The sequence below is a fragment of the Crocodylus siamensis genome, chromosome 1, assembly GCF_052110815.1.
Source record: "Crocodylus siamensis isolate JL-2025a chromosome 1, ASM5211081v1, whole genome shotgun sequence".
Taxonomy (NCBI): domain Eukaryota; kingdom Metazoa; phylum Chordata; order Crocodylia; family Crocodylidae; genus Crocodylus; species Crocodylus siamensis.
The window spans coordinates 255,967,779-256,251,672 of NC_143395.1; the positions used below are offsets into that span (position 1 = coordinate 255,967,779).

At 42.7% G+C, this 283,894-nt stretch overlaps 6 protein-coding genes across 8 annotated transcripts; 2 read left to right on the top strand and 4 right to left on the bottom strand.

Moving 5' to 3' along the window:
- Nucleotides 1-3,660: 3,660 nt before the first annotated feature.
- Nucleotides 3,661-15,579, bottom strand: PSMG1 (proteasome assembly chaperone 1). Its single transcript, XM_090060841.1, has 7 exons — nucleotides 15,398-15,579; nucleotides 15,069-15,166; nucleotides 11,058-11,209; nucleotides 10,621-10,683; nucleotides 6,053-6,251; nucleotides 4,960-5,096; nucleotides 3,661-3,877 (listed from the first exon to the last, which is right to left on the bottom strand). Exons 1-7 carry the CDS (start codon nucleotides 15,517-15,519, stop codon nucleotides 3,803-3,805), a joined length of 846 nt encoding a protein of 281 aa, XP_089916967.1. The 5' UTR covers nucleotides 15,520-15,579; the 3' UTR covers nucleotides 3,661-3,802.
- Nucleotides 15,580-20,947: 5,368 nt separating this feature from the next.
- BRWD1 (bromodomain and WD repeat domain containing 1) lies at nucleotides 20,948-114,828 on the bottom strand. Of its 2 annotated transcripts, XM_090060855.1 has the most exons (42): nucleotides 114,473-114,828; nucleotides 114,295-114,353; nucleotides 114,150-114,179; nucleotides 113,994-114,053; nucleotides 110,684-110,834; nucleotides 107,132-107,230; nucleotides 106,348-106,508; nucleotides 105,473-105,694; nucleotides 98,229-98,329; nucleotides 96,663-96,733; nucleotides 93,820-93,920; nucleotides 89,430-89,470; nucleotides 87,260-87,358; nucleotides 84,733-84,886; nucleotides 83,320-83,454; nucleotides 81,829-81,957; nucleotides 80,748-80,973; nucleotides 79,167-79,352; nucleotides 78,330-78,513; nucleotides 76,936-77,029; nucleotides 75,075-75,215; nucleotides 73,012-73,097; nucleotides 70,583-70,772; nucleotides 68,848-68,964; nucleotides 68,617-68,724; nucleotides 68,115-68,239; nucleotides 67,519-67,601; nucleotides 65,138-65,249; nucleotides 61,464-61,525; nucleotides 60,672-60,827; nucleotides 60,292-60,412; nucleotides 57,992-58,117; nucleotides 57,368-57,443; nucleotides 55,135-55,176; nucleotides 54,355-54,501; nucleotides 53,414-53,566; nucleotides 53,002-53,168; nucleotides 51,110-51,345; nucleotides 49,315-49,491; nucleotides 47,783-48,760; nucleotides 42,535-43,509; nucleotides 20,948-24,161 (listed from the first exon to the last, which is right to left on the bottom strand). In XM_090060855.1, exons 1-42 carry the CDS (start codon nucleotides 114,543-114,545, stop codon nucleotides 22,969-22,971), a joined length of 7,947 nt encoding a protein of 2,648 aa, XP_089916981.1. In that variant the 5' UTR covers nucleotides 114,546-114,828; the 3' UTR covers nucleotides 20,948-22,968. The 2 variants fall into 2 exon arrangements, with proteins under 2 accessions (XP_089916981.1, XP_089916992.1); XM_090060866.1 differs by lacking the exon at nucleotides 42,535-43,509 and having other exon boundaries at nucleotides 20,950-24,161.
- A 9,608-nt stretch (nucleotides 114,829-124,436) lies between these two features.
- Nucleotides 124,437-135,100, bottom strand: HMGN1 (high mobility group nucleosome binding domain 1). Its single transcript, XM_090060929.1, has 6 exons — nucleotides 134,905-135,100; nucleotides 134,470-134,502; nucleotides 133,439-133,468; nucleotides 133,303-133,353; nucleotides 127,736-127,867; nucleotides 124,437-125,353 (listed from the first exon to the last, which is right to left on the bottom strand). Exons 1-6 carry the CDS (start codon nucleotides 134,917-134,919, stop codon nucleotides 125,306-125,308), a joined length of 309 nt encoding a protein of 102 aa, XP_089917055.1. The 5' UTR covers nucleotides 134,920-135,100; the 3' UTR covers nucleotides 124,437-125,305.
- Nucleotides 135,101-135,255: 155 nt separating this feature from the next.
- Nucleotides 135,256-146,623, top strand: GET1 (guided entry of tail-anchored proteins factor 1). The gene is made up of 5 exons (XM_090060917.1): nucleotides 135,256-135,493; nucleotides 139,628-139,793; nucleotides 141,652-141,719; nucleotides 142,631-142,745; nucleotides 144,158-146,623. The coding sequence occupies exons 1-5, from the start codon at nucleotides 135,404-135,406 to the stop codon at nucleotides 144,229-144,231; spliced, it is 513 nt and encodes a 170-aa protein (XP_089917043.1). The 5' UTR covers nucleotides 135,256-135,403; the 3' UTR covers nucleotides 144,232-146,623.
- An 825-nt stretch (nucleotides 146,624-147,448) lies between these two features.
- On the bottom strand, nucleotides 147,449-166,763 carry LCA5L (lebercilin LCA5 like). Its single transcript, XM_090060879.1, has 7 exons — nucleotides 166,366-166,763; nucleotides 163,667-164,181; nucleotides 161,285-161,422; nucleotides 159,158-159,251; nucleotides 150,695-150,804; nucleotides 150,207-150,342; nucleotides 147,449-149,162 (listed from the first exon to the last, which is right to left on the bottom strand). Exons 1-7 carry the CDS (start codon nucleotides 166,604-166,606, stop codon nucleotides 148,387-148,389), a joined length of 2,010 nt encoding a protein of 669 aa, XP_089917005.1. The 5' UTR covers nucleotides 166,607-166,763; the 3' UTR covers nucleotides 147,449-148,386.
- An 8,299-nt stretch (nucleotides 166,764-175,062) lies between these two features.
- On the top strand, nucleotides 175,063-242,052 carry SH3BGR (SH3 domain binding glutamate rich protein). 2 transcript variants are annotated; one of them, XM_090060903.1, is made up of 8 exons: nucleotides 175,063-175,288; nucleotides 194,566-194,751; nucleotides 221,639-221,719; nucleotides 227,871-227,939; nucleotides 229,982-230,083; nucleotides 237,845-237,874; nucleotides 239,977-240,073; nucleotides 241,557-242,052. In XM_090060903.1, exons 1-7 carry the CDS (start codon nucleotides 175,244-175,246, stop codon nucleotides 240,031-240,033), a joined length of 570 nt encoding a protein of 189 aa, XP_089917029.1. In that variant the 5' UTR covers nucleotides 175,063-175,243; the 3' UTR covers nucleotides 240,034-240,073; nucleotides 241,557-242,052. The 2 variants fall into 2 exon arrangements, with proteins under 2 accessions (XP_089917029.1, XP_089917019.1); XM_090060893.1 differs by having other exon boundaries at nucleotides 175,065-175,288; nucleotides 227,871-227,945.
- The last annotated feature ends 41,842 nt before the right edge of the window (nucleotides 242,053-283,894 follow it).

Consider the following 283,894-nt stretch of genomic DNA (forward strand, 5'->3'; position numbering starts at 1 on the left):
ATGTGGGGACGGAGGGCTGCTCCCTGTTTATGCCTAAAATTACTGCACGGTAAGGGATAGCTAACCCAGGATAATCCAGCTCTAATTCAGGAGCAAGTGGCCTGGTTTAGCTTTCACTATGGGGAAGAGCAGACAGGGACAGTTTAACTGCACCTCAGCTGTTCCACACTTGGTCTCCATTCCCCCTTAATTATAGGCATGTGAACAGCTACCACTCTGTGGGGTCATACAAAATTATAGATCTGTATGTGGGGTCACAACCAGGAAAAATCTGGGAACTGCTGCTGTACAGACTTACCATAATTCACAATTACAGGCAGGCTAAGTTGCAGTTATACGGAGGACCTTAATTCTAACATTTCCTAAGTTTCAAGTGCTTAACTTCATAGGCCAAATACATATCTTTAAAGCATTTTTTCGCAAACAATTTCCAATATATGCAAATGGAACAACCCTGTCTAATCACTCTTCCTCAGTCAGGTTTAAATTCAAGCATTCTGCACAACCTGCATGAGAAGACTAACCACATTTGCTAGCCGCATGAGAAAGCTTGGACAGGGAAAAGGCTTCAGTGTCCTGCTAGACCCATGCACTGGGACTGGGAGACCATCATGCAAGGCAGGGAATCTTAGGCCAGTTGTGTCAAACTAGGCTCCTTGTGGGTTGGATCTGCATGCAGTGGTGGCAGTTGCAAGGGTTGACGCAGCGGTCACTTACCAAACCCCCCTTTCTGTTTCCCCCAAACAACACACATCACAAATGAGACTCCATACTTCAGACTTCACCAGAAGGCCCCACCCCGGCTTTTCCTATACCCATATTCCCAGCCTCTCCCCCAGCCTCACAGGCTACCACAGCACAGCTGTGGGCCATATCCATCCTGTAGGTTTTAATTTGACACCATTTACTTATTTCATGGGTGGATGGTTGGAAGCAATACAAGCTGGCTTTCTCCCTCATACCCAGAAAGTAGTAGGCACTCCTTGTCTCTTCCCTTTCTGCCTCCCAGAAACATTAAGAATGAGAAAGGAGGTGGGTGGGAAGGAGCCCAGCTGCCTGTATTTAGGATTCAGTGCTGGACAAGTTGCCATAACGTCTTCTCAAATTGCAACACTAACTTAACTTCACGTTAGAAAGCTTGTGTTCAGTTATTTTGGCAAAACGCCAACATTTTTTGCTGACAGTGCACGCGGGGGAGGGAGGGGGATGGTGATTTTCAAGGGTTTGTATCTCAGCCAAACCAAAATGGAATTTTTTGGGACCAAAAAGTGCCTCTTCTCCCCAGTTAATTAGAAGTAGTGGAGATGTTACAGCTTCTCAGAAAAGACTAGATATCCACATAACTGCTGGCTACTAGGTCCCCCTAATAACAGACTTGCTTAAAAAGAAAGCTGACAAGGTTTTAGGTGTTTGTTTGTTTGTTTGTTTTTTTTTACTGGGAGCAGGACCTAGAGACTACCTCTGTAATATGTGGTAAAATGAAAGGAATATATAAAAAAAATTCCCTCCCTGTTGTGCATTCTTATGTAGGAAATAGTTAACTTTGAAGATTCATGAAGCAATGATGAGTACCAGTTCATTTATGGGAATGTAAAGAATCTTACCGGCTTCAGCAGGCATAGAATCAAATCAACAGATTTTCAGGGAAGAAATCATCATCAGATCCAGTGCAACCTCTTCACCCAGTAGTGCTCCAGTTAATGTATGAACTATAAAGTTATCTAATAGATCAAATCCTGATTTCATATTATAATACTCCCTCTCAACTACTGGCAAGCTATTCCAATGGCTAATTATTCTCATTTAGAAATGACACCTTGATTCCCATACTAATTTTTTGTTACTGTTTTAACTTTGAGACATTACATTTACCCTAGGTAAACTGTAGTGCCTATAAAACCGGTATCAGAAGTATAATTTCCCACATCCCAGAGCCTGAGAAACTGTGGCTGCTCCATCTCCCAGCCATGGGGGTACGTGAGGCCTCCCAGCCACAGGAGCCTGCTACTTGCTGGTGCAGAGGGAACCTGGGATCATGCTCCCTCTGCACCAGCAATAAAGCGTAAGGGGATCTAATGCTGGATCCCACTATCATGCTTCCTGCCATGCACATGCTTTTACTTGCACATGTAGTGGGGCACTAAGATTAAGATTTTCTGTGAAACTTGTATATCTATTTATTGTAAACTACATATATGAAATGTATAAATAGGCAACTGGAGAAGCCAACGGCAAAAATATGAACTCAGGTCACAGGCACAAAGTAAAAGGCAGAAAAAGGTTCCATTCAAGCTAAGTAAATATCTGCTTAGAGGTGGGAGGGAAAAAAAAAAAAAAAAACAGCAAGGAGAAGTATCTCTAGTGAATTATTACAAAAATATAACACTTGCAGAGTGATAGCTCCTTGTTTATCTCAATTCTAAACTAGTTGCTGTATTAACAGTATATTAAGCCTAAATCCCAACTAATAAGTACGCTGCGATAAGCTGAAAACTTACACCCTCATCAAGGACAATTAATAGACAAAATACAGCAGGGACTACTGAAATAAATCCACACAAAATAACACAACTAGAAAACCACAAAATATACCATTCAAATTCAGTGGGCTTCCTACACAAAATAAAATTAGCCATGTTGAAAGCAAGCTAAGCCATAGTATATTCAAAGTAATCTTTCTTCCTTAATTAATAACTCAAAAAGTTTAAAAGGGTACATTGTATTGACAGTACTCTTATGCTATTTGGTTATAACCAAATTAAATTTGCAACACATTCTCAACTAGGATCTTGAATTAATAGTCAAGGAGAACATACAGTTAATATATCAAATTTATGTTGACCCTAACATATACTTTAAAAGACACTGGTAGAACAATATATCACTGACTCTTAAACCAATCTCTATAAATATTTTAACTCTAACTACTTAATATTGACGCTGTGTGTGTGATTATTTCATATTTAATATAAAATGATTTGTGCTGACGACACATTTGTAAACTTAAGATGCTCAATGAACATTTTAATGTATGATTCAAAATTAATGTTTTTGGTCAGATTTGATTGTTAAGATATAAAATGTTAATTGAAGTTTTAGCCAGCAAAATTTAAGACAATCAAAAAGTAAATTTCTTTAAAAAGGTGGCTAAAATACAGAGGCAAATTCAGAAGTGAAATAAAAACAATGAAATTACATATTACACACATCTGCCGTGACTCAACATTCCTATAGCTCTACTCATTTGAAAAGCAAATGTCAGATTTCTACTGGTTCATTTACTACAGTTTTTTACCATCATTTTCTTAAGATACTTTAAGATTCTTAAAAACATGGTGCAGCAATATCAACTGCAGTGCTGAAGCACTTTGCTACAGGAGATGAGTCACAGACAAGGCTTACAAAGGACATATTTAAGAAAACTTAAGTGCTCTGTCTCAAAATAATATGACAACAGATAATTGTGCTCCTGAAGTATATTTCTTGTTTTGCATATAGAAAGTGCATATATATTTTTAAAAGTCCACTTAAATAAAAAGGCATGTTTCATTCTCAAGGTATCTTCCCTGCACAAACTATTCTAAAATTTCCCATCTAGTATTTCTTACATCTAGTAAGCAAGCCAACAATTAATGCCCAAACAATAAAAAAAACCCCTCAAAATGTAAAATCAGTCAGTATTTATTTCACCTTTAAGTAAACAAGCACAATTCCAAAATATTTTCATTGAAAGCAACTGTAGTTTACAAAAGTGCATATTACATAAGACTTTACAGTACTGGTCAGCGGGTGGTTGTCCATTTTATGTGTAGATATTATTATGAATTTCATTGGTTGCCAGTAATTTCTTCAACATCTCTGTGCTTTCAGGAACATCCTAATAAAATAAAGAAGTAGTCACTAACAATATTAAGAATAAATAAATAAATCAATCAATCACTCTTTACCTCCTGTTCAAAACTTTACTCCTGTGAACAGTGAAGTGATTAAAATACCAACTATATTAAAAAAGAAGACACAGAGTGCTGGTGAACACACCAAAAGAGAATACAGTTTAATCGTACACTGGGACTTGTTAACTTGTATTCCCTTCCTCATATAGTTACCCCCCGCAAAAGGAAGAGAGTACTTAAAATTTAAAGAGCCAATTTAACAGCCTGTTGGATCCTTTAAAATCAATAGGCACTGTCTGAAAGCTGAAATTTGCAACTCCTACAGTTACAGCTGAAATACGCAGACACTCCTACTGGTTGCTATTTCCATTTAAATGAAAGTCCAATTGGCAAAAGCAGAGAAAGTGTTTTTGAGCAGCCACAGTTCATTAAAATCATTTTAGAAAGGAAAACATTTAACTTTTCTTTTGCTGGCGACTGAGTAGGTAGACCTCAGGCTACAGCACTGCGTTTAGTACTGTATCTGCAGGAGTCAGGTTTCAATGCACAAACTTTATGATTCAATATGCCCCAAAATCTATATTTTTATAAAGATGATACATCTTAGAAAATAATTTCAAAACAGAATATATGTATGGACTAGGTCAGTCCCCAGAAAATGTATAACTGATAGAATGGCATCATCCTGACTATGGATGTATAAGGGTAAGACACTTATATGGGATCAGTAAACACATGACAGTGCTTACAGGCTTTTAAAAGAAAGGCTTCTATAAGAAGCTGAAGTAATAACAGACATTTGAAAGCATGTCTTGAAATACCGGACTACTTGCGTTAAGTTTTAGATTCACTGATGCTTAGGGGTTGATCACAGATGGAAACAGTTTAAACCATACAAGTACTCCAATTGCTAATACTTCTCTTCAGAAAAGTCCATTAATTCAAATTTGTGCCTCTGTCTCTCTGCAAACTCCCTACATTTCACTTAACCTTAACCACCCAAAACCTCAAAACACTATAATATCAAAAACCTATGTATCAATTAATCTTTAAAAACAAGCTTTACCTTGACTAAACTTGACATGATCTTAGAAGAAAGCACAGGCTTGAATGTTTCGATTGTAACGGTATCCAGTTTGATGACATCAGTATAGCACTGATACAGTACTGCAGGAATCTGCCATACTTGACAGTAACTCAGAACTAGATAAAGACCAAGAGAAAAGACAAGTTACATCAAAGAGTGGATGTAACACCTCTCAGCTCAGTAAAATAAAATATGATGGTGCTCAAACTCAGCATTCTAAACAAAGAAGTCGTTAAAACCTTCTCTGTGTACAAACTACTGAATTTCAAATCCTATTACAGGTTCTCACAACATTTTCTTGGTATCTGAGAACCTAAATTATAAAAGGGGCTTGTAAAAATGAGTTAGAGTTAGTATTTATTGCTGGGCAATGTTAATCAGGAAGTACCAGTGGGCAGTATGAGACTTTGCTTAAAATCCACCTTACTTTCTTATGTTAATACAAAACACCCCATACTATCAAGAACTTTTGTGGTAGATAATGTTTTCCTCCTAAATCAGTAGGTTGTCAGCATCCTTCAGCCAACAATTTTTATATACTATCCTTGATGAGAATTTGAGCAGGTCTAATAGTTTTCACTATGAAAATGATTTTACATATCTGATTAGGAAAGAAATTATTAACAGGTTGGATCAATGAATTAATCACTGTACATTATCCAATATGAGGAACTGTTCCAATACCACAACAGATATTTAGCTACTTCAGTGACGGGGCATTCAAAACACCTTGAGTTAACAGAAAAGTATACAGCTAAAGTCAGAGAATACAATAAGTGGCATAATGTTACTTTGTATATGATAAGTACTAAATTATGTAAAAAAACCTTTGTTAAACTGACTGCTTTACTAGTAGCTTTGTAAAATGCCAAAATATTATGCATTATTTTTTGGGAGTTCATGGTCCTGCCCCATTCAGTACATTTTGGAAAAAAATTGCAAGTTAAGATTAATCATTTAAATGCTGTTATTCGAAATTAATGTATTCAACAACCTAGTTTGTAGCAGAATGCAAGGATGTTTTTGCAAAAGAAATGGTTGACTATAAAAATAAACTAAAGTTCCAATATACCAGCAGCAGGAAGGTCCTGTACAATGTTTGGCTGCTCCAGCAATGGACAACAGATTGTGTCTTTGAATTCTTTGGTCTTTAAAGCTTTCAGAAAAGGAGAAGGAAGTGTTAAAGTGGATTCTGGAGTTTTATAATTAGTTACAGGACATGTTGAAAGAATGATCACTTGTAAGTCCTTCTTCTGTATGTAGCCAAAAACCTGGAATAAAAACACTACGATAAACTTTTGTTTTTCTTGGGATTACATATAATAGAATTCAATTACGCAAGATAGATTTAATTTTGTTTTTATAGCTAAAAGCAGTTTAATTTAGATTTGCAGAGTTAAGTGTGATTTCTACCACTCAACAGAATTTCCTGTACTCAAACCTAGGATCAAAACAAAGAATGAAATATGAGAGAAGGTAACAGATATAACACATGTATTAAGTTTACTGATTTTCTCTGTAGATTTACCCTGTATATCAGATTTTGGTTCTGTCTAAAGATCTGTGGAGAACTGAACAATTTATTTTTTCTAATGCTAGGAGCAGAAACGGAAAGGACTCCATATGAAGCCGCAAGATTACATAAATTAACGAACAATCTTCTTATAAAGCTGTCCACTACTTACTCCCACATTATACCTCTTCTTCATTTCATCCTATTTAAAACTGAAATTTGCCCAGAACTTTTTAGGGCAATCTTGATTTTTTTTCCCCCAGATTGTTCGTTGAGTTGAACAAATACTGCTGCATAAAAAAACCCGAAGTTCTGGATCCCAAACTTCCTCTCATATAGTCTTTGGATGTTACTACTTGTTAGTTTAAGGTATTAGAAATGTCTTCTTTTTTTCACTGTAGTTTTCATCCTCGTTTTTGTAAATGAGCAGTCTATCACAGCAAAAGTGTACATATATTCTTTATATCATCCACTGAGGATTTGTATCAGGAAGGAAACAAGACTATGAAAAATAAGTTATAGAAGTGTATTTGTACAGTCTATTAAATTACCTCTTACTGTATGTAGGACAAATTTATAGAACATTAAATACAAAAACACTTGTCAGGGACTACAGGATTCCATATTAATCACGCTGAACATCCATCTGTAATGTTTCAGAGTATGCTCTTTGTAACCTAAGACATTAAGATACACTTTGGTGGAAAAATGAAAAAATACATTACTAAATACTAAAACTTTTCGTGCTTTGTATAGATTAATTTAATTTGTGTAGATTATGTTTAACAAGAGCAGAAATTCAGGATTAGCTTTCTTTTGGAAACTCTAGGGCAGGGGTAAGCAACCTACAGCCCACAGCCATTTCATCCAGGCATTGAAGCCAGGGAGCTTCTGCAATGTTTCAGCAGTGGCAAAAAGCAGACGTGGCAGGACTGTAAGAGGGGCCTCCATTAAGCGCCCCCTGCTTCAAAACATTGCAGATCCCTGCTCTAGGTTAAGCAGAGGACAACAAAATAACATCACAAGCTGCTGAAAACTGAAAAACAAGTTGAAAGATTTTGGAAATATTTTTGTCAAGCTCAAAAGAGTTTTACAGATGTCTTTAGCATCATTTAACTTCAATGACTAACAACATGTGAAGTGTGTTTAGAAGCAGTTCTTTCTCTTCCATCACTTGAAACAGGAGAATTCAGGTGCTGAAGAGCCCCCTCCACCTTCCCAAGCAGGAAAGACCAGACATGCCACTGCCGGTATGTTTAACACAACAAATTAATTATTTTTCCTATGACATTTATTTAAAAAAAAAAACAACTGTACCATTCATGGGTTGTTTTTTTTTAAAGAAATTCTCTTTGAAAGAATCTCATCTATGAAGCAAAAAAAAACCCAAAAAAAACACCTACCTTCAACCTCACTGAGGTCCCCTCTATACATTACTCTTATGCCATGATTAACCAGGTAATCATGCCTTAAGTTGTGACCCAGTTACACATTCAACAAATTAATGGTGCGATAAAACAAACAATAAGCTACTAAGTTATTCCACAGAAAGGTGAAATAACTTTGCAAATTGTTTTAACTGCATCATTAATTGAATGTGGAGCCAAGTGTTACCCTGTGGCTGGGAGCTAGGTATCTGAACAGTTAAACAATTAATCAGGTAATCAATAAGCCCAGTGATAACTTACTGATAGCTTACTGGTTATCATTTAGCATGGGCTGGGTGCGTCTGGCAGGGAAAGTGGGAAGGCAAGCCACACAGTGCCCCAACAGCAACTGGGAGGCAGCACAGCAAGGGGAGGGTAGAAGGAGTGAAGGAGGTGGCGGATGGAGGGGAAGACTAGTATCTATAGCTGGCTACACCCCAGTGTAGCCACTTCCAGCCTCCCTGCTGCCTGCCAGACTGGGCTGCTCATGACAGGTGGTGGGAAGGCTGCAAACGACTGAACAAAGGTCAACAGAGCCTCGCTATTAGGTACTAGTCTGCTCCCATCCCCTCCTCTACTCTGCTGTCTAGCGGGGCAGGAGGCATGCCGCCTGTTCCCTTCCTCCCAGTGTGCTGGCTGCTGCAGCAGGCTGGTAAAACCCCTTGCTTGCTGCTGCCACCCATGGTTTCATGGGCTGTGCTGCCTGCCGGGCAGGGCTGCATCTCCCCAGGCCCAGGTGTCATTGGGGTGGGGGTGCGGGGGGTCTACTGTCCTTTCCAGGGGGCAAGGAGGTATGGGGCATGATTCTTGCCTGCACCCTGAATTACTGATCCTCGGCCTGCCAGGGGCTCCCTGAGGGGTGAGTAGGGTGTAGAGGGTTGGGCCCCCTCAGCCCCAAAGTGACAACGGTGGGGGAAGGCGGCACTTTGCTCATGTCACACAGGCTGGGGAAGAGGGTAATATGTGGGGAGAGGTGGCCGCAGCTGAGGCTGCATGTGGGCACATGGAGCTCCAGAGCCCTGTTACCAAGCCCTAACACCTGGGCTGGGCTGAGTGGGTAATGCATTGTTATTGTGGCATTTTGGCTCCCTGTTGCCCTGCCCAGGGGAGCAGAGGTGTTTTCTAGCTAACAAAATCGCCAGACCAGCTTTGTGCCTCAACCCTGTTTGCAGCAGTGCTAGGCAGGGGAGGATGGCAGGAATCTGGGCCACCTGGCACCTTGGTCAGGCACAGGAGTAGGAAGCCCCTGCAGGAGGGAGCAGAGATAAATGGAGAAGAATCCTCTAGCTGTGAGCCCCCCCACCCCTCAAACCAGGGCATTGCAGGGCATAGCTTGTCCTCATATGGAGCCACTCCTGGTGCACCAACCAGCACGGAGCCCACCCCAAGCCTGTGTGCTATGATGGGAAGCAAAGGCGCTGCTGCCACCATCTGCAACTTGCCCTTGTGCACATACACAGGCTCTCTCTCTTTCACATACACTCACTACATATGTTATCAGTTAAACTGCTAACCAATATAATTAGAAGAGCTTAAATTGGGGGGGGTTGGGTTTTTGTTTGTTTGTTTTTTTACACACTATGTTTACATCCCTACAAGACAACACCACCCACTGTCAGCCTTGCAGCTGACAAGGTTCACAGTGGTGGGCTTGCAGTGGAGAGGACACTGTCCCTACTGTAAGCCACCAGCAGTGGGAACGCCACTCTTCCTGGGAACCCAGTCAACTGCAGGACTCACAGCCATGGGAGTCAGTGCAGGGGGAGCCAAGGATTGTGATCCCAGCCTCCTCCTGCGCTGGTGATAACCTGTGATGGGATCTGATGGGTGATCCCACAAATGTGCCTCCTGCCCTGCACCTGTAGAGAAGTCCTGAGAATGATATGACCTATTTATGCACGTAATTTGCATAGCGTTCCAATCCATAGGGTTTCTAAAGAACCCCTCAACATTAAATGTTTAATTCTCCAGCTCTTGGAGTCAAGCGATCATAGAAGAATTTCAGCTTTTATTTGAAAAGGAGCTAACTGTCAACTTTGTGAAAAAGAAAAAGTAAATTAAAAATCTCCTTCAGAATTGGGCCTGGCAATAATGCAAGCTGCTCCAGCAGCAGTCTAAACAACAGCAGAATGGGAAAGTGCATAATAATGGCACAGATGGACCATACATGCTCAGAAAGATCCTTGTTTTAAAAACTTCACCACCATTAAAGAAACAGAGCACACGCTCCTTAATAAAGACTTTGTTCATGCCAAGCTCCAAATTAGTTATTTTTGGTAGCTGTGGCGCTGTTCAAACGCAATTAGATTTTATTTTTATTAAGGAAGGAAAGTATTTTTCCACTCCTTAGAACTCAAAAGTGGTTGAAACAATTCACCTCTGGGCTAAAACCAGTAATAGGAAATTTAAGCCTAAGCAGCATTTTTTTTAAAGTTATAAGTGTAAGAAAACACACTCTCTAATGGAAACTGTTTTACCAAGTTAACGACAGCGGGCATACCAAGTGACAGCTATTATGGGATTTCATGCAACTTCCAGTTAGGAAATCTGGAAAATGTTTAGCTTTTTGGGTATTGTTTTTTTCTTTTAAACCAACAGAGAAAAGGAAACCATATAAAAATAACTGGGCACTATAAAGAGTGTGGCTTATAAGGAAACTTTTTTCAAGATATGGTTAACTTGCACTTATCTCAATCTTACCTTTTCGAGCCACTGAAATTGTTGATCCTCAGCCACATAGCAATTGCACTGGCACAATAAAACCTGAAAGAACAGAATTGTATACAGGCATTTTTACATAAAACAGGAATAACTATTTGTCTCATAGCATCCTCATTAGCTCGCTATCTACTCTAAGTGTGGGGATTAGATATGGGGGGTTACCTTGAATTCCATAATTTTTTTTTTTTTTTTTTACTTTGGTAAGGTGCAATATTATCTATGTTGAATTTTCAGAAATTCACCTCATCTCAGCACCAACTCACATGATGTGTTAAATCAGCTTATGAAGCAGCTAGTCAAAAACACTGCAACCTATATTTTTTTTCTGTAAAGGGACTTGCTCTTCCCTTCCCCTCATCACTGACTCTCAGATATGGACCAAGTTTTTTTCCCCAAAAATGACCAAAGTTACTTACTGTAGGATCTGATATTAATCGGTAGAACAAACAGAAGGAATCTGTTGGAAGGACATTTGTTGCATCTGATGTCCTGCACCACTCATTCCACAAACTGATGGCTCCAACTACTTCCCAATGTACAGAATCCAGAATAAAGGAGGACAGGAAAGCTGCAAATATCAATATTACTTTATATAGTAAAAGCCTGCAATACGTGCCAATTAATCATGGCGGGGGCAGTTATTTTATCCTATGATTGACAAGTATAGCCAAGATCTTCCTCCTCCTTTGTCAGACTGACAGAAGATCGATACAATACAGCTGTGAAAAAGGGTGGAAAAAGTTAATCACGTCTAGCAGAAATAGAAAAGGTTAATGTCATTATATGCGGCATGGATGAAATCTAACCTCAAACAAAAGTAAAAATCTAGTTATTCATTCATTCCAGAGAAGTGAACCCAAAAGAAAGGGGTCCAAAAGAGACTCCTAGGATGATCAGGGGAATGGACACTTTATGTTATAAGAAGTCACTAATGAGCTTGGGCATAACAAAAAAAAGAAAAAGGCTAAGAGAAATGTAAAAGCTGTCAATAAATACAGTAGTGGTAAACATCAAAGATACAAGAGAATTAAAGGGCAATATAAGCCCAAGAACAAATGGATATAAAATAGTCACAAATAAATGTATAGAGGTGCACTGATATCTTGCTGCCATATCAAATCGGCACTGATAAAAGGACAAATAAATATTATTGGCCATCAGCTTTTTTTGGCCGGGGTAGCCAGTGATAATACCACTGATAAATATAATATGCCTTCTGGTTGGGGCCCCCAGATGCTGCATGCAGTTGCAGCATGCATGTGGCTAGGAATGCAGCCAGGCAGCATGGAGAGCAGCGCCCTTCAGGTAAGTCTGTGGAGAGGAAGGGTTGTGGGAGGACATGCAGGCAGGAGGCAGATCAAGGTCCCCACAGAGAGGGAGGGAGTGGAGTAGGGGCAGGGGTCACTGCCCAGCCAGAGCAGTGAATGGACCCAGGGCTAGGAGTAGGACAGAGCTGCAGGTGGCTCATCTAGGGGGCATGGGGAGGGAGGGACGCTGCTGCATACACCCGCTGCGGGAGACACAGGAGGACATGTACCACCCCAGATTTCTGCGCAGGGCAGAGGTGGACTGCCCGCCCTCCGCCCTTGCCTTGGAAGCCATGCACTGGCCATGCATCCCCTGCCCTGTCTGGAGGCAGCAAGTTGTGCCTGCCACTGCTTGGTGGACAGGGGGCATGCAGCCAACGTGCAGCTTCTGGAGCAAAGGAGGCAGGGTGGAGAGCCCTGAGCCCGCAGTGAGCAGCCCCCATCTGCCCTTGGCCCCCTGCTCGTTTTCTAAAAGTACCCTACACTTAAAGATAGTGGTGGCAGCGCTTGAATTTAAGTTCATTTGACAAGCTTTAGTTCCAGCATCATCACCACCACCATTTTCAAGTGCCGGGACAATGATTCCCTGGATGAGCCACCAATGGCTTTGTCCCACTCCCTGCCTTGGTCCCGGGTTCCCATTCACCACCCTAGGTAGGCAGCGCCCCCAGCCTCAGCCCCGCTCCCTCCCTCACTTTGGGAGGGCCTCAATCTGCCCCACACTGCCCCATCCCCTCCACAGACTTACCTACAGGGCACTGCTCTCCACACTGCCCAGCTACGATCCTGTAAATTAGTTATTGGACCAGTATTGGCTAATATGGCTGGTGAAAATCAGCTATCGGTATTGGCCAAGAAAACCTTTATCAGTGTACCCCTATAAATTTACATGGCAAACCTCAAGATGTCTAACCAACACAGCACTGAAGTGCTGTGAGAAATGAGAAAAGTGAGGTGAAGAAAGCTAAGTAGTTTTAAGCTTTATTTAAAGTCTATGAACTTGACTACATAATGCATTTTTCTGAAAGGCTTTAGCAGTGTTTCAGAGGGCATGAGTTAGCTAACATAATCCAACAAATGTGTATTTAAACGCTGGTCACCACAAAGCTTAACAGGAGCAAGAAACCTCTTTCATCATCATCCCTGACTGGAAATTTAAACTGCTGACTCCTGTATACAGCTTAGGACGAAGGCCCAATCCACCCAATGGGAAGATAGGCTTTTTTTTTTGCTTTTCTACTGGTTCCTACTGGAGATTCAGATACATCAGAGGAGAAACACCTACCCTGTTTCACCTGCATTTTCATGATTGCTATCAAAATGGGGCAGACATACCTGCTGTTATTACATTGCTCTTCTCACAACACCTTTGCATTTCCCCCTCAGAAAGCTTCAGCGACTGCCTTTGATCCTACTCAAACCTCAGAGGAACACAGAGAAACTGGCCCAAACCCTGAAGTCACCTTGCTGGTCAGATTCATGTTTTAAAGAAGCGTCAATGGGGGAGCCACAATGATTTGCAGTAGAGGTGAAAGTAAACAAAAGCCGTCAATATGGCAAGGTGAAGGGCAGAACATAGAAGCGAAGGGCACAGAAGTATTTGTGCTGCCCATCTACAGCACTTTTGTTATGTCGGGTTACACTACAAAGGCTCTAGAGTGTCACCACCCTCAGGTTGAAAATTCTGTCCTTGCACTTCCCAACTTTGTTTTTGACCCAAGATCCCTTTGTTTGACTCAAGTTCTGGTTTGGAAAATGCCCACTCTGAGCTTCTGCTTAGGTTTTTTGACTATAAGAAAGTCTTATTGTAGTTCTTCTGGAAGAAAGGGTTCAGAGAGTCCCCGGTCGAGGCGATCAGGCTTTGCTGCCATAGATTCCTAGGGGAAAGCTCCTGCAAAGCACATGCACACTGCATGGCCCCCTCAAAAGGATCTTGAGGTGCCTCAGGGTGCTGCAGCTGCCTGACTGTGAAGGGACAGCAGTGAGGCAAGACTTATGAGGAATGGCTGAAAGAACTAGGGTTATGGCAGCTGGACTAGATGACCTTTGGAGGTCCCTTCCAGCTCAACTTCTCTATGTCTCTATTTAGTCTAGAGAAAACTAAGCAGGGATTGGATACATGTTCAAATACCTGAGGAACAACTACAGGTTCAAGCTGCAGCAGTGAAGATTTAGACTGGAGATTAGGAGGAACTTCCTGACTACAAGGGCCTGACTAAGAGGCTGGTCAAGCATCGGAACAGGCTACCTCAAGAAATCAGTGTCATCCTTGGGAATTTTCAGAAGCAAGTTGGACAGACGCTTGGCAGGGAGGCGCTGCAGCTTTCTACTTGACTTAAGACTAATGTGAGTAACAACCATCTCTGCCCATGGGGTGGGCTTGCTGGGAGTGATCCTGCCTTGGGTAAGGTGCTGGACTAGTAGGGTGTGCTGATCCTCCTGCTAGGAGCAAAGCTGGTTAGAGGGTCTCAGCCTTCCACTCAGGGTCAGCCCCACGTGGGGTTAGGAAGGAACTTTCCTCCAGGACTGGCTCAGGGGCTCAGCCTTGCTGTGTCAGAAGGAGGATGTGGCCCTCTGCCAGGGACCACTTGGGCATATACTGACAACACCTCACTACACAGCAAGGCAAACCCCATGCAGTCCCCACCAGTCCTGAGAGAAAATTCTTCCCTGACCCCACATGGGGCTGACCCTGAGTGTAGAAGTGAGACTCTCTAACCATCTTTGCTCCTAGCAGGAGGATCAGCACACCCCATTAATCCAGCCCCTTATCCAAGGCAGGATCACCTCAACTAGCACACTCCCCAAGAAGAGAAAGGCAGTTAGCCAGTCAGCCTGGCAGCTCAGGGTGCTCTGCGCTGTGCCAAGGTGGCCATCCCACACAGGGCACAGACAACAAGGGATGGTCTGGGCGGGGCAGGGCAGAGACACAGGTATGGGTGAACAGGGCAGCCACCTGGGGCCCCCAAATGGTAATTTTTAGTATTATTATCAATTCTGGCAAAGAGGGGTGTGGGAGAAATACTAAAAGTTCGCCTGGGGCTGCCAGGAGTCTAGGTAGGGTGATGGGTGAGCAGTGACCCCTGCAGCTCCCTCCGAGCCTGGCCCACAGGCACTCACCCACAGCGTTGTGGCCGGCGGCCACGACGAGGCGGGAGCAGCGCAGTGGCGCGTCGGGCGTCGGCTCCGGGCGCGGGCTCCAGCGCACGCGGACCTCCCTGCGGGGTGAGAAAGGTGGGTGAACCCGGCCCAGCTCCGCGTGACGCGCCCTCCCGGCCTCGCCCCCAGTGACGTTAGCGCCCGCGTGCGGCCCCTGAGCCGGGGGGGGGGGAGGCAGGGAGAGAGAGAGAGAGAAAGATCCCGCATTCCTATGGCAACGACCGAGGTGTTCTAACCTCGGCCCCCCCTACCGTTAGGAGGTCCCTCCCTTCTCCCACCGCCGCCGGCACCTTTTCTTTTCGAGCTCCCTGCGAATCTCGAGATCCTCAGGCGTTTCCTCGCGCTCCGCCTCCTCTTCGTCCACCCCGGTCCGGGACAGCGCCGTCACCACCTCCCCGAAGAACGTGGCCATGGCAAGGCCAGGAGAGGGGCTCACGCGGGCAGAGCCACGCCCCCCCTCGCGCAACTGCGCAAGCGCCCGGCCCAGTGCCGCCGCTCTTCCTCAAACTAACTATAGAGTGGGGAGCGCCGCTCTAGTCACGCAGTCCGCCCAGAGGCGAGACCGAGGGGGATAAGCCGCGCCCACAAGGGAAGGGCGACCTCACTTCCCTCCGTCAAGGGAGGCGGGGTTGGGTTTTCGGAGGCGTTAGTGTTGGCAGGGATGCAGTAACGATCGAATTTGTGCGATAATTCCAAGTCTTATGCGATCAACAATAATAATCATGATAATAATAATAGTGTTCAAAAATGTCCAGTAATTTTTGAAGCAGCTGATTGCTGCAGCAGATGCAAAACCCAAGTCACCCTTAGGGGTTCTTAACTGACTTGCAAGCTTCTTGTCGTCCCCCCACTCCCCTCCCCCCGACTTTCACTGCCATCACTTTCTTGGAAAGGCTGGCCTCCAAATAAAGAAATGCTTCAACTCTGATACCCCAATTCTCACTCACACACTGGCAACTTATAAGGAGCAATATAAAGGAAGTAAGAGGACTGATTTGCATCAGCATACTGTAATTTTTCAACAAATACAATAATTTTTGAGCTTCCAATATGGCAACAGTGGGTGGCAGAAGCAGGGCTCAAAGCCAGTTGGGCTCCAGGTGCCTTGCCCTCCCTTCTCCCTTTCAGCAGCTAATTCATGTAGCCAAGGGCTTGCCCCCTCACACAGGGGCCAGGCAGTGGGGGCAAGCCTGAGTCTGCCCTCCCCCACTTCTCACCCCTCTGTCCCTATGAACGCTATGGATCTGGGCCCATGAAGGCAGTTTTCCTTAAGCATGCCCATGGGTAACAGCTCTTCTGGTGTGGTTTAGTACCCACTGAGATGTTGGGGCTTGAAGTTCACTTTACGGAAGTAGGAGGCTCCTCCCTAGGTTGCTTCCGCGGCCATATGGCTGAGGGCTTGGGCCTGCATGTAGGATGCCTGCCAAAAGACTCTGGAAGTATCTGAAGCCCCTGCTGGGCATGGAAGATGTTTGCCGGTTGTAGGGCCACTGATGGTTTTGGACCGAGTCACTGATTTGGATTTGGTTGGGCCACTTCATAGAGGGCAGTCAGGTTTTCTGCTACACTGTCCTCGGTTGATATAAAACCTGATGCCTTTATGTCCTCTATTTTTCTCTTGAGGAGACAAATAGAGGACATAAAGGCATCTGGTTTCATATTAACAGAGAACAACTGGAGTGTCCTCTATGATGGCCACCCTAGCCACTTTGAAGCTGGCCAGCCCTGTTGTTAACAAGATCAGTCATAGAAAAGTGGGCTGCAAGAATATATGAAAGGGTTGCAAACAAACATGAAAAACTGATTCTCTTTCAAAGGAGGAAAAACCTGGGAAACTGGCTTTTCCCTTGCAGGCTGGAAGAGTTTCAGCCTACAAGGGGCTCTGCTTGCCCCCCTCCATCCCCCATGCCCCACACACGAGGGGGCTTGGGCCTGGGGGGGGGGAGGGAAGAGTCAGTGGGTTGGAAGCAAGTGACACCATGTCTGGACGAGCCATTGATGTGTACAAATGGGTCCTGGTACAAAAAAAGTTTGAGCACCACTAATCTAGTCCAACACCCTGCCTGAGGCAGGATCAGCCCTATCCAACCCATCTCATACAACCATCATCTAGAAAACACTACATAAAAGACTACCTTCACTGCAACCTGCCACAGGAAAAGCAGGGGGAACCACAACAGCTAATGTCCACCCTACCCCTGTAAAATGTTGTCAATATACACTCAAAGGTCTCTCTCAGAGGGAGAAGAATCTGTGGAGCAGGGTGATTCGAAACCATTGCCTCCCCCAACCTGAAACAGTGAATAATGAAAAAACTTGGCAAGTGGGTTACCCATCACCTGACTCCCTTTAAACAAAAAAGATGACAAACAACACCCCCCCCCAAAAAAAAAAAAAACCCACCCAAAAATATGTGGACTCTTACAGGGATTCACCTCTTTATTTACTTGCATCCCAAACCCTGCTGGTCTAGTGCAGCAGTCTAAAACTGGGGTTGGCAACATTTCCATCATAGGATGCTATCATGCAACTGCAAAGCTTAGGACCACGGGCAGGAGAATATCTAGCTTCCATTGAAGTCAGGTTTAGCAGCTGGCCACTGCAGGGACTTCTTACTTCATACAATAGATCAACAAGGAATACAGAACTACTACTATTTCTTTAAGATTGGCTTGAATTCCTCAAATCAGGATAGCTACAGGGGGGCAACCTGCAGAGGCATTGGATCTAGTCTGTAGAGGAGGGGCTTGGTTTGCCATGACTTGGTTGGGGAGAAGAAGGGTGACCAGTTTCTAGCATAGGCCCACCTAGGACCCAAATTGGGTCATTCTGCCCCACTGCCAGAAAAGGTTTACCAAGCCCAGTTTTTAGAATGTGGCACTAAGCCACTGCATCCCTGAAGGCCAGGTGAGCCTCTAGGGGGGGACCTCAAAAGCTTTTTATTTATTTATTTTTACTTATTCCTCTGTGGGGTTTATAGGAAATAGCTTGCTCCACATAAATTATAATTGTTTATACTTTTGCAGTAGCAATCACAGGTTAGGCCAGGCCTCTCTCTGTCTGTTATCTGGGTATCATACAAACCAGTGCTGCCTGTTCCATGGTCAGGTTTACAGTGACTAAACTGGCACCCCACCTGGGCTACGCTGGATGAAGAGGGTGTGTGAACACCCAGCAGGACTACAAACAAGACCTGTCAACGGACAGGTGAGCTCCTTGCAAGACAATGGCCATCCATACCTGAAGAGGAGATGGGCACCACCAGGTCAACTTGCCCAAAGAATCACTAATGATGCACAACTCAACTAACCTCATGCAGAGTGGAGAAGCAGCAGCCTCAGGACTGATTTGAACAGCAATCAGAGAAAAGAGGGTATCTTTAGGGTTTTTGGATGCAATTTTGTAGCGATGGATCCTCGTATGGATTTTTTTGAAGGGAGACAAGAGGCAACCCCTTTGCCAAGTATCTTAACTATTCACAAGACCTGTTCCAATTTCAAAGTGGATTAAGCCAAAAGAATAGAATTTACCTTTAAAGAAACAGCTGGGTCTAGCTTCTTAAGACCTCCTGTCACCCCATTATTGAAACAGGCAGAGCTGCTTTTGTGAAATCATTGCTGAATCTCTATTGGCAGGGGGCAGCAGAGAATGAAGAAATATGTCCCATCTTCCTCTCTATGCAGACAGATGGAGTCTGTAGTAGAACTCCCCTTCCACAGTTCAAATAAAATCAGGGCTGTCTGCTAACACCAGCCAAAGGGAAGTCATGCAAGCATAGCCATATAGCTCATGCAAAAATCATGCTGCAGTTGTGCCAAAAGGGGAAACAGTGCACCCAGGGAAGCACCATTTTATTTGTAGGGTTGGCAGCAGTCAGCAGAAAGCGTAGGTGCATTGCCATCTATCTTGTCAGCTGCGCGGTGACTCAGAGCTAGTGTTACCCTGCCAACAGAAAGAAGGGGCTGTGCTGCCACAAGGGAGCTAAACGTAAACTCAATTCTACTTACAAAACTGAAGTGTAGACTAGACCTGAGCATCTATACAGCTGGACGCACACAGCGCTGGAGTTACCTGGCCTCAGCAGTCTTTCCCACCCTGAGCAAGGGGGCTGATGATCTCTGAACCTGATGATCTCTGAGGTCCCCTCCAGCCCCTACCTTCTGTGAATCTCCTCACACCCTTTCTTTCTTGCTTTTCCCTGATAAAGACAAGACAAACTAAATGGGGAAAGAATATGGAAGTTTGGTCTTTACTAGCAATAGATCGCTGAAGAAAAAAAAAATGTTTGGGTCTCTGAAGGATAGGTGATGAAATGAGAAAGACTGCTTACTAGTTTATAAAGCTTGTTCAGGGGCAGCAGGGTGCTAGAATAGGAAGCAGCAGTCCTGAACCCCCAATTTTTGCATATCCAGACAAAGGGAGGAACCAAAATTGGCACAAAGTTTCTTAGATTGTATAGGATGGTTTAGAGAGGGCTGATCCTGCCTCAGACGGAGTTGGACCAGATGACCTCTGGAGGTCCCTTCCAGTCTTCCTTTTGTATGACTCAGAGAAACCAGGATCCAGAAAAAATAGCATTTTCTCAGTGATGGTATTAAGCATTTCTTCCATTACTGTTTAAGTAATGAATGCAGACACAGCAATAGTGCAGCATTCTAAAACTGGGGTTGGCAATATTTTTCCTCCCCACTCTCCCCTATGTTGGTGCTCTAGAACAACAACCAAAATTTACCACTTAATATTTTCTGTTGACAACAGCACGTGCTAATAGATTGGAAGCAGGGACATTCCCTCCCCTCAAGCAGATTATGATCCCAATGGAATCAAGGCACAGAGTTGTGTCAGCTATGTCCATTTGCAAGCAGACACCTGTATATTATGGAGGGGGTTTATTGCTTGCTAGAAGCCAGAGGCTTTCCACATCCTTTTTTTGCCCATAATTTGACAAAGAACAGCGTAGGCCTTCTGACCTTTGAGTCATGGTTCCTTCATGCTCCCAATGTTTCCCAAGATAAGAGCTATGAATCTGTTTTTCTTAGGCAGCAGCTAAGTTGCATGAAATAAAATCTATAGTGTAGGAGTTCCATTTTGAGGAATTGCAATTTAAAGCAGTTAATAACAATAGGCTCATCCAAATAATCTACCAGTAATGAAGCTTGTGAAACAGTTGATTGTCTTTGAAGGAAGGAGCAGAAGACTTATAGGAAATAAGAAAGAAGAATCCATACACTCTTTAAGTCTGCTCCCCCCTGCTGTAATTAAGAGTCCTTGACCAATCTGCCTGTGTGTGTGGGCATGTGAGTGTGTGCAGGCATGTGGACATAAATAAAACTATGAAATGCAAAGGAGAATCCACCTATAAAACCTATCCATCCATTTATTATGGAACAGAATTCTGTGGCTCATACATTTTTTAATGCTAGCATTTACTCCATCCAGTACTAGAGGTTACACTTCAAAAACACACTGATTATCAGCTCAAGAAAGCAGCAACTAAACAATGCATCCAATTAGTTTTAGATAGAAAAATTTTTTACTTTATTTTTGATAAGGGCATTTTTAAACAAAAAATACAAAAAACCCACTTAGAATAGCCAACTGTCTCATTAATGAACATGGGTTTTGTATACTATATATTGTTGCTCAAAAAATCAGAGACTTGGTGTGCATTTTGAATCCCAAAACTGCTACAAAAATAATACAACATTTTGAAAGCTATATTCTAAATCAGAGAAAAAAATACTAGGGCACAAATGTTGTAAACTTTAGATTTCCATTGGACTCAGTGCAGGAGTTTTGGGGGGGGGGGGCGGGGGGAGGAAGGCAGAGAAAACAGTGCGTATCAACATTTATATGACAGAGTACGATACTGAAAACGTGCTGGCCAAACAAGGACTTTGGCAACTTGCAACCACACTGTGTCAATTAACTTTCTGCAAACTTGTTGGAGAAAACCTTTGTTTTAATCAGTTACTGTAATGAAGATGGTGACAATTGGCCACTGTTTTGCCTCTAGTCCCAAACATGGTTTTGATTAAATGACTGTATGCTGAGCAGATGTGGTCCTAACCTCATTGCACTTACTTAACTCTCACTGGTCACCACCTCCAGTGGAGGACAGGAGAATTGACTTCCCTGCCAAGCTGTTCAAGTCAAAAGGATGAAGACAGAGAGTTTGATAAGCTATGCCTACATTTGTGTGAAATCCTAGCAAATCAGACCTCTTATCCGATAACACAACATCCAATAACACAACAATCCAGGGAATCCCAGAATTTGGGTGGAGTGGAGGAAAAAAAGCTGAGCTAATCAAAAAAAGTTTGACTTGCTGATGCTCTAATTTTACAGTAGTGCTCACTGGAACAGCAGTGACTGTTCTGACTTGTACCAATTGGCCTTGGTCCTGGGGGGATAACAGTCAGAGCTTGTTTCCTAAACTTGCCCCCTCTCCTATGTGTGCTCTTCAGCACCTACAGCATAGGTACTGAATTCACAGCTCTGAAGAGGGGGGTTGGCTGCCATATGTCCGGAAGTGGCCTCCACTACCTTTGTTCCACCAAAACAATGCATAGAGCAAAACTATGACAGTTCATCTACCTTAAAGTATTAATTCTAGTCACCCAAACTTAGTGAAAGAGTTTGATTTTCAGGTATTAAAACTGGATACAACTGAATTATGGCAACAAAGAAAAGAATTAAATGCTGAAGGTTCAAATCTAAATGTTTTATTGACAGAATAAAACGCAGGAGAGATCACTGCAAGTGTCACTGAGAAGTTTTTCCTAAACCTCAGAATTATGAAAATCTTTCTTCCAAAAAACCCCCAAACAAACCAAAACTCTGCCTCAACTAATTGAGGGGTTATTAAAATACCACTTCCTTACCACTGTAGGTGGCTCTATTATCCATGGTAGGCGAGGTTTATCCATGTCCCAGAAGTCTGACCAGTTAACTTAAAGGTGCTTCAGTACAAGTTTAATTTAAAGGAGTAAACAAAAGCTAGGAAAAAACCTCTGGTTTATTAATATTTTAATTAATATAATTAAACTTTTCACCTATTAAAAAATACACAGCACAAGTTTGGTTTTACTTTTTTGTCTATTTTATAAAGAAAACACAAAAACGCTTAGACCCAAGATTTTACCTGCATATCATGGTCTTAAATTTACAGCATGGAAGTCACATTAAAGATGATAGTACTACCTGTCAGCAAAACTTATCTTCCCCAGCACCATTTTTTAATTGGCAAACATTTTGTTCATTGCTAGTTGGTTCTGTATAATTGTGATAGTGGTCGCACAGAACATTTTGACATCTGCACTAATACAAGCTGTTATATTATTTATGTAGTGAACATTTATTTCTTATCTGATGTACTTTATGTCAGCGTCCACCTTTCTATAGCATGACCACTATTATTTGTAGTCTGTTACCATCATGTGAGATTTCAGACAGCATTAAGAGGTGTTTGCAATTGAATGCATTAATATTATATAGCCTAGGTAGTATCTCATTGCAGCACCCATAACAATAATACTCAACATACTGCTATTAACCTGTTTTCCCAGTGTTGAACATTTTTTTTTTAAACTCTTGCTATATGTAATAAAATATCAGTAAAGAAAAACATTTGCCCCTATAATGAGGCACATTTTGGCATCTGTGCTAAATGCTGCTACAAGGGCAGGCAAGTGCAAGTCAAAATATGAAAAGGAGCGTCATGATTTAAATCACATTCATAACTTTTTCATAGAAAAATATAAATATAATCCCTGAAATGTAGGACGAAGAAGAGCCGGCATTCATCATGAATTCTAGTGTTATTACCATAAAAAAAGCAGGCTGGCTTTTCCTTTTAAGGTTATGTTCCACAAGCTGTGTTGTCTAGATCTCTGTCATCGTCGTCGTCATCACCACCATCATCATACCTTACAGTCCTCCTACCCCCATTTCTAGTTCTTATTTTAGAACGTCGATTAGCTCTTTTATATTTGGTATAGTCCAAATCATCAGAGTCATTTTCCTGATTAAGTTTAAGACGTTTCCTTCGTTGGGGCCTTCTCGAAGGCTTCGACACATTGGAATTTGAAATTCTACCTCTTCTAATCACTTTTGTTTTTCCTTTTCTTTTTCTCTTTCTTGTTTTTGTGACAGCACTATAGTTGCTGTTACTGGAATCAGTTTCAGATTCTAAATGAGAAGAGCAATTCAAGTTGGCATGAAGTCCAGATTTTGAACTTCTAGCAGTCCTGCATGGTTCCATGCTATGCAACACAGTATTGCTATCCCCTCTCTCTCCCGTTTCCACTTCCAATGTGGCCTTTACACCACAGGATTTCACTCTTCCATGAGAAGTTCTAGCTTTTTGATTGGTCATTGCGCTGCCTGACTCAGAATCTGCTTCATCTTCAGAATTGTTCACCCCACCACATTTGTTTGTTGAAAGCGAGTGGCTGGAAGGTTTCCAACTGCCCTCATCCTCCGACTTGATGCTTTTGGAGACCTTTTCTGAAAATTCTTCTGTGGAATTCTTCACATTAAGAGATTCACCATAGGCAGTTTGGTATAACTGCTTATAGTTTTTACTATGCCTTTTGTTTTGTGCCACTTTCATATCCGTCTCAGACTCTGATTTTCCTCTTTCAGACTCACTAATATATTTTCTTTTAGTAGCAACCAAATCAGGGCAAGAACGTTTTTTCCTGGTGGTATATTGCTCTTTTGCTTCTCTCTCACTTTCAGACTTCAGACTAGTATCCATCTCAAAGCTGTCCATGGGTCTTTTCCTGGAAGGTGCAAATGCATTGCAATGGAGCAGTTTTCTGCTCTTCTTTCCAGTGCGTGCACTTTCTGAGCTGGAGAGCTGTTCCTTTGTGTCACTCATTTTCTTAATTTTATTAGCAGCCAAAGTAGCACTTCTCCGTGGAATTTTTCCAGTAACAGTTCTGGTGTTCCATGTCTTAACAGCCACATCTGTATGTTTCTTGTAATTAATCATACTTGTCCTGGTCCTGAGCACTTCTGTATTTTGTCCAATGTCCTCGGAGGCCGTTCCTACAAAATAAAGATTTCAAAGTTCTTTTAAAATAATGTATAATTTTCTAAGAAAGCCTGTTTATTAGACAGTCTGTACTACCACTATTGAAAGCCCAGAAAATACATGCATTTTCCCTTACGTCTTTTCAAAGCAAAAAACATTGCCGTAACACTTTTGTGAAGACATTTAAGTCAGTAACCATCAAGTAGTTAATCCCCAAAATCACTACTTACCTACAAGAAGCAGCATGACCTTCATACTATAAATATATATTTCAGTATTAGAAGTACCACTTTTTAAAAAGTAGTCATTTTAAAAGAAATCATACACTTTTCATGAACTTACAACAACTTTGTTCTGCTAATGCAGTGATAACTACTGAGAAAGCAAAGAAAAATTACATTATTTTTCCAGGACACCTTTAATAGTTTATGAATTTGGTAAGTGAACAAGGAAGTCAAAATAAAAGCATTTCTGCAAACCAATGACTTTACCATGAATTAGTTAAGAGATTATCCTATCATCACAGATGGAGAGAAATCAAGATACAGAAAATGTCTATACTGTAAAATAACTCAGCAAATTCAGACTGCTGCTCCTCAACTCTAAACCCAGCACAGTTTGTTAACAAGGTATTAACATACAATAATAGTACCCAGCACAGACTCACAACTGTCATCAAACTGTGAGATTGTTAGGTTCTCCAGTGCTACTGGATGCACAAGGAGTCATGACGGCAAATTTCCCCACTGTGTTGTGCGATTAGTAGCAAGCAGCTGGACGCAAAACTAGTGTCGACGGTGCAGTTGCCACGGCCACTCCACCCAGCTCTGTGGGGCCCCCCAAATCGCACGGGCCCAGGGCAGTCACCTCCATTTAATAATAGGGATATAACTAGGTTAACTTGAGCATCTGATAGATAGCTGCTATCCCTATTATGAATTCCTGAGTAACAGAAGATAACTATTTTTAGTATTACTGTATTTACCCATATATCACACCCTTCATATATAAGCCTTGAGGAGATAAGGCAGAATAAAGAAAATATTTCTTCTTTTAACCAAACTGCCTAGAACCAGGTTTCATTAAGACATACACCCCAATTTTCAATCAATAGTTTTTTGGGGGGAAAGATGGGTGAAGTATATAAATAAGGTGCCTGCTACAGACCACCAGGCCAGAAGGATGGGGTAGATGAAGCTTTCCTCAGACATATAACAGAAGTTTCAGATTACAGGCCCTGTTTCTCATGGAAGACTTCAATTACCTTGACATCTGCTGGGAGGGTGATACAGCAGTGCACAGGAAACTAGGAAGTTTTTTGGAGAGCATTGGAGACAACTTCCTGGTGCAAGTGTTGGAAAGACCAACTAGGGGCTGTGCTCTTTTTGACCTACTGTTCACAAGCAGGAAATACTGATGGGGGATGCAGAAGTGGATAGCAACTTGGACAGCAGTGATAACAAGATCAGGTTTGGGATCCTGATAAAAGGAAGAAAGGAGAACAGCAGAGTAAGGACCCTGAACTTTAGAAAGGCAGACTTAGACTCCCTCAGGGAATGGATGGGCAGGATCCCTTTGGCAACCAGCCTGAGGGGGAAAGGAGTCCAGGAGAATTGGTTGCATTTTAAAAAACCTTACTGAGGGCACACGAACAAACCATTCCAATGTGCAGGAAGAATAGTAAATATGGCAGGTAACCAGCCTGGCTTAGCAGAGAACTCTTTGGTGAGCTTAAACAAAGAGGAAGCTTACAAGAAGTTGAAGCTTGGACAAACAACTTGGGAGGAGTATAAGAGTATTGCTCAGACATGCAGAAATCAAACCAGAAAGCAAAGCACAATTGGAGTTGAAGCTAGCAAGGGATGTGAAGGGTAACGAAGGGTTTCTGCAACTATATCAGTAACAGCAGGAAGGTCAGGAAAAGCATGGGTCCCTTACTGAATGGGGGAGGCCACCTAATGACAGATGAGAAGGAAAAAGCTGAAGTAGTCAGTGCTTTTTTCACCTCAGTCTTCACAGGCAGAGTCAGCTCCCAGACTACTGCACCTGGCAGCACAGTCTGGGGAGATGGTGACCAGCCCTCAGTAGTGAAAGAACAGGTTAGGGACTATTTAGAAAAGCTGGACGTGTATAAGTCTGTGGGGCTAGATGCGACAGCAGAGCCACTGGCTATTATCTTTGAAAACTCATGACCAGTGGAGGTTCTAGACAATTGGAAAAGGGCAAATATAGGGCCCATGTTTATGAAAGGAAAGAAGGTTCCAGGGAACTACAGACCAGTCAGCTTCACCTCAGTCCCTGGAAAGACCATGGAGCAGGTCCTCAAGGGAGCCATTTCCAAGCACCTGAAGTCAGCATGGATTCACCAAGAACAAGTCATGCCTGACCAACATGGATTGCCTTCTATGATGAGATGACTGGCTCTGTGGATGTGGGGAAAGCAGTAGATAGGATATACCTTGATGTTAGCAAGGCTTTTAATACCGTCTCCCACAGCATTCTTGCAACCGAGCTGAAGAAGTATGGTTTGAATTAACGGACTGTCAAGTGGATAGAAAGCTGGCTGGATCATCAGGCTTAACAGGCAGCAATCAATTGCTTGAGGTCTAGCTGGCAGCCAGTATCAAGTGGAGTCAGTTTTGTTCAATATTTTCATTAACTATCTGGAATATGGGATGATGTGCACCCTAAGCAAGTTTGTGGATGACACCAAGCTGGGGGTTTAATAGATATGCTGGAGTATAGGGCTAGGATTTAGAGCGACCTAGACAAATTTAAGGATGGGGACAAAAGAAACCTTGTTATGTCTTGTGCCGCTGCTACTTGTCCCCACATGGCACAAGACAAGACATAACATGTTCTGGCACATGGCAGGTTACCCGGGTGTAGTAGGGAAGGCTGGGGCTAGCAACTGTGCTTGTCCCAGCAGTCTTACCTGGGTTCCTAAGGGCCTCTAGGAGCTGCTGCTGAGGTCCTCCTGCAGCAGGCAACCTGGCGTGCAGCTAGAGCGCGGCTCCAGTCAGCCAGGCTCTGGTTTTGGACAGTGCACACTACTGCCATGTGCTCTACCCCACTTTTTTGGCATGGGTGCAGTGTATGTAGTAACATGGAAGTCAACAGTGAAACACCCCAAAGCAGAGATTATAGCCACACTGCATGCACCAGCGTGCACATGTATGGTAGGACTATAAACCATTACAGAAAACAGAAGACCCAATCCTAAACCACATAACTACATGTCCTCATTAGGCAGAATAATCCCCATTATGTAGAAATCTTTTCTATTTAGTACAGCTAAACTTAAGTAGCTTTTCAGAAGATGTCCCATTTAAATGAGAGCCCCAGCCACTGTCCTTATCCCACTTCAAATAAACCAACTGAGAGAGTATGTACAGAAAATCTTATCTTAATGCTGCTGCTAAAGCCATACTTGATGGTACAAACTAAGGCAAACAGAAACGCTTACATCAGATATAACAATCCAAACAGTCAAATGCAGTAATTGTGATGTAATTGGGTTGTGTAGGCAGATGGAAATCCAGACCAGAAACTCTTAATTTACTATCCAAATCATCAGTTCCATACAGAAGCTTGGTATTCCAAGAAAACACCTGGTTTTCTTCAAGTCTCAAATAGCTTCCAGAATCTCCCATTTCTTTTTTGGAGAATGGGAATTATTAACCCACTGTTTTCTGTGTAGGGAAACAACAGACAATTTAGGCGTCTTAAATCCTTTGATGTTTAGCAGATTTGAAGCACAATACCAAATTTAAGACTGTGAGCTCTCTGGGGCATGGGCTATCTTGTTCCATGATTATAGTGTCTCTCATAGTTGGGTCTTGGACCCTGAACAGGGATTCTAGGTGCTATAACATCTCAAATAAATCAATAATAATAAAATAGCTGCAGACCATTGAAAAAGAGTATCAGATAACCACAAATAAGATGCAGTAACTTTAATTATCGCAGCCCCTGAAACTATGACCCAATGGAATAGTCCAAATATGCAGGAGCACATTTGTCACCAGACTAAAAGGGGAATGGAATGCACTTAAGTTTTTCCTTCGCACTGCAGAAAACCAAACATCACCAGCATATACTCTGGGGACAGAAGCAGAATAAGAAAATGAAGCACCTATAAGGGAAATGACAGAAGTGATCTGCTCTTGATTTTGGGCCCCAAAAGGTCAAGTTGATTTCCCGTAAGCTACTTTTAGGGAGTATGCATGAGCTGATCACCTTCACCATCCGCCGTAAAGCTGGCAAGTCAGTCAGCAACATAGAAGTCCTTGACTTCAGAAAAGCCGACTTTGACAAGCTCAAGAGGCTAGTCAGTCAGGCCCTCAGGGACCATAACCCCAGGGAGATGGGAGTTCAAGAAGAGTGGTTGCTTCTCAAGGAAGCGATCCTCAGTGTACAAGCTAAATCTATTCCAACACGGAGGAAAGGCAGCAAGAAGGCACAGCAGCCCTCCTGGCTCTCCAGGGACCTAGCGGACCTCCTGTGGCTTAAAAGGAAAGCCTACAAAGGATGGAGGATGGGATTCACCTCCAAGGAGGATTACTCCACGCTGGTCCGGTCCTGCAGGGGGCAAACCAGGAAAGCCAAGGCTGCAACTGAACTCCAACTAGCTTCAGGCATTAAGGACAACAAAAAGTCCTTTTTCAGGTATGTGGGGAGCCAGAGGAAAAGCAAGGGCAATGTTGGACCCCTGCTAAACCAGATGGGGTAACTGGCAACTGACGCCCAGAAAAAAGCCAACCTATTAAATAGGTACTTTGCGTCAGTCTTTCATCAGTCACACGGGATGCCCATGCCTGCTATGGGACAGGGAAATCTGGGTGAGGGGAATCCCCTACCCTCCATCAATGCTGACCTCGTGAAGGAACACCTTGAGAAGCTGGATACCTTCAAGTCAGCTGGCCCTGACAATCTGCACCCCAGGGTACTCAAGGAGCTGGCGAGCGTCATAGCCCAGCCCCTAGCACGGATCTTTGAAAACTCCTGGCGCTCTGGTGTAGTGCCCGAAGACTGGAAGAAGGCCAATGTGGTGCCAATCTTCAAGAAAGGGAGAAGAGTGGATCCGGCTAACTACAGGCCCATTAGCCTGACTTCTATCCTGGGGAAGATCTTAGAAAAGTTTATTAAGGAGGCCAACCTTGATGGACTGGCCCAGGCTAACTTCCTAAGGGATAGCCAGCATGGGTTTGTTGCGGGTAGGTCTTGTTTGACCAATCTCATTTCCTTCTATGACCAGGTGACCTATCACCTGGACAAGGGAGAAGAGATTGATGTCATACATCTTGACTTCAAAAAAGCTTTTGATCTGGTATCCCATGATCACCTCTTGGCCAAACTGCCCAGTTGTGGCCTTGGCTGGGAAATTGGCTCCGTGGTCGGACCCAGAGGGTTGTGATTGACGGCAGTCACTCATCGTGGTGCCCTGTGACCAGTGGGGTCCCTCAAGGCTCTGTCCTGGGACCCATACTGTTCAACATCTTCATTAATGATGTGGACACTGGAGTCAGGAGTGGACTGGCCAAGTTCGCCGATGACACCAAACTTTGGGGCAAAGCATCCACGCCAGAAGATAGGTGGGTGATCCAGGCTGACCTGGACAAGCTCAGCAAATGGGCAGACGAGAACCTCATGGTGTTTAACACCGAAAAATGCAAGGTTCTCCACCTTGGGAGGAAAAACCTGCAGCACCCTTATAGGCTTAGCAGTGCTACTTTGGTTAGCACTACAGAAGAAAGAGACTTGGGGGTCATCATTGACCACAAGATGAACATGAGCCTGCAATGCGACGCTGCGGCTAATAAAGCGACCAAAATGCTGGCTTGCATCCATAGACGCTTCTCGAGCAAATCCCGGGACGTCATTCTCCCCTTGTACTCGGCCTTGGTGAGGCCGCAGCTGGAGTACTGCGTCCAGTTTTGGGCTCCACAATTCAAAAAGGATGTGGAGAAGCCACGCGCATGATCAGAGGTCAGGAAAACAGATCTTACGATGACAGGCTGAGAGACATGGGACTCTTTAGTCTGGAAAAGCGTGGCTCAGGGGTGATCTGATGGTCACCTATAAGTTTATCGAGGGTGACCACCAGGATCTGGGGGAACGTTTGTTCACCAGAGCGCCCCAAGGGATGACGAGGTCGAACGGTCACAAACTCCTGCAAGACCGTTTCAGGCTGGACATAAGGAAGAATTTCTTTACTGTCCAAGCCCCCAAGGTCTGGAACAGTCTGCCAGCAGAGGTGGTTCAAGCACCTACATTGAACACCTTCAAGAGTAAATTGGATGCTTATCTTGCTGGGATCCTATGACCCCAGCTGACTTCCTGCCCTTTGGGCAGGGGGCTGGACTCGATCTCCCGAGGTCCCTTCCAGCCCTAATGTCTATGAAATCTATGAAACCTGCTTCCAGATTTCTAGAGCTGAGGGGAGCCTTGCTGGCCAAACGGTGGGGCCACTGCACTAGATTGTGCTGTCATGCAGCCAGACCTGGGTGCACAGGATCAGGCCCCTGGACTGATCCTGCACCCCTCCATCCAGCCCCTAGGGACAGAAGGTTGGGAGGCCACTAATTTAGGAGTTCAGGAGGAAGTCCTGCTCCTTTCATTCTGACTCAGGCCATTCCCAGCCTCCTCCTATGACAGCTTTCAATAAGGCATTTGCCATTGTAACAGAATACTTTCCCAGTGTCTTCCTCTGGGTTAGTCTTGGGAGTTCTGCAGTAATTGGCTATTCTGAACTTCAACTGGGCCGTTTCACAGAATTCAGCACTACCTATCCAAAAGGCTGCTATAACTTCCTTAAACGCTGCTAAATTTAGCCTGCATGTAGCATGCTGAAGATTTCATACCCCACTGGAATGAAGTTCTTGTCTTCAGGCTTCAAGCAGCTCACTGAAGTATAGAGAGTCTTTAACTACTGGAGAAACAATGGTCTTGTGTGAGCCTGCAATTCCCTTATAGAGGAATAAGGCTTCAGCATACGTCGTTTGCTGGCAGGGATCATCATTATCATCCTTCTGCCTTACATGTCTGATGGTCTGAGAAGTCAAACATTAATCAAATCATCACAATGCTGGGTTTACTTTTCAGTCTTATGTTTAGGTGTAATAATGCTGTTTCAGCCATTACTGTACTGGAAAATGAGCCCATGCTATGGAGTGTGCCCAACAGTTCAACTTTATTTAGATAGCCTATTAACAGACATTCTTAACAGGGATCTGAAACATCCATCTCTTCATCCTGTTGGACTAGTACCACTAGAAGAAGTTGAGCCCATTCAAGAACCTCTTAACTTTTTTCATCTATTTTACTTTGAATATTCTATGCAGATATCTGGATTAGAAGTTGTTTGATTTTTACTGACATGGGCTTTTTTCCCAGGTCTCCCTTCTGCAAAAGGAGACAATGCTTATGACATTGTTTTCATGGATCTTACTTCTGGACTTTCCAACTGTATTGACTTTTCAAAATATAACTACTTGCTCATCTGTTTTGGACTGTACAATATACCTATTGTACAGTCCAAAATAGGTAAACAAATAGTTATATATATTCACAACAGTATTTTAAAGGACAACACCAAGATAAATCTATTTATTACAACTTCAGCTTTCAAGTAAATCAAGTTAACTTTTTTCTGGACTTTCAGTTTTGACCGATGCAACCTATTTGTTTAAGACAATATGCAAAACTGTCCATCTGTTGGTGTGCATCTTCAATTAGTTTACTTTTGGGATAAGCTCCCTCTGTGCAGCACCTGTTCCCATTCTGACAATCTTTTGAATAATAAAAAAAATCCAAACTCAAAACAAGTTGAAGTACTCCAGGTACAAACAAGTACTCCAAACAAAGCTGAAGACAACATGCAGCCTTGCCAACACCAATGTCCCCATGAAACCAATCTGCTAACTCCTGGTTTACTGCATATTGTTTTTACTCTGTATTCTTCATCATTTGAATAATTTTGTTCAGAATCAATAAGCCTCATTTGCTACCACAACTGTTTATCCATACTAGTGAATACCTTTTGGAAATCCATGGGAAAAAAATCATATTAAGTCTAAGCTTTCATTTGTGACATTGCAAGATGACAGGAACTAAATGTTTACCCAAGTAAACATTTGAGAGATGTTGCGCAGTTGAGATCAGTGACTGGAAATAAGAGCTCTTCCCTCCCTCTTCAGAGGTTGGAGAAATTGCTGTTTCCTTTTTAGAGTTGTTTGAACTCTAAACAGAAGAGAAACATGCCCTTCAATAAAGAAGCATTTAGTTGTACATAAAGCTAGCCTAGCCTTTAACACCCAGGTTCAGTAACCTGGTCTCCAACAGATTCCTTACCTTACCACCTTGTGCAATTCACACCGTCTCCATGTCCCCCATTCCCTATCTCTCTGTGAGAGATAACAGTAAAATGTCCTTACCTCATTGGGAGTATAAATATAACATGGATCAGAAGGATTCAGATACCAAAGCAGCAATTCTCACTTAGGATGCTACAGGATGCTCCACAATATTAGTCTTCACAAGTACTAAGAGGTTTCAAATAGGAATCCAGTGTCAAAACCACCCTGACCTGTTGTAGGCTTTCTGAGTTCTTTGCAACAGAAGAATTGCTCTATTTTTTCCAGAAGCGAAAAACAAGTGAGAACTAACAGCTGGAATTTTCCAAGGGTGCCCGGAGACTAATGAAGTTGAAAACCACTGTACTTGAGTGATAGGGGTCAGATCAGAACTTAAGATTAGGGTTGGGTATTTGAGCGGTTAAATAAAGTTTGGTCAATTGCCTGGCCAAATATTGGTCAAAAATTGTAAAAACTGCAAATAGATCCAAATAATACATAAAAAAAGCATAATTTTTCCATAAAATGCATCAAAAATAATTTTACAAAAATCATATTTCTGTCAGCAAAACTACAAAAAAGAGGGTTTTTTTGTTTTTTGGTAAAACTGCCATAGCCTTTGACCAGCCAAAGAAAAAACAAAACAAAGCAAAAAACAATGACTTGTTTGCCAGCCCTACTTAAGTTTATCTGTCTTAAGTAGGACTGGGCAAGCCAGTCATTTCACCAGTCAAATATTGTCAACTGACTAGCTTGCCAACCCTACTCAAGATAAACTTCTGCCAAATGTTGTTACTTTAAATACACCAGATCAAAGTATTTGGATTACAGATCAAACAAAAATCAAAATTGGAAAAAAAAATTATTTCCCCTGTATTGCTAGGTCTATTCACTATTTTGATCTATGTCCACTTTAGGCAGTAACTCAATGCGATATTTCTAACAATGTATCTAAAGAGTGACTCATTTACTATCTGATTTTCAGAAGTTACAAATGATAAACTCTGTTCTTCCTTTTTTTTTAAATATAGGAAAAAATACCCTGTTACTTTTCTGAATTCCATGTTTTAATAACTGTAAGATTCAAGGTCTAGAAGTGTTGGACATCCAGTAGACCAATTTCTACATATCAGTAATACAGCTGCTGGCTCCCATAAAGATTTTCTTGGCCGATCCCAATACCTGATTATTAACTAGCCACATCAGCTGATACTGATCCCATAACTGATATTTAGTAATAATGCAAGGCATTTTAAACTACTGACATAAATAGACCTTTTACATTTAACACACGCACAGATGGATTTTGTGTGTTCCCGTTTCTAGAAACATGTTGTAGCAAAATAAAAACAAATACGTATGAACTTTAAAACTTTACTTCTAAAATGGTTGCTTGCAGTATAAATTTTATACACTTATGTAACGATTCATTTGACAGCAAAATCATTATAAAACTCAACATTCAACTTGGTTTACAAAGCTCATGCTGAAGTCAGAAAAAAAATGGCCTAATTATAATTATTTTGGCTTCAATATAGACCCACAAGAAATACAGGCCAAGATGTAAAAACTACAAAGAAAAAAAAGTTGAAGTACAGCTTGTAGTAACAGTATTTCTCAGCCAGTGGTATGCACACCTCTGGGGGTACACGAGACACAGGCCGGGGGTGTGTGGGTGCTGCGTTTTGGTCTTTGCCTGCTTAGGCTGGAAGTTCTGGTCCCTCCCGCTGTGTCCGGTGCGCTGGGGCTTTCACTCCCCAGGGTCAGTGTGCCAGGGGATAGGGAGGGAAGCCCCATGCAGGCTGCTTTGTTTTGGGCCGCAGTGGAAAAAGTGAGAGTTGGCTTGCAGCGGTGAAACTGAAAGTGCCACAGTGGGACTTCTGGTTTCATTTTTGCCATGTCAATCAGCAAGGGGTACGTAAGGTACCAAAGGCCACTGTAGTAGAAGCCATAATAATAATAATAATACATTAGTTAAACTTTAGCGTAGCAAGTGGGTGAGTGGAAGGTTTTTCTTGACAAAAAGCAGTATTTCTTTTTTGCACATCAGTCAGTTCTTGTTCTCATCCACATGTGAAGCTGTATTGAATAGCCACACACTCAACGCTGCTGCAGAAAACAGGAAATTGATCTTTGTTGTTCTCCCAGTATTTCCGTTTTTCAGCACTTCATGGGCTCACTCTGCTAGCTTTGTTTCTGAAGCATTATACTGATGTTTCTACCCCAGAGGTACTTTCCTCCAATATCCCATATTGGCTGAACACAAGAAACTTGGTTTTGTAGTGCTGTCATCTGCTTCCTTTGATTTCTTTCCATCTGTTCCATCATTCCTGTTGGCTTGCATTTTTTCCAGGTGTGTCACCAATATCTGTGTAGCCACCAGAGTTTTGTTATTATCAAAAAGTAGAGTGCCTGTCTTGGTATCTTGGATCCAGCAGCACTGCAGTGCTGTAGAAAGGTTCCGATTCAATTCCAATAAAATCTGTTTCCATGGCTTTCAGTAAAGTAACTTGCATAATTTTAATTCCATGTTTTGAATCTGTAGCTTTGCTCAAAAGCCTTTTTAAAGCCACAATTGATAGAATGACATCTGAAGCAGAGGCTAAGGATGAACTAAATTGATCAGTTAGTTCTTCAAAAGGTGCTAGAACTATCACTACTTTTTCCATCAGTCCCAACTGACATACAGTTAGAACTGTACGGTTTTCAGAGTCATACACTTCAAGTACACATTTCTGCTCCAAAAGGCTTTGCAGCATGCAATAACTTCCACCATGTCTGTACATCCTGCTGTAGCGCCTTGGAAGGCATTCCGAGATCAGTCTGCAACCCTTGAAGTTGAAAATAGCCCAACGGTGAGTGTTTGGAGTGCCCAATGATTTTTTTTGTCCGATAGCCAATATATCAGACACGCTGCACTCTAATAGCACTTACTGGTTCACACAAAGCTGGAGTGTATGTGCTACACAAGGTAAACTTGGCAAACCAGTCTTGCACCACCTTTGCCATGTTTCTTGCATTATCCCTAATAATGGCATGAACTTAGAATCATAGAATCACTGAGTGGGAAGGGACCTAGACAGATCATCTAGTCCGACCTCCTGCCATGGGCAGGAATGAGCACTGGGGGTGGGGCAGGGGTCATGAGACCCCAGCCAGGTGCCTATCTAGTCTCCTCTTGAAGATTTCCACGGAAGGAGAGAGCACCACCTCTCTGGGAAGCCTATTCCAGGCTCTGGCCACCCTTACAGTGAAGTAGTTCTTCCTAATATCCAACCTAAACCTATCCTCCCTCAGCTTGTGGCCATTGTTCCTGGTGACCCCAAGGGGGACCCTGGTGAACAGACTTTCCCTGAGTCCCTGCTGGTGGCTGCTAAGGTTGTAGGCAGCCACAAGATCCCCCATCTCCTCTTGTGGAGACTGAAGAGATTCAGGTCTCTTCTCATAGGGCTGGCCACGGATCTTCAGGATCTTCCATACTACAAATACCTTGTCAAATGCCATTGAAATAGCCTCAGCCATATGGGAAATGCTGAACTCCTGGGCCTGTAGCATGGTCCTCTGTAAACTGTAATTCACAACTATCCACTAGGCAGTTAAACTCAGCATTGACATAGGTGACATATCAGAGCTCCAAATATCAGTCATAAAGCTAAATGCTGATACACAATCATCTTCAACCAGCATCTGTATGCTTTAAAACAACACTGTACAGCTCTGGCAGCACAATCTTAACCATAAACTTTCTGCTGGACAGTGTGTAATGAAACTTCAGGCATTCAAATGAAACTGGAATTCAGTATCTTCTACAACAGAAAATGGCTGATCATCCAGAATTATGAACACCACTAAATGGTTCATTTCTTTAGCCCTGGCATCTCCACTTACACATTTTTGTGAGCATTTTAGTGCTTCATGCAATTATAGTCGACTTGGCACAGCTTTTTCCTGCCCTGCTTCTTTCTTCTCTGTAGTCATCTTTAGGAAATCATTGTACCGAGTAGCATGGCACGTCTTGAGGTGCTGTATTAAGTTTGTTGCGCTGAAATCTTTACTGGTATTGTATGCACATTAAATATTTGCAATGAAGCACAGCTGATTGAGATCACATGGTGCACAGTGCAACAGTGAAAAAAGGGCTTGTGTAGGCCCTGTGCCACCTCACCTGTGCCTGGCACCACTGCTCTGGATATGGCACCTCAGAGGTGCTTATATATGAGCAACAAGGCTCTAATTAAAGCGTGGCCCCAACACTCCTGGAGCACGTGCAAAAGTGGCCCGTGCCAGTTGCAGCTCCAGCCCTTTAACTCCAAGCTCGGGGCAGCTGCCTGGGTCTGAAGCTGCCCAAGGCTGCTCTAATTGAAGTGCTGCACCCCCACCATCAAAGGCTTCTTTCCTGCTAGGGGAAGGACCCTGCCACACAGTGGTGGGGACCAGCTGCCTCAGCCCCTGCCAAGTTCTGCCCAAGACACTTGGCATGCAGACCCCTGAGCACTGCAGACTCAGTCACAGTGGGCTGGGCCATGCAGCTCAACTCTGACTGCCCCAGTCACCTCTTCTGCATTCAGCACCTTTTGCAGTGCTGGCCCTGGTCCCAGCCTGCAGTCTGTGCCACACCAGCACTCAGGACACCACAGCAGTTCCTGCTCAGCTCGACCTGCTAGTGAGGGGAATGGAATGTATCCGGGGTCGCTCCGGCTCCTAAGAGGGAACCCAGCTGTCCAGGGGCCCCAGCCTCATGGGTGGGAGGGAGCCCAGGTGTCTGGGGGCCCTGACATTAATTATTGGAGAACATTATCAGCAACAACAGCCAAAGAATAGTTGATAATGTTAATTTTCCTTTATTGGTGCCGATCCAATATGCAACTGATATACTGGTGCTCTTCTAATAATTATGTGTACAAACTCAAACTGCTAGCTCTCACCTACAAAGTTTATATTTAAGAATTTTTAAAATGGGGAAATATTACTTATAATTGAATACAAATGCAATACACTACACCATGGTACATAAGGATGGGAAACAAACTATCATATGCTATCCAAATAAATGTAAACCATCATATGCTATCCAAATAAATGTAAACCAGTTAAGGCGAGCAAGCCAGCAGTGCCTAAACCCAGGCTTCAGATAAGGGACTGGTATTTTGAGCTAATCACCCACTCTGATTACATGGGGGACATGAGCAAGAGAGTGAGAGTGTGTGTGCACAGAGAGGTTCAATTAGGGGTACCAAGCATACAGCCTGCAGATCAGATCTGGCCTTTGATAGAAGGAGGGCAGCATGGACCTTTCTTCAGCTGTAGCCACCCACACTGGTGAGAGCCACTATGCTGGACGCCAACAGCACCGACACTGTAGTTTACTCCCACAGTGGCAGCCAAGCATCCCTGATGCTGGGCCTGGAACTGGAAGAGAGGGGTCTGTGGGCCTGATCTAGTCTGAGGGCTGCCCCCACACCATTCATTTGGCTTGTGAACCAATCCCACACCACTCATTTGGCCTCTAAAATAAGCGAAGAGACAAAACCTCTGTAAGTTAAACCAAACTGGTTTCAAGATTATAGCTTTACTTAAAGTGGGGGAAGTTTGTGGCCACGTTGCTACATCACACACACATATATATGCATGCACGCACGCACACGGGAGGGGAGGAAAAGATGACTTATCATAACTTAGCTTAATTCTGAAACAAGATGAAAAATACTCAAAATAGGAACACCTAAACAGACTTGGAACTGTTAATGAAATCAGTTTAATGACCTTGTGTTTAACTTGTGCAAAACTGTGCAGGTAGGGCTGGCAGAAATGGCCACCCCAAGAGACAGCTGTAACAGAAAAAACAATCACTCTTTCAGGTCAACTGTCCGTCAGTGTGTTATGTAACCTTACAATTCATGCTCAACTTTGGTCTACATCTGACAAATACAAAGGATAATGCGTGTTGTGCTTGGTATGCAGGTATGCTCACACATACCACTTCCTGTAGATTTCCTTTACACATCAGAGTTGAGTAGCTGATTGCTTCAGCTATGATGAGTCCCAGTGGACAACTCATTCTCTGTTGCATTATGTCACTATCAATTTAAATGCTTATTAATACCATTCAAGAAGTTTTACAGCATTCACTGTTGCCATATATTTATCTTGCATCTCAATCTCTCCCCTTAAAAACTGGATTCCATTAATGTATTTTAAGAGGCGAGTGTTTTATTACTAAAAACACTTTAAAAAAAACTCTCATTAAAAAAGTCATTCAGCTCTTTGTGGTTTTAGCACTCTCAAGACCCTAACACCAGCCGTTGGCAAGGGAAGCCTGTATTGAAAGTCCCCGTGGCTGACAAAACCGTGGTTAGCAAGACAAAAGGCTTATGGGACAAATGGCACGTGGTGGGCTGACACATGGCCATGGAAAACCACGGTTACTCAAAACTGTATACAGTGGTAGCCAAAATGGCATACAGAATATTAAGTGTAGATACTCAAAAACATGGTTGACAAGGGAAACCTGTACTTTGAGAGCTACAAGTAGAGAAGGAGGGTTGATGACTACTATATAAAATTCAATTGTTTTCTAATGTATGGTTATCCTTGAGAACAATCTAGATATCAGGAGAAGAGAGGAACAGTTTATTTTTCTTATTAAAATTCATAGTAATTTTATATAATAATTAGATTTTTTCCCTCAGGCCACAGCAGTTACCCAGTGTGGCCCACAGACTGGCAAATTGAAAATAATAGATTCAATCCATACAACAATTACAAAAAAGAGCTTTTTTGAAAGTTTACTATTATCATTTTTATCCTCTGGATACAAATAATTATCGCTTTAAGAAAAAAGTGCACTAAACTTATTTTTATCCTAATCCGTCAACTGCAGAAAATTTTTTAAAAGATTAGTAGCCTTTTATAAGTGACGAGACAAAACGTGATTCCAATTTGAGTTTTTGCTCTATTTAAGAAATCAGAAACTGAAATACAAGTGAGCATTTGATATCCAGCATATACAGTACAATACACTGAGCTACAGTTCAACCAGTGAAGAAACAAACACAAGGATATAAACCAGATTTTCAATCAGGCTTCAGACATCATGACAGACAGGTTAAAACACCAATCTTCCAAGTGCTAACAAACAAACACACAACATAAACATAAATCAAAACTTGATGTTGGCTGACCTAATTTGGAATCTTCTGCATACACCAGATTTCCCTACAGAAGTTTAAAAAAAATCGTAATTGTCAAGCTTTGAACAGGCAGCACTTTGTAGATTTTTTTAAGTTTTAAAAAGTAGAAGTCCTAAACTCAAGACATTTTACTTGATAAAATATAACATCCATCTTTTTCCTACTGCAAAATATACAAATTCAACACGTTGTAATATTTCTATAAAAATTAAGAGTCTCTTCTACATTATTTAAACCCCCCCCCCATCTCTTTAAACATTTTGAAAATTAAGTTTACATGTCTCCAAAAAGAATATCATTTTATTTCAGATTTATTTTCTGCTTACAAAACAAAAGTTTCAGGAAGAGCACTAAAAGGTGCTGAAAATGTAACTGGTACTTTAATGGAATGGGAATAAGTATTTGTGGCAACACAGCTAAGAGCCTAGTGACCATTTTGTTTTTGCAGGTCCTCTTCCACCTGCCATTTTTTCTTACACACCATTCACTGAGGTTAGCATGTTAGGAAGAACCCAAAATATATGGCACTAATAAGTCAGGTATTGGTAAGTCAAAGTCATATCTGTTTTGGAAAATTGTCAGAATAATTAATCACAAGACACATTAAATTACGTACTTCCTGAGATTCCCATATCATTGCGTCACAAAATATATATCAAACTCTGCCAGAAGGAACACACACACACACACACACACACACACTTAAAGTGCAACAGAATCAAAATTATGTGACAATCAAGAAAAATGAATTTCATTTTTAAAGTAAAAAAATTGCATTGTTTTGACAATTTTGTCAGAAATACAGTGATGACCCAGGCCATTTCCCCCATCTTATACTTGTTGGAAAGAAATTAAAAATTAGAAAAAAAAAATACTAAATGAGCATATTTTATCATTTTATAGTGCTGCAGTTAAGAAAGCTCCATCTTCCATTAACTATCAAACCAGATGATGTGGGAAATGAAAAAACCAAACCTTTTTTTAAAAGCCCTATCCTGATCATGGTGTGCAGAAAAAGTTGATGCATCTTTTGTAGACTTAATAATAGTGGCACTGAAGAAAAGTGTTTTGTTTTTTTTAAGTATGCCATCATACAATTCTTCATATTATACTGAATTCAAGAATCCATAACTTGGAGAATGGAGAAAGGCAAGTGGAAGATTGTAAAAGATACGAAGAAGTTATGCAAAAGTAAAGCAATAGACAAAAATCAATTTCTTACTTGATTTTCTTCCTCTGTTTAGTGTTTGCCAAATTATTTGTTACTACTAACTACAGTATTATTGTACTTCATTAAAGAGGTAAATACACAAGATTTTTGGTTTTTTTCCCTCCCCCCCCTTTTTTTTAAAAACTTTTACTCATGCCATTTGTAAAGTGCTAAAAACCAGAAACATCATATATACATAGGCTGGTTGCACAAAGGGTAGATCTCTTCAGAGGAACTGGAAGCAGCCTTCGATGGCACAGTAGAAAAAAAAGTGTTCTGCATATAAAAGGATCTGTGAAAAGGGACTATTATTATATGAGCTTCATGAACTATTATTATAGATCTAGTAGGTTTACATCCCCTTTTCTGGTTGACTAGAACTCAGAATAATTCTCAAGGCTTTAGAATTAGCTTTGCTTGCTGTGACTGAAGTACTGACACCTCCCACTTAAAATAATGAGCGTGCGTCAGTGAGATGATGATAAAGGGACTTCTACAGGATCACAGAAGTAACCCAACACCTGTTACACTCTAACAACTAGAATGCTCCTTGAAATCTGGATAAACTGAAGGATATGGGGGTCATCACTGTATCTGTTAACTTGTCTGTATCTTAAATAATTAAAAAAAAGGAATGTATGTGGAAACCAAATCAATACAGCAACACTGCTACTGAAGTCAAAACATTTTCATTTCAAGTAGTCTGAAAACAACCAACAGAAGCTAAAAGTATTAATTTATGGGTTCTAATTTACACCATGGGAAAAAAAAGTGTATAAAAACAAAACACCACTTTTCACTCAAAACTGTTTAACAATATCTTGAAGAAAAATAAAAATTAAACTTAAAGTTAGTAACTTATGTGGTTAAATTTTTTAGCACAAAAAACTTAGCAGTTCAAAAAAATATGGTTCTCTGGTAAATTTCTGTTACTTTACTCACAATCTCAAGAGTCAGACTACAGAATTATTTATAAAACTAAGTTTGTAATTGAAATTTTGAAAAAGAAACAGGCACAAAAACAGGCTGCTACTTAGAATTCTTAAGTGCCTAAAACTATAGGCTTACGTGCTCTTCACACCCTCTCGCACAGACCTGTTACAGTAAGGTTCAATATTATACAGTAGCAGCCCACAGACTGACAGTGAACAGATTTTAAACTGTTACTTCTGCAGTATGGTTCCAGTCCACATTGAAGTATTGCCCTGAAAGAAGACACTGGGAATCCATTCCTACAAACTGCTACATAGGCAAACGAATGCAAGTTGAAGTATGGAAGAAACTATCATGATTTAGTACGTTTTTCATAGAAAATATATTCCCGGAATTACATGACATGAAACAGCTAGTATTCATCATGAATTCTATTGCTATTACCATAAAACTGGAATAGATTGCCCTTAATGTCATTTTCGGTATCTTCCATTTTCAACATACTCTAGACGCTGTCATTATAGTCATATTTTACAGTTCTCCTACTCTGATTTCTAGTTCTTATGTTAGTGTTGAAAAGCAATTTTACAGTTCGTACAGTCCAAATCCTTCCAGTCATCATCATCCATATTAATCCTACGGTGTTTCCTCCGTCTAGAAAGTACCATAGAATTAGATGCATTAGCTTTAAAAATTTTACCTTTTCTAACGACTTTGGTTTTTCCTTTTCGTTTCCTCTTTTTTGCTGTTTTGGTATCACCATATTTACATCTATTGGCATCTAATATTTCAGACTCAGAAGAATCAGAAGACGAATATAAACTGGTTTCAGGTCCAGATTTTGAGCTCCCAGAAGGCTCCACACTCTCTGAAGCAGAACTTTTCCCATCCTCCCTCTCCTCTGCTTCAGACTCTGCTGTGTCTTCTAAATCACTTAAGACTTTTGCTCTTTTGGAATTGGCTGGAGGCTTCTGAGTGGTCAGCTGCTTGTTGTTTCTACCATTCCACTGGTCTGAGTCAGAGTCTGCCCCATCTTTGGAGCCGCACATCCCTACAGGTTTGCGTACAGAAATGGACTGGTCAGAAAGTCTCTGACCACTCTCATCCTCTGACTTGTGGCTTCCAGAGTCCTCTTCCACGATTTCACCTGAAAGATCTTTCATTTCAGGTGAGGCAGCACAGACTGTTCTGTGGGGTTGTTTATAGCCATTGCTTTGCTTACTTGTCACTGCCACTTTTGTTTCAGTTTCAGAATTTGAACTTCCGTTTTCAGATTCACTAATGTATTTTCTTCTAGCAGATGAACCAGGCTGGGAATGAGCTTTCCTCCTGGTGTACTGCTCCTTTACCTCCTGTTCTCTCTCTGACTTCAAGCCTGCATCATCCTCAGAGCCATCCAGTAACATTCTCCTGGCCGCAGCAGAGGCATTGCGGCGGGGAAGTTTTCTGTTCTTGCACCCAATGCCAATGCTTTCCGAGCTGGAGACCTCCTCCTTCACATCTCTCATCAGCTTTAATTTATTAGCAGCCACAGTGGCACTTCTGCGTGGAATTCTTCTGTGACTTTCTTTGCTGCTGACTATTCTGTAAGGGGTCTTGGAATATTCAGAGTCACTTCCACTTAGCTTCCTCCTGGCAACTCTTTTGCTATGTCTGTTCTCCTGAGCAACAGATCCTGCAACAAAATTGTCAAATTCTATTTTTTTTTTTTTTTTAAAGAGAAATTAAAAGACATGCTGGACATTTAAAAATAAAGTTAGCCTTATACTATTATTATAGAGGCAAAGCTCACTTTGAAGTTAAACAGGACTAAACAGCTGTCTTTTATTTACATAATAACATAGACATTTCATATATACTGCCCTCTATATTTAACGGTGACTAAGAACTCTATCATATTAGCTATCATCTTAATTACATTTATTCCCTTAAAAGTCTGTCTTTTCACCCCCATCTTTTAAAGTGTACTCGCACACACATTCACACAATTGGTCATTAAGCGAGTCTTGGCTTATGAAATTATGATTAGCAATGCAAGCAGAATTGTTCAATGCAGGATATACAAATAGGATTAGTACTAAAATGTGGACTCCGATACTTAGCACTGGGTAGAATTCAATACTCTACAAAGCAGATGCGCAAGTCTGGGCAGATTCATCTGCAATAGAATCCTACTGAAGCCACTGGGATTCTGTGTAGGCATGAAGAATAACACTGAGAAAAACCTGTTTGCAAGAACTGGGGCCTGCATTAGTAGCAACCTAAATGTATTATTACTTGGTAACTCTTCTACAGCCTGCAAGGAGCTGATAGTAGTCTCAGCGTTGTGGCCAAAGATTTTATCATCTTATAGACAACTGTTCTTTCAAGTTCTACAGATGGCACTTCCAAATCATACTTAAAAAATACTGGTAAAGTACACCCAGAGTAAGAGACTTCCTTTGCCTATGATGCATGTCATCTGAGAATAGACGAATGGCTCCCCTTACAAGGGAGTAGCTGATGCTTTGAGTCAGATTGGACAAAAAAGACTTTTATATTCAGTCACTTAAAAATAACAAGAGCCAGTCACCTCAGCAGTTCAACAGATCTCTGAAACAAGAATAATTTTTAGGCAGAAGAATTCAGCTCTTCGAAATCTGCAACTAAAATTTGCTTTAAGACACACTGATTGCACCATGATAAAGACTAAAAGGGCCTAATGTGAATGTGACAACGCAAAGGAAATTATAGTAAAGAAGGATTAGTCTAAATATTCTTTGAGATGTTTTACTGGGTTAAAATTCGGCCTCAGGGTACACATGCACCTCAGGCACATAAGCTCAGAATTTTCTGGGGAATACCAGTCTGCCTGCCTTACTTCCACACAGCAGCAGTGATGCTTGCCCAGCTGCCTGCCTGGCACACCATGCTACTTCATGTCACTGCCAGATTCTGCTCCAGGACTTCTGACCAACCAGCCAGGACCTGGGATGGATGGTCACTCTTGCTCTAGTAAAATGCCAAGCTTATCAAACCTGCCAATGCTGAGCATACCAGTGCCAAGGTAGCCAGCACTGACTGGTAAGCAGTGCCTTGAGATGTGATATGAAGCCACTAAAATGAAAAAGAGGTTACCATAAAATCCATGGCAACAAGGAGGCATGAAACCCATGCATAAAGTCTGCCCAAAAAAAGCCCCAACACTGAAAAACAAAAAAAATGAATAAATACATAATACAATTTATTTTCCATAATATCATTCTGGTATGCCAAAAACATGTTTACTTTTGTAATATAATTTTTGATTTAAAGAAATGTGTCCAATTCAGATTTGGCAAAGATGTTTTAATGAAGTGATATTATGACTAGAGGTATATCAGTTCATATCAGATCGGCACAGCTAAAAGGAAAAACTGACACTACTTGCAATTGGCTTTTTTGGGCCGGTGTCGCTGATATGTGCAGCTACTGGAGCTGCTGCTCTTCTGGCCCAGCTTCAGAACCTAGGGTGTAATGCCACTTCCACTCAGCTCTCTCCTTTCCCACTGTTGCAATGGATGCCTAAAACCCAAGTGGGAGGGAGGCAATGAAGCATTACTGCCCTGAGGTCTAAAACCATGCCAAACTGCTGAGGATGAGTGTTGCTGTAGCAGGGGCTCCAGCAGTCATGGTAACAAGCCCCATGGGCTGAATCCAGGCTATGAGGGCAGATAAGTTCAGCCTGCAAGAAGTCCTGAAGGCTGAATGACCTACTTCCATTGAATGGATTCAGCTTATGGGTCCTATGTTTGGTACCTCTGCTGGAAAATGTAAGAGTCTAGGTTGTACATAAATCTTAATTCCACTCCTTTGTTTGTGTAAGTTTAATCATCTTTAACTGCATGACCCCAGGCTAATGTTTTCACTGGAAGTTTGCTTGCAGTTAGCAAACAATGGTTGGGGCAAAGCTGACTTGTAATGTATTTGTTATAAACAGAAGCAAACAGTAATAGTATACACAAAACCCAAACACTAGCTGTTAAACAGAAAACAAGTTTCCCCAGGTAAACTACACTTAGAAGAGAAGTCACTGCCTCATCTGCAGCACACACTGCAAACTGCCCATTTAGTACAGGTAAAAATCTATTTACTGAAGTGCATGTATAGCGTTGGCAAGGTTGTTTGGGTAAATCTGATATCTTTTATTAGACCAACTCAAAGAGTTGGAAAAATTCTTCTTAAAAAAGCTCTCAGGTTTAAATACCCTTTTTGTCAAGCTGAGGAAGCATCTGTTGGTGTGTGCTTTTCCTGGATGGAATGAAGGAAGAACACACACCAACTGTATAGTGTTGTAAATTTGAAAAAGAGAGAACAGATTTCAGATCAACTGATTCCTGATTTACGCTGCTCCAGCTCAACAATTTAAACTAGAACGCAACAAAGTCAGCACGAACTTTCTTTTGCTTCACTGTACACCATTTATCAAGAATGCTGCACCATGGGGATTTCTCAAGTGATCACATACCTGAGTACACTTTTCTGATGCAAAGGCCATATATGCAACATTAAAAACGATACTTCCAGACCTGTGTGCACTTAAAACTTTGCAACCTTTACATTCCATTTTTCTTATGGAATTTTTGCAGAACAAATTCAAATGTTACTTTCATTACCTGAGCAACATGGCCAGACAACATACGACTGCCTAGGTTCACAGTTTTTAAAGTTTAGTGCCATGGGTTCACATTAGGCATTGTGTGCACCTGCATGCCCCCACTCACTCTATAAATGTGTTATGTTCATATTTGTAAATTTTATTGAAGAGTGCAGTGAGCAAGCTCGGAAATAGAATTCCTAATGCCTGTGAAGTGCCCTGCTGAATGAAACAGGTCTGTTCTGGAACTCATGGAAGCCATCGTCCCATAACCAAAGTGATATAGTGCAAGTCGTCATTTCAATGCATACACAGAATTTTCTACAAACAGCCACTTGACTTTAAATTTTTAGGGTGGTTATTTTTTAAAGTATTAAGAATGTACAGTTCAGAGCTTTTTAAAAACAGGTGTAACCTCAGCAAATTAAATCTTAATTTCCACTGTTATATTTTAAGGCCCACATCTACAGACAAGACCCATAGAAAATGTTTTAAAAAATATCTTCAAAAAGTCCGTTAGGAAAACATTACATCCGGCAAAATTTAAAACTAGTCAGATTTTCATAAATACAATGAAAAAAGTCAAGGATTTTTTCTCTCTTTAAAAAAGGTGGCGTTTAACACCACCAGTAACAGTGATTTTTATGATAATTTTAAGGCACAAATCAGCTTGAAAGCTAAACAATTGATAAACTTGTAAAATTTTTGACTTTCACAAGGGAAACACTTCAACAACCTTTACTTTGACTGTAACACTCCCATATTTTTAAATGATACAATAGCTGAAAAATAAGATAAGATAAATTAAAGCTTCTAGATGACTTAAATAAGGTATTTCTTAGAATTTGCGCAATCACCCATAACAATTAGGCCTTATATTCCAAGACTTGAACACAATTTTTACTTGAATAAAGTAAAAATGTAGACTGCAATACACCCCAAAACAGTTTTTTCTATATCTTTGCTAAAATGCTGCTATAAAATGGACCAAAAAAAAGGGAAGTTCAAAATGAACACCATAATACTTCCATCAATCATTTCAATTAAATAGATCCAGAAAGGTTAAGATTGAGCATTCAAGCGCTCTACCACCATGATTAAAAGAGAAGTTTTTATCTAAAAAAATGTATACAGACTACTCTGAATATTTCCTGCACAGCTTTCCACTTTTATCACTGACATTCACCATCAGCCTACCCCAACTTCCTTCCAAATAGCAAAGAACTCATTCTGAGTAGTGCAAGTCTTCCTCGTGATCACCTAGATTAATTCTACATTCTATTACTTCAGCAAGATAATAGATTGAGATGCATTTTTAGGCCCAATGTGTTACCTTTTTTAACGATTTCCCGTTTCTTCTTCTTTGCCATTGTGGTATCACCATAGTTGCACCTGTTGGAATTTGGTATTTCAGACTCAGAATCAGAAGAGCAATTGAAACTGGCTTCAGGTCCAGATTTTGAGCTCCCGGCAGTCCCAGAAGGCTCCACACTCTCTGAAGCAGAACTTTTCCCATCCTCCCTCTCCTCTGCTTCAGACTCTGCTGTGTCTTCTAAATCACTTAAGACTTTTGCTCTTTTGGAATTGGCTGGAGGCTTCTGAGTGGTCAGCTGCTTGTTGTTTCTACCATTCCACTGGTCTGAGTCAGAGCCTGCCCCATCTTTGGAGCCGCACATCCCTACAGGTTTGCGTACAGAAATGGACTGGTCAGAAAGTCTCTGACCGCTCTCATCCTCTGACTCGTGGCTTCCAGAGTCCTCTTCCACGATTTCACCTGAAAGATCTTTCATTTCAGGTGAGGCAGCACAGACTGTTCTGTGGGGTTGTTTATAGCCATTGCTTTGCTTACTTGTCACTGCCACTTTTGTTTCAGTTTCAGAATTTGAACTTCCGTTTTCAGATTCACTAATGTATTTTCTTCTAGCAGCAGATGAACCAGGCTGGGAATGAGCTTTCCTCCTGATGTACTGCTCCTTTAGCTCTTGTTCACTCTCCGACTTTAAGCCTGCATCATCCTCAGAGCCATCCAGTAACATTCTCCTGGCCGCAGCAGAGGCATTGCGGTGGGGAAGCTTTCTGTTCTTGCACCCAATGCCAATGCTTTCTGAGCTAGAAATCTCCTCCTCCACATCACTCATCAGCTTTAATTTATTAGCAGCCACTGTTGCACTTCTGCGTGGAATTTTTCTGTGTCTACCAGTTTTGTTCTTCAGTGGTTCAGAAGCAACTGCTGATGTATTTTCAGAATCACTTCTATATAATCTTTTTCTAGCACTTTTTCTGGTATGTCCATTCTCCTGCGAAGCAGACCCTACAGAATAAAGAACTGATTTAGTTCTTAAATATGAAAAAAGTTACAAATATTATATTTTGTTTTCTACCAAAAGTAGTTAACTTGGAAGTCAAAGACTTCCTTAAGTACAAAACAGCAATAGATTTAATTTGTTCAAATAGGGGAATTTAAGAAAACTTAAAATGCCTCATTTTTTTTGTTGAACTAAAAGATGAGTCTAAAGTGGACTTTTAACTAAAATTACAAATCCTTTTATTATAATATTAAGTACACAAGATCACTTTTATTATTGGGATCATTAGGAGTCTTCTCTTTACCAGTAAGACTTCTGAGTCCGGTGTTAATCCTTTCACCACGTTAAGGAATAAGATATGAGGAGCAGCTTTATTCTAAACAGAACTTGGGCAGAAATTGTACCAAGATGCTACAACAGCCCTGTCGTATATACCAGATGTTAACATGCAACTTCCACAAAGAGTAAATGCTAAATTAATTGCAGAATGCATATTAATTATTTATATACATTTTTGCCTGGTTTTGGCCATTCACCAAAAATGCCAATTGAAACTTACCCATTTTTTTTCTTTGAGCTGCTCTATTTCTAGTTACTCTGAAACTCCTGCTCTTTGTTTTTGATATGCCATTTTGTAATAATGGGGATGCAAAAGCCATAGAGCTTTCTTTGCTTTCCTCAGAGCTATTCGTAGAGGATGAGGAGGAGGAAGCCAAAGTGCCTTCTACTTCACTTTCTGAGGGGGGGAAAAAAAAGATTGGTATCTCAATTAGAATTTTGAAAAGTTAATTAAACTTCATATCTATAAATTAGTAAAGCTACAGCTTGCCATTTCATTATGTTTTAATGAAAGTTTCTTTCAGATTGACTTCATGAAATATTATTTCATAGTGAACTGGTTAATGCTTGTTGTTATCGATACATATAACATAGTAGCTGCAGATTGCTATAGCATCTATAATAATAATGGAATTTAATTCCAGGATATAAGTACCAACTCCATGGGTGCTCCTGGGGTCAAGCACCCCCTGAAAAAAAATTAATGGGTACTGAGCACCCACAGAGCCATGCTTGCAAATAATAAAAAAACCCCACCCCATGCTTTACCAGTGCATTACTTCAAAAAATGAAATACAGAGCCTTTTTTTGAGGGGGCGGGTGAAGGGGGGAATGGGGGTTACATATGCAAGCACCCGCCGGCAAAAAGCAAAGTCAGTGCCTATGATCCTGGATGTATATGTATTTTTTTTTTTTTTAAAGTTCCACATAAAAAGATTCAGACCTTTTAAAAGTAAAAAGATGAGGGAAAACACAACTATTAATTCTGCTGTCCTTTCTTTAAAAGGCTCTAGCATTCTGATACTTTGAAGAAGGGTCTTGACATCTCAGGTGACCTTTGTGTCTATTGTACAAGGAAGTACATCACTTCTGAGTGTTTAACTTTGTCCTTTAAATGTTATATTAAAAACTTGCTGTACGTATATGACAATGCTTTATACAAGCCAAATATTAATTAAATAATTCATTATAAAGGCAATTAAAAATATTTACCACAAGCACTTTTTGCAACTTAAAGGTTTCAGTTACCTACTTGACAGAGTATTTTAAAAATAGTATTTTTGTATTTATTTCAATGATCAACTTCTTCACATCACCGTCCCCAAGGATCCATTTAGTTCTGCAATGAATCCCCGTGGAATCATTATCATGAAAGGTGGAAGGTGCGGGTGCAATTACCCAAACAACTCTGTTCCTTTGAGACAATGACTGTTTTTACTGGCAAGGTTCCCCCTAGAACTAACTTTGCAGTAATTTTAATTTAAAAAACTGCATTTTACATCTTTAAAAATAGAAGAATTCTAACAGTACACATGAAATCAAAACATTTCTGAAGTTTCCAAATTCTACTATGGAAGAGTTTTCTACAGAAGCCATTTTAAGAGGCCTGTCTTTATTTATTTTACCATGATTGCTCTCAGAGGTATCAATTCATTTCACCCTCAGGGACAGACAAGGATCTCTGAGCCAATCTGGGAGCCCGACTGGGCTGTCAGAGCCAGTGCTCAGGACTGACCTAAGGTACACCGCATGCACCTTGTGCCAGGTACCTAAATCACATGCAGCACAGGTAAGGTCAAATCAGAGACCCGTAGCCCAGACCATGCAGTTCCATGGGCTAGATCTGGCCCACAGGTCATATGTTTGACACCCTGATTTACATTAAGATTTTTAAATCTAAAATCTAACAGTTGAGAACAATAATATTTTTTACTTTTGTACTTAAAAAAAACAACTATATTCCTGAGATTCATACATCAGCAAAATTCCCATTTGATAGATATTTCATTCCTCACCTGATGACAATGTTGAACGATGCGTTAGTGTTCCAGCTTTAGCTCTCCCACTCCTTTCAAATGATGTAATACAAGGAGAATCAGAAGATTCACCGGAAGAACTGTGAGCACAGTTGCTAGCATTTATTTTATGGCTTACAATACAGGTCTCTCTGCTTGAGGTAGGTTGAGTAGAAGAATCTTCCTGTTCAGATTCAATTTTTGCCTGAGATTTTAATGGTTTCTGCTTCAAATTTCTAGTCAAACAGTGGGAATAAAACAATATATAAATGTCAACATACAAAAAAGATTAAGAACAAGTTAAAACAAAAATCCCATTTTTCACATTGCTGTAATAGCAGCTTTTAATTTTTGTTATAGCATAGAATCCTCATCAGTTGCAACAGTACCACCTATATGAATTAAAACGCTCATACATCAGTCCTCCAGACAAAGATAATAGGTATAATGGGTAGAAGGACCAGCAAGGTAGCAACTTAGAGCAAGGTAATTGGCCATGTTACTCTCTACTTGGGTATAACTTGGGGGTGAGATCTTGCTGTATCAAATAAGTAAAGGCACCATAAAAACAAATGTGCAACAGATATAGCTCAGTATCAATGCTACAGCACTGCAGTATCTTCTAAGCATGGAAATCCAAGAGAAAGAACAGCCACATGTTAAACAAGTAATCCAAGTATCCCTAGAATCCTGACAAGAATCTGCTTGCTCAGAAAAGAAAGCACCTAACTATAGGATTAAATTGTAATTTGGTTCCTTCAGTGTACAGGCTCTCCCAGAAGTCTTTTCTAGATATTTATCCAGGTATCATCTTGGTAAGGGTTAACATGTACTTGCTCTGATCAAAAGGTGTCCTATAATTTCCTGACCCATATTACAAGCATTCTTTGCACTCTGATGAAATGGGGAAATGAGTCCCCATTTATCTCATGAAATCCTATTCTTGGCTGGGTGCAGGTGTCTGACCTGTAAACAAGTCTCTCACAACTCCTCTATACGTAGGAGGAAACCAGCTAAAATACTGCCTGCCTTTGATGCACGTTTATTTCATGCTGCCACCTGTTCCATTTGATAGAAGAGGGGCAGATTGAAAACAAAGGATATAAGGGTTTTGGGAAGTTTTTTTGGTTTTGTTTGTTGGGTTTTTGTCTTTGTTAAGTCAGAGCACCTGCCACTTCCCAGACAAACTCTAGCAGTAAGAGATGAGAACAGCTCCCTATTCATGAGATAAGGAAATACGGTCTTTTTTTACCAATATATCGACTGCTTCTGCTGCCACAGGAAGTATTGTTGGGTAGCAACAGAAAAGGGAATTTTCAAACAAACAGTTGTGACTTTTACAGACTTCTTCCCCCATCACCACACAAAGTTTGGAAGAACGCCAGGAGTAAATCATGTTGCACTATATGAATGTCACGACATTTTTTGGCATCCTTGGCTAAATCCTACTATATGCTACCAACTGCATGCTCTGAGATAGAATAACTGGCTTCCTATTATATGGACTTGGTTAATGTATTTTACCTATTACATAACCATGCAATTTTTATCAGATTATAAAAGGTGTAATTAAATTTTCAGTTAAGTATATTTATTTCAGTTAACTTAATTTTTTAGTTTTCTGGCTAAACTGATGCATTTAAAACAACGGGTCAACTTTTTATTCATTTCTCACACAGTATAGAAACTATGAAACAAAAGGGAATATTTCTCGTAAGTGTTCACTGATTTGAGACAAATTATATTGAAAATATTTTCAATATAGTTACCCATTTAATAAAATTAACTACGTTGAGATCATGCTTTCATCTGCAAAACTGAACATAAACAAGCATGTGATATTTTGACAACCACAGCAAATGCCAAATCCATACACTTTATAGTCTATTTACCTGAATGTTTTGCTAGGATGCTGTACAGGAGTATTCTGCAACCGCTTCTTGTATCTCTGGCTTCTTCTTACTCTTTCATTGTGTTTTTGACCGGTTTTGAAATCAGAGATGATTCTTCTAATTTTTTCCTCAAACAGTGCTGACAGTCTCAAAGTCATGCTATAAATCTAGAAGACAGTTTTGAATTACAAAATCTCTTAACGGTAACTTGAACATTCTCTGAAGCATTCAAGAATCTACTGGAAAGAACTTCTACAGAAAGACTGATAGCAACTCAAACATAAAATGATTCTTAACAATTTTGCCCTCCCCCACAGTGATAGTTAAAAAAAAAATCACTGATATACAACCAAACTCAAAATGAAGTCTATGCCACTCTGACCAATATGAAGTTGACTGTATAAAAAGTTACCTTTGATTTCTTGTTTGGAGTGTAAGATTTTGCATTGCTAAATATCAGTCTTATATCTTTACATAACTCCATTGGGGTATCATAGTTTCCAGCTTCCAGCGTCTCCTTCACTGTACCAAAATCCATTGGAGTGTCTATAATTTCTCTGTAGTCCTAAGGTGAAAATAAAGAGAGAAAAATGAAAAAGATAATGCTGGAAATTTCTAGTTAGGAAAGGTCAAGTCTTCAACTTTGCCCTAAAGACTTTGAATGCCTCAACCCCAGGACAGTATTTAGTATTTCTAGAGCTGAAACTTGAGTAAGTTCAGACTCACTGCTGCTGCCTCACCCAAATGCACACAAATCTCAGCTTGCATTTAAAAAATAGAAGGCAGGGCAGGGTAACACCTTGGGCACTAACTTTAACTAACCAACCTGAGGATTTCTGTACATGTGTGGGGATGCTGCTCTGACACACTGTAATTACAGTGTGGAACAGACCTGATTGAGTCTGTCAGGGCATATACTTTAGTTCAGGGGTTTTCAAACTTCAAATACTTTTTTCCTAATAGCTTTTAGCAACTTTTTAAAATACCCCCAGCGGCCGGATACAGAGCTGGAGGGGAGGGGTCGGGGGTGGGCAGTGGTGCACAGCCGGACATGCAGTGCAGTCTCTCACCCCAACCCAGTCGCTCACCACCCCATAGTATACAGGTAGTTAGAGCTAGGAATTTAGAAAAGAAGTCACAAGCCTGCTTTTAGAGATGCTGTCTTGATGAGAAAGAGAATATAGTTCATATTTAAGGACAAAACAGTTTTCTACAGTTCTAGACTGAGACTGCAGAATACAGCCAACAGCTTCAAGAGCTCAGATGCAGACAGGTCTTGGTATGAATGCTACATTAGTAAAAAGGGAAATGATTAGATGACTAAATACTTATAATTTATGAAGGACCACGTACAGGATATTGATCCAAATCAACAGGTTGTCTAAAAGGCTCAGAATCTTCACACTGGAAAACTAAATTCACTAGTTCCATACACTGTTTCTTCCAACTATTTTCATCATAGTTGACTTTTACATTTTTTCTTCTCTTCAAAGCCCGTCCCTTAAAAGAAAACAGATTATGCTGCCATCTTATGAAAAAACAGCTCATAAAAATAATTTCAGTCATATTTTTAAATACATTTTTAATAATGCATAAACTACAAGGAAATCATTTTAGATCTGCAAAACGTGCAACACTGTCTACCCCCTTTCTATTACTAAGTTAGGCAAATGTTGAATAATGTTCTCCCCTACAATTTCCCTTTGTTACTTGATGCTGTAGGCAAGCCATGATCTTATGTATATGACAGTGTATGCAAAGATGCTGTTTTCCTGTGAATTACTTTGTAAGAGCTCACTCTGACCACTGGGTAAAAATCAATCCTGTTTTCCTCGTTATTTCTTGGTAATTCTAATAGCTTACATTAAGTTATGTCTTAAGTATGTTGCAATGAACAATACAGGCATCAATAGTCCAGCTTCATTACTTAATTGAAGAATTACACATTGTAGCTGAAGACTGGTATCCAATTATTTGCAATTACCATCAAGGAAGTTGAGACACATTACATTACAAAACTTAGCATGGCTCTGCTACTTCATTACTCTTTCTGCTAACTACAGCTTTCATTTTTAACTTTTCTTTTCCTTATAGCACTGTCTTTAATATCAAAGGTAGGACAGGCCAACTCACTTTTCTTCTTCTGTATGAAGTCCTTGGAAGACATTTCTCATCCTATAAAACAGACCAGACAACTCTGAAAACCACTAACAAAATAAAATAAACAGTAACTGCTCAAAAGCAGCAGATGCCACTAAACTTACATTATATTAAAATGTACATACAATTCTACTGTAATGGGCATTACAGAAAATTTAACAATTCGTGACAGGACAAAAAGGAAACATGAAAGGAAATAATGCTACCTTCAATGGGCCCTCAGATTAAGTGATTTAATTAAGATCCTGAATTTATACACTTCAAGCATTCTTGCCATCAGCTCCTTTTTCCGAACATGAACGGGAGAATAAGACTGGGCTCCACAATGCTATGCTTCCTAAAATATAGGCTTACACCAAGGCTTCAGCAAAGGGACACTTTCATTTTTGGAATATCTTGTAAAATGCTTTTATATAGAAGGAAGGGTGCCTTATTACATAATCCAGAGCTCAATATAACTAAGGCCTGGTTTAAATTGCAATTTTCATGACAATCAGGTAACTTAGTGTTTTTCATGAAAAATGCTATTTGCAACAAAATGTCACAGTATGGGTACTTGCTGGAGAGTTCCCCAGCAAGTGCCCATGTAATGGAGTTTTGCTGCAATAAGATGGCTGCTGCAGGCTGGGGAAAGCATTCCCCAGGCAGCAGCAAAAGCCCAGCAATCCAGGAAAGTGGGGAAAGGATTGCAAAAGGGACAAGGGGAGGAAAGACATTGAAGATGGGTAGGGGATAGGCTGTTTGCTCCTCCAGGCAGGAAAAGGAAAGGAACAGCTATTGCCCTACCCAGCGTCAGGGCCATTTGCCAAGGTAGATCTCAGGTGCCCCAACAAGCCCAGTGACACAGTTTTCCCTCACGGAGAAGCAAAAAGCTCCTCCCTCTCCCCATCCCCAAGCTGTTTCTTCCCTGTCCCTTTTATGACCTCTTCTGCCCTCCCCTGGGCCACTACAATTTTGCTGCTGGCTAGGTAATGCTTTCAGGAAACAGGAACAATCAGGGAGTGTGGGGCACCACAATCTGGGTCTGAAAACAGTGGCCCCTGCCATGATCAGGCCACAATATTAGTGAGCGTGGCTCTCAAATTTAAACCAGGCCCTGAATATGACCAATAACAAAGACTGAAAGCTAGAGAGCTTCTAAAGTCAGCACAGGGAAACAAAGAAACTTAGAGCTTTTCAAATTCTGCTAAGACAACTTAAGAGCCATAATTCTGCCAGTGGTAATGTCTGATAAGTGTTTTTTGTGATTTTAAATCTCAGAGTCACTTATGGATTCAATTTAAATTTACCATGGCCTAAGCCCTCAAAACAACACACGTGCTTTTCAGTATTTTGCTGAAGTTCTCTTTAGAGATCACTGCTTGAAACAGACCATTTGGCAAAAGTAATATGTTATTTATGCCTGAGTGAATATTACTGACATAGGAGATAGTGCTCCACATGTGCTACTATATATGCCTATTAATACTCCCTTACTTTAAAAATCAATGCACTATTTTCCTCTAGTCTCAGACACCTGAGTTGCATATTTTCACAATGCATAATCTAATCCTGATACAATGGATTTCAAATCATGATCAGTTTGTTTGGCTCAGAGCAAAAGTGTTAATGTAAATATGCTAAGCAACTGTGTAACTACACAATTCTAGCCACATTTTTACTACTTGCTTTTACACCATTGTATAAATACAGAGCAACTACACCATTTTTTTTTCCACAAAAGAAAAAATATATCCCCAAATTCAAAAAATTCAACTTGTGTGATGAATAAATTATTACGGGCATAAGTAGTGTATTTTAAATAATACTACACACACCACGATAGAAGGAATTATACACCAAACAATGTCGTGATTACTGGCAAAATGTATATTCAACATGAAAAGTTTGTGTAAATTTAACACAGTAAATGAAAAATTAATATTTGATTTCATCCTACCACACATCTTAACTTCCTCAAATTGTACGTTGATTTGGATGAGAGCTCAGACTATTATCTAAATTATATTCAGATACAGAGCTACATACAAGTATAGTATGTCTATGCGTTGTTCAATTATAGGATATTAAATGAGTAGTTTAAATTTTAAAACCATTCTTACCATTAACAATAAATAGCCAACTATACTCCCCATCATTGTTAAAAAGCTTTTTTTCAATCATTTATTTAAATCCCCCCCAAAAAACAGCAACATAAGTTTGTTACCAAATCATCATCAAGACAGTCTTGTTCATCTTCTGTTACACTGTGGAGTTCAAAAATATCTGTACAATCTTCATCACTGTAAAACAAGAAGAATGTGAAAAAATGTAGCTGACACTTCCTAGACTTTGATCTGGATGAACTAGCACAGCTTAATGGTGGTTTCTTCAGAACGTGAAGACCAGCACTATCCCAACTGGACCACTTCAGACACGTTGCTGAAATAGGGAAATTCTATGTATGTGCTCGATGTCAAAGAAATAAACTACCTCTAAATAGCTAACAAATTATATTCAGGGTGAAAATAGGGTGGAACAAAAAGAAGATAGTAGATCAGACCTTTTTGGGAATAGAGACTTTTCCACAACTTGAGCATCAATAAATGGTGATTAGATAGGAGTGCTAAACATGTCCTAATACAGAAATAGCTTTAAAAAAAAAGCCTTAATGTGTTAAAGTTTCTCAACAGTTCAGAAAGTGGTTCAGATTTACAAGAGCTTCTAAAGACTTCATCTATTCTTCACTGCAAACTAAAGAGCAAGATTTTAATTTAAGTGATATTCAAGTACAATATCTTCCTTAGGTAATAACGTGTTGAGCTACTATTTAGACTAAAATACTGCTTACTTGATGAACTTTAAGAGCTGTGTAGTGATCTTCTTAGCAGCTCTAGTAATAGCACTTCCAGGTTCATTGAAGGTCCTGGCATTACTTTCAATATACCTCACTTCCCAAACCAATGCAGAGATTCTCCTTTAAAGTATAAAACACAGTGAACTTTTAATGTTAAAATGAAGAGGTGAAATAAATAACAGAAAGTAAGTTGCTGCTTGTTACAACTCATTCACTGAAACTCCCAGCTTAAGCAGATGCAAGTCCAATTTTAATTGGGTAATTTTAACAGGGGTTTCAAGAAAGGAGAAGATATTCTAAATTAAACCAAGAAGTGACCAGTAGTTCCTTGTACTCATTCTTATTTTTGGTTTTGATAATACATATAATTGAACATATTCTTGGCAAAACTACATGTTTTCCTCAATTATCTATCTGTCTCTGTTATCTGTAATAACAGTCTTCCACATTTGAACCATTTTATAAACATACAAGCAAGGACCAGTTTAACGAGTTAATTAAAAAAAATGCAAATTCAGATAAAATTACTTTAAAATTAAATCATAACTGGTCAACAAATATTTTTATGCTCCAGCCTCCATTGGCTAGTCATCAAATCACTTCTAGAGGCAATATCCACAACATTTGGGGGGGGGGGGAAGGGTTCCCCCCCACTATTATGTAAAAATATGAGATAAATCAGCATAGGCTTTTAACACCACAAGATTTGAAAATCTAACTTGTACTAAGTTCATCTGATGAAGTGCATTCAGGTTCACAAAAGCTTATGCTACATATCTTATGATTTAGTTAAGTCTACAAAGTGCAAATCTACCCAGCTGTCTGCCTTGTATCATGCATTTCAGGGCTCAGATTCCAGCCCAGAGGCCATATCTGTACTGTGAAGCCATGTGTTCTAGCCTGCAGGGATCCTGATGGGTCCAAAAACATGGCAGTGGGGGAGCAATGGCAGCTAATTGCTGCTCGCTTGCTGTCAAATTTCTGGACCGAGGCAGGGAGCCCTGCAGGTTGGATAGCACAGCCCTATGCACTACTACACTGAGCACGTGGGGCCAACTAACGTGACACGTGTCCGTTCAGGGCCAAGTAAAGGCGGTGCAGGGCCAAGCAGAGGCAGTACAGGGCCCCATCCAGCCTGCAGATTGGCCCTGCATCACTTATCTGGCCCATGGGGCCAAAAGATTGAGCAGCCTGATCTATTTCATTCTTCACACAGGGACATACCCTGGATACAAACAGGCATTCGTTTCTAGTGCTGCATATTTCTGAGAAATTTCTGCTGCTAGTAACCTTTTCAAGAGAGGAAACAGTGCAGGTGTTCAGCTAGCAACCTGCTCCTCATGCCTCCCCTCAGTTAGGAGTAATCCCTATACGGAAAAGGCATGGGGAACAGTGGTTATGCCACTCTTCATATTCTTGGGCTGGTGGGGGAGAGGAGGAGGGCAGAGAGGACAGATGCCCTATGGTTTCCCAGACAGGGAGCAGGCAGTGAACAGTTGCTCCTCTGTTCTGCTCCCAGTCTCACACAAGTCAAGTAGCAAGCAGTATACAGGCCCTCATTTCTGCAGGACAAAATCTTTTTCAGGGGAGATCTAGATGCCAACCTGGAAGATCTCTCTTTCAGAGGTGACATATTTCCTCTGGGAGGAACTGAATGCTCACTTACATGCTCCCAGTTTTTATCAGTACAGCAGTGATTCTTTTGATACAAATGTAACATCTCTGTGTGTAACCCACATCTAAATCTGGAGCCCAACAGAATCATTAAAATGAACTACAGTGTAGCAATGGCTTCCACTGTTTATCATTTTGCTCCACAGACAGGTAGGATTTCTACACCAAAAGAATGATTTACTAATCTCAAGCAAAGGGAGGATTAATAAAAATCTCACTGCCTACATATCTGCTTACATGCTGAAATCTTTAAATTTATTTCTAGTTTAATATTTCTCTAACTTTCAGAACTAGTGGCAGTCAACATCTTCCAATCACCTTGTCTACAGGAGAATATTAACATCATTTAACTATCCAAGTAAAAATGCATTTGGGAAAAAAAGCTCAACTCTTCTTCTTAAATACTAACTGTTTTTTAGAGAAGCACTAATATGCATCAATGCCTTAAAATTCATGCTCACAGTTCATTCACACTCATTGGCACATTGCTATTCACTGTGTCTATAAATAGAAAAATTTTCCCTACTGAGCCTTTTCCAAAAAGGCTAAATTTTAATAACATTATGGAAACTTAATAAAAATGATGTTCTCTCTCTTTTTTATTGCTAGTTTACACTAACCTGTAAAACCGGTTGATCAGTCTTGTCCGAATAGTGTTAAGGTCCGTTGGATAAGCTATCACTGTACAATACTTAGGATATGTACAAAGGTCAACTGGACCAGCAAATGGTGCCGAAATGTCTGTCAGGAAATAATATCTCAGTTAGCTTAGTTGGGTTAAATTGAAGGCCTACAGAAGCATGGATCTTCAATACAAAACATTTAGTCACTGTAATTCTGACAACTATGTATTGACATATTAGGCCTATTTCAGATTACAGAAATTATGCAAGTAACTACAGTACTTTGCCAGAAATATACTTAAAATAATTGACATTTAATCTCAGACTGCTTACTGCTTCATTTCTATGACAAAATGACTCATTTTCTGTGTTCTCACCAAGTGTCAGAAGCTGATCAATACCACCGATTATCCGTTCAGATGCTTCATCTCGAGATTTCTTTCCCCATTCACCTTCTTGAGGTTTGTACAGTAGCTTCTCCATTTCTCCAGAAGTTACAGAAACACTAGCCCCTAATTCTTCAGGTTGATCAACTAAAGTTTAAAGGGAAATTGGGATGGGGTGGGGAGGGGGGAGAGGGAAAGAAGAATAAAAATACTTTAGTAAATTATGTGCTTTCTAAATTTCTAATAATATAAAATCTTGTCTTATACCAGCAGAAGAGAGTTTGATGCCAGCATTGTTCAGAAGCAAGCTGCTTTGCTGAGTTTTTAAAGTGTCCTGCCCTTTCAGAGACCTGACGAAGAAATGTCTTGCATCTGAAAGCCTGTTCAACTTTATCCCAACTACATAGTTGGGACGGTAAGATATCACCCTAAGAAATCCTTGTGCCTCTCACATTCAGGTCCATCATAGCTACAACATCACTCTTACACTTCCTATCCTCTCATGCAGGAACTACGATGGTATCGTAGCTTCTTTTGCTTCCCCCCTTCAACTTACTTCTCCTCAAAAGCAGCTTTAATGGAAATCACCAGACTTTTACCTATCAACTGTCCTTACATTAAAAAAAAATGGTCTAGAATAAAAGTCCTATGTAGTCAGGGAACGCAGTAACAGGTATCATGCAAGATCCTAGAAAGATATAGTTAAGAAAATAAATGCCAGCATTAACATCTGCAAAAAGATTTGGGCAACTGAATTAATATTTTGAATGAATTTTCACTTACCATTATCAGAAATTGGTTCCATGTCCCATGGGCTAAGCTTTTCAATTTCACCATTGTCCCATCTGTTTGATCAATAAATTAAGTTTTAAAAAATTAGAACTATGAATGTTGAAATGCTTCCCTTCTAACAAATTTAAGGGATTTAACCCATCAAAGCTGATTTTAGGCATTAATAAAAGTTGTTGTACAAATATACATAGGTATGAAGAAGAGCCGAAGGCATGACCTGAAAGTCAAAGCTATAGCAAACAATGTTTGCTTTTTTAATAGCTTTAAATTATAATAGCCTTCCTAGCCTTGGCAACAGTACACGAACCACCTACAAAATCTTTGGAAATAAGAAAGAAAGATGTCTTTTCCATTCTCCAAGTTTAAGAACATGTAAAATAATAGTAAGCTAAAAACCCATTTGTGGATATGAAGCACATGTCAAAGAGCAAGGTACAAGGCAATAAATAGTACAAGAGAAATACTATGTGCATATTCTTACTAGACTGAATGGCACTAAGGGGAAAGACCGTTTTTGGAAAACAGGATCCACTGACCATTTTGGAGGATGACAGATGATGAAATGGGCTATTTGACAGATTATAATGACTGTTGTGGTGACAGTGTGAAGCATGTCATGACAAACAAACGGGAAAAGGAAAAATAAAATGAAAAGAATGAGCGGTAGATAAGGAAGCAACAGCAAAGATGAAACTGTGGCAGTTTGAGAGCGTAATATTTAAGTGACTGCCTAAACATAGTAAGTAACATTTATACAAATCCTTGTAGATTTTTGCAAGCTTTTATCAGTAGTGAAATAGCTAATAAACCTGATTTAAATTAGCTAAAGCACCAAGTGGTGGTAAAGCTTCTGTTAGATGAATAGGACAACTTATACCTCTCAGAATTATTTTGAGCTGTTTATAGACTTTGGAAAATATCACTGTTTTGTCTGCATGCTGTTTGCTATTCAAAAACATGGCAATCTTAGAACTAGACACTTAGGGCATGTCTACACCAAGCATTTGTGCCAATTTTATGCCTGTGGTTTAGAAACCACCAATGCAGATGTTAGTTGCACCACTGTTTTGATGGTGAAGACAAGGAAGACTGTGACCCAGCTTGATTCAGTGTATGTGCTTTATATATCTGAACTACGCCAATTCATTTATATTGGTTTTTAAAACAATGTATTTAAAGGTTATAAAACTGATTTTTCAGTACAGCCCTTATAGTGAAAGCTAAAGCACCATCTACTCATACAACTTTCACCTGCTTTAATATCAAGGTGACAGATATGGAGCTGCTCTATGATAATTTATGAATACTGTATGATGGCCCGGTTACTGGGATGGTGTTTAGTGTATGAATATATTGATTTACCTCAATAGGGGTCTGTCTGGATACAGGTAAAGAATGGCTCAAGGTAGACACCTATCAGCAAGCAATTAAGAGGTGTTAAGAAGTAATGTCCAAACTATTAGCTCTCATGACTGTCTCTGGCCAGGCTAGGAAACTGGTTTAACCAGGAATGACTGAGACCCTGCAAACACAGGAGAACAGATTTTAAAAGAAACACACTCTCTCAAGGGGAAATAACTAAACTTGATACAAGAGCCTCCTGCGTTTTCTGAATAAGTTAGACCTGCGTAAGTTCTCCAGTCTGGGATGGCAAAACTTTAAAACAATCTCCTAGCAAGTATGTTCTTCCTAAAGTCTTCTCTTTCTGAAGCTAAATAAACAATGTTTGTACTTTAATAAGAGAGAGGCCAGACTCCAAGAAGAAAGAGCAATAAGTGCCGAAACTCCGTTGACCCTGCAACATAACACATACAGGAGTACGGTAACTCAGGTCCTGGGCTAAGAACTATAAAATTTCCATCCTGGGACAGGTAAGTGCATGACACCTAATACTAGAAAAGGGTTAACTGACTCAGAGACCATAAAGACCAAACTGCAGTTAAACTTAGTTAAAAATGGATGCACAGCTAAGCTGGTATAAAACAGGTGTAAAATGGTTTTTTTAAAGTGTCCATACATAGGGGTTTGTGCCAATTTAAATAGGTTTTTTAAAAGTGTTTCATTAAAGCTGTAGAAAGACTCTTGTGTAGACAAGACCAAAGTTTCTGGAATACATGATCATTTCTAAAGGATTACTGATTGGCCAAATCTTCATGAAAAGGACACTGGTGGTCTACATTTATACCCATCATTTACATTAGTGAATTTCTCAATTGCTATTAGCCCCTGCAAATGGGTTCAGTTCAGAGTAGGGGAATGGGGGTGCACATTGAAGGAAAACAGATTTGCCAGTCCCCATTAAGAAATGTAGGTGACTACAGTTCTATGGAGCCCATGAATACTTGTGAACCTTGCATCACACGCTGACATTGTTTACAGGTTGAAGTGTACCCTTCTGTCAAATTATGTTGCAGGGTCTCTCTAATATTTGAGAGCTAAATATCATGACACTAGGAGCAATTAATTTGTCTTTTAGTCACAAAACAAGAAAAGTAGTTTGTGAACAGAGCTAGGGACAAAAAAATCACTGCATGTCTCTTCAGTCTGACATATTAACCATGCCTTAAGCAGCATATTCTTTGCTGACAGCAGGAACGGCAGCTGCAACAGAAGAGGAGTTGAGACAAATTTAGAGGAGCTTCAGTAGCATGCGAATAGTAAAATAAATAAATAGAACAGCAATGCTGACAGAGCAGGACATTCCTGGGATTGTTAGAAGTACAGATTTTTCAAGAGTTGACAAATGGTTTTTATATGCAGCACATGGGTTTGCCTAGCTAACCAGACTGAATGAAGCTTAATAAATCATAAGTGCCCTAAAGCCTTTGCCTGTAATAAGCTGGCACATATATTAAAGATTTAACATGGCTGCAGCATGCAGGGCAAAGAGGAATGTGGGAAATGAAGGCTGACAGCTGTAGACTCTTCTCATACACTGCAAATGTCACTATGAAGGGGCCAAAAATAAACCAAAAAAAGCCCCATACACACTTGTTTCCCAAGAACTAAAACTGTTACAATGATAAAAGAACTTGAGCAACCAGTATAGATACCTGTTTTGCAACTTAATTATAAAGAAAGACTAAAATTAAAAACTTTGAGATGTGTTTTAGTTATAACACTATTTATTTTCATACCTTGCACTTGATAAGTACATATGAATTTAAATGTCTGAGCATGTCATTCATATTCTGAATTGATCCGACTCATCACCATATAGTAAACCAGTACAATTTAAAACAGAACTGACACAAAAATAGAACAATTCAGTAAGTCCTGATACAAATCTACAGATACTGAAAATGCTCAACTCTTTGTTTAGTTTGCACTACTGGAAGGTTTTCCTTTTTGGTTTAAATAAAAGTATCTTAATTAACTGCTCTATATACAAAAGATTCAGTAACTTCGTAATCTATGAGAATTATTATAGAAAGCACACATTTCTCTTCCAGGAATATGGAATATAATTTCTTTTTAGCACAGTGAAAAGTGTACTGTATTATTAATTTCAAATGTAATGCACTCACAGTCCTTGAAACTGAAAACAAAAAACTTCAGCAATAACCATCTTTGAATAAATTAAATATTCTTATATGTACAGACTATCTACAAAAGCCATGATCAGTATCTCGGAAACAAAGATGTTAAAAAGCCTCTATACTTACTTAACACTGTAACACTGGAAGTGACTATCGGGATACTGTGGCTGATAAGGCTCTTGCCCCAACACAGTTCCAAACCACCATGCATCATCAATAATGGATCGGAATCTATCAGCTACAAGAGAATAAACCAGTTTGTCACTCAGATGTGTTTTGTACACGAGTAGAAAATATAAATCTTTATACTAACTAAAGTTTATGAGGATGGAATTGGGGAGGGGGGTGGAAAGGAGGTGGTGAGATGAACGATTACTGTATTTACTCAAAATGTAAGACAGTTTCCCCTCCCAATCAGCATGGAAAAAAAAACCCTTGCCTTTTATTTGCAGGAGGGGGCACCTAACCCCTCCCTCCTCCAGCCACTGCATTCCTTCCTGCCACAATGGGGGTGGAGAAAAGGGGATTCAAAACCACCCTCCAATTCTTTGATTTTATACATGGAAAATTACAAATTTATAAAATTTTCTATATGTATCAAATCTAATCATTGGAGAGTCATCTTGTATTCACTTAAATACTGTAACATTTACTTTAAGTATTTACTTTAAAAAATGACATTAGATAAAAGCACAAGCTACTATTATGAATTACCATAAATATATATCACTGCAAGCTATACAATCCAAACACAGACTAGCTTGAATTGTAATGAAGCAACCGCCTGAGGAAAACACAATCTTTAACGCTATGCCTTGAAGGCTAGGCCTTGATTCTACTGCACCAAGTTCTCTAGGGAGCAACTCCTTCGGTTTTAGTTCAGGTTGCTTTTGGAAGGACCAACCCGAACACTTACTATTCATATATCTCTAGGGCAGTGGTCACCAACTGGTTGACTCCAGGAGGCTCTGAGATCAATCTGAGGCTGGCAGGGGCTGCGCGTACATGTGCATGAACAGGTGCACCCCACCTCCAGCCCAGTATGTCAGTCCATTGGAGAGGGAAAGGGGCATGGGCCAGATCGAAGCCCCCGCAGTGAGGGACAGAGTGCCACAGAGGCAGGAGCAGGGATAAGGTGAGTAGAAGGATCGAGCCTGGGCGGCTGATCCAGGGGCACAGTGGAGGGCTCCTGCCACTGTGCACACCCTGGTGGAGGCCCCAGGAGCACATGTCCCATCATCTGTGTGTGGCAGAGGCAGCTGCCATTGTGGGCTGGGCTTTGAGCCCTGAGCCTTGCTGCAGCCCACCTGGGAGCAGTCAGAAGTCACATGTCCAGCCACTGAATGGGCAGGGGATGAGGCTCAGCACAGCGGCGGGCTGCTCCCAGACCAGGTGCAGTGGGGGTCTGAGTGTAAAGCCTAACCTGCAATGACAGCTGTGAGGAAGGGTGTGGAGCTGGAGCATATGCCCTCAGATCTGCACGCAGGCTGGGCTGTGCTCAGACCAGGTGGCAGCTGTGCTGGGAGCAGGTGGTGCTGCAGGCATCTGAAAATTCATGGTAGCCCCCCTCATAACCCCTGCCTCCCAGTGATGTTGCTGCCTGGCCTGAACATAGCACAGCCCTGCTCCCCACTGTGCAAAGCATGGCACTGCCTTTCCCTTCCTCCCCAGGATCTGCACAGGGGGGAGGGTGGACTGGGGCTAGAAGGCAGAGCAGTACTCTTCACAGCTGGAGATTGGGTTGCGCTGCGCTCAGGCCAGGTAGTAATGCTGGGAGGGGAGGCTATGGGGGCTATGGTGAATTTTAGGTGCCTGCAGCCTCGCCTCCATAGCCCCAACTCCCAGCACTGCCACCCAGCCCAAGAACAGCCCAGCGTGGCCCGGTCTCAGCCTGCAGCAGCAGCCGCTGGCATGCAGATGCTCCACCTCTCCAGGCTGTGTGCCCTCCCCCACCCCCAGCTGTACAGGGCCTGCCCCTGCTCCAACCCCAACTCCCTCCCTCACCACCGCTGGGGGGGCAGGTGGACAGATCAAGGCCCCAGCTGTGAGGGAGGGAGTGGGGCTAGGGCTGGGGCCTCGATCTGCACCCCCGCAAGGCCCTTTCTCCTCCTCCTGCCCCTTCCCCCTACTGGGGGGGGATGTGCTCTCAAATCATTACTTTTCCCTCTGCCTCAATCTATACCCCTTCCCCTGCCCACAAACTTACCTGTGGGGGGGGGGCAGGAGAAGGGGCAGCATGGCACATGGTAGATCTTGGGTTGCTTTTAAATGTCAAAGGTGATTTCCTACTTAAAAGGTTGGAGACCACTGCTCTAGGGTCTGTTAGTAACATGATCTTAGGTACCCCCAAACACCACAAAAAATTGTTTAACACTGGCAGTCAGTTGGAAGCCTCCGATACAGATACAGAGCACCTTTTAAAATCAAATGTCAACCTAATGAGTTGCACCTAACCATTATGACAAATGTTAGTATTCCAATACTGCACTGACAGGTAAAAGACTTACAAGCCTGCCAATTCCTTTGTCGTGCTTCATCATAAAACTGACGCAATATAAGGAAATCAATAACATCTGGCATATCGTGATATCTAGGTAAGACAAGAGAAGACAACTTTCATGAGAACACACAAATCAATATGCATATCACCTATGAAAATCTCACAAATGGCTCACAACCCCCCCCAACAAAAAACTGTTATCCAACACCTTGAAATCCCACCTCTCCCCCATCTCCAAGTCATAGCTCACTTCCTTCCATTGGCCCCAACACCACAGCCTGATGCCTTTCTAGTCTTTTTACCAGACATGCTGCAGACACCTGTACTAGTTCTGGAATGAAAGAGGCAAATGCATAGTCATGTGACGTTATAGCAGAGTTAAGTAGCCCGCTCACAGCACCATACTAAGGTGGCTCTGCTGCTTTCTATTCTGCAGATAGGACACAGGGTAGCCTAACATCTTTAGCATGATGCTAACTAATCTGCAGATGTAAATCAGAAGAGAGTAGAGAAGAAGTCAGCAGAACACAGCATGCATCTGTCCCTGCAGTCCACCCATGGAAAACTGCTGATATTACATGCATTATGCAGAAAAAGACATACTTGACAGAAAATGATTTGTCTGTGTGCTTTCCAGTGGCATGGTCTATAAAAGCAAGCTTGAGGCAACACAGTGTAGGAGGACCAACTTCATATCTTATCCCAACAATTTTTACCAATTCTTGATCCTACAGATAAAAATTAAGACAACAATTCCATTACATTTCACAATTCCTAGTTCAGTTTCACTTTACAAATATATACGAACCATCTCAATACTCAAAAGGCCTGCATTGTTAATATTGGGAGACAGACTACTCTCAGCCAATTTTAGAAGACAATTTATACACAGACTTTCACACATGCAATGCTGAAGTTTCTTTTGATAACTGGAAAAAGTCTCCTCTTCCATTTTGGTAGGAAAAGGAACTTGTAGAATTACAACTGGAGACATTATATTTACTATAAAACATTTAAAAGGCCAACATGAGCCACTTAGCACTGATTACGGCTTATTACTGCTCATAAAAAAAAAATAAATAAAAGATCACCTCAATGTTCTTACCCTCAAAACCATTTTTCTCCATGGCTCCTTGTGGGGGTTCAGTTTATAATTATTATTTCTTCTGACTGCCTCAATATAAGCTTCATGCCCTTGGCGAAAATATATTACCTGTTTAAAAAAAAAAGTAAATTGTTCACTTGAACAAAATATTTTTCCTACTCTTAGAACAAACAACTATATTAACTTAAAGAGGATTTTACATTTAATAAGATTTTCACTAAACAGACTCACCTCATCACCCATTTGAGGAACAAATGGCGATCTTCGAAGTGCAGTGTCTGTTATCCAAACAGGAGGATGCCAGTCATCTAACAGTTCTGGGATTACTGGCTGTGCAAGAGTATCAGTCTGAACATTGGATAAGCAGGATAGTTAAATACAATCTTGGCATAGGTGTCAGGGCAATTTATACAGTTTGAAAAAACTGTTGGATATAAGGTAAAACTATGAAATAAGAAAAACTCCACCACTCTATTTAAGGTCTTATTTAAAAATAAAAAATTCTCAAGATCTCAAAGTAGTACACAATTTTGGTTCTATTTGCTGTTCTCCTACTAATAAATCAAGATAGCTAATATGAGGAACTGAGAGAAGAGGAGACTTGCAAGTAATAATTCTGAAAATTACTAAGTAAAATCTAACTGCAAGGCACAATTTAAATCTGAAAAGTTAAGTCAACTGAAAGTATTACTAACATTCTAATACTGTAATTATATGATAATATACAAACAACACTGGATCTGTCCTAAACTTAGTCTTAACATTAGATGTCTGCAACTCCAAAATTATTTTACCAAAAACCCAAAATTGATTAGGTAATGCAACCAATTCTAAGGCCAAGTACATTTTAAGTGCATTGGGGGGGGGAGGGGAAGAGAGAGAGAATAAAGGTGTTTTAAGGGCTTTCTTGGGAAAGAAAAATGGCTCTACCACAAGAAGTTAGACTGATTACCTACAAGGAAGATGCTCCTCAGGATCAATTTGAACACAGTATGCTTTTCTCAGGAGACACCCAGTATTCCAGTCCTCTGCTCTCCCTCCCGACCCAAGGGAAAGGAAGGCAAGGAGAACACTGACAGCCTGCCCACCAATGAGCTTCCTGTAGATTTCTTGAGACTTGATGCTCTTTAATTTATTTTTTTTTAAAAAGGTTCAGTGTTGCCTCTGACAACATTTTGGACATACTGTATTTGACTAGACAAACAACTTCATTTTTGATTCAGACTTTGTCATGCTTATCCTTGCCTACTGAATTATAATGCACTGCATGACTATACCTTTAGAAGATCCAGAACAGAAGCTAGCACAGAATTCAGCCACTTACTGAACAGCACATTATACCAGTCCCCATTTGCCTTTATGGCTGCCAATGATACCACTACAACTCAGACATCTACACTGTCCATAGCTGATGTTCCTTCTATTTAAATGAAGGCCATTCATAGTAAAAGCAGGTACCAGAGTCACCATTCACCCAGGCCCAGATGTTCTGTCCTTCAGGGTATGTTATAAAATCTAACTTTAACAGACATTAAAGGAAGGGGCAGGCTTTAAGGTCTATCAGCTCATTATGCATAGCTTTAAAATGGGGCTACTAAACATCAGTTCAAGTAATTTGTTCATTTTTAGATTTTTCTGTACCAAAAGTTATTTTAAAATTTAGAAAAGCAGCAGAGGCATTTTAACAGCTAATACAGAAATGTAAGAACAGGAAAAATAATTTGTTTAGGACTCCCCAGATATGAGCAGTCTCTGGATGTGTAAGGTAAAAAACTACATACTTTAAAGGGGACAAGAGAACACTGGGGAGGAAACCAAGCTCAAAGCTGGATCTATGCCAGCCACTACTGGTACCATCACAAATATCTTTACTTAATACAAAGATAATACATATGAACTCTGCAAGTTCCCAGGCATAAAAAGGAGAAATCTATTAAGCAAATAGAAGTAATAACTAGTCTCATACTTCTTCCTGTTTTTTTGGTTTGGGTTTTTTCCTTCTTTTTCTTCTTCTCTTTTTAGGAGATTTCTCTACTGATATTTCATCTTCTGAAGTACTGCAATATTTAACAGCTTTCTGGCGAGCAGTTCTCACAGGAGGCTGGAGATTTATTCCTGCATCAGCTATCCAGTCAGAATACCTACTTGAAGAGTCACTGTTTGTAGGCGAGGATGGACACGCGCACACACACACACAAAAAAAACAAACAAACACACAACACATGAATGGAAATACGTGCTCAAGATATTGAAAAGTAGTTCAGAACATTACATTCATTTAACTACAACATTTGCAAATATAATTTTCTTTCCATATTCTGAACCTAGTTAAGCCTTTAATATGGTTTAAAAGTTGCTTCATAAAGGACGATTTTTTTTCTTTACTTACTATGAAAAATTATTTTAAAATGCAGTATAAAAAGTTACTTAAGAGTAAAGAAATTAACTAAGGGCAATAGTTCTTCACTGAGTAGCACAGAAATAGGGAACTTTTTGGTACTTAATTCTATGCCACTTCTAACATTTTCCTTTATTTTTATATGAGGTTCAGTAAAAGAATTTAGATAAGTAAGAAGAGCCTGCCTATTCACAGACAACATAAGGAATACACTTTCAGCCATTATTAAATTAATTGAGAGTTTAAAACACACAAGACACTTTCTTGTTCTTAAAATACTGTAGCCATAGTTCAAAACAGGGCTACATCAAGAACTGGATTTTGTTTAATCAGTTGAGGGCTAGAATGCAATTAAAAACTAGCACATCTGCATCATTTTTATTCAAGTGAAAGGTAAGGATTTATAGAAATCCAATATACTTAAGTGTTCAGTCAGTTAAGTGCACACTTGGAAGGCAATTCAGGAATTGCATTTCAAAAGCCACTGATTTCATGGAGATCTCTAAATTAGGCCACTTTTTCCAAGAAGTATGTCTTAATACTTGCAGGGGAATCTCTGGTACCATTTTATGTCCTATATACTGCTAGGGAACCATACCAGCTAACTGGTCCCTACAAACTCTAAGTGCACAGTTATATGAACTTCAAGTAAACTTGTGTCTATTAGGTGTACTACTGGGGATACTTTAATCTTTTTTTCTTTAAAATAGAGAAACATTAAATACAAAGGACTTGATTACTATTGCATCCCTTAAAATTCATTATGGACTGAAAGCCAGAAATACAAGATCACTTTGCTTCTTTATATTAAAAAGAAAATATAAAACAATCTTAAATTCCACATATACGGATATTAAAAATTACTTGCTCTATTTAAGAAAGAACAACACTAGAACACAGACTGCTTAGCTTTTCCATTTACCGTATTTTTCGGACCATAAGACGCACTTTTTTCCTCCCAAAAGTGGGGGGAAAACGAGGGTGCGTCTTATGGTCCGAAGGTGTGTGTCCCGGGGAGACGGGGCGGAGCTTGCCCGCGGAGGCGGCGGAGCCCGAGCGGGACACCCGCCGCTTGTTTATGCCGTGTCCCAGGGAGACGGGGCGGAGCTTGCCTGCGGAGGCGGCGGAGCCCGAACGGGACATCCGCCGCTTGTTTAGACCGGAAGCCGGCGCCCGTGCCAGTGGCCGGGAGCCGGCAATAAAAATGGCCGGCCGGAACAGACGGGGCAGGAGTCCGAAGGAGGGACTCGCTGCCGCGGAGACTGAGGCTCCAGGAGGGGTGCGTCTTATGGTCCGAAAAATACGGTAATAGTTTCCAAGTCCTTCATATACATCTTATGCAATTATAAACTACAATTAAACTATGGTACCCAATCATCTATTTTCTATACTTTTTATGGTGCTTTAACAATATACTTCCACTTGGCATAAATTTAATGTGTTACTTCACTTTAACAAAACCAAACTGAATCATTTTTCTAAGAATAGGCAAGTGAAAGACCCCAAGTCTGTTAAATACACAACAGAAAAACATGGGGGAGTTTCTTTAAATGAATTCAGACTTTTACTGAAAATCAAAGAATGTGGAAGACAGTTTAACAAACTGTTTCTTTAACTAAGTCCTAAGTAACCAAGCATTTTCAGAAACAAAACTACAAAATGTAATCACTCGTGAACAGAGCTGACCCAAGCGGGGTACAGGCCTGGGGCAAATTATCCCATGCAGGACTCCGCCCCCACTCCGATCCCATGTACCCCGATCCGAAGAAGCTGCTGCTACCAGTGGTGCAGGGGGGTGGAGGGGTGGTAGCAAGTGGCTGGATGCAAATCCAGCGGTGCAGAGCCAGCTCTGCAGGGGCCCCCCCAAAGTGCGGGACCCAGGTTGGTCCCCACCTCTAGGAATGCCCCTACTCATTAAACAGGCTAGAAATTCAAAGTGTAGAACACAAACATGCCAACATTCAGGCAAGACAAAGAAAAAAAAAGACCGCATATACCTCGAACTGTTACTGTTGCTTTTCTTGTCACTTTTCCATTCTTCTTCTTCTGATGAAGAGCCTAAACCTTCACTTTCTTCAGCTTCCTAGATTTAGACAGATTTAGACAACTGTCAATCCTAAATTTCTTACAGTACAGATTTTAAAAGGATATAAAACTAAATACACCTCACTATCCCTTCTCCTTATCAGCACTATCAATTTGGACAGCTCCCTGTACAGTGTTAAAAATTAAGTGCAGATGAAAAACAGTTCATTCCTCATTATTTGAGCTGACTCCCTGAAGCAAATGAAAATTCTAGCACTGCACCAGTAACAATTCAACCTCAAACAAGTGTAGAGTAATGTGGGCTGGGGCGGTTGGAGGGAAATGAGAATTGCTGCACTTAACAACTGAAACTCTCTGCAAGGAGTTTTTATAAATGGCTTTGAACTATATAGACATATGATTGCCATTATTAAGTCAATGCACAGTAGAACTAGACTAAAACCATTTACCAAGAGAAATTTTTAAGTGGCAGAGACAGGGGAAGCATAGATGAAGAAACTATGTTCTTTCCATTCATAGTTTAAAAAAATTATAGCAGGTAAAATATCTGATACAAGGATGTGGTAATTTGGGGAACTTTGCTCCACATTCGTCTGGCATCAGAATAGTTTTGGTTTTTTTAAACATGAAACCATATAATTACTTGCAAAACTGATTACAGTGCTAACTGAGACATCCTACAGCATACTGCAGGTTGTCCTTTCCTAAAGTTTTTCACATTTTTCATTACAAATTTGAAATTTATAACTAGTTAAGAAATCAAAATCTTTGCTAATCAAGATTTAGGAAAAAAGGAGATAAACAAAAGCCTTGCTTCTCAGTTCACAGACCTGGGTGTAAGTATTAAGAGTTTTCCATCCTTCCGGTTGTACCCTATATCCACAGGAAAAGCCTTAATTTACAATCTCCTTTTAAAGGCAAGCATTCAGCATTAGGCAATTCTGGAATTAAAGGATGACACTTCAACTTCATCCCAGCCTTCATGCCTGCAAGTTATGATGCAGCCCCCTTAACTGCTTGACATCTTCCACAGCTTCCGCTTGCATTCAGAGTCCACAATGGACCATACAAAATAATGAACTGCTCATTTAGCGAGTGTTAATCCTCATTGTCTGAGTGTATTAAACACCTTAATTCATCACAAGCTCTTTAAAATTTCCTTTGTTGCAGAATTATTAATTCTCATGACTTCTTCTGTGGCTTCTACTATAATACCTGGCAGTTTCACAAAGTAATTAATTTACACAACTCTGCACAATGAGAAAATGATCCACATTGTACAGATAGAGAATTAAAACAGAGAAAGTTTAAATGTCATGTGTCCACTGAACCTGTCTGCCCAGCCCAGTTTTTCACAGTACTTTGCATTATGAAGCACTTCGTCAGTGTCTCAGAACGCTCAGTTCTTTTGCAAATCAGATGGTGGAATCTTGGAATTAAGAACCCTGAGAGGAGGAATCCTTCTACCTTCCCAAGGCAGCTCCCCACCACTGCATTTGAAGATGAAGACGAAGCATAGGAGGCAAAGTTCTCCTGCTTTCAGTTCTTTAGCCTGATGCTACAACTGCCAAAAGCAGCACTTAAAAGAAAAATTCTGCTTCAGCCACTGCAACCATGGGTTAGGGCTAGGCCATAGCCACTACAGACAATTACTGGAAAAAATAGAGTTTGACAGCTAAAAAGTCCCTATTGTTCCCATGTAAAGTAAGATTTTTCAAAAGGATTATAAACTTGACTGAATTTGAGTAGCTTTTCCACAGGAACATCAAAGTGTCAGGGCAATCCCACCACCAAGTTTCAAGTCTCTGTTCTGAAGCATACAGAATGGGAAGGGGAGATGGTTAGATTTTATTTCTGCTGTACAAGAACAGTCTTGGAAGTCTTTTTCTCAATTCAGTCTTTCCAAAAAATATGGTGCATGTCTTATTTGAGGACATGCAATATGCGAGTAAATATAGTACTTTCCACTAACTCTAGTTACTGGGTTACAGAATTTAGGATGCCACTCACTCACCTGCTCTATGAAGCCAAAACAATCATCCTTTTCCTCCTCAGATGAATCAAGTTGTTCTATATTTTTCCGTGTTCGATAACTCTGGTATTTACACCGATGCAGTCTACGCTTGAATTGTATCAATGAAGATTCAGAGTCACTCTGATTGTATAGAGAGATTAAAAAATTAAAATTCTCTAATTTCTAAAAGTTAAATTTATAGAATAAAATACAATTACAAATTGTTACAAATTATTTTTTGCAGAAAGTTAGAGAGGAAAAGAAACTTCTGAATTTAAATATTAGACTAGGCTAGTTCATCATACCATATGTACTTTTGAATAAGAAATGGCTTTAGTTAAATACTGTTGTTTGAAACAGTTCATATAAATATCAGGAATTTTAAAATTCATATGCAACATTAATTCTGAGAAGCTGCTGCTGTTCCTGACTTTCACACAAGTATCCAGCACAGCTTTCCCCGTTTCATTTTTCAGATATTTCATTAAGCCAGCACGTCTTCTGTGTTTAACTATGTTACAGTAAAATCCAGACTAAGTTAAGAAGAAATCAACCATAACAAATTAAATACATCTGTACCACCTAACTGGACTACTGTGAATGTACTGGGAATGAACTGCTAAAGACCTGAGGTCTACAGAGTTGGTCATTTTGATATTTTTACAATACATTTCAGAACAGCATCAGAAATTCTTAACTCTTAAGACTAAATTTTCTTTACGACTAGGGTGTCCAGACTATGGAACAAGCTCCCCTCAGAGGTGGTGCAATCATCTACCATAGAAGTCTTCAAGATATGACTGGATGGTCACCTGGCTGGGGTTGTCTGACCCCAGATGTCTTTCCTGCTCTTGCAGGGGGCTGGACCTGATGATCTTTCAGGGTCCCTTCCTGGCCTATGATTTTAATAGCTCACAGTTGTATATATAATAAAAGTATAGTTCTCTGTTAGGCATCCTAATTTATTCTCCAGTTTCATTATTATAGAAAAGTGACATTTGGAAAAAAAAAAAAAAAAAAAGCAATAAAAGCACCACAGAAGGTTAAAGTCATAAAAACAAATTAAGAGTTTTAAATGAAAGGATATTTTGACAGTACAACATTTAAATGGGAAAGTGTTTCTAAAGGCAAGCAGGAGGCCATATGTAGCCATTTAAAAGCTCTCAAAACAACAATGGTTATTTACAGGCAAACAAAACTTGCGTGACTGTCAAGTTTCTTATCGTTCTCACTTTCATAAAGGAAAGTAGCAATTTTTACTTATTGTTAGTAGCACAAATTTGAAACTATCCCAGTTGTCAACAGCAATTCAAGGAAAGCATGATTATAAAAACTAAAACACAAAAGGATGACACAACAGGAACTCACTTAAGATAGTTCACAGGACCCTTCGTATTACAGAAAAACTGATTAAGTAAGAACTCTTAAACTATACACAAAAAAGTTGTTGAAACAAGGATGGTGGCTGAAAAGTGAAATTAACCAACCATTTTGTTTCTCTGAAGAAACCATCTTGAGAATTCTCACGCTCAGGAGCTGAGATGGTGAATGTGGGAAATTTTTCCTATTTCTAAAACTTGACTCTTGAATATAGTAAAGCCAGATCTTATTCTCAGCTTGTCAGAAAAGCATCCTTTCAAAACTCTGGTCAGTTCTTTAGAAGGAGAAAAACTTAATTCCCTTTACGAAAGCCAATTTATGCTGACTAATAAATCACGGAACACACTTCAGAGTAGGTTTGTGAAATTCTGTCTATAGGATTTCTTTAGGAAAATGTGTAGGTGTTTTTTCTAGCTTGTCCCCCAACTTCTCAACTCACGTAAACATTAGGAGATTAGCGTTCTCTACAGTTGCTTCATACCTGTTCGGAAGACTGAAATGACTTCCTTTTCCTCTCTGTTACATAGAGCTCTCTCTCCTCCTCTCCCTTTGCAATCCGGTACTCCTCTTGTTTTCTACAAGAAATTTATGAAAAATTGTCAAACAGAAATAAGATTCTAACTTCCCAAACATACTGAGTAGTCACGGGGACAGAGATTAAAAGAAAGCTACTTGGACATTAAGACGTTAATTTTAAAAGGCTTCTATTGAAATTAACACACCACCTGTTCAAATGGTTCTTTCTTGAAAAGACTATAAAAAGAAGTGCAAGTAGTTCTGTGGTTTCAAATATTTAAGGCTATTTTTTTTTTTTGCAGTTTCCTGGAAGTGAATTAAAGAAATAAAAAACTGCCAGAGTTTTTGAGGAACCAGAAAAATTTCTTACCACACAGTTCCATTTAATTAGGGGTGTGAAAGGTTAAACAACTGTTGAACCTACAAGTGCAGTGATAACCCCCCTTAGCTAACCACAAGTAGCTTAATGACTTATCAATTAAGCAATTAGCTCCTCATTCACAGGTGCTCCCTCCCTCTCAGCAGGGCTTCAAATGGGCTGTGTTGTCTGGTGGGCTTGCCTCCTTCCCCACAGCTGGGCAATCAAAAGGCTCCAGGAACCAGAACAGTTCCCACCAGCAGCTGTGTCCAAGCTGCTGTATTATTATTAGTTAATTGTTTAACCAATATAAATTAGAAGGGGTTAAATAAAGTTTTTAAACAATATTTACAACCCTATATCTAACTGGCACTGATGCCAGCCAGTTCTTGCATTGTCCCAATGGAACACAGAGGGGCAAGATAAAGGGATACAATTTACAGCAAGTCTTTTTTTATGGTCAACATATTTCCACATTGGATCTCTCAAAATTATTGTGCTTACATACCACAAAAACTTTCCCCAAAAATCAGCATTTCAACATTGGGGTTCATATTTTAAGCAGAGAAGCTAGTTTTCTATGCTGGAATGGATGCATGCTTCACTCCTTGCGGGCTCCATGGAGAAAAAAGCAGAGCATATTTTTTAGGTTAGCAAAAGCTAGTTATACCTCTCATAGCTTCTGCTGAATTGGCAGTGGCTATGGGAAAGTTAAAACTGTAGCTTCTGCTAATGCTGAAAAGCCTACTCTGCCCCTACAGTCAGCCATGACTCTGGAAGTCTTCCCTCCACTTCATTCTGCCTTCCCAAAAGGTAAGCATCTTATCTGGGAGCATGTGGTACATGAGAAAATATGGTGACATTTAATAACTTCATTTTGCACAAGAATATTTTTAATGTAAGACTAACATCACTGGAGTTTAGGAAGAACACCAAGATATTACAGTAGTAGTCATTTCTAAAGCAACCTCCATATATTAGCCAACTAGATTTCCACACACCTGAATAAGCTCAGCAGTATTTCTGGTACAACTACTCTTCGTTTCCAAGCTTGAAGGTCTCGCTCCGTAGCAATTTGACTCCGTGGAGCATTCTGATGCATCTGACGCACTCCTTCAACTTGTCCACTGCGACGCAAACCAATGTTGGGAGGGGACTGAATGTCTAAACTTGGCCTTCTAAAAGCTAAAAATACAGAGGAGGAAAAATAAGTCTTTTACCAGAGAGCACTGATGACCAATGTCTGACTTTCTCAGGTATGAAAGAGAAATCAGCTCTTCCCTACAAAAGTAGACATACACTTTCTATAGTGATAAATAGATTAGGATTCCAAGCTGTTTTAAAAAAAGGTTATCATTACTACTAATACTTTCAAACAGAAGTGAAAGCAAGCATAAGATAGACGGTATTATTCTGAGCTTTTCCTGCTGATTCCGCACAAGCTGGATAGCACTTCTTGCTCCCCCCCACCCGGCTTATGCTTACATAAGAAAAGGTGTGTGCGTACTGGCCAATAATGTTCATTTTAAATCTACTAGAAATCCATACAGTAAAGGGAGAAGAAAACATTATCTGAATTAAAAGTTAAACACACTTTATTTTTGCAAACTTTGGGAAAACGCAAGCGAGTTTCAAGAACTGATTTTAAATGTTTGTATACTCTTAAAAATTTAAGCAATCTATAATAAAATTGCCCTTAACAAACCTGTATTGTAAAAATGTCAAAAAGTTATGTTCCAATTCACAGAAATATTTTAGCCCAAGAACTTAATTAGAAAACTGGCTAGGTACCATGTAGACTATTTCAGGTTAAAAAGTAGATACCAATAGGTACTAACCTCTTCTAGGTGTTCCTTCCCCATTCTGTGGTCCACTTGGAGCTGCTTCTTGATCTGCTCCTGTTCTTTGGTCTTGTTGTTGCTGTAACTGTCTTATCATTCCATCAAGAATGCTGGGCTCCAAACCTTGATCATCCTGATCAAGTGTCTGCTGGCCTATAACTTGTTCCACCACCTCTCCATCACCTTGAAAATGTAATGCACACCAGAAGCAAAACAAACCTGCATGTTTAATCAACACACTAAAATCTAAACCTGCTACCTGCATCTTGAGCAAGGGATTATTTTGAAATAGTATTTAATACGTTCTTTTAACTTCTTGACCAATTGTTCCAGGAAAAATGTAAGCATGTTGTGGCTGTATATCTATGAAGAATCAGTCATCAACTAAAAGACACATGAATAAAAGGGACAAAACACATAAACAGAATTCACACTTTTTCAAAAAACTCAGCTTCACCACTTCTACTAGTTGCTAAAGCAATTTAAGCCATACATGCCAGGTGCATTGAGCAATCAGAAACCTGCCTGAGGTGTAGAGGATTGTTGGTTGTAGCTGTGTTGTTATAAGGACTTAAGCAGACAAAGTTCTCTGGGTAGACATACTATCTTTTATTCGGCCAACTAAATAGTCCAAATAGTTGGTCTAAGAAAAGATAGCATGCCAACCAAAGAACCTTGTCTGCCCGAGGTGTAGAGTAATTCTTCTATCCTATCCTATCTCAACCACTGTTTAAATGTGTTAATAGGAGCCTCAAACTAACTGTGTCTTCTCAATTTTTGGGCTGCTATGGGAGACAAAGCACTCCAAGCACCCTGACCAGTTATAAAATACAGTGCACACAGTCGAACAGAAGCAGAACAGGTATGAGTAAATGCAACCAGTATTAATAAGGTTATATATAAAGGTGAAAGCAGGCTGTTTCTGAAGGAAGTTTCTGAAGGGCTTAAGTAGTACTTTTCATACTGATCCAAGTGATATGGAAAAATGACTAGTGCTATTTGCATGAATTTCAACAGCTACATGTCCTACTCATTGGTATTGCCTTAAACTACTTTATTATAATATGCACTACACTATCTCTTTGTAAGCCTGCAACTAGAAGGTGAAACTACAGCAAACAGCTCTTCAAACAACACTGCATCCAATAGATTATTTGTGACAAGCATAAGACACTCTGAGCTGTGCTAAAACTTCAACTAAATAAAATATTTAATATTCCACATTTAACTTAAAAATACTGTAGCTAGCTGATTATCCAGAAAGCCAATTGTCTGGAAAGCTTTTTATTAACGTGATCATTAGCCCACAGTTGGGTTTTGTTTGCTGGTGGCAACCAGACATTGTTTACTAGTGCTCTGAGATTTTAACACATTACAAACTATGTTTGTTTATTGTTAGTTGTAATATTTGCTGTAGCATACAATAATTATAGTTTTGAACAATTCATACTGTGGTGATTATCCAGACTGATGTATTATCAGCTTTCTACTGTATTTTAATTTTTCTATTCAAATGCATAGTAATGATACTCAAGACTAGTCAGAGCTAGATTCATAAGTTAAAACTGCTATTCTTACTTGTTGCTACATATCCCAGTTGAGGAATCAAATGCTCATCAGCACAGTTCTCCCTTCCAGGTACCAATCTCTGGTATTTTGTTGGGTGAGGGTTTCCATCCACATCTACTAAGAATGGAGGGGGCATGAGATGAGGAGCCTGTTGAGTCTGCTCATCTAGGACATAATTGTTAGAGTCTCGAATCAGTGGTCGGTAGTCAGTGTGGAAGAACATCTGATCAGGAATCTAGAAAGAAATGAAGCTTGTATGTTGTCAACTTGAAAAAAATGCTAAAGAATTTGAATGTAGAGGCAAATTATGCTAAGCATTAACCTCAAATTACTCAAAAAGTATACAGGGGAGTTCTCACAAGGAAAAAGAACAAAGCTACTAGCACAAGTCACTTTGGATTTGTGATATATTCTTGGTATACTCTTCATAGAAGGAACTGCTGGCAAGCAATTACATGTATTCAGTACATACTTCAGGAAAGAGGCACAGAGATTGCAATCCTGTATAAAGTAAAACTGCCATACTAAAAGGAAAGCGTCTAAAAAGCCAAAGTTCCACATGTCCATTACTTTATTATAAATATTTTTCAGAAAAATGTTGCTGTTTCCAATGTAAAAAGGACAGTTAAGTGCTGAAACAAGTTAAGCTAAGTTACTTCTTGATCATGATTTTTTTTCCATTAAAAATAAAAGGCTCTGCATGTCAAACTAAATTACATGCATGCAACTTTTTAAATAAGTGTAACAGCTTAGTTGTCTACAAAAACGTAGAACCTTTGCTCTTGACTGTAACAGGCAAGAAAATAACTAGTTTCACTTCCAGATTTCAGGCTAAGCATATCAGGTTATAAAAACGGTAAAAACCCAACAAATAAGCAAACAAACCCTTCAACAAGTGATGCGGAACCTCCTTTGCCATTTTTACAAAAACATTTTTGGTGTAGAATTTTACTTTACAAAAGTTCACAGAAGTTCTTAGGAGAGAATGCTTATGTGCTCAAATATTAAGTACAATCACTATGTGAATTTTAGTAATGCTATTTTAAAAAAAAGCTGCTATCATCATCATGATCAACTGAAACAAACTTACCTTCTCATAAGGTTTACTACATCCAAAACCAAATATCAATAAATGTCCATGAGAATCTGTACATGCAAAATGCTGTCCATCTGGTGAAAACTTGCAGTCAAAAACAGCACCATGTCCCTGGCCTTCAATCTAGATTGAAGGGGGAGAGGAAACAAACTCAAAAGCAAGTTTTGTCAGAAGAAAATGCACAAAAACAACCCTAACCTCCAAACCACCAAAACAAGCAACACCCACAGTTTTAGCCAAACTTTGATTATCAAAGGCTTATTTAAACAATCATGTTCCAACTACCACATCCTAGTTATGGTGCAAAAAATTCTTCTGTTGTTATTTCAGTTCATTTTATTTTGCATTTCCCTTGACACGATAATCATTGCCTTGGGTTTGCACCTAGCTCTGCACTGGCAAGCTCTGACACCTGAAGCCCGAAAGTTTTACCCATACAGACCTGATTAAAGATCTGAGCTCCAGAAACACAACCACTACCATAACATTCATTTTCCATATAAAGAGAAGAATAAAAATTTCAGGTGTGGACAAAATATACCCTCATCACCCCTGTAAAAGGGGAGGCGGTTCAGAAGTGCACATCAGCTGTTATGAACTATAACACAACTTTGCACAGGCCTGTAAGAGATGCAAGTTAAGTAAACAGTCCTTATCTCTAACCCCGATTCATTCAGAGTTCAAGTTAAGATTAGCAAAATTGTTTTATCTGCATTATTCCTCTATACAACACTTATATCACAATCGCTTACATATCAGTATCCTTTGGTATAGATCATCTTTATTTTGGTCTATATTAATATTCTTCCTAAGACTTTATTATATGTAAATTATTCTTAGTATAAGTAAAAGGAATGCAATATATAGCTTACCAAATTATTTCAGATAAGATGATAACAACACTCTTGAAAAGTTCCACCTTGCCAAAGTCAGGAATCTGTAACCAACTATTTACTTAATCATCTAGGCTGCTTACAGAAGTAAAAAAAAAAAAAAAAAGCAGCGTTTTACTTTAAACTCAGCACTTCCGTGCGAAGCCAAGCACATATCCAAGAAGAACTGCATTAGTTGGACTCAACTTGCCTGATGTCTATATAGATCAGGCACTTTAGTGGGGCTTTTTTGGCACTTTTATCTAATAGCCGATTCAAATGATAAATGAACCAGAAAGGCCCATTGAAGTGGCTAATCTATACAGACACCGTGGAGCCGGGTCGAATTAATGCGCTGCTTCTTCTGGTAAAGCACGTTTTATAGGGTTTTTTTGGTTTTTAACATTGGTAAGGAGTCCTGTAGTATAAGATCTTAATTTTAAAAGGTCTATAGTTACTTCATAGCCTTAAGTAATTTGAGCTACAACTGCTCAAAAGAGCCTGCTTTCTTTAAGAAAAGAAACTGCTATGTTGAAACCAGTGGACAAACATATGACTGCATTCTGAAAATGGAAGATAAAAGTACAATAAATTAAAACTTGCTTGGCCTTACCATGTTAAAATAGTGTTTAGTTTTGCTGCCTTTTGTAATATCCCATATAAAGATGTTACCATCATGCCCTGCAGACAACATAATCCTTGAATCAAAGGGATGGGTCTCCAACACAAATACTTCATCTGTATGTCCCTGTTATTCAAAAGTGATTATTCATAACTGCATATTCAAACACAGAAGTACCTATACTTTCACAAGTTAATAATTGGCACCCTACTAAGCATGAAGAGAGTACTCAAATCTTGCTTCATCTCCCTAAACTCAGTCTATTAGGGGACCTCCTAAGCCCTTATGACTGTCACTGGAAATGAGATCTTATGATGCCATAATCCTGCATGGCTGGAATGTGAAGATAGGGAACCTGTGCCACAGAAGTGACAAACAGGCTAGATAGTAAAAATGTCCAGCGAACCAAAAAAGATCATACTATTTTTGGAAAACAAAACATCTAGCTCAGGGTTGTTACACATACTGCCAGCTGAATCTGGCCCACAAACTTTTGCCCCAGTTCTGGCTGCGATAAGCAACCTTCACACAGTGGCAGTCATGTCATGTGCCTAGGCAAGACCAGAAAAGGCACTGAAGCCCCAGCAATACCACAGCTTGTCACTGAAGTGACAGCCAAGCACACACCTGGGCAAGAGCTACAGCACTGGAGACCTAGCAGCAGCACTGTGGGAAGAAGCCGGAGGTTACAGGGACTTGGCTGTCACCACAGGAAGCAGCTGTAGTGAAGCTCTTGTCCAGGTGGCTGGCTGTAGCTTCAGAAAAAGTTACAGCAAAGCTGCTTGAGCTCTCACCAGCCTGGCCCAGGCAGTACTGCAGGAAGCAGCCCAGCGTTATGGCTCATTCTCAGTAACAGCCAAGCACCCGGGAAGTAAGCCTCTTCTTGATAGGTCCATACTGTCCAGATTAGACCGTGCATGCAGTGGATCTGGCATGGCGGGGGGGGGAGGGGGAGGGAAATAGGGGGTGAATATTTGTGGGCTCAATCTGGCTTTGCACCACTCATCAGGCCTACAGGGCCAGACAGATTTGAAACACTGATCTAGATTCAGGAAGTAGTGTTAAAAAAGAAACAAAAAACAATCCCCCTCCCCAGGGAATTTGATGCACCTTCTGAAAATGACCATGAAGAGCACCAAACTGGGAAGCGTGGTTATCAAGGGAAAAAAAAAGAGAAAAAAAAAGCCTCAAGCTTTTCCATATTTCACTGGAAAGACAAGTCTAATGTTGCTTTCATACCTAGGCAGGGGTTTGATTTTTATGTTTTTGTTTTGCGTTTTTTTGGGCTGGGGCAGGGGGGAAGGCATAATTAACTTTCAGACAAATCAGGCTTAAGTAACCCTTTCAGCAGGCAAATATCACTAGAATTTTAAAAAAAGAAAAGCAAGTAAGATAAGTACATACCACTAAATCATGAAGCAGCTGCCCAGTATAAGAATTCCAAACTTTGAGTAGGTGATTATTCACAGCAGTAACAACAAAGTCATCATTTTGATTCCAAGCTATCATTGTCACTTTGGGCTTCATAAATTTATCTTCCTCTGAACATGAATCATTGCTTAAAAAAAAAGTTGTACCATTAAAATTAAGCATTTGGTTCAACATCCAGATACAAAAATTAAACTGTCTTCCAATGCTAAGAACCTGAAAAAAAAACTGAATTAAAGATTAATATTCAGACTTACTTTGCTCACTAAAATTTGGTATTTCCATAGCACTGTGAACAAAATTGAGAACAGCTTAAATCTTAAGTCTGAACTATACATTAACCAACCCAAAAAGAGAATCATGAAACTATAACTGTGTATATCTAATTTTAAAGGAAAACAGTTTTAAGTTTAAAATATTAGTGAGCATGTTAAAGAACTGATAAACAACAGACTACATCGTGGTCATGGTCAGATGTCTGGCTTTTTTTGCTACTTTAACAGGCCAGCTATATGAAAATGACACAATAGAATTCTAATACAATAACAACTACTATTTTTACCTGAATTTAAGATGACCTTGAATTTAAGACAACCCCCATCACTAGATTCTGGACACACCAAATTATAAATTGGTTATAAATTAAATACATTTAGAACCTATGTACTGGGGGAGATTCAGCTTAAATTTGCCCTCCCCACCCTCTCATGGCCGTGGCAATAAAAAGCAGCAGGAGTGCAGACAATGGGGAAAGCGAAGCAGAGGGAACAGGCAAGGAAGAAAAGCCCCTTCACCACTTGCCGCCTCCTTCTGCTGCTTTACCTGTGGCTCTAAGCACAGGTAGAACCCCCAAGCCATTCCTCCCCCTTGTTGCAAAGAGCAGCTGTGCTGGGAGCCCAGCTCAGCAGGCACAGATTCCTCCTTTCCTGCCCTGCTCCCTTCCCTCCTCCCCTGCTGCTCTGCCTATGCTTGGGCTAGCAGGTGAGACTGGAGGAAGGAACGGAGCAAGGAATAGAGGAATCTGCAAACTGCAAGCTGGGCTCCAGACAGCTGCTTGCTGCAGGCTGAAGCAGGAATAGCTCTGGACTTCCCCCATGTCTGCCACAGCTGAGTCCTACTGCTCCAGTTGCATGCTGTGGGCAGCAGTCATGCAGGAACCTATAGCCAGCTGGAGACCGCAGCAGCAGCAGCATGCTGATTCCTCCTTCCCAGCCTGACTCTGTGCCAGAAAGGGAGGAGAGGGGAGAGGAGCTGGGCAGGGAGCAAAGCTGGAAGCAGGAATCTTCATGCTGCTGCTGTTGTCCCTGCCTCAGCTGGGATCCTGCACAGCTTTTCTTCACAACTCCCAAAGGGAGCAGAGAGATATTCTGTTCTAAGATGAGGCTTTGTTTTCATGATGAATGTGGAGGAAAAGCCTCATCCTGGAATCAAGTGATTAAATCTCCTAAGAATCAAGGCTAGCTAGATCATCAGTTCTTAGGTGTCTATAGGCTGACAGGCTTTTAAGTTTACACTGCTGTCATGTACCCCTACCATTCTATGCTATGGATGATAATTACAAAAATAGGTAACTAACACTGTATCACTACAATCACACTATTGTAGCTGCCACTGATCACCCCAGTCTGAATCCAGTAAGGGCAGGGTAAGTTTCATATCTCTGTTCTAAAGCTGGCAAACACCCCCAGAGGTACAAGTATCCTAATTTGACAAATACTGAACTAGTAACATACCAAGAGCCCTGGGGATGTGGAAGTCTCAACCTTCCCTAAAATGTGATTCCAAAAAAATGGAAAAATAAAGTACAAAAGCAGAACATTGCTGAAATCACTCAGGTGCTCCTTACTTCAATCTGCACATGTAAATATCTAGAGACTTGAGGTGGTTATGGGGGATAAAGGCTAAAATGAAGCAACTTAAATCTGCTGCATTTACATTTTTTTGAGGACAGAAAAACTCTGATAAAGATTTTTTTTAATGCATTTAATCAGAAACGAAGTCTCATTTGGACTCCAACTCAAATTAAAAACGGACTTAAGATTCAGGATTTCCAGGCTGAAACTCTGGGAGCTGTTTTTAATGTAACAATTGCCGGGTGAAAACTAGTTAGAGTATTTGTAACAAAAGGTTAAATGTCTGTGTTATTTAAGGCAAATCATATGAGTCAATGTTAAAACATCTGGTAGGAGTAGTCTGTATACATTACAGGAAAGGTATCAGATGCTGAGGTTTCAGTGAATAAGTACTGTGTTCCTTATAACTGATCTATGTCTTCAGAAGAAGAAGAAAAAAAGAGAGTTCTCTCCATTTGTCTAATGATAATATAAATGAGCATTTTTACATTAATAGATGCAGAAATGAAATTAATCATGTCTTTGGAATGTCACATAACTCCCTCATAAAAAGGGTACATCGCTTCAAGATGTTCTCATTAGAGCTGTTTCAACTCCATTCTAAGCAGGCATGTCAATTCTTTCAAATTAATAGGAGACATTTAACCTACCCTGGTAATTTATCAGCCATATCCAATAAAATGCTCCTCCATTCTGTTTGCTGAAAGCGCCAGATGCGTGCTGTTCCATCTCTGCTGCCACTTATGAACCTTGGAGTAATTTTAAAAGGCATTATCTATTAAGATATTCACAGTATTTCTACTTAAAAGCACAACCATTCAGAGCTCTGTGCCTAAACGCATAGTTAATTAAAAAAATATACAACACTGAATGACAATCAAATTATGAAATCCTTCTAGTCCATGCAGGAGTACCACCCACTCAGCTCAGCCACCTTTGCCAGAGAAAGCCTAGGGCAAAGAAAGCTTGATATAGTATGAGCTGAGAGTCAACCAGGCTTGGAACAGACAAAACAGAGAAGCAAGTTTCTGAGTTAAAGCACTTTTCAGAAAAGGCTTTTCTCAGCTCCCTCCTATTTACATCAGAACGCTCAGCTCAAACTTCTTAATTTAATCTATTCTCATCAGACACTGAAAAGACAGTTTAATATGGCCAGGATGCAATTATTTTCTAACTTTATAGATCAAAAACAGTATTTTAAACTGCACAGGGAAATAAGTTATGACATTTAGATTAAGGAGTGCAGGCAAAAATATACCCTTCATGGAAAGTATTGCTAAAGAAGATACTGAATTTTTCACTAGATAAGTGAAGTGGTACTAATTAAGCAGCTTCCCCAGGTAGACGCGGGCTGTAAAAATTCTACACAAAGTGCCCAGGGACCAGGATTACTGTGAAAAAGTCAAATTCAAAAGAAAAGCTTCAACCTCGAGGCCAAATGAAGGTTAAGAAAACATTTAGTCAGCTACCTGGGCCTCCAGTGACAGGATAAAATAAAATAAATACAAAGTCACAGATGCAGCTTACAGTTCCAACTGCAAATTCACCATAAGAAGTGAAGAACACTTTTAATTCTTTCCTGCTTTCCGTTCCTGATCAAATACCTTGAGAAATCAGAATGGTTCACTAAAGGCAGTAGCAAACTAAAGCAGCTGACCAGACAATGATGCAATGTAAAACAGTTCACTCCAAACAGAATGGTTTCTTAGATTGAAAGGTCTGGTACAGTGATGGCATCTAAGGGCGCGTGAAGATGAACACACACATGCAGTATGCGGCACCACAGGCCCGTCCGTGGCGTTGCAAACCACACAAGCTGCATAGGTAGGCCTTTGCTGCACTGCTAATTTGCAGTGCAGCAAGTTTTTGACGCTGGAAGATTCCGGCGTCAAAAAAAAACAAACCATGCCTGAAAAAAGCAGGGCAACGCATGTGGTGGCAGTGTGCGCCACCCAAAACCAGAGCCTGGTCAGCTGGAGACCTACTCCGGCTGCCAGCCAGGCTCAACACACCAGATTCCTGCCACTGGAGCCCCCAGGACTCTATGTAATGCTGCTGGGGCCTCCCACACCCCACCCAGAGCAACCTGCCGTGCACCAGAGCGCATGTGCATGAGTGTTCAGCAGGGATAAGCAGCAGTAGCACAACTAGGTACTGCTGCTATTCGTCCCCAGGGAAACGCATGTGCATGCTCATCTGGACGTGCCTTAGGTATCTGTACAAAACAAGCTACGTGAGGATCCACATTCTTTGAGGGCCTCCAACTACTGTGGTAATACAAGTAATAATTTCCCCTGATATATTAGACAAAAAGAGGGGTTTCCCAATGGATGAAAAGCAAGAAGTAAGCACCTAGCAACTGACAGGCAAAAGGTAGGGAGTACTGGATCTGGCATGAAGGGCAAGTGGGAGGTCCATGGACCTGACCTGACCTGCAGGGCTAACCCAGCATCACTTATTCAAGCTGTAGACCACTCATCTGGCTAACAGGGCCAGATAAGTTTGACACCACTGACTTAAATCTATGGATGTTATCACTGACTTAATCCTGCTTTTTTTTTTTTTTTAAAATGTCAGTGCTGGTTACTTTTCAAAAGTAATACTTTCCCATGAATGAAATTTCAGATAATACAAACAGACACTAACAGAAACCAAAAACACACAACTGAAACTTCAGAACTGCTCTGTTTTATTCCATGCTGTATCATTCCATTTCTAGTTATGTTGGATTTTCTTACTGAAGAATGCCAGATGAGAGCAATTGTAAGGTGCTGTAAAGTTAAAAACCATCACCCATTTATATTCAGTCTTGGAACATACCTATCACCATTATTAGAAAACTGGATGCTGTCAACTTTGTCCTGTAAAAGAAGTTTTAAACAGTATGTTAGAAGTTTGGAAGGGAAGAATTAGTTTTTTCGATGCCCTAAAAGAAATTTAGTTTTCATTAAAGAAATAAAAATAGCCTCCTTTATATACAATGAAGGCAGAACAGGGCAGTAGGGTAAACAGCTGTCACCTATGAAAGCTTATTCCTCTCTGAGTTAGCTGCTAAGATGTCTTCTGACATAACTAACTACCTCTTTCCTTACATATACACAACATAAATGTACAGGCAGAAAAAAAAGCACTGTTTATATCACATTGAACTATACCTTTTTCATCAAACTGCACCATATCAGAATATGACACAGCATGCTACCAGTTTTGCATAGCAAAATTTTTGATCCTAAACTGTAACTGCATGATTAACAGAGCCATTCACAAAGACTTTAAAGAACATTCATGGTTTTCATAAAAATTTATACTGCAGTTTTTCAAAGAACGGTGCATTTAAACTCATCACAATATTGTCTAGTAAGTGCACTATATAAAATGCTGGACTTAACTAGTGAGTAATTTCCCCATCGGCAACCTGGCATTTAACAAGTTCTACTTACAGCCAGTTAAAATCTAAAGCAGGGGTGGGCAAAATACAGCCTGTAAGCTAGATCTGGCCCAACAAATGATTTTATCTGGCCTGCAGCTACTCCTGCGAAGGAAAATTGTATCCAGCTAACAGCCACCCTGGCTACTGGTGCCTCTCTCGCCCTTCTCCCTTCCCCATTCCCATGCCAAAGCGAACTGAAACAGCAGCAGACACTCCCTTCACTGGCCCAGTCTGCCTGTCCTGCCCCACTGTACATTCCAAGACAGGGGGTGCTGAGCTCCTGGTCAGGCTCCTGTCTAGTGAGGCTGTCTGAGCACAGCTCCAACCCTGTGGGAATTTGCAGACCAAACAGCATGGCCCCTACTGAATTGAAGCTCAGGTAAGGTTCTCGCCACTGGCAGGGGACAGGGTACAGGGGAAAAAGGGCCAGGAGCTGCAGGTTATCTGTGCTCTGTCAGATTAGGACCTGGTAGGGGTACAGGCACCACTAAAGTAGTGCTACATTGTGTTCCCATGTGCCACTTCAGGCTGCCCATGTGCCACTTCAGGCTGCCCCACATGGATGCACCCGGAGTGGCTGGTGCAGTTTCTGCCTGACCCAGAGTCCCCAGCACATGGCCAAGCTGGACAGGAGCTGCTCCAGCTGCACCCATGTGGCCCAAGGCAGTCCACAGGAACAGCGTGGCACACACAGTATGGCTGTATGCTAGGGACAGGGTATAAGGAGAAAGAGAGAACAAAGGTTAGGTTCCCCTAACCCGGGGTGGGCAATTATTTGGGCGGGAGGGGGCCAGTTAGGGAGTTTTGGTAAGCTGTTGCAGGAGGGTGGAGGGGGCAGGGGGGTGACCCAGCCCACAACAGCTCACTAAAATTCCTTAAGTAGCCCTCCAGCCCATCCCTGATCTAGAGGGATCTGTTACTAGAGCAAAATTTTACTTGTGCATTACAGATAGACAGAATATTAACTATTCAATTATCATCAAGGTAAAAAAACAGCAGTAGAGTAGATAGAGCCTAGAATGACCAGAGGCATTATCTATTTTTGCTACACTTCATCATACATAGTTAAAATGAAGAACTTGCTGAACAAAGTAAATAAGCTGAAATAGTTGGAAATTGGGATAGAAGGATTATGAGAAGACTATTTTGAATGCTAATAACTCTTGGAAGTCTTCACAGTTATAAGATAAACTGTGACTGTCATATCCCTGACAACTTCATATGCACTCTGCCCACTAACCCATCACCACAAAGACCCAGTCTTAACATTCCAAACTTCTGAGCAGCCTTAGTCTTTAAAAATAAAACAGGCAAAAGAAGTGCTCTCCTTCTCAGCCCAAATATGGAATCCATCTCACAAACCACATTGGCCAATGGCCCAGCAGAAGCACTTCCCTGTTCTACACCAGCACTAAGTTTAAGGTATTCCATCTAGCAATCCAGATTCAGAAACAAGAACTTACTCCCTGAACTTGTAAACACTTCTTACTTTTGAAAGCAGGCAATAAAAGCTTTCTAAAAGCACAACATCACAAAAATAGTTACCCTTACTAGCTATGAAATAGAGAAGCTTTTAATATATTCTTTACCTTGTATAGGCCTGTACAGCTAGACTTATGGTGTTAAAAAGAGTTTTACTTCATAGATGAGGGATATATAAAAGTTTTTAAAAACTACAGAATCTGTTTTCTGAAGGATGTGGTATAGACAATGCACAAAAACTTAATGCAGGGGTGTCATACTTATCTGCCCAGATTGGGGAGGGGCATATAAATGGTCTGTGGGCTGGATCAGGCCTACAGTGCTGGAGCCAATACACAGGGTCAGCCTAGGGCAGGCACCACATGCAGCCTGGGCCCTGGACTGGCCCTGTGTGCTACTTTCAGCATGCATACTGGCTCCAGCCTCACGTGTCACATGGGGTAGGTCCTGGGCAAGTACTGCACACAGTACATAGGGCCCGACTGGGGCACTATACCAGCTCTGCGCCCTGGCTCCAGAACGTAGGGCTGCTCTACTGATCTGATCCAAACCAGCCCCAGACCCAGTGTAGGCTGGTACTGCATGCTGCACACACCCCAGAATGGCACAGTGTGCTACATGCTACACCTGTTGGCTCTAGTGCTTGCATCCAGTGCAACTCATGCCAGACAGGCTCTGTGCACCACAGCAGGGCCAGCTCATTCTGCATTCAGTAACACTGTAGGACACATGAATAGGGCTCTGCAGGCTCGATCCCTGACAATGTATTAATACTTTATTGTATAACCATGCTAAATTCATATTTTTAATACCTTTGTACTATGCCATTACGTATTACCACTCTACATCCAAAAAAAACTTGCATGGCATGTAAAATAAGAAATGGGAAGTATAGTTGATGGTCTTTGCTCCCTAATGCTATTTATTTTTCCTTATTATGAAAATAACAGAAGCGAAAGAATTATGGGCCTCATAGCTGATGAGAAACAGAGACAAGGGCAAAGTTACCAGTTATAAGAATCAAAGGGGAGTCTCAAAAAACAAAAAAAACAAAAAAAAGAAATCTTGTTATGGGCAAGGATCTAAGAGGCCCAATTTTCATTTATACTAAGTCCTTACTACACTGTTCTGAAAATTTTAAATATAATTTCCACTCACTTCAAAGACTTTTGCATTTCCAGGGTTATACAGAGCACAAACATAAAAAGGATTTTTTTCCTTTTAAAGCAAGGAACAATAGAACGAGGCACAACAAAAGCTAAAGAAGAAAACATTTAGGGTATAGACAAACATATGTTTTAGCCTCTTAAATGGGGAAGACGACCTGCTGTTTGGACACATGAATAAAGTGTTATAACCTAAATAGAATATCTGCATGAGCCTTATAAAATATGGCAATATAGCTCAATTCATTCAATCCTGGATGAAGCAGGGTTAAAAGCTGGAATCGATTTGCTATGCTTGTGTAACTACAAGGTCATGCAGACACACAACTCTACTCTAAAAGCTTGTATTGGTATTCTTTAATAGTTGTGCAGGTGTTAACTTCTGGCTAATATTTAGACAAATGTAACAGGAAGATCAGGCAAAGCAATAAACCTTGGGAGCCATTACGATAGATCAGCGGTTCCCAACCCAAATGAAAATTGCAGGGGGCAATGCCAGTGGCGCCACATACAAAGGATGAGCCGCGCCGCATGCCAGGAGTTCCTCCACTCCTGTGCTGCCACACTCCGCTCCCAGCAGCGGGTCACAGCAAAAAAAGGTTGGGAACCACTGCTGTGGATATTCAAAACATTACATAAAACATAAATTGAGCTACTGCTGGAAAGAGCAAGCTGTCTTGTTTTCTTAGTCTGACTCTTTTTATTTAGTAAGCTGCCTATTTATAATAGAGGTATATTGTAAAAAAAAGAAATCCAAAAAAACTGTACTTCTGTCATCCAAGATAGTCACTACATTTTGAGTAATAGCACAAAGTATTGCAAGATCAAGTTCTTAAGGGATAAATACAATCATTTTATTAGGTGTATATACTACTGTACCATAAACAGAAAAACATGTTTTAGTATCTAACACTACAATGCAGTACAAAACAGTCCTGGAAGTTAGTCACTGAGTAGTAGACTAGTGCCCCAAATTGACACTAGTATACAAGATTTTAACCAGTAAGCTTTTTTAAAGACAACCAGTAGTAAAATGCTACTGGAAATGATACAAGGAAAACCAACTGTTTTTGAACCAGCAATCTTAGTTCTATTTAAAAATCACTGACTATTAAATTTAAATCTTACTTACAGCGTGGCTTTCCAGTTCAGCTATTTTTTCAGGTGTTTCAGAGCCAAAAAAGTACATTCTGATAACATGATCAGTACTGCCTGTTGCTAAGAACATGCCACCTGAAAATTCAAAACAGTGGTTTAAAAAAGCTGGCAAATATTTTCATTTGTTAAAAATAGCAAGATACATTTCTAGAATGCAGTATATAAGAAACTTGTCACAATTGTTGGTCACCTGCTACTGTACAAATGTGGGATGAATATTTTATCCACCCCCATATATACACTCTTCGAAGCTTAATATGAAAAAGAAAATAAATATTCAGTTTTACTATCTGAAAGATTAAAGAGAGTGCTAAATACTTAGAATTTTTAGAACAAGTTGGCCACCAACCTTGCCTACTATTTTAGAGAGGATAAAAACTCCAGAAGAGTTACACAGACTACTCCTCTCAAGAAATAACTAAACATAATGTCAAGAAAAAATATATTTTAAAGCTGAAGCTAGGTACAGTCATTATGCTTTTACTGGTACAAGTGATTGGAAACTGGTCTTATAGCCTTACCATAAGTTCAGTACACAAAACCAGTCTATACCTATAACGGAAGAGAAGTTCGGCATACAGACTGGTTTAAAAATGGCAGAACCCTATCTAAGATTTGCCTCCTCATGCCCCACCCCACTAAAGGAGGAATGAGTGTTTTGTTTGCTACCAATTTAAACTATATCGCTTACAGAAAATCGTTCAACTTAGACAGATTTCATCTCAGGCTTTTTGAATGCCTGAATCTAGCCCAAACGAGTAACAAAACAAAAAAAACAAAACAAAAAAACAAAACAAAAACACCCAAAAAGTTTAGTGATAGCACATTTTTCATCCCACTGCTTCCATTTCCAAAGGATTTACCCATCACTGAAAACTGAAAAGTGTACTGTAAAAAAACCCCACAAGACCTTAGATCACAGATGGCCACCTTGCACCACAGGTGTCACAGGCTGCTTCTGCATGTGGCATATGGCAGACCAGGCAGGGACAGGCAGCTCAGTGACAAATAGCATAGGGAGCAGAAAGCAGAGCAGCAGATGGGGCAGAGAAAGGGGATGAAAGCAACACTTAGAGTGCAGAGCTAATCTGTGGCATGCCTGCAAAAAAGGCTGGCTGCCACTCCATTATGTCATATGAATGTATGGCTCCTAATCATGTTGTACATTAGATATCCCAAAGGTGAATGATGCCCCTTTCTCAAACAATAGTCATTTTTAAAGCCGTATAGTAGAACAGTTTCAGAGAAATACTTATCTGAAGCCAGACAGGGCGCAATCTGTTTATCTGTACCAAGCACCTGATCAGTTTCACACTACATACACTCATAACAGATCAGAATGCACACACACAGCTCTGAAAAGTCAGTTCAGGCACTACCCAGAGCTGTCACGAATAGCCGCCTCTCTCATTATGCCTCTCAGTGTCCAACTGTCTTTAAATACTAAAGGGCTCTCCTTCTGGCTGACCTACCTCCTTCCAGCTGGCACCCACAAGTAGCTTATTCTCCTGTCAGCAGGATCAGGAAGAAAACAGGACAGACATTGGCCATATACAGGAACTGCATTTCTACCAGAATTGCTGTGCTCTCAGGAGAAACTTGGAGCATACAAATGTTTGTTTGATTTCTCCCAGAGGAAATCCATCTCCTCCAGGAGAAAGATTTTCCAGGTTGACACTAAAAGATTTCACACAAGGGAGGTTCTCTCACTAGAACAAATGCCTATATGCTTTACTCCTCCTGATCACTAAGAAGTTAAGCAGCAGCTTTCTCTGTGCCTTCTATAGAGTGGGGGACTCAAGTCTGGGGAAGATGGGGGCATTTCCCCAGTTCAAGTCCTGATTATGGAAGAGTTGAGGTGCCACTGCTCTCTGAGCTTTCCCAAAAATCAGAAGAATGGTATTGGGAGCACTGTCCCACTGCTCCTGTCCCTCCCACACACCAGGAAGAGGGGAGAAAGAGCCACCTACTGCTTCCTGCCTCTCTCCTAGACTAGAGTGTGCCTTGGTCTGATGAATAGGCAGCAGGCATTGCTCTGCTACTACCTCTCCTCCCCCCAGGCCAAGGAAAGATACAGGGAGTCTTTCCCCACCATTCCACTCCCCCTTTCCAGTCCCTTGGAATGAGAGGAGTAGAGCAAACACTGGTCCCCACACCTCCAGAATGTGATTCACATCAGCCAGGGGAAGGCCTGGGGAGCAAGAGAGAGGAAAGCTGCAGACAGAACATCTGTACTGCTCCTTCTCCCAGAAAGATTTTTAATGGGAAGAAATCCTCACATCCTGATCTTACTGCTCTCCCTTCTACTCCCTGTCCTGCACTCCCTTCCAGACCTGAGAAATTGCCACCACTAGAGATGAACATCTGTTCATACCCATTGTAACACCTTGTATTAACCATGTATTGCTGAGGCGATTCATCACAAATACATGGCTGAACATATATACTGTAAAGGACTGGTGTACTTCTCTAGATTAGAAATGTCAATTTGGGGCACATAAGTACTATTCTATGTTTTATTTAGAATGATATGCTCCTTGCTCCATTGGGAAGGCAGATGATGTTTTCAGCATGAAAGAGAGAGAAGTGACTGCAAGGCTAAGTTGTGACATCTTGGCTTAATTCAGAAGTGCATTCTTTCCAAGATTCTGTCACTCGAAAGATAAGATTTTGTAGAAAAAGTAAGAGAAAATCCCGTGGATCGCTGCATTGGATTCTGGAGTATTACAAGTGTAGAAAAGTTGCTGTTTATTTAAACTATATGTAAGTTAAGAGAAAGATATCCAAATAACAAACTTCAACAAGCATACAACTTACCCACACTGAATGAAGAACAAAGCATCTGAACTCCAGGTCTAGGTTTCTCTGTGAACTTTACTGGCCGATTGCTTTAAAAAGAAAGTAAGTCTTACTTAACACAAATCAGAACATAGCATGAAAAACTTAAGAACTTTAAATATAAGTTTTAAAAAACATATACATTCAAGTATTTATCATGATGTATGTTAGCAATTTACAGCAAGTTCTTTGTTTCCACGCAAGCACATCATCATTATGCATGATTCTTTTAAATATCTAACCATTTATGGTTTTACACACAAAATCCTGAACAAGTGAGTATAAGAGGACACACCACACTTCTTCAAGATGGATTTGCACACTCCAGTAAGTACTATGCTGCTGTGTTACACTACAATCCACTGGCACCTGGAGATAGGCCACTGTAAAGCTCCATGAAGTTATGGGGTGAAATCAACTGAGTTTTTAAAATTTATATTATTTTTGCTTAAGAAGTTTGGTCTGTTCAATAAATGATGCAAAGTCACCCACAAAGCATGTACTAGAATCTCTCATAGGGCAGACACTAGTGCAAGCAACCTGAGAGAGAAAAAGCTAATATTTCAAAGAAGTCAGTAATGTCTATTCTCTGTTACTTAAGGAAAAACTCCATAAACCTAACACACTTGTAAATGTCCGTGTTTACCATCCTGATGGCTCCTCAAACAAGTGCTGTTTAACAACAAACTAACAAGCACTCTTCAGGAGAAAGTATATTACCTATATATAAAGGGTCTTTTTTTTAAACTATAAGCTATACAAACTCAACTTGGGACCAACCCAAAAATTAAACTTGGAATTCAACAGAAAAAGTTTCTTCGACCAAACTGGGCCACCAAACACCTCTCTGCAATTCCACAAATATGACTTAAATAAATAATAACAACTACAGCCCTTTTTTGCAGACGTATTACAATATATGGTTAAAGTAGAAACTTCCAGATGTCAGTATCTGCATTATTCTGAATATTACATGGAATAGTGTTAGGTTTATACTATCATAGATTCTTATTCAGCACTAGGAATAGCACTGACAGAAAAAAAAAAAGAATGTCAAAACTTAACATTATATGATCACTTCCTGAAGGCTTTTAAACTTTTACTGTATATTACACACAAGTTTCAAATGAATACAAACCATCCCCAAAACAACAGGGTTTTATAACTCAAAAAGTGAACACAAGTTAATATTATTCTGTTTATACTAATACTACTATTATACTAATTACAATACAAATTGAGCCATTTTCTGTCCCACATGCATTTTTGCTGAAGAGAATAGTTATTTATTCTTGAGAACAACTAACCGTTGTTTTGTAAAAAATGTAGTTTGTAATGGCACTTTAAAACATTCTGTGTGCTAGTTTGTGCCATGCATTAGGTTTTCCTATGTGTAAATAACTGTGTACTCATGCGACCAAACTTTGCGCATACTCTCTCTCATTGGACAAGCCAATTTGCAGCTCCCCCACCTCCCTCCAGACATCTACCACAGTTTATCAGAAGACAGAGTATTTGAAAAGAGTCTGTAACTCAGTTACATACTTGAATTTCATGGAATCCATATCCCATTGCCAAAAGCAAACTGTTCCATCTGCACCAGTAGAGACCATGTATCGCACAGAGCCTTTGGCCATTGGACTAAACTAAAATTAAAGCCATACACAAATGTTAATTTGCAAGCTTTTACATTTTAGATGAATTTCCTCAATTTAAAATCATTTTGCAGTAAGAAAAAAATGTGAACTTGTAAAAGGTTAAGCTTAAAACTTTGAATAATTCTAAACTGAATTACAGAAATAGCTGAAATTAATTTTTTGACAAAAGACAAAAGCTATAGATCTTGAAATAACAGGTTTGAATCAAAATATTTTTAATATTAGGTTTGCCTATGCTCCTGTCATAACTACATTTTGAAGAACAAGTGCATGATGATTTCTTTTAAGCCGAAAAACATCTGAACTAACCACGTCTGTTCACTGAAAGCTTTTCAGAGAACTGATTTAGATAGAAAACAAAATGTACTAGAAAAAGCAGAAGGCAGTTACACCTGTTAAAACTTCCAAGTAGGTCACACACTAGTGTTTAAACTACTACTATCTAACCATATAAAAAAATACGTGTTCTATATGTGTAAGTTTTCAGGTTAGTATTTCTTTTCTTTAAAGATACTGAGCAAGTATTATGCAGGTGGCTACTTCTTTAAGAACTAACTACACAGGACATATAATGGTTAACACCTTTCTTGAACTCTTCTCCCAACACAAAAGCCCCTAATTCAACACTGCAAAAGCAGCACCAACGTCAAGTTCTCCTATAGTCAACAAGAAAAGTTCAGTACAACTGCAGTTACAGACACTCAGCAAATCCACTAGCTTACTCATACTCTGTACATTAACAGTTACAAGTAAACACTTTGGTAAAGAATGATTTGCAAGCACCATAAAGACAGTAGGAGTAAAGAGGAACCTCAACAGCAGAGATCTTGAAAACGAAATGCAATCAAGAGAACTTTTAATTTTTTTTTTTTTTAAGCCAAAGAGCATGTGGCAAGTAGCCAATCTACCACTCCCCAGTCCTATAAAACAAGCCTACTAGCACTGGTGTCAAATTAAGTGATTCTTCTGCTTAGTAACAAACTGATGGATTTGCTGAAGGTAGAGTTACAAGGTTTAAATGAGGCAGAACTTGAAATATAAGATCTTCCTGTGCATTTTTACTTGCCAAACAAGATATATTGGCTCTTGTGCCAAGAAAAAACTGAGTTTTTGAAATATTATTGCAAATACAAAAAACTTTTCTTTACGAAACAGTGAGATTAAATTTCAATTTTAAAATTGTCTTAGGAAACTTTATAGTGATAGAGAATATAAAAACTGTTGCTTTTAAAACCAAAGCAGCATTTTTTTGAAAAGCCTAATAAACCATAAAATACTCACAACATCCTTATATACGAGAAATTAGTCTACTCCCATTGTTAAAGCAAAAAGGAAGGCAACGCTTAACAACAGTAAGTGACAAGAAGTAACTCAAGTAATAATTAACAAGGTGGGTAAAGAACTGTTGCTCCATCCCAGCCAAAAGGAACTTCATTGTTTTGTATTTTTGATATTAACATAGCTGTTCTGAAATGACAGTATCATTCACTGTCTTTACGGATTGTCTTCAGGTACTCTTTCAAGTGAGGCCAAAACTGTTCTACCACTGATTTTAATGGGAGCCAGAATTGCTCAGCATGTCAAAAATTAAGTCAACTTTCATTACAACCTTACCTATAAATTTAGGCACTTGAAAATTTGGTACTCAAGTCTGATAATTCTGACTTTTGCAAATACGCCAATAGTGTTCAAATTTGTTGTAACAAGTCAGTCATGCTAAAGCTAAAGAGTTTGAACAAACTCGTAAGATTAAAGTGACAGGTAAATGTGACCTTTCAACCTAACACACAATTCCCTGAACCAGGAAAAGCTCACTAAAGTTTTATTTGATGAGTAAATGACTTCAATAATTGAAAAGTAATACAAAAGCTAAGTAAAAAGTGATCAGTGTCCAAATACTAAAAGTATTAATTAAAATTACTTCTTCAAAGGTATTAAAAGTGCTACCAGCTCTAGGTTTAAAGTATAATTCTCTCAGATTTGGTTCTCCAATTAGAAAGTAGAAGTACTTTACCATGAAGTATCTAGTTAATACTACTGCATCCTATCATCACTCTAAGTACTACAGCTAAATGAAAGTCTTCTTTGCTTTGTGCAGTTTGACACAAATGGTTTTTTACCCAAATTCTCTCATTTTAATTAGCCTAGAATCTTCAAATATTTTTAAATTGAGTTTTGCAATTTCTGCTGGCCTCATAAGGCTGACTGGGTGCTGTCAGAGCAAAATTTTTGATTAAATGCTGACAACACAGGGAGTTGAATGGAAAATTCCACAGCGTGCCCAGCATGTGCCCCCTGCGTGACCTTAGGACCTGTCAGTCAGCGCTGACCTAGTTTCTCCACTGAGGCATGCTCAGTTACTCATAAGGCCTGATCCTACACATGCTCAGTTCATCTGCAGCATGACATAATTGGACTAGAAATTTCTCTAAGGGGAGTGTTTGGATTGGCCACTAAATTGGTATAAAAGTTTGATGAGCCCCTCCCTGAGGAAGAGAGAGACAAGAAAGAGAGAGGAGAGAGACCTACTCAACCTGTGAACATAGGCTGCCTTGGCAGGGACTGTCTTGCAGGGAGAGATTCAACCTGAGAGCAGAGGCTGTTCTCACAGGGACTGCTCCTCAGGAGGGCTTATTGGCCCACTGGTCTCCTCACATCTGCGATTTTTGCGATTCATTCGATTTCATTTTCGTATTGATTGTCTGGCTACCGGACTGGCATTTGGCATTGGTCTTGACCACGATCCTGATTAACCCGACTCACCTCTCATCCACTGGCTACGACTTTATTACACCCTCTGGCACCGACCGTCGGCATCGCTCTCCATCGACTTTGGCATTGCGCTCGACCTGTTTTGTCCCTGTTGGACTGGCGTCACGACTCCATTGTCTCAGCAAGTTACAGTTCTTGTTCTGTTCGTGGTTCCTTTCATGAGCTATTGACCAGCCCTGGGACTTAAGGAGTGGGCAGCCGCCCCTATCCCTCACGCGGCAGAACGCAAGGGCTCACTCCGGAACCCTGTGGGCCAACAGATCCCTTTGTTGTTGTTTGCTCGTTCATCCGTTCGTTACTGTAACCGAAGAATCGCCTATGCTCCACCAAGCGTAAGTTAATAAATTCCACCTTGTTTAAGAACCAAATACGCTTCCGTGCCACTCAGACTCCATCGCCACTAATCCCACCTGTTCATGTTCCAATCGCCACCCCAGCCCACTGTGACCTTGGGGGCCCGATTCATTTGGTTACCCCGACAGGTGCTACTCCTTACACCAAGCTAGCTGGCTGAAACATTCAAACATGTTTTTTGCAATCTGCTATGTTGGAATGCTTAACTGAGAAAAAGATCAGACACTCCTCCATGTCAGAAAATCTTACAATATACTTATACAATATACACTGCAAAACATTTTCTTAAAACACAAACCATCAGCCAAAATCCTGGAGTTACATTGCCAGTTAACAAGCTGGAGATCACAGAATAATGGAAAGTTGGGGTTGAAAGGTACCTCAGGAGGTCATCTAGTCCAACCCCCTGCTCAAAGCAGGACCATTCCCAACTAGATCATCCCAGCCAAAGTTTTGTCTAGCCAGGCCCTAAAAACCTCCAAGGACAGAGCTTCCACCACTTCTACGTAACCTGTTCTGAAACAATGCCTCACCACCCTCCTAGTGAGAAAGATTTTCCTAATATCCACCCTAAACCTCCCTTGCTGCAACTCAAGACCACTGCTCCTTGTTCTAGCATCTGCTACCACTCCGAACAGTCTAGCTCCATCTTCACTGGAATCAACCTTCAAGTATTTGAAGGATGCTATCAAATTGCCTCTCGGTGTTATCTTCTAAACTAAATAAACCCAGTTCCCTCAACCGCTCCCTGTAAGTCGTATGCCCCAGCCCCCAAACCATTTTCAAGTGTCCTCTGCTGAACGCTCTCCAACTTGTCCACATATTGCTATAGTGGAGAGCCCAAAACTAAACAGTACTTCAGATGTGGCCACACCAGCGCAGAATACAGCAGAATAATTACAGTACTTCCCTCAATCTGATAGCTATGCTGCAGTAATGCAGCCCAGCATGCTGTTATCCTTCTTCACAACAAAGGCACACTGTCGACTCATATCCAGCTTATTGTCTACCACAACCCCTAGGACTTTTTCCACAGAGTTGCTACTTACTTAGCCAGTTGGTCCCAAGCCTGTCCTGGTGCATGGGATTCTTCTGCCTTAAGTGCAGAACTTTGCATTTTTGTCATTGCTGAACCTCACAAGTTTTCTTTTGGCCCAATCCTTCCATTTGTCTAGGTCACACTGAATCCTAGTCCTATCCTCCAGCATGTCTACTACTTCCCAGCTTGGTGTCATCTGTAAACTTGCTGAGATTGTAATCCATCCTATCTTCCAGATTGTTAACGAAGATATTGAACAAAACCAGCCCCAAGACCAACCCCTGGGGCACTCCACTTGATACTAGTTGCCAATTAGACTCGAGCCACTGATCACTACCCATTGAGTAGAATGGTCCAGCCAGCTTTCCATCCAGCTTACATATGGTCCATTCATTCAATTCGGACTTTCTTCCTTAGCTTGCTTGTAAGAATGCTGTGGGAGACTATATCAAAAGCCTTGCTAAAGTCGATATATCATGTCCACTGCTTTCCTCACAACCACAGAGCCAATTGTCTCATCATAGAAGGCAATCAGGTTGGTCAGACATGACTTGCCCTTGGTGAATCCAAGCTGACTGTTCCCGATCAATTTCTTCTCCAACTGCTTAGAAATGGATTCCTTGAGCACCTGCTCCATGTTTTCTGAGGCCTGAAGTGAAGCTGACTGGTCTGCAGTTCCCTGGATCCTCCTTCTTCCCTTTCTTAAAGATGGGCACTATAACAGCCCTTTTCCAAACATCCAGGACCTCTTCCAAAAGCCACAAAATGTTCAAAGATAATGGCCAGCAGCTCTGCAATTCCATCAACCAACTCCCTCAGCACCCTTGGATGCATTACATTTGGCCCCACACCTTTTATGTCTAGCTTTTCTAAACAGTTCTTATCCTGTTCTTTCACTACTGTGGGCTGAATGGAATATACTCCTCCACCTCTGTTGCTAGCACTCCATAGCTGTTTTCTAGGTTAGCACTTGATATCTCTTCTCCAGGCAAACTGCTGCAGGTAGGGAATCAGTACTTCCCTTTTGCTTCCAGAGGTCACAAGCTTCCACCTTCCTGGGAGTCCATGCCCTCTTTCTTTTCTAGAACCGCCTGTGGCAGCCCTTCTTCCACAGTCCTAGAAGTTTCTTCCAGCTGGAATCAACGACGTCCTCATGGCAGAGGATGCTTCAGAGCTTTCCTACCTCCTCCTGTAGCTCTCTTGCCTTCTCCCTGAGGGACACCACCAGAAGGCACCGTTCACCACAGGCACTCCCTCACTTGGCTGACACTGGAACGAACCTGCAAACTGCAGTCTACACAGCACCAAGCCAGGACCTGGCTGGAAGCCTCAAAGGCATGCAGTCCTGCCTGGACAGACATCTCACAGATGCAAACAGAAGAAAAGCTGGAAGTGGCAGTGGCTATGGGATTTCAGTGTCCTTCAGCCACCTCTGAAGAAGTTTAATTTAAGGGTGCACCAATAGGGATTTCTGAGGCCAATATTGATAGCTGATATTTAAGGAGACATATCGGCCAATACTTATCCAATATGCTGCCTGCAGCAGGTAAGTCTGATGTGGTAGGAGAAGGGGCATAGAAGGGGGAAGGGAGGGGACATGGGGGAGCGCAGATCAAGGCCCACCGTGAGGGAGGGAGACAGGGACAACCATTGCCCAGGTCAGGGAGGGCAGACCGGGGACGAAGCTGCAAAATGTCTGGGGGTCGTGGTGGGAAGTGGAGGTGGCTCCCGCCACCACCTGCGGCTGGTCTGCCAGCTCCCACTGTCACTCATCTGGGAGGGCACATGCCCCCAGATCTAGGTCAGGCTGGAGCCGGGGCTGTTTCCCCACAGAGCCTGAGCCACCCAGGCGGAGCATGGGGCAGGTGGTGGTGCTGCTGGAAGCAAAGGGCTATGAGGGGGTTACAGCAAATGTTGGGGTGGTTGCAGCCCACCCTGTAGCCCCTTCCCAGGAGCGTCATCCCCCAGCCCAGGCTCCACCAGAAACTGCCCTGGCCCCAGATGGCCCCATGCAGACCCAGGGCTTGTTCCCGGAGAAGCCTGGGCTGGGCAGGGAGCGGAGCCACTAAGATGGAGCTACAGGGGGGCTGCGGCCACCCCAAAATTCACCGTAGCCCCCCACAGCACCACAACCCACCCCAAGCTCTGCTGAAAACAGCTCCAGGCCCAGCCCACCCCCCGCGGATCCAGGGGCACATGCCCTCACTGTGCCCTCCCAGATAAGTGACAGCAGCAGCAGCTGGTGGATACCGCCTTGTGATAAGCCCTGCTCCATTCCACAACCCAATGAGTTGAGGCTTTATCCCCCACCCACGTGCCAGGACAGCACTTGCCCCTCCCTCCCTCACAACAGGGCCCTGATCTGCCCCCCTACACCTCTTCCCTCTCCCTCAAATTACCAGCTGGAGGCAGCTCTCCATGCTATGGGCTGTGTCTTCATTGCCTAGATGCTGCACTGCAGCTGCACACAGCATGGGCATTTATTGGCCCAATTATCGGGCACTTAAAGAAAATGATCTATATTGGATATTGGCCTTATCTCAGTACGGATCCGATGTATTGGTGCACCTCTAATTTAATTAGAAGTGTCAGATGTATGTTAGATAAACGAGAGAAGAAAAAAAAAAAGTCATCTGACTCCCAGATTTTCTTTACCATATTAGAAAAATGCACAGTAAAATTTGCTGCTGCTATTTCAACTCTGCTTTCCATTTATTCATATCTGACAAAAACACTCATTTTATCTAAAACCATGAATTCTTGAAGAGCAAAATAAAGTTCTTGCCAAGTCAGAAAGTTTCCTTCTATTTACCCTGAAGACTGCAAACATGTTTTTATAAACTACTTAATTTATAGTTTATGCTGTCAGTGTAATATTCATACTTACTTTAACATTTGTGCACTACTAGATGCTGGCAACAAAACTGTTACAAGAGAAAGAAGAACACCCATTACTAGACACGTACCTGTAAAGATGTAATGGACCCTGTGTGTCCCTGCAGAACAGCCACTGGTGCACAAGTTCTCAGACACCACACCCTGATCATTTTATCACAACTTCCAGCTGCAATCATAGTGTTTTCATAGTTAACAGCCATATCAGAAATCTCTGCTGAATGGCCTCGTAGAGTGGCAAGTAACCGGCCATTGTGTGTTGACCATATCTTCACCAAGCAGTCATCCGAGCCCTAAAGAGAAAGGGTGACCAAGTTTGATATAAATTCAAATGTCTAAAATACCGTGTTTCCTTATGCTAAGAAGTAACCAAGCTCTTTCAAAAGTCTGGTAGTCCAGATTTTCTTCAGTTAAACACTGTCTGTGGAATCAGCATTTGGTCATTTTAAGTGGAAAATTATATAAAATGTGTAAACATGGTTTTGATGCATCTATAGCTTACAGAATCTTGTATTAGACAATCAAAGTATAATTAAAAAAAAAAAAAGGGAAAACATATTTGAGAGGGCAGAAAAATGTGTGATGTTCCCATTTAACTTCATCACCACCAATTCCCCAAAACCACCAAATCCCTAAAGCCACAGCAACTAGGTAGAACCTGTTTCCATAGCAACAGACTTACCCTCAACCATTTTATTAAGAAACATGCAAATCCAAAGACAACCATATAAATGAAAGATATCAGTACCTAATTATTCATAATGCTCAGAGTACAAAAATTCCAGCTCTAAAATTATGCCTAAATTTACTTAAATTTTGTGAAAGAACAAATTAGCCGCACGTTTAAACTTGGTAGCTTTAACATTTCAGAGATAATACTGAGCATATAATGTGTTCTTTTCCCCACATTAATTCCAGAAGCTCTGCATTAAAAGCATCAACTCACAGTAAATATTCTGTGTCCAGTCCTATCAAATGCAACACAGTAAACTGCAGAGAGATGGCCTAGAATCCGCCTGTGTATCTTTATGTGCTGATACATACTTCCTGGAAATGAAGCATTAAACTTTGCATATCCAGTCACTTGTTTTGCACGATGCACTTCCACTAGAAGAGAAACACCATGGACAGATTAACAGGGGAAAGCAGAAGAATGAAAATTTTACTCTGAAAAACCAAAAGTTAAAAAATTATTTGTAGGAGGCATAGATAATTATAAAAACAGATCTCATGCAGGGAGCCAATCTTACTTTTACAGTCAGTAGATTACTGGATTTAAGGAAGTGACACTCTGGCTTGTACAAACAATTTCATAAGTGTTCCGGAGCTTGTTGAGCTTTTTGAGTAGTATTATTTAGAAGTGGGACAAGTTTTAATTTTGTTCCAATTTAAAAAAATCCAAACAGTACAAATAAAGACAGTATCGTCTATCTTGTATTTTGCTATGTACTTTCATAAAATTAAAAGTGTGCTGCCAAAGATCACTGATTTGCAGACACCACAAGCACATTTCTTTTAGTATTGTTTATTGGCAAAAAAGTCTTGATGTAGAAACTAACATCTTACTCATATAATGAATTCTACGTAGGCAGACTTCTGTGCTCATGAGACTTCACTGAAGTAACCTGAAAGTTCTACAAGAAAACTCCCAAAGCTAACTCTTAAATGCAGTTTTCATACTTATACTGTACATTACTGCAGAAGACAGCACAATTAATTCACCTACTTACCAAGATTTGGTGGAGTCCCATAGTTCACAGGCATTTCAGGAGGTCTTCCTCTATGTAAAGCTGCAAAGGCAGAGCCCTTCCAAACAGTATTTCTGCAATCTTTAAAATAAAATATCAGTTGTACATGAAAGCAGAGTAGTACTGCGCTTTGGAAAAGCCAAACATGCCATTGTTTTGAAATCCTTTATAAAATTTAGCAACAATAATTATGAGTTTGTCAAATGGTGTAAAGCCTACAGTATTAAAATATAATAGGAAATAAGAATTGAAAGAATCTAGAATCTCAAAGAGATAACACTGCAAGCTGCATTAAGTTTGAGAATACATTTAAACAGCTGTCACTATAGTTTGTACAAACATATCCATTCTACCTTTACTTTACCTGAAAATATTGGAAAAGTATAAAATTGTATAGGTTTGTTTTCTGCCTAAGGATTTTTTTTAAAGCATTGTGAAACTTTTCACAAACAGACAAGTGTTAGCACAGGAAAAGAAGAATCTTTATTATTAAAAGCTACTTCACATGCCTCATGCTGAAATTGCCAAAAGTTTGAGTTCCAATTAATGGGGATTCATTACTTTCTTTACTATGTAAATTGTCAAGTTCATAATATAGAATATCTTTTCAATGCTGCTTAAAAATTAAGATGGTATGCACGCACAGGAAAGCTCTATTTAAAGAATACGAAGCTCTTGCTAATTGATGTAAGGTTGGTACTCTGTAGCATCAACCATACACAATTAGAATTAAAACCAAAGCCTTTGCATTCATTACAAAAAATGAACAGAATGATACTGCTTGACTAGTTCTGGCTTGGTTGGTATGAAGAACCAGAGGAACAACAAGAAGGTAGTGTTATAGTATTTTATTTTGATTGAACCCAATCTGCCCTCTCATTCAAAAAGCAAACTAATTAATACCACATTGTTTATCTTGTGAACACTGAGAAAAGTAAAAATGGGGCTGGCATTTAGATACAGAATGTCTTAATCCACCGCAAGGTCCCAGAATAACTACAGAAGCTTGTACAAGGAATGTAGTGTTGCAGGTTGCTGACATTCAGCGATCATCATTTGCATCCATGACAATACTTCAGATGTAACTCAGGATTTTATTCACATAGTGACCCATAAGACTAATCGCCAACATGGCCAGCTCAACTCAAACATCTACGCTGTAGCAGGGATGAAGTGGGTGATGGTCCAGAAAGCATATGGATTTTTTTGTCACACCTTTTGTTGGACCCATTGTTTGTAGCTGGGAGAACCACTGGACAAGTTTTGGGCATCAAGTTTCCTTCCTTGCATTAAAGTTGGTCAAATAAAAGTTGTCAATAAATCCTTGCTTCCAATGCATCTAGTCATTCTTTTGATCTGGGTTGAGGGAGGAGTTGGAAGCCAAAGACTGAAATTTTATCCACACCACACTGATCATCATTACTTGCTACAGCAGATGCATGACAAACAGAACCAAGGAGGTGATACTTCCCCTCTATCCAGCACTGGTCAGACTGCAGCTGGAATACTGCATGCAGTTTTGGGTGCCACACTTCAAGAGGGATGTGGATAACTTGGAGAGGGTCCAGAGAAGGGCCACTCATATGAGTAAGGGCTTGCAGGCCAAGCCCTATGAGGAGAGATTAAGACACCTGGACCTCTTCAGCCTCTGCAAGAGAAGGTTGAAAGGCAACCTTGTAGCTGCCTATAAATTCATCGTGGGGGCACAGAAGGGAATTGGTGAGGCTCTACTCACCAAGGTGCCCCTGGGGGTCACAAGAAATAATGGCCATAAGCTAGCAGAGAGCAGATTTAGACTGGACATTAATAGGAACTTCTTCACAGTTAGAGTGGCCAAGGTCTGGAATGGGTTCCCAAGGGAAGTGGTGCTCTCCCCTACCCTGGGGGGTCTTTAAGCAGAGGTTGGCTGGGGTCATCTGAACCCAGCACTCTTTCCTGTCTATGCAGGGGGTCAGACTCAATGATCTATTGAGGTCCCTTCCAACCCTAACACCTATGAATTCAAAGTTACACCACACAACTGCTAAAGCCTCTTCTGATAAGTCTATGAAGGTTAATGGAATGAAAACATTTCCAAAAAACTCCAAGAGAAGCTACCGTTTCAAATAAAGTTATTCCTATAAGAAATTGCTTGAAGTTTATAATTTTTTTCCATCTACTAGCAAAAATGGCTCTCTCGCCAACTTATTCGTAGAGCTTGATTGTTTATACAGGCCCTCCAACAACAGACATGGAAGAAAGATACCTAGATTATCGATGACAGAAGTGTCATAGCACGCTAACAAACTGCAAAGGCTTTTTATGCAAGAACACTGTATTCTGAGCACTAGGAAGGTTTTTCTTGCCTTGCCCATAAATCCACACTGTATCAGTAGATGTGTTCCAGGCCTCAGAAACCTTGGTCAGGGCAAGCTGTCCTTACTGTATGGCTTATCTGTGTCCCTTCTGCTAAAGAAGTTATCTTCTGGAGAAACAGTGACAAAGTCTCAACTGAACTCTATGTTCTGAAGATGCAGAGCATCCCAACCTGGAAGTTAGAAACACGAAGTCTTTTCTACTAGAGTTTAGACCAGGGTCACTCAAACCACTAAAGGCAAAAGGAATACAGCACCGCAGGTTAGGCTTTGTGTTCCTGTCCTTCCCAGTTTGTGAAGACTAATGCAAAAAAGTGGGGCTACCATACATGGAGACTTTCCTACAGGGAAAGCCAGTTGCTAGATTCTAATAAAAATAACTATTAGTCAACATTTAAACATTCATCACCTAACACCAGCAGACTACCCTTCCATCCCTGGAGGTAGAGATGCACCCTAAATCTGCTCAGAAATTGAATCAGCAAGCACATTTCTTAAAATAAGTGCCTTGCATACCTCAATGCAGATTCTGAAGTAACAAAAGGCACGGATCACATCTACAAAGTTTATCAATGAACAAAATGGCTATGACAGTAGCCAAGTGTAGGCGAGAAAAGCTGTAGCAATCACTGATGTGACTGAGAACAGGTAGACACACCCCTAAAATTCAAATGCTTGTAAAAATGACACGAACATACCCTGTGTAAAGACACAGATACAATCCACTGAGTTTCAGCAAACTGTACCCTCTTTCAATCAGGAACTAGGAAAGGAATTTGAGAATGTAGGAAGAACAGTGACCAGTAAAAATTTACACTGCCTGCCTACTGTGTTGTATGTCATGTTAAACTCTTACATTTTGACTTGTAAAAACTTAAAGGAATTCTCTTGAATAGCCATTTCTCAGACATATTTCTAAAGATGAACTCAAGAAGTAGCCATCCTTGTCTAAATAAAAGGAAACTCCTAAAAAGATAATTCTTTAATCAGGGGACTTGAATATTTAAAATTCACCCTCCCAACTCAATCTGAAATAGCACGACAACATACTAGTCTTCATAGGCGCAAAAGGTTTCTGAGAAAGGAGCAGTGGGTTAAAGGCAAATTACCTGCATCCTGGGAAAAGGCACTCAGATTTTTAAAAATGTATTACACATATAAGTATTTAGCCAAACCATACCTTTTGCCGTACGTAACAATGACTGCCTCCCTGCCCCAAGTAGGGAATTCACTCTCGAAATGCTGGGTGGAATCTCTTTATCCAGTATAGGGCCAATACGCTTGCAAATTTGCAACAAATGATCTGGAGCCACATGTTTGTTGGATAAGACCTGATAGAAAGTTAAGTTTAAAACAAATACATAGTATATGTAGAACAGATGATTGCACAACTTCAGTTCGTAGTTTTAAAATAAATTTTGACCAGATTTTATTAAGCAATGTCTTTACACACTAATTCCTAGAGTAATGAACTCCCCACTAAATGCCATAGCAAAGAAGAAACCAGCATCTCACTACAAGAAAATCAGGTGTATTCATGTGTCTTTGCGTACCCATCATCTAGTCAATATTTTCTTTGCAGAAAATAATTTCCCCAAAGAGTTGCTTTTAATCTGGGTGAAAGTGGTAGCACTATTTGCTTCCTATGCATACATGTGTTAGTGGTTTAGTTCTATATGATGCAATCATATTCCATGGTCACTCTCTTGATCCAATTTAAGCAACATAACACCAAAAAAAAGCTACTGCATCTGCACCTGGTCCTTTGGTCTATTATGTATCACAGAAAATTATACTGCACTCAAGAGTAAGAAGAATGTATAATAGTAGCTCTGTTAAACAAGCACTGCACAAACTGAAAAACTATTGCATCTTGACAGGCTTAGAGTGATCTATACAGCTTCTCTCAAGAGACCACTAGATTCTTCAAAAAAACAGTGAAAGGTCACACCAATCCTATTCCCCCTGAACTCAAATAGCAAAAACTTTGCATTGACACAATGCACGGTCCCTCTGTTTGTGTCATTTAGCATGAAGGATTCTCAGAGGCTGTTAAATCAGAACACAATATGCATGTACATCACATCTCTCAACCAAAAGATCAGGTGCATTTTACTCTTTGTATTCTCTCCAAACATCAATTGCAAAACTACGTCACTAATGATGCGGCAAAGACAAGTATTTGCATAACAGTCAGGTATTCAAGCCTGAGTGCCTGTGTAACCAAGTTCACTGGCCAGTCTAAACTTAGTCCCCTGAATAGATTTAAAAAAAAATAAAAACTTCAATTATGGAGTGAGCTTATCAGCCAGAATAACTGAAATAATGGCAGTATCCACATATACAGTAATATATACTTAATAGGTAGAAAAGGAGAATTATACTTACTGAAAACAAAACCCTGAGCTTGACTTTTATATTTAAAAAGGACAAGGCCAACTTAAATTATGCCCAAAATTAAAGTATGCCTAGAAATAGTTTTAAAAAGTTTAATACATTATTCTTCTTGTACTTCAGAAATAACTTCTAGTAAAATAGAAACATCCTATACAATGTTTAAAACCAGAAGACAGAAACACTAAGAACCTGCAAGTGTGAGACACTTGCATCAAGCTGAAAATAATGTTTGTGTATCATCTTGGTTAATAAAAAATCAAGTATAATCAGAACACAACTAGAACAAATTAACATCATTTAAAAAAATTCTTTCATTTACCATAATTTAAAAGATTTGTGACAAATGAATAGAAGTCATTTTTGTAAAAAATCCAGGTGTTGTAAACATTCAACTTAAACCATAACATATTTGCAATTTTTGACCCAAATTGAAAAATTTGATCATCAGAAAATAGTCAGTTAATCAACCCTAATGTACAACTAAGCATACCTGAACATGGTAGCATAACCAGCCAAAATATGCCAGACTACTAACTACTACTCAGCAGACTCAGTACGAGTCTTTTCACCACTGCTTGAAAAACTATTTCACATGCCTTCTGAAGGGATGGAAAGACATCTGAGAAGTCACTCAGATGAGAAAACTGTTCTTCAGAAAAGGGACATCCTCATATAATCTTAAATACCAAATACAAGCCTTGCTAGAAGAAATTCACTGAATGTGAGTTTGTTTTCATTTTACTGTTAAACTCTTTAGCTCAGATTCCATAAGAAATACTAAGCAGCAAAACATCTACATAGCTCATTGGAAGATAAGGCCTTAAATATCTGCCTGCAATCTATGCAATTAACTACCTTGCTAACACAAACGCTGCACCCAAAGAGCAGAAGTAGAAACTTAAATATAAAATTTTCATACTCTGAAATATTACTGCCATATGGCTTTTTTGAAATGACTGAAGACAAGGAACATAAATGCATATGACAACTCAGAACCTACATCCCATGCACATGCAGCCACATGAAGAATATCTAAAGTCTAAAGAGACTAGACAAGGAATCTGCCAGAATCGTCACGTTTACAAAAACAGATCTATTGTTTTCTTTAAATCTCAGCTAAGCTCAGTTCAAATCTTGAAGTTAGAGCTGCTAAGGTGGATTGGACTTCTGACATTAATATAACATTTGCTCAGTTGAAATGAATCATCTAATGAAACAATTTGTCTCCAAACAGTTCTGAGACCCAATTACAAGCAACACTGCATTTAACTGAAAAAAGTAAGGGGCCTCTTCTTTCTTCAGGGTTTTGTTTTATGCCTGTTGTACCAAACTTTTTATAAAGGTGCATCCCTACCCTTCTGCCCAACTTCAGGCTACCTTGCCTTCATCAAGGAGTCACCCACTCTGCACTCCAGGTAACACAGTATCCTTTTTGAAGCTATCACCCCACCTCCAAGTTGGTCTAATAAAACATATCTGTAGACTCTTTCTTATCTATCATATCTCCCTCATCAAGCCCTTCTTCTGCATGCAAGCCATAAATGCAGCAAATCAAAGGGGAAGCACAAGCAATGCGTATGTACATGGGGTGGGTGTTAAATAAGAGTGGAAAGAAAAACCCACAAGCAGGCACTGAGCTGTGAAATCTTCCTTGCTTGACAAGAGGAATAAACTGCAGTTGCTTTCATGTTGCTGCCCCGTGCATCTGCACCCACAGCCACCCTCCAACCAGCTACAACAGCAAGTCCTGATGAGGAGGAGGAACCAGGTCTCCCTTGCCAAACAAATCACCCCTAACAAGAGGCTCTCTTCCCAGCTACAAGGCTGCCCCCCTCCCCCCAAATAAAGGTGCTGGGGAGATGCCCTGGCTAAACCCTGCCAGGTCAACAGACCACCAACCTCCCACTCCACCCCCAGCTGCAGGTGGAAGCCAAGTGGACAATAAACCCCACCCAATCCAAGCGGCAGCACAGAGCAGGGGAACCCCATGGGACTGCAACAAGCCAGCTGCCAACTGGTTCTGCCAGGAACCCCGCTTTAAATAAACATCCTGCTTACCCCCCACCCCCCCATGTACCCTCCAGCCCACTCACCAAGTCCTCGTAGCTGCGGCTGTGCTCGCGGCCTTCCCAGTCCAGCCTCTTGGGCAGCAGCTGTGCGGGGCAGAGAGAAGGGGCAGCATGAGCCGGGGGGCACAGCACAACCACAGCCGTTACAAGGGTAGGGGTTGAGGGGGGTTGCTCACGCACCTGGTGCTGCTCCAGCTCCTGCACCAGCACCTGCGGGATGGACACACACGGAGGTCAAGACAGGGCAGCACCGTCCCCCCCGCTGTGGGAGATGTGCGCCCCGCGCCCCCGGCCAGCGGACGCGGGAAGGGGAGCGGACACTCACCTGCAGGGTGCGGCGGCAGGGCCCGGCACTGAGGAAGCGGGCGATGAGGAAGTACAGCTCTGCGAGGGAGACACAACACAGGACAGGCGGGTGAGGCCGGCGCCGGGGGATGGGGGGAGCCCCGGCGGCGGCAGCGATTCATAATCATGACGAGGAAGATGGCGGCGGCGGCCCTTACCTGACTCGAGGAGTGGCCGGGCCGCGCGGCCCGACGAAGAGGCAGCGGCGGCGGCGGACGAGGGTTCGGCCATAGCTGGGGCGGCGGCAGGGCTGGGGCTCGGGGAGAGACGTCCGGCGCAGGCAGGGCCCCGCTCGGCTGCGGCCTCTCGGTGCCTCCCGGCCTCGCTCCCCCTCCCCCGCCCTGTGCGCGCGCACGCGTGTGTGTGTGTGTGTGTGAGTATGTGTGAGAGAGTGTCTGTGCGCGCGCCTGCCGCCCCTCCTCTCCCCTCCGCGGGACTCTCGCGCGAGCTCAGCCTTGCCTAAGCCCGACCGCCATCACGGCCTGCCACGGCGCTGACGCTGCGTCGCGACGGAGGTAGGAGGGTGGTAGCGCGCACGCGCGGGAAGGGAGGGGGTTGTTGAGGACGGACGCATGCGCAAAAGGAGTGAGACCGAGGAGGAGAATGGGTGCGAGTCCGCATGCGCTTGTGGAAAGACCGGGGGAGGGGCTTGCGGGCGCATGCGCAACAGGAGGAAGGCCAGGCAGGAAGGGGGTTGGGTGAGAGGCCGCATGAGCGAGGGGAGGAAGGCGGAGTTGAGAGTGTGTGGGCATGCGCTAAGGGAGCGAGGCAGGGAAGGCGGGCGTGCGCGTGAGCGATGGGAAAAGATGGGGGAACGACGGCGCATGCGCTAAAATAACTCCAGGGAGGGCGGCTAAGGACGTCAGAAAGTAGTCCCTTGATTGGGACAGACGGGAAACTGCGGAAGGGGACTGTATGAGGATAAAATTAGCTTGGAGCCTGGGAAGCGGTCTTGTAGGGGGCGGGGCGGGAGGACTCTGCTTTATGACAGGTGTGGGGGGTCGGGGCGTCTCCGGTGCTGCCCAGAGCCCTTGACAGCCATGCGGTTCGCCCCTGCAGTGTGCACCTCACTCTTCCTTTCAAGGAGAGATATGGAGTGCTGCGGCCTTCTCTTGCAGGGTAGTAGAGCTCCAGCCACCAGGGGCTGCTTGAGGCTGGGGCAGCGGGACCCAGAGGGTCCCAGGTGCATGTGCTAGTGTTGTCAGGTGTATAACAAGTACTGTATTTGTACAATAATTTCAACTCTTGTATAATGTACAATCAGCAATAGTAAGAGTGTTTACAATATACAGTTATTTTTTTGAGGCAACTAAGTGATGCAGCGCATGTAAAAACCTAACTTGCTTTCAGAGAACCTTAACTGACTTTTCTGGGAGGGAAGAGTTTGACATCTGGTCATATTCCAGGTCAAATCAGTTCTAAATCCTTTCAGTTGAACAAAACTCAACTGTGGTGCTACAGCAAGTAAGCATCCTCCCCACCTAGACTTCAGTTTGGGGATTCGGATACTCCCAAGTCCATTGTCGGGCATCCTACATACAAGCCCAGAGGCTTGGGGTTTCCAAGTCTCACTTGCCGTTAGCCAACAGCCACAGGAGCAAGGTAAGGAGGAGTTCCTCACTTCCATAAAGTAAGCAGGTAGCTGAGATCCCCCCACAGGAAGCTGGCCACTGGTAAGCTGATTACAAGACTCTTGTAGGGTGTCCTGTCTGTAGTACATTGGACAGGGGTGCACCCTCTGCTGCACAATGCCATTCATATCCATCTCATCTGGGGAACAGACCTTGATCTTAGCCCAGAAACTGAATTTTGGGTTTGCTCTCAACACCTTCTTATGACTGTTTGCTTCAAAACTACAGAAAAAAAAAGAAAAAGCTTCAATTCTAACGATCCAGTTCTCACCCATTTGCTGGCAGCTTGCAGTGAGCAATATACAGTAAATAAAAAGCCTTATTTGCATACTTCTCTGCATTGTTAGTTGTATATTTTCACTGTATGATAGAGTTTTTTAGCAAATACAATAATTTTGAGCTTCCAGTACAATAATTTCATATTTAAGACCTGGCAACGCTGGCGTGCGCACATGCATGTGGCAGCCAGGCAGTGTGGTAGAAAGCACCTACTTCCAGGTAAATCTGTGGAGGGAGGGGGCACAGGTAATGTGGCAGGAGGGGCACATGCCCCTTCCAGATTTCTGCACTCACAGTGAGGTGTGGGATGCAGGGTTGTAGCTGGGCTGAGCCAACTTGAGGCAGAAGCCACAGTTGCAGCCCAGCAGGCAGGACCTGGTGTGGGAGGGAGTGCCATACCACCAGGCTGCCAAAGTGAGGCACCTCCTGCCTGCCTAGCAGCAGTGGGGGCACAAATCCATGCCATGCCTCACTTTGGCAGCCACAGTGGCATAGCACTCTCTCCCATGCCAGGCCCTGCCCACCAGGACACAGAGGCAGTTCCTGGTCAGAGTTGGTCCAGCCAGGCTGCAACCCTGTACCCTATACCACTATGGGCACAAATGTAAGGGCACACATGCCCCCCTGTTGCCCCCCCCACAACTGATGTGTCCCCTGTGCCCACATACCCACCACCTTCCTCACACTGGGGGGGCTGGGACCTGGGTTTGGGGGCAGTGTGTCAGGAGTGAGGGGCAATGGCATGGGTAGGGGATCAGCATATCGGGTGCTTGGCACCACAAAGCAGCAGGGTGGACAGCCGCAGCTGGACCCACACCCTAGTGAGTGAAGGTGCAGGGGGAACTCTGATTTTCTATGATTTAAAAAAAAAAACCAACCTCCCACAATGCCACAATATATAGGTATTTAGAATTTATTTTAGTATAAATAATTGAGGCACTGGTAGGCTTCCAAACTGCTTTAAAATTGTAAATATATCAATAAAGCAGTGTGTTCAACTGAGAAACCAGGATTCCCAGTGATGATGCACCTCACCACCCACATGCCCCTTCCCTCCTCCCCCCTAGAATGGTACAGCTGTGCTCCCAGCTATGCCCCTTATCTACTCCAGTGTGTACAGGATAAACATTTGCCTGAGGCCTTGTATTGGCATATCGCTTCCTTCAAAGTTGAGGGCTGATCCTGCAAGCCAAGAAATACCATAAAAAGAGGTTTTTACCCTGTGCATTAATCATTTCTTTAAAAAATATTAAGGCTTTCTAGTGATCATGCAAGAACAACATGGAAATAATATCTATATATTTTCTGGCTGTGTAGTGATGCAACTGATGAGTGAAGTGAAAGAATGATTATAGACCTCTACAAATGGTACAAGTGGTGATTTAAAGCCTAAGAAATTTTCCAATTTCCAAATCATTTTAAAATACTCACCCCAGTCCTAACCTATGCTATCTGAGCCATATATTATGTCACTGATTTTACTCTTGCTCTCCGTCTTTTTATTGATTCTTTATTCATTCTTGGCATTCATCTTTTTAATTTTCTAATATACCCACCCACTTTTTAATATTTTTCAAACCATCTACCTTGAAATACAAACTCAAGGAAGTTCTTTGCTGGTTTTTAACTCACCCAGTTTTCTAGTTAGGCGGACAAGCCTAAGATTATTTAAACTCGTCCTTTCACCAGTGCAAACGCAGTATCCTCAACTCGTCCTCTTTTGTTCTAACCCTCATATTACATGGCTTGTGTATCTATATAAATATCTCTTTCCACTTATCATTTAACTGACCTTTTGTTATCTTTCCTCTTGCAAGAGTCTTATGATCAAAAGGAAGTTTTATTTTCTTTTGAAGACATTCACGTAATGCCCTTTATCTTTAATGAAAGTAACCAGTTACAGTTAGGATTGGGCTCCCCTCACTTCCCTCTATTTTTGCCTTGTATTTCTGATGGGTGTGAGGGGAGACATGAAGCTCTTGTTCTGATAAAATGAAATGTGATTTGTCTCTTTTGGTAATTGAAATGTAATAGATTAATTGCATTAAAAAGTTTAACCTAACCCAATTCTTAGCTTATACTCTTCTGGTTTCTTTCTTATCACATTAGAAAGTCAGAACATTTCCTTTCCATCACCATTTCCATCTGTACTTGTCTTCCTATGCTGTCCAAAAATCTATTAAGTTAGGACTTTCCTTAAATACAAATTCAGTTTTAGAGTTGCATACCTTCCATCTTTAGCTTTAAGATACCATGAAAGCTTTATACTGTTTTACTTATTACTTCTGTATACCTTGAAAGGCAAATTAAATCTCTCTCTCTTACTAATAATAAAACCTCATACTTTGCCAGAGAAATTAATGTTGTGGCTCACACATTCAAACAGCATCTCCCGCTTTTTTTTTAATTTACATTCCTTCATATAATTTTGGTCTTTGGGTGTAGACTGCTGTAAGAAATTATTGAACTTTTTCTAGAAGCAGGTAGTTGAAATAATAGAAGTCACAAAACCAAAAATGAAGATGTGTCTGTCAAAACAATAGCAAATGAAAAGTTGTCAAGAAATTTGAATTGAATTTTGTTGATTTAAATTGACTGAATCTTGTTTTGAGTGTGTATGTGAAACTCCATTTGAGAATCACAGGCACAGAAACAGAGAAAGATCCAATAGCTTGACCTGAGGAAATGTTAAGATCTTGCAGATATAATAATCAGCTGAATGCAGTCAAGCTGATGAGCGAGAACAGAACTAACAAATTTACTTTGGGCTTGTTCTGCAGTAGCTCCTAGTGAAGCGGTGGGCAAAATGTGGCCTGGGGGCCGGATGTAGCCCGCCAGGCCATTCTATCCAACCCACGGAGCCCCCCACTAAAAAATTTAGAAAATTAATATTTATCTGCCCCTGGCTGCCTATTACGTGGTCTTCAATGGCTTGCCAAAACTCAGGAAGCGGCCCTCCACCCAAAATAATTGCCCATCTCTGTCCTAGTGGATCCTTCAGAACCTCAATAAGTCTTCTGAACCCCAGTAAGTAACCTGATCCATAAGGGGAAGATCCAAAAACTGCATTCCTATAAATCAGGTGGTGTCAAACATCTGGCGCATGGAGCCATATGACCTGTGGATCACTTGATGCACAGCACAAGGGTCAAGTACACGGCATGTGTTGCAGGTGGCACTGGCTCTAGGGCTGGTCCAGATCAGGTCATGCCAGAACCATGTGAAAGGCTGGTCTAGTGGGGTACTGCATGCAGTGCACACCCTGTGACTGCATACAGTGCACTGCACTGCATACAGTGCACATGAGCAGTCCATCCCCGCACACCATGCACTGGTCTTGGGGCTTACTCAGTACGTGGCAGTGGGCCTGGCATAGGACATGTGCTGCAGGCTGGACCTGGTGCTGCACATGGCACAAGGACCCAGGGTACAAGCTGCATGCAGCACCCCAGACCAATCCCCTGTGTTGCTTGCAGCACCATTTCCTACCTGTTCACTGTGGGCAGCACATGTCCTGGGCTGGCCCTGTGTGATTTGTACACAAGCCCTGGGGTCAGTATGTGCAGTGCAGAGTTGGACGTAGTACTACAGGTGCTCCACAGCGGGTTGGTCTCAGCCTGGCCCACAGACTGGCTCAGAGACCTAGGGGGCCAGATGAGTTTGAAACCCCTGCCATAAAGAAGGGTCATAGGTTATTTTTCCTGTCTTTAGACATGTAGCTTCAGATAGAATACCCATTGAAGGAATTCCTCTTTATACACCCCCACCAAAAGCATGTTATGCTTCTTTTACCTATAGGGCCTCAAAAAGAGCAAAACATATAGCAAGTGTATGTTTATCAGGAAAATTTTATTTAGCCCTTGTCACAGTTCAAAATAAGAGCTAGTCACAATTCTACCACTGTCCAAAAGAAGCAGAAACAGACCTGAAAACCAAGTACTAGATTGAAGCAATCATTACAAATAAAAGGGAACTCCTAATGCTATAGCTAAGAGGGCAAATGGGATTAATGAATATCTTGGTCATGTCTTGTATGAAATTAGTGAAATCATTACTGGAATACCATGGCAAAGTATAGTGTCCAAATTTCAAAAAGGCTGGTGACAATAAGAAACAAGCTACAAAAATATTTCAAGGTCTGGCAATAGGCATTACATACAGTGAGACTAAAGCAGGTGGGTACTTAGTTGATCCTTGAGAAGGTCAAGAGGTGACTTGATTGGTTTAAGTACTTATTTAAGCACTACTTAGGGGAAGATATTTCTGACAGAAGGCAACTCTTTAGCAGAAAGACAACATCCAGTGGTTAGAAGCACAGGCTTGACAAATTCAAATTAGAAACGTAATCATCAATTTTACCTGGGAGTAATTAAGCATCTGAACATTTACCTACGGTTGTAATGAATTATTCCTTACTTGAAGGTTTTAAATTGCAACTGCATATTATATGCCATAGCGTATAAGGTATACACTTGATGACCGTTTTACAAATGAGGTATTCTGTTCCTGTTATACAGATCGGACTAGGGACCATTATGATCCACATCTTGCTTTAAAACTTAAGTCTCATGAAAAAGAGATTTCTCTCTTCTCCAAAAACAATTAACAGCCTGTCAGTACACAGACAGCCAGCAAAATTATAAATCAGCCCAAGTATTTATATAGATACTTGGTTTCAACAATAAAAAAGTAATTTGCTATAGATTCTCACTTCAAAATTTTAGTGTTCCAGTGAAATTACTGCTTTAAAATTCATACTTGGAATGTTGGCAGGCAAGCTTCTTTGGCTAGATATGATATCTTTTATTAGAGCAACTGGGTAGTTAGAAAAAACGTAATTGCAAGCTTTTGGGCACAAACACTCTTCTTAAGCTATGCAGTCTCTCTGTTCTAAGACTCTAAGGAATGAAAAGCTAAGTGTGACAGGATGTCAGTGAGGATGTAAATAGGTGGAAATTAGGAAAACAAAGGGTAGAGCAGGAAAGGGAGGACAGGAAAATGAAGGTGGAAAGAATATCAAAGGTAAATAAAGGAGACTCTACTGTAGTTGAGCTCTCCAAGGTAGAAAAGAGAAAGTCTGTGAAAAAAGTAAATAGCTAGAAATTAGGAAGACAAAGGATAGAAAAGCAGGGGAGGGAAGGGAGGGGAAAAAGGTGTAAATGGTAAGGTCAGGCAGGTACCTGGTGAATCAGATGTCAAGCAGGTTGTAATGTGTCATAAATCCAATGTCTAAATTGAGTCCATAACTTTTTGTATCTAGACTTATGAAGTGAAGTGTCTACGAAGACTTGTTTACAAAAGGTGTTTTGTAAATTCCCTTGGATTTTGTATTTTTGCAAAGAGCTCTCTGAAGGCTGGCAGAGTTGCAGCCTGCAAGGGGCTGGGAGGAATGTGGTCAGTCAGGGGGCACAATATGCATGTACATGTACATGGCCACTAGGCAGCATGGAGAGCAGCTCCAGGTAAGGGGGGGGGTGTGGAAATTGAGGCCATAGGGAGAGGAGGAGTGATTTGAACAGGGGTGGGGCTGTGGCTGCTGTCCAGCCAGAGCGTGAAAGGAGCCTGGAGCTGGAACGTGCAGCTGCAGGGCCCTGGCAAGGAGCAAGAGGGGACTATAGGCAGCTCGTCTGCAGGGTGGGGCCTGGCTTCCCACCGCTGCACACTCTTCCATGGGGGGCTGAGGGATCCCGTGCACCTGATCTGTACATGGAACAGGTGCGGGCTGCAGACTCAGGCTGTCGGGCCTGCTGTCCTCCCCTGGGGTCTCCACTGCCCAGTGGGTAGGACACGGTGCTACAGAGCAAAGCTCCACACTGCCCTGGCAAGGCATTCCCTACCCATGCCACTGTCCCCGCTGCTGTGCCTACAGAAGGCAGGGTGCCTCTGCCCACCACGCAAATTGGGGGGGGCATGTGCACTGGCAACATAGAGGACTGCGGGATAGCCCAGGTGCAGGCTCCAGGCAGCTGCAATGGGAGGGTGGTTGTGCAGTGGCAGGGAGCTGTACCCCCGCACCTCTGGATAAGTTGCCCACACCTCCATCCCATGACCAGCCCTAGCCCCCCATTCGCCCCTGCCTCTTTCTCTCCCTCACCATGGGGGCCCTTGCTCTGCCCCTCCCCCTCCACAGACTTACTGGCACAATGCTGCTCTACCTGCAGTGTGCAGGCTGTATGTAGCTGCTCATTTGCATCTGTGTGCATGTACCCACCCTCCCATTGCAGCTGCCTGGAGCCTGCACCTGGGCTGTCCCACAGTCCTCTGTGCTGCCAGTGCTGCCCCACCTGGAGGCAGTGGAGCAGAGATTAGGCATGTGTTCCAGAAACACGTTTTTTTTAACATGATTAACATGTTAAAAAAATAACACAAGATCCAATTAACACATTAGTCACACACATTAACTGCAATTGACAGCCCTTTTAAATCCCAAAATCAAATACCAAGATTTAGAATTTATTTTTTTTAGAGTGATTAAGGCAGTGGTAGGATTCCTAATTGCTTTAAGATTGTAAACATGTCCAGAAAAAATTGTGTTCAACTGACACCTACCTATATAGTGGCCTTTTACTTTAATTACCAATTTGGGGGGGTTTAATCAAAGAATTTGCAATTTTTATCAGGGAAAACCAGGCTCCCTGATGAGCTATTTCTCTGATGCCTTTCTTATAGGGGTTGGGTGCCAAACCCAGTAATGTCACTTTCTGCTTGCATGCCTGGGAGTGGCAATTCTTTTTGCTACAGGGACACAACAGCAAGAGGCATTTAGTAGTTCTTCCCATTCCCTTTTCTCTAAGTATGCACCCCTTAGTTCCTTGGCTAGACCACATCCAAAATCATAAAGACAGCATAACAATCTATACCAGGGGTAGGCAACCCCTGGCACAGGTGCCAAAGCATGGCCCTTGAAGACATTTTGCTTGACACACATGCCTCAAGGTGGACTGTGGAGAAAAGGTCTCCACAAGGATTGGGCCCTTTGCAGCTCCCGTTGCCCACCCTGGCATACAAGTTGTTGCAAGTTGAGGGTGTGGGTATTTTTGACATTCTGAGTTGCTGACCCCATCTACTGACCCCATCTACTGAAAAAAGCAACATAAATTGATACAACGCAACACGGACTTTTCAAGGAGACCACGCACCCCATCCGTGAAATAAGCACAGTAAAACACGATGCCCCATGAACCCATATATTGTAGTGGGGTTTGTATCATGGCAGTATAGCATTTCTGTGATGGTGGATGTTGTGTGCACACAAACAGAAACAGCTGATAATGGAAGTAACATGCTAAAGGTAAGGAAGCAACTAGAGGAGTTAGAGGATCAGTATCCAAGGTAAAATGGCTGGCTAAAATGGTAGCTGTGCAGCTACTTATTTGCATTACTTCTCTACATTAGAGTTCTGCAAAGTGAAAAAAAATACAAGGACTTCCACATATTGGTAACTGAACACTTATCCTACCTAAACACAAGTTAGTGTATGCCCATAAATCCACCTTGCTGAAAGATTTCTAAAAGGTTTGATGCATCTGCCAAAGATTGTTTGGAATACAAACATCAGTCCTAGAGTGATGCAAAGAAGGTAATAATATAGGAACTAGTTCTCATCACAAATGTGCTTTATTCATTTTCAAAATACCACATGAAAATGAACTTCATACAGCATAGCTGACTTTTTTTTGCTGGATCTAGGATAAAAACAAACTGTGAAACAACAAAACTGCAACTTTAGGGCATAACAAAAACTAACAGTCTTTCTTTTTGGAATGGGACAGCATGGAAAAGTGGTCTTCTTTTTTAAGTAAACATTTGTTTCTAAAGACTTTACCTGAGCAGATTTCTGTTGCACCTTCAATGTGAGCTCCAGAGCACAGCTTAAATCAGGACACACACACACACACTCTCTCTCTCTCTTTCATTCTCTCTCTCTCTCCATGCAGCACAGGGGGAGGAAGCTGATGTTCAGCAAGCAGAAGGAGGTCTTTATTTGCAAAACAACTGAAAGCATTAAGTTAGCAGCTTCCTAGCTGGTCAGCCCTGGTAAAAATCACAGATTTTAAAAAGAAACCTCCTCTCTTCCACATCTCCAGGGATCATAATGTCAACATTCATTGTGAAGAATACAAGTATTGAATTTTGTTAGAAGACATGCACGAGCAGACCTGTCAATTATATCGAGTCATTATTAGACAATGCAGTGGCTACAAAGGCAACATTCTTTTATAAACCAAGATTTATTTGCCTCTAGTTTGATGATTATTACACAGACACACTATGAACAATTTGTACAATTTTGTATTCTTGTAGATTTAAAATCTAAAAACCACAACATCTCCATTTTCCTAAACTTTGTCCAGTGACTTCTCAGCTTAACCTTTGAAGATGAAGTGTCCCTTAAAAGTGGACACAAAGTACCAGCATCTCAAACACTGCCATATGAAGTTGTTAGAAGTCTGCTAAGCAGAAAGTTCCTATTCAGTGTTTAATGACACACTCACTACACACCCAGTACAGATTTCCAAGGTTTCACAGCACAGTTACAAGTTTGTTGAAAAAAATAAAACTACTACTACCAAAAATAAATTTTGTCACAGATAATACACAATTCTGAAAGGGAGATCCAACACCAGGGAGCAGTTTTATTAGGCAAGTAATTCTACTGATGATACAGTGGGTATAGATGATATGGAATTAAAATAGTAAGACATTTTCAACCCATTATGATTTCAAAATTTAATCTGTGTTATGCTTCATTTAATAAGATATAAAAACTGTCCCTCACAGCTCATGGAATGTTAAGTCTAAGCAAGACTTCAAAGCCTCCCCCCCTTATCTCACATTCCATTAATTTCTGGTTGCACAGAAAACAGACAACCGGTACGTGATTTTACCTCTTAAAAAAAGCATTTACACTTATCTAAATATGTAAAAAAATGGGATGTGTTGGGATTCCTCTTCTTTAAAAATGTGTTTTCTAGAACTACTAAAAAACTTGCATTTACAAAATAGTTGATAAAAATATTCCTCTGAATTGTACAAGAAGGAAAATACAGGGACCACCAATAAAAGACTTGGTACAAGATATTACTCAGACTTGGGTTCTTTTTCTCCTGCTGCATCAGATACTGGGGCCTGAAAAAGACAAAGGGAAAAAGAGAAATCTTAGTTTTACAATGTCTTCAAAACCTCAACATTTTTATACCAAAGATCCAAAATGAAAATTATAAACAGGCTCTTTTAAAACCATCATAATATATATTTCTAATACATGATGGTTGTTACTCCATATCTAGTCACACATTTTGAGCCATGATCTTATTGGGCAGTTAAAGATACTCATCTCACAACCTACTCATCTGTTTTTGACAATGTTCTATCCAAACAATTCAACCTCTGGAGAAATGGTACCTGGCTTGTTCTAAAACAGAATGGCATTAATTCAGCTCCACTGGTCTCAATTCTGGGATCCGTGCTTAAAATTAAAGGGGAACTAAAACACCTGTTTTGGTAACTGCTGTCCTTGAAGCCCAAACTTTCAAGAATGAAGGACTTAATGTTTTCCTACTAGGTAAGCTAAAGCCTCCACAGAGAGTGTGTCATCTCATCTTAGAAACAATCTGACTCTGAACAAGATTAATAGTATCTCCTATAAAGCATTACAGTATTTTCCCTTTTGGTGAGGGAAAGCTGTGTGAGAAGCTCTCCCCTGAGCAAAGTGCATTGTGAGCACTGTAGTCTATCTGGGGATTTCAGGCCAACTGAGGACACTAAACTTCCACCAGACAACTTTCCAGTTTGGGGCTGATATTTTTCATTTTTGAGTTGTCAGTGAACATAAGAACTGACATTTACTGAGTTAGACCATAGGGTCCATCTTGCCCAGTATCCCACACCACACAGTGGGAGAGTGGATACTGAAAGGCAAAGTAAACAGGTTATGACCAGAGGGGTTTTTCCACTGTTCCTCTCTCACTTGCAGCCTCCAGCATTTAAGGTCTAGGAAGTTCTGAGGCTGTACCCTTAACTCTCATGCTCAACAGCTACTGATACCCCTTGTCCAAAACAATGTGTACAATTCCTTTTTGAATCTGGTTAAACAGTCAGCTTCCACGACATCTTGGGGCAATGATTTTCACACTTTAATTACATGCTATGTGAAAAGTCCCTTTCATTCATTTTAAAGCTACCTTCTAGTTTAATTTTATGATCCCTAGTCCTTGCATTGACAGACAGTAAATAATAAATCCCTACCTACTTTTTCTTCACCTGCTAGTATTTTATAAACTCCTGTTGTGTTCCCCCACAAGCATCTCTTCTGTAAACTGAATAGGCCTAGCCTCTTCAGTCTCTCCTCATATGACTCATACCACTAATCATCCTTGTTGCCATTCTCTGTACCTTCTCTATTTCTTTTATATCCTTTTTGAAGTGTGGGGACCAGAAATGGGCACAGTATTTGAGGTATGGATGCACCATGGATTTATAAACAGGGCATAATGACACTTTCTATTTTGGTTACAATTCCCTTAATAATGTAATATCTAACACTTTATTTGCCTTTTTGATGGCTGTTAAGCCCTAAGCTGAAGTTTTTAGTGAGCTGTCCACAATGACTCCCAGATCTCTCTCCTGTGTAGTAACAGCTAATGTTGAGCCCATCATAGTGTAGGTATAGTCTGCGCTATTTTTACACATGCACATCACTTTACACTTATCCACATTTAATCTAATTTGCCCTTTAGTTGCCCATTCACTGAACAGCATCAAACCCTTCTGTAGTTCCTCACAGTCCACCTTGGTCTTCACCACTTTAAATAATTTTGACATCTGCAAGCCTTACTATATTCATCCCTTTTTCTAGATCCTTTATCCTTATACGTTAAACAGTACTAGTCCTAACACAGATCGCTGGGGACCTCTACTATTTACTTCTTTTCCCTCTTTAAACCCATTTAGTTAAATTCATAAAATAAAGTAACTTAGCATAGGAATTTTAAGTAAACAATTCCTGTGCCTGCATAGGGAGAATGGAGGGGAAATAAAACTAGCTCTGGAGATGCACATATTCCATTAAAGTTAAAACATGCCACATAAATCCAGTAAACTTATGAAAACTTATAATAATGGCCGCAGCTTCACTAACTGTGTTTTCTGAAGACAAGGAACCTCAAGGCAAAAGCCAGGATGTTAATTACCTTAGGGCAGGTGTGCAGACACCAACAGTTGTCCCAGGAACAAGTTACACAGGACTGAATTTCCCAGGTTAGGGCAGTTTCTTTCTATTTAAGGGATTTCATTAAAGAGTCAGAACGTTTCCCCTTCAGGGTAGCTGGAGTTTCTTCTGGGATAACATGTTCATATGTCCATGAACCATATTTTGCACTAAGCAAAGGACTGGATAAATTTAGCTTGGACAAAATGTTTGAGACACATTTAAACAAATGCATTAAACTATACATTTTTTTTTTAAAGAAAGAGAGACTAAATGGATCAAAGACCAGAAGACTATCTTACCTCCTCACTTTTAGCTTCTCCGTTTTCTGCAGGCAAGTTGTCCTTTGTCTGTTCTTGGTTAGTCTCCTCAGTCTGTTTTCCTTTTGGTCCTTTTTTTCCCTTTGACTGAATTTTCTTGTCCTCAGATTTATTCTATAGTAAAAAGCATTTAAGAAAGATTGCATTAATTTAGTTATTAGGTAAATTAAAAAGAAGCAAAATGATGAAGTTGTCACATAACAAATTTGGGATGATGTGCTCAATTAACAATAAGAGGAAGCAAAGCATCTCTACTTTAGAAAAAAAAATCTACTCCAGAAAGTTAGGAAAATAAGACAGAACAGCCACCTGAGGATCAGATCCCAGACCAGCTATAAAAGGCTACATCTCACAGAAGGCATTATATACACACACATATATATATATGGATGTGTATATACATAGCTTAATCCGTCTGTTTGTTTGTCTGTAACATTCTTGGAGCACTCTGACTGGCAGTCTCAGTATCCAATCGCAATGTTTATGTAGCAGTCTTACCTTTTTGGAGTTTGGGTTGAGTCCCAGGATCAAGGGTCTGCTGTTTGATTGGTCGAGCTCACCCATCAATCCGGAGGCAGCACAAGGGAAGCAATGCCCCGCCCTTTTCCGAAGGGAGTGGGCAAGAAGCAGCTGGACCTGAATCGGAACTGCACCAGCCAGGTCCGGAGAACTTTGGGGCTGGAGCCCCTGAAGTGTATAAAACGGGAGCAGGCTCAGCAGACTGGGGAAGAGATGACGAGGGACGGCAAGGAGAGAGGAGCTCCAAAGACGGTCATCCATCAGGACCCTACTTGAGCTTCAGCAATGCGCAAATCAGCGCATGGGGATTGGGCTCTAGGAGCTGCTTGAGGCAGCTTAAGCCTGTGAACCCAGCAAGCAGCTGGGCAGTCGGTGTGCAGATCAGTGCATGGAGAGCTGGTCCTAGGAGCAGCTCGTGGCCGCTTGGGCCTCACCTGGTACGCGGGTCAGCACATGGAGAACCACCTTGGAAGGAGCTCACAGCTGCTCACGCTAGCCCTGGCCCTAGGCTGAGCGACTGGAGCCCCAGAATGTGGCTCCACTTTTAACTAATAGAGCCCCAGTGCCCAGAGCAGGGCCTGGGAAAGGGAAGAACCCCCAGTATGAGACTGGGGAGTCGGAGCCTGCAAGGGCTTGGCTCCTACGAGAGAGAGTGCCCTGGGTACCCAGTGCAGGGTGCCAGGCTGTTGAGGAGAGCCGAAGGTGCCGCTGGGGAGAGGTTCTTGTGGAATTGGCCACAAGGGGAAGAGCCTTGACTTCTCCAGAGAGGAACTGCGAGTTACTGGGGAAGCAGGCCCCGCAGGGGAGGCTGACATGGGTGAGAAGGGTCTGCTGCCTCCACTGTGGGAGGGGCAAATCTACATCCCAGGGCCCTAAAGGGGAGGGGCTGAATGCACTCCCTATATTGAGGTTGTCATGTCAAGGGCTATATAGCTAGGGATAATCTTTAAGCGGGTTTATATGATTTATATGTTTTAATGTGTATATTATTGGCATTGTTATTTGTGAAGGTTTAAAGAAATACTATGGTTATGTTACTTGGGTTATATAGGTTAATATCCCTATGTATTAATTGTGTTGTATAGGTTGTAAGTTATTTGGTATTATATGCGAATTGTGAAATTTTATATATAGTATTATATGTTAAGCCTTGTAAATATTCTGTTTTATATTAAGCGTCTGTATTTATTCTTGTAATAAGTTGTACATAGTTAAGTATTTGGTTTTTGCCTAACTCTACAGAGAGGGGAGAAAGACGCTTTAGTAGCTGACCCCTTCCTCAGCACCCTGCCTGACCACCACCACTGTCATCAGAGGACAAGACACACCCCTTGGATGTACCCAGGCTACACGTACTAAAACCACCAGAGTACTCCACACAGACAGACACACAGACAAGCTGGCCCAATGTTGGGGGTAAGGTGGGGTGGAGAATGACAGAGGGGACAGACCAGTAGGGTGAAGCACCACTGGCCTCGCCCTGCTTCTTCAAGGCAGCATGGCACTGGCATTGCCCCCACCTCACTCCATCACCACCATCATTCTTGATGGGCAATTTGCTAGTCATCACTATAAACGGTACCATGCACCTGGTATACTATTTGACAGCACCATGTTTAAGACCAAGTACTGCAAAGCATTCTCAGTAGAAAACAGACCTGAAAAGGACTGGCAAAATTAGATGGAGAGATCTCCAAAATGCTTAACCTGATCATTAGCACTGGACTAGAACTAGTAATGCAGTCCTGTTTTACAAGCAAGAAATACCTCAGGATTTTATATCTGATGGGTGATTTTTCAATGCAAAAAGCACTTTGAAGTGCTTACTCAAGGCAGCTGAAGGTTGTCTTATTGTTCTAACATTACATCCTTTCTGCTACAAACTGCCATTTCATACAAATAATTTAGAATGCCAATCCATACAAACTTTGTATCAGAAAGAAACCGCTTATCAGTATGCGCTGTGGTCAGTATGCAGTTTGAAAAGATCTGGTGTAGCAATTTGGATTTACACTGCAGCACTTTTTATCACATATTACTGCATCAGCTTTATTACTGAGAATGCCATTAACTTAAACCAATATTAAAGATAAAGGGCAATTGTTCTTACCAGCAAAATTAAGGAATTTTGCATTAGAATCCTGCAATAGGATGAGATGCAGAAGAAGATGCAACACCTTCACACATTTTGGCAGATTCTTTAGTTAGAAAACGCTTACGCTTCAAACCTTGCATAAAGTGTGCATAGTATAGCATTATGCAATTAAAAACAGGATTTATCACATAGCAACTGGCCAAGCTTTTTTTTTTTTTTTTTTTAAATCAAATGTGATGTAATAAACCCTAGAGAAAACGCTTATGGACCAGGTAATGATTAAAATGGAAATAATAACTGGGGTATAAACCAAAAAGACACACACATTTAGCAATTATTACAGCTTTCATACTTTTGATAGAATACTCCTTTACATAACAAGTTTTCATTCATCACTTTCTTTCTCAAATTAATTCTGAGCTCAAAATAAAAATAAGATATTGTTTCTAATATTTATGTACAATATAAAATGAATAAAATTATGGTTGATAATCTTACTAATTAGAACCATCACACAGTTCAAACAAACAGATCAGGAATTTGACAAGAGAAAGTAGTGGAATAAGAAAATATTTGCTGGACTAGAGAGGATCAAGGTAAAAAGTAGGAAGAAACTGTAGATGAAAGGAAAAAATGTGAACACCGCAAGGAAAAGGGGTTTTGCATTAAAGTGGAACAAAAACTGTAGAGATCAAGTGAAGGAAAAGTTTTTGACGGGGTGTCACTGTTGCAGAATAAGGGAAATATCAAATGCAATACAGGTTTTAGATCTGCAGAAATGACTGCAGAATTAATATTGATAAGAAAATCACAGAAAGCACTTTTTTTGTTTACATTACAGGAATGCTTATCAGCACCCTCAAGACACTGCTGCATTAGAGGATGTAAAACCCATGGGAAGGAGACTCCCCAACCTGAAGACTTTACGATCAAGATTAACAACAAAGTATACGAAAACAGTTAGTGGGGATGGAAACTAAAAATGAGGTTACAACTCTAAGAATATGTTCTCATGAAGGCTAACTCCATCAAAATGGAAGATTTCCTACCTACCCTAGTATTTATCAAATGGCAGTGTCTTGATATTATGAGGAAATGCCTCATTCCCTTCCCCTTGCGGAAGCAGGACAACAATGATTGCCTGCAAGGTGACTTCTCCTCGTAGTACATGCACTGAACTGTGGCAACTGTGAACCAGTTCCCATCCAGTGACATTCTTGAAATGGTTTGTGTGAGTATCCACGCCCTTAGGGTGCAGACATGTGTTAACTGGGAGAGCCAGTTAGCCATATTAGTCTGAAGTCAGGGAGAAAGCAAAGAAGATGCAGTTAAAACAATTTAAATCAGGAACAGGCAACTATTTTGGCTTGAGGGCCACTTAACAAGTTTTGGTGAGCTGCTGAAGGCCACAAGGGTACCCCCGCCCCTCAACAGGTGCTCCACCCCATGGCTGCCCTGACCTTTGCCACCAGAAGTCCCTCCCCTTGTGCCAGAAGTATTCCTTTTTGGAGAGTGCTGCTATCTTGAAACAAGGAAAAAAACCCCAAAAAACCCCAAATCTTATACTAAAAATCAAACATCTACTATAACTAGGGGTGCACTGATAAAGACTTTCCTGGCTGATACCGACAACCAATGATTAACCAACCGTATCGACCAACACTGATTCGATGACCAATATTTAGTAACAGTGCAAGGCATTTTAAACTACTGACATAAATAAACCTTTTTTAAGGTTTGTTTTGCATTTATAACACACGCCTCCTGCCTGCTTTGGCCCTCGATGAGGAAGGCAGCAACTGCCTTATTCCCATGCACGTCGCTCCCTCGCCCATGACTCCTACTCGCAACCCTGCTCCTTGTGCAGACATCCCAGACAGGCGGGGTGAATCCTCATGCAGACAGTGGTGCTGGGTGTGTCTGTAGCCCCAGAGAATGTTGCTGTTTCAGCAGTGGGCCCCGCACAGCCGAGCTCTCACGACCGCCAAGAAGCTGCTTTTGCAAAGGTGCCTAGTGCTCAGTGGAGGCAGCACCTTACCCTGCCCGTACACGGCCCAATATTTCTGCAGCAGTGCCAGCGCTCAGGCCCCTGCTGCACGCGCAGTGTTACCATGGCAGCAGCAGAAGCCAGTAAAGGTCCCTTTATTACTGAGCATGGTGTCCTATGACTGCTACCCAGCATCCCTCTCCCTCCCACTACTAGCCAGGATTTATAGTCTGCCATAGGCTCAGGCCAGCAGCAGGGACCAGACTATGCTCGCCAGGTTGCTCTGCGTATACAGGCATAATGATCAGCTACAACGACCAGAAAAAGACAATAACTGATAAACACTAATTTCTCTTTTTTATAGGTGCCGATCTGACAGTCAACCAATATACCAGCATACCCCTAACCATAACTTATTTTATTTTAAAAAAATCTTTGTCCTGATTTGTGTGTATCTAGAGGCAATTGCATAATAGCCAAAATACAGTCTTACTCTTGCATACTGTGTGTAGGGAGTAAGGGGGCTTATGTGGGGGTGTTTGGCTGGGGAGTGTGTGCGCAGTGTGGAGGAAGCTGTGGGTATGTGTGAGGTTATGGGGGTGGAGGATGGTGGCTCCTTGGAATCCCAAGAGGGTATGGTGCAGTGGAGTGTGGATGGTGGCTGCCTCCTTGGAATCCTGGGAGGGTGCAAGTCCCTGGATCTGCAAGTGATAGCACACAGCTCCCCGTGCTCACACCCGAGTCCCTGGTTGCAGGTGGCAGCAGCGTGGGCCAGCTGCACCCAGCCCCATAGCGCATGGCTGTCTGGGCTCCTACTCCTTTCCCCCAGCCGGAGTCCATGGCCCCATCTTCTCGCCAACGTAAAGCTGGGAACCACAGAAGATTGAGGTGCCTGGCATACCCCAGTAGGGTTGGCCTGGGCCATGCACACTCACATCACTTGCTCACCTTTGCTGCTGGTTTTTTTGGCTTTGGCTCCTCTTTGGCGGGGGCAGGTTTCTGAAAAGAAACCAGTGGGGGTTAGAAACTTGTTACCCATCACACAGCTACCAGGGAGGAAAAAAAGAGCTGGGCCTATACTTACAGCAGACAAGCGGGCAGATCGCCTCTTGGGCTGGAGAGAAAGAGACATACAGATTGTGAGCTTCCATCACTGGATGTTTTCAAAAAGAGGCCAATGGATGAGTGCTAGCCAGGGATGACCTAGGAGCAGCTACACCTGGAGCACACTGAGAAAAGCAACAAGGGGGAGCCCAGGACCCAGTCCCTCTCCCACCAGATAATGGGGAGAATGTGAAGAGCTCTGCTGCCTAGAGCAGGTGAATATTGGAGAAGACTGTGCTCAGCAAAAGCATGAGGCAGAGCTCCACAACCAGCTTAGTTATACCAGCAACTTTAATCTTTAAGTTTATGGAAAAGATCCAGAAATAGGAGCGCTGGCAAGCTAGCTAGAAGCTATGATGTGAAGAATTATGCTAGCCATCCCCAGTCTACAAAGCACAATGGAGGATGCTTTTTTCCCCCCCAGCTTCTGGAGTTTTCTGGTTGCCATGTGGGGTTGGGAATGAAAACCTCCACCTCCCCTTGCCTGTTGCTACAGGTGATAGCAGTTTTTTTGTTAGTTTTTGGCTTTCCTCAAAAGCCTTGACATTGGCTGTAGCCAAGGCTGGGGGGGTTTGACTGGAGCATGCCAGTGCTCCCGCTGGGACTGAAACACAAGAGGTTTCTAGTTAGACAGGCTTGGCTCCCTTCCCTGCCCAAGGATTATGTCAATAATCCCATAGGGGGTCAGGAACAAACTTTACTGCCTGCCAGATTGGCCCTGCCTTCCTCTACAGGGAGTGGCGGCAGCAGCAGGGCACTGATAGCTCAAGTTCCTCCAGCTTTACCTGCCTTCAGCCTCCTTGGGCAGCTGGCCTTGCAGCAGGGGCTGCCTGCACCCTTTCAGGCCAGGGCTTAAACCCCTACTTAAGTGATGTGGCTGCACGGGGATGCTCCTGCCCCAAGCAGGAGCATGCTGAGCTGGATGAGGCAAGAGATCCCTCCCTCCCTGCCCTGTAAGTGCATAAGACGGGAGCAGAGTCGGGACCCCCCACCCCCGGGCCCCGCACTCACCTCCTCGCGGACCTCCCCTTCCACCGCGTTCACCTGCAAACAAACATGAGTGAGCGGCACAGAGCGCATGCGCCCCCCCGCGGCGTTCTGGCCTCTCCCCCCCCCCGCGCAGAAAGGGAGGGTTCGCGGGCGTGACGTCAGGACGGGCCCACCCCCCGCCCCTTCCCGCCGCCGCATTCGGATTTCGAACGCGGAGTGGCGCGGCGTTCTACCAGCGGCTACAGAAGGTTCCAGACACTGCCGCTGCCAGGCGGGGTCACCCCTGCTCCCCTCCCCCAATGCAGGCAGTGCCCCAAGCGGCAAGGCCAGAGGCTGGCGGCCGCTCCAAGCCAGGGGGATGGGATTGCCCAGGCCGGAACTTCCCTCCCCACGGAGGAGTCCCCACCTGTCAGCTCCCCGCTCCCGCTCCGCTGCCCCGCGACGCCTGCCCCCCACCTTTCTCTTCGGCATGGTGAGGCGTTCGCTGGGTGGCAACTGCGGCTGCGAGTACGGCTGGCTGCGCACGGAGCCCGGGCGCGCCCCGCCCCCTACCCGCGCGCCCGGCGGCGCCGCAACAGGATCCAGCCGGATTCCAGGGGGGGAGGGGCGCCGCTGCCCAGTCAAGGGCGGGCGTGACCATTGGGGCGAATTCCCCTACGCAAGGGAATGGCCAACCCCCCCCCCCCCATGGCAATGGATCTTTCCACTTGGCGCCCCTCCCAGGGGGCGGGGCTAGTCAGGTCCCTGTCCACTGCTAGGAAAGCGGGCGGCCCCTCCTGATTGGCTGGGGTTGTTCACGTGGTCTCTTCCGGGGAGAATGGTGGTGAGCATGGAGGGGGAGGGGAGCAGGCAGCGGCGGGCTGGGAGCGCATGCGTAGTGTGGGGGACGCGTGCGACGTTCGGCGGCTGAGCAGCGGGCCCGCCTCGCCCGGAGGAAGGTCGAGCCCCTGGAGGTATGGCCGAGAGCGGCGCGTGGCTGCTCGTGCTGAGCTCAGTTTTCCTGTGCAACCTCCTCAAAATCCTCCTGCCCTCCTGCTCCTCCATTGTAAGTGACGTCAGTTGTCGAGGGGGGCAGTTCCAAAGCTCGTTGGTGGGGTTGTTCCACACGGGCGGTTGTGCCGGAGCGTTCCACGCCGCGGGCGGGGGTGTCAGAAGGGACCCGGCTCCGCGCGCGTTAAGTGATTTGGAATGTCCCACTCCGCGCTACAGCACCCCCTGGCGGGGCACCCAGCGGGTTTAAAAACCCGAAAGCTTGTCAAGAATTTTTTTTTCCAACTATTTGAGTTGGTCTAATAAAAGGTATTAGATTTACCCAAAGAACCATGTCTGCCTATGTCCTTAGACCAGTTGCTCCCAACCTCAGGTTGTGACCCAAATCAGGGTCACAGGGCTCTTCCCCTCGCTCCACCCCTCCCACCTGCAGGGCTCTCCCAGCGCGCTGTCCATGCACTCCCAGTACCCCATGATCCTAGCCCAGCCCTGGCTCTGCTGCCATCACCAGGCATGAGCAAGTCAGCAGGGGTGAGGGTTGTGACCCAGACTTAGGGTCACAGCAAAAAAAGGTGAGCCACTGCGTTAGACAACACGGCTACAACCTACACCCTGTAGGATGGAGATGGGCTTTTCTTTCTGGCTGTCAGGGACAGGACTAGGACGCCATGGGCCTCAAGCTTCAGCAGGGGAAATTTAGGCTGGAGTTGAAGAGGAGCTGTCTGAGGGCAATCAGGTATTGGAATAAGCTGCTTAGAGAAGTGCAGTCTCCATCTTTGGCAGTTTTCAGCCTGTTAGGTGGCGGGGATGGTTTAGTGGAGGACAGTCCTGCCTTGATCAAGCCACTGTGCTGTATGACCGAGTGAGGTCCCTTCCAACCCCACTGCAAGGCAAGGCATTGAAACCTGCTGGCCTCAGGGACTGCCAGGTTCCTGGTGGAGAACTTTACAACCTGCCCTTCTGCCAGACTGTTTTGAGCATTGGGCCTTTGCCAGCCTTCTTCCCCATGCTCACAGTCAGCTGATTGTCAGCACTGGCATGGGGTGCCACATGTTCATTTTAGGGCATCATACAAATGAGTTGCAAAGATGTATTTTATGGACTATCTTTGTGGCTGGCTTGCCGCTTCCTGACATCGTAAATCGGCTGTATTGCACTGTAACTATGATGTGATTAATAGGTTAATTGCATAATAATTGAAATGTGGTGGGGGCCTCTGATGCATTTAAAGGGAGACTTAGATTGTGGATTCTTTTTTAACTTAGGCAGAGGTGGTTGTTTGCTGCAGAGATGAGACCTTTGTTTTTGCTCTGTTTTTACAGAGCCAGTTGTTCAAATAGTGAGGCTTTCTAAAATTCTTAGTAAATCAGTGCATTGTAAGTAAAAACACAGATGACTAATGGTTGTTGGCTTTACTTTTGTCCCCTACTCTAAGTCAGTGATTCTTAACCAGAGTGCCATGGCACCCTGGGGTGTCTTGAGATTCTTTCAAGGGTGCTGCACAATGTTAGCAGTGTTAGGTCGGCAAACATGATTAACAAGGTAAATGAAGGGTTTCAAATAAGAATTCATAGTGTTAAGACCATTCTGCCCTGTTGTGCTTTCTCTGAGTTCGTTGCAACAGAGCAGTTGCTCTGTTGTTTTTCTGTAGTCAAAAAATATGTGAAAATTAAGAGCTGAAATTTTCCAAGAGGTGCTTTGAATCTACAAAAGTTGAGAACCACTGTTCTAAGTCAGTGGCTCCAAACCTGTTTTTGCTGGGACCCTAAATCCAAGTTGTGACCCCCCGCCCCTGCTGCCAACTCACTTACGCCTAGCAGTGCCAGCAGAGCTCAGGCTGGTTTGGGATCAAGAGGGGCAGCAGTGACAAAAGCACCTTTCTTCAGGCATAGGGAGTCTCTTCTATGAAAGAAGCTAGAAGTGTGACAGGATGTCAGTGAAAATGTAAATATCCTGTCACACTTCTAGCTTCTTTCATTCCTTGGAGTCTCAGAACAGCAGAGACTCTCTGTGCCTGAAGAAAGGTACTTGTGCCCAAAAGCTTGCAGATAACCTTTTTTCCAACTACACAGTTGGACTAATAAAATATATCACATCTACCTGAAGAAGCTTGCCTGCCTATGTCCTTAGACCAACACGGTTACAACCCAAAACCCTGCAAAAATGTGTGTGTATGTGTATGTATATATAATAAAAATGTTACTATGGCTATACATTTGATCTCTGTCAAGAACAGAAAAGTGAGCATAAAATGTTGTGAGAAATTGGAGGCAGTGAAGTCTAAAATGATAGTGGAAGGTTTTCAGCTACCCACATACCAGCTGGTCACTGAAATCTGAGCACTTCAGGCTGTTAAAGGAGCTAAGTATTTGAGAGGTATTGTGATTCAAACACTGGTTAGGAAACAGAAAGTCGAGGAGGATTAAAGGGTCATTCATTATGGAAGAATATTAATTGTAGGTACTTCTAGCTTCCATATTTAAACGTATTAATCAATGATTGGAAGGGTGGCGGTGAAGAGGGGGGAAGATGGGAATCAGTAGCAAGGTAGCAAATTTGCAGATGGCAAAGTTATTTAGATTGGTCTAGGCCAGAGAGGACTATGAAGCCTCAGATACTTGTATAGGCAACATGGTAGCAAATTAATTTCAGTGTTAGTCAATACACAGTAACTTGCACTAAAGAAGAAAATGTAGCTTGTCTACATTTGAAATGATCATAAGGCATAAATTATTTGTAACAACTCAAAAAAATGACTAGGATTATGATCCATGTAGCTCAATAAAAACTTCTGCTCACTTTGCTCCTGTGGCATATCCCTTACATATCAGGATATCTAAGAAAAAGGATAATAAACAGAACAGGAAATTTTGTAATATCATAATATAAAAGCAATAATGCTTCCAGAATACCATGATAGGAACCTGGAAAATAGTTATATGAAACAGTTGAGAAGACTGGGATTGTTTACTTTAGGATAGAGCCAAATAAGAGGTGACTTGAGAAAATGTATAAAATAACCATTTCATAGATTTCATAGACATTAGGGCTGGAAGGGACCTTGGAAGATCAAGTCCAGCCCCCCCACCCGAGGGGCAGGAAGCCAGCTGTGGTCGTAGGATCCCAGCAAGATAAGCATCCAATTTACTCTAGAAGGTGTTCACTGTAGGTGCTTAAACCACCTCCGATGGCAGGCTGTTCCAGACCTTGGGGGCTCGGACAGTAAAGAAATTCTTCCTTATGTCCAGCCTGAAACAGTCTTGCAGGAGTTTGTGACCGTTCAACCTCGTCATCCCTTGGGGCACTCTGGTGAACAAACGTTCCCCCAGATCCTGGTGGTCACCCCTGATAAACTTATAGGTGACCATCAGATCACCCCTGAGCCTGCACTTTTCCAGGCTGAAGAGCCTCATAGATCTCAGCCTGTCATCATAAGATCTGTTTTCCTGACCTCTGATCATGCGCGTGGCTCTTCTCTGGACTCTCTCAAGTGTCTCCACATCCTTTTTGAATTGTGGAGCCCAAAACTGGATGCAGTATTCCTGCTGCAGTCTCACCAAGGCTGAGTACAAGGGGAGAATGATGTCCTGGGATTTGTTTGAGAAGGATCTATGGATGCAAGCCAGCACTTTGGTCACTTCACTAGCCGCAGCATCACATTGCTGGCTTATGTTCATCTTGTAGTAAATGATTCCTTAGTGTTATAAGAAAGGTGCCAATCTCTTGGAAAACAGGACAGATTCCAGTGTAAGGGATGGGTAGACTATCCAAGATCTGGTCTATGGCCTCTGATATAGCTGCTACTGGCTACTGCTGAAGATGGACTACTAGGGATAGTATGGACTTCAGGTGAAATTCTGTATGGCAGTTCCTGCCTTCATAGGAACTCATGCTAACAAGTCTTCTGTAGGAAAAGAATGTCTCAGCAATAGGCTCTGCTCTAGAACTCCTGTATCTCAGTTGAACCAAGAAAGAAAAAACACAACAGTATTGATGACATGCTGTCAAAGTGCCTGTTCACTTAAGCTTTTTCTGAGGGGTTGGAGAAAAGGCAATTAGTTTTCTAGGAGGTTGTTGAATTGTTAGCTGATGATGTACATTTTAGAGAAAGCAAGATAGATGCTTTTTAGATGCTTAAAAAAGCTCAACATTCTGACAAAATATCTAATTGAACTTCTTTTATTTTTAGATATCCAGATTGCTACAGAAGGATGCAGAGCAGGAGTCCCAGATGAGAGCTGAAATTCAGAACATGAAGCAAGAACTCTCAACTATTAGCATGATGGATGAGTTTGCTAGATATGCCCGACTGGAAAGAAAGATTAACAAAATGACAGACAAGCTTAAAACTCATGGTAGAGTGCAATGTTTATACTTGTCCAATTTATTTGAAAAACATTTCATTTTTCAAAAATATATTTTGACCATATTAGCTCTTACATTTTTATTCATCCCTTTCAGTGCTCTACCTTTTCCTTTTAAGTTGTAGAGGGTTTTATTTAATTACTTTGTATTTTTCAGTTATACATAACATCCAGGGCATTAGTAGGGGCTGGGACTTAGAAGTAAAATTATTATATAAAGACTCTCCCTGAGCTGCAGTCTGGAATGTAACAAGCTTTCAGAGGAATTCCCAAGGAACTAAGGCAGCAGGCAAGTTTTCATTTTCTTTCTCTGCACAGACATTCCAGATACCTACAACTTTTTTAATTGAAATCAAATAAGCATGTTGCCCATAAGATGAGAAGCAAACTACTGAGCCTATGTCTTCATTCTAAAAATGTGTTTGGTGTATTAAGGTTCTTCTTTTTTCATTTATTGTGTTTACTGCAGGATAATTAGTACTTGTTGGCTGTCCTGTTGTAAAAGCCAAACAGAGACAAGACACAATAATATTTACTGAATGGTAGTTGGTCAAAGCCAGTGCTCTTATCCCCTGCCCTGTTCTAACTTGCCTCATGGTAAAATAACAGTCTGCATTAGGATTTTACAGTGGTATAGCTAACGTGCATTCTAACTCTCATACGGTAGAAGTGCATCTTTTTTTGGCAGCGAAGACGGCCTTAGTGCACACCTCTATCCTTAGCCTGCTTGACTCTCAGCATCAGACCTCTGCACTGCAGCTTCCATTTTTCCCTCCATATCCTCTATCGCATGCTTTGTATTTTCCTAATCAGAAGCAACACACAAGAGCAAATATGAATGTTCTTGTTTTGTCTCTTGGTGACTTGTGTTTATGGTGCGTATGTTTATTTCTTGTATGCAGGTTGTAGCCGTATTGGTTTATAGGCAACAGGAATCAGAACTTGTAGCAGAGGTGATATCTAGTTGGTCTAATAAAAGATATCACTTCTGCCATGAGTTCTGATCATTTATTTCTTTGTTGTCTATACAGTAGAACTGATTAAAAATTGACAGTCTTGGATCATTTCTCACAAGTGTTACTCTCAGTAACTTTTTTTTAAAACTATTTGAGTAGTTTACATGATAGTCAACAAAGCTGTTTAATAAAGCTTTTAGCCACTACGTGTATTCATTGGTTTCTAACAAGATTTTTTACTTTGCAATAAAACACTACCTTGGTGGGGAAAATATGGGCAAACTTTTTATTTTCTTGTTGAACAGTTGAATATTCTATCCAGATTTTACCTTTGGACAGCTTAGTTTAAGATGATTCTTCTGCCCTGATGCTGACACATTTCCTCCCTCTGGGGAAGAATTTATTTTGCTAATCCTCCCATGAGTCTTTTTAAAATGAGGCAGACATAAGATGTGCCCTGTCATAGCCTGACTGATAAAGAGACTGCACTTTACCTTTTGGAATAGCAGTGTAATTAATCTCTTTTGCATATAGTCCAAAAGAAGCTTTAATAGGTTTTCCATCTTGGGTACTTTCTTAGGTTTGAGATGTGAACTGCAGTTGCAGGTGACATGTTCGTCAAGTATGTCCTTATTTCATAAAATTATTTGTTTTTAAGAATCCATATAACAATTCAGATATGTCATGGATACTCTGTAGCATATGCGTTCAAATTTTGGGGTGTGAAAACTCACTTCTGATTTTCTAATAAATTGCCATTGACAGTACTTAAACAGGTATATAATATTTAAGGAGAAGGTTTTCATTTAGACAATGAAATAATTCACCAGTTTTCATGAAAGCATATTTACTGTTTTATAAATAAGATGCTTATATATATTTTCTTTTAACAGTGAAAGCACGGACTGCTCAATTAGCCAAAATAAAGTGGGTTATAAATATTGTATTTTACATCTTACAAGTAAGTAAACGCTATCATCATTGAAAGTTTACTTTAATTTTCTACTGTTATGCAGTTATTAGCCAATAATTAGTTAGGGATGTATTGTCTATTTTGAAGAAAACATGGAAAAACCATTGACTAATTTCAGACCTGTTGTAGATATGGACTGGGGGAGCATGTTGCCTGGGCTCTGATATCTGTGAGTGAGAAGGGATTGGTTGAGTTTCATTTAGCCTCTGGTCAGTCATTTTCTGGTTCTGGGGCAAAGGGAGACTTGGTTTTCTCTTATTTGTCAGAGTTTCCCAGGGTATAAGTGCTGTTTTTCTGTGTGTTGATGATAGATTTTAAAAAATATACACACAATCCTTTATCTCTGGCAATCATAGCAGGCAGGAAACAGCTTTGCAAGCTTCCCTACATTGCTTCACCATAAAGGGTTTGATCTTTTAGAGAACCCAAATTCAAACTTTTTTAAATAGTTCAGATTTAATACTAATGTACGCGTGAGCGTCTCTGTTACGACTTGTAATAGAAGAGACAACCCACTGTGAGGATAGTTTTTGGTGATGTGGGATGGCAGTCTGTTTTATAGTAGGCTAAATTGACTCAGTTTATTATGTAGGGTAAAACGGCCTTTGGAATTTACTTTATTTCTGGATGAATTTTGAATGCGTCTGAAGATAAAAGCTCCATTTCCCATTTGACAGGAAGTTGCCCAAAAAGCATGGTTTGAAGTTGATATTTTAAAATTAGTCCTGTAGTTAAGAAATTTGTTGTATCCAATTTGTTGTATTTTTAGGGGTATGGGGTTGATGTTACATTCATAAATTAACTACACTTTGTAACAGGAGTACATAATTTACTGCTCCAAAATAGAAAACTGCATGTACTTTGTGATTTCTTGTCCTGGCTAATAATGTCTGTTCTAGGCTGCCTTGATGATCTCGCTAATTTGGAAATATTATTCTGAACCAGTTACGGTGCTTCCAAGCAAATGGCTAGCTCCATTGGAGCGCTTAGTAGCCTTTCCTACAGGAGTGGCAGGTAGGACTATTTATTCAAGAGATTAAGCTTCTATCTCCTCTCCAAATTAATGCGGAAGCTTGAGTATAATAATAAAGGGTCACAGAAGTTAAAAGAACATGTTTCTTACCAACATTTTCATTAGCATTCAGTATTATGACAGTGAGAAATTTAGCAATTTAATTTGCTTTTATATTATGCAGTTTTTCTTTCTAATCACCAGTGAAATTCTGTTGGGTTTTTTTTCTTTCTGGTCTTCCTGTGTTAGGACAATAATACTGTTTGAATAACAATACTGAGGAGAATGTTTCAAATCTAAGCTATTATCACTGATTTTGTTTTTCCTTCACCTGAAATTATTTACTATTAGGTTGTATAAAACTTTGTTAATTGTACATCTATGCTATCTTACTACTTTTCTACACTGGAGTTTAGTAGCAATACAGAATGGTTGTAACTGCATGCTAGTTTTAAGCTTAGGTTTTGTCTTCCCCCTTCTGCCCATCATTCTTTTAGGGTTTGCCAGCTTTAATACCTCTTAAAGTACCCAGGAATGATGTTTTTAAAATAGCTGATATCCATCACATGTTTTCAGGAATGTAGTGTTAAACCATGGGTTTTGATTGGAAAGAGAAATCCTAAAAGCCCCCCAGGCATAAATGCAATTCAATAAGAAATGGACAGACTTTTTTCGTGTGTATATGTTTGGAGTATTGTGAGCCTCCAGAATAAATGAAAACAGAGTAATAATAATAGGCCTCTGTGCTGACCTGGTCAAGTCTTGTAAGTTGCTTCTGTGAGAGAGCCTTTGGGGTTCCACTTTGTAGTCAGAGGCTGTGTGTATATTTAAAACCCAATATATATTTAATTTTATCCTTCTCTGCCTTCAACAAATAGCAAGATAATGACTGAGTTTGTGAATTTTTAAAAGTAAGGCCTGCATTATAATACATGATTGTACAGGAACTAGCATAATGGCTTTGTGGCATTGAGCAGCCCTGATGTGTTGGTGCCCCTCACTACCAACTTGCAGCCCCCTTCATAGTAAATGGAAAACCTGGATCCCTAGTTCACAAATATTTAAAAAAATCAATTTTCTTAATGATTTTTGTAAAGTTCAGCTGTAGGACCCCTTATGTCCATATATATCTATGCCTTAGCAACAAAGTCCTGAATCTGTAACTATGCAGTTAGGATGTTTAGAAACTGCAGGATGTATATGGTGCAAGTTGGCACGCATCATTCTTCTGACTTGGTTTCTCCAGGTGACTATCAGGTCCTCTCTAGGTAGCCAGTTAATAGCTCGGTTCCCTTGATTTCAGAAATGTTCATTCACTTGCAGTTTTGAAGCTTCCTAAATTGCTTACCAGAGTTTGTATATTTCAGGGTTATTGATATAGCGATTTACATGATGCTTCTATGTTTCTTTTCAGGTGGTGTTGGAATTACCTGTTGGCTTGTGGTTTGCAACAAAGTTGTGGCCATCATGCTTCACCCTTTTAGCTGAGAGAGAATTCCTGTGACCTACAGAGTTCTAAAGTGCATTTGCGTAGTTTTCATGAACTATACTTGTGCATAAAAGGAAAGGGGCTTTCTGAATAAGGAAGCAATGAGCTTGAATTTTCCATGTTTTATGGCAGCAGACTATCAAAAATTTTACCAGCTGTACCATCTTTCTTTAACTTGTCCCTCAAATTCAGTCTGCTGTTTCTAAATAACAACATTACTATTCATAATGTCTCTTTTGCTTTCCAACAATGAAAAAAAAATTGGTCAACTGCAGAACCCCAAGAATTTGTCACTGCAAAAAAATTAACTGAAAATTGACTGCAGTGCTAATTTATTAATTTTGATGTTGAACTGCACAGATAGGTATTCTCATGGAGCTTACAAGTTTTTGATGGACTGTATCATGGCCATATTATAAAAGGGTGGGCTTTTTGTTTGGTTGGCTGTATTTTGGGAGGGGAGGAGAAGGTGGTAAGGGAAGTTCTTGGCTCATTTTAAGTTAGGTGTTGATTTCCTGACTTGTCTATTTGTTGTGGACCTCAATGCACTTGAGCTATCTTAGAAAATGTATTATGTATGTCTTACACATTGTTCCTTCCTGATCCTCTCTAAATTGCTTAATATGTAGGAGCTAGCTACACTTTCTTCTACACTTCCAACATCTAGTGATGACCTGCTTGCTTGAATCTATTTGTCTTCCCATCCCAAGTGACCCTTCTTCAGAGCGGGAGAATCAGATCAGATGCCTCTCGTCCCCATCCCCAAAGGAACACAAGCCATTCTCTGTTCCTGACTGCAGTCTCCTGTCATATTCTTTTTGTGTTGGCCCAAGAGGAATAAATAAGCTCTCATTTCAGACATGCCAGAGTGTAGGCCAAAAACATGTTTGGGAAGGAAAGATGGCCCTCTTTCATGGTTGAAAAGGAGCTGGGAGGGGGATAATTAAATTTCAAAAGGAAGACTTCAGAACATATTTGTGATATTGTCATCCTGCAGGATGGCCCGAGACTCAGCCCATGAAGTAAAGAAGTCCAGTGGTTCAAATATCTAAAGTACTAAACAGATTTTAAAGGAAAATGGTAAAAATACAGGACAATCCCTACTTCTGAGATCTAAGCTTTCCTGCTGTACTTAGCTACAATAAACTAGCGGAAGTATGTTGTCTTATAAGGAAGGAATGCTACCAACCTGTAGAAGAGTATAAAAGGTGCTTTCAGTATCTCTGAGCTACACTGGTGATGTGTCCATAGCAGCTCCTGGCACCCTTTTGCTGAAAGAATAGTGATCTGTAGATTTGTAAAATTGCTGATTTAGAAGCCCTGCCCCCACATCCTTCTGTGGAGGGAACTGCAGCCCCTCCGTCACCACCCCATCTCCCCTCTATATTGATACCAGGAGTCCTTGCCTGCCTGCAGCGGAGCGGCCTGTGCAGTGAAACTTCATCAGTTCAGTTGCATTGTGTCCTCCATATTCTTGGAGGAGTGGGTCGGATTTTACTGTGTTAAGGAATGACTTCTTAAGGTCATTAATGGTCATAATGAAGTCCTGAAATCAAGGGTAGGCAAAATATAGCCCATGGGCCAAATTCAGCCTACCACCTGATTGGATCTGGCCTGTGGGGCATGCCTGCCAACTGAGTGAATGCACCCTGTGGCTGCCGTAACAGCGCTGCACATAAGGCCAAGTCCTGCCCCAGTCAGCCAGTGCTGTGCTCCTGCCTCCACCTGCTGGCCCCAATCCTGGCCAGCACACACAACTTATTGGCAGGGTTGCTCCAAGTGCAGCTACAGCTGCCTGGGTACTACCCCAGCCCAGTGCTGTTATTGCCCTGTGATCCTGGTCTCACGTGCCTGTCTTGCTCCCAGAGACTGTTCCCTGCCCATCTGTATCCCCATCCCACACAGGGTATTTTGTTGAATTGTTGCTGACGGCGGGCATGTGCACTGACCTAGTTCATGACAATTCTGGGTACTACCCCAGCCCAGTGCTGTTATTGCCCTGTGATCCTGGTCTCACGTGCCTGTCTTGCTCCCAGAGACTGTTCCCTGCCCATCTGTATCCCCATCCCACACAGGGTATTTTGTTGAATTGTTGCTGACGGCGGGCATGTGCACTGACCTAGTTCATGACAATTCATCAAAACTCTATGTGGTCTCCAGGCCCCAATAATTACCCAACCCTGTCTTAAATGATGCATTTTATTTGTGTATGGGTGCATGTAATGTTTTCTTTTGGTACATGCATTTTTAACATAGGCTTGTTTTTATAGTAATGGTAATTTAGCAAGTGTTAGACGTAAGATACGTAGCACCAAGTAAAAATACTGGGAATAAGAATGTGTGTAATGGCTTGTTTGTTAATTTATTAAAATAAAGTTGTTCAGTCTCTAACTTTTTTTTAAATTACATTTTTAAAAGGTTCATTAAAGTTTCCTCGCTAAGTAACTAGTGATTTCTATGTGAGTTACATTCTGCAGCCAAAAAATGGGTTACACATACGGGGTACAGATTTTGATGCATTTTAAACAAAAGACTTTTAATTGTAATATTGATATTTTGAGTCATAAGATTCCTCTTATGATACTTCAGTTTGCTTGTGTTGCACAGGAATGCAACAGCAGCAAGACCCAAAGAGGCAGCATTGTTTTTCATAGCAAAAGCTTCAGCTGGTATGGATACCCGTCATCTCTTTTGATCTTGTCAGCTTGACCAGATGCAGCTTTCCTGTGACTATTTTTATGACTACACTGATGGATTTGGTCAGTTAAATATAGCCAAAATAGATGAGAGCTGCAGCCATACTTACTGAAGCTTCTGATTTTTCTACCTACTGAGCTACTAGACTTCTTTAATCAGGCTGTTTGGGTGGATTGAGGGCAAGCAAGCTTCGGCCCTTTGAGAACTGTAAGCAAAACTTGGTTTCTATTTTGTTCTAGTAAAACTTTTAAATATGGGTGTGTATACCCTTACATAGGAGGAATATTGAAATCGCAGCTATTCCTTCCCCAGTACATTTTTGATTATACTAAATCATCTTTAAAATCATGCCATTGCGTTGTTTAATCATAGTATTTTATGTTTAATAAAAAAACTATGAATCTTTCTCAGAGGAACATGCTGCAAATGGTCAAATTTAAGAGTGTCTTGTTTTAAATAATAAGAACATGTTATAGGATAATTAAGAACTTAGATTTTGGTGGTTTATCAATGTCCTTGCTCCTCCGAAAACCAAATACAAATGCATGCAAAACAGTTTTTTTGTCTGTCTGTCACTTACTACGTGTCTAAAATATCTTACTCATTAGCAAATATTTGATGTTTCCTGTATTATTTTAAAGCAGAAAATAAAACAAAAAATCCATTGTATAGATTAAAAACACCTCCCCCACACTAAACAGCATTTTTAATACTCTTTGAAGGCTGCATTCCCCCAACCTTGCCAAAATAAGTAAGTGCTTTCAATTAACAAAAAACTTGAAAATTAACTAGTTGATGTCAGTCATTTAGGGTAGTTATCATGGAATTTGCTTTGATCAGCTGAAGCTTCATTTTTTGGCTCTGAGGTTCATGAATCTGGTGAAAACACACAATAACATCACGTCTTTTATTATATTTGAATTTTGAAACTACTTTGGGACTCTTTTTCAGGTGTTAACAGTAATAGCCTAGTAATAGCTATAAAAGCAGATTGTTCAGCCTAACCAGCTGACAAAGATCCCACTTGAAAATCCACATTAAAAGCTTGCATTTTGTCCCAAAGGCTCTGTAATGAACAATCAGAAAAACTGAACTGCAGATCTGAAGACTTTCTACCACAACAAGGCTTAACTTTGTTAACCTCTCACAGGAGCCAAAATCATCAAGTGTTCTAAATTAAGTATCCTAATATGCCCAAGAGTGCTCAACCTATTGACCAATCGGATTGTAAGCACCCTGATGCATCTTCTATAGAAAAATACTCTTCTGTGATGGAGAACTTCATTTTCATGGTTTTATCATATCTGCTGAATAAGATCACTGATGTAAAATTTACTCTGAATAACATTTAAGTGAGATCTTAGAAGGTAAAAAAAAACTGCTTTTCAATAAATGTGGAACATACTGCAAGAAGATTTAAAAAACTGGCTACACTAATTGAACATTGCATTAAATAGCTATTTTGCATCTTCTGAGGATGAAATTGTTTGTATAGACTTTATTGGCGATGTTTTAAAATCTCCACACTGCAAACCAGGATTATTTGAAATTGTACATCTCTGGTCATTTTGTATCCTTTGACTTTCCATACTTTTCTCTTTTTCAAGCTGTCTCGTGTTAAGGTTTGAATGGTTGTCTTTTAAAACACTGCCCGGTCCAAAAAGCTCTTTCATAAGAGTGTTTTTTCTTTCTATTAATGTCCTATGAGTGTAATCTCCATCTTCAACTGGACTGGCCTTCTGCCTTGCTTTGATAAATTTACCAAATGATGGTTCATATGCACCAAATGAAGTTTTTGCCTTTGATGCTGTTTCACACTGGTGTCGACCTGGCTTGTTGCGAAAGCTGCCTGTGTTGGATATTGGACCTGAGGCTGGAATTCCCTGATGCAAGTTTTCAATGACTTCTGTAAAAGTATACTGTTTTTTCAATCTAGTGGGTGTTCTGTTCCTTTGAGTTGGAGTTACAGTTTTATTATTTGCTCCTGTGTTGTCACTTAACTGGTTACTTTTTTTCCTTTCTTCTTTTTCATTCTCATCCACTGCATCTTTTTCCTGATTACTCTCCCTTCTTGGGGCATCATCTGTAGATGGAGTTTGTTCATCATTTAGCAGTTTTTCTAGTTCTTTCAGGAAGTCAGCTTTCCTTTCTTGCACTTTTTTTTTCTTTGCTCTTTCTGTGCACTCAAAATGTATTTTTTCTTCCATCAGCTGTGTTTCTTCCCTCAAAAATACTGCAATGAAATAATTTTATTTAAGAACAGTCTTACTTTTTAATCATTGTTTTTTCTAATAATAATTTTAATGCTTTATTAGGAGCATTAGGCAACGTTAAGACACATTTATGTACATATTATCAGTCCTGTTTTACACAAGGTTATTCTCTCCCAGGTTCATTCACTGAAGTATATGGCAGAATGCCTGTTCATATGAACTTTGAGAAAAACAATTTAATTGACTAAAGCTAACAGACAAACCATTTTTTCATGATGATGTAGCACTCATGGCCAAATAGGTATATGAAGGCTGTTCCTCATTCAGAGAACTCCTTTTCCTCTCTTACTGGAGGGAAGATGTCATACTGATTACAGCAAGAGAGAAAACAGCAGCCTTTTGGTTCAGAGATAAGTCCCATCGCAGGGTGTGTCCATGTGTCTAGCAGGTTCACTACTCAAGCAAACAACTGATATTAGATAAGCACCTAGGGGCCCAAAGGAATTAAAAGCACTGGCAGAAGATCAGATAGCTTTGTTACACCTTTACAATATGGTGGACAAAAAACAAGTCTGAAGAGCAGTAAGGCCCTGATGACCTCAGATTTTACTGAGACAGAAGGTAGAAGGGGAAAGAAGGCAGACCTAGACCAGCCACTAGACACTATTCCTGTAGTAGGTATACATTGTTAGTCTCTCAGCCCACATCTGAAATTGTCCCTCTGCCGACCACATGATGGGGATCAGCAGTATTACTGACGAATGAAAGTCAGTTGTCAACCAAGCTGTTGTAGGCCACGCTCAGACAAGATGCCTGGTTTCTATGAACGTCACTGAGAGTGCTGTTAGAAGAACAAAAGTACAAGAGGTGCCCAGCTCCACTTGCTACACAAGTGCAGCAGCATCTCTAAAGTCGATTTCAATGGCTTTTAGTATTACATATTATTATTAAATGTCTTTATTTCAGGTTGGATGCAAGCTAAAGCCTATGATACCACTATATAGTATTGTATTTATTCTGTTTAGATAAAATCAAATGAGGTCTTTAAAAAGTATTGAATGTACCTCTGAATGTTCTATTAGAAGTTTCTGGCTTTAGTAGTTTCTTGGTTAGTCCAGTTTCTTCTTTCTTATGTGCTGCATCTTTGTGTGCTTCATGGGCCCTTCCATTTTGACTTGTGTTTTCTGTTGTCATTTTCTCCTACAAATCACAAGATAAGATGAAAGCAAACACATACCCTTGTACTCCTTTAAATGAAGTTAATGAACAATGAAATTATTTTTTTCTGAATAGAAAGGATTGTGTTTGGAATCGTTTATTCTGTTTACCATTATCACATGACTTATTTTTCCTGTGGCATAGTTGTACTAATGATGTGCCCTTAAACATTTAAAATATTAATACAGTTTTAATTAAAGATCAAGGCACATAACTACTTCTGAAGAACAAAATGACAAAATAAGGATATTCAGGTAGATAGCTTATGGAATAAAATATGATTTTGGAGCAAATATTTGAAATATTAAGGAAACTGGATCCAAATCTTTCGTACCTCAGTTAATAGAACTGCAATCTTTTCTCTTTCCTGCTTTTGATGATCCAGCTGCTGTAATGACTTAAAACTCTGCTTATCAACTTGCACTGATTTGTTTAAAATAAGACCTGTAGAAAATAAGGACATACTAACTGGGGAGAAACTCAACTATTTCTAAAACTATATTTGAAAAGAGGTTATCTAAAAATCTGATAGTAGTACTGCAGTGTAAACATCACTGACTAAATTTATTTACATAAGGCAATTTAAAAAGAACTAGAAGGCAGATAAATGTGTGACTTGATTTTTATCAAAATCCACACAGACAAAAATGTTAAAGTATGTTAGTCTTCTGATATCACAGTCCTCCATTTACAACATCACAGTTGGGGCCTTTGGAAATTATATGTCATAACAGAAAATCATAATTTTGTTTCTGGAACTAGATGAGCAGGACCCTACTTCCATTATTTTAATCAGAAACGGTATAAACAGCAGCTGAATTTCATGATGGTTGATACAGTGATAAAGCTGGAAAATAAACAAAAAAATAATGGGCCAATGCCACGGTGCTTAAGTAGAACACATGGAAACAATTGGTAAGTGCCTCCAAAACACATGGCCAATTACGCTCATAATGAGTTACGGTTAACATTCTGGTTGAGTACACTGGCTTTAATGGACCAAGTCCTTATTTCTCAAGATTCTAAACTGGAAACTGAAAGTGAAGGCCTGACTCTTACAAGACCTTATACATGCACGTAACTTTATGTGCTGTGAGTGACTACTGATACGCATGTTTTAAGCAGTTAAGCACTTAGGTTAGTATTTGAAGGCAAGATTTAGGGCTTAATGTGGAGCTTGGGTACTTACACTATTTGAAGAGTATACAATGGAGGGATGTAAAAAAATACAGCAAAAGGAAGTGTTGCTATGTGGACTTCATTTCTTTAATATGTTTTTTCCTTTCATATTCATGATTAGAGAATTTCTAATACTCATGAATGAACTGAATAAGGTAGGAATGCGATGATGTATGTCACAAGTAAATTTACATCTATTGCACTCCATTTGACACCAGGGCTGTCCAATTGGTGGCCTGTGAACTGCATGAAGCCCGTGAGGGATTAATGGGTGGCCTCCAGGCTCTTGCTCAGTCACTGTTCTCCCTATTAGCTGCTATTGCAGCCAAAGCAGTTTCTAGACTCCCTCTTCTGACTGCTTCTTCCTGCCTTGGCTTTAGAGGGCAAGGTAGAGTAAAAGTGGGGGAAGCAGAGGGTGAGTCTAGAACTGCATCCAGGTGATGCAGCAGTGGGTGCAGGGAATACCCCTGTGGGTGTGCCTTGTAGTGGGGGGGCAGGGATTACACTCAGCACAGCAATGGTTGGGGAAGTGGTGCCCATACAGATGTACAGTGCAGGAGTACAGGCGAAGATATATGGAGTGCCTGTCGTAGTCTAAGGCATGTGAACATCAGGGGCTTAGAAGCTGGACAGCATGGTTTCCTGGTGGTGTTATTCTTCCTTGAACTGTTCTTTTGTAGCTGTTGGGAATTATGTTAATAGATAACTTTTTTTTGGTTACTTAAGCAATCTAATGAATATCTGTGATTTCCTTTGCTTTTTGAACCTGTGATGAATGCTGCCTAGTTAGTTTAGAAGCATTTCCACTAGAAATCCCTTGAGCATTTCCAAGTTTCAGAACTAGGGGGAGTTATGTATCCAAATTGTACTATGTGATTTAAACTTTTCCTTCGGTAAGAAGCAAGCGTGGAAGAAAGTCTAACAGAGAAAATATAATTTTAATTCAGTTCTTAGGCTTATCAAACAAAATACTGGAATTTTCATGCACATGGTGACAAATCACAAGCCCCCCCCCCCCCCCCCCCCCCGGTGAGATCTTATTTTTATTTTAGGACAGTAAGAACTTAAACTGCACACTGTAGAACAAATGCAACAGCAAAAAAAAGAGGGAGTAAAACTTAAAAAGAACAAATGTTTATTATTGTGGTGCAACTAAAATTTGAAAACACACAATAAAATTGCCCCATTCTGAGTGGGGAAATAAATTTATGCCTTTAAGTACAATCATGTGAATGACCAGGGCAACAGTTTTCCTTCTGGCGTGCCATTTTGTTTTCTATAACTTTGGAGCAGTAATGTTCTGCCAGTATTTTAGGAAAAGTCTTCTTAAAAAACAAAACCAAGAAAACCCTTACCTTAACCCAGGAGAAAATCTGTAATTCAGGACACTGACAGACATTCAGTTAAAGGCACAATGGGATCCCAACACAATTGCTCCTGCCATGCCACATGTGCATGACAAGAGGTGCAGTCATGGGACTGGGGATCAGATCCCAGTTGCACCCTACTGCCAGTGCTGGGGGAGCCTGGGATCATGATCCTAGGCTTTCCCTGTGTGCTAGTAAGTAGTAAGCCATGCCTGGTATGTCCATCAGCAGGTCAGCACTCCCAGCTACAGCAGTGTTCCAGAGCTTGGAAGGGTATTTGTACACGCCCAGCCATGGAAGCACCAATCAGTTGACTGGCGCTCCCAACCTCAGGACCATACCAGAGCCTTGAAGGGCTCTGGTGTACTCCTGAGGCTGGGCGTGCCAGTCATCTCATCGGTGTTGGCAACACCTTCAATTTAAGACATGATGGGAATCAGCCACAAAGTTATTACATGTTCTCATAGTAATCTGTGTAGTTTATTCCTTGGTATATCATACTGTTAACTGCATAGTATGTGGCCAGGTTACTATTATAGACATGATTAATGGGTAAATCATGTCTTAAGTCTAAGATGTGCCAGGGGCCTCAGGGTTATGCAAGAGGTTTAATAAGTTTAGGAATCTGCTCTTTCCACACCATAGCCAATACGGATAGCAACACTCCCCACTAGCTTATATTAAATGCAACTTCTAGGAAATGTTCCTATTTTGTTCCAGGGGAATCTCAGGATTCTTGGGAACAGTTTACATTTACTATTTGGTGCACTCTTGTCTTTTCAAAAAAAGGGAATGCTACTTTTCAAAAGTAAGTTTATTATCTAAGGGGAAAATATCTCTAATGTTTATCTGAACATCTATGTGATAGAAATATTCTTTAGAATCGAGGGAACTCTTATTAGAACGGAGAGAGGGGTTCTGTAATAATGAGATCATTACAATCTCTGGTTGTCTGTTTGAATTTGCTTATGCTGACTAATCAAAGAGCAGCAAAACATACTGTGACAGAATGTGATTTCATTGTTATCTCTGTGTATTTTACTGTAATATCAGGCAAACTCTGTATATGTATTCATGTTATAATAATTTTGCATTCATCTGTTTCCCTGATTAGCTTGCATACTAGGGAAAAAGAAGTTAATTATGTTAGGCAGATCACCCCAGCTCTGGATCCAAAGTGATTTAGTAGTGGACAATGCTCCATCAAGCAACAAAGAGCTAATAGGCCTATGCTGATGCTCCAAGTGGACCCTCAAAAGCACCTGAAGAGATTCACTACTGTTTCTGGTGCCAGGGAGGCACTTAAGGCAGTATGCCTGGGAGAAGGTCCAGAAAAGGGAGATGCTCAGAGACCGGAGGAGAGTAGCCTGACAAGCTTGAGAACAGCTAGGACTGTTTTCAGGACAAACTGTTCAAGCTTTGGGGCCAAAGGACTCTGCTTGCTGTAATCCAATAGAAGTTTTTGTTTTAAAAAGATGACTGTCTCTGCATTCGACAGAGTCTACTCTGTTCCTTCGAGAGGTAAAATTTGTCTCTAGGAACTAAGCCAAAAGGTAGCTTTCTGAGGTGAGGTGTAGGAGGTCAAGTATCAAAGAGCCAGGGCTCACACTTTCCAGAGGCTACACTGAGGCTGGCTTCAAGGAGCATTGTGTAAGGTTGGGGAATCCCAAGCAAGTGTTCTTCTGGAGAACCACGACACAGAGTCTCTTTCTTCTCAGACAAGCTGACACTGAATATAAGGCTCGCTCCTAAACATTGTTTACATAGATGATGTCCAATACCTATTTCTTCAAAGGGCAAGCGGTATAAGTTTCAGTTCTGAGAGGGTCATAATGATTTAGTGGGGTTGGAATATTGCTGTAGCCATGAAGATCCAGAAAATGTACAAAAGGCAAGCTTTTTTGTGGTGTCTTTTATTGGACCACCTGCGTAGTTATTTGGGAGAGAGGCTAGACAAGCTTTTGAGCCCAAACTGATCTTCAGATCTGCAAAAAGGAACTTGGCTAAACTCCCCCAGCTATATGTTTCACACATTTTACAGACATTAGGGCTGGAATGGACCTTGGAAGATTGAGTCCAGCCCCCCCACCCAAAGGGCAGGAAGTTAGCTGAGGTCATAGGATCCCACCAAGATAAGCATCCAATTTGCTCTTGAAGGTGTTCAATGTAGGTGCTTGAACCACCTCCGATGGCAGGCTATTCCAGACCTTGGGGGCTCAGACAGTAAAGATATTCTTCCTTATGTCCAGCCTGAAACAGTCTTGCAGTAGTTTATAACCATTCGACCTTGTCATCCCTTGGGGCGCTCCGGTGAACAACATTCCCCCAGATACTGGTGGTCACCCCTGATAAAACTTATAGGCAGCCATCAGATCACCCCTCAGCCTGTGCTTTTCCAAGCTAAAGAGCCCCAGGGCTCTCAGCCTGTCATGATAAGGTCTGTTTTCCTGACCTCTGATCATGCACGTGGCTCTTCTCTGGACTCTCTCAAGCTTCTCCACATCCTTTTTGAATTGTGGGAACCAAAACTGGACACAGTACTCCAGCTGCGGCCTCACCAAGGCCGAGTACAAGGGGAGAATTGACGTCCCGGGATTTGCTTGAGAAGCATCTATGGATGCAAGCCAGCGTTTTGGTCGCTTTACTAGCCGCAGCATCACATTGCAGGCTTATGTTCATCTTGTGGTCAATGACAACCCCCAAGTCTCTTTCTTCCGTAGTGCTAGCTAGTGTAGCACTGCCGAGCCTATAAGGATGCTGCAGGTTTTTCCTCTTAAGGTGGAGAACCTTGCATTTTTCACTGTTAAACACCATCAGGTTCTCTTCCACCCATTTGCTAAGCCTGCCCAGGTCAACCTGGATCGCCTGCCTGTCTTCTGGTGTGGATGCTTTGCCCCAAAGTTTGATGCCATCGGCAAACTTGGCCAGTCCACTCCTGACTCCATTGTCCACATCATTAATGAAGATGTTGAACAATAAGGTCCAAGGCCAGAGCCTAGGGGGACCCCACTGGTCACAGGGCACCATGACTATTGACTTCTGTCAATTAACACCCCCTGGATCCTACCACAGAGCCAATTTCCCAGCCAGCAGATCGTGGTAGTCCCAAGGCTGCAACTGGCCCTTTTCACCAAAAGGTGATCAAGGGATACCAGATTGAAGGCTTTTTTGAAGTCGAGATATGACATCAATCTCTTCAATGTCAATCCAATAAAAAAAAATTACAGATACATCTTTGCCTCTACATAATGATTTATACATAGCTGAAATTTAGACACAGTCTACAGGGCTTAGGAAAACAGCTTATAAAAACACTATTTGAATTTATTTAAATTTTCTCGTGCTAGAGATGTAGCATCCCCTACCAAAACTAGCAGTTTGTTATGGACTACCATTTATGAGCCTCCATAACCCAATGAGCCCTTCAGATTTGGGGGGTAAACATAAGGCTGAGAAATCTCATCCTGTAAAATGCATCTATAATTTTGGCAATATTTTTCCCCTTAGTTTGTGTGTCAATCTCAATCTCAGATTCTTGATTAGAAGAGTAGTTCTCATGTGAATTGTGTGGCATGTACCAGGGAAACCTTGCCCCTACAAAAATCTAGTATCTTGAAGAACCTGCAGCTTCAGCTTGACTGTACATTCTGTACAGGATTCTGGAATCCATGTATGATGCTGCAAGCTGGACAGAGAAAATTTTAGTACTAACACTTTCATGATGAATGAACACAGGTGATCAGGAGAATATATTTATCTTATTGTTTTTCAGGTTTCATCCAACAATTTCAGACACCCCAGGCAGAGGAAAAGAATGAGTTGCTATAATCGAGAGTGATACTGGACAAAAAGCCACACTCAAGGAAAAATACTGCAATGAAGAAGACAGATAAATTTAGAACCTACAGGATCATTTTAGTAAAATCTTATAATATGATTTCCTCTGTCATGAATGTACATCTAGAGACAGACAGTCCCCGACTAGGTGACACCACTGAGATGCATTAAATTAGTTCATGCAATGGAAGACAGCTCATGGAATTATGCCAAGAAAATGATTCTCTGACGGGAATATTTTTCCCCATAATAAGATTTAAAATACTACTTGGATTTTTCCAGATAGTATAATGAAGAACCAGACAGATTACTTCTGCAATAATCTTCATTAATTACTTTTGGATGTTTAGGTATGTTTCTGCACGTGTTCCTATGCTGCCTTTCTTACCGCACTGTCATTTAGTATTTCCTTTTGGCAGAGTAACAATACTGACAGTCTTGAAAGATTCTGTCTTTGATGACATGGGAAAGACTTGGAGAACCACCTTCAATGCTTATTTTAATATCAGTGAGAATGTAACCGGGATTTTCCAAGGGTAGAAAGGAGCAGGTTTACCATGTTCTTATAGGATGTCAACACCAAAAGGAAACAGGTAAAGCTGAATATTCTTAGTACTAGCTGGTTGAAGCAACTTAACAATAGAAAGAAAAAAAAAGCTACTGTAAGAAGCTAGCTGAAGTGGAGACAAAGACCAGAAGTAACATCATGGTTGGAAGGAATTCCCATTTAATTTTTCTGGATGATATTAGTTCCACCTGTTTCTCCTCAACAGAAAACTCATTACAATTGGTGGGAATCTGAATCATAGATGTTTGATTTTCTAGAACTGTGAATGTATAAATTTCAGGAAGAAATGATATTTTTATCCTGTTAACATTTCAGTTATTTAAGTTATATACAGACTGTCAGAAATAGGGTTTGTATTATTTTTAAGCGTTTTAAGAATGTGACGATCAATTTTTCTACTTAAGAGATTAAATGCTAAATTTCAGCCTAAAATATTTTTGCAGATAAATTCATAATATTTCATAGGTCCCACAAATAAAATCCTGATATACTTTTAATTACCAAGATGCTAAAGGGCACACCTCAAGCTGACTCTATTGTATAAAAGCTGAAATTGTGTGTCCTGCTGTTTCATTGCTGATAAACAGATCACAGATTTAAGGCAACAACAATACTTAGGACTCACTGTCTTTATACTTTATTTCTAAACCTTCTGTAAAAGCATTAACAGACATAAAATTATACACTATACAAGCACTAAATAAATGTAAAGGTCATTAAATAAGTGTAAAATTTGGCTGAAAGTGCGTAAGCTGGGTTAAAAATTAAAAAGGTTTTCTTAGTTGCATCCATAAAATATATGAACAGAGAAAAAAGCAGTTGGTTGTCCAAGCTGTGTGTACAATAACCTATTTTGCTTACATATACAGACAACCCCTGCTTAGCGCTCTTAATTGGTTCTAGAAAACACAAGCGCTAAGCAAAACCACACTAAGTGAAATCCATTTGCCCATAGGAATGAACGTAAATATAGGCAACTAGTTACTGCCGCTTCTCCCCGCAAGCCTGCTGGCTGCCCCAGTCCTATGTGCCAGCCAAGGCCTGCATTCCTGCTGACCCGCTGGCCCTGGTCCCGGGCACCAATGTAGGCCCTGCACTGATGCCTGTCCGCCCCACTCACCGCCACTACCTCTCCTCACCCACCCACCTGCCTGTCCGCCTGCTGGCCCCACGTGCCAGACTGGACACCGGCACTCCTACCCCACTCAGGGTATAGGCCCCTTCTGGCCCTGGCCCTGGGTCCCACACTCCTGCTGCCCCAGCCTGGGTGCAGGCCCCGGGCACCAGTGTAGGCCCCACACTCCTCATCATCTCCGCTGCTTTAGCTGGTGAACTCAGGTGGTGGAGCAATCCACAGGAGCATGGCGGATGTTTGCAACCAGCGAGGAGCAGAGGGGTTTGCAGCATCCCTGCTATGTGCCCAGTCAACTAAACCCCACCCCGCTCCCAGCCGGCTGCAAAACAGCTCCCCATGGGATGCTCCACTGCCCCACCAGTCTGTATTCACCAGCCGTGCCTGGCTCCTCCTCCCCAAACACACACTCACACCTGCCCCTCCACTCACTGCACTTGGTGCCACTGTCACCGCTGCTTCTCCCCGCCTTCTAGCCAAAACTCGCTGATTCCACTGAGTGCTATAGCGAAGCTGGCGGAGTGCTCAGTGAAATCAGGTATCAATTTTAAATGAGTGCTATAATGAAATAGCGCTAACTGAAACCGTGTTAAGTGGGGGTTGCCTGGAGGTGCAATTGATAACTCTATTTCAGAAAATTTCTCTCACTTCCAGTGATAAAGCCACATGAGTACCACCTTAAAATAAAACAAAAATGAAAAGAAAAGAAAATACCTTTTTTATGAGGGACTGGATCAGCTTTGTCCTGTATACTTTTGAACATCTGATTTGTGTAGATATTTCTTATACCAAGCTCTCGTTCCCTTTCCTAAAAAAAGATCCATACTGTCAAACTCCTAACATACATTAATGATTTCTTTTTTAACAACTTCACTTCCTCATTTAAAATAATTAATTAACGTATTATTCATGAAAGTAAAGAACAATTGGCTTTGGTACAAGACAGACATACTGTAGGAAGATGCCTTGTAAAAGCTTTCTTTCAAGCACCACTCTACAAATACATTTTGTCCTGACGCACAGTATGTTTCAAAGCTCTTCTTTTCCTACTGAAACACATTAATACACATCAAATACACGAGACAAATTTCACTATTTTTGTACCCACTTTGCCTGGACATTTTGAATAACAGGAATATGCAAGTAAAATACAGGTGCAATATTCTGTGTCTAAGACCTACAACCTTAAAGATATTTAGGTACCTGATTTCTGTTAAAATCAATGGGAGTTAAATGTCTCTGTAAAGATAATCTTGACCTCTGACAAGCAGGCATATGCCATGACTAAGGCAGCCTCACAGATTGAGTCTATAAAACCAGTCTTAACAGAATGATTTAGGAGGATCCCTACAATAGTATCCTTGCAGAATCTTGATCCTTCCTAGGAATGTGGTTGCAACTGGATGAGTGGATTTATTACTACATATTTAGGTAAAGACAAGTCATAGCTATACTATAAGAAGCAAATTAGGTTGGTACCATATTTTTTTTGCACACAACACACTTTTTTCCACAAAAGTCAGATGCTGGAAATTGGAATGTGCATTATATGCAAGAAATATAGTAACAGCAGGTACTCCTGTATAATGGATAAACCTGAAAGTAAGATCTGCAGCAATATGCAAGAAGCAGAACAATGAGCAGGCTTGGCTCCCCAGCTTACTGGCGACTCATAGGGGGTGCATGTGTACCCTCTGAGTTTGGTGGTGTACCCGCTAAACCCTCAGTGGTGCACCCCCTGCTGGTGGCATCTGCAGGTGGTTGCTAACCACTGGTCAGTGCTTGCCACCCTCTTCCCCCCCCCCCCGACACTGCTGTAGCTGCCTGCAGGCAGTCACTGTGCCCCCCCAGCCTCTGGGGGCACACAGCATTCATGCCCCAGCTGCTTCTACTCCATTACTTACTACAAGGAAAGACCTTTTTTCTTCATCCTGTCTTTCGTAACGAGTTATGTATTATATTCCAAGACATGCTGTATGCATGATAATACAGTAATGATGTAAGTATTATATACTTTTCCCAATTGATGCTGTTTATTAACAGATAACGGATTAACTTGTTTCATTATTTTTACTAAATATAACAGCAAACTGACAGGGAAGGCATAATTTGTCAAAAACAAAAAACTGTTTTAGCTAAAATACATAAAACCCTAGAAACATTTCTATTGGCCTACTTGTCCAAGCTTATCTTTACAAACTGCAAACTTGAAGCCAATTTTGATTGGAGAAATTTCCTACACAGGAATCTAACAAAAGAATCAGACATTATATGTTGGTGTAGATTAATAAAAAAGTAACAGATAGATATTGTTATTTGATGCAATGTTACTAGATCAATGATACCATATTTTCTCACATACATTGCATACATTTTTTTTCAAAAAGCATATGCTGTAAATCAGAGTATCCATTATATGCAAGATATATGACAGGAACAGTTTCTTCTTACCAGGCAAAAGTGAAAATCTGTATTCCATCCACAGGGCAGAATACTTAGTAGTCTTGGCTTCCTATCTATGGCTACTCAGTTACTTACTACAAGCAAAGATATATTTTTCCCCCTTCATTCTGCCTTTCAAAACGATGTGCATCATACTTGAGGGCATGTTGTACATGCGAAAAATATGATATTTCTTCCAGTTATTGGTCTAATAAAGATTTTGACATGTTGATCTAATGACAATTTAACTTGTTTTACATTTTGACTTATTGGCAGTATACAAACTTTAAAAAGTGCAACATTTGTCCCATTATTATCTTATGTAAAAATATAAACAAGATGAGAAAAATGTTTGAGATAACACCCTATAAAAAAAACCACATCTCAACCCCCGAATACCTTAAGTTTTTGGTGAAGACAAGTCATTTCCATTTGCAAGGCCTCTGTAATTGTCCGAGCTGCTATACTCTTTTTACTCTCAGCTGCCATTTGTTGATTAAAGATGCTGTTTTTCAGCTTCAGCTGCTTTTCTAAGCCCTGAAGACATTTAAGAACACAGGTGTACTCAATATAGTTGATGAAAATTTCAGTTCATGTCAGATTTAACACACAAGCTTATTAACATTATGAAAAATTAAAGTTTTAATAAATACTCTACTGTATATAAGATCCAATATTAAAAGTTTGTAATACTACAAATACTGTCTCTCAAAATCTATATTTAAAATGAACAAAAGCTTATTTCAAAGCTAATTTTACCAAACAAAATACACTGGTACTCACGAATGAAAAAATAATTTCTTATAATATATTGCTAATGTGTTCATTCCAATTTAATCTTTTTTAAAGACCTGATTTTCTTTTACACCAAGGTAACCTTATTTACACTAATTTTTTTTTACACTTATTTACACTAAAACTGCCAACAATACAATCAGGTCCTTTATTATTTAGAATCCAGAGAATATATTGAGTATTTAATGCAGTGTGTCAATATTAAAATCCAAGCACTCAATCATCCAGTCTTTCAATGAGTAAGATCTTCCATTAGCTCTCATTGAGAGCTCTACAAATAGGAAACTGCAAATAGAATCTGAATTCTTTACAATTTCGACTTTTTACGCATGCAGGAAATCTCAAACTTTGTTTTTTCCCATAATGCAGATTACAATTACCTGAACCTCCAACCCTTACCCCCTGGCAGTCCCTGCACTGATTGCTTCTATGCTCCAAGTGTATCATGGGCTGGGGTGGGGGGAAAAAAGCAAGATGCAAGGTAGTGCTTTTTCAGCCCAGCTTGTTTCCCTGCTCCTCCTATGCTCTCAGATTTGGCAGGGGGCCACAAGGAATGGTAGCTCCAGTATTCAAGTCCCTGGAAGAGCAGCCACAGCAACAGAAGACGCTTTTCCCTCCTCATGTAGAAATGGGAGCAGCAAGGGTCAGATGGCAGAAACAGCAGGGAATAGCAGGGTTCTGCCCCCAATATTTGCACCTGTCACCAGCCTCTACACCAGCAATCACTGTCACTCCCTTCCACTTTCTTCTGGGACAACTGCATCCACCATCTCCAAGCTCCTGGGTCTGTTCTACTGAGCAGCCCCTGCCAGCTCTGAGCACTCTGCATCATCCCCTGTTATGCTATCGGGGTGCCCCATCTGCTCTGGCACCCCACGAGATCCTTTTAAGGGTGATACAGGGTGTAAGGAGGTAAGAAATAAATTAGTCTTTAAGTGGGATGCCACTAAATTCCAGTAAGTTAAGGAATGGTACCTTGAGTCTAAAAAGGCTGAGAAGCACTGGTTTAACCCTTGTACTCAAGGAAGGCATTACTTTTATGGGTCTATAGCAAGGCCCACAAGAATTGTGTCTATGAATTGCAGAATGAAAGAATGATAAACAGCTATCTCCACTAGAGAAGGGTCACTGAAATGCAGAAGATGACATAAAAAGCAGGTAAATAGGAGTTCTAATTTTGAAGTAAGGCTTTGAAGAGCTCCCACACAAAAACAAGAAAAAGATGTATTTTTATGAATCTATGAGGAAGTTGTCTTCGTCTTCTTAAGGTCACTACTCTTTTTTCTCAATTTTCTAATCCTTATTATGAATTTTTTTTTTGTTTTTTTTGTTTCCTCATGCATCTTCTCTGTACCTTGTTTGCTTCTGGAAGCATATTCCACCCTAACAGGGATCCTGTCTAATCAAATGTCATAATATCAATTTTTATACTACGCTTTTCGTAGAAAAACTTCAAATCACTTTAGAGATATTCATTACCATAGCCTCCGTAAATTATTGTCCCTTCTTTTAACAGATGGGTAAACTAATGCTAAATTCACTGCTTTGACCAACATTACATATATGAAATCAGATCTAGTCCTAAAACTAGGACTCCTGGCTTGTTCAATTCATTGGTCAACAGTTGCCCTACACATAACAGTAGTGAATGGGAGTACAGAGTGAACAGAAGACTACACTGGATATAGATTTACTGTAGCACACCATAATTTAAGGTAATAGGGCAACAGCTTGACTTAAGTCCTAGAAATCTTTACTTCCAAATTTAACTCACTACTATATATTTGCAAGATTTTACTTTAAAAAAATGGATCATTCTTTTAATATTATTTGGAGATTGCTGATCCAAATGAGTGCTGAATTTCTACTTTTCCATGCTGTACTCTAAAAATTCATTTTATGTGTACTGATCAACAATTTTGCATCATTCTTGTGCAATTATTTCCTATCATAGTACTAAAAATATAAATACATGTTGCATATTACCTGTATTTTTTTATCACTGGCTTCCATTTTTTCTGTAAGGACTGATAATCTGCGAGTAAGTTCCCCTCTCTCTGCGAGATTCTTGTCTTCTGAAATTGTATGCAATGTTTGCAAAGCATCTTTAGTCCTTAACAGCTCTGCTTCAACTTTTCTAAGCTTCCTCAATGTTTTTCGCTCCTGCTCCTGAGACTTCCTAAGAAGTTCCCTTAGACTTCTGACCTCATTATAATGTCTTGCTATAAGATTGGGCAAGTTATTCTCTGCATTTTCATATTTACCTATTGCTTTCAAGTGCCGGTATTGAAGCTGTTTCAGAAGCTGATTTTCTATATGTGAAGCTTCTAGTTTATGCTGGAGATCTGACAGTTCATTTTTCAGTTCTTTAATTTTGTGAAGTCTTGCCGAAAATATGCGTTGAGCCAGAACATCTTTTTTCTGAGAGACGGTGGTATTCCGATTGCTTAAGAATGAAGTGTTCTGGTGTTGCATCTTCTTAAGTGGCAATTTTTTGCTTCCTGCATTCAGATCAAAACAGATAAATCATGATACATATATTATTTAAGGGTGGATAAGGCGTAACTTTACTATTCTTATAATAATAATTCTGGTTATCCTAAGATTTTTAAATGTAGCATATATGACATTGCCTATAATCCATACCACAATTCCTTTATTCACATATTTCATCCAGATACCCGCAGAGCAGAGATTTTTCCTGACTGCACTTGGCCACAACTAAAGTCAAGTCCATATCAAGTCCAAATGTTTCCTCATCTACTTATTCTGTTAGACCATCTTTGTTCTATTTAGCCATAGTTTTTTATTTTAGCAAAGAGAATACATAAGAGCTTCTTTTGAGGCAAACAAAAGCACTCTATGAATCAACTGGTACAATGTCCTTACAAAAGCATCTCCAAAGCCAACTGAAACTAAGTTTCTCTCTCAGTCATTCAGTGGAATCAATGTGCTCTTAATTTGGGAATCAGATGTATATATAGGTCTGATTTGACCCTTTTGAAAAGACTCCCATTAACTTCAGTGAAACTAGATCAAACCATTGATTAGGAAAATTCAATGCATGACAGAAAAGGAAGAAAATGTCAATTTACTGTACCTGCAAAAACTCAGAAAATAAAGTTATGGCAATAATATTTATTTCAACAACTCTGCATCTAGTAATCACCTAACCAATTGTAGCACTTTCAAGCCATTTTAAAAAATGATAAACAAAAGTCTACAAATACATATATAGTGTTTTTTTCAATCATCAAGCATTCAGATTAGTTATATAGCTTTGCTTGCCACATACTGCATTTGCTAAATATTCTCGATCACTTGACATTCTAAATTACCACTGCTTGCTTCGTTGTCCTTTCATAAAGTAAAACTGGACTAGACTGGGATTTATAAGTCTTAGGCTATAAACAGATGCCTTATTAGAGCAGTGATTCTCAACCAGGATGCTGGGGCACCTTTGGATTCCCTAGATCCTTTGACGGGAGCCATGGGAAATGTGAGGAGATAAGCAAAAAAAGGGCAGGCTAAGGCTCTCCTTGCCTTGAGTCCCTTGCCCCCACTGACTGATGCCTCTGCAAGGGGGTAAACACTGTAATCAATTAGTTTTGGAAAGGGGATGCCACTCTGTTCCTAAAAGTTATGGAGGAGTGCCTTGAATCTAAAAAGATTGAGAACCACTGTATTAAAGGCAAATCTGATCGTCTGACCCAGATCAGAACAGATGAGGCTCAATCATTTATATACCTTGCCCTTCCTACATGCATTGCTGCTCCTCTGCCAGTAGGTAGAGAACAAGAGCACACTTGTCCCTGGAATGACCCTACAGATGCACAGAGCCACATCCTGGGAAAAAGCATTAACACATTTTTATCTTTCAGAGAGACTTGGTCTAGGACAGTGGATGTGTATGTCTGTAAGATTCCAGGACAAATTCCATGTCTGTTTACAGCTTTACTGTTTACTTCACTTGTATTGATACGTTCAATTTCTTAACAGTTCTAAAGCATTCCAGGCAGCACCCCACTAAATGGTTATTCTTATAATTTATATAGAATTCAAAATGTCCTTGCCATTTGCAAGAAAAATTGGCAGACAAGTTCTGTGACTCAAACCCCATGGGATATAAGGGATAGATACAGTTAAGCATGCCTATTAAACTATTTGCTGGAGCAGGTAGAATGCATTTAAATGAAAATTATGGATTTTCAGCAGCAAATAACGATCAAGTTAAGCCAGCTTGTGTCTTTTAATTCCATGGCTTCTCTGTTGAGTTTTATTAATGTATTTATTATTTTCATTTTATAACTTTGTATTATGTGGTTTTTGCTGCCTGTTTATTAATAAAGCCCTAAGCTGGAATTTCTGGTCAAAACCAAAAAGAGTTTAATGGTTGGGGCTCTCAGCTGGAACATAAGATGCTGTTACAAGTCCATGATTTTAGTCAGGACTTGAACCCAGGTCTTCCACAACCCACGCAGGAGTTTTAACCACTGAATTAAAGCCTTTCTTGAAGTATCAACCCCTCTCTCCTTCTCCTATTTTTGAAAACTCAAAAATTTTTCCAAGATAAGAAAACCAGCTCCTTTCTGGCTCTAATCACCATAAAAACTGCTGCTGAATGAAAATAGTTCCACTCTTATATTATTCGGCTATTGGTAAAAAAAAAAAAGTTTTCTCGTTACCTTTGATTTGATAACCTTGTCGACCACATTTGGTTTTTTTCTTTTTCTGTAGCTTCTTCTCTTTGATTCTTGGCATTTTTAAAGAACTGTTGCTGCTGGCTGATTCTGTACAGTCAGAGAAAAAGTCCTCAGAATAGCTCGCATGAAAATGTTGACTGACTTCCATATTCTCTGCTGCATTGGCAATAGTCATTAATTCTGCCAGAACTACCTGTTCTGATGCTCTCCCTAATACAATCATTAGTGCTGCTTCTTGAATTAGGGACTTCTTGCACTAACATACGGAGCAAAGAGTCACCTGAGTTCATCAGTGTGTTGCCAGTAGAAGACATTGGGATTGACCTACCAGAATCAAAATGTTGATCACTTATACACAAAACTTGAGGGGGGGGGGAAACATGGCATTTATTAACCTCTTTAATGTACATTATTTATTCTTTAATCCAATAAAGATAGCCAGTTTCAGTATCTGAAAGAAGGTAAAGATTTAGCGACCCAGAAAGATGTTAAATATAATCTGTTATCTCAGAACTTGTACGTTCTCAGTGGATGAACATCCCTTAATGAATGTAAATAAATACCATAGTTGCAGTTTCCCTGTATGCTAATATACTATCAGTGTACTTGTTTGTTTACTGCTTAATAGAATTTAAGAGGTAGTTATGTTGACCTGGGATTGACAAAAAGTTCACTGAAACTAGTATAATTCAATTAAATAAATGTTTTATACGGCCTAGGTAGATGTCATCCAGGAACTGATCTCTTAACGGGCATTTCTGCATTTTTACATGCATTCCTAACACTCCATTGCAAGAGAAAACAACAATACAATCATAAAAAAACAGAAGACCCTTGAAAAAGTGGATGACCTTTTTCCTCTAAGATTCAAGATCACCTTTTGCTGACAGTAAGCGACATGTACTTCTCGCTGACAGTAATGTATAACCACGAAACCAGTCTCAAGTAGCCCAAGCTTGCTCTGTACCGTGTTTTGTAATTTTGTAAACGGCAAGAGGGAAAAACCTAGATGCCATGCAACAATGTAGCAATACAATGCTTAATGTATAAATACCAAGCTGTAAACTCAGTTCAGGGGAGCTCTTTGTCTTTGTGACTGAGTACCCCTCCTGCAGAGCAATAAATTTGTGACAGACACTCCCTCGTTCTTTGCAAATTGATCGCAGCTAGGAACGAGCCCAGAGATGGGACGTGGCCAGTGCTCCTTGGTGTATGAGCACACCCTTCAGTGTATGAGTGCTACGCAGTAGCTGACCAATTTCCTCGACATCATCCATGTTATACAACTCCATCTGGACTCCATCCATGTCAGTTTACTTCCTTTTTTTCATCCTTGATCCCCAACATGAACTAAGTAATGAATTATAACTGAATACTGTTTTGCCTTACATATGTATTTGTGTAGTAGGCTGCATGCAGAGTTAGTGTTATTATACAAGTGAATCTATATCAGAGATTCTAATAAGCATATAAAATATTTCCCTTCAGGATGAAAGCTGTCATATTGCCAGCCAGGAATCATTTAACAGTATATAATACGCTTGAGTGCTTTTGAAAAGCCACTTCTTAAGCACCTGAACATCTTTAGTGTAATGCCTTCATAAGAGATGTGCCTTTCACTGTCCAATCTGTATCTGTTAAATTTGATCAACTGGGTCATTACAGAAGAGGTATAACACCTAAATGAGTGAGGGGATAATGGCAGCATCTGGACAAGACTCTGAGTGAAGTTGTTACTAAGCAGTCATTTAATACTAGCATATGTAAGAACTAAATGACTGTTCACTAATGAGTTACTGCACAGTAGCATCCCCAAATGGCTTTCTGGTGACGCTGACTGCATAATAGCTTGTTAGGACTGCACAGTAGGATTGTGTCAGGCTTCATGCCACACAACACTAGTGTGCAGTCATAATGAGCTATTGTGCAAAGTTGGTGTCACCAAAAAGCTGTTTGGTGACACTATTGCGCAGTAGTAGTGAGCTACTGCAGTCAGCGCCTCCTGTAGACACAGCCAGTGAGGATAAAAGGATAAACTTTTCCACCAAACTAAGACATTTGCAGATTAATGAGGATTTGACTAATCCTTAAGCTCTTGTTCCCCCAAATGTAGCTATGTTTCATTTGAAAAGGGGAAATCCAGGAGCAAGGGTTATTGGCCCCAGCAGTCCTTCCTCCCCAGAGCAGGGGGGCTGGACCTCATGATCTCACAAGGTTCCTTCCAGCCCTAAACTTCTGTCCATCCGTGTGTCATCTTCCCCCCACCCCTCCCATTTTCAAGGAAAATGACCTTTCTGGAGTTTTTCAGAAAACAGCAACTTTCACCAAACAGGGTGTTTCCCCCAACAGTCTTTCTTCCTGACACAATACCAAAAGCAACAGCAGACACTGCCTGATAAAGGGGGATTGTGCTCCAAAGCTTACAAAGAATACATTTTCCAACTGAGTTGGTCTGAATAAAAGATACCAGCTTGACCAAAAGATATCGGTTTGCCTGCTCACGCCGGCGGCACTGGAGCCCAGCCCTCCCCACGAGCTACGCAGGACCCCCAAGCCATCTCTGGCCCTACAGAGGTTGCAGTGAAGCTTTTGTGAGCACGCCCAGAAAGAGGACGCAACAAAAATGGCGGACACGCTCCCTCCTGCCCCAGGGACCCCGGAGGAGGGGGGCGGGGATGTCTGAGCGGGAGCTCGTGGCAGTTCCCCTCATCACCCTACCCCTCCTCCTCCCCACCGCAGAAAATCTGGCGTCCTTTCGTGCCCACCCTCGAAGCATTGGTTACCCTGAGCGCCGCCCTTGGCCGTTGTCGGCGCGCCGCCGTTGTTCCGTTGCTATGGGAACCAGCCGCTGGGCTGGCGCGGAGCATCCTGGGACTTGTAGTCCCACGCTGATGGCCAGAACTCCAGGGTTGGTTCCCTGATGTTCCGCCACGCCCCCTCCCTCTTGGAGGCGGTGACGTCACGGATGTCAGCCAATTGCATGCAGCGACGCTCCCCCTCCCCCCCCAGCACGAAGGAACTCGCCTCAACAGGGAATCTGGTCGAGCCCCTTGCCGTGCCAGAGATGGGGTCCTGGTGCGCATGCGCGCCGTTCCCAAGCTAGGGGTAGAACCTGCTGTCCCAGCTTGGTGTCTCCCCATATGGGGATTTGAGGCATAGACTCTTGCTTCTCAGCCAGGGGGCTGTGGCACCTCAGGGTGCCTTGGGAGCACTTGCAGGATGCAGCTGCACAGGGACAGCGGCTGGGAGCCCTGGGGCAAAGCAGAAATGGTGACTTCTGCAATCACAGCAGCAGGTCCCTTGATTTTTTTTTTTTGTGCCTCCCCTCAAGTCAGTGTCCAGGGCAGTTGCCCCATCACACCACCCTAGTGCTGCCACCTCTGCTATGCAATGTCAGCACCTTTGGATGCAGAAACGTGGGTCACAGGATAAGCTTGGAAGTTTCCAATAGGAAGCTACGCCATGAAATGAAGGAGGGGGCTCAATGTTTTGGACCAAGTGAATGAGACCAGGCTGGCGTGCTTGCTGGGTTGGCCTCCTGATACCACGATTGGGCCCAGTGCTACCCCTAGTTGTCCCTATGTGCCAGGATTGGGGCCAAGGCTGCCCTGTGCACACGCACACAGGCCATGGTTCATGTGGCTCCCCACAGGTTAGACAACCTGGCACCAGGGGCCAGATCTGGCCCACAGGCTAGCGTTTGGGCACCCCAGTGTTAAACCGTTCTGTCTTGTAGCTCTGGTTTTTTGCACCAGTAGATTTGCTCTGCTGTTTTTCCATAGTGAAAAAAAGGTGAAAACTCACAAGCTGGTTTCTGAGCAGGTCCTCCAGCCTACTGGGGGGTGCTCCCTGAGTCTAGAAAGGTTGAGGTGCTCTAGGGCCATGCTTCTCTTACCATGTAGTTTTGTCAGTAGGTTAGACCAGAGGTGCTCAACCCCTGGCCTGCAGGCCAAATGCAGCCCATGGAGCTGTGGTGTCCAGCCCACAGGGCTCTCCCAGGTCAGAAAATATGGCAGTGGGGGATTAGTGGCAATTCATACTGCCACCCCTCCTTTACTGCCCTATTCCCAAGCTCTGTGTAGCTGGGTCAGAGTTAGGCCACATCCCCAGCTCCCTCAGCCATTTCAGGGGCCTAGCCAACCCCTTCTTCTTCTACATACCTGGATGGAGACGGGCTGCCCTCTACCCCCCTCCACACAGCCTGATCAGGCCTTGCTGCACACCACATTGGGCACACTGGCAGAATCCTGCCCACGGACCCACTGAGGTCACAGGGCAAAAAGGTTGAGCACCAATGGGTTAGATCATGGATACAAATAAGGTGGTTTGGATCTTACATCAGAAAGGGGGTTGGACTAGATGACCTCTAAAGGTCCCTTCCAATGCTACTTTTCTATTATTTCTATAATACAAATGACTAATGTGCTATTATTTATCATGTTTCATCCGTATCCTGCATGGTGCCATAGATGCTTTCAGGGCTGGATCCTGCACATGTTTACTATTGTGTTGTATTTATAAAACACTGTGCCTTGTAATAAACAGTTAAAGGAGGGGGTTTCTGAGTTCCAGTTCTTCAAAACATTTTGTAGAAAGAAAGGCAAATCAGTAAATAATAATAATGATAGTTCTAAAATAGCTAAAGTTATTTGGGTTGAATTACTGGTAAGTAAAAAAATAAAATGTTCTACTGGATCAAAGCTTGTATAAAAAAGTTTAGCATGAAGTACAATGTTTGACTCAGTTACAAATTTAGTGTTGGAGAAATTTACCAATTGAAATGTATTTAAAGCAATCTGACTTTTTCTGAGCAGGGACTGGGGCATCGCTCCCCCCCCCCCCCCGGGGCCCCCACAGGACTCAGAGGAGGCACACCCAGGCCTAGGGTCAGTGAGGATCTAGTCAGGGAACTTCTGGAGGGACTGGACGTATTTAAATCAGCTGGTCCTGATGATCTCCAGCCCAGAGTGCTGGGGGAATTCGCAGAGGTCATTGTGGGACCCCTGACTGGTTTTGAGGTGGGCTTTGGCTTCCTTGACAACGACCCACACATCACGACAAGAGACATGCTCGGATGGGATGGGCTTCACCTTTCCCCTAGAGGTAAGTGTGTGTTCTCTTCTAGGTTGGCAGATCTCCTCTGGTGTGCTTTAAACTAGGCTCGTTGGGGGAAGGAGAAGATGAGGGAGGAGGAAGCCTTGGACTGCTAAACCAAGCAGCACTCACAAGTACAGCCCAGCCTAGACCGACGAGCGGAACATACACACAGGTAAGCAACAGGGGCCAGGGCAATGCTGAGATTAGGGGGCCAGTGCACACATCCTCAGGAGGCCTCAAATGCCTCTACATGAAAGCTCGTAGTATGGGAAACAAGCAGGAGGAACTTACCCTCTTGCTAGCTGACACCAACCCAGACATAATGGGGATCACTGAAAAGTGGTGGGACCCAACGCATGACTGGGTGGTGAATATTAAGGGCTATAGGCTGTACAGGAGGGACAGGACAGGGAGGAAAGGCGGGGGTGTGGTACTCTACATTAAGGAGGAATACACATCCTCATCAAGTAGCACAGAGTCAGAGGAGGGGCACACTGAAGTGCTCTGGGTTAGAATACAAGGCAGTTGAGGGGAAAGAGACTTAATGGTGGGGGTCTACTACAGACTATCCAACCAAGGGGAAGAGCTAAACCAGAAATTCTTAAGTCAACTCACGAAGGTAGTTAGGTCAAATGATGTGGTCATCATGGGAGACCTGAACTTTCCAGACATCTGCTGGGAAGAGCAGTCAGCCAGGTCTGACCGCTCACATATGTTCCTAGCCAAAATGCAGGACCTCCATCTAACCCAGGAGATGCACAGCCCCACCAGGGGAGAAGCGTGGTGGACCTGGTGCTGGCCACGAGTGACAACCTGGTGAGGGAGCTGCGGGTGCTCGACCACCTGGGCGACAGTGATCATCACCTGCCAGAATTCACCATCCAGCACAAGGTGGCAAAGGCCTGCAGCATGGCAGCAGCCCTGGACTTCAGGAGGGTGGATTTCAATGAGGTAAGGAGAATAGTCGGGGAAGCACTGAGGTCCCGGAGGGGAGGGGAGCCAGGTGTCCAAGAAGAGTGGTTGTTCCTTAAGGAGATGATCCTTCAAGCCCTATGGGTGGTAATCCCAACATGGATCAAAGGGAGCAGGAGGGCTCAAAAGCCCCCATGGCTCACCAAAAGCATCTGGGAATGTCTTCCAGCTAAAAGGGGGGCGTACACCCAATGGAAGGGAGGGACCATCACCAGGGATGACTATACTGTGGTTGCTTGGGGATGCATGGGGGTAGATAGGAAGGCCAAGGTGGAGATGGAACTAAGACTAGCTTCCCAGATCAAGGACAACAAGAAGACCGCTCACATACGTTCCTAGCCAAAATGCAGGACCTCCATTTAACCCAGGAGATGCACAGCTACATAGAGGGCAAAAAGAAGGTACCAGGTTATGTGGGGCCCCTGCAAGATACACTAGGAAATTTGGTTGTCACACCAGATGACAAAGCTAACCTATTTAACGACTTCTTTGCCTCCATTTCCTGAGCAGGGACCGGATCAGCCTCCCCACTGGGCCCCGCTCAGGCTCCAGGGGAGGCGCACCGAGGCCAGGGATAAGTGAGGATCTAGTGAAGGAACTTCTGGAAGGACTGGATGTATTCAAATCAGCTGAGGTCATTGCGGGACCCCCTGGCATGGTTGTACGAGCACTTGTGGTGCTCTGGTGTGGTGCCAGAGGACTGGAAGAGGGCTAATGTGGTTCTCATCTTCAAAAAAGGGAGGAAGGAGGACCTGGGAAACTATTGGCCAGTTAGTCTTACCTCGATCCTGGGTAAGCTTTTTGAGAGAATTATTTTGGCGCATGTCCACGAGGGGCCAGCAGGGGAGGTCATGCATCCACAGTTGCATCTCAAGCAAGTCCAAGGAGGTGATCCTCCCCCTCTATGTGACACTGGTCAGGCCGCAGCTGGAGTACTGCATCCAGTTCTGGGCCCCACACTTCAGGAGGGAAGTGGACAATGTGGAGAGGGTCCAGAGGAGGGCCACTTGCATGATCAGGGGGCAGCAGGGCAGGCCCTACAAGGAGAGGCTACAGAAACCTGTTCAGCCTCCACAAGAGAAGGCTGAGGGGGGATCTAGTGGCTTGTTACGAACTAGTCAGAGAGGACCAGCAGGCACTGGGGGAGTCCCTGTTCCCCCGAGCACTACCAGGAGTCGGTCGCAAGCTGGCAGAGGGTAGATTTAGGCTAGGTATCAGGAGGTGCTACTTCACAGTCAGGGCAGCTAGGATCTGGAACCAACTTCCAAGAGAAGTGGTGCAGGCTCCTACCCTGGGGGTCTTTGAGAGGAGGCTAGATGTACACCTTGCCAGGGTCGTTTGACCCCAGCACTCTTTTCTGCCATGGCAGGGGGTCGGATTAGATGATCTCCTCAGGTCCCTTCCGACCCTACCAACTATGAAACTATGACTTCTTTTATTTCTTGACTGTCTTTTGCTTCCATCTTGGAGAAGAATGAACTGAGAAATATTTAGAGTGCTTTAAAATAGCTATTTCAGTGCTTTTCGCAAATTTGGGGGGGATTTCTGTTAAGGATTTAAATTATTGTTCACACAACATACCACAGCATCTTTAAAACTGGACAGTGGATAAATAACAACTTACTCCTAATCAGATTGCTTACTACTGTGAATATTTCCCTGTTAAAGTCAGCAGTAATGAACATTATGTTTGCATTTGTTATGGGATTAGATTCTGAGGTCTTCCTCAGAATCTTTTTAGGTGTAAAAAGTTACACATGTATTAAAAATGATGTCCGGAATTGAGACCTACATTCTTCAGGCCAAATTCACGTATGGTGTCAAGCACATTTATACCAGAATCTAATTTGGCCCTTCCAGTTTAGTGATAAGATAAAATTTTACATTGGTAAAGTAACTTTCCTTCTGAAAGTTTCCCAAAAGCTAAGAAATAAGCAGTCCCACTCCGTCAGACAGCATCAGGTGGAAACTTAGCACCCTGCACTCTTCAGAGGGAGGAAATATTTTTACAAAGAAAAAACATAGCTCCTCTCTAACAAAGACTAGGGGGAGATTTTCACTGGCCATGTAGAACACAATAACATTCTGTTTTAGGGTCTCATGCATAAAATCATTCAAATCTCGCTCCAAAAAATAATGCATAACATATATCTCAGCGGAGAGCCAGAGTCAGGAAGCATGGCATGTGATCTGAATTCCTCAAAGCTCAGGATATTTGGAGCTTCAGCTTAGTACAGGCTAATCTCCACTACTGTTGTTTTCAAACCCTATGCATGATTTTCAAATCAAGCTCTTATTTAGGTCAGAGAGAGAGGGTGTGGCCCCCTACATACAAGGAGCTGATATGAAAGTGCTGACACAATTTTAAACATTGTCCTGCTGCTTTGTGAGAAGGTCTAGCACTGAGATCCCTTTCCTTTCTCCCAAAACACTTCTCTTGCCTTGTCTGATTGGTGCACCACTTTCCCTTGCCTTTTATGGACTGTCACCCGGTCAATCTAAAGTGATGAGGCCAGAGGCAGGTGCAAATCCCCCTGCTATGGATACTTTTACCAACCAATCCTTTACTGGCCTCTAGACTCCCAAAATACCTAAGAGCCAATGAAGTAGGGAAACCCATGGTATCAGTGGGTGGGAAAGGCTGAACTCATTAGAGAGGTGTAAAAGGGGGATTCATTTGGGATTCTGGCTACCCTAGAAGCTCCTGCATATTAGGATTACTTTCACGGCTCCAGTGACTTGTTGATAACAAACTTGTTTGTTCCACGGATTCATTTGTATTGTTGCCAGAATGGTGATCAAAGTCTTTGTAGCCACCATTTGTGGCTCTACAGCGGTAGGTGTCTCATTTAATGTATGTTTAATCCTCACTTAGGAACAATATGTTTTGTGAATTAACATTTATCTATATATGGGCTAGTTACCAGGATAGTCTGGACCTTAACATGCAAAAGACACCGAGAGGTCTTTACTCTTGTGTCTGCTGGCTAATTCTTGCAAGTGTCTCAGCATGCAGAGAATTACTATTAATGTGGCCTGTTTGTATCTAATTTCTAATTATACTTAATATATTTATGTATAACATGTCATGTCAACTGCACACTTTAAAACTATTTGCAAACTATTTATACAACATATGTGCATAGAGGGAGGGGTTACAGTATTCCCACAAAATATTTAACTAAGCTATTTACAGTAGAAATTATGTAAATTATTTTTTGAGAAATACTCTGTGACTTTGTAGGAATGTAACAGTGTTGCCTAGGAGTGGTATTTTCAGGAAAGAGCTGGAACTAAAGCACAAATAATTTGTACAGAGGATTCCTAATGATTATCTCCTCCCTCTGCTCCCACCTCCTTTTTGTCTCTTGTTTTGCTATACTGAGGATTTTTAGTTTTGAAGCTTGCTGCTGCAATTGTCAGCCCAGTGCACTGGCTGAAAGAAAGGGCATGTGAACAGAAGAGAGGGCTGGAAGTCCACAGGAGGTGGAAACTGGGAAAGGACTGTTTCCTTTTATATCCAGTTCCCAGAGGAGCTCACATTGCAGCTTTGCCTTGGCAAGCACTCAGTCACAGTGACACTATTAAACAAACTGGCTGGTGCAGGCACATAACTGTAACTACATCTCTAGTTCTCTGACACCAACACCACCTCCTTAAGAAACTTCCAGAGTTTAAAGCTCTGGAAAAGCTGGAGAGCCGCTGTCCTTCATAAATGATCTAAGAAGAGCCCTCACTAAACTGAAATCAGGCCATAACAAAGAAACTGCAAAACTCTTACTAACTTTGGTTAGCAATGGTTTTTTATTAGGTTAAAATTCCTTAATTACTGCAGTCATTTTAGACCTCTTTTGCCAACCTTTTAATTTTAACTATAAAAGTGTTATTTGCCTACCATATACAAACGTACCATGTTCTTATGTAAGGTGATTTGTACCTACCTTTATTTCCAATCAGCTATCCCCAGTGAAAGGTTGCAAGGATGACTGAAGTCACTCTGCAGAGTTTTCTAATGTGTGTAATGGCTGTCATTTTTGGTCATTCCAAGGAATGAATCTGACACTGAACTCAGAATGAACCCCTATGGCTTAGGCTCAAGGCATAAGGACCCTGTTCCACAAAACACTTAATTGTGTACTTAAATTGATATCAAGGGGACTACTCATAAGTTTAGAATTAAGCATCTTCAGATGCTTTGCTAAATTAGAATCTTAATCCTCTAGCTGGCAGTTATAGCAAATGCCTCTCCATGTTGGAAGACACTGAAGAGGATGTATAGAGCAGTAGTTCTCAACCTTTTTTGTACCAGGACCCATTTGTAAACATCAGTGGCCAGTCCTGACTCAGTGCCCCTCACTTCCAGTGTGTGGGGCAGGGCGTGGGTGTGTGGGACATGGGGGCCCCATGCAGCCCCTCGCAGGCTGGAACCCTGCCAGCCTGCAAGGCAAAAGCCATGGTTGCCCACATTTTTCTCCTTTAAAGGAGAATCCATTTTTTAATGTTTGTTGATCCATTTTTAAAGTTTGCTCACGACTCTTTCATATATTCTTGCAACCCACTTTTGGGTTGTGATCCACAGGTTGAGAAATGCTGATACAGAAAATGCTAAACAGTAAATTGTATATGCACATAATCCAGATGTTTTGGACCTGTTTAATTCAATTTCTTCATCAGTGATTTGGACGACGGGGTGAAATGCAACCTGTTTAAATTCACTGATGATAGCAAAATTTGGGGTGAGGTGAGCACTCTAGTAGGGAGGGAAAGATTGCAGCAAGATCTGGATAGGTTACAGGAGTGGGCTAACATAAACAGGATGCGTTTCAATACTGACAAGTGCAGGGTGCTGCACTTAGGCAGTAGAAACCAGCAGCACACTTACAAGATGGGAAACTCCTTTCTTGAGAGCACGGAGGCAGAAAGGGATCTTGGAGTCATTATTGACTCCAAGATGAACATGGGTCAACAATGCGAGGTCACGGTTGGCAGGGCTAACCGCACCTTGTTGTACATCCACAGATGCATCTCAAGCAGAGCCAGGGTGGTGATCCTCCCCCTCTACGTAACACTGGTCAGGCCACAGCTGGAGTACTGCGTCCAGTGCTGTGCACCCCATTTCAGGAGAGATGTGGGCAACATGGAGAGGGTCCAGAGGAGGGCCACCCGCATGATCCGGGGACAACAGGGCACACCCTACAATGAAAGACTGCGAGACCTAAACCTGTTCAGCCTTCACAAGAGAAGGCTGAGGGGGGACCTGGTGACTGTCTATAAACTCACTAGGGGGGACCAGAAGGGTTTTGGGGAGATGCTGTTTCCCCTAGTGCCCCCTGGCATGACAAGGAATAATGGACACAAATTATTGGAGAGTAGGTTTAGATTAGACATCCAAAAGAACTACTTCACGGTCAGGGCAGCTAGGATCTGGAACCAACTTCCAAAGGAAGTGGTGCTGGCTCCTACCCTGAGGGTCTTTAAGAAGAGGCTTGATGCCTACCTAGCTGGACTCATTTGAGTCCTTTTTTTTTTCTCCCGCCCAGGTGGGGGGTCGGACTTGAAGATGTACGAGGTCCCTTCCGACCCTACTTCTATGATTCTATGATTCTATGAAAGTCTTACTAAAGCAATTTATTCTTGCTAAAAAATGTCACCAATGTCAGTTGGCTGTTACAGGGGTGTAGGTTGTAGCTGTGTTGGTCTAAGGACATAGGCAGACAAGGTTCTTTGAGTGAATCTGATATCTTTTATTATACCAACTTAAATAGCTGGGCATTTTTTTCTCAGCAACCTTTCAGGTTTAAAAATCCTTCGTCAGGCTGAGGAAGCATCTGCAGTTGGTGTGTGCTCTTCCTGGATGGAATGAATAGACTATTATAGATTTTACATTTTTGGATTTCAGTCTTCAGTAAATGTTAGCAGTAGATGAACGCTATGTCAACCATATGTATACACTAATGCTTGACAAGTACAAATGTAATTCTTCCCTTCCTGAGCTTTTCATACTAAAGGTGTGTACACATGTTTTGACTCCACTGTTCTTGAAAATTAGTACACTAAGAATATAGGTATTATCTGCAACTTAAATTACACCATAACAAAATTTTCAGCTTGAGTAGTTTTCTAATAAATTATATTATTATTGTAACGTCACCCTTGAACATTAGGGATGGCAAGTCTCCTTTTAATACATCTTTACTGGATTTTCATGCACACAAGGTAAAACTCAAAACATGAACAGAAGCATTGCAAAACCCATTCATCACATAAATCCAACTAAAACCTTATTTTGCTTCACCCTTGTACTACATTTCTCTGCACTACAGTGAATTTCACCCACAAAGAATTTAAATTGAAAATCTAAGTGTCCTAAAAGCATAGATACATTCTCAAATGTGGCTATTTACATTTATTATCAAATACTTATTTGTTTTTATTGTGTTTCAAAACAAAATGGTCCTTACCTTACTTGATGTAAATTGACAGAACTCTATTGTTTAAAACATGATCCTGTAGATCTATATTTGCAATTAGTTAGTGACTTAAAAGTTTTCCTGCAGTAAATACAGTTTGAGTCTTGAATGCATGTTGATGCCTTGGACCAGATTCTCAAATGAGGTGAATCACTGTAACTCTGGAGCTAACTCTATTGCATATATTTCCACCCCCCCCACTAATTTATAATATATGTTAAATGATTTATCTTTTACTATCTGTCTCCTAATAAAAACATACAGCTGTTGCAGAACTATTCATGAAGGAAAGCTGAGAATTAGCACCTACTTTTATTATACAGATATATCTATATGAAAGGAGTCATAAAAATTGAAGTAATTTTCTAACAATCCATGAATGTGTTTAGACATGGATAATGTCCTCCTAGTTTATAGTGTACTTAATAAAACATATCTTAAATCATAAGGAGGATTTTCATTTCTTAAGGTAAGAAAATGATTGTACTTCTGCTGATCTTTTCTGCTGTTTATGGTTAAGAGACATCAGAAATCTTTTTGTCTGATCTTTTTATGTGCTCGCCTACCTATAAAGAATCAATTTATAGTGATAAAACCAGATGAATCAATGCTCCATGTGCCAAGCTGCTAGACTGTTTTGGAACTCCCATAGGATGGAGTAGGGTGCATTTGTTCCATAGTTAGGTTTGAGGTTGTATGTCAAATAGAGAGGAAGGGTAATATCTTTTAAAATATAGAAATCCATGGGAATTAGGCACTTAAATAACCGATGTGCACCAGATCTTTAAAGTGTTACGACTCTTTCTTGATTACATTATTTAGCTCTCTGCTATGCTTTGATAGTATGTAAATGTTATGGGAATATGTTTGTAACTGCATGTGTTAATATAGCTGTCTAGTCCAGGAGTGAGCAACCCCTGGCATGGGTGCCAGAGCGTCACACGCAAAGTCATTTTGCTTGGTGGATGGTGGGGAAGGGGCCAGGGCTGTACTGCCACAACAAGGATCAGGCCCCTCACAGCTTCCCTGCAATCTGCCCCAGCACACCAACATCTTACAAGTCAAGGTTGTGGGTATTTTTGGCACTCTGCCCAAAAACATTGCTGACCTCTGGTCTAGTCCCTGGGAGCAGGGGAGAAGGAGAAGAGGTCACAAGTAGGATTCTAGCCAGGTGAGGGCAATCAAAATTTTCTATTCAGCACTGAACCTATAGACATATTTTCACTTCACTCACTCATTTAATAAGAATGTACTGAATATAGAACCATTGTCTTCTCTTGTTCTGTCTGAAACACCAGAGAACTGACACTGGGGAAAAACAAGAGGATGGATTTGTCCATAGGAAGACTGGAGTTCATATTTCAAATAGTGAGGGAAACACTTCTTACCATTTAGGGCATGGACAGAAGTGATATTTGTTGCATGATTGGCCCCTTGAAAGTGCTCTACAGCCATGCCCTGACAGAAGTGTACATCTGCAGATTGCTTTAAAAGTGCTTGATGGCATGACAAATTAACCCTCATTTAATGAAAGTTCATATGAATGTGCTCCAAAGTGAAGCTCCTTCATTAACTTCTGTTTGTCTCTGTGCATGAGGAGGGGACAAACATTAACTCCTGTTTGCCCTCCTTCCCACCTTAGGACACCTCCAATCCATGCCTCCTCCCCACTCCTCAGTGCAGGCTGGGAAAAGCCCAGACCAGAGCTCTCTCCCCTGCCTTCCCCCTGTCACATCCTGCAGACAGCACCAGAGATGGGAGGAGAGGGGGCAGGGTTTGCATTCTGCTGGATTGACTCCAAAGTGGAGCTTGATCCTCCCCTTCCCAACCAAACACTGAACATCTGTTGGGTCAGAGGGGGGTTGCTAAATCATGGTGCTTTCTATAAAGTGCCATGAGTTACAGTGGGGAGCTGCATGTCTGTCACCACCCACAGAGCCAAACAACAGAAGCTGTAATAAACATAAACAATTCTCTGTCAGCACACAGCCAGGAACAGGTTGTCTTTGTAGCATCATATTAAAAAACTGAGTCAACTTTGCCAATTTTAATGATCCTGCTTCTAAAAACTTGCTGATTTAGGTGCCCTTTTTTGCTGTTGGGCACCCAGGGGCAAGTGGACAGTAAATAGGCTATGGATATTATGGACACAGAGGAAAATGTTTTACTCCACAATAAATGAAACTGCCACTGGTACTTAAATGGCTAAATACCATCTATTGCTCTTAAGTGCCCAATAGATGTTATTTATTTAAACATTCTGGCTTCATCTTTTAGGTATATGGTACTGACTGCATGGTAGAATGTAACCCTGTCAAATGGGAATAATAGCCTTCTCTCTACTGATCTCCAGGGAGAATTGTCTGTCTGTCTGTCTGTTTCTCTGTCTGTCTGTCTAATTTTAAGCATCTACATCTGAATATTTCCCATTCTGTCAAACACAGCTTACCAGAAAGGCTCTGCTGTGCCTGACTATTCTGGGCCTCTCTCTGTAGATGCATCTACACGTGCAATTAAGGTGATGCAATAAACTCTGGAGCAGTTTGAGCTGGAGTAAACTTGCTGACAGGAGGCTTTGGGGGATGGTGGTGTTAGGCAGTGGAGGGGACTGACTGGGACACAAACTGTGTGGCTAAGTGGCAGGCAGGAGTCTGGCCCCTGCCCACTAACCATCTACACATGCATTTCAGTGCAGTAAATCACTCTGCTGTAAGATAGTACTGTCCCCAACAATACCATTTTACAACAGAGTTAATTAGCATATTGTGCCCTAATACCAGTGCATGTGTAGATGGTGACACTTTACTGTGGAACTAATTAGTCTACTTTGCAAGTGTGGATACATTCTATATGTCCTATATATTGTTAAGTCCGATTGCATTTTTCTCTCTAAATATTGTTCAGCTGAGAGATTCTTTTGGTCAGCCAGGTACCTAAGGGCATGTCTGCCATGGTAGATTCTCTGGCTTTCTGGCTTAATTTTTAACATGTCCTGATTTTTCAATTTGTTTTTTGCTTATACCATAATAATGGCTTCTTTATAAAAATGTGACAAATTAATTTGTTGTTTATAATAATAACTCAGTGTTCATACAGTACCATACCCAGGTAAAATTGAATGGAGAATTTAGAAAGAAATTAGGAAATTTAGAATATGATAACCAGGGATCCTGGTTTTCCCTGATAAAAAAATTACAAATTCTCTGATAAAACCCCCAAAATTCATGATTAAATTTAAAGGCTCCCTCACAGTTGTGTCCCCCCAAGCCTTGCTGGTGCCCCTCAGTCCCACCATAACATCCCCCCAGCCCTGCTCATGCCTCTCACTGTCCCCACAACAGCCATCCAGCCCCACAAAGGCAGGAACAGTCACAGACACAGACATAGACAAATAGACACAGACACATGTACACCACCCCCCAGTAGGTAAGTGTGCGTGGGGGAAAGGGGTGGGGCAGAAGAAAGGGAAGGGGCTGGGGGGGGAGATTGAAAATGGGGTGGGGAGTGTGTCTCTGTGCCAGCTCCCAGGATCAAGGCTGGGGGGGTGAGGGCAGCAGTGCCCTTCTGTGGGCCCACACGCACTGCCTGGCTGGATGGGAGGCAGGGGGCTTGCACGTGGTGGCTGCCACTGCCCCACACTACTGCCATTGCTACTGCCACACCCCACACTGCTTTTCCATAGCCTGTTGCACATGTGGCTCTGTGGGGAAGTGGCGTGGGGCACGGCAGTGGCAGCACAGATTGGTGGCGTTGTCGGCCACTGTGTGCGAGTCCCTACCCCCCAGTCCGGCCAGCCAGGCAGCACGTGTGTGGCCCTCAGAAGGGCACTGATGGGGGGGAAGTGCTCACACATGGTGGCTGCCACTGCCACCCCCCCCCCCACACTACTGCTGCTGTGCCCCATGCTGCTTGCCCACAGAGCCACATGTGTGACTGGCTATGGCAAAGCGATGCAGCAGTGCAGCGTGGGGCAATGGCAGACACGGTGTGTAAACTGCCCTCCCTGTCTGGCTGGGCAGCATGTGTGCAGCCCACAGAGGGGCACCACTGCCCTTGTCCCCCTGGACCTGCACCTGGAAGCAGGCACAGAGACCCTCCCCATTCTCCATCTGGCCATCCCAGCCCTTTCCCTTGCCCTTCCTCTTACCTGATGGGGTGTGCGTGTGTGTCTTCCAGAGAAACTCCTGTTGGAAACTGGCTGGGGGCTGAGGGAGGGTGAGGTGTTGGGGAAAGCCCCATATGAAGTGCCTGCCTGGCCGGTGGCACATGGACCTGGAGCAGCACTATTGGCCTGAGGAGGCTCCATGCCTCATACTTCACTGCTCTGGGTCCACATTGGCGGGCACTCCATGTCTTCCCCTAACACCTCCCAGTTCCCTCAGCACCCAGCCAGTTTCCCACAGCTAGCTTCCCCCACAGCCAGCTCAGCCCCACAGCCAGCTTCCCTCCCCAGCCCTACCCCATATCCTCCAAGCCCTCCAAGCTGCACTGACATCACAGGCTCCAGGAAGGAAAGTGTGCCTGATACAAGCCTTGGGTGAGTGAGAGCCTCAGGCCCCACCCTTCCCTCTCGCCCGTCCCCTCCAGGCAGGGCTGGAGGCTTTCTTGCCCTTTTTCCAATTAGCTCTTGCAGGCTGGAACTCTGCCAGCCTGCATAGCTCTTTGCGAAAGTGGGAAATCCCCAGGTTTTTTGCTAAAAGGTGGGAAATCCATGGTTTTCTCTGTTTTTCCATTGGAAACGGAAAACCCAGACCACTGATGATTAGGCCTGCAGGATTAACACATCTTTTCCAAAACATAGATTTTTTTCCCGGTATTACAGATTTTTCTGAAAACACAAGCTCAAGACTGATAAGAACTGGGGTTGAAAATGTCTTTAAAGGAAACAATTATATTAAAACTGGTGCAAATGGCTTCTACTGCAGGAATTGGAAGAAGTGCTGGATGGGCATGGCTGAATAGAGTAGGTGGTATATCTAATCTTTGTTGTAATTAATTGGATGAAGGCATGGGAGAGGCTAAATTTATATTTGACTGCTGGGCTGTAGTTGGAACATAGTGGTGCAGATAGAGTGAAAGTAGTATTAAGAAATATACATGACTGTAGAATGTATGTGGGTATACATGAGTATAGAACATGGTTCATGGAGAAGTAAGATAATATGAAATTGCTGACTGATGATGGCAGTACCAAAAAGTGGCATGGATGTGGGCAAAATCATACACTTTAAAAAGTGTAAGTGACTTGAATAAGGATAGAAGATGATTGGTAAAGTCATTTTCTTAACTCCCCAGTGTGTACTTACACACACCCCCTCCAGAAATTTTTCATGTCTGTCTCAGAACTGTTATTTCTTTGAAATGAAATAATGACATGTTAGTACCTACAGACTTTGATAGGCTATATGTCTGCAATTAAATAGCTAAAAGGGGGATGTATCCACACTTCAACCCATAGAAAGTATGTATAGCCATAATCCCTTTGACCTTCAAGCAATCCTTCACCCCAGACAGTTTGTACCGATAGGTTTCTAGACTGGCCGACAAGCTCCTTGATGTGTTCATCTGATGGAATTTTGCTGGTGAGCTCACCTAAATAATCACCTAGCAAGGAGTTCCAATCTCTGTCATGGCTCACAAATATCATGGAATCTGTGTCATGATACAGATACCGGTCTTGCAATCTGTCTAGCAGCTCGTACAACTCTAAGCGTGCATAAGCAGTGGTGAAACAGGCTATAAACATGTTCATATTACCTGAGAGTGTGTAATGCTCCCTGTTGGGCTTCCAAGACACTCAAGCTGTCAATAAAGTCTCAAGATGAAATTTCATAGGTGGGAGAAAAGCAGTAGCCAGAGTTCTTCAGGGTCTCTCCTGATGCTGGTGTTAGGCAGGTTGGTTTTCTGACTAAATTTACCCCACAAAGAATTTAGAAACAACTTTGCTATTTGGAGCTTTGCAGGGTTGGGTTTAATATGCTCTGGGTGTAAAGCCATGCCTTCTTTTTGGAAGAAATTGGCCATATATCTGTCTTGTTTTTCTCAGTTAATACACCAAGCAGGGTAGCCTGAGACTTCCTGCTTCTGTCAGAAGTGCAGTTTTATATACTGTGAAAAAAATGGTGTTAGACCATTTGGCAAAATGCCAGACTTCATAGATTTTAACTACTTTGTACCCCTTGGGGATAGCTTTATTCAGTTCTGGTGTGTACCACGTGCCCAGGAGGACCCTCTCTTTGTCAGTGTGGTTGCACTTTTGCTGTCTTGTTCCTGCGCGGAGGTGGCATGGTGGGAACAGAAGCTTCCCATTCACTCTGACAGGTAGCACAGGGAAAAAATTGTTTTGAGGTGGGTGCAGTTTCACCCTGGCTATTCCAAAATAGCTCGACAGGGCTCTGAAATTGTCACAAATGATTTCAGGGTGTCTGATTGGGTATTGCTTTGTTTTGTTTATGAAGGGGTAAAGGCTGGTAAAATTGTAATAGTGTATTTGTTTACCAGGATTATTTTGGTAATAAAGACAGATGGCATGAGTTCTACTCCCAAAAAGAACATCCCTAGGTACCAGAGGCAAAGGCAGCTGTGTTCTGCTTAAAAAAATCTGCGTGCTCCCCATCCATTTCTAATAGAGTCCTTCACTCATGCTCCCAAATGGTCCTAATGGTAAACCCCTCTCTCTTGAGATAACTGGTCTTGTGCAATGCCTGGTAATTCAAAAACCCATAGGTGATCCCTGTCAATGGGTTCTGGTCTTTTTCATTGTAGCAAGTGACAGAACCATGGAAAAAGCACCCATTAAATTCAAATGCCATGGGTTCCCCATTGATTTTGGCATAACTGTCTAAAAAAATAGGGGTCTATCTGAAATTCCCCACCCTGTAAAGCATGCAGAATTTAAATATTTTCTTTCTCCAAGATGCACATTAGCCACTGGGTAAATGTGGGGGTTGAAAACCTCTTTTTCTGTCTGTAATAGTTGTCCGAGGGGAGAAGCGCTATGGTCTGTGGTTCTAAAGACATAAACCTGTACATAGCCATGTAGACGGGGGCCAGCATGATGTATTGGAAAGGATCTATGCAGCATTTCACATTTTGGAGTTTACCATCTATTTTCACTTGGTCTACCCACCATCTCATTTTCATAATCTCATCCCTGTAGAAAAGGCAAGAATCTTTCAAAATGTTTATGTCCTGCTGACAATAACAGGCATGTCAAAGGTCTTATTGCAGTTATCCTGATACTATTCTAAAGACTGTTTTCTCACCAGACATCATATTTTCAACACTGTAGTACTCCACCTTTGGGAGAGGTCCCACATAATTTAGGTTTTCTGCCGTGTTGAAAAAATGTGGGAAATATCCTTTGCACCCTTCAAACCCCATCACTTGGGGAAACTTGCTAAGTTTCACTGGCAAAAAGTTTAAGGAATCTATGAAATGGATGCCTAGCTTGGTCACTTCTATACACATGAGTTTACTGCCCTGGCTGATTAGTTTCACACCCATTTTTTCTTTCAATAACTGGCTACTGATGAAATAACTATTATAGCTTTTGGTGTTGTCAGCTATAAAGGTGTAGTGCTTAAACTTTTTATCCATAAAGACCTTAATAAAATCAGACAGACACACTTTGCCCTTAAATTCCCAAGTGCTTTTTGGTTTTTTGGCCTTAGCTTTATGAGCCTTTTTGGGGTATTTGCCTGTGGCTTTTTGAGGTTCCCCCCCACCCCCGTCTTTAGCTCCTTTGCAAAAATAATTGGGCACATGCACCCCTGTCTCCTACATACATTCAAAATGTACCCCACACATATTTCAGGCTTTGTAATCTGCTGCAGAAAGCACTAACACTAGTTTACATCCGTGATTTTTCCATAACTGCTTGCACTGCCTCCCTTTGCACTTGTGCTTTTTGTTCACATAAGATTTATACTCACTGCACAAAGTTTTAGTCAAACATTTGATCCAGTTTTCAGAGGTCAGAGCCATGTGCCTTTCTAAGCACTCTTTGAAACAACAGAACAGTTTACCATCAGGGCACCTCTGTGTCTTGCCCATGTTGTCAGCGCAGTCACGACATCGGAACCTGCATGTGGGGCTATGACTGTGCAATGTCTGACAAAGATTGCATTAATTTCTCAAGCCAAACACCTTTTTCACATCCAAAATACTGTAACAATGCTCATAATATAGCAAATGAAAACAGGTGTCGGGGTATCTGGGTGTGTCACGTGTTTTAAATAAACTCCACCCATTTTTTCTTTATGTATTACTATATGAATGTTAACCTATTCAAGGTCTTCAAAGTTACTTGGTGGAACATAACCTTTTGATGTATAGAAAGGCCTAATTTCCTGTGCAGTTCTTTGGCATCATCTAGCAGTTCAGAATCTGTGGCCCCTTTATGTTTTGTAATAAATAGACTGACTGCAAAGCACAGGTTAGTATCAAAGGTATACAGATCAATTAAATACTCCCTCTTTTTAGCAGTGAACTGGGAATAGGGGATAGAGCTTATAACTCTACAGCTCCCACCACCCGCACCTGTCACAACAACCACAACCAGCTGAAATGTCGAATCAAGCAGTATTTCTCTCTGGCTTTGTAACAGTGTTGCTCTGTGGGGTCAGACCAACTCTCAGGATCTCAATATTGCGTTGTTGGACAGGAGGGTGTGACACAATTGCATATCTACAAACACAAATCAATTAGGTGCATACACACACACACACAACCAGCTCTGGCACATACACATCCAAAACAGCCTAGGCATATGCATACCTATCACCAATTCAAGCACATACACTATACACCCCAAAAGTTAGACACAGATCACTAATTTGTATATCATGCACACAATGACATATATATATATACACACACACACACCAGTTTCTAGTGTGGATATAGTGGGTATGTGTGTGCTTGGGGTACCTGGGATACTTGGGGGAAGGTAAGAGAGAGAGTTAAAGTGTAGGGAGTGAAAGTTGCCAGAACCTGGATTAGAACCAGTGAACTACAGAGAAATTAGCTGAAGATCTGAGGCTTGGGTTTACTTAAGGTAGGCTGGGGTTGAGAACTGAAGCAGACAGCTAAAATATTGGGGGGGGGGTGCAGGGCAGATAAGTGGTGGCAAGGAGGAGACAGCCAGGAAAGAAACTGAGGCGGAAACCTGGTTGCTCAGGGGAAAAGGAAAAGGCAGTGGGGATAAGACACTGGGAAAGAAATGGGTTTGGAGCCAGAGGGGAGCTCAGTACAGGTGTTGGAGGTGGCAGTGAGCCAGAAGCAGGAGAGGGAGAAATGAGACAGAAGTTAGAGGTGTGAGGAGCAGAGATTGGAACACGGCCAAACCATAGTAAAGTAAAACCCAACTTAGGGGTCCAAAAACAATTTTATTACACAGACAACACACTACATAGCCCCACAAAGTTATTGGTTTACACACACACACACACACACAAAAGCACTCACAATGGCAGCAGGAAGGGCTGGAGTCCAGGTAGGGAAGAGAAGCAGAATCCAAGTCCTTGGTTGAAGGGGGGGGGGGGGTGATAGCTACCTGTCCAGGCTGGAAAGGGGTCCTTGTCCAGTAGGTGTTGTCCAGAGGGGGGTTGCCAGCAGGCCTCTGGGTGGATTGGTGGTGTGGCATGGTGCTGGTCCAGATGGAGAGGGCATCCCACTGGGTCTGTCTTCACTGCCCCTTTTTGTAGGGGCAGATCTTGTGTGACCCTAGTGACAGGAGGCATGCCCAGGCAAGGGTCTGCCCCTGGTGTACTGAGCATGTGTGCTCCATGCAGGGATGTGCAGTTTTGGGTGTCTGTAATGGTGGGGTACAATGGTAGAGTTGCTGGTTCTGCAGGGTCTTTTGTCTTTCAAATGCAGGGTTCTTGTCTCTGTTCCTGGGTGAGGTCCGTGGTTCCTGGATGAATCAATGCGAGGTGATGGCCCGGTTGTTACAAACCATTCAGTAGAGGCCTGCTACCACTGTATTTCAATCATTCCCAATCACTCTCATTCATCTGGGAACCAATTTACATGGGAGGGGTACATGAATCATACAGTTGCAACACAGAGGATGCCCAGGCAGAGGATACAAGATGGAGGCTTGACATACAAAATGGAAACTTGACATGACTTATGCTAACTCATATTCACCATCCCACTTCTCTGGTTCTTCAGGTCCTGGAGGAGGGTCAGGCCTGGGAGGAGGGGGAGCATTTGAGGGGCCCTCTAAAGGGTCTTCTGAAGCACCATCACTAGGGGATCTCTTTTTTTTTTTCAACAGGCACTTAGCCTTCCCCACATTCCTCTTTAACCAGGCCCTTACCTTTTGCCCCACAAGCCACTGCTGCTAAGCACCCCATTCTTGCCCCTGGGTTTATCATGGCTCCCCCTCTCATGATATATGCCATGACTGCTGTCTGGGTCATAAAACCTACCTCCTCTCTGAATAAAATTTACTCTTTTGCTCCAAGAGTAATCATGATCTTTCAAAACACTGTTCACACAATTTCTGAGATGTATATGTGTGCCAGTGCCACCCAAAACCTCCCTCTTTTTGTTTTCACAATAATCACAGTCTTTTAAGGCAAGATAGTTACCCACCCCCTCAAACCCTCCCCTCTTTTGGTTTTTACAATAATCATGATCTTTCAAGGCACTACCAGTACCACCCCCTACACAAAACCCCATGTTTTGTTTTTCCAGAGTAATCGAGATCTTTTCAAAAAGGAGGAAGACTCTCCTCTTTCTCTAAAGTATGTGAGCAATCAGTCCTGGGTTTCTTTTTCATGGGGTCTAGATCACCTGCTTTGGGGGTGTTAATCCTCGTGTTTTTACATGTGGTTTTCTCAGAGCCATTTCTGACTTTTTCTCTCCCTCTCTATTCCCTATAGATAAGTATAAGTAAGCTAAGGTGTAGGGTAAGCTTTAACATTTTATTTTAGGTAGTAAGTTTTATTTTTCTCTTCCCTCTTTGTAAATAGGTTCCCTTATATTTTGATATTAATACCCAGTTTTATAAGTGATAATTATTATGTTTGTACTGCTTTTATATTGTGCAATTACTATTTTAGGTGGCATGTTTTCTTCTAAGAAACCATGCTTTTCTGTTCTGTCCTGATAGTCTTCTGATCCTTGGGCATTAGGATCTGCAGGCTGAGCATTTCTATGTTTTTATAGTGTTTTTAGAGGTCTCTGACCTGGTTCCCACCATTCTTTGGGAGTGTTGCATGTGATCAGTTAGGAAATATAAATTTTATATCTCAGCGCTGAGAATTCACTTTCCATAAATTTATAGCTAAGCCTCACACACTACAAATTTAAAATTTGCTTAACCCCACCCTCTATCTCCACATTCGGGTGGGGGAGGATGGACACTAATTCACACATATCCAAATAACAAGCAAACAAAAAAAGGTTTAACCCCTTATCTCTATACTCACAGGGCCGACCACCACCCCACCCCTAATTCTACATTCACAGGGGACTAATTCATACACATCTAACCTCTCCCCCCAAAGAAACACATAACCTTTCAAAAGCTGATTTCAGAAAATTTACCTTACCACTGGATAAAAACCATGAATGTATGTGTTTGTTTTGCTTTTCTATTTTAGAAGAAGGGACTCCATTTAAAAACAAACAGTTAACAAGCAGTTGTTATAATTTAGTGTGCTTATATTAACACAGCCACAAATAACCCTCCATTTTATAATAAATGTTTACCTTGCTGTGGAAAAATTGCATGTGTCTGTCCCATTAGATAAGTTTTCTGTAATAAAAATCAAATGATACAATGAATAAATCCTCTGTATTAAAAATTAAATAATACAGTAAGAAAAAAACATGTCTGTGTACTGTATATAAAGTAAAAGTATATACCAAATGTTTTAAGACAGTCACCACTAAAAAAGATTCCCTCAGTTACCACTAAAAAAGATTCCCTTTAGTCTTAAAATATGTTGATTTGTATCTCGATATAACCAAATAACACAATCATGAGAACCTTGACCCCCCTTATCAAAAATAAAACCCCAGCACTTTTCAAGAAGTCTAATCCTCAAACACTATTTCATTATGCCATAAAAAGAAACATGCATAAGAGATTTTGTGAAGATTTTATGTTCTTGATGTGAAACAGGACCTGTTGATTCAATGCCTAATTGTCTTCTTAAATTGTCATCATCATCTGGTTTCTGTTCTCTGCAAAAACAGCTGCTTCTTTCTGGTGTCAGCTTTACAGGTGTGCTGGTGGGCAGGTTTTCTCGAGTCATTAAAAAGGCTCCATCTAACTGCGGAATGGTTCAAATAAAAGCCTTAGTTACCCACTGTTTAATGAATCCTTAGCTACTTCTTACCTCACCACCCATTGGGTGAACCCACACCACCATCAAAATCTAAGTGTCCCCCACAACCATGCTTCAAACCTCTTACCGGCATCTCTGCTCCCCCGATGACCTCTTCTTCTCATGCAGACTCTGGCACAAAGTCACTCTCTTCTTCCAAAATCTCAATGTCTGCTTTGGGGGCCTGGGCCTCCTCTTGCATGTTCACTGGGGTTTCCAGATCCAGGTCAGGCATCTAAGGAAGTCTTTGGGTTAGGGGGCTGTCCTCCTCAAAACTATTTCTATGGTAATGGTTTCTAAGTGGCTGTCTAACAAGTCTTGGGGTTGTGGTGAAGGTGAGAGACCTTACAGGCATTGTGTAAGAATCCATATTTGCCCCTGCTTGCCTTAGTGCAGTCTCAGACAAACAGAGGGCCTGCTTGGGAAAGCAGGTAGACTGGGTGGGCTTGCAGCCTAGGCCCCACCCCTCTACTTGCTCTGGTTGGTTTGGCACTGTTCTTGGGGAGATCTGAGGCCTCTAAAACCCCTGCCCATTGGTTGGGGGTGGTGGGGTGGGTTGTCAGAGGGGCCACAATCCCCTTGCTACCCCATAGGCCATGCCTGTGCCTGGTGGACTAGGGCCTGATAGGTCATGACTGTACCATGTTAGGGCAGGTCTTGCAGCATGAGAGGTGGGCTTTGGTGCCTGAATGGGCTGTCCTTCTGATGTCATGGACCATGTGCTGGTGGTGTCACACACCATGTGACTGGGCACTCATCTGATATCATGCATCATGTGACTGGGGGTGGGGATGGAGTTGCTGATGCCACACATCATGTGGCTGGGGGTGGGGTTTGTGATGTCACACATCATGTGACTGGGAGTTGGCAGTGGGGTTGCTGATGTCACACACCATATCACTGGGGGAACGGGTGGGGTTTGTGATATCATGTGTCATGTGACTGGGGCAGGGGCAGGGTTTGTGACTTCACACACCATGTAAGGGGGGAAAGGGGTGGGGTGATGGGGGCGGGACTTATGGTGCCAAGATGGCCACCTGTCACATTGATGGGGGTGTTCCATAATACTACCATTCTCCAGCTTCCAAGCTAGGCTGGCATTTTAGCTGCCTTATATATAGTGGCTTTTATTCTATTTTTTTTTCTGTCTTCCTGACATCTCTCTTTTTCAAATCATCTGCATTTGGTTTTTTCTTCACCTGGGGACCAACTAGGACAAAACTTCTTCACCTGTGTCTTTAACAGAAACCATAAGCTTGGCTATGCCATATTTGTTGTTCAACCACTGTTACCTCCCTCAGTGTTCATGGAACACTACTTGGTGTTACTCCATCAACTACATTTGCTTTGATTTACTTGGTTTGCTCAGTGAGCTATTTTAATGCTGCAGTTACAGCTGTCAACATTGACTATTCTGGCTTTTGTAGCATTAGGTTCATTATTATTTTATGCATATTTTGTTTGGTTTATACAGATGTTCTTCTGTAATTTATCCAGACGGAATGCCTCTGTGCAATCTGAAAGCAGCTATTTGTGCCATGAGAGCATTTCCCAAAAATTGTACAGTTAAGCAATCAAGTTAAAAGCAGTTATCTTAAAAAAACAAAACAAAGCAAACAACAACAAAAAATCAAGCAAGCAAAAGAAGAAAAAAGATTAAGCTGCTCCAGACTTGTCAGAGACATATCCACCCATATCACTTTTCAATACTTTTTGTTATGGTTGGCATTCAGAAATGTTTTGTTGTTTTAGTCGTCTTTGCAAGCATGTTTGTTTCCTAAAAGTTTAGACAACATCTTCCTATTGCAAACTCTTTGCAGAAGCAAGCACTTAGCTGCTACTTTTTCAATGAGAGCAAAGAATTGTATCCTTCTAATACTACTGGAAATTAATCCTTTCCATAAGATGCTCTGACAAACCACTACAACTTTTTATGCAGATTAGATTTTAGAAATACAGTAGTAAGTCAATATTCAGGCTTATTTTTTGTCTCATCGCAAAGCTCTGAATTCTATGGGCTCTGTGCCTTTTTGGGTCTCGGTGTTCAAATATTTCATTTCTGGAGCTCAGGTTTCAAATCACATGATTGGTCATAAGTACAAATTATCTTGGTGGTATCATTCTCTTTGTTACCATTTTTATGTGTAACTAAATTATCACATAGCCCAGATTTGAAACACAGTTACTAGTTAGGAACATATGAATAGCAGGGCTGTGGGAAGGAGTCTACACAAGACCTGTTTGCCTTGTGCTTGGCTCAAATCCAGGCAAGTCTCTCACAAGCAAATTTAGATATTCCCAACATTACAATTAGTTTTAAAGCAATGGAATGTGCTGCAGCATTGTTTTCAGGGCTCCAGTTGCAACATTAGACTCAATATAAGCAAGAAATGTTAAATCTTTAACAGACATATGAACTGAAGCTGTATTTTAATTTCCTTAATTTGTAACTGCAATGGCTCCTGATGTTCCAGTAAGCATCTATTCAAATATAGAAATTGTGAAAAAAATCCCATTAATTAAGCCTCCTTGATTGTCCCTGTGCCTGTCTTAAGTGTTAAGAGAGGGGAACAGAAGGGGAAAAAAAGGGGCATGATTCTAAGTAAATAAATGTTTGTAAGTGTTGTTTAAAGGAAGCTATTATACCCTGTATAGAGTATCCAGTCTAAGGTGTAGTCACCTGTTCATGTACAGTGGTTGCAAATTATTGGAACAGGGTGACACGTAGGGGGTGCATGCAGGTACACATGCATCCCCTGCATGTGGCGGTGCACTCCCTGCAAGAAAGTGCCACTGACACTGTCACGGGTGGTAGCCACTTGCCACCCCACCACTGCAATCCCTGCTGGCTGCTGCTGCCGCCAGCGGTGGCTGCGGGTGGTCACTGATTCTTGATCAGTGCTCGCCACTCCCCCCCGCCGCTGACAGCACCAGCAGGAGCTCCCCAGTTTACTGCCACTGGGCTCCCACCGCTTCCACCGCTGCCATGCTCCCACCGCCACTGTGCCCCACCAGCTGCCAGGGGCACGTGCCGTTCATGCATTGGAATATTGTGATGTATTAAGCTGGTACACGTTAGTATGTATTACTTGATGAAATATCCAGATAATCCTCCCTTGAAAGGAAGCAATTTTGCAATGCCACAGTGGCACTAAACTGTTTGAATGTGCTGTTAAGTTGAATGTGTGACACCATCCTGAGATAGCTGCACAGAGATACCTGCACTTTATAACAAGTTAACATGTTTTTTTTAGCTTACCCAAAAATAACAATTCTTATTTTTTCCCCTTTCCAACTAGATCAAGAAAAAACAGCAGGAAGTACTGGGCTTTTTAGAGGCCAACAAGATTGACTTTCAGCCAATGGACATAGCTGGTGATGAGGACAACAGGAAATGGATGAGAGAAAATGTCCCAGGTGAAAAGAAGCCACAAAATGGAATCCCTCTCCCTCCACAGATCTTCAATGAGGAGCAGTACTGTGGGGTGAGAAGTCATTTAACACTTTTAGGGAGTGCTGGAGTGATGTTGAAGCTATGGTGGTCCAGGAATTATGCAAGAGGCAAGGAGTGGGTGATATCTTTTTATTCGACCAATGGCCTGGTTAGGATAAAGTTAAATGAAATTTTAAATGCAAGGCATTTGATGTTTTTCGTAACGTTGTAGGCTTTTATAAGGATTTTATAGAAGTACCCTAAAACCATTGTTCCTAAAATAATCAGGGATTCTTTTTTAATAGTTTTAGGAAATATTAGACATGAAAAGAAAATGGAGTACCTGATTATCTCCTTTCACAGAAAGGACCTGGAGGAGGGAAAACTTACTAGAGCATCTCTGGCTGGTAAACTATATGGGGATTTTCTTTCCTCTACAGAGAAAGACACTGTGGATGCCTGTAGACATGCTGGGACTCAATTAATTGATTAATTAAGTCTTCTGGAGTGTGCTAATTAGCATGCTCCAGCCAGCTTCTACATCTTGTGTATTAGTGTCTCCATGCTTCAAAATGGCAATGGGGGTGTGTCGCAGGGCTCTTAGGTGCTCTGCGACTGGAGGGTGGAATTGGCTCAGCAGAGACCTCTGGTGGCAGGAAGGGGGAAGCGTAACTGCCCGTCCCCAAGACTGTGCAGGTGTGGGTTGCCTTAGCAACCAGGGAAGCCTAGAGCCAGGAAGGGGCGGGGCTTAGTCCTTCTTAAGCCCAGGCAGAAGGCCCAGGGACCAGTCCCCTTCTGGCAGCCGCAGGAGCAGGAGCTCTGCGGGAGAGCTGAGCAGACCGGGTCGAGGGCCGCAGCCCAAGCGCTCTGACCGACTGCAATGATATGGGGTAGACAGAATCCTATGGGAAGTAGGAACTAAGAGCCAGCATGGCATGCAGTTTCTGTTATGAGCCAGGAGGCTCCTTGTTGTTTTGCCACAGCCGTTTGTCTCATGATTTAGTTATCAGCCGTTTGGCTTATGATTTGGTTATTGTTATACCGGAGGACCGTGTGAGGCTATAAGGGTGAGAGAAGGCCTCACGGGGGCTCCCCAGTAGCTTGGGGGGTTCCCGCTGCCCAACAGGGCACAGTGAGCAGTGACACGGGGTGCACAGCGTGATGAGTACCAGAGGGGTGCTCGGTGTGGGGAGGTTGTAGCCCCAGCTGCGAAAGGGCGCTCAGGCCCTAGAGGGGGCAAAGAGCGCGAGGAACGCGGCAAAGGCCCTAGAAGGGGGTGGTGGAGAAAACCCTGATGAGGGGGCGGTAAAGAGCCCGACAGTGAGGGTAGTGAGGAACCTACAGTGTGGGGGGGGGCAATAAGGGGCCCCAAGAGTGAGAAGGGTGTTGAGGAGCCCCAAAAGGCAAGCGAAGGGCTGAGACCCAATACCATGTTCCGGAGGAAGATTACTTTAGCAACAACTGTGAGGCTTGGGCTGCGGTGCAGGGGAGGAAAGGAGACGCAGACAGCACCCCCTGTCATCGGGGCGTATAAAAATGGGCAGCTTCCCGCTAGGTTTCATCATTTCTTAATTATGAACAAGATCAAGACGTGGCAGGCGAGAATAGGCGGGCGGTGGGCCCATTGCAGGAGGTCGGACCTGCACGTCTGGAGAGGCTCCGGAAATGATACTCCTGCGACAGGGTGCTTTAATTAAAGCTTGTCAAACAAATTTTAGCACTCTGCTGCCATTTTGAAGCATGGGGTCACTGATACATGAGACACTGTGGGTTCTTTAATTAGAGCAGCTCTTGGAGCCACCTTAATTAAAGCCCCCCCACCACCTCCAGAGCACATATAAAAATGCCCTGTGGGTTCATTGAAGGGTGTCAAGTGTCAGCTTGTCACCCATAAGGAGTTCCCTAGCAATCAAGCTTTCCATCCGGCTGGATCCGGGGCCTGGTAGCATAGCTCCCTTACAAGCGACTGCTGGCTCCCTGCCCATGTCTTACATTAACCACATTGAAAGGGGAGCAGAGAACTCTAAAATAGGTGATGCTGCATTTCCTGGGATAACCAGGTGGCAAGGGCCTGCTAGGAAAATGATTCCTTTTCCCAGCCTGTGTGCTCACCTTTGCAATTTTATCTTGACTCTTGACATGCTCTCCTTCCACACATAAGAAATAATTGACTAAATATAGAGTGCCAGTCACAGCATGTTTATCTAGGGAGGCATCACTGGGGCTTTGAAGAGAGGCAGAAAGCCTTGCCCTGTCAGCTATACTCCCTGCCCTTTAGCAGTATTGTGGCTTTTCTCTTTGCAGTTCTGTTCCTTTTGCTCTCTCCAAGTCAGTGGTCTCCGACCTTTTTAAGCACAAGATCACTTTTTGAATTAAAGTGCAACCCAGGATCTACCTCAAAGAAAATGTAGAAATAACAGTTTATTTTACAATTATACAATTATTTACAATTACAATTATTACAGTTTATTTTACTGTTATACATTTTCCCTACTTACCGGGTCTTAGTGTGACTTTTTTTACTGGCAGGAATAGATTGTATAGTGACACTTGTGACTGCACATTATCTGCCTGCTCCAGACCAGGCTGTCGCTGCTGCAGGGTGCCAGGGCAGAGTTGTGATCCCCTGCCTGCACACCCCTGCCTGTACTTTTTTTACTGGCAGGAATAGATTGTGTAATGACACTTACCCAGATAAAATTGCTTAACAGAAAAAAAGATTGTCAAAGCATTTATGAAATGTATCGCAATAGTCAAGGTCAAAATCTAGCAAGAGGAACACAGTAATGTATTATTGGTATTGCTTGATTTTGGTAGTATACACACTGTGCTAGGTGCTTTGTATATGAAAAAATCTGTACTATCCTCCTCCCAACAGAAATAAGGATTTTTTTTAGAACTTGAATTTACAGGTCCACAGGATATACATTGTGCTCCTCTTTTCCTACAAATAGGGTAATTTCATGTGCAGGTAGCTGTTTAGGTAACTTCCTAACTATATGCGTATGCAGTTCTCTGTTTTTTACATAGAACCACCATAACTGCACCTTCCGTTGTAGGTAGGTAGTTGTGCCAATGTTTTGCATGTGAAACTTTTAAAAAAATGTGGCCCAATTTTTCACCCCAAACAATTAAGGGATTAGATGGATTTCCTGAATGACCACAGCATTTCTTGGAAAAACAGCAACAACCAAGATAAGATCAGGTTCCCTTTCGGTAGTAATAGACTCCACATAAGCTTTTGCTTAGGCCTATGCAAGTAGGCAGGTATTCAATTGGGCTTCAGATCCAGCCACTTCAGATGTTAGCGATTCAGTCTGGAGCTCTGGATCGGTTTGCCGCTTCAATCCGTCCAAAGTGTCTCCAAAGCTTCGGAGCTGCCTCGGAGATTATACGCCATAGGATATAATGGGGGATCAATGAAATATCTATAAGTTTGTTGTTTTGTCTCTGATTTAGGTGAAACTTGCAGGGGTGGTAGCCTCTGCTGAGAGCATGAAAACTCATTTAGGTGAAAACTGCAGGAGTGGTGGCCCCTTCTGAGGCCACAAAGCCTGCCAGGTTTCAAGAAGATTGGTGCAGGGGCTTGGGGGAACTGCACCTCAAGCTGGTGACAGACAAAACTCGTAACATAGATGACCCTGCGTGTGTTAAGGTGCAGCGGGCTGAAAACTGCAGGGATGGTGGCCCCTGCTGAGGCCACAAAGCTTGCCAGCTGTGTGTGTCTCACTGCGGGAGTCTGTCTTCTGGGGCACTGCACCTCTGGCTGCTAACAGGCAAAACTCATGATGTGGTGGGTGTGACTCTGTGTGTGTGTGTTAAGGTGCACCCTTCCTGCACAACATGGCAGTGTGCCCCAGTGAGGTCTCCTCCTCCCCTACAGCCTCATGTCTGTTCTACCACTTTATGTGAGAACAGGTAAAATAACTTAGCTAGTTCAACAGCAGTAGCATCAGCAGCAACATCAAAGGTACCCAAATGGAACGTCACAGAGCCTTTCATTTTATAAAGGAATTGACAGCAAGAAGTAAAGATGTTGTGTTGTGTTGGACATATGATGTTACTGTGTGTGATGGCTTGTGTTTTTTATATCTATATGTTTATTATGAAAAAAAAGGAGTACTTAAAAAAATGTATCTTTGGAACCTTTAGGGTTGAAAACCCCTTGTCAGGATGAGGAAATACCTGCAGTTGGTCCTGGATGGAAGGAATAGTAAAGAAGCCAGAGGCTGGCCTGGCCCACAATGCAGGCAAGAAAGGCAGTCAATGAAAATGGAAATGGAGGTGTCAGTGGGGGAGGGACAGGCTGGGGTGGAGGGAAACGGGGATGTAGCAGTGCAGGGAAAAGTGCAGAGGCGCCTGGGGTGTCAGATGTCCGGCAGGTCACAGTTTGCCAGGATTCCGCTGTGTATATTTCATAGTTAGTAGGGTCAGAAAGGACCTGAGCAGATCATCAAGTCAGACCCCTGCCATGGCAGGAAAGAGTACTGGGGTCAAACAACCCCGGCAAGGTGTTCATCTAGCCTGCTCTTAAAGACCCCCAGGGTAGGAGTCAGCACCACTTCTCTTGGAAGCTGGTTCCAGGCCCTAGCTGCCCTGACCGTGAAGTAGCGCCTCCTGATATCTAACCTAAACCTACCCTCTGCCAGCTTGTGACCGTTATTTCTAGTCACTCCTGGTAGTGCTCAGTGGAATGCCAATGCCTGCTGGTCCCCTCTGACTAATTTTTAAATGGCCACTAGATTGCCCCTCAGCCTTCTCTTGTGGAGGCTGAACAGGTTCAGGTCCCGTAGCCTCTCCTTGTAGGGTCTGCCCTGCTGCCCCTGATCATGCAAGTGGCCCTCCTCTGGACCCTCTCCATGTTGTCCACTTCCCTCCTGAAGCACGACACCCAGAACTGGACACAGTACTCCAGCTGTGGCCTGACCAGTGTCGCATAGGATCACCTCCTTGGACCTGCTTGAGATGCATCTGTGGATTCATGACAAGGTATGGTTGGCCTTCCTGACCGTGTCCCCACACTGTCGGCCCATGTTCATTTTGGCATCAATAATGACTCCAAGATCCTTTTCTGCCTCTGCACTGATGAGAAGGGAGTTCCCCAGCCTGTAGATATGGTGCTCGTTCTTTCCCCCCAGGTGCATCACCTTGCACTTGTCAGTGTTGAAACTCATCCTGTTCTCATCCGCCCACCCTTGTAACCTGTCTAAGTCTGATTGCAGCCAAGTCACTGATGAAGAAATTGAACAGTGTGGGCCTGAGGACTGAGCCCTGGGGGACCCCACTTCCCACATCCCTCCAGGTTGAATAACATCCATCCACCACCACTCTCTGGGTGTGGCCCAAGTTACTGTGTTGGTTACCAGGTTGGTCTGACCTGCTTCTAATGAACCCATGATGGTTGCCCCTAAGCATAATCTCCCCTGCTGGCTCCTTGTGGACATGTGCCAGGATAATTCTCTCAAAAAGCTTACCCAGGATCAAGGTAAGACTGACTGGCCTATAGTTTCCTGGGTCCTCCTTCCTCCCTTTTTTGAAAATGGGAACCACTTTGGCCCTTTTCCAGTCCTCTGGCACCATGCCAGAGCACCATGAGTGCTCGTAAAGCCATGCCAGGGGTTCCACAATGACATCTACTAATTCCCTCAGCAGTCTGGGATGGAGATCATCAGGACCAGTTGATTTAAATATATCCAATCCCTCCAGAAGTTCCCTGACTACGTCCTCACTGCAAGGCCTAGGTGTGCCTTCCCTTGGGTCTACAGGGGTCCTGGTGGTGGTGGTGGGTGACCCAGTCCCTGCTCAGAAAAATGGAGGCAAAGAAATTGTTAAATAGGTTAGCTTTGTTGTCTGGTGCGACGACCAGATTTCCTAGCGTGTCTTGCAGAGGCCCCACGTTACCCAGTACCTTCTTTTTACCCACTATGTATTTAAAAAAGGACTTCTTGTTGTCTTTGATCTGGGTAGCTAGTTCCAGTTCCATCTCCGCTTTGGCCTTCCTGACCAGCCCCCTACAGCCTCGAGCAACTGAGGTATAGTTCTCCCTGGTGATGGCCCCTCCCTTTCATTGGGTGTATGCCTCCTTTTTAGCTAGATGTTCCTGTATGCTTTTGGTGAGCCTTGGGGGCTTTTGCACCCTCTTGCCCCCTTTGATTACCTTTCTTTGGGCTTGGAGGATTGTCTCCTTAAGGAATGACCACTTTTCTTGGACACCTGATTTGTCTCCCTTCTAGGACCTCAGTGCCTCCTTGACTATTCTCCTTACCTCATTGAAGTCCACCCTCCTGAAGTCCAGGGCTGCTGACTTGCTGCAGGTCTTTGCCACCTTGCATTGGATGGTGAATTCCAGCAGGCGATGATCACTGTTGTCCAGGTGGTCCAGCACCCACAAGCCCCTCACCAGGTCGTCGCCCGTGGCCAGGACCAGGTCCAACAAGGCATCTCCCTGGTGGGGCTGTGAACCTCCTGGGTTAGATGGAGGTCCTGTATCTCAGGTTGAGTTTCAGTACCTACTACCAAGGAGGCTGATGAAGTGCAGTTCCCAGGCCCAGCACTGAAAAGTGGTTTGTCCATTTTTACAAGTGCCTAACCTCATCACCAGAACTGAAGCCAACTTTCTACAGCTCAAAACACAAAACCTGCCAACTATCTCTAGTACCCTCACAAACTGTACACCAGAATCTATCAAAGACAACAAAACCCAACTACCTGTGGGGGCATATTCCTCACCAAAAAAACACAGGCCTGATCCTGAGAGGGAACAAATTACAATGCAAACCACTTTTCAGAGCTGGACCTGTGAGTTACACTTCGGCAGCCTCCTAGGTAGTAGGTACAGAAACTCATAGACTCAATATAGACACTGACAGTGGAATTCTGGCACATTGCGACTTGCTGGACATCTGACACCCCAGGCACCTCTGCACTTTTACCTGTGCTGCTACATTCCCTTTTCCTCCCTACTCCCCACCTAGCCTGTCCTTCCACCCCTGATGCCTCCATTTCCATTTTTACTGACTGGCTTTCTTGTCTGCATTGCGGGCCAGGCCAACCTCTGGGTTCTTTACTATTCCTTCCAAACAGGACCACCTGCAGGTACTTCCTCAGCCTGACAAAGGGATGTAATAGGGAATCCTAGCCCTGTTACCACAAGGTAGGTCTGTCCCTTTAAGACCAGAACTTTCTGGGCACAGCCTGCTGGCAAGGTAGGGGTTAAAAGCTGAGCCTGGCCAGCTAGTCAGGTTACTGGAAGGGGGCAGGCCAGAACTATAAAAACCCTGGGCTTGGCAGCAGTAAAGGGTAGCTGCCAAAGGGGAAAGAGATTGTTGATTGATAGACCGGTGGTTTGTGGACAAGGCTATAGGAGGCCTCATTGGTGCCTTGGGCACATTCATAAAAGGCCAAGGAGGTCTGATGCACCAGGGTGTGCAGTTGCATGCTTTTGGGCTGGATTATGAGGGGTTGGGGATCACTGCCCAGTCTTGAACTTACAGCCCCCTGGCTGGGACACTAGGGGTCAGGCCTCTGGGCCAGAGAGCTTGGGCTCCATATTAGAGGCAAAAGGAGGGTCACGAGCCCCACATTCAAGGAGCTAGAGCCTGGGAGTCGAACCCTATCTGGTGGGTTTAGACTGGTAGACCTAGCTAGAGAAAGACAGGGGGCAAGGCCTGTGATGGCTGAGAACCCCAACATAGAAATACAGTAGGCAGTCTCCCGCTTATAAGAACATCTGTATAATATTTCCATCAAAACGTGGCAGGAAAGTAAAAATGAGATATGAGAAGCATTAAGGGACTTCAAGGGCACCCCTCATAGGCCGCAGATAGCAAGCAAAAAAATGCCGCTGAGGAGGGCAACCTGTTACAAGGGGTTTTCAACCCAAAAGCTGGCATTGTGGGCAGCTAAGCTGAGCTCACAGGGTGCCTCACAACTGCACTGCAACCAGCAAGCGTCGGGCCTGTCAAAGACATGACAGGTCTGGGCGTTCCCCATCCAGGACTTTGTGTGTGTGTGCATTAGCTGGAGGTTATGGCACCTCCTACTCTCCTTTCACCAGGGGATCATTGGTCCTGGCATTTATGGGGCTGCCATGCCACCAGCAGTCCCACCAGGCCTCCCTACCCTGGCAGGGTGCAGTTTTAGTGGTCATGCCTAGGACTTGGGGCTTCCTCATTCCCCATAGCCCCAATCCCATACCTCCAAGTTCATCCTGGCAGGGGAATGAGCTTAGCAGGGACATGTTCTTCCCCTGCTGGTGGGTGATGCAGTTAGTGTCCCCTCCACCTGAGAGCAGGACATTACTTGGCTTTTAAAAAACTCGAAAAAAGGAAGTTGGTGCAGATGGATTGAGGAGGGTGGCACTCAGTCCATCTCCAGATGAAGCTTGGGGAACCCCAGCAGCGGGAGCTACACCTTTAGGAACACCAGCTGCTCCATCAAAGCAGGAGCCAAGCAGGTACGGTGGGGTGTCACAACATCCCCAGGGATGCTGAACATCCTATCACTTGGAACACTGGTTGCTGGACAGGACAGGTGTTGCCAGGCAACTGTGGCCAGATCCTTCCACATCTGGCTGTGGCTTGCCCAGTAGGCCAAGGGGTCGCAGTCCAGTGGCTCCACATCCTCAGCGAGATAGGTAGCCAGTGAAGCCTCGGCGCTACCTGCCTGAGGCTGGGGTCTGGTGCTTTTGAACCTCAGCATTGAAGCCATGCCCATGGCTCACATTGGCAGTGGCTGGTGTGGAGGAGACTGGCTGGTGCTGGTGCCAGTGCTGGTGCTGGGAGTGCTGGCACGGGAAAGTGGATCCCCCTCTTCCACATCCCCTCGCCTCTGCACTTTGGCCTCCTTGACTTTGTTGCCCAGCACCTGCATCCAGTGATCCAGGGCTTTGGTGCTGCCAGTGCACATGCCCCTTCACCGTCAGGTTGCACATGCCTGCCATCATGTGGACTGTATTGGACTGCAAGGGATCCATCCATCTCCTGATGCCGTCCTTCAGCTGCCTCACCAATGCCTGCATGTCTGGTGACAGTGGCCTGCCCCAGCCAGGAACATTGATCCCCTGGAACTTCTTCATTTGGTTCTCCAGTTTCCTAACTATGGGGATCATATGGCTGAGGAGGGCATTGCCAGCACTAAGGGTCTCGGTGGCCTCAAGGAAGGGCTTGAGGACCACCAAGATCTGGGAGATGGTACTCCACTCAGCTCTGTTCAGGAGGCTGCTGATCCCAATCTCCCCAAGCAAGGCCATCTCATGGATGGCCTTCTGTTGCTCCACCAACCTTTCCAGCATCAAGTATGTGGAGTTCCACCGAGTCTCTACATCCTGCATGATTTTGTGCTGTGGGATGCTCAGCTCTGCCTGTTTCTTCCATGGCATCTTTCTCCCCTTGATGCTGCAGTGGAAGTAGCCCACCACCTTCCTGCATTTCTAAATCAGCTGGCTTGTAGCAGTAATGGTGGTGGCGCCATCACCAGCAGCTCTGCCCCCCTCCAAGGCATCCCTCACTATTAGGTGCAGCCTGTGTGCCACACAGTGGATGCCAACAAAGTTGGCATCCGAACAGCCATCACCATATTGGCCCTGTTGTTGATGACCATAAACTCACAGGTGAACTCAGCCTGCCCAACAAGCCACCCCTGCACCATGCGGTTCATGGCCCCCATGAGCTCCCTTGCCATGTGGGACTCATCCAGCACCTTGGCTTGCAGTAGAGCCCATCAATGGCCTGACTGATTGCACCAGTGCCCTGTGAGAGAGAGGTAGGCATGATCGCTACCCCGGCTGCTCCAGATTTTGGAAGTGAAGTACAAGGCTACCTGTGGCCCTGCCTTGCGCAGCTTCTCTCTCAAGTACTTCCTGCATGCCTCATACAGGGAGAGCACCACCATCCTGCTAAAGGTGATGCATGTGGGCACGCTATAAAATGGGGCCAGAAGTGCTACGAACCACCCGAACCCTGTCTGCTCAACTAGGGAGAAGGGATGGCTATCCAGAGCAAGCATCTCCCCAATGCTCTGGGTGATCTTGCTTGCCTTGAGAACGTGCCCCCCTTTCTGTCCACCTGTCCTCCACTGCTTCAGGATGGCCTGCCTCTGCTTTGTGGGGAAGGGCGCTTGGGAGCGAGTGGGGGACTTCCCTTTCAGCACGCTTGCACTGGTGCCAGGCTGAGCAGGAAGAAGGGCAAGGGGGTGCTGCCTCAGATGCATCAGCATTGCTGTGGTGGAAAAGTGTCTCTCATCCTTGCCATGGCTCATGTTCCTTTGGCAATGCTGGCAGATGTCAAACCTGGGATCATCTGCCAGCTCAAAATGCTCCCACACTACACTGCTCCCCCTGCTTCTGGGTTGAGGGTGAGGATCCTGCCTTATCCCACTCCTCAGCAGGCTGAAGCTTAAACAGCAGGAGGAGCTGCCTCAGCTGAGCCACTTACCTCCACAACCTCAGCCTCCTCTGAGGTGCTGCTTTCCAGAGGAGACCTGGGTCTAGGGGAAACTTGAGGGGTGTGGAGCACAAACTCTGATTTCCCCTCAGTCCCCAGAATTGCTTGAGCCAACGTGCTCAGCATCCCTGGTTCCAGCTCCAGCTCCTCCTCTGGCAGTGGGAGGCTTACGCTGAGAGATGACATTGGGGTGGAGGAGACAGTGACTCCACTGCTGGTGCCCACTTCTGGACTGAGGGGAGGTGGTGCAGGTGCAGGGATGTCTGGTGCAGACACTGCTCCCACCTCTTTGCTTCCACTGGCAGCACTGATGTCATGGCTGCTTGGGTCTGTGTTTGGGAGCGAAGGGGCTTGCAGCTCTAGCTCTCCTCCTCCCCCTCTCCCTCCTGCCAGAAGACCTGGCACCTGCCTTTCCAGCCTGCTTCATATTGATCTTTCCTGTGCTGCAAAAGGTCTGTGTGTGCATGTCACTCCTTTTGTGTTGTGGGTTTTATTCCGTCTGTTGCTTGCGTGCACTGGACACTTCTTTGATTGTTTGCTTCAGTGTTAAGAGCTATGTAAAAATTGTGTGCTGTCTGTCTGTTTTCTTCTCCTATGAATATCTGATTTTTCTTCATAGTTTCATAGTTTCTAGGGTTGGAAGGGATCTGAGTAGATCATGTAGTCCGACCCTCTGCCATGGCAGGAAACAATACTGGGGTCAAACAACCCCAGCAAGATGTTCATCCAACCTCCTCTTAAAACCCCCAGGGTAGAAGCCAGGACCACCTGTCTTGGAAGTTGGTTCCAGATCCTAGCCACCCTGACCGTGAAGTAGTGCCTCCTGATATCTAACCTAAACCTTCCTGGTCACTCCTGGCAGTGCACAGGGGAACAGGGACTCCCCGAATGCCCCTGACTAGTTTATAACAGGCCACTAGATCCCCCCTCAGCCTTCTCTTGTGGAGGCTGACCAGGTTCAGGTCCCGTAGCCTCTCCTCGTAGGGCCTGCCCTGCTGTCCCCTGATCATGCGAGTGGCCCTCCTCTGGACCCTCTCCATGCTGTCCGCATCCCTCTTGAAGTGCGGCGCCCAGAACTGGATGCAGTACTCCAGTTGCGGCCTGACCAGTGCCGCATAGAGAGGGAGGATCACCTCTTTGGTCCTGCTTGAGATGCATCTGTGGATGCATGACAAGGTACAGTTGGCCTTGCTGACTGCCTCCCCACACTGCCGACCCATGTTCATTTTGGAGTCAATTATGACTCCAAGATCCTTTTCCACCTCCGTGCTGACAAGTGGGGAGTTCCCCAGCCTGTAGGTATGGTGCCGGTTGTTCCTCCCCAGGTGCATCACCTTGCACTTGTCCGTGTTGAATCCCATCCTATTCACATCTGTCCACCCTTGTAGCCTGTCTAGGTCTGATTGAAGCCTGATGCTACCTTCTAGTGTGCCCACATCCCCCCACAAGTTAGTGTCATCAGCAAATTTGAACAGGGTGCTATTTATCTCCTCGTCCAAGTCACTGATGAAGATGTTGAACAGCGTGCAACCAAGGCACCAATGAGGCCTCCTCCTCTCCTACAGCCTCAACCACAAACCACTGGTGTCAATCAATCAAAAAAATATAAACAGTATGTCCATGGGCTAGAACCACCACACACATACACACAAAAATTAAATCCAGCTTACATGTTTTCAGAGCTCCGTGCTTCTGCTTCCCACTGTCTGTTACAGTCCTTCTTCTGGGGCTGCCGTTGCTTCTCTGAGAGTCCTCAGGAGTTCCTGTCCCACAGCAGCTGGACTGGTAGCCAAGCCTTTCTGTGGAAGTCTTATGCACAAACTCCTTCCCCCTTACCTGCTGACCACAACTGCCACCAACCCCAGGGTTTTTATAGTTCTGGCCTGCCCCCTTCTGGTCACCTGACTAGCTGGCCAGGCTCAGCTTTTACCCCCATACTCTGCCAGCAGTCTGTGCCCAGAAAGTTCTGGTCTTAAAGGGACAGGCCCATTTTCTGGTAACAGGGCTAGGGTTCTCTGTTAAAGCTGGTTTCCATGGAGAGTTTGTCTGCCCTCTCCATCTGGTATCCCTGGTGGTGGGTGCGAGGCAGAAATGCCCAGGACCAGATAGGATCAATTGGCTTAAGCCTGGCCTCCATTGACCCTATTTCTCCTGCCAGGTCAGCAGCTCCTCCCCAGCTCTCAACAGCTCACCAAATTTCCTTAAATGGCCTTCCAGCCCAAATAATTGCCCATCCCTGCCTTAAGGTGTGAGGGATGAAAATCCAGATTGGAATTTTTATGCTTGAGATCATTTAGAGTGATCATTCAAATTTTCAGTCTATTTTTCATCTGCAAAAACGTAAGACTTCTCTCAAAGAAATATTTCTAGGAACCAGCAGTTGATTTGTTTCAGAATGTTCAAATAAAAAGTGACCAAAATTCATTATTTTTAAAAATTTCTTGATTTTTTTGAAAAAAGGGAATTTCTTAGGTTTTCTTGGCTTTTTACTTAGGGTTTTTGAATGCTTAGCATTGGTGATAAATAATAAGTAACCAAATGAGGGTCATGGGGGCAATGCTGGTGGTGCTGCACAGAAAAGATGAGCTCCCCTGTTCCGTCCCTGGGCTGCCACTGCACACTGCTCCCAGCACCGGGATGCGGGGAAATAAAAGTTTGGGAACTACTGACCTAGACCCATTTGCCCTCAAAGCAAGTACGTGTCTGAGGTATCTTGGCCTTTGAATAGGGTTGGTCTTCTATTTTTTATTATAAAAGAAATGGAAAAACGTATATTAACTGCAGAAGTTCCAAGGGGTGTTTTTTAAATTATTGAGATGATTTTGCATGGAGTGCTTTGGAATATGTATTGCTCACTTCATACAAATTCATCACTTTATGACAAAAATTTGTACCGGTAGGTATTAGACTTCAGGATCTTTTATATTGGAAAAATGTTCTTAAAATGGGAAGTATCCCCCCTCCCTACATGAGTGTATTTAAAACTATAGAATATAAATATATGGCTTTAGTGAACAGAAAGGAAGCATTTGGTATAATTTCCTATTCAAAGCTTGAATGTAAAGTCATATCATGTACTCTGAACTGAACATTATAGATCACCTAGGATGCACAAGTGATTTGTTATACTACAGAGCCCATATAAAATCATATTTGTTAAGATTGCTTGAGAAAACAAAGGAGTAGCATGCTAGTACAATTGCAGAACTGACCTTGTTGGCCTGAGAATGTATTTTTTTAGTTACTTGCGTTTCATAAACAGAATTGTTGACAGTACAAGTTATTTTCTCATATAAATGTCAATGGATAGGATGGTAGATTACAGATCATCAAAGGATATGAATATCAAAGGATAGTATGGCAGATTACAGATCACATGTATTTTTATATTCATTCTGGACCAATGAAACCATCACTAGATCTACTTTTTCCAAAATTACTTGGCACCCAGTCTAGTAATAAAGATTTTTGAAATTCATTTACTGTATAACATCTCTGTAGAGAAATAGCAATTGCCTTATAAAGTTTTGCAGCTCGTCTGCCTTCCCATAAAATTATAACACTACAGTATTTTACTCTGTGTGTGAAGCTGTTCAGGAAGCTAACACATATTTGCATTTATAAAACACTTTTTGTGTGAGTACATCAGGGTGCTGCATCGTCTTCATAAAGAAAAAGCAGTCACAGTGAGCATTTTGAAGATGAAATCAAATGAATTTTGAAATTAGTCTTAAAAAATAAAAGAGAGTCTGGTCATTTGGGCATCTCTACACTTGCTTGTGGGGGGGAGAGTGCTTTAATTAGAGTGGCTCTGTGAGCCTCTCTAATTAAAGTGCCTGCAACATCTCATGTTGCAGCATCCTGTGCTTCAGTATCCTGTGCTTTAAAATGGTGGCAGGGGTGCTTTAACTAAAAAGTGTTTGCTGAGCTTTAGTTAAGGTATCCCAATCGTCATTTTGAAGCATGGGGACACTGAATACATGAGACGTGGAGGCTGCTGGAATGTGCTAATTACCATTAATTAGATGAATTGAGTCTGTTCCAATGTGCTGTAATTACAGTGCATTGGAGCAGCGTCCCCACTCGTCTACAGGCACCTGTGGCCAGAACTCAATTTTTTTGTAATTGGCTGGTCACCTGGAAAGATTGTTCAAATTAATGCCCACTGTAAGATTATAGCTGCACCTCCAGAAATGTAAAATATCTCATCCAATGCACCAAGTGCCCTGATGGAAAATATGTAGGAGAGACCAAACAACAACTGCGCACCAGAATGAACACACACTGGAAATCTATCGAGGACAGGAATATTACCTGTGGGGCCACATTTCTCACAAGAAAACCACTCTGTCTCTAATCTCTCAGTTCTAATCCCCAAAGGAAACTTACAAATCCCTTCTCAGAGACGAGCCTATGAACTCCACTTCATCAACCTCCTGGATCCTAAAAATCATGGACTAAATATAGATGTTGGATTTATATGACACATTATAACCTGCCTGACATCTGATTCCCCAGGTACCTCTCCACTGTTCACCCCCTCCTCCCCCCAACCCAGACTGTCTGTCCCCCACTGACTCCTCAGTTTACATCTTCGCTGACTGCCTGTCTTGCATGCGCACCAGCCCAGCCTCTGGCTTCTTTACTTTTCATTCCATCCAGGAAGAGCACACACCAAGTGTAGAAACTTCCTTAGCCTGACAAAGGGTTTTTAAACCCAAAAGCTTTCTTACATATTTTTTCCAACTATTTAAGTTGGTCTAATAAAAGATATCAGATTCACCCAAAGACCCTTGTCTGCCTATGTCCTTAGATCAACATGGCTACAACCTACACTCCTGTCTCATGCTACAGTTCACTGTAAAAGTGGAAGTTCCTTACAAATACATTGGTGAAAAAAACTATCCTGTAGATCAGTGCTTCCTAAACTTTTCCTCAGCATGACCCCATTTATGGCTCCTGCCCCCTCATTCCCAACCCACAGCCCTCCACTCCTCCTCACTCAATTCAGGGTTGCGACACAGTTTGGGAACTGCTGCCATAGATGAAAGTGAGAAACAGGGTTACCAACCCTCCAGGATTGCCCTAGAGTCTCCAGGAATTAGATATAAATCACCAGGAGACTGCTGAGAGTCACCTGAGAGATAAATGATAAGGCATTTATTAGAATAAATAAAATGTGGAATCCAATTTATATAGTAGTCCAGTGGGATTTTAAAGTGTAATAGTGATGTTCATTTGCCTCCCTGAGTACAGTACAGTAGATCAGTCATTAATGTCCTCATTAAGTGATAAAACCTCCTGGAACAGATTCAAACAGAGTTGGGAACCCAGAGAAAGCTTTTTGAAGGGCTCAGACAAGTTTAAAGTTATTATATAGGTGCCTGGATTCTTGCTTTCTTTTGGATATTTTGGCATTGCCACTGGAATGCTTATGTATTATACATGGCTGTACCTCAGGTGCATAAGTTTCATCATCCATTCTAAACCATTAATGCTGGGAATGATCTTTTTTTTAAAAAACTCTTTCTTAACCTTTTTTTCCTCTTGGTGCCTAGGTGTGTGGGTGTGTCTGTGTCACTTTCAAACAAATATTGAGCACTTTATGCTGTTTTCCTTCATTTGTTTCTCCTGACAAAGAAAACTTCTAAAATGGAACTGAAAAACAGCTTTCTGTTTACAGTTTGAGCTGGATCTCAGAATAGATTGCCAACTTATTTTTAAGGAATGTCCCCAGTTATGACAAATCTTGGCTTTGGTTCCTAGTTTCTGAAATAGCTAAGTGAGCCTCACATTTCTACATCAATCAAGCAAAGAATCATACATAATATATGACAAACTGTATGATTTTATATTGCAAATAATCTGATTGGAATATTGCTTACTGTGAAATAAGCTTTGACTTGATTTTTTTCTACAGTTGTGCTTGGTTAACTGAAATGTCAGTGGCAACAATGGGTGACTGGTGCCTTCTGCGTCTGGGCATTGGCAGCAGGGGCAGAGCTGGCGAGTACCTGCGTATGCTAGTGGCGGTGTTAGCGGCAGCCCTGTCAGGTGGGGCACATGCTCCCACTTCGCATCGCCTATGGTGGCAACTCTCAGTCTTTGTGCAAAATACAATTAATTTTTAGCAATGTATTGAAGTTGCTTTTCTTTCTGTCTACTGTGGGTGCTATCTTTAAGCAACATCTGTTGTGATGCTGGGTCTAGTCATCCATTTGAAATATTTTATGTATAAATGTAGAATATTGCATTATTTCTTTTATCCAAAGAGGAATGAACAGAATGTACATGTATCATGTACATCTCATAACTCTGCTGTTATAACCCTTGTCCTAGTTTCTCATACATTGCTGTTCCACATTCTGACTTGACCTTATATGGACAGATGTGAAAAATTTTGCCTGATCTGGCCCTTGAAAGCACTCTATAGCTGTGACCAAAACATGAGTGCATGGCTGCAGAGTGCTTCAGAAGCCCCCCTCCCCAACCAATCCAGCCACCCCAGCCTTCAGCACTGGCTAAAAAAACCCCAGACTGAATTCCCTCTACATCCTTCCCCCCCTACCATTCCAAAGACAGTGCTGGAAGCAGGGCTCAGCTGCATCAGCCCAGCCCTGCTCCCATTATGCACAAAAGTTATTGAAGGCACTCTGTTTTGGAGCATCTTTATCTGAACCCTCAAGCAACGGGGGTTCAGATTGTTGTTGTGAGGAAAATTAAATGTGGTTCTATTAAGTTGTCAGAGCTTTTAGAATTTTTTTTAGATGATTTAGTTAATGATTGTCAATGATTGGCCTAAAGTTAATCCTAGTAAAATGCCTGGGAACAACAAGAACAATAAAATTGTAAATAAAACCATAACATGGTGACCACTGGGACTAACTAGTGTGGGGACAGGAAAATAATAGGAAAATATTTCAGGTGTGTAAGGTTGTGTTATTGTAAATTTAGGATTTATAAGCCAAATATTATATAACAAGCTTGGCTAGTATTAATGATGACGATGTTACTAAATGGTTAAATAACAGTAAGCAAGTGAGATGTTTGTTGTTTGCCTTTCGTACCATCTGCATAAATTTCTGAGAGAAAAGATCAAGCCCTCAGAACTGGAGCAGCGCAACTCAAGAAGCTCACTCAGTGAGGCTGACTGAGGAGAGTGACTCCTGGCTCACAGCTCTAGACAGACTGTGACATGGTGAGATTCATGACAACACACTCAGTTTTTGTAACTGCCTGCTTATATACTGGCAGTCGTAAGTTGATTGATTGTTTTGTTTTTAGTGAATCCTTCTCTTATTTTTGTATTCAATAAAGCTTCTGACTGATATTGGATGAGTACTGTGGGTTAATTGCATAGTTCTCCTTGCCCACAGAAAAGTAGGGCTCATGTTTCTGCCCAACAATTGTCATAGGATTGGGCCCTTTTAAAGTGCTCCATAGCCATGCACTTGTGTTTGGTTACAGCTGTAGAGCACTTTCAGGGGCCATATTGGGTGAAGACTGCCAAATCCCCCATCCTGCAAGCCACACCTGGTGCTGGTTTACTTAGCATTTGCTGGTGCAGGCAGCCAAGGAAGTAAGTTGACATTGGAGGATGGGTGGGCAGAATGTGTGTGTGTGGGGGGGGTAGGCTCTCCAGAGGGGGAGGTTGTTCATCTGGGGTGTGTTGAGGAGGGGGTTTGAGGGCTAAAAACAACCCCTGGACCAGGGGGAGAGAGTGTCCCCCCACCATCCTCCCAAGTCCTTGAATATTCAGCTAGGCCCCCTTGAACCTGCCAAACCTTTCCAGACCACACCAACCCTCCTGCAGACCCTGCTTGCCCCCTAATCCCTCAAGACTTCCTGGTGAACTGTGACTGCCCCCCCAGTCTCTCCCATTGACCTTGCTTGCTCCCCAGATCCCCCCCATCCCCCTTGCAGATCTCATTTGCTCCTTCTCTGACTCCCCAAGCACTCCTGGGAAGTTGTACTTGTCCCCTTGATCCCTTCAATCTCCCCTATGGACCCTGCTTGCTCCCCATGTCTCTCTAATCTCACCTGCAGACCCTGATAGCTCCCTTGATTCCACCCATGGACCCCATTTGCTTCCCTGATCTCCCCTCCTGCAGACCCTGTTAGGCCCCTGATCCCCCCAACCCTCCTCATGGACCTTATTAGCTCTTCCAATGCTCCCCACAGACCCTGCTTGCCACCCCTGATCCCCCCCTGGAGTCTGCCTGGCTTCCCAATCCCCTCAAACCTCCTCCCACTAGCCCCCACCATACCAAATTACCTTAGATGAGGTGGCCATTTAACTTGATCTAACCTCCCCCTAACCACCCCAAATGTCTATAAGTACCCTAAGAAGCCTAGGCTAAATTTCTACCCTTGAACTCTGGGAAGTGCAGAGAATGGTCTATCCCTCTTACTCCAAAGGGCATGAGAGTGAGGCTGGACGTTAGTGTTAACAAATGCCTGGGCCAGCCACAAAGCAAGTAATAACAGGAGCACTGCAGCAGGCATATTGCTTCTGGGAGCTCCAGTAAGTTTACTGTTTCCTTGTGACAAAAAGTCCCCATCTGTGCTGGCAGGTGGTGCAGTCATGCACTGCCCATTATTATAGTCTGTGTCTATGTGAAACGCTCTAGGCACTAAGACATACATATACTAGGGCAGAAGTCTGCTTTTTTACCAGTCAGTACAGTGTCACATATGCTTATCTGGTTCAAGGCAAGTGCAGTCTTTGGACACCTGAAGAAATGGGTGTTTGAAGATTGCAACATCAGATCTGAAACCAAAGTCATGGTTTATCAACCAGTCATGATCCCCACCTTATTGTACAGAGCTGAGACATGGACAACATACAGGAAATATCTAAAATTGTTGGAGAAGTACCATCAGTTCTGCCTGCAGAAGATCCTTTGAATTCAGTGGGAAGATAGATGTACCAATGTTAGCGTCCTCCTGCAAGCAAACACCATGAGTATTGAGGCAATGATCATCTGGCATCAACTTTGTTGGGCCAGCCATGTCATCCAGATGTTTGACTCCAGGCTCCCGAAGCAAGTTTTATTCTCCAGCTCAGCCAAGGCATACGCTCAGAGGTGGATAGAGAAAGCGCATCAGGGACATCCTCAAGGACAACTTAAAAAGAATGCAACATTGATGTCAACTCATGGGAAGCTACTGCCTAGGACCTCCCCAAATGTAGGAAGTGTTTGCTGCAGGGATCTCAGTACTTTGAAACTTGACAACAACAACAGGAGTTGGTAAAGTGGGAGCAGCAGAAACAGCATGTCATGGACCAAATCAAGAATCTAGTGCCTCCCAACCCACACAGAAACATGTCTGAGCTGCAGTAGAGTCTGTCAAACTTGGCAGACAATCATCCTTGACTGCAAGGCATTACCAAAAAAGACATATACTTTTGGAGGTTAATCATTAATAATAGATCCATTCATTGTACACTTTGGAAATTGTTATAAAAAGTTAGGACTCCATTCCCTTTGGCTTGTAGGATGGCTTCCAAACCTTGAAATGTCTTACTTTTCTGTCTTGACTTGCATGCTTTTCCTTCTCTGAGGGTGCAAACCAATGTTTCCTTTGTGCACTATAACAATTTTGATGGTAGCACAAAGGAGAGACAAACAGACGTCTGTATGAGGGATGGATTGTAGGCATTCTGGCCTAATGCTTAGGCCACTGATGGTGGGCAGATGCCAGAGGTCAGGTGAGAGTTCAGGATCCAATTCACCAGGTATGGAAAAAAATGCAGGGGTAGAGTCCAAGACACAGGCTAGGGGGCAGGGTCTTGGAATCACATGCCAAGTTACCAAGTCCAAGGGATAATATACAGCAGGGGTTCCCAAAATTTTTATGCTGCAGCCCAGGAAACTGTGGGCCAGAAGTGGCTGCGGCCCAGCAAACCATGGCCCAGCAGTCACAGCCAACTGCAACGGGAATTTCCAGCTGGAAGACAGGAAAGGATACCCCCACCCCGCCACGTGGCAGGGTTGGACCAAACTCTGTACTGCCGCAGGACCTGTAAAAAGAGCTGCAGCCTCTCTGCCTGGCTTGGGGTGCCATGGTTTGCTGGTCTGTGGCCACTTTCAGTGTGGCAGGTGAATGTGCTATGAACTGGCAGCTGACCCACTGCAGCCCAGCACTGGGTTGCAGTCCAGGAATTGAGAACCCTTGATCTACAGGTCAAAGTTTAAGAACAGACTCAGGCAGGGTCAGGAAACAGATTGAAAAGGCAATCCAAAGCCAGAGTACAGGGACAGAACCAAACTGGGGCCAGGAACTAGGAAAACCAGAGACCACAGGCCCTAGGAGGCTTGTCACAGCAGGCCAGGGTCAGAACTATTGGCTCTGGTGCTGTCTCATAGTGACCCAAGGGCAACATGCAGAGTATGCTGGATGGCCCTATGCACCACATACACTGTCTGCTCCAGCTCACATCCCAGGGTAGTGGAGCAGTTGTTGCATGCAGCACATGTTACTCTGGCCCCTCAAGGACACATGCTGGGGCATGGGGCCAGTCTGTAGGTCTGGTACAGCCCATGGACTGGCCCCATGCCAGTCCTCCAGCTCATGGGGCTGGATGAGTTTGATGCCCCTGGTTTATACCAGTTGTTCCAAAACCGGCCCAAATTTGTGGCTCAGTAAAAGGTGGTAATAGTTTCTGCTGCTTTATTGCAGCAGACACCTTTTAGCTTTATTGTGAGAGAACACAGGCAGCCTGGAGCTCCCCACACTTTCTGGCTGCCCTGGGCAGGATTTCCTGGGCTTGAGGGACTTGTTCCTGCATAATCCAGGAATTCCTACATAGGATTGGGCCCCTCAAACCTTGAATTCTCTGCATTAGCCAAAACTAATTCCAAATCCAAGAGTCCAGAACCATAAGTGGCCCTACTACTGGCAAACATCCTCCACCCACACCTGGGGCTTCAGATGTTTCCAAAACCTTTGGCAGGCATCCTACTTGCAGGCCTAAGCCCAGAGGCTTGGGGTTCAGATGTCCCCAAGTTTTGCTTGCCCTTAGCCATAAAGCCCTTGGAGCAAGCAAGGGAGGAGACTCCCATTTCCATAAACTGGGCTTAAAGCCACTGCACCTTGGCGGGTACTGAACCACGCCAAAAGAGCAGTTCTCCTGCAAAGTGGTTGAGGAAACTGCCCTCTTGGACACGGATACATGGTATTTCCCCTGCCAGGTTAAGAAGCCACTAGGCTTGATCTGATATATGGTGAATTTGGTTAGAAATAGGAGGTGGTTGAACAGGAGGTGCCAGGACTTAGTGGGGCTATGAATAGGGAGAGCATAAAAGAAAAGGTAAAAGGAGCCAGAACCTTAGGAGATAGAGAGGCTGCCCCCTGGTTCACTCAAGAGACCTGCCTGGAAGTCAGTAGTCTGCCTTTGTTTTGTAATGACTTTCTGTGTTTGCTCAGAAAAATTCCTAAGACAAGAACCTCAGGAGGTATAAACTAGGGTGTGTCTATCACTTCTGTGGAGCTATGGTATGTAAATTTACATTAGCTGAGACTATATGGCACGTACTCTGTGCTTCAGCCCCTGATTTGCAAATCAGAGAAAATAGCACTTTCCTGATTCATAGATGTGTTGTGAGAATAACTGATTAAAGATTTTGAGGTGTTTAGATAGTGGAATGAAGGAGACTTGTGTAAAGGGGAGAGAATTTATGTTACCTCTTTGTCCCTTCATTTTGCAATTCCATCTAGACAAAGCATTTCAGCCAGTATTTGCTTCCCTGCTGTCCTTTACTCAAAGTCAGAGTGGGCATATGACCTTGGATAGGCCTTCTATAAAGATATGCCTGTAACGCTATTTAATCAGAGTCCCTTTACTTAATACAAACAGTGCCCACTTTCTCTCAACAGGTATTTGACCTAACCGTAAATTCCCCTTGTATTTGTGCCATTACAGCTTTAATTCATAATGTTCTTCTTAAGCAGCTATAACAAAGGTCATAATAAGGTGCTGTTGGTCTTAATATTTAACTCTCAGCTTTGCTTGGTTGTGGCAAAATGATTGTGTTACTTCATTTTACTAGGGTATGAGTGTAATACAATCACAGTTTAATTTTTTTTGGAGATTTGCCTATTTGTTCATTTTCTCAAGTGGCTAAAATATTTGTTTATCTAAAACAATGGTTTTCAACCTAGAGGCTAAGTGTAGAGAGTCAAAAAGCCCAAAGCTGAATTGATTCAGTCTTTGCATGTTAGTCTAAACTGCAGAGATTAAACTGAGAAGCAAGTGAACAGACATTCCCTTTTGATTCAGGAAATGTAGCCACATGGCTGCAGTGGTTCAGGCCAGAAGCTGGGGCTGTTAAAGCATGCCTTCCAGCCTGCCAAGCACTCCAAATCTTTTCTTCCCCCCCTACTCCAGCGGAGGGGGTATGGCCAGGCCCCAGCCCAGGGCTAGCTCCCAGGACGCATCCAGAGCCCGCACATGCTTCTTGCAGCATCTCAAACCCCTTTGAGATGATGCAAGAGGCATGTGCAGGAACAGGACAAGGGTCCTGTCACTGCAAGTCTGCAGCATGGTGGTAAAATTAGATCTCTGGATATCCAGGGGTCAAATAAAACCAGAGTGAAAAAAAGGGGGGCAAGGCATGATCCCAGACTGTGCCCTGAGGTAACTGGAGGATGGGTCTGCCAAAGAGATGCTCTGGCTGCCATATTGGTATTTAGAATTCATTTTATTATGATGATAGAGACACTGGTAGGCTTCCAAATTGCTTTAACACTGTAGATATATCAATAAAACATGCCCAACTGATTGCAGTCTCTGTCTCTCTCTCTCTACATATAGCGGTCTTTTGTTTTAATTGTGGCGGAACATGGATTTTGGGGTATTCTACAGAGTGACTTCAGGATTTTTTTATCAGGGATTTTTCAGTTTTCAAATAGGCAACACCAGAATTCCTGCTATGGAGGACCCTGCCTGCTCAGAGCTGGTATCTTGGACCCAGCTGAAGGTGGCTGACCTCCTGGCCAGTTGGGGCCAGGAGGACATGCTTTGACAGTTTAAAACAGGCCACCACACTGGGAACATCTTCCGGTCAATAGCCGCCCAGATGGCTGGGCGGGGGACACACAAGGCAGTAGAGCCGCACAAAGGCCAACACTGCAACCACAGCCCGCTGGCAGCTGGCCAGAGGTGCAGATGCCTCTACTGGCTGTGCAGTCCCCATCTAGGTCTGGCAGGTGCACAGCAGGTCACAGCCAGGCAGCAGCCCCCACTGCCAGACTGTTGCAGTGGGTAGAGGGTGCAGGGAACTCTCAGGGGTGGTTCAGCAGTCCAGCTGGCACAAGGGGGAGTGTCCCCAGGTACCAGTTGGCTAGGCCCCAGAAGCTCCTGAGAGCTAGTTGCCCTGAATTACTTGCTAGGGCAACTTTTTGTACTGATAGGGCGAGGACAGGGCAGATTTTTATACTGCTGGAGACAGCACAGGTGCTGGCCTAGGGCTCTATCTCCCCCTGGTTGCAGATCTGGGAGGAGCCAGGCAGGGTTATTTTGCCCCAAGTGGCACAATTTGCTCCACAACAAAGTGTGTGTCCAGGCATGTGTGCAGAGGTGAAAAGCCCCAGCTCAAATTTGCACCACTTCTGTTTGAGTTGTTGCAAGCGCACATGCTTGCAAGTGTGGATGTGCCCCTAAAGGATAGGAGTTTAAATCCCCTCCCTGGTCCACAGGAGACCCCATCCCTCTTCTCCTCCCCTTCTCTCCCCCCACTTCAGACTGCCAGACTGAGGAGGGTGCAGGTGGGGAAGAAGGCAGTGGCACTGAATTCATAAAAGCTTGAATAAGAATAGTCCTTTCTCTGAAGCAATCACGTATTGAACACAGCAGTTTGCAACCTCAAGCACACAACAAAGAACAACCAAAAATCTTTACCTAAGCTAATATACATCCCAGGAAAACACACTGAGAGCACACACTACTTAGACTAACTTAAAATGGCTAGCACTACGGAAGAAAGAGACTTGGGGGTCATCATTGACCACAAGATGAACATGAGCCTTCAATGCGATGCTGCAGCTACTAAAGCGACCAAAACGCTGGCTTGCATCCATAGATGCTTCTCGAGCAAATCCCAGGACATCATTCTCCCTTTGTACTCAGTCTTGGTGAGGCTGCAACTGGAGTACTGCATCCAGTTTTGGGCTCCACAATTCAAAAAGGATGTGGAGAAGCTTGAGAGAGTCCAGAGAAGAGCCATGTGCATGATCAGAGGTCAGAAAACCAGGACTTACAATGACAGGTTGAGAGCCATGGGGCTCTTTAGCCTGGAAAAGCACAGGCTCAGGGGTGATCTGGTGGACACCTACAAGTTTATCAGGGGTGACCACCAGTATCTGGGGGAACATTTGTTCACTGGAGCGCCCCAAGGGATGACAAAGTCAAATGGTCATAAACTACTGCAAGACTGTTTCAGGCTGGACATAAGGAAGAATTTCTTTACTGTCCGAGCCCCCAAGGTCTGGAACAACCTGCCATTGGAGGTGGTTCAAGCACCTATAGTGAACATCTTCAAGAGCAAATTGGATGCTTATCTTACTGGGACCCATGACCCCAGCTGACTTCCTGCCCTTTGGGTGGGTGGACTTGATGATCTTCTGAGGTCCCTTCCAGCCCTAATGTCTATGATAGCTATGAAAATGGAATGTAATAAACCAAGAAGACAAGAGAAAGTCTTGTATAAGTCTTATCTATTCCTGAGGGCAGAGTGTCTCCTTACTGCCAGGTATTCAGAAAGTCCTTCTGGGGCAATCAGCTGGGGGTCTTAGGTGGTAGAGTGGAGATCCCACAGGCCTCATCTCTACTTGGGTTTTTATAGGTGCACTTGCACCCCTTGGGTGCCTTGACATTACTATGCTTGTCACGTATAGCACCTTTGGCAGGACTCTCATGCATTCAATGACTTTTGTCTCTGCTTAGGTTGTCCAGTCTCTCACCTTTTATAGGTTTTGTTGTATAATGTAAATGTAGTTCACTGCTTTCTTTGATCACACCAGCCCAAGCAGTCTGGGACCCTCTCCTGCTCCCCTAGCTCCATCTCCAGCATGTATATGTGCTGATGATTGCACCAGGTCTTAGCTAACACTTCACACCTCTCAGTCCGGTCCTTGGCCCTGTGCTTACAGGTGGTAGAGGAACAGTCCCTCCAGTCCTGATTCCCTGTGACCTGGGGGAGCTGAGGGCAATTATGCCCCCTCTCCTTCCCCTTGTCAACAGCTTGCCTTAGTCTCTACCAGAGGAGGGAGGGGCAGAGTCTGTTGGTCTCCTGCCATTTTATAATGTTAATTTAGTTCTCTGCCTTCTTTGGTCACACCAGCCCAAGCAGTCCCTCTTCTGTTCCCTTAGCTCCACCTTCCCCACATATATGTGATGAGTGTGTCAGGTCTTTGCCAATACCTCACACTGAGCCAGGAAAGCAGGGATTAAAGCCTCTCCCAGACTCCAAACCTCAGCCGGGGTTTGCCTGGGAGGAGCAATCCATCTCTGGCTGTTGCCACCCTTGCGCCCCTCCTCATGCCCCTGCCTTCTCTGCTCCAGTGAGGAAAAGTCTGGCAGGGGCTCCTCCTCCTCCCCGCCTCTGCTGGCAGACCAGGCTGCAGTCCCCAGCTAAGTTTCCCACCCCCAACCTCTTGTCAGCCAGCCATCAGTGCTCAGGCTAGGAAGCAGAGGGGTGGGGCCAACCTTGCTCTCTGGAGGAGACAGCCCAGTCCAGCCCAGAGCTGCAAAGCATCCTGGGATGCTGGGGTCCTGTAATTTAACTTGAATTAGTAAGGGGCCTGCCTGGGACAGAAGTTGCATAAATTGGGTTGACCTAAGTCAGTTAAGTCTGATACTACATTCAACCAGGTTTATCTTAAACTAGTTTTGGCCATTTTGAAACTGGTTTATGTGCACTGGGCTCCTGTTCTGTTACACAGTTAAACCAGTTTCTGATCACTTAAACTGGCTTATGCGTAACTTCTATCCCTAGCCTTATAGACTTGAGGCACCCCTTGATAGTCTTGTGGCAACCCTGGATTGACGCAAGACACCTTTTGGAAAATGCCTTTTTTAATTTTCACTCATTTTTTTTTACTATAGAAGAATAATAGATCAATCTTTCTGTTGTAAAGAACTCAGGAAGATCACAACAGGACAGACTATTTATAACAGTATGGTTTCAAATTTGACATCTCTGCATTTATCATGTGAATCATGTTTGCACCCCTAACAATTCTCACATTGTGTGGCACCCTCATGGCACCCTTGAAGGGGTCTCATGGCAACCAAGGGGTCTATGGCATCCTGGCTGAGAATCACTGTTCTAAATACTCCTTTTTGCAGCTCAGATTGTACAAAGCCTTATTGGCGTGAGAAGTAATTTTGATCATACTGAATAAGGATTTTGTGTTTACTCTTTAATGCTGATATCTAATTTTTTTGCATTTTTTTTTTCCAATTTATTGTTGTTTGTTTCATTCCTTTTTTAGGATTTTGAATCCTTCTTCTCTGCCAAAGAAGAAAATATTATTTATTCATTCCTGGGTCTTGCTCCCCCTCCAGGCACAAAGGTATGAACTTGTGTCCGTTGCTAGGGCACTTGTGTCCGATTTATTTCTATTTAGCAAAAAATTAAGGAAGGAATTGACTCATCCTATAAAATAATGAACAGTTGCAAGTGCTGCTATAAGATATCAGTTGACACAGGGTTGCAGGAAAGTCTTTTTAAAGAAAAAAGAGGCAGTCTTTGCCATTGAAAATATTCTAATTTCTCTTCTTTTACCATGGATTTGTTAAAATGTATCCTTCACTACTTTAAATAAAGAATAATAAACCTTTTTGCCATGGTCAGCTTTGAAACAATACACATACACCTAATTAAATCCACAGGTTACATTAAGTGATGGGGGAGTCACATCTCCCTCATTATGCTAACCTTTGGGTAATACTTTGCATGAGAACGCTGTTGTGATGGTATAAAATCTAGAAAAGGTCACATGAGGAAAGACTTCCATAAGGCCTTCTGGAAAGTATAAATACATTGCATCTCTACCTGTCCTTCTCCATCTGCTATATATTGTTGATGCACTCACATGTTTCAAGCAAGAGGCATGGTTTTTTCCTTTACAGAAGTTGTGTTGCTTTGTCCCATGTTTATCTAAGGGTTTTAGGACTCTGTCTTTAGGTCAGATTTGATCATAATCAAATTTTGCTGCCTTTATCATGACTGAGAAGTGTCATGCCTCAAGAGAGTGTGTGAGTCAGAGTGGCAGTGCTAAGCTCTTGCAATTTTTGGCTGTGGTTAGTGGCTAAAATACAGACACAGGAACTTGAGACCTGGGTTCTAATTTGTGCCGGCCTTCTTAGGTGTCTCTGGGTAAAGCACTTGTTTGAGCACCTTTCCCACTATCTAGAAAAATGGGAAACATGATATTTATTGCTTTTGTATTGTGGTTTGAGATTTACAGATGAAAAGTGGTACCTAAGAAAAAAATTATTAATAATTATTGTATCTGTGACTGGTCAATCTCTGGCTTGAAGCAAGTGCTTTACATTTTTTTCTCCAGCTTTTCCACCTGTACAGTAGGCATAGTAATAATTGCTTGCCTGCCACTCAAGATTCATTTGAAAATTAATTTGGGTAATATTTGCAAAGCCGTTAAGGGATTACAGGAGTTACATGTGCTACTTATTATAAGGGGGATAATCAATAGAATTAAAAAATTGCATTTTTTTCTGTCCTCTCACTTCATGTATCATCTGCTCCTTCATGCATTGCTCTGCTAGCTTGTTTGTCTGGATCCAAGTAATATTTTAAAGCATTTATTCAGTCCTATGCTACAGCAGAAGCAATTGCAATTTTGAGTCCAGGACAACTTTATTAAAAAAAATATGCTTTATATATTTTGCCAGATTAATAACTTTTGGTACTATTTGTAGCAAGCAAGAACAGTTCTTACTGATTAAACTACTCTTTCAAGGAGATTACATTTCAGATCAGAAAGCTGGAAAAGTCAGAGGTACAATTATTTTGGTGTATTATACATCAGTCTAGGTGATGCACAGTTATCCAACTCTGGATACATCAATATAACTTTACCTCTGACTTAGACATAATGGCTTGGACATAGGTACACCTATTTAAAGCTGTTTACATGAGTATAAACATTTTGTTTGTCCATACCCCTAGATGATTTTTGAAAACATGTAAATATTGGAACTATCTTTACATCTCATTCTTTAGAAAATCTTTTTCTGATGTTGAGAGAAACCAGGACATAGACGTATTCTTAGCTTTTATGGTAGAGGCATTTCCAGCCTCTTCACTAGCTATAGTTTGCCATACAAGTGACCTCCTTGTGCTGCTCCAGCTTCTCTCTAAATTCATGCCACCAGCTAGTGTTATGACATGCCCATTTCACAGTAAGTCTGAATCAACCATCAGGTGAAAGTAATGTGTCACATCTGGCAGATATGCTAGCCGTTTAATAACATAATCTCCCAGTGCTAGTGATTGCCTAATTCTTTTAAACCATTACTAATACACAATGTTTGTTTATTTTAACTATGACGTGGAAACTTCATAAAGACTGTAAGTCTGTTGTTGTGCATCTCCCTTACAATGAATTTCCCTTTTTTCATTCCTTGGTGCCTCAGTATAGCAAAGACCCCTATGCCTGAAGAAGGGTGACTGTGCCTGAAAGCTTGCCAAGAACTTTTCCCCAATAACTTGGTCTAATAAAAGATATCACATTTACCTGAAGAACCTTACCTGCCTCTCCCTTACAATACATTTGAATCTCACTACTAAGGCTTTATGATGATTAGTATGAACCTCATGTGCCATGCTCACTGCTCCTTATACTGACCAGCATTGCCTGAGGTGTTCTGGCTGTCTGTTGTATCCCTCTTTTGTTTTCATTATACAGTTAAATTGCCAACTCTTAGGTGCAGGAATAGCTTTGTTTTGTGTTTGTATGGTGTTTCACCCAGCAGGATCCCAGCTCATTATTCAGGTTCCTATAGATGATAACTGTAATACAAATAATTAATTGATGATTGTTTTTAAATTGCTGCCAAATTCCAATTAAAAAACCACTTAATCATATTTGCCATTTTAGTACTTCAACTGAATTCAGTGGAAACACTGATGCTTAACATTAAGCATCTGAGCAGGTCTTTGTAAAATTGGAACAAACACTTGTTTGTTTTTTTTTAAATAAAAGCTAAGTATATAATTACTCTTTTCAGAGGGTTTTATGGCCACATGACAGCATTGTACAGAAATCAGAAAATAGGTTGATTATCTTAGGAATATTCAGCCTGCTTATATATTTCTGGTTCCCTGTCTCCCATACCTCATTGTTATATTTCCCACAGTATCATTAAACAGGGATGAGTAATACAATTTTATACTCCTCTGGAGAGAAGGCAAATGGTTGTTATTCTCTTTATTCTGTTACTGTGCAATGCCTCCTCACTTACGTGGGTTAAAAGGAGATCTTAAACTAGTTCTATTGTAATCCTAACTTTCAACCAACCAACCAAACAAATAAATGAACAAAAAACCCCCACTTGATTTCAGGCCTGAATGTAGTAGATGGCTATGCTTTAGGTATGATGCCAAGATCATTCAAGTCAATAACCAGTTTTCCTTTGATTTCAGTGGACTTTGGCTCAGGCCTCTTGTATAAATTCAGTAGCTTAGATTTATGCATCTGAACTGTGAACAATACATTTAGTAAATCTGGTGATTTGGGTTCATATACTTCAGTTTATGACCCTGACTCTAACCTTTTCAGACTCAAGGCACTTCGTTAGACTCAAGGATCACCTTGAAAAATGCCAGCTCTTAATTTTCACTCATTTTTTGACTACAGAAAAATAACAGAGCAATTCTTCTGCTGCTAAGAACTCAGAAAGCCCACAGTAGGTCTTAATGATTTGAACACTATGGATTTCTATTTGAAATCTCTGGGTTTATCTTGTGTATCATGTTTGCATGCTTAACAGTGCTAACATTGTGTAGCACAGTGTGGCACCCTTGAAAGGATCTCAAGGTATCCAGGATGCTGCTGAGAATCACTGGTCTCTGGTGTTAGCAAGGTAGAGAGATAAGACAGGGCAGATGTCTCCCTAATTTCTAAGAATTTTTCCCCAATATAAGGCTGTTCCCAGCCATCTTTTTTCAGTGTCTGTTAATGCACAGAAATACACTACATGAACATTACCATTTCACAACAAACAATGTTTTGCTGAGCAATTTCTTTAGAAATTTCTAGTTGAGATATTGTAAAGAAAAAGAAACCAGCAATCAAAAACACAATCTCTATAAAAAGCCTAATGGGTATATTAACCTGTCCTGAGTAAAAATTACTTGAGGGCATCAGGCATATGCTGTGACCCTAGCTTATTCATTCATTCACCCTAGCATATTCATTCATGACACATTTTTATTTTTACTGAACCACAACAATCATTACTTTAATAAAAGCAACCTGTTCTCTAAAGTGGGAAAGAGAATATGGATGAGAGTCCTTATTTTGAGACAAATTATAAACAATATCTCTGTGCATTCAGAAGTGCAGAGAAATGGATTCTTTGCCCTTTTTCTAGACTGTAACAGGAGAAGCATTCTTTCAGTGAGATGTCTGTTATTTAAGAGAGCAAGCAAGGTACTCAAACATCCTGGCTTCTAAGTAGCAAGCAAGGTTTGAACACCAACAGTGAGTTATTTCTTCGTTGTAGACAGAGAATGCATTTTTTCACTGTCAGTGTTTATTTAGCAGAGTACAGCTTCATTCCCATGGAAATCCAGAAAGCAGACCACTCCACGTTGGACAGGTTCTTTCTGCTATTGCTCGTCTAATTCAGTAGAGCTGATTTACACCAGATACAAAACTGGTGTAGGGCTTACTCAGTCCTAAATCCTTGATTTTGCTGCCTGTTGATTTTGGGTTTTTGTCCCATGTGTACTTTTGCAAATGGACAATTCTCCTATTAAGGTACCTCTGAATAGAAGATTGAAAAAGAGAGAATGTGTGCTCTTAAATTAGCTTTATAACTTACTGATAACTGCTTTTTACTGAAAAGAAATTATAGAACCATAGAAAAGTAGAGCTGGGAGAGACCTCAGGAAGTTATCTTGTCCAAAATCCTGTTCAAGTCAGGGGCATCCCTGATTAAACCCTCCCAATCAAGTATTTGTCTTTCCTGCTCTTAAAAATGTCCAAGGATGGATATTCCACAGCTTCTCTCACTAGCCTATTCCAATGTTTAACTACCCTCATAATGAGGAAGTTCTTCCTACTCTCCAACCTTACTCACAGAGAGAATGTTCTTCCAACTTAGACCATCGCTCCTAATTATGCCCTATGCAGCCACAGGGAATAGTGTAACTCTGTTTTCATAAAATATATTAATAAATTAATCAGTTTTCATAAATGGTATCAACATTAAATTAAATTTTAAAATAACCTACATTTTTTTGTGTTGCTCTGTAATGGTAATGATGACAAGTCATTATTAGGTTTTTGAATTGTTAGTTGTCAGTAGCTTCAATGGAAATGTTGTGCCTGGTAAAATATTGTGTCCCGAGTCCTTTGAAGTTCTATTTTAGCCAGGGATAGTTTTGAATGTGTATTTGTGAGAGCTACAGAGGATCAAGATCTTTAAAAGTAATATAAAGATACAAACCAAAAAAGTTAACAAAAAAAGCCTTTTTAAGACTGACTAAAAATAAAGCATCTGTAAGGAGAATTGCCTAGTCACATAGGGTATCTTTACATGTGTTCTGGGGTGCAGGGCCCCCTTTAATTAAAGTGGCCCTTGGGAGGCATGTTAATTAGCATGTGTTGGAGCAGGCATCAGGCATGTATATGGTTGCTCATAAGCATAATAGCTTTCTGGGTGCACTCCATGGTTCTACTTTTGACTTATAAGGCCCTAAAAAGTCTGGGTCCTACACACCTAAGGGACTGCCTTCTCCTTTATGCCCCATCATGATTCCTTATGTCAGCTGAGAGCCAGCTCCTGCGAGTACCATAAATATGCCAAGTTGCTTGGTGAAAATTTGTGGGAGGTCATTCTCAGCAGTCACTGCTCAGCTCTGGACCTCCCTCCTATCTTGAGGCCCACTAGAGCCCAAAACTGGACATAACCCAGAAATGCTGTCTGGGCCAGTTCGGAGCAAATGAGGTTAGGTTAGATCATTGCTGATGTGCTTTCTGTTTTATTTTCATACTGTGCTTGCTTTTATAATTTATTCTTGGCTGTTGTTTTATAACTTGCCATGTTTGTTCTCTTACTGTAAGCTGCCCTGAGACTTTGTTGAGAATATAAATCTAATAAATAAAGTAGATGGAATAAATACAATAATAAAATAATGATAAATGCACAGCATTGCAGTATCGGTTAAGATAATTTCAAGATCTTTTATTTTTCTTTTAAAGTAAGAGCATCATTTTTATTTTGCAATCGCTGTGCTGGTTTGCACAGCCAAAAGCCAAAAGTGTAAAGGGCAAACTAATTCAAGAAATAACTCTTGAACTGCCCTTTTTAATTACAGTGCAAAGATGAACCAGATCACTTGGCCTAACATGTGATGCTGGTAGACAGCTTGAAACTTGTTTTAACTCTACATGCTCCATTTATATATTCCAGTTATATACATGCATTAAGGTTTTTGTATATTGTACATAATGTTCATTTTCTTCTGTTCAGGAGGCGAAAATTGATGAGGAGATTTCAGATCTTCCCAATGGAGAAGTTTCAGGAGAGGAGCAGAAAACCGTGGAAGTAATGCCAAGTTTTTTTTCCATTTTTCCTCTTCAGAATTTACTTCAAACCATTCCTATTAACCAGTATATCCTATTCCACCCCACCTGCCCAGTCCCTGTCAAGCAAAGCATTTCAGCACATGCATAACTTTAAGTATCAGAGAAATCCTATTGAATTTTGCCTCAGAACAAAAATGGAGATGAAGTTATTTGAAAAGCAAATTGAACAAGCAGAGAAATCTGAAAAGCATCAGAAAAAAAGGCTCTGTTTGTCCTGGAGAGAATGCACTGCTCTACTCATTGTTTGTAGGACATAAGACTAGAAAGGATGTGTCGGGCCCAGTCTAGCCCCCTGCTATTGTGGGAAACCATATAATATAATCTGCTTAATAAATTGGGAAGCTGTGTTTTAAAGCTAATTAGGTTTCTTGCCATCATTTCTTCTGTTAGAAAGCTGTTCCAGTATCTCACTGCTTTGATGTTTTGAAGTCTGATTTCTAGCTTAAATGTAATTATGGTCAGTTTATACATTGTGCTCAACCTTCCAACCCCACAGGCCAGATGAACGGCACAGGCCAGCGTGTAGGCTGGGTCAAGCATGGGGTCTGTGCATAGGGCTGGTCCACAGGTGCAATCTGGCATGCTGACCCAGACCCATGCACTGAATCCAAGCCACAGCCTGACCCTATACGCTGGCTTGGCTGCACGTGCCAGCTCATGGCAATTAAAGTCCCTACCTGCTGCCAAATTTCTGCAGTTGTAGGATGCCCCACAGGCTGAATAACAGGGCCCCTTGGGCTGGATTTGGCCTATGGGCCAGAGGTTGAACACCACTAGTTTATACCAGCTTGTTTTTGTTCTAACAACTTTAGTTTAAATAGTTCTCCTCTGTCCTTGGTGTTAACCCCCATCTCCTGTTACCTGTTAATAAGGAGCTATCACATCTCCTCTCAGCCAACATTTTGCTAGGCTAAACAATTCAGGATATTGTATGGTAGGTTCTCCATTTCCCAGATCATTCTAGGACTCCTCTGTTCCAGTTTGAGTTCCTCTTTCTTGAGAATTGTATATAAAATCCCAGAAGAGGTCTTACTGATGCCATTAATATTTTCCCATGTGTACATGAGGCATGCTAGGTTCACATTTGCCCTTTTTTGCAGCTGCATCACATCAGTTGCTTATGGTTATCCTGTGATTAACTAATACATTCAGGTCTTTCTCCTCCCTTATCATTTCTAACTGATGAACACCCATCTTATAGTAGACATTCCTGTAATTAAACCTTCATTGCATGACTTTATATTTTGTACTATGAAATTTCATCCCATTTCTATTATCCCAGGCAAGGTCTTATAGTTCTTGCATATAGTTCATGCATGGTCAAATATGATCTTGTACTGTTGGTAGGATCATAGGAAAATAGGTATAGAAGGGCCTGCACAAGGTAATCTAGCCCAGCCCCTGATTAAGGCAGGGATCATCCCTGGCTAGACCATCTCAGCCAAGTGTCTGTCAAACCAGTTTGTTGGTAACCTTCTTGGTTAGGTTCTGTCTGTTGGACAGTTACTGTTAACCAATTTAAACTTCCATCACAAATTAAACCAGTACTAGTTGTGCTCTCAGTTACTTAGAAATAAATAGGTCAGATAGTCCAACATATGAATAAAGCAAGAAACTGCATGCTGATTATTTGATGATTTGAAACAGTGACTTTATGAGAGAGCATATAAACAATCAGTTTGTCCAGCAATTGTCTCTTCTTTTGTGTTTCCTGATAGGTTTAATTAGAAGGTGAATTTGGTGAAGTAAAAATATTTTGTGGAGATGTATCAGTTTGACATGGACACTGCTTGTGGCAGGCTCTTGATCCTGGGTTTTCCTGATCACAAGGCAGTGTCTCAAGCATTAGGCTTAACCTTCTGTTTTTATGAAAAGATTTGAAATATTTGTTTTGTCAGTTTACTGTGGAATGAAAACAGATTTTGAAACTTCAAATTATCATCTCCAGTCAGATCTATTCCTAATGTTAACAATGCAGTGTTTCTTTTTTGTCAGGAAGCTGAAAAATTGGAGGTAACTGAAGAAAATGAGGAACCTACAGAAGACAATGCAGATGCAGAGGTTCATGATACTGAGGCACCATTGGAAGAACAGGAGGTAAATTTCTCCTTTCTTTTTCTCTCTGTGACTTTAGAGGTTTAGCCCACAGCTAGACTGAGATCATGCAGTCCAAACATATGTATTGTTTAACTCTTCTCACTGTGTGGCTCTCTGTACATTGGGAAGAACTGATCCCCAAGTAAACCTGTCTCACTATTCATTGTCTTCATATTCATAATTACACATTTGAAATAAATATACAAGAAGAGAAGGTTTGTTTCAAGCCTGGAATAGCAATACTTGTCTTTTGTTCACAGCTTTTCCTTGCCTATGTTAGAGTGACAACTCATTGCCATTGCAATTTTACAAGCATTTGCAGTGTTTGTAAAATAATTTGTTGTTTGCACATTGTACAAACTATGCCTGTACCACTGTGAGCACGTTTCCTTGCAGAAAGACTTAACAATGTTTTCACCAGTTTGCTACATGGTAGGAGTTGCCCCAATCCTTTCAGGAGGAAAAACAGAAAAAAAAAAAAAAAAGAATGTCTTCAATGATTACACCAAAATTGCAGACATATATTTAATGTATCTTTTCACCTCCCAAAACAAATCTTATCTTTAACCTTAGTGACATTCCACTGGCCACTGCTTCTGTCTTGACCTACCAGTGGGTAAGCTTTGGGGACCTTTGCTACAACCATGGAAAGGAGGAACTAGTTGTTCTGATCTTTCCTGTCTTTGGAAAGACGAGTATCTTCTAGTCCTGGTCCGGGCAATTCCAATCTCAATCACAAGGCAAGAACCTGAGGGAAAAATTATTGGTAGAAAACAGAACAGGGAGCAGATTAGCTCATTAGTAGCACTGTGGTATGCAACAATAGAGGTGACTCATGCACCACGTGTCAGCTATGTGTATAGGTGTTGGCAGGGGGCAGATACCAGGGTTTGAGGCACAGATATAAACTGCAGAATGCTACTATTGTTCTTTCTGCCTCTATCACAATGCTCATGTATGTGAACACACACAAGCAGAAGTGAGAACCAGTAGTGTAAACAATTCTGGAAGAAGCCATTGGACTACTACAATTTACATAACAGCAAAACATTATTCACATTGTAGGATAAGTGGAAAAATTATTGCTTTAACGCTTTATGCTTATGCAAGTATGTACCTAGGAATTGAAACTCGGTTTCCAGTCCTGTGACATGAGAGTAGACAACCACAGACTAACGGCCGAAAAATCCCAAGGCCTGTGACCACAACAGAAGTGCTGAATTAGAAGATATCTGCACTGTAATGTGGCAGCTTGAATGCACCTGCGCAAGCGGAATTTTCCAATAACTTGTAACTAAGTATATAAGCAATGAAGAGCAAGCACTCAGGGTCGGTGCTGATCTGAGACTCATGACTCCAGGCCGACCTGCTTGCAAGCAATAAAGGCTTTGTCTCTGTGACTTGTGGTGTGACTCACTTCTGGGGATTGGATTGGAACTTAGCCTCCAGAAGCGCGAATGCCCCTTGTGCAATAACATCCTGCTCTAGCAGGGGTGTCAAACACACACCCTGTGGACTGGATCCATCCTGTAGAGCTGGGTCATTGATGGGGAGGAAGGGAAAGTGGGGGAGATAGCATCCTGTGGCTGTAGCCAAGCGCCCTGGCGAGAGCCCCATGGTGCCCAGTGCTGTGGCTTGTTTCAATGGGGCAGCTAAGTGCCCAGAATGCCAGACCTCTTCTCGCTGGGTCCCAGACCAGAAAGCAGGGGGAGAGGGGGCCTGAAGGCCTAATCAGGCTCACAAGGCCTGTCCCATACCATTCATCTGGCCTGTGGATCAATCCTGAAGCACTCATCTGACTTGCAGGGACAGATACTTTTGAGACCTTTGTACTATAGGTTACTGACTTCAGAGCACTACTCTGTGGATGGAAACATGCTGTCTATACTACTACCTTTCAGTGGTCATCAGACACAGCTACACTGAGGTGGAGTGCTTGCAGACCCATAATGGTAATCATGGTGCATATTATGGTCACATGTATAGGGAAGAAAATAATTTCTTCCTTCTTGGTTAGGTTTTTAAGTTACTGCCCTGTTTTCCAGCTGTCCTTGGGGAGTATGCACAGACTGACCTGAGGACAAAACATTGACACTTTGCATACTTTTGCCCCCACTGTTTTCCATGATGATAGTTTTTTGGGTTTTGGATTGCCTTTTCATTGCAGGTTTAGCCATTGTCTTGGGCCTGCTGTGGAATCAAACACAAAGTTGCAGGAACATCCAGCTGAACTAAGCCTGAGATATTTCACATCTTTCACTAGCAACATACTCTAAAGGCCAAGACAGAAGGGTTTTTTCCCCCCTATCTGGTTGCAAGATTTTCTTACTGGATATACACTGAAAGCTGCCTCCCATTCTCATCCTTAATGTATTCTACATCTTCAAGAGTGAGATGAATCCCCATGCAAAAGCTCCTCACAACGCTTAGGCAGGCCAGGCAAGGTTCTTTGTGTAGATGTGATATCTTTTATTAGACCAACTACATAGTTGGTAAAGAGTTCTTTGCAAGCTTTCAGGCACAAAGACCCTTCTTCAGGCATTGGGATATCCCAATATCACATCTACCCAAAGAACCTTGCATGCTTATGTCCTAAGACCAACATGGCTACAACCAAGAACCCCGTCACAACGCTTAGGCACCTATTAATGTTCCATTTAAACCCTCAAAATAGGGCCTTTGTAGCACATAGGTAATGTATAGCCCTTGTGCCAATCCCCAGCAGAGACTGAGTTTCATCCTGAAATTGTGGCCTGTTTTCTCTTTTTAAATTTGGCCAGCATGTGAAGGCCATGTAATAGTTCTTTCCTCAAGCCTTAGGGGAAACCCTGATTAAGGCTGCCATCAGTCCCTGGGCTGGATTGAATTACGTGCCCTTCTGGCTGGCATTCTATTCCAGTGTTTTTCAAATGAGGCCAGAGTGCTGGAACAAGTTGTTGAAGTCTTAAAATGTATTGGGCAGCTGTGTGTGAGAGCCTTTGTAATGACATAATGCAGTGTCATTCTGGTACAACAGACACCTTGCTGGTTTTCATTTCTTACAAATAGGTCTGAGTCTTAGATGGAAAAAATATTGTCTTTGGGACATCAGGGGAGGGAGAGTAATATGCTTAAAGTGAGCTTCTAGTGGCTACAGTGGTAAATAACTGATTTGTTTAAAGATTTTTTCCAGACATTATGTTTCACCTTCCTGCTCCAGCAACATTTAATTTTCTTTAAAGGGATACAAAGTAAATGAAAAAGTCTCCTAAAACCTCTTTATTGTAGTATGAAAATTCATCGGTGAACTTATATTAGCTCTTAGATAACACATTTTCTCTTTCTCCTACTTTTTTTTGGAAGCTAGAATAACAAACTGAAGAGAAGAAGGATGATGTCCTGGTTAGGGTGTGGTGCTAGGAAGCTCAGGAGACTAGTTCAATTCCCTGTTCTACAACAACCTTCTTGAAGGGCCTTGGGCAAGTCATTTAGGATTTGTGATGACAGATCCCAGTGAGGGCAAGACTAAGGATGTCCATTCTTGTCCCCAGACATGCTCCAGATCTGGAAATGTATCCATGAAACTGCTCCTGACTTGCCCCTCTGTGCCTGCTCTGTAGTCCTCAGTCTTTGGTAGGTCTGCAAGGGGTCACTGAGGACAAACCTTAGAATCACCATCACACTGTTGTGAGTTTGGAGCCCATCAGCAAAGTGCAAGCGGGCAAGGCAATTATTTTGAGCAGAGGGCTTCTTTCTGAGTTTTAGCAAGCCATCGAGGGCCGCATGACAGGCAGCTAGGGACAGATAAATATTAATTTTCTAAATTTTTTAGGGGCCTTGCGGGCCGGATAGAATGGCCTGGCAGGCCGCCTCCAGCCCCCGGGCCACGTTTTGCCCACTCCTATTCTATCCCATATTATCTACTGCTGCCACAGTGTAGACAAGTCCCTGTTAGTCTCTCTAACTCATTTTACTCATTTCCTTTTCTATACATTGGAGATATAATAGCCCTTCCATGCCTCGCCAGGGTAAAGTGAGGTTCAAAATATTAAAGACTAGAGGTGCCTAGGGAGGGCCACCTACATACAATAGACAGAATTTAGGATGAGTGTATATTATCAAAGTATCTAGTAGCATTGAACTGCTTTCAATATTGTTCTTTATCCCATTCATTGTACAGCCTAACACATTTTATTTGCTTATTTTACTGCATCTGGACTTTGAGCAAATGCTTTCACTGACCTGCCCACCCCAAGTTGTTTTTTTTCCTTTTAGTTAATTTAAAACCCACCAATGAGTATCATGTTCTGAAAGGGTGACCTTTTTATGAGTTCCCCCTGTAACTTGCAGCCATGAAGTTGCATCTTCTGAACTGTAGTTAGGTCCCACTGGAGTTTCAGTTTACCATGTTGATCAATTTCTGTATTTTCAGACCAAAATAACACCATTCCGGGGTTGGTCAATTTGCATTTCATTCCTAAACCAAGACACAGTGATGAACTTCATACTGACACCTTGAACCCATTCACTTCTTTGTTTCAAACCATATTAAAAATTAAAACCAACAAATATTATAATCCAGCCCATTTAATTTCTCTGCTGAATACATTAGAGGCTACAAGTCATGTGGAAACATTCCAGAATGGTCTTGGCTAGGTAAAGATCTCTTGATAGATGATTGAATAAGCTGTCACACTGTACCAATTATGTAGTTTTATGGAAGGACCCAGATTCTGGAAGACTCTTCTATAGCAACTACTTCCCCAGGAGGATCAGGAGCCAGAAGCCTATAGGGATAACTTCAGAACTTAGACCTCCCCTTCTGTTCATGGGTGGACATGCTGCTGACACTCCAGTCCCTCATTCCTCCCATGAGTAACAAGGACAACCGAGGATGAACAAGAGGCATAGCAGCAGACCCAAGCTTCTGGACAAAAAACACTTCACAATCTCAGCATCTGCCTCAGGCTTAGCAGGGTGTGACAGCCTTCCTGTACATGCTCCCTGCTGGTTCTGCTAAATGTCATTCTGGGCCATTGAGCCTGAACAATTCCAACCCCTCAGGGTGGCCACGAACAGCAATAGAAGGGAAACTTCTCATGTTGTGGAAATTCCCCATACTGCTGCAGCAGCAGGTAGAAGGAGAGGCCTTCATAGGCTTGGATTCCTACTGACATGAAAGAAGCTCTGCTTTTTGCATTATTTATGAATCCTACCATATCTTGTCTGTTGCCTTCTTCTCAAGTCTTCTGTCTTTCTTTTCTCCCTTCACTTCATCAATGTCATCCTTCCCATTCCCTTTTTTAAACTCACTTATTTTGACCCCACCTTCCATCATCGTTTTCATAGATTTCATAGACGTTAGGGATGGAAAGGACCTTGTGAGATCATCGGGTTCAGCCCTCTGCCAAAGGACAGGAAGTCAGCTAACCCCAGCAAGATAAGCATCTAAACACTTCTTGAATGTGTCCAGAGTAGGTGCTTGCACCACTTCTGGGGGTGTCTATTCCAGACTCTGGAGACTCAGCTGGTAAAGAAATTTTTTCTTATGTCCAGTCTAAAATGGTCTTCCAGCAGTTTGTGACTATTTGACCTTGTCTTCCCTTGGGGTGCCCTGGTGACCAGACATTCTCCCAGTTCCTGATGCATACCCATTATGGACTTATAGGCTGCCACCAAGAGAATAAACCATCCCCAGGGAATAAACAGTACTGACTATCAGCCTGACCATTTCACTTGGATGTGATATCTATTTTCCCCTATCTTTTGTCTATTTGTTAGTTGGCACTGGAAAAACTTCAGAGAAGACATTCTGACTTTCTATATTCATTTAGCACTGAGCTCCATGGCGCTCTGACCCTGATTCAGATCCCTTGGGGTAGATTTCTGTTCCCTTTTCTGCACCTAACTGGTCATTTGCCATCAGTCTGTCTGTCTGCTTTTGGCCCTGGCTGTGCTCTGTGGATGAGTAAGGGTGCACTCTACACACTGGGTGGGTATGTGCAGTGCACGTATACCTGAGTGCAAGTCCTGGAAAAATGAGAGAGAAGGTGCACCCTCCCATGTTTTAGTCCCAATAGTTGAATGTTTAGGGAACCCACCCAGGAAGCTACGAACTCAGGTCCTAGGCTCCCTCTTTTACCCCAAGTGGCTTTGAGCCTGCATCTCTCTCTGGTTTGACAGTACAGTGCTTTGATCCTTACATACAGGTCCAGCATTATCCAGACTGATTTTCAGTGCACTTGAGACTCAGCCAGCATGGCACTGGATCAAATGGTCAGACAGCAGTAGTGCAGAAGTTTTTGCCCTGCTGGTGCAAGAGTCCAGTGTCAGCTCAGCTCCCTTCTAGGTAGCAGCAGCCATCTCACTGAAGCACACAACCTCTTGTTTGCTCTGCTCCTCAAATCCCCACATATCTTTTGCTCTCTTGGCTGCCCAGAGAGCCAGGTTCAGAAGGAATGCTGAAGAGAGGTCTGGGTAATGCCTGATCTGTGGTGTGGTGTGTAGAGTGCAGTGCTGGGAACTCAGCAATGCAGGTTCAAACTTGCTTTAGCAAGAGGGACCTAGAATCTGGCTTTCCTGCCTCCTGGGCATGTGTGGTAAACACTCAGGTATTGGACCTAAAACACAGGATCCTTCTAGTTCTGAGTGGCTATATTTTTATGACTTTGGCACATGTCCACAATGGACATGTGAACATGGTTAAGTACCTGCCTGGCCAGTGTGTAGCATACTGTGCATACTCAGTCTACACGTGCATGTTTACATATCCATAGTGTAGGGAAAGCAGAATCGCAATCTGTGTATAAGTGCTAAAAATAATTTCATTTAGATTTACAAAGGGAAACAGAATTCTTCCCTAGATGCTTCTGTGTTGTGTTTTCATAATTTGCCTGGTTCAATTTTAATTTTAGACTTCAGTCTTAGATTCAGACCAGTTTCTAATCCAGGTTGGGTAGGCTACATAGTCAGGGCCAAGCTAATTTAGAACTATGTTAAAAAATATAGTTTTAATCTTGGTCCCTGCCTTCCTCACTATATATAGACTCCTTCACTGGGGTTTCTTTCCCCAAATAAGACACTTTACATGTGCTCATAGCTGTTGATTGGATCATCTGCACACTACCTTTCCAATAGTCCTCTTCCCTCCTATCTTCCTACTTCTTGTTCATAATACCCCTTTCCTCCAATAAACGCTTGACTATTTTACAGCAAATTATATTTAAAGTTTTTAATCTCTCTTGCCCTTTTTTTATCACTTATCCTTACTTTACCATCTAATTTGCATTACTTTTTTATTCTCTTAAACCAACATGTGGGAAAGTGAACCTAAAACCCATCAGGAATATTTTGAATGCAGGTTTTTTTCCCCCTCTTGGTGATGGACAAATAGTCTTACCATGACTGATACCACTTTGATTTTGTAATGCAGGCAATTGGGTAATATATATCTATATCTATAGATATATCTATCTAGATATATATCAACCCCCAATGTTTGCTTGTAAACTTAATAGATTTAACTGGAAGTCATTGAAAGTTAAAAGATTCAGGACCCTATAATTATAATTTTGTAGTCATTTTTTGAAAGAAGAATCATAGTTTATATGTGTTGTATGAGAAATCTCTAAGGAAACAATACTTCAAAATATAGCTCAGTATTCTACATAATAGCTTTAAATTTAAGTTGGTCTCAATCTCACCTGTATTTTACCTGTATGACCTCTGACATTCTTTCTTTGAAGTACCATTTTAAATCTCTCTTTATTTCCTTTTATGTAGGAAGAAAAGGAGGAACATACAGTGACAGAGGTACAGTAAAGTATTTTGACACTGTCTTCACCTGTTATGCATATACAATTCTCATACTTTTTCCTCTAGTTCCTAAAGCAGAAGCTAGCAAATTCTAGCCAATCTCTTTAACATTTCCCAGTTATAAACTTAATAAACTGGTTAGGGACTACCATATTTTGTTTCATAGAACACATCCTATTTTTTTGCCAAAAATCAGCTGCTGGAAATTGGGGTGCGCAAGTGAGGAAATACGGTTATAGCCCTTCCTGTTTCTGCCGGGGAAAGCAAAATTAAGGCTGCACAAGCTCCTCAGTGAGCAGCACAATGAGCATGTCATTCCAAATCTATCTACTCTTAAATCTATGACAGAACAGAATATTATGTTGGATGGCTCTTGCCATAGCTATGTCAGACAGACATAACCTCCACCTCCCTTCCTTCCGGTCCTTCTATTCTATGGTTCTATGGATGGTTACTGCACTGCGTGCACAGACTATGAGTAGATTATGCTGCTATATTACTGTAGCAGCATGCTACACCAAGGAAGCACACTGCTGACGATCACATGTAGACACATATAATCGCAACACTGCTGTAGTGTGCCATACGGTGATGTAGCACAATGCTAAGTCGCCATAGGGTGACGTGTAGATGCGCCCTTTGTTATCTACTTTTATGAGCCAATGTCTAGAACTGTAAAGACTCTGTCACTGGTTTCCATCTCTGCCCTTAAGAAAAGTTACTTTCTCTTAGAGAAAAGAGAAGGAATATGTATTCATCTTTTGCTGTGGTAATGCTGCTTAGACACCCCCATAAGTTCTGTTACTGCACATTTCCAAACATTCTTCTATCACAGGAATTTTATAAAAGTATCTATAGTTGACATTGCAAATTTAACAGACTTGAATTTCAAATTCAGATCAGAAAAATATAGAAAAATGAGACTTGTTTTCTTGGATTGTTTTCAAGAGCACTAACCAAAAAAATTCTTCTCAAACCAAGACTTTGAAAGATACAATGCAAGATTAAATTTTAACATTAACTTTTCTGTTTATATCAGAGGGAAGTTCATATTGACTATATAAAGTCTGATTCTGTATGACCAGTCTGGTCCCTTAATACAAACACCTATTTTGAAAAATTATTTTATAAGATTGTCACTATAATCAACAGGGCCACTCCCAACTGCACTCAGAATTTATTTTGTGACTCAAACACATTTTTTACTATTTCTGTTATCAGTGCAGAATCAGTACAGATCTGAAAGACAAACTGGGTTCTATTTACATCCTAAACACAATTTCCAACTGGAGAAATTGCTGAATCTTTCATTGTTAGCTGTGCAGGAAGGCTCTCCTTTGATTTTAACAATCCAGACAATGTAGGCATGTCTGTTAAAAATAAAACTTCTTTTACTTGTAAAAGGAGTGGAAGTCACTGAAAGACAAAAAACATAGAACCCTACAAAGCCCGTTTCAAAGTAGAACTGCTCTATAATATTTCCCTAAATATATCTTAGAGGAGAGAGTTAACACAGGCTATACCATTTGGAATAAGTAATGACAGCTTTCAGAGAATAAGTTTTTGGGCTGTTTGACAGTTCTTATTAGGCCAGGACTTTTCTTTTTCACTTTTGAAATTCCTTCTTTCTACTAAATCAAAAAGAGTGCTTTGGAAATAAAAACCATGGTTTGTCACCCGCCCTGAGTAATATCAGGTTGTGCAGTAGCCTACTTCTTGGGCATGGATTTCACAATGCAGGTTTTGAGTTGCTGCTACAGAAGATTATCTGATTCAGAATGTCAGATGCTCCATAATATATGCATACATTTGTATCCAAATTCCAATCTTTCACATCTATTTACTGCTCAGTTGTATATATTTTCTCCCTTTTCTGAAAAAGGATTTTTTATATTCCAACACTTGCCTGTCAATGCCATTAGGTTAATGCTTTGCATGTAAAAAAACCTGCATGAAACTCATCTGTTCTATTTTTGTTTTATGCACTAATAAAAGTGTCATTGGCTAGAACATAACACAGTGGCAAGTATAGGGATCTGTATTTCAAGACAGTTTTCTTTCAACTCTGATCAACTACTATATCCTTATTCTGTAATAAGGAACAGGAGGAAGAGGCAGAGGAGGAGGAGGAGGAAGAGGAGGAAGAAGAATCTTAGTACTTTTTTACAACCCATTGTTCTTGAAAAAGTTTTTCAGGTAATTATTAAGGCAGCTGGTGATTTTGAAGTTCTTAAGAAACATCATCAACTTGGAAAAAAAATGAGATTTTGTTTGAACCTTTTTAGCTATGTTTTTGTTACAAGCAACACCCAAGATGCTAGACTTGCAAGAAATTACAGAAAAAGATTGTTTTCCCCAGGTTGTTTACTTTATCTATTTGACAACACTGTATATACAATCAGATGGTTTTCCCTGTGGTCTGTAGGTCTTTCAGACAGCTAAGAAGTATGAGAAAAAGGTACATATTTTAAAGGGAAAGGTGATTGTTAAACTGCAAAAACAGTTGGGGGGGTCTTAGGGCAGGTGTAGTACCTGAAACTTTGAACTTAGAACTCTGTTTTTATGGTTGATTTTAAAGTAACAGTACACTTGTAAATCAAACATGTAGTAGGTTTTATATATATTTTTGTATGGGAGCAGGGTATTTATCTAAGTATCAGTTCTTCCACGAATGCCTCCTCTGTACATAAAGAAACTATAGAAGGGCCATGTGGGGTTTCCATACTTACTATATTTGAGATAAATGTTTTCCTTTTTACTATTTGTTAGGGCATCAGCAGTCTATTGCTGTCATCATAGGGGTCCTGTAACCATAACTCCTGTTTCTGCTTTGTCCTTTGTTGCCCCAGGAAATCAGTTGTAGTGCATCTAGTGGTCTCCCTCCAACTGTTGAGGGAGGCTTGTAATTCTAAGTGGGACTAGAGCCACTGTCATAGCTCAACAGATAGGCCTAACTGGAAGGGCACAAGGGTGACAGAAAGTGTAGACATATGTACATTTGGAATAATTTCAAAAGGGGAACTGTTTAAAAGAGCAGCAGAGGCGATGTAATTGTTATGTATGAACAAGCAGAGGAGGATTCAAATGCAGCAAAACTTTAACCTGAATGCATCAACATGGACTTGATGATCTTCCAAGGTCCCTTCCAGCCCTAATGTCTAATATCTATGAAAACACTGAGTTGGAGAGATTCTCCTGCTTTTGAAACCTTCTCGGCTCATTCAAACATAACAATTAGAATATAACAGCTTTTGAATAATTTCCCCCCTGAAGCTGCTCCAAATGAATGTGTATTAAAAGAGAGATTTCTTGACATGGCCAATCTTAGTTAGGAACAAGGAAGTTAGAGTTTCAAGCAGATTTTCCTCTGAGAGGATAGGGGTCTACTTCTCCGAAGTAAAGGCAGAACTTGACTCTGAACTTGTGTTGAAGTTAACAGAACCACAGCTTCTTCAACGTCAGGGATTACAGTTTTGGATCTCAGCAGAATCAGTGGTCCTAGTGTGTAGGCCCAATGCCTCCATACAGATCGGCAGACCTGCCTTCTTTTTTCCATCTGCATTCCAGTTTGGGTTCCTCTTCTGCTTGGGTTTGAAAACAGCTTAAAATTGTTTACCGCTTCAGTGTGTGAAGTTCTGCAGAAGTGCTAATGGTAATTATTTCCTTTTTCTCTCTTCAGGAAGCATACGCCTATGCAGCAGCACCACAGAAATTAAAACTGTCACCTCCCTCTCAAACCACCACTTTGTTCATACCGACATAGGTATGGACATATAAATATGTATCACCCCACAAGACACCACTCTGCCCTAGATATGATCTTTATATATATATTTGGTATTCTAGTCTTGTGTTGAAGTGGGTCTTTTTAATTCTGGCTGATGAGATCTCAGACTGGGCTTTATGTGTTCCAACAGTACTGTCTATGTCTAAGTTTAGATTGTAAGCTCCTTGGGGCAGGGATGTGTCTTTCCACATGTTTGTACATTGCTGAGCACATTGTTAGTTCTCAGCCAACATTAGTAGTCATGCACCAAAATCGTATTTGGAGGTAAAGAACTACAGCACTGAAGGCTCCAAAAAAACTCCCTGTAGACAACTACGTGTTGTCTGGCCTTTGCAACTGAATGTGATTTACACTGTACAGCAGTTTAAATAAACATTTTTATGTCAGACCTTTTCTTTCTGCAGGGAAGCATTCATTTAGCCATAATAAATTATTGTCTGTGTACAGTTAAGTTGCCATTCTAATTCTGTTTGTAGTCAACCTGGCGCTAAATTCACAAATGGGACTTAAATGAGGAAGTCCCACAGACTCCTTAGTTCAACATTTACTTACCAGTGACATTCATAAAACCCTTCCCACCAGCATGTAAGTACCTATATTCCCTTGGCACCTAAATTTCTGTTGTTATCCGTGCATGCACCTGCCTAAGTCATGAAAGCACTAGAAGTCATAGACAAGCAGGTCTGGAAGGGACCTCCACAGGTCATCAGTCCAGCCCCCTGCCTGAGGTAGGATCTTCCCTGTCCAAAACTTCCTTTGTAAATCCATAATCTAACTTCCCTGTAAAGTTATTATCAGCTCTGACACAACACAAGACATAACATCTTAACCTGCCATGGGTAAAGCAAGGGAATCATAGCAGTCAACATTCTGCTTCTGTAAAATGTTAATATAAGCTCAAGAGAGCTTAGGCAGAGATCCATGCCCCTCCACTACAAAGGAAGGCAAAACCTCCACCCTCATCAGCCATGGGATAAAATCCCCTCCTGACCCCATATATGGCAATCAGTCTGACTCAGTCATTTGGTGCATGGATTCTAGCTGAATTTACCTCAGCTCCTGAACAACACAGCAATTGATTCAACTAGCTCCTGCTATAACGTTTTGGAGTAAGGGTGTCAAACTCACCCCATGTCCCTGGTCAGATCTGGATCATGGGGCTTCCTGGTAGGCCAGATTTGCAGGGTCAATGGCAGCTATGGTAGCGTTGATGGCAGAGTTAGGGGAGTAATTTGCCATGGGCTAACCACTGGCTTGCTGTGGTAGAGGCAGGGCAATCAGCTGCAAGGTGAACAGGGCTGTGTTAGCACACTCCTTGCTCGCCCTCCAGCTACCAAAGACCATGTCTAATGGGGCCCTGGGCCTCCAGATTCTGTGACAGGCCCCACCACTAGCCACACTCCCAAATTCCCTGGGCCCCAGTATCCCAGGATGGAGAGGCTCCGCAGGACTGTGGGCTGTATGTTTTGACAACCCTGTCCTTGAAACTTAGCTTCCCACTGAACCACAGGCTGTAATGCTATTTAATAAAAACACTTACATTCATTTTAAAACAATGAGTTTACTTTTCAAAGTCTTTACAAAAATCCTTCCTGCCATTATTAAGAGGAGATTAATCCAGCCTAGATAAGTCATCCTTGTGCAGGGAGCCAGCCCAACACCTATATACTATTGGTACTTTGTTCTTGAGAACATCAGTTAAGCAATAACCCTTCTGTTGGCCCCTTGATAAGGAAAGGGCTGAACTGCATCCCATGCAAATGGAGCCTTTTTCGCCCCTTATCATGCATATCGCTGTTTTTTTTAAACAAGGTTTAAAATTTAAAATGTAAAATGATAGGTAAAGTCTTAAGGTTATATTAGTCTTAAGGTTATATCTGACAAGGTTCTTTGGGTAGACCAACATGGCTACAACCAAATACCCAGCAACATTAAGGCTATATCAGAAGCTATATCAGATTCTGTTCTCACACCGAATGTGCAAACAGACAAACAAATTATATCACATTCAAAAAGAGGTGAGACTCTCTACTACACATCAGTGGTCCATGGTAATTATTTTGCATGCCCACATCTATCCCTTGGCAGGCAAGGGATAAATTGGGACAGCTCACTCTTGAATAAAACAGGTTAAGTTACAGTGCTTTAGTTTCCGCTTACTCCAAGAGAAAAAATGGATACACAAAACAGTTACTGCAAAACAGCTGGCATAAACATTTCCTTTCTCCCTTTTAACCTGGTATAATTGATTCATCTGCCCATACCCAAATTGCACATTAGAGGTGTCTATTGATTTCAGTGAACTTACCCCTGGTTTACAGCAGTTTGAATGTGAGGAGAATCCAGCCTCTTCTTTCCAATGGGAATTTGCTTCAGTTACAGCTATTGGCGACCACCCACCAGCCACTGCACATCCCTGCTGTAGATCTTATAAAAGCAGGGGAAATTGGAGGGGTACAAATAACAGTTTATATTGGCTTGATCTCTCTACAGTAAGGGCTTGGACTGGTGTGGTTACAATGGTATGCAGACAACTGGGAAATATCTTATTATTTTGTTTGAATATTGTGCATTCCTGTGTTGGTTTTAGATGAGCTGGTTGCTATGGCATTAGCTCACTAGGGGTTGTTAGAGAAAACAAGCTAAAATAATGGCCAAGATAACAAATGATAGTGCAGCTTATAGCTGTGAAGAGGAACACCTCCTCTCCCCTTCCCCCAGCATGGGCTGTTTGCCAAAGCTGAGATTGAGTATATCCAAAAAACACAGCTTTGTTAAAGATCTGCCCTGCAGGAAGGAAAAAGGCAAAGCTTTTAGCTGTCGCAGACTGACACAGGCAGAGACGGAGAGCAGAGGCCTGGTTCCCCAGATGAACAGGGTCACCCAGGCTAACTCATGTCTTCTTAGGGCTGGAGGAGAATACCAAGTGTTGGTAAGACAGTGTGTGTGCCAATCTTGTTGTTGCTTTATATTCACTCTCTAAGCACTGTTTGCCATTGGGCAAAATAAATCGTACTCAGCTTTGAAGAAAGTGTTCCTGTGAGTTTGCATACTGTTACCGTCCCGTGGATCCCAAACAGAACTGTGTAAAGGGGCCAAACCTCTCAGAACCGGGAGGTACCATGGCTGATCACCTGGAGACCCAGTAGGCAAATGACCATCTCACCCCCGAATGAAGGAGAGAAGGAGAAGCAGAAGTCTGGTCACTTGAAGGAGAGGTGCATTTTAGGGACTGAAAAGGGTCTCAGAAGGAACAGCCTGCTCAGGGACCGTGATTAATACATAGGTGCACTGCTAGCGGCAAGTGGGACAAATGCTCAGTGTAGATGTGGCTTAAGCAAACAGGCTGGTTTTAAAAATGTGGACCCCAAATGCAGCCTTTTGGGACGTCACAGTTTACTGGGTTTTTTAGTTGTTTGCAACTATCTTATTTTGTAATATGGACTGATATAGAACTGTCTGCTTATCCTGGGTCTTGAATACATCCATTTCTTCTAATATTGCTTTTTCTTTGACGTACACAGTGTTTGACTGTAAGAGCCATTGATTTCACTGCATTTGAAACAAAGCTCTTTATTCCTGTGACTGTGTTTTCCTTTATTTTTACTGAATGGGGAAGGCGATCTGTAGTTAATGGAATATTCTGGTGAGTTGCATTTTTTTTTTGCTGTTAGGAAATGAGGAGTATAAAGTCTGTTAAATCCACTACAGAATTCTGTTTTCCTTTTAACCATTTTTCATATGTAGGTATGCAAAACATTTTCCCTCATGAGTTGCATTAAGGGTTTCTTCTAATAACACTTCAGGAGGAATTCAGTAAAGACTTTTAGACTTTAAAAGCAGATTCCTTGGTCCAGGCATCTAGCAATCTTACCTGTTTGGTCAGCTTATAGTCATTCTATATGAATTTTTTCTCAACCTTTCTTGAGGTGAAAAAAATGTAGTCCTCTCGATTAACCATAAAAGTATTAATGGTAGAAATGGTAAGTTAATTTACTATGTTTGTTTTGAGAGGTTCAGAAGACTATAGATATAAATTGCAATTGGGTGGTGAAACATAAAATTAAGAATAACATGTCCTTAATTAGGAAATCTGAAAATCTAGGGACTTAATTGAAATATAAAGAGAAAGTGAATGCTTATTGTTCCTTTAGTTATAGTATCAAGAATACTTACTTAGTGTCATGATAATTACATTGAAGAAAAAGTGATTTCTATAAAAAATGTTGCACATTAAAAAAATAAAACTTAGCAAATTAAGGCTCAAAGCATATCTAATTTGTCTGTGTCTTTGAAGCACATAAGTGAAATGACTTATTTCACTTTACAGCAAGGATCTTTACAGCAAGGATACATTAGTATAAGTTAGACTCCCTGCTTTAAACCACTTAAGCTGTTCTCTTGTTTATTGGCTCAACGTTCAAAGACTGTTTTTTCCTTAGGCATTCAAAGAATAAAACCCAACCTCCACAATTTCATCCTGACATTACATATTCCCTGTCCAGTGACAGATGGCAAAACAAAGGTGAGGATTTTATCACAATGGTTGACACTGATATGGACATTTTGATTCTGCACAAAACAGTTAATTTCTTTGAGTATGTCCTTATTGTGTCATATGTCTATGCCACATTGTGCCCTACTCACCTGCTCCTAATCCACATGCATGAGTCCTGGAAACTGCCCTGGGACTGCCCCACGCCACTTCTCTTGAGCAACTTGGAAGCCCAGGTCTTGAGTGCAGTGCTAGGGATGCTCCTCAGGGCATCCTTGTAATCTCATTTTTGGGGCTGATGTGTGGATTGGGAGCTGGTAGGTTGGGTATATTTCGGAAAGACCATGGTTTAGCAATTTGCTGCTGTAGAGTAGACAGAGACTTTGTGCCTTATTTTCCCTTCCTGTCCAATGAGAATAATACTTGTAGGCCTTCTAGTCACCCTTGAGACATCTGTCTTTGGTGTACCAGATAATATGCTATACGTATAGCTCTAAAGCTCCAACAATATCCCCCTCCTCTTGGGGTAATTACCTTGCTCACCAGTCAACAGCAAAATTGCATCTTTTTTTACAGTGATTTTTGATTAGGTGTAACCTTCTGAATAATGCCTTTCATATATGCAAAAATTTAATTTTTCCTTTTTAGTTTCTCAACATGTTAGTATATCTCTACAGTCTGAGTCTTTCTGCTTACTTCATGTCTTGATATTTGATAAGCATGAAAATATTCTTCTAAAAACTAGCTTGTAAAATAAACAAATGACTGGCAGAAAATAATTCCCCTGCCCTTTGTATTGTTAATTGGCCTACATTAATTCAGATGGTGCATACAAGCTTCTTTAGGGTATTATTAAAAACAGCTTGTGGTCCCCAAGACTCAATCGTACAATGATGTACATATATAAATGTATATGGGATCAGGCCCATCATTTTAGGATTAAAGTATTTGGAATCAGGGACCAAAGCTTTGAACAGCCCTACCACTTATATCCAATAAGTAAAACATCCATACAGCACCCTTTTAGCTCTGGTTCTGAGTTTTTATTCTTGAAGAATTCTGAACTCACTACTAAGCCTTTCCCAAATACCTCTGGAATCCAGTAATCATGGAAGAAGAGTTATCTTACCCCCCTCTCTTTGCTATATAGTCTTTAATATATTTTTCTGGGACAACAACACTGTACCCTGCTTTGGATATATCCTTATGATTTGGGTCCAGATTTGGGTCCATCATGGGTATCTTTAGAAGCTCTTGGGAAAGGTGAACCTGTTCACGGTAAACCTTAAACCTGTATCTGGAATATCATTATTAATAGGCACCTTTAAATTATGAGCAAGAACTACACAATTAAGCCTATCAAGGCTAAACAATCCAGAATTACACAAATATACATGTTGTTTTTGCTTTGAAATTAAGTTGAAATTTTTGTTCTTAAATTAAAGTGAAAAATTAAATGACAATGAAATGACAAATGAAATGACCTGGAAGTGTTTCTGCTCCACTTCTGGGTCTGCTGCTGAGCACGCTGGGGAGTCTCCCATGCTTCTGTGAGACACTCCATGTGCCTCAGCATTGCAGCATTCACAAGCCACCTGCTACCTAGAGGTATGTAGAAAAAACATTTAAAGTGGTGTCTATGTCTGAATTGTTGTATCTTTCCAAATCTCTCCAAATTGATTAAGAGGGTTCCGATTCAATTCAGAGAGATTAAAGGGTCCTCTGATTCGATTCGGATTCAGAGATTTGGCCACTGAATTGGGCCAAATCTCTGCTGAATCAAATCAGGGACCAAAGTTTTGCACAGCCCTAGATTACATGCATTCAGCTAACACTACAGTTTTGAAAGGTACATTCAGTTTGTACACTCACCTTGATTTCCTAGTTTTGGAACCAGAAATGTTAACTTTTCATGTAAAATACAACAGTTATTGCTAATTGTAATGTAAAATTGAAAAATGTCTGGTATTTGTATAGAATCTTTTCCTTTCACCTAAGTCATTACCTATTAACTATGATATTTTGTTTGTGTAAAAACCCAAGAGGTTACATTTTTAATCCCTAGTGTTTAAGATGAGGGAGTGAAATGTACTCTGTCCTCATCAGCAACTTGGATGAGGGAGTGAAATGTACTCTGTCCAAGTTTGCAGATGACACTAAGCTATGGGGCGAAGTGGACACGCCGGAGGGCAGGGAGCAGCTGCAAGCAGACCTGGACAGGTTAGACAAGTGGGCAGAAAACAACAGAATGCAGTTCAACAAGGAGAAATGCAAAGTGCTGCATCTAGGGAGGAAAAATGTCCAGCACACCTACAGCCTAGGAAATGACCTGCTGTGTGGCACGGAAGTGGAAAGGGATCTTGGAGTCCTAGTGGACTCCAAGATGAACATGAGTCGGCAGTGTGACGAAACCATCAGAAAAGCCAATGGCACTTTATCGTGCATCAGCAGATGCATGACAAATAGGTCCAAGGAGGTGATACTTCCCCTCTATCGGGCGCTGGTCAGACCGCAGCTGGAGTACTGCGTGCAGTTCTGGGCGCCGCACTTCAAGAAAGATGCGGATAACCTGGAGAGGGTCCAGAGAAGGGCCACTCGTATGGTTAAGGGCCTGCAGGCCAAGCCCTACGAGGAGAGACTAGAGAAACTGGACCTTTTCAGCCTCCGCAAGAGAAGGTTGAGAGGCGACCTGGTGGCTGCCTATAAGTTCATCAGGGGGGCACAGAAGGGAATTGGTGAGTATTTATTCACCAAGGCCCCCCCGGGGGTTACAAGAAATAATGGCCACAAGCTAGAAGAGAGCAGATTTAGATTGGATATTAGGAGGAACTTCTTCACAGTTCGAGTGGCCAAGGTCTGGAACGGGCTCCCAAGGGAGGTGGTGCTCTCCCCTACCCTGAGGGTCTTCAAGCGAAGGCTAGATGTGTATCTAGCTGGGGTAATGTAGGCCCAGCACTCTTTCCTGCTTATGCAGGGGGTCGGACTCGATGATCTATTGAGGTCCCTTCCGACCCTAGCATCTATGAATCTATGATTTACTGCTGTAGGAGAATACAAGTCAAAAGAATTAAAATTAGGGTTCATAAGGAATGTGATAAACTTCAGTGAGACTATTACTGTAGTGTTTCTTAATCGATCAACACCCAAATGGTATGTGACAGATCATAGACAGAACACATGGATTATAGACAGAACCCTATCTGTCAGGGTTTGGAGTTGAACTCTATCAGGACTTTGAAAGGAAAAGAAGTAGCAACTGTCTGCTTTTAACTGATGATAAGGAACTGTGTTTCCACATGCTCTGTTTTACTTGAATCCCTGCTCAGCATCACTAGGTCAGCATCTGGCTAATATGCAAGCACAGGTCTCTTGGAGGCTACTGGCTCAGCTGTTTCTCATTAATGAGGCAAAACTGGGTTGTGTGTTGAGTTAATTCTCCCTAACCCTTAATAAAGTTGTGGCTATATGAAAATTAGCAGATAGACCTCTTAGACTCTCAGGGCGCATCTATGTGAGATGCTTAATGTGCAGTACACTAATTCTACTGCACATTAGCGCATCACAGCAAAAGTGCTAATGTGTAGTAGAATTAGTCTAAATTCTTGCAAATGCAAGAATTGCAATGCAAGTAGCAAATTTACTTTCAATTAATAATGATGAAGTCGCACTTGTGTAGATGACTGACCGGGAGCAAATCTGCTTCCAGTCGGCTGGCCACCAGGGGCTGGGAGATTGCTTCCTGCTGATTGTTTCCTGTCCCTGGGAGTTGCCTGCTGATAGGATGGTCTCTGCCAGCAAAGACTAGGTGGGGACAATGTCCCTCTGCCCTGGCAACAGAGAGCTTCAAGCCCCCTGCTCCAAGATAGTGATTGAGGAGTGGGGGCTGGGAGATCCTTATCTCCCAGCCCCTGCTTCACCATCATGATTGGGGATGGGGAGGCTGGGAGATCTTTATCTCTCAGGGCCAGTTCTGTGGTTGTGGGGCTGGTGCTGGGATATCCTTATTAAGGGTTGTGCTGGGAGCTCCCTGCTAGCAGGGGATGAGGAGCTTGTTCCCCATTCAACTCTGTGAGTGTGGAGTCGGGTGGGGAAAAGCTCCCAGCCTGTTCCCCACCCAGCTCCATGCTCATGGAGCTGAGCGGGGAACAGGTTCCCAAGCTGCCATCCTGAAAACATGGAGCAGGGGCTGGGAACTGTCTCAGTCAGGGGCAGGTCCCAGCCTCATGCCCGATCAGGTGATTGAGGCATGAGGCTTGGAAAAACTGCAGGAGTGGGGTAGGTCCCAGTCCCTTGCCCTGAACTGCTGGTGGGGCAGTTAGCAGAGACATTCTCCCTACCCTGCCACCAGGCAGCCCCCAAGGCCAGGGTGTAATGTCCCATCCCTGGCCAGGAGACAGCTGTCCCAGCCTAGAGCTCCCCCTGGTGGTGGCAGAGGCCCATTGCAGGACCCTGGGAAGCAGGAGCAGTTTGCTACCATTAGCAGCAAATCTGCTCCCACTTCCTTGCATTTGTAAACACCTGCCTGGGAGTGTTTACTTGTGAGTAGCTTACTCATAAATAAGGTTATCCTGGATCAAAAGCACGTGTAGATGCACCCACTGAAGAGACTAGCTGATAGAAGAAAATGTAAGCATGTGGGATTGTGGGGACATTTTAGAATTGGAATATTTAGGGGGTTGATTTTAAAATCAAAACCTCATGATTTCCCATGGAAAATTTACACACACACACACACACACACACACACACACACACACACATATACACACAACAGCCTTTTCTGGAAAAAAATTCTGACCCAGCTGTACTCACCTTGAATTTATTTTGGAAGAGGCATTACAGCACAACAGAGAATCAAATTAATTAATTCCTGTTTTTATCAGGACTGCTTTCCCAGGCAGGGGAACAATTTTCAGACCAAAAAATTAACCTAAGAAAGTCCAGGCTGAATATTTTTGCTGAGCATCTGCATTGTAACTAGTACAGTGGTTCTGGAACTTCCTAGGCTCCAGGTACCCCTTGTTAGACTCAAAGCACGCTTTGAAAAATGTCAGCTCTTAGTTTTCACTCTTTTTTGACTTTGGAAAAATAATAGAGTAATTTTTCTATTGCAAAGAACTCAGAAAGACCACAATAGATCAGAATGTATTTGCACTGTGGGTGGTTATTTGATATTTTGGGGTTTATCTTATGAATCATTTTTTACCACCTAACAGTGCAGCACTCCCAAAAAGTTCTTGTGGCACCCCAAGGTGCCACAGCACATTGGTTGAAAATCACTGAACTAATATCTATGTGTCTATAGTAGTGAATCTCAGCCAGGGTGTCATAGCACACTTGGGTGCCTTGAGATCCTTTCAAGAATGCCACAGTGTGCTGCACAATATTAGCACTGTTAGGTGCTTGAGGCAACCCCTGCCTATAAGGGGTGTCTCAAGTCTAAAATGGTTGAGAACCACCAGTCTAGCATCTGTTTCCTCATTACTGTCAAGTTTACCTGCTTAATATATTTTAGTTTCTATTTAAAGTCAAAGAGTGTTGTATATGGAAGCTGGCTAGGTAGTTAAAAATGATTACATTAATTGGGTTTGGACTGCTAGATAAACCAATTTAAGTGAAGAAATGAAGGGGTATACTTTATAGTCATGAATTTTATTTTAAAATTCAAAAGTGTGTGGTTCCAACTTAATTGTTCAGACGAAGTTATATCTATGCAGCTGCTTATGGGGTGGGGGGTTTTCCTGTTCTATTTATTTTAAAGATATTGAGTTTAGGATGGATCTCAGTTTTCTACTTATTTCCATTTTCAACGTTGCAGACTATTGTTCTCCTTAAAGGGATGTTTAACCTTGAGGAATTTTTGTTTGCACCCATGGAACTTGGAATTGTGATCCAGTTGAAAGCTACGTGAAGAATTTTTTTCAAATGACCACCAGTTTCAAAAGGTATGTGTGCAAAATGATACCTACAAGCTAGGATAAAAGGGGGCAAAGCAAAAGGTTGAAGGTAGATATGAAAATTACATAATGAATGAAGGTATAACCTTATTACATGTTCTATTCCCTGTATTTTGGTTAACTACATTATTCCTGGGGATATCAGTTCCAGTTAAAGCCTTTTGATGAATCTCCACATTAAAATCCCATCCCAAATTTAGAGCATCAGTTCTTATTACATGTAGCCTTTGATCATTTCTCATAGGGTAACTGTGGAAAGTTGTGACAATGCATTAAAAAATGGAAATGAAAATTGTAGTCCAGGAAATGGGCATAATGTACAAAAGACTGGAGGGAATTATATGGAGTGATTTTGGGGAACATGGGGAGAGTGACATTTGCTTGTAGTGCACTCATCTGATATTAGGAAAAAGGAGCAGCAGCAGCCTGCTGTTGCTAATTCATCTACAGTGCCTCATATTTAAAAGTATGTGTCTGAATTATGGGATTTTCTCACTTGGTCTGGAGAGGAGGGCATAGGAACTTTAGTGAAACAAAAGGGACATCAAGCCCCAAGAAACTAATGGATGCTTAAAATGCACATCAATTTCCTTGAGCAAAACCAGAATATTAGAGGCTTTTTTGGAACACTGCATTTCAGTCACTCTTCAGAGGGATTTTCATATCATTTTAACTACAATGATACAGTGCTGATTCATAGCCAACCTCTCTAAATGGGTCCAATATGTATATTAGTACGCATTTCATCAGATCTGGACAAAAATCAGGGGAATGCAAGGAAACTGTACGAGTCAACCTTCAGTCATCCTTTAGGCTGGACATTGGTGAAGCAGTTGATATGGTGACCCATTGGAGATTATTAGCAAGACAAAAGATGGGGATTGTTATTGAAATTATAAGGTAGGTGAAAACTGGCTATGGAGGAAATGGTAGCAGGTGATCCTGAAAGACGCCATAGCAGGTTGGAAGGAGGTTACAAATAAAGTTCCTCAAAGATCTGCCTTTGGGCCAATTTTGTTTAATTATTTCAGTATTGCCACAGCTCAGAAAGTAGGGGTGTCGTGAATTTTGCTTATGACACTGTTAGGATTGGAGTGTCTGCTCTCACTGTGATGGTCCAAGAAATAAGCAAAAAGCAAGGATTTTTTGTTTTTGTTTTGTCTTGGGGTTAGGTTTTTTTTTTTGGTGTTATCTTTTATTGAATCAACTATGTAGCTGAGGGACGTGTTAGATAAACTTTCAGGTACAAAGTGTCCTTTATCAGGTCTGGTAGGTACAGAAGTAGGTACAGTCTAAGCTACACAACGGCTTTTGTTTAATTCCATATATAAAAGAAAACAGGCACTTAAAGGAGTGGAGGAAGTCTGTGAACTAGGAGCAAACAGAAATGTTATCAGAAATAGTCTTTCAAAATGAAGTAGTTATCTCAAAACAAGATAAGCGCAAATGGACAAATAACCTAATTATATAAAAGAACATGACCATTAGAAAGGGAAAAGAGTTGTTATTACCTGTGGAGTACAGAAAGCTTAGCATATGCACCAGTTAGACTATAACTTTGATCTTTGTAAATAAATCAATGCTATGTATTCCCAACCAAGGTCTGACACCTATTTTCCTTAATGTAATGTGCCTGTACCAAACCAAGGTCAAGAATTACAGCACACTGTGAAATAAAACCATTATTATTTGCTGTTTATTATGTTTTCATAGTTGGTAGGGTTGGAAGGGACCTGAGCAGATCATCAAGTCTGACCCCCTGCAATGGGTAGGAAAGGATGCTGGGGTCAAATGACCCTGGCTAGGTGGCTATCTAGCCTCCTTTTGAAGACGCCCAGGGTAGGGGTGAGCACCATTTCCCTTGGAAGTCAGTTCCAGATCCTAGCCGCCCGGACTGTGAAGTAGCGCCTCCTGATATCTAGCCTGAACCTACTCTCAGTCAACTTATGGCTGTTGTTCCTTGTTACCCCTGGTATTACTCGGGGGAACAGGGACTCTTCCATTGCCTGCTGGTCCCCCTTGGCAAGTTTATAGGTGGCACCAGATCACCTCTCAGCCTTCTTTTGTGGAGGCTGAACAGGTTCAGGTCCCATAGCCTCTCCTCGTAGGGCCTGCCCTGCTGCCTCCTGATCATGCGGGTGGCCCTCCTCTGGACCCCCTTGATACTGTCCCCATCCCTCTTGAAGTGTGGCACCCAGAATAGGATGCAGTACTCCAACTGCGGCCTGACCAGTGCCACATAGAGGGGGAGGATCACCTCTTTGGACCTGCTCGTGATGCATCTATGGATGCATGACAAGGTTCAGTTAGCCTTTCTGACTGTGTCCCCACAGTGGCCGCCTGTGTTCATCTTGGAATCAATAGTGAATCTAAGATCCTTCTCTGCCTCTGTGCTGACGAGAAGGGAGTTCCCCAGCTGGTAGGTATGGTGCTGGTTCTTCCTCCCCAGGTGCAACACCTTGCACTTGTCCATATTGAAACTCATCCTATTCTCATCCGCCCACCTCTGTAACCTGTCGAGAACTAGTTGTAGCCTGTCCCTCTCTTCTAGCATGCTCACTTCTCCCCACATCTTAGTGTCATCTGTGAACTTGAATTTTCACCCCCTCATCCAAATCACTGATGAAGATATTGAACAGTGTGGGCCTGAGGACTGAGCCCCGGGGAACCCCACTGCCCACATCTCTCCAGGTCAAAAATGCGGCCCTCCAGCCAATTTGCGACCTATCTGACCGTGTAGTCATTGATACCACAGACACCTCATTTTTTAATGAGAATGGGGTGAGAGACAGTGTCGAAGGCCTTCCTAAAGTCCAGGAAGACCACGTCCACCATGACACCTGCATCCAAGGCTTTTGTGACCTCGTCATAGAAGGCCACCAGGTTGGTCTGACATGACCTGCCCCTAATGAATCCGTGTTGATTGCCCCTAAGCATAATCTCACCTGCTGGCCCCTCGCAGATGTGCTCCTGGATAATTTTCTCAAAGAGCTTCCCCAGGACCGAGGTAAGACTAACAGGCCTATAGCTTCCTGAGTCCTCTTTTCTCCCCTTTTTGAAAATGGGGACCACATTGGCCCTTTTCCAGTCATCAGACACCTCACAAGAGCACCATGAGGTCCTGCAATGACCTCTGCCAGTTCCCTAAGCACTCTGGGGTGAAGATCATCAGGACCTGCTGATTTGAACACGTCTAGTCCCTCCAAAAGTTGCCTGACTAGGTCCTCACTGACCCTGAGCCTGGCAGCGCCTCCCCTGGGTCCGTCTGGAATCCCAATGGGGGTGATGTCCCTGTCCCTGCTCAGAAAAATGGAAGCAAAGAATTTGTTAAAGAGATTAGCTTTGTCATCTGGTGCTACCACCAGATTACCAAGCATATCCTGCAGAGGCCCCACATTATTTGGCACCTTCTTTTTATCCCCCATGTATTTAAAAAAGGACTTCTTGTTATAAATTCTGCATTTTAATTAGAGGGGCAAATTCTTAAACATTTTGTCCCTTGGGGCTTTTGTTTGATGGTAGTTTGAGCACTTTACCATAACAGAGTTACTTATTGTACAAATGATTTTTGATTTTGTTTGCAGTTGTGTTAATTTGTCACGGATGATACTTGCTTAAATCTTTGTCTACTAAGCATGTTATGTACACAGTTTAGAGCAAATTACCCTCTACTTGTGTTGGCAGCAAGAGGTGGTGGAGATGCTAACCAAATTACAGAAGAATTACTAATTTATAAATTGTCCATTTCTTGCATTTGCAAATAGTCTAATGGAAATTAGCCAATGTCCTGTTTGTAAGCTATTGATGGGCTGTTTGTGACTTCGATGAGGTCTGTAAAAACACTTACATGACACTATAACCGGTGATATGTAAAGAAATCCTGACAAAATGGGTTAGTGCATGGTCTGTGTTTTTTCCATAAAGAAAGTAAATGGATGCTCATCAGACTTTGTCCTTGTTCTTGTACCTTGAGTTTGTGGTTAATTATAATGGCTGGGCAGATAGTAGGAAAGAGCTGAAAATACTGTGCTCGCTTTAATATACCACAAATATATATATTTTAATATATGGAAAGTAAAATCTTGGTATAGCTGGCTTATAAAGTAAGGGTGTAGGATGATTTAGCTTGATGGATGATTCTAAACAGTAATTTTCTATTCGTATGATATGAAATATTGTGAGCAGGTAAAAAAGGCATGGTGTGTCACAAACCATGCAAACATAGCATCGGTGGTCACAAACCATGACTGCTCAGTAACCACCAGTATTGCATAGTCCTGGTAGCGCATGGGTTCTTTCCAACCCTACTGAGTAGTAGCAACAAGTTACTTTGTAGTAGCTCATTGCTGCTGTGCCGTAGGGTTGGAAATGACCCATGTGCTGCCCAAACTGCGCAGTACTGGTGGTTATTACGCAGACATGGTTTGTGACCACCGATGCTATGTCTCCATAGCTGATTGCTATGGCAACACAGCATCTCATGTAGATGCTCCTAGTAAGTAAATATGTAGGGGCAAACTCTGTTCTCAAAGTGCATGTCTATACTTACATTTAATCCAGGCTCAATTTACTCAGGTATAAACTTCTGTGGATTAAGTACTCCCAGGCACACATCTACGCATGCAGGGACTAGGGAGCAGACTTGCTGCTCTTAGCAACTTCTTGCAGCCCTACAATGGGTACCTGCCACCACCAGGGGGAGTTCCAGGGTCTGGCTGCAGCTGCCAGCAGCCAGCAGCCCTCTTGGAAATCCAGCCTCACTTGCTGCTCTCTGGCCACCCATTTCCCTGCCCAGGAGCAGTATGCCCAGCACTGGGGCAGCACACAGTAGCTCTGTCTTTGTCCACTCTGCCTCTTTGCACAATCGCTGCTTTAGTCTGTGCCCCAGGCAGTGGTGATGACCAGTGCCCCAGACTCCTGCTGGCTGATGCATTGGCTCTTCTAGCTAGCCCGCTGTGCTGATCACCACCTGGCCTATGGCTTTCTCACCCCACCCAGCTTGCCCCCAATGCAGAGACCACCTGCCTAGCCTCAGAGCTCTGTCCCATGGCTGCTGTCAGACATCTGCTGCCAGTACGGATGCTGATGAGGACCTTCTGGACACCACCACCAGAGCTGCTAACTGCCTCCTTGGCCTCTAGCCCCACAGTGAGGGCTAATGGTGGCACAATATTCAGAACACCTGGAATGATGAGCAGTGGCTGGAGGCCTTCTGCATGACCAGGCCACCTTCTGGGATCTCAAGGAACAGCTGTGGCCACATCTGGAGTGGCAAGACATTGGCATGTGACCACCCCTCCCTACAGACACCCACCTGAACCTCGCCCTGCTTAAGCTGGCCACACCCACCAGCCTGTGTTATGTCAGTCACCTGTTTGGCATGAGCAAGGCCACCACTGGAGATGCTGTCCTAGAGGTGTTCAGAGTCCTCCAGGACATGCTGGGGGGACACTGTGTCCTGTATGCACAATCCCCAGGAATTGGTGGTGGGGTTCTGTGCCCTGGGCTTCCCCCAGGGCACTGGGACCCTGGACACGACCCACTTCCCCATCAGCTGCTCGCTCCATGGAAACTGCCCCTATTACAGCCAGAGGGACTTTCATTCCATGGTGCTCCAGGCCATCATGGACCACTGTGAGGCTTTCACACACATGAGAACTAACTGGGTTGGCAGTACCCACAATGCCCATGTGTTTTAGAACTCTGGCCTGCCTCTTCATGTCAGGGGTGCTGGACCTGCAGCTGGGCATTGTGGCCATCTTGCCCCTCCTCAGTGGGACCCTGCCTACCTGCTCCTGCTTTGGCTCATGCGGCCCTACACCAGGCACCTGGACCTGTGCAAGGCCTACTTTAACCACTGCCTGGTCTGGACCCATACCCTAGTGGAGCCCACCTTTGGATTTCTCAAGGGACCTTGGTGCTCCCTCACTGCCTGCCTTGAGTTTGTCAAGATGAACCTCCCCCAGGTCACCATGACAGCCTGCATGCTGCATAACATCTGCAAGGCCTGGGGAGAGCTGTTCCACTAGACCTGGGCAGAGGAGGCACAGCGGGCAGAGTATACCTGGCAGTGGAAGCACCACCTGCAGTGGCAGCAACACCAGTGGGACCTCCCCACTGAAGCCTTGGACAAGCTGCACATCCACCAATGGGGCCCAGAGCACTAGGTGTGGGAGGCTCTGGTTGACCACCTCCTCCAGCACTCCCTGCTCTAGGGCACCTGCACCATTGCCCATGCCCTTCCCCTGCCCACCTCCAGCACCATGCTTACTGCAGACACGTCAGAAGAACAAGTTTTTATTTCTATCACATCAAGTTTTTATTTCCCTCACATTGGCAGCTCCACTTGATCCTGGCTGTCAGCGATGACATGTGGCTCTAGCTGGTGTCCTCGAATGGCGGGATGTGGTGTGCAGATGCCCAGGCAGGCGCCTCCCCTGGAGAGAAGCTGGCACTGCTGATGGCTGGTGGTGTCATGGCTGGCCATACCTCATGTCTGGGCCTGGGGCTGTGAAGCTGGCAAGGCCGGTCCTGGCCAGGGCTTCCAAAGCTGCTGGTAGAGACTTCAGTCAGGGAGCTCAGTTGGATGGGCTGCTGGACACATAAGGGGTGGGGTGGGGGCCAGTGTTGGGGCTTGGTCAGGCTGCCTGTGTTGCTGTAGACAGCACAGCTGCAGCCTGGGTTTTGGGGTGCAAGCATGGCATCCATTTGCTGCATAAAAGGCATGGAGTTACAGGCACTGCTGGATGGATGATTGTGGTCAGTCAGTGACCCACTGTGCCTGCATGGCCTTGATCTTTATGCAGTACTTCTGCAACAACCAGTTGTGCCTGTACTCCCACATCTGGCTTGACAGTGCCTCATAGATGTGGGTGTTGGAGTGCCCACCCCACTCAAACTGGTGCCACACTTCTGCCTCACCCCACAGTGCCACAAAGTTACCAGTCACCTTCTTGGACCAGTTGGGGCCCTGGATGGAAGTGTGGGCATGGGTTTGGGTGAGGAGGATGCCATCTGGGATCCCAGACTGGCTCTCTGGGCCCCCACACAACTGTACTGGTGCTGATGGGGCTGGCAAGGGACTGGCAGTCACAAGGTAGAGGCAATGCCCCACAGCACCTGGAGGCTCAGGGCAGGCATCTGGGGGTGTGCTGTGGGCAGGTGAAGCTGGCTCTGCTGGCCAGAAACTGCCTGCAGGTGGGCCTGGAAGGTGCAGTCCTGGCAGCTGTGCAGCAGTGTGGTGCCAGGCAGTGGTGCTAGGGTGCAGGCAGGCTGGCACACCTAGGCTGCAGCCTGTCCAGGGGGACAGAGGGACCTGAAGAGGACATAAAGGTGTTGGGTTCCGTATCAATAGAGGAGAGAGGACAGAGTAGCAGAAAACAGAAATGTCTTCTATGATGCCCACCCTAGGCAGGAGAGGCTTCCAGCCCAGAGCCCTGGGGTTAGCCTGAGGCCAAACTTCCAGTGGCAAGGCAGACCCAGAAGCAAACTTACTCCCAGGTCATATCTACATGTTTGTTACTGCACATCTCCCTGCCCCCCACCTCCACTGACAAATTCTGGGGACCACAGCTGGGGTTTGCCAGCCCCAGCTGCACCTCCACAACTTGCCTGCAGCCAGGAAATGGAGTTAATTCCTTGCTCTGTCCCCTCTCTCCCTTGGAATCTCTGTGGGTTTGTTTGGCTGCAGTCTCTGGTGCTTCATACAGGCAGGCAGAGATGCGCCTGTGAGCCCAGATCTAAGACCTACAGGACCAGACTGAGAGGTGGGAAGTGTTAGCAAAGACCTGACAATCATCACACATGCTGGAGTTAAGTGAAGTTGCAGACAGCTTCACCAAAGAATTCAGAAAGCTACATTTACATTATAAAGCAGAATGTGTAAAAGTTGGGAATACTGAAACAAAGCTTTCTGAATGCCTGTCTGTAAGGAGACACTCTGCCCTCTGGATTAGTAAAACCAATTCTTGTCTTCCTGGTTTACATTTTAAGTTAGACTAAGTTGTGTATGCTGTGATTTTCTGGGCTGTATCTTAGCTTAGGCAAAGATTTTTGGTAGTTCCCTGTTGTATGCTTTGCAACTGCTGTGTTCAATACATGCTTGCTTCAGAGAAAGGACTTTACCCCCATCCCTAATCCTGAGTCTGGCAGCCACTCCCCACTCCCACCCCCAGGCTGGTGGCTGGCATCCCATGTGTCCTGCTAGCCCCAGTTGGTGCCTGGCCATGCCACCTCTGCTCCAGCAGGGAGGGGTGAGAGCCTTGGAGGACGTCTCTGTTCCCTCCCCTTTGGCAGTGGCTGGCAGGCATGCTCTAGTGCCCTCCAGCTTCTGGCTTTAGCCACTGCAGGCATGTGGCTGCATTTCCTGATTTAACAGAGAATGTCTGTCCAGTTAGTTTTCAGTTTAAGCTGTGCAGCTTAAACTAACCTGCAAAGAGTGAATCAATTCAGGCTCAGGCTTTTTGAATGCCTGTCCCTAGCCTATGTGAATGAGAGCAGGATTTGGATCATGGCCTTGAAGATGTCCTCAGTCCAAATTTCTTGAAGGCATTTTGTGGTCTTTTCAAACTCCACTAGTTTCTCAGATATTTCCTTTTAAATTCCAATTGCTCCAAAATGACATCACCAAACTTTCAAAACCTAATGAAGAAACACACAAATGAAAAACCAACCAGACACTTGACCTTGATGAAGCAAACAGAAGAAAAGTAACTTAAAGTTTTTTTCAAGCCAAGGGTTCATCAGTGGAAGGTCCTGTCAGACCAACCTGGTGGCCTTTTACGATCAGATCACCAGATCGTTAGACGCAGGGGTAGCAGTGGATATAATCTTCCTGGACTTCCGGAAGGCTTTTGACACTGTCTCTCACCCTGTTCTCATTAAGAAACTGGGGGGCTGTGGTGTAGACACCCACACAGTCAAATGGGTCGCCAACTGGCTGGAGGGCCGCACCCAGAGGGTGGAAGTAGATGGGTCCTTCTCAACCTGGAAGGACGTGGGCAGTGGGGTTCTGCAGGGCTCAGTCCTCGGGCCCGCACTGTTCAACATTTTCATCAGTGATTTGGATGAGGGGGTAAAAAGCACCCTGTTCAAATTTGCTGATGACACTAAGATGTGGGGGGACGTGGGTACATTGGAAGGATGCAACAGGCTACAATCAGACCTCGACAGGTTACAAGGGTGGGCGGACGAGAATAGGATGGGTTTCAACACAGACAAGTGCAAGGTGATGCACCTGGGGAGGAACAACCGGCACCATACCTACAGGTTGGGGAACTCCCCTCTTATCAGCACGGAGGCGGAAAGGGATCTGGGGGTCATCATTGACTCCAAGATGAACATGGGCTGGCAATGTGGAGAGGCAGTTAGGAAGGCCAACCGCACCTTGGCATGCATCCACAGATGCATCTCGAGCAAGTCCAAGGAGGTGATCCTCCCCCTCTATGCGGCACTGGTCAGGCCGCAGCTGGAGTATTGCATCCAATTCTGGGCACTGCACTTCAAGAGGGATGTCGACAGCATGGAGAGGGTCCAGAGGAGGGCCACTCGTATGATCAGGGGACAGCAGGGCAGGCCCAATGAGGACAGGCTAAGGAACCTGAACCTGTTCAGCCTCCAAAAGAGAAGGCTGAGGGGGGATCTTGTGGCCTGTTATAAACTAGTCAGGGGGGATCAGCAGGCATTGAGGGAGTCACTGTTCCCCCGAGCACCGCCAGGAGTGACCAGGAATAACGGTCACAAGCTGGCAGAGGGTAGATTTAGGTTAGATATCAGGAGGCGCTACTTCACAGTCAGGGCGGCTAGGGTCTGGAACCAGCTTCCAAGAGAAGTGGTGCAGGCTCCTACCTTGGGGGTGTTTAAGAGGAGGCTAGATGAACATCTTGCTGGGGTCATTTGACCCCAGTATTCTTTCATGCCATGGCAGGGGGTCGGACTAGATGATCTGCTCACGGCCCTTCCGACCCTACAAGCTATGAAACTATGAAACTATGTTTTTGATATACCAGGCAACAGAAAAGCTTAGGAAACCATTGAGAAATTGAATCACTTCTCTTTTTAAACTGTCAGATATAGTGCAAGAGGCAAGGATCTTTTATTGGACCATCTACAGGGCTGGGATAAATTTGGACAGGCTTTTGAAGGATGGGCACCCATCCCTATGGTGGATGGGTGCCCATCAGACTTCTTCCTTGTTCATCTGCCTTGATTTTGTGGCTTATTATAATGGCAGGGCCAGAAGTAGGCAAGATGTGAAAATATTGTCATCTCTTTAACATAACACACATACAGGGTGAAGCTTGCTGTTTTGTATAAGGAAAGTATAATCACTGGACCATCAATCCAACACTATCATATTTAGTGCAATTGTTTGAATAATCTTATACTTTCCAAAACGTATCTCCCTAGTACTATAAAAGTACACACACGAAATTTCATGGAAATCTATTTGCATATGCTAAACTGATATGGGTTCAAAAGCCTACTGTAAGTGGTAACATGAATTAGAGAGACAGCAGCCCTTGTTTAAATGTTTGATTGCTGAACAGTAAAAGTTCACTACTGGTGTTTTGGATTTCATTGTTTCATATGGACAGACATTAATACACAGTATTACTCTGCAGTACTGTTTTTGTTGTAATATCTCTATTTTTAATCTCCCCTTATAATTATGCCATGACTTTAGAGATACCAAGAATGCAGGAAAAGCCTGGTTACTATGGATACCACATTGTCATAAGTTAAGTGGTTCTCACAGTCCAAGAGGCCTCTGTCCTAGGCATTTAATTGGTGTAACAAAGACTTTTCTGTGTTAAAGTGGGTACTGACAGGAGGCTGATTGTAATATTGGTAGTGGCACATTTTGAGCCTTAAGACCACAGGAGGGCAAATGTGTCTTGACACAATTAATTACTTTCAGATTTTTAGGCTTATGTGAGCCAAAATAGTTCATGTCTTTAATATCTGAACAGAGCTGAAGCTTCCTATTAGCTGTAGCTTTGAAGTGAATGGTTAGTTGAACTGTATATAAGGAGTCTGCTCCATAAATGGAGCAAAGATAATTGGAACTCCATTCATGGAGCTCCATTTAAAAGCAATACACGTACACGGGCACAAAAAAAATAAAGAAAGAAAAACCCCAAAGGAAAAGAGAAAACAGGTGGTTACTTTAACTGATCAAAGGAAAAATAATTACAAGGAGGAATACATGTCTATTCATTTATAATTCATAAATATTTTGTTATAGTGTGCTAATATAATGGACTTAGTTTAGGGTACTGCTGCAGTTTGGATGGCTGCATGCAGCAGAGAATAGGCAGCCTTCCCTACCCCTACCTTTTGCTTGAGCTCTCTGAGGGTCCCAACTATATTTTGGCGGGTATCTTCTCTCTGCCAAAACTTTGTACTCCATGGCTGAGCCCTGTTTCTTTCTTCATGGAAAATATATAAACTGAAATTAAGGGGGGTAAAAAACTGTCAATAACTTCTACACAGTAGTGTAACTTAGGGCAGGTTAGAGGGGGCCCCATTAAATCTCAGCTTAGTAGGAGCTACTGAATAGATACCATGCTGCTGCTATAGAAGAAAGAACAGATGCATGCAAACCATGTCATGGCAGCAGCAACACCTGGGAACTTTTTCTGAGTCTCTGTAGCAGGTAAAACACTTGTTTCCTATCTCACCATCTATGTGTGCATGCACACACACACACTCCCTACTCTCCAGCAGGGTTTGCCCAGGGTGCAAACCCTGCTAATTATGCCTCTGATTAACCAACAATTTAAGTCAAAGAAAATTTTGAAAGAAAAGGTCTTTTTTTTGGACACAATAGAAATTTTTGTGAAAGATGCTAATTTCTGTCAAAAACTTTTCAGTACCTCAGCAACCAAAAATTAATATATGTATTAAAAAATCAGTAGGCCTACTCTGCTGTGGTTGCACTGCCATCAAGATGGATTTTATGGGCCAAAAAGGAATTTAAGTACCCAAAATGGGACTTGGTACATTTCAGGCAATTCAGTTCAAATCTGACTACCTGAAAATCTCTGCTCAGCTGTAGCCTAATCCTGTAGGCATCTAAAATCTGTAAGTGCCCCACTATATGCCCCTAAACATATCCATGGTTCCCTATGCAGAAGCTGCCACTGCGGGGTTCTACTGGATGATGAGCATCTTGTAAAGGGTGCACCAGGCCTGGTGGGCTTGTTCTAGTGTTGCTGCCACTAGGTGCTACCTCCCTTTTGTGTTGAGGTGGAAAGGAAGAATGTGAGCTTGATACACTTTGACTGTCCAAATGCACAGTGCCTCCCAGACAGGAACTTAAAGTAAATCCCTACTCTGTTCTCACTGGACATGGGGAATGACTGTAGGGTTTTGGGCCCACCATTATTATCAATGTCAATTCCCAGAGAAATAGCCAATGATAGGATGGACTATCTAGCAGGTGCCATTGGGGAAGTCCTGTCATATGGGGAGATGGTCCTCCAAAGCAACAACAGCATCTGCAGGAAAGGGAGCCTTCACTTCCGCCAAGAGGCAGGAAATAAAGCAGGCAGGTGGTGGGGGGGGGGATGAGGGGAGGGATGGGACTGGTTTTGCAGCACTCCATGCACCCGCTTGCTGCTCCTTCCCACTGTCTGCCGCAGCCATATCCCTGTTCCCCCTCCCCAACCCTGACCACTCCAGTACCACATGGTTCCCAGCTGCAGTTCTGGGACCACAGGAGCCAGCCTAGTCTGGCTGTGCCTGGCCCTGAGGACTGGGGCGATCACCCATGGTCCTCTCCTTCCTCTCTCCCCGCTTCCTTCTTTTTTGTATTTCCCTGGGCGCAGGGAGGCAGGAACAGCCCCAGGGTCCCAGGCCAGAAGCCCCGGTAGGTAGAGGCTTCCGGCTGGGGCTTGGAGTGGGGCGGGGCTGGGTCGGCCTTGCTGCTCCAGCTGCTTAATACTGCTGTTGGCTTCCCCTGGGTCTACTGCCCCTGTCTCCTGCCATCTTTGACGGGCAGCCGGGGGCAGATAAATATTAATTTTCTCAATGTTTTGGGGATACTGCAGGCTGGATAGAATGGCCTGGTGGGCTGAATCCAGCCCATAGGCTGTATTTTGCCCACTAATCTGAATTGGTTTTGATTTAGCGCACCTCAAATGCAATCTATTCTCAGTCGCACATGTTATTTTTAGACTGGTTTATGTGCAGTGAATATGTGTACTGTTACAGGTTTATATTGATTTATAGTCATTTAGACCCATTCTAAGCATAACATCTGTACATGCCCAGATTGTGTACTGAAGACAAAAAGGAAGAGAGAGGGAGAAAAAGGCAGGGAAATAAATGCTTTTTTTTTTGGTTTCTAGAATCTCTTTTGCTGAGAACAATTCTCTTTGGTAGGATAAAGGGATAGACTATCAGCAGTGTGTAAAATCAGCATTCACTACAAGCTATGCCCATTGACACTTATTGAAGAATGGGTTTAAAGTATTGAGATGCTAAGCCTGATTTGGATTTTACTTTCACTTGTATAATTCTTCTGGGGGCTACTCTTATTTATGGTGGTAAAATCAGGCCATCTGTTTTAATTTTTTAAACATATTTTTGCATAGGAAGAAGAAACACTAGGTTGTACAGTATCAGGCTACTGTTAGCTCTTCTTGGCTGCGTCTACCTGAGATGTTACTGTGCAGTTGTTACTGCACATTTACTTAGTGCTTGCATAAAATAAAGTACTAAATAAATAAGTACTAAATAAAATGCTAAATTAATGCACAGTAACCTAAGTTACTGAGCAGTAGCATTGATGAATGCCTTTCTTATGATGCTACCAAGCAGTAGCCTAATACTACTGCACAGTAGTGTTGTGTCATGGTTTCTGCCACACGATGCTACTGTACAGTAATATCAGGCTACTGCTTACTCAGCATCTTGTGTAGACACAGCCCTTGTGTAGTTGAAGGACCCACTGGATGCCTATACATGTGCAGGATGTCTGGTCCGATGAGTTCTAATTAGAACACATCAGAGCAGACTCAATTAATCAAGTCTTCTCGAGCATTCTAATTAGAAGTCTCCAGGAGCCTCGCTGTTACATGTATTCAGCATCCTCACATTTCAAAATGGTGGCTGGGGTGTTTTAACTAAAACTTGTTGAGTAAACTTTAAGCATCTCTGGGCATGTGTAGATGAAACAGGGGCCCTAAATTGAAGCAGTGGGTTTTAAAAGGCCCTTTGAACCCCCGTGTCTTGCACACACCCCGCACTTACCTGCTTCTCTGGTGGCAGGGAGGGCAGGGCAAGTTGTTGGTGAGCAGACCGGTCCCTGGGCTGCAGGGGGGTGTTAGTGTTTCCCTCCAACACCCGCCCACAGGCACCTGGCTTGGATGGTCCCGGGAGCCACTGCAGCCACAGAGGGAAGCACCAGGCCCCTGCACAGCTCAGGTAGGCAGGCAGACTCCATGTGGGAAACAAAAAGAAATCAGGGTTGCTGCTTTTCTTGGGTGGAGCCTGCCTTCCTGGGTGGCTGCCTGCAGGGCTTTCTGCAGAGCTGTGGATCTGCATGGAGCCCAGTGCTTTGTTCCACAGCTGTAAGGGCAGCAAACTAAAACTCTTCATAGGGGTTTTAGTTTGCTGTGTCCCACGTCATTTAAGGCGCATTACACAACTGAATTTCCCACAGTGGCTGGAATTAATGCGAAATACGCCACTAAGGCATGCAAACACCAATACCATTAAAGTGGTGCAAAAGCATTTAGCCTGCTTTAGAGTGTCATGCACACATGCCCCTTATTTCATCTACACACAGCCTCTGCCACCAATTTGAAGCACAGAACACTGAATACATGAGACACTGTATTTTAATTGGAGTAGCTCCCAAGAGCCACTCTAATTAAAATGAACCCCTCATCCCTGACCTGAACCATGTGTATAGACTCCCTCTGTCTTTAGTCTTAAGGTTTCTGAACACAGCGGAGGCTTGTACTCACAGGCTGTATCCAGACAAGCAGGGTCTTGTGCTTGCAGCAGCACAAATTTGTGCTGCTACTTTCTGTTTTAGTGCACATCCCTGCACATGCACTTTGTTATGGGACAAATTGTCCTGCTGTGGGCAAACTGCCCCAGCCCAGCTTCTCCCAGCTCCTGGTGTGTAGGAGCAGCTGGGGCACAAGCAGAGCATAGAGACACTCTGGCCAGTAGCCAGAGCATCTCACCAGAGAAACAAGCCTCCGTTTATTCTGGTACACACTATTGTAGTATGCTCTGTGCTGCTTTCTTTCCTGGCACTTTTTTTGCAGCACAAAGACTGTTTTAATATTCCATGTATAAGGTTTGTGGCACCACATACCACATGGCCCTGCTCATCTGGATGCAGCCATAGTCTACTAATATACATTCAATGACCTATAATTACTATAGATTAATACATCTGCCTTAGGATTGAACTTAATTTATTTCTTAACTACATATCTCTCTCTCTCTCTATATATATATATATCTATATCATAGTATCATAGTGCTTGGGGTCAGAAGGGACCTAAACAGACCATCAGGTCTGGTCCCCTGCCCTGGGCAGGAACGGATGCCGGGGTCATATCACCCCAGCCAAATATCTGTTCAGCCTCCTCTTGAAGACCCCCAAGGTAGGGGAGAGCACCACCTCCCTTGAGAGTCCATTCCAGAGCCTGGCAGCCCAAACTGTAAAGCAATGTCTTCCGATGTCCAGCCTGAACTGTCTCGCTAACAATTTGTGGCCATTATTCCTTGTAATATATATATATACACCCCCCACCCCCTCCCCCTAATATATATATATATATATATATATATATATATATAATTTTCTTAGCTCGCATATAGAATTCATTAGTACACACTTTAGTTAACTCCAATGAGTTAAGTTAGGGCAAAAAGTTACAAATTGCAGCCTGCCATTTATACATGCATGACACTGGTTTAATGGTGCTGCTTTTTTTAAATACTATTTCATAGGGCTGTGTGAAATGGCACTGTTCACACTGTTCTGACTTCAGCTTTGAGGTCTGGACAGAACAGTGTTTTGTATTGAATATAATTTCGAGCCGATACAGCCTCACTGTTTCGATTTGTCAAAACAGCAAGTCTGTTTTGACGCTGTTTCAACCGTTTCGCCAGACCATGGGGCTGGGGAAAGGAACTCAGCCCAGCTGGGCTGACTTCCCAACCCCAGCTGGGCTGACTTCCCAGATCGTGTTGGGGGTGGTGAGGGAACCCAGCTGCAGTGTATCATGGGAGATGACAAGGCAGCCCAGCTGGGCTGCCTCCTGTTTCCCTGCCAGATCTTACACTGGGGATGGGAAGTCAGCCCAGCTGGATTGACTTCCCATCCCCAGTGCTATGATCAAAATTTTAAAGAAAATTGAAACATTTGATTAGCCTCATTTTGTTTCAAGGCTATTTTGACAGCCTTTGTTTCATTTCAATTTTGCTGTTTTGACTTCTAAATGAGTCGAAACAGTGTTGAAATGACATGGCCATCGAAATTTTGCACAACCCTACTATTTTGTGGCTTCTTGCTCTTGTCCTTCTTTCTCTATTGCTTTTGGGGGAGAGTTCTTCTGAAGAAAACTGTTTTGGGGGTTTTTAGGTTTTGATTAACTTCCCCTTTTTTCTTTACTCCCACTCTCATGTTCAGCCAGCTCTAAATGTGCAGTTTAGACACCTTTCTCTTTGTGCACAAACACGTTGACAATAAATTGTAAAATTCATTAGGTCTGAGAAAACAGTTTGCCAGAACCATAAAAGAATCACCAATTTTTTGTCACTGTGATCAAATTGACATCAAAACTGAAGCACACAGTGGCCACATCCAGATGAGTGTGGATGTTTGTTCCCACAGCACAAGTAGCAGTGGCACACCTTGGGGTCTGTGGTGCCACATACTGCATGTTTGTGCTCGTCTGCATGTGGCCACTGTGTACTGCATAATGTACTGACATAAATCAGCACTTATAAATTGCTGGCTGGAAAATGGGATTGAAGGAGAGGAATTAATATTAACTTTGATTTTGAATTAGTTCCCAGGACTGCATTACTGCCTGGGTGGCAATGTTCCTCCACAGCACATTAACTTGCTATGCACCAGTTTGCCTGATCTGTATCTCTTTGATTATGGCTGGAGCTCAGCAGCTGTTCTCAAGCAGGTGGAAGTTCTGATTTCAAATAGGAATTCAGATTGTCAAACACATCATGACCTGTTGTGTGCTTTCTGAATTCTTTGCAACAGAAGAATTTTTCTGTTATTTTTCTGTAGTCAAAAACAAGCGAAAACTAAAAGCTGACATTTTCTGAAGGGTGACTCAATTCTAATAGGGAGCATTTTGAATCTAATGAGGGGCATGTTGTGTCTGAAAAAGTTGAGAACTATTGCTTTAGCAGGATTCACAAATTTACCCTACCTACCTTACCTGCACAGCCCAGTCCAGGGGGTACTGTAGCATGTGGGTGGCCAACCTGTGGCTCCAGAGCCAAATGTGTCTCTTCAGAAGTTAATAGGCATCTCCTTGGATCTTTGCAAGCACATGGTGACCAACTTCCATAGCTGTTACATCACGTTGTGTGCTTGCGCAAAGATTGAAGGAGACACATGTTAACTTCTGAAGAGCCGCATATGGCTCCACAGCCACAGGTTGCCATCCCTGCTCTAGCAACATGGTTAATTCTCAAAAGTTAAACAGTTGCCCTCCCCTCCTTTTATCCAATACTCACTGGCTAGGCCACTCACTTGAGAAATTAGCAAATCAGGTTCAAATTCCCTTTCTTTCTTATTCAGAGTGTAGACTTGATTCCTGTCAGGAGAATGCCCTAACCACTGACCTGTAGGGCACTCTGGGATGGAGTGCTTGCAGTTTCTCCTATGGCTCCTATTCCACTTTGAATACATAATTAAATAGTTTGGAGCAGGAACTGGCACCAAATTCACCTACATCCCAAGTGAGTGTCCTAACCATTAGGTTGTAAAGTAAATCCCTCACTGTGGCCCACTGGTTATTTACTAATTTAAACAAAGTGGAACAGCTTCAGCAGGGGAGATTGAGTGAGATCGACCCCAGAATTATGCGGCCATGGTGGGAAACATTGATTCAAATTCCTATTTGGAAGCAGGTAGAAAGGGATTTAGATACTGGACTTCTACATCCCATACAAGTACTGTATGTTAACCTCTGTTCTGTTAGTTAAAAGGGGATCACTCTTAGCAGCCCTGTTTTGTGTAAGAAAAAGCCGACATGACTTAGGTGCTTAATTCTAAGAAACAGTTCACAATTGTCAATCCCAAGTAGAGGTAAGTGCTGTTCTGCAGTCAGGATGTAGATGCCTAAGGGTGGTTATACATATGCCCTGAGAGTGGGGGGTGTGTGCTTTAATTAGAGCAGCTCCAAGAGCTATGCTAATTAAAGTGCCCAGAGTGTTTCGTGTATCAGTGTCCCTGTGCTGAAAAGTGGCACCAGGAGCACTTTAACTAAAACTTACAGAATGAGCTTTAGTTACAGTGCCCCTGCTGTCATTTTTCATTTAGGGGATGCTGATACATGAGATGCTGGAGTCTGCTGGACCACAGTAATTACCATGCTCCAGGATACTCGATTAATTAAATCTTCTCCAATGCACTGTAATTAGAGTGCATCGAAGCAGCCTCACTGCTGGTGTATAGGTGCCCTATGTTCTTCTGTGGAGCGAGACCTGAGATACATCCCTTTCCTTAGTATTTCTTAGGGGCTACCATGGCATCTCTGCCTATTCAGTGCATTAGCTTTCATACATTTATTCTTAGGTGCTAACTCTTCTCATGCATTGTACTTGGGAGCTTAGTTGGAGATGTCCGGGCACATAAGATTTTATGCTGCCACAGTGCATCTATATACCCTCTGTAAAACCAGCTCATTACAACCTGAGAGAAAATGTACTATCCTGGGAATATCAATAAAGCAGACAAATATTTCTTTTGAATACTAACATTTAATATAGGATACTATGAAAATCTAAGTCACATCTGCACATCCTTTGCTTCCACTGATTTGAAGATGTTAAGGTGGAGGGTTGGTATGCCTGCTGGGGTACCATAGATATTTTAATTCTAAAATGTAATGATTGTGAAATATTACTTTTACTGTTTCTAAAATGTGACCTGAGAACCTGGATTGTCTGGTTTGTCACACTGAGGTGAGTGAGAGGGTACTGGAGGTAAAGATGTATACATGGGTTGTATACACAAGATGTACACGTAAGATATATACAACCAGAGGCTGCTCAGTGGCCGCTGGTAGCACAAAAAAAGGAGGAAGACTGTCTTCCCCTACAATGGCTTCATTGTGTTAAACAAGACTACTCATCTGGTGAATGCTGTTATATACATGCAAAATATCACAAAATCAAGGTAGAGACCTATTAACCAAGCAAGTGAAAAGGGCAGGCAAACATAAATTAATGTTAATATAAAACAATAGACATTTGGGAAGGAAACAAATTCTCTAGTTCTACTATAAAGTGGTTATGAATATGAAGAAATGAGTATGAAAAATTACTTTCCTTGTATTTGGTAATAAGTTGGCTACCAGAATGGATAAGTAGGTCACCCTCAAAATTAAGGAAAATGTTATCCACATGCTTTTTATTCAACACTCAATGTAATATAACCTAAAAAAACACAGAAATTTAGGAAGTCTGGCTATTACAGAGAAAGCAAGCAATGTGGGATAACCCATCCCAAAATGTACCTCTGTGAAAATGATACATTTATCTCATCATTCTGAAGTGCTACCAACAGGTTTTAGAGGATGGACTTTAAGCACAGACTAGATGAACTCTATGTAGTTCTGAAAAAAGTCTGTATGTTCAAAGATTTCAGAGTTTGAAGCCAGAGGAGGGCATATCTTCTCATTTGACCTCCTGTATATCACAGGCCATTAAGTTTTACTCAGATACCCCTATATTAAGGCCAATGTCTTTAGTTTGGTTAAAAGCATCTGAGTCGGGATGGGCATTTGTACACATGACGAGGGTTTAATACTCAAAGTTTTATTCTATGCCCCCTAAATTGAAATGATGGGGCATAGAATAAAACTCTGAGGATTAAACTGTTTCAGTTTTTCCATCGTGCTATGGCACGGTGCCATATCCTTTTCTCTTTTTTTGTTGGAGCCAGAGCCTGCCCACAGCTGGGGGATGAGCTGCTGGCAGGCCAGACAGCCCCTGAGTCGTGGGGGCCCAATCCTTTCCTCCATGGTGGCGACAGAGTTGTCCCTTGGGGGAGCTAATTGAGGTGACCACCCCAGGCCCTGCACTTTGGGGGGCCCTGCAGACAGTGCTGTACAGGCCCCACGGACAGCGTCATTGGCACATACCAAGAGCACTGTGGGGAAGGGAGGGGAGGCGGGTCTGCAACAGCAAAGATCAAGCCTCTCACCTCTTCTGCTTGAAAGCAGGGTCCTGCAGCCAGTAGGATGGCTGGGGCCACCTGGGAATGGGCTGGCTTGCCCCTGCGGCAGTGTGTGGAGGTGGCAGGAGGATGGCTGGGTGTGCTTGCAGCTGGAGGAGGTGGTGGGAATGGTGCATGGGGTGCTGGAAGCCCAGGTGGGATTGGGGAAGTGTTGGATAAGGCGCCTCCAAACTGAGGCAGCACCTTACTAGCACCTAGCACCTAGCTAGTAACCCACCTAGGCTTCCAGCACCCTGTGCACCTTCCCTGCTGCCTTCCCCAGCCACCAGCAAACTCAGCATTCCTCCTGCTGCCTTTTTGTGCTATCCCAGGGGCAAGCCAGCCTGTTCCTGGGTGGCCCCAAGTGTCCTGGCAACTGCAGGAGCCTGCTGAAGGCAGAAAGGGTGAAGTACCCTATCCTTTTGTTCTGCGGAATCTGCCCACCTGTCCCATGGCTGAGGGGGTGAGCTGACAGCTGCATCATTGCAATTTGCAATGTTGCAAACGAAATCACATCCAGATATAGTTTAGTTTACAATGATGCAAAGCCATTTAAACAACCAAAAGTCTTGCATGTGCTCACCATTAAGCCACACAAAGTGACATTTTTGTCACGTGTACATGTTAATGGCATCACATGTATGAGCACCCCAAGAGACTCATCTGTGTCACAGGAGTAGAATAGAAGAGATTGAGGGAGCATAGATACCTATCTCCCTGCAATAGCAGTGAATTGTTTAGGTGAAATTTGTTTGGAATCATAGAAAATGAGGGTTAGAAGGGACCTCAGGAGATCATCTAGTCCAACCCCCTGCTCAAAGCAGGACCAACCCAACTAGATCATTGCAGTCAAAGCTTTGTCTAGCTGGGTTTTGAAAACCTCCGAAGTTCGAGATTCCACCACCTTTCTAGGTAATCCATTCCAGTGCCTCACCACCTTCCTAGTGAGAAAGTTTTTCCTAATATCCACCCTAAACTTCCCTTGCTGCAACTTGAATCCCAGCAGCCTATCCTGCTATACCCTTCCCCACGGTTCTGCTAGTCGCACATAGGGAAAATTCCTTTCTGACACCAAATCTGGACACCCATATCCCCCTGAATGTGTGATCAAGGCACATCATTTAAGAAAGGGGATTTCGTTCTTTCTGGTTACCCTACTTAGCACCCACTTTCCAGTTCTGCCAGTCTATGATGCAGAAGAAGAAGATGATAACAACATCTGGCTATTACTCTATTGGTTGAGGAAAAAATTTTTCCTGCATGTCTGCAGGCAACCAGCTGAAACCTTGAAGCATGAGATTTGATTAGTATCACTGCCTTAATGGAGAGCTACAAGTATTAGTATGCTTAGGGCAACACAGACAATCTTTCTCTCCCAATGGCCCATGAAGGAAGGGGTTAAACAAGGCAACTCACAGACCCCCAGGTCACAACCCTCCATCTTGGTCCTGTCCTCAGCTTACACAAGCCTCATAACTTCTTTTAGAAGCTTCAGCATCTCCCTTAGCAAGCTAGTCTATAGTTTAATATTCTGCCCTTATTGCTAGGAAACTGAGTCTTTCCTCAAAGATGCATTTGATTAACTTCAGCTTTGAGCCAGTGTAAAAAAGGGAATTTGAAGCACAAATGTGGAAATGATCTTGCTTCTATACAACCTGATAAGATTGTTAGAATATGTTGTCTAGTCCTCATATCCACACTTGAAGAAAAATGTAGAAATACCTAAAAAATTCAAAGGAGAGCCACAAAAATGAATAAATGAACAAAGAAGTCTTGACACAGAACTTTATTGTTTGATTCAGCTGATCAGAGATAAGGGTGGGAAGTGACTTAATCATTGAATATTGGCTGTACTTGGGAGAGTGTGTCTTGAAAAACAGTAAGACTGACAAGGATGTAGGGGTTATTAGAGGCAAACAACTGAGCCCACATCGGGATAACATGATCCTTGGATATATAAGCAGGGTAATATCAAGGAGTATGCAGTTGGTATTACCTCTGTATTTGCACTGGTAAGATCAATACTGGTATATTGTATATCATTTTCTTGTCCTCACTTCCAAAAAGTGTGCCAAATTAGAAAGTGTTCAGAAAACATTTAAAACCGATGGCTGAGAATCAGAACAAGATAAATTCAAATTAGAGACAAGCAGGGATCCTGGTTTTTCTATTTAAAAAATAGCAAATTCCTGATAAAAAAAAATTCAAAATTCTCTGATTAACACCCCCACCCCAAAATCCATGTTGTTCCATGATTAAAATGAAGAGGCAATATATATTTAAGGTATCAGCTGAAAATAATGTTTCATTGATATATTTACAATTTTAAAGCAATTTGGAAGCCTACCAGTGCCTCAATCTTGATAATAAAATAAATTCTAAATACCTATATATTTTGGTGTTTGATTTTGGACTTTTTATCATGGAAAATCAGAGCTCCCCCTGCCATCTTCCCTCACCAAGATGTGGATCCAGCTGTGGCTGTCTGCCCCACCACCCCTTCTGCTGGTGCTTTGGGGCACTGAGTAACACTGATACGCCAGTGCCCTGCCTCTGCCCATGCTGTTGCCCTTTACTCACAAGCCACAGCCCCGCCAGCCCTGCTGGTGCCCCTCACTCCTGGCCCATAGCCCCCTGGTCCTACTAGTGCCACTCACCCAATAAATGGCGCTCCACCCCCCAGCCCTGTTGGTGCCTGTGACAGGAGTATCCCTATTGGAGCCTTTCTGGGAGTTGCTCCGCCCTCCTGTAATGGACCAACCGCCTGCTTACTCACCTGCCACACCTTGATCTTATTTGATTAATGGATTGTTGTAATCAGTGGGAGGCTGCCCATTTTACGTGCCCCGATGACAGGGGGCGCTACCTGCGGCTCCTTTTCCTCCCCTACATCGCAGCCCAAGCCTCACAGATGGTGCTGACGTGGTTTGACTTGGGCCCTGTTATGTCTTGGCCCTCCTCTTTACTCCTGGTACTCCTTGTTGTCCCCTCTCGCTTGGGGCTCCTCGCTGCCCTCCTCTCGCTCTGGGGATGGGGCCAATGCACCCCCAAGATGCTACGCCCTCTCTAGTGCCAGGACCCCCACGCTACCATGGGGTCCCTATGAGGCCTCCTCCAAACCCTAATAGCCACACCTGGTCCTCCGGTAAAACAGGAAACACAAAGCACAAAGCCCCCGGGCTATAACATAAAACTAGACCGTCCGGTCAAACAACATTCGGTCAAACAACATTTGATCCCTACTGGGAAAAATACTCCAGCCCATGGCAGCAAACCAGTGGATGCTCATGCAGTCAATCCTTGCCCTTCTCTTGGCACCTGTTGAGCTCCCCCCTCCTTGGCTGCCAGAGGGGAACTGCCACCTTGGCCTCCTGCCTTGGCTTAAGAAGGGCTAAGCCCTTCCCCTTCCTGTCAGTAGGTTTCACTGGTTGCCCCAGCAACCAGCACCTGTGCTGCCCTGGTGATTGGCAGCTGCACCTCCCCTTTCTCACTGCTAGGGGTCTCTCTTGAGCCATCTCTGTTCTCAGGTGCAGGGCACCTAAATGCTCTGTGACACACCTCCCCCTCTTTTACTCCAAACTCACTGAGTCGAGTATTTCTTTCACCAGGTGTTCCATCTGCCTGGGGTTCTCCTCTTGGCTATTTCCTCCAGCACCCAGCCATTTAGGTATAGGAGATGGAGGTTTTTAGGCGCCTCCTACTCGCCTTTTACCCAAGGTGCACCGTGTGGGATTTGTTGGGAGTAAGCCACCACAGGTAGTCCCCCCACACTAGCCAATCTTGGTAGAGCGCCGCTTAGGCCGGTCTTCTCTCCCTCTTTTAAACATTCATGAGGATAGCCCTGGGTAGGGCGTGTCCCGCTGACAAAGGTGGCAGGCACATTATTATCATTGTTGGGAGTCCGCCTCCCTGCTGCTTCCCTGTCTAGCTCCAGTCGTCCTTCTCCAGGTCTTGGCTTTCCTTCTCCGGTTGCCCCACTGGCTGTCCCCCCTGGGAGATCCCAGAATTGGATGGGTCACACTGCCTTCTAGCAGCTAGGTTGGGGCCTCTAAATATATGCCTCCTTCTTTCTCTTGTCGGAGGTCCTTCTGTTTCTTCTGGTCCCTCTTCTTCCTTGTACTGTCTTGAAAGAAAGTCAGCATTTCTATTCTGGGTTCCTGGGCGGTGTTCCACCTTAAAACAATACAGTTGAAGGCTAAGGGCCCACCTCATGAGTCTTGCATTATCGGTCTTCATACTCTGCAACCAGTGTGGGGGTGCGTGATCGGTGATCAGTGTGAACTTCCGCCCTAATAAATAGTACCAGAGTGTTTCAATGGCCCATTTAATTGCTAGACACACTTTCTCAACCATGGCATAACTCTGCTCTGGCAGCTGTAGCTTCCTACTTATGTAGGCTATAGGGTGCTCATCTTCTCCTTCCCTTTGCACCAATACTGCACTGATAGCCACATCTGACGCATCGGTCTGCACCAGGAAAGGTTTGTTAAAATTGGGTGTATATAAAAGTGGTTTTAAGCACAGCACATCCTTCACCGCTCGGAATGCCTTCTCTGCCTCCAGTGTCCATCTTACTTTGGTTGGGGCCCCTGCCTTTATCATCTCCATTAACGGTACAACCACATCTGCAAAATGAGGTACAAATTTCCTGTAATAACTGGCCAGCCCCAAGAAGGCCCTTACTTGTCTTTTGGTACAGGGTGCCTGATACCTCCGCAATGCTTCCACTTTGCTCAGCAGAGGACTCACCTTCCTGCTTCCTACTAGGAACCCCAGGTACTGCATTTCCTCTTTTCCTATTGTACACTTCCTGGGATTGGCTGTCAGCCCCACTCTCCTTAAGTCTTGCACTACTGCTCTCAGCGTGGTGAGGTGTTCATCCCAGCCCTCAGTATATATAATAATATCATCGATATATGCCACGGTGTAACCCTCATGGGGAGACAGCACTCTGTCCATTCGCCGCTGGAACGTAGCCACAGCTCCATGCAACCCAAACGGCATCCATCGGAACTGGAAGAGCCCCCACGGGGTGGCAAATGCTGTTTTTTCTTGATCCTTGGGTGCCACTGGGATCTGTCGGTAACCCTTTGTCAGGTCCAAAGTGGAAAAGTAGCATGCCTGCCCAATGTTTTCCACCAGTTCGTCTACTCTGGGCATTGGATAAGCGTCAAACTTGGCCACTGTGTTTACCTTCTGATAATCCATGCAGAGACAGATTTTTCCATCAGACTTAGGTAGCGTTATGATGGGGCTTCATCAGTCACTGTGGGATTCGCATATTATACCTTGCTCCAGCATCTTTGCCAGCTCTGCTTTTATCTGGCTCTGGAATCGCTGAGGGATCCGTCTCCAATTCTCACATATTATCTGGCCCGGAGGAGTTTTTATCTGGTGTACCACACCTTGAGCTTCCCCCGGGGTTCCCCGGAATACATCTTCAAATTTCTTGACTAGCTCAGCAGGCTGTCTCCTCTGTTCTTCTGACAGGCGCAGGGCCAGCTCTATGTCACCCAGTCCACTTTCCTTCATTAACATGGGTCCCAACTCTAATTCCTTGGGATGAGGGGTTAAGTACATACACTCCCGGACCTCCCACTTCTTCAACATGTTGACGTGGTATACGTGCTTCTTTTTTTGCTTATCTATCTGGTGTACCTCGTAGTCTATGGGCCCCACTCGGCGTATGATTTCATAGGGTCCCTGCCACCAGGCAAGGAACTTACTTTCGCTGTCCGGCAGTAGGACCAACATGTGGTCCCCTACGTCAAACTCCTTCTCCCAGGCAACTTGGTTGTAGTGCCTTACTTGCCATTGCTGGGCTTCTCTGAGGTTTCCTAAAACCATGTTCCGAGCTGCTTCAAGGTGTTCCCAAAGTTGGACCACATATTGGATAATGTTCTGGTCATTACTCTGTTGTTCTTCCCACCTCTCTTTAATCAAATCCAGGATTCCCCTTGGTTGCTGGCCGTATAATAATTCAAAAGGTGAAAACCCAGTGGAGGCCTGGGGTGCCTCTCTTACTGCAAACAACAAAGGAGGTATCATTTGGTCCCAATTTTGAGGGCTCTCAACCACGAACTTTTTTAGCATTTTTTTCAACGTCTGATTAAAATGTTCCACAAGCCCATCTGTTTGGGGATGATACATGGCCATCTTCAGATGCTTAATCCCCAAGGCTTTACTCACTGCCTCAAACACACGTGGTGTAAAGTTTGTTCCCTGATTGGTTAGTAGTTCTTTAGGGAGTCCTACCCAGGAGAATATTTTCAGAAGTTCATTCACCACCTTTGACGCGGACACTGTCCGCATTGGCACAGCTTCCAGGTACCGTGTCGCATAATCCAGTAAGACTAATATGTACTGGTTTCCCATGCTACTTTGAGGGAGTGGCTTGATGATGTCCACCGCCACCCTCTCAAAGGGAACCTCTACCAGAGGCATTGGGACTAAAGGAGCTTTTGCGGGTGGCCTTGGGTTTGCTTTTTGGCAGACAGGACACAAAGCGCAGTATCTCGCAACCTCCCCCATCATACCTGGCCAATAAAACCTTGCTCGAATGTGTGCTTGTGTCTTGCCCTGGCCTAGATGCCCGCCCGTGGGGAGCTCATGAGCCACCTTCAACAAAGTCCGTCGATACCACGGCGGGACCAACAGCTGAGCAACCTCCTCTCTGTCTGGATTCCCTTGCTGGATCCAATATAGGAGGCTGTTCCTCACCTCAAACCTTGGGGTTATTCTCATCAGTTCCGGCCTCAATACCTCATTGTTTCTTCGAGTGAGGTGTTCCTGCAGCGCCCACCGAAAGTCTGTCTCTCGACTTTGTTCCAGTTGAAAGTTTTCGTCTTCTCCCAACTGAGCAATATCCACCCTCTGTCCCGCTTCCTCTTTGGGGGTGGGGGGGTGGGGTTGCTCAGTTTCACCCACAAAATCCTCCGCAGTCTCTTTACGACACACGCCAACTATTTCTTTTAACAACTTGGGCCAGTCGCAGCCCAGTACCACTGGGTAGGGTAAATGTTCTGCGACCCCCACTAGCATCCGGCGGGTCTTATTGCCTACGCATAGGGTGACCCTCACCCTGTCAAAATCGAGGGGGTCCCCGCATCAACACTGCACCCTCGCATGATCCACTCTTCTTATCTCCCTTGCCAATAACACATCGCTCTGCACCACTGTCTGCACTGAGCCCGAGCCCAGCATAGCCACTGCTCTTTTTCCCTCTATGGTTGCTTCTACCACCGGTGCGGGCAGCTCATCTTCTGCCTCACGGCCAACTCGGGCTACATAGCTGCACATTCCTACCTGCACCGTTGGGCCGGGTCTGGTGCTTCCAATCACACTGGCTTGCAGGGTTGGTTGTCCTGCTGCTTGATCCCGTGGGCCTTGTACCACTTGGTGTGGTCGACCCAAATCTTGTTTCCCCAACTGTGGGCCGGGGGTTAGCATCCGTCCTTGTTTCTCTCCACGTGGACCCAAGAGTTCTCTTCTTCACACCGGCAAACCAGCATCTTATAAAGCATACCACCCTATAAACCTTTCCCGGCCAATGCACCATTGTGACAGGAGTATCCCTATCAGAGCCTTTCCAGGAGTGGCTCCGCCATCCTGTAATGGGCCAACTGCTTGCTTACTCACCTGCCACACCTTGATCTTATTTGATTAATAGATTGTTGTAATCAGTGGGAGGCTGCCCATTTTATGTGCTCCAGTGACAGGGGGCACTACCTGTGGCTCCTTTTCCTCCCCTACACCACAGCCCAAGCCTCAAAGATGGTACTGATGTGGTTTGACCTGGGCCCTGTTATTTCTTGGCCCTCCTCTTTACTCCTGGGGCTCCTTGCTGTCCCCTCTCACTCGGGGCTCCTCGCTGCCCCCTCTCGCTCTGGGACTCCTTGCTGCCCTCCTCTCGCTCTGGGGATGGGGCCAATGCACCCCCAAGATGCTACACCCTCTCTAGTGCCAGGACCCCCACGCTACCATGGGGTCCCTATGAGGCCTCCTCCAAACCCTAATAGCCTCACCCGGTCCTCCAGTAAAACAGTAAACACAAAGCACAAAGCCTCCGGGCTATAACGTAAAACTAGACCGTCCGGTCAAACAACATTTGATCCCTACTGGGAAAAATACTCCAGCCCATGGCAGCAAACCAGTGGATGCTCATGCAGTCAATCCTTGCCCTTCTCTTGGCACCTGTTGAGCTCCCCCCTCCTTGGCTGCCAGAGGGGAACTGCCACCCTGGCCTCCTGCCTTGGCTTAAGAAGGGCTAAGCCCTTCCCCTTCCTGTCAGTAAGTTTCACTGGTTGCCCCAGCAACCAGCACCTGTGCTGCCCTGGTGACTGGCAGCTGCACCTCCCCTTTCTCACTGCTAGGGGTCTCTCTTGAGCCGTCTCTGTTCTCAGGCGCAGGGCACTTAAGTGCTCTGCAACAGTGCCCTTCACTCTCAACTTGCAGGCTTCCATCCCTGCTGGTGCCCCTCACTCCTGACGTGCAATTCCCTACCCCCTCACCCTCCTAGAGGGGCCCCGCAGATGCCATAGCTATGGAACTAGGGCCAGGGCCTGCAGTCCCCTTCCCCACAGCAGTGCCTGAGCCCTGGCTGCTACACCCAGGAAGCAGAAGCTGCTGCAGTGAGAGTGGAGCATGGAGCCTAGCCCACTCCTTGCAGGCACCATGGCCAGAGCAGAGCCAAGCAGGGGAGGATGTCAGCTGTCTGCTGCAGGGCTCAGGGCTCTCTAATCTGCTGCCCCCTCCTCCACCCCAAGTGGGGGCTTCTGTGGCCCAGTGCATGGGACCCAGCACGGGAGGGCAGAGGCTCAGTGCTGCTGCCACCACCACTTTTGCCAGGAGTCCCACACCAGTCATACTGCCATGGTGAGGTGCCTGATACCCACCCAGCAGCAGCAGGGGCACCCTGATGCTGGCAGCACAGCTGGTGCAGGGCTCCCGACAGGACTGAGCCTCCCCACCCCACTCTGCCCTCCCATGCTGGGTCCAGGCCTCTGAGCTGCAGAGGTCTCGAGGGGGAGAGAAAGAGGGTGGGGAGCCCTGAGCCCCACAGCAGGCAGCCCACATTCCCACACCACTTCATGCATAAACCTGGGGGGACATATACCCCACCATGCCCCTTTCCCCAGGAATGCATGCAGCGGTGGGGAGCCAGCCCCCTGCCATCCCACAGATGAGCTACCTGTGGCTCCCATCCACTCCTTCATCTGGGCCCTGTGGCTGTGCATTCCTGCCCCAGCCTCAGATCCCATGCACTGCCCCACCAGGGCAATGCCCCCAGCCCCAGCTGCCAACTCTGCCCCACTCCTTTCTTCATCGTGCGGGCCTCAATCTGTCCTCTCCTGCTCCCCCTGCATTGCTTATTCCTCCTCCCCCTTGTAGACTTACATGCAGACAACTGGGGAAGCTGCTCTCCATTGCTGCCTTGCTGCCTTGCTGGCCACGTGCATGTTTGCATGCACAAACATGCACATGACACCCCTTGTGTCCTGTTCCCCCAGCCCCAAGCAGCACCTTGCAGGATGGAACTCTGCCAGCCTGCAAGGGGGAACCTACTGTTTCCCAAGTTTTTCTCCTTTAAAGTTTTCTTTCTGCAGAGAACAGAAAACCTGGATTTTAACAGCAAGGAAAATTAATGACTGAAACAGCTTTTCAACGGCTGTGGTAGATTCTCTGTCACTTGTGATCTAAATCAAGATTGGATATTGTTCTAAATGATACACTCCAGTTCAGCCACAACTTATTAAACTGATGCAAGAGGCATGGTTTGAAATTCTCTGGTCAATGATAAGTAGTAGAGCAGAGAAGATGACAATATTATAGTTCCTTCTGGCCTGAAAATATTAATCTATAGTCATGCACTTAAATGGGTGATAGATTTCTCCAAATTGAGTTTTTCAAGAGCACACTGGCAATTAGTTGTTCATAATAAACTCTTTTTACATTTGCATTATTATAAGACAAGTGCATGGTTGCATAGGTATTAGTAACATTGTTTTCCCATAGTCACTGGGTAAACTGCTACAAGGTATACCAGCAATTAGCACTGTGAAAAATCATGGGCTGCACTATCGATATTTGGAGGCAGATTTAAATATATAGCTAGTCATAGAGGATGGAATTTTATTTTCTTTACATGTCTAAATGGCAATTTTCTAGCCATCTACCTGGTCATTTTTGGCCCATGCTTTATGTTTTGAAAACATAGAAGATAAAATACATGTGTAGATTATGGATATGTGCAGCCATGTGGGTGTGGGACTACACACATGCTTTGTAAGCTTGTGAGCAGGACTTGTGCAGGGCTGGGGCCTCAGGGCTGCATAGGCAACTCATACATACATCTATATAAATATATATATACACCACACACATATACATATTTCATACATGCACGTGTGTGTGTGTGTGTGCATACAGATGGTTATTGGATGCAAATACAGGAGCCCAACAATGCATCCTTCTGATTCTCAGAAATTGAATTGGAAAAGAAATTAATTCCTACGTGTGAATTAATTAAGTACCTTACTGATGACCTTGTTCTTGAAGCATATAATGCATACTGCCTCCATGTAGAGCCCCGATGAGACCCATGGGGCTCCTTGCAAATGTAATCCTTGCATTTACTTTCAAGCTACAGGTGATTCTATGATTCTGTGATGTCAGAAATGAGTCCTGTGGCCCAGGTTCAGAAGAGTATTTAAGAACGTGTTTATCTTTAAGAACTTAAAAGTGTTCCTTTTGAAGGACTTCTTACTCTTTCTTTCTGAAAACATTTTCATTTTAGCACACGTTCCATTAGTAATGACTTATGGAGGTGTCATTGATTAGCTATAAGGGGAAAAACAAAAAGTACTCCTAATGCAAGAATTGAAGACACCTACATATTTCAGAGAAAGAATGCGTTAAACAAAAGGCACATCACCACCAAGGCTCTCTGCAGGCTAATGTATAGGGTAAGTTAGTCCACATCAAGTGGGAGAGACATTGTTTCCCCTAGCACCCCTTGGCATAACAAGGAATAACGGCCACAGGTTGTCAGAGAGTAGGTTTAGATTAGACATCTGCAAGAACTACTTCACAGTTAGGGCGGCTAGGAGCTGGAACCAACTTCCAGGGGAAGTGGTGCTGGCTCCTACCCTGGGGATCTTTAAGAAGAGGCTAGATGTCTGCCTGGCAGGAGTCATCTGAGCCCAGTTTTTCTCTTGCCCAGGCAGGGGGGTCAGACTTGAAGATCTGCAAGTTCCCTTCTGACCCTACTTCTATGATTCTATGATATGATTCTATGAAGTTTCATGCAACTATATAGTAACCTATTTTTAGTACCTGA

Excerpts from the sequence above, each read along its gene's own strand:
- PSMG1 (XM_090060841.1), bottom strand. The coding sequence starts at position 15,519 with ATGGCCACGTTCTTCGGGGAGGTGGTGACGGCGCTGTCCCGGACCGGG. Across the intron at positions 6,252-10,620 it reads AATTTCAGTGGCTCGAAAAG|GTTTTTGGCTACATACAGAA; the intron begins GTAAGATTGAGA and ends TTTTTATTCCAG. Across the intron at positions 3,878-4,959 it reads TCATGTCAAGTTTAGTCAAG|GATGTTCCTGAAAGCACAGA; the intron begins GTAAAGCTTGTT and ends TTATTTTATTAG.
- BRWD1 (XM_090060855.1), bottom strand. The coding sequence starts at position 114,545 with ATGGCCGAACCCTCGTCCGCCGCCGCCGCTGCCTCTTCGTCGGGCCGC. Across the intron at positions 58,118-60,291 it reads CTGATCAACCGGTTTTACAG|GAGAATCTCTGCATTGGTTT; the intron begins GTTAGTGTAAAC and ends TATACTTTAAAG. Across the intron at positions 43,510-47,782 it reads ACGGGAAATCGTTAAAAAAG|GATCTGTTGCTCAGGAGAAC; the intron begins GTAACACATTGG and ends ATTTTGTTGCAG.
- HMGN1 (XM_090060929.1), bottom strand. Across the intron at positions 133,469-134,469 it reads AAGGGGAGGTCCGCGAGGAG|CCCAAGAGGCGATCTGCCCG; the intron begins GTGAGTGCGGGG and ends CTTTCTCTCCAG. Across the intron at positions 125,354-127,735 it reads GAGAAGCTAAAAGTGAGGAG|GCCCCAGTATCTGATGCAGC; the intron begins GTAAGATAGTCT and ends TGTCTTTTTCAG.
- GET1 (XM_090060917.1), top strand. The coding sequence starts at position 135,404 with ATGGCCGAGAGCGGCGCGTGGCTGCTCGTGCTGAGCTCAGTTTTCCTG. Across the intron at positions 141,720-142,630 it reads TTGTATTTTACATCTTACAA|GCTGCCTTGATGATCTCGCT; the intron begins GTAAGTAAACGC and ends TGTCTGTTCTAG. Across the intron at positions 142,746-144,157 it reads CTTTCCTACAGGAGTGGCAG|GTGGTGTTGGAATTACCTGT; the intron begins GTAGGACTATTT and ends GTTTCTTTTCAG.
- LCA5L (XM_090060879.1), bottom strand. The coding sequence starts at position 166,606 with ATGATTGTATTAGGGAGAGCATCAGAACAGGTAGTTCTGGCAGAATTA. Across the intron at positions 161,423-163,666 it reads CCAGTGATAAAAAAATACAG|GGCTTAGAAAAGCAGCTGAA; the intron begins GTAATATGCAAC and ends AAATGTCTTCAG. Across the intron at positions 150,805-159,157 it reads TCCAGTCCCTCATAAAAAAG|GTCTTATTTTAAACAAATCA; the intron begins GTATTTTCTTTT and ends TATTTTCTACAG.
- SH3BGR (XM_090060893.1), top strand. The coding sequence starts at position 175,244 with ATGGTGATCAAAGTCTTTGTAGCCACCATTTGTGGCTCTACAGCG. Across the intron at positions 230,084-237,844 it reads CACCATTGGAAGAACAGGAG|GAAGAAAAGGAGGAACATAC; the intron begins GTAAATTTCTCC and ends CCTTTTATGTAG. Across the intron at positions 237,875-239,976 it reads AGGAACATACAGTGACAGAG|GAACAGGAGGAAGAGGCAGA; the intron begins GTACAGTAAAGT and ends TTCTGTAATAAG.